The 282,462-nt window shown below is 42.4% G+C and overlaps 8 protein-coding genes across 21 annotated transcripts; all 8 read left to right on the top strand.

The window, feature by feature from the left end:
- The first annotated feature begins 1,272 nt into the window (after positions 1 to 1,272).
- ralgapb (Ral GTPase activating protein, beta subunit (non-catalytic)) lies at positions 1,273 to 40,190 on the top strand. Of its 7 annotated transcripts, none has more exons than XM_012952776.3 (32): positions 1,273 to 1,439; positions 4,580 to 4,791; positions 4,951 to 5,153; positions 9,704 to 9,867; positions 10,061 to 10,247; positions 10,570 to 10,701; positions 11,715 to 11,893; positions 12,850 to 12,897; positions 16,425 to 16,573; positions 16,760 to 16,976; positions 20,806 to 21,007; positions 21,789 to 21,956; positions 22,514 to 22,628; positions 23,526 to 23,673; positions 24,722 to 24,786; positions 24,861 to 24,987; positions 27,377 to 27,385; positions 29,194 to 29,327; positions 31,104 to 31,286; positions 31,803 to 31,957; positions 32,067 to 32,254; positions 32,738 to 32,844; positions 33,219 to 33,371; positions 34,884 to 35,093; positions 35,694 to 35,852; positions 36,822 to 36,987; positions 37,095 to 37,217; positions 37,319 to 37,452; positions 37,669 to 37,777; positions 37,869 to 37,947; positions 38,022 to 38,170; positions 38,923 to 40,190. In XM_012952776.3, the coding sequence occupies exons 2-32, from the start codon at positions 4,606 to 4,608 to the stop codon at positions 39,114 to 39,116; spliced, it is 4,542 nt and encodes a 1,513-aa protein (XP_012808230.2). In that variant the 5' UTR covers positions 1,273 to 1,439; positions 4,580 to 4,605; the 3' UTR covers positions 39,117 to 40,190. The 7 variants fall into 7 exon arrangements, with proteins under 7 accessions (XP_012808230.2, XP_012808233.2, XP_012808232.2 ...); XM_012952779.3 differs by having other exon boundaries at positions 29,206 to 29,327; XM_012952778.3 differs by lacking the exon at positions 27,377 to 27,385.
- Positions 40,191 to 45,974: 5,784 nt separating this feature from the next.
- On the top strand, positions 45,975 to 125,252 carry chd6 (chromodomain helicase DNA binding protein 6). 3 transcript variants are annotated; one of them, XM_031894875.1, is made up of 38 exons: positions 45,975 to 46,095; positions 85,523 to 85,696; positions 93,192 to 93,241; positions 93,638 to 94,137; positions 94,844 to 94,991; positions 95,512 to 95,661; positions 95,994 to 96,059; positions 97,385 to 97,443; positions 97,841 to 97,958; positions 98,649 to 98,741; positions 99,421 to 99,555; positions 104,192 to 104,313; positions 105,062 to 105,305; positions 106,078 to 106,254; positions 106,348 to 106,491; positions 107,261 to 107,516; positions 107,889 to 108,099; positions 108,873 to 109,068; positions 109,315 to 109,479; positions 109,866 to 110,045; positions 110,336 to 110,446; positions 110,899 to 111,101; positions 111,524 to 111,723; positions 112,258 to 112,417; positions 112,728 to 112,817; positions 112,912 to 113,015; positions 113,275 to 113,401; positions 113,876 to 113,927; positions 114,085 to 114,154; positions 114,319 to 114,532; positions 114,661 to 114,869; positions 115,617 to 117,098; positions 119,575 to 119,726; positions 120,149 to 120,349; positions 120,660 to 121,103; positions 121,364 to 121,546; positions 122,542 to 122,661; positions 123,465 to 125,252. In XM_031894875.1, exons 3-38 carry the CDS (start codon positions 93,209 to 93,211, stop codon positions 124,347 to 124,349), a joined length of 8,004 nt encoding a protein of 2,667 aa, XP_031750735.1. In that variant the 5' UTR covers positions 45,975 to 46,095; positions 85,523 to 85,696; positions 93,192 to 93,208; the 3' UTR covers positions 124,350 to 125,252. The 3 variants fall into 3 exon arrangements, with proteins under 3 accessions (XP_031750735.1, XP_004918574.2, XP_002932929.3); XM_004918517.4 differs by lacking the exon at positions 45,975 to 46,095 and adding an exon at positions 68,111 to 68,275; XM_002932883.5 differs by lacking the exon at positions 45,975 to 46,095 and adding an exon at positions 68,112 to 68,275 and having other exon boundaries at positions 98,649 to 98,735.
- An 11,539-nt stretch (positions 125,253 to 136,791) lies between these two features.
- On the top strand, positions 136,792 to 152,759 carry rbl1 (retinoblastoma-like 1). 2 transcript variants are annotated; one of them, NM_001142115.1, is given in 21 exon segments: positions 136,792 to 136,996; positions 139,154 to 139,287; positions 139,433 to 139,633; positions 139,910 to 139,974; positions 140,493 to 140,621; positions 141,762 to 141,910; positions 142,008 to 142,057; positions 142,794 to 142,980; positions 143,827 to 144,106; positions 144,277 to 144,380; positions 144,778 to 144,915; positions 145,085 to 145,246; positions 145,719 to 145,851; positions 146,258 to 146,473; positions 147,650 to 147,855; positions 148,142 to 148,318; positions 148,990 to 149,061; positions 149,726 to 149,813; positions 150,153 to 150,304; positions 151,108 to 151,272; positions 151,403 to 152,756. In NM_001142115.1, coding segments are annotated over 21 exon segments (3,147 nt in total). In that variant the 5' UTR covers positions 136,792 to 136,825; the 3' UTR covers positions 151,571 to 152,756.
- An 8,957-nt stretch (positions 152,760 to 161,716) lies between these two features.
- Positions 161,717 to 185,882, top strand: LOC116407927 (deoxynucleoside triphosphate triphosphohydrolase SAMHD1-like). The gene is made up of 11 exons (XM_031894203.1): positions 161,717 to 161,743; positions 162,156 to 162,287; positions 162,792 to 162,895; positions 163,376 to 163,484; positions 165,950 to 166,041; positions 167,467 to 167,582; positions 178,025 to 178,164; positions 179,418 to 179,507; positions 183,438 to 183,542; positions 184,713 to 184,853; positions 185,160 to 185,882. Exons 1-11 carry the CDS (start codon positions 161,717 to 161,719, stop codon positions 185,202 to 185,204), a joined length of 1,101 nt encoding a protein of 366 aa, XP_031750063.1. The 3' UTR covers positions 185,205 to 185,882.
- A 4,936-nt stretch (positions 185,883 to 190,818) lies between these two features.
- On the top strand, positions 190,819 to 196,381 carry LOC101735271 (P2X purinoceptor 7-like). The gene is made up of 5 exons (XM_031894791.1): positions 190,819 to 191,130; positions 191,221 to 191,306; positions 192,231 to 192,304; positions 194,060 to 194,283; positions 195,358 to 196,381. Exons 3-5 carry the CDS (start codon positions 192,233 to 192,235, stop codon positions 195,542 to 195,544), a joined length of 483 nt encoding a protein of 160 aa, XP_031750651.1. The 5' UTR covers positions 190,819 to 191,130; positions 191,221 to 191,306; positions 192,231 to 192,232; the 3' UTR covers positions 195,545 to 196,381.
- A 15,444-nt stretch (positions 196,382 to 211,825) lies between these two features.
- Positions 211,826 to 228,878, top strand: LOC101730829 (deoxynucleoside triphosphate triphosphohydrolase SAMHD1-like). The gene is made up of 14 exons (XM_031894204.1): positions 211,826 to 211,864; positions 212,484 to 212,644; positions 213,462 to 213,577; positions 214,758 to 214,849; positions 216,523 to 216,675; positions 217,426 to 217,529; positions 221,499 to 221,607; positions 221,772 to 221,863; positions 223,238 to 223,377; positions 224,303 to 224,442; positions 225,861 to 225,950; positions 226,858 to 226,962; positions 227,764 to 227,904; positions 228,549 to 228,878. The coding sequence occupies exons 1-14, from the start codon at positions 211,826 to 211,828 to the stop codon at positions 228,591 to 228,593; spliced, it is 1,527 nt and encodes a 508-aa protein (XP_031750064.1). The 3' UTR covers positions 228,594 to 228,878.
- A 3,708-nt stretch (positions 228,879 to 232,586) lies between these two features.
- On the top strand, positions 232,587 to 258,540 carry samhd1 (SAM domain and HD domain 1). The gene is made up of 16 exons (XM_031894334.1): positions 232,587 to 232,857; positions 235,032 to 235,098; positions 237,446 to 237,518; positions 239,759 to 239,919; positions 241,499 to 241,614; positions 247,976 to 248,046; positions 248,366 to 248,545; positions 249,910 to 250,010; positions 250,759 to 250,867; positions 251,353 to 251,444; positions 251,766 to 251,881; positions 253,132 to 253,271; positions 254,163 to 254,258; positions 255,284 to 255,388; positions 256,094 to 256,231; positions 257,398 to 258,540. The coding sequence occupies exons 1-16, from the start codon at positions 232,659 to 232,661 to the stop codon at positions 257,524 to 257,526; spliced, it is 1,893 nt and encodes a 630-aa protein (XP_031750194.1). The 5' UTR covers positions 232,587 to 232,658; the 3' UTR covers positions 257,527 to 258,540.
- A 10,593-nt stretch (positions 258,541 to 269,133) lies between these two features.
- On the top strand, positions 269,134 to 276,942 carry LOC100485064. Of its 5 annotated transcripts, none has more exons than XM_004918509.4 (7): positions 269,134 to 269,348; positions 270,146 to 270,226; positions 270,322 to 270,516; positions 272,196 to 272,300; positions 273,382 to 273,441; positions 274,281 to 274,431; positions 275,134 to 276,942. In XM_004918509.4, exons 4-7 carry the CDS (start codon positions 272,208 to 272,210, stop codon positions 276,348 to 276,350), a joined length of 1,521 nt encoding a protein of 506 aa, XP_004918566.1. In that variant the 5' UTR covers positions 269,134 to 269,348; positions 270,146 to 270,226; positions 270,322 to 270,516; positions 272,196 to 272,207; the 3' UTR covers positions 276,351 to 276,942. The 5 variants fall into 5 exon arrangements, with proteins under 5 accessions (XP_004918566.1, XP_004918568.1, XP_012808311.1 ...); XM_004918511.4 differs by having other exon boundaries at positions 270,325 to 270,516; XM_012952857.3 differs by having other exon boundaries at positions 270,325 to 270,516; positions 274,281 to 274,428.
- Positions 276,943 to 282,462: the final 5,520 nt, after the last annotated feature.

Below are 282,462 nucleotides of genomic sequence, written 5' to 3' on the forward strand. Positions count from 1 at the left end.
ATGGTCCTTTTGCCCATTAATTAAAACAGCCCTTATAGGGCAAAGTGGACATTTTATGGGAAATATTATGGGAAAATTGACATTTGGGAGCAAATTAATGAAAAATTTCTCTCTCCCTGTTTCAAAAATATCACTTGTTTAAGCAGTTTACTATTAAGGCTGATGCCACACGTGGCGTTTTTACGCTGCGTATTTTCTAATTCTCTCGGCGGCTGAAAAACGCCTGATATCATCATCCATAGAAATAACTTGAAAAGACGCAAAGCAAACCACACAATGCGGAAATACGCTAGAAAACGCCTTACCGCGGATTTTTCAAGCGTTTTCCGAAATACGCCAGTATTTGCACAGCAAGCTATTCCTATGTATACACAAAGGCAGCTGCCAGACCTAGCGGAAATACGCGGCGTTTTTTACTATTTCGCACTATTAGCACCATGGAAACGGGATTTGCTACGTCACCAGTACTAGGCTGAAAAACGCCATAGTCAGGGGCTGTGTGGCTTGTGCGGCGTTTTTAGGCTGAGAAAATACGCAGTGTAAAAACGCCACGTGTGGCATCAGCCTAATGGCAGCAGTTTTTTCTCAGTTGCTCCAAGTGTTGCATTCCATTTGGCAGGACATTGAAGGAAAACCAATTTTGTCACTGGGTTATACTGGTTTATCCCAACCTTCAGGCAGGCGAACACTCTAAAAACCCTGAGAAAATGATAAAAAATGCTTTTAGTAAATCACAGGAATGCTCAAACTTGAGGAGAAAAATAGTCAATGGCCAAAGAACGCAAGATATTAACAAATAGATACAAATGGCAAGATTAGACGTGAGCAAATATGCACCACAATGTGCGTTGGAGGGGCAAAAATGATACTTATTATACTAATATTTGTCTTCATGAAAATGTAAAAATACAAATTAACAAAGATGATTAAACATATGAAATTCCTGCACTTTAGCACGTATAATATTCCATACTATTTTATCTTAACCGTGCAGACATTTTTTTTTGTGTATAGTGGAACTTTATACTATTATTATTAAAGAGGAGTTTAATTGTATTTCCCTCAGAAATATTACCCAGTCAGTCAGACACCCGCAGCCAAACTACGCATGCGCAGCTTCCTCACTCCTGTCAACAAGCTGCGTTCCAAGCCTCCGTCTGGCCGCGCGTATTTTGTTAGTTTTTTTTCTGTAGACGTCACGGCTTAGGAGTAAAGATGATTGGTTGTCCGTCTGCGGATGTCAGGCTCTGACCAATAGGGTAGCGGATGCAATGTTGTCACTAGACTGGATGTATAGGCCGGCCATCTTGCTTATGCTGTGCATGATCCGCCCTGCTTGTTGCGGAAGCGGTATTTTCAGCGGGGCCTAAGGAAGAATTGGCGCTGATGTGAAGGGGGAACTTGGGAAGCGAGTGCTGCATGGGCAGCCCCAACAACTGGTGAGGTGACAGCTGCTGCCTAGGAGGGAATGAGGGTGGGGGCTGTGCCAAAGCCTTGGGTCTAGTTAGTGGGGCACTAGTGACACTGCAATGCTATGAGCATTCTTAGTAATCTAGGGGTGCGCTGTGTGGGACCCCTCCATTCTCTAACATTATCCTCCGACTGTTGAATGCTGAGAGATGAAGTTTAACCAACTTTAAGGGCATCTGCACCCTGACACTGGTTTGTGTGTAGTCAACGGAAATGTCAAAACATTTTAGTGGTTTTAAAGTTGTGTGTAAATGTCATGGCAGGCGGTGTTTGTTTATCCCTTTCCCGGGTCCCACCCTTGAAACAGTGTTCCAGAAGGTAGTTTACTTGCTACATTGTTTCAGAAGTCAGAACCAGCAGGGCAGAGAACATAAATAGTTCTGGTTTCCACAGGAATTTTATTTACAGAAAACTTTACTAGCCTTTGGGTTTTGTATTTATCCGGCTACTCGGGCCTTGAAAATCACTTGAAAATTCAGGGACACATCTAATGAATACCTGTTGCAGGGCAGCACTGATTGCATTTGAAATAAACTGCAATCAGGTGAGCCCTGCTAGCTGGATTTTTTAAACGTGTCCCTCAATTTTCAAGTGATCAGGTCACCCTAGCCCAGCGCTTCCCCCCACAGCCACTGGGGCTGGCATGTTAGTTGATCAGTGTGTCTCCAGTGTGAGCTGTGGCTGTTAGGCACTACAGCGTGTAGATATAGTTGCCACCGTAATGGGCACATTTGAATTAAAATGCCATTTATGCGGACTGGAAACACGACGGTAGTTGGGGATAATGAGTAACGAAGGCTAATCACTTCCTAAGATGAATTGGCCATCCCTGATATAGTCCCATTTGCTCTAGAAACAAGTGTCTGATTGCACAACGTAACTTCATTGGTGGAAGAAGGCCCCTGACTTTGGGCCCAAGCATTTTACTCAGGGAGATAAAAAATGTTGCATGTTACTAAAATGTATTCCTTAAGGGTGAAGACACACAGAGCTACTAGTAGCAGCTACTTTTTCACGGCTACTAAAAGCCAAAAAATCCGCTGCCATGGACAATACTGAGCATTGCCTCCGCTAAAACACATGTTGAGACAGTTATCAGTAAATGATCAGCATTGTCTATTTTAGTAGCCACTATAAGTAGCTGCTACTAGTAGCTCCGTGTGTTTTCACCATAAAGCAGCGGATTTGCCAATCATTTCCTGTAAGAACATAATATTATCATACTCGGTGCATGTAATACAGATGCTCACAGTTGATATTGAGTACACACCATTAGGTTGAAGACACACGGAGCTACTAGTAGCAGCTATTTGTTGCGGCTACAGAAATAGACAATGCTGATCATTTACTGTTAACTGTCTCTACGTGTGTTTTAGAAGAGGCTATTCTCAGTATTGTCTATGGCAGGGGATTTTCTGGCTTTTAGTAGCCGTGACAAGTAGCTGCTACTAAGTAGCTCTGTGTGTAATCATCCTTAAATTTAGTTCAATTGCAGTTGACCAGGGCTAGTTGGATAGGTTACAACTCTGGGGTGATATTTCTCTAGTTTTGTCAGTTGCCTCCCCCTGCTGCTTCTGTAGCAGGACTATACTGGGGAGGGGACATCCTAGGTACCCCCATAGAACCTGTTTTCAGGGGCCAATTCTCATCTCTTAGCAACAAACCATGCTAAATGATTACATTGCTGGTTGCCAGTTTATCCCTTTTCCTATTAGCCCTGAGCAGGGTGTCTGCTCCATTTAGATGGATTACAGGGGAAGTGTGAGTGAAGTAAGGGCCACGCTGCATCCTGTTGGCCAATGACCCCTCATACAAGGTCAGATAAGATGTATCTTATCACCTTTTCCCAATACTTTAGTCCAAGTAAAGGAGCATTTCAATAGGTTGCTAGGATCAGTGACCTTAGCAACCAGGCACACTAAATAGGTTAGTGTTTATTTTAACTGTTTATAGTTCATGCCATGTAGTATGAAAGCATTTAGAGTCCAATTAACTAACCAATCAAATATATATTTTTTAAAAAAGTGGGAGGTGCTCATATTTAGTACAGCTGAGGGATAATGGTGCTAATGATGCTGAAATTTCAGGTTTACCTCAATTAAGGGCAAGAAATTGCTCCCATATCAATAGAAAGCAGTGTATTTGGCATCTGATAAACTCTGTCCCCGGGTGCCACGCTGCCTTAGGCGCTGGCATTAATAGGAAGGTCTCTATGGGGATGGCACAGATTTGCAGAGCAATGGGATCCATGCATGGCTGTATTATTTTTGTACGGGATTAGGAACAGATTTTCAATCGACGCTTAGACGTAGCAAATTACTTATCTGTGTTACCAGGTATTGCAGGCTGGCATTGCTTGGGTCAAAGGTGCCATTAAAGGTTGGACTTCTGTGACCCGGATGGGCATGTGTGCATCAAGCTATCACTTTGTTGTTGTGGCTTTGTCTTGCCCCCCTGTATGAAAATTACGACTTAACCTGTATCAAAGCACTCCGCCTACAGCTTTGTGCCTTTATATGGGCACAGAACCCCTCAGTGACTGCTAATATCCTTATCATTTACAGTAGGGGGTACATTATCCCTTATAATACATGAGTGATACTCAGAGTTCCCTGTATAACTCAGCCTGCAGCCTTGTGCCTTTATATGGGCACAGAACCCCTCAGTGACTTCTAATATCCTTATCATTTACAGTAGGGGGTACATTATCCCTTATAATACATGAGTGATACTCAGAGTTCCCTGTATAACTCAGCCTGCAGCCTTGTGCCTTTATATGGGCACAGAACCCCTCAGTGACTGCTAATATCCTTATCATTTACAGTAGGGGGTCACATTATCCCTTATAATACATGAGTGATACTCAGAGTTCCCTGTATAACTCAGCCTGCAGCCTTGTGCCTTTATATGGGCACAGAACCCCTCAGTGACTTCTAATATCCTTATCATTTACAGTTGGAGTTCTAAAATTGATTCCGGTTGCCTGAAGGCTGTATCTCCCCATGGTGAATGCCCCTGGTTGTAGCATTTATGTAGCTGTACATAAAATCTGTCACAGGCCAAGCTTCCTTCCCTCTGTAAAGTCTTTACACAAATCTTGATTTTGCAGACGCTGGGTTTAGAGTCGCTGTGAAAATGTACTCTGAATGGCGGACGCTGCACTTGGTCCTTAAGAATGATCAGGGCCACACCAGCGTGTTGCACAGCTACCCAGAGAGCGTGGGCCGTGACGTGGCTAATGCAGTGGTGCGACCACTGGGGCAGGCTCTCAGCGCCCCCTCCACAGCAGCAAGTGAAAGCATATTAAAAACAGATAAAGAGGTAAGTTCCCCTTTACCAATCGTTCTTCATTAGTGTTGTACTGGAATCTCCCACTTTCTTTGCTCAGTTATAGTCTGCTCATTATACAATTGATGCTATTTCTATTTTCCAGCTGCATATGTAAAGCAGTAATAAATATTTTTTTTTTCCAAATTCCAGGTGAAATGGACCATGGAGGTGATTTGTTATGGGCTTACCCTGCCGCTGGAGGGGGACACCGTAAAATACTGTGTGGATGTTTACACAGATTGGATGATGGCTCTTGTCAGCCACAAGGACTCTATTCCTCAGCCGGTTTTGAGAGAACCAAACATGTATACCCAGATCATTCTCAAGCACCTCCAGAATGTCTTTGTGCCAAGGTAAGGGATTTATACATGTGTGGTGTGTGTTCTAGCAATGGGCATCTCTGTGGCACACCTGATAACCCAGTGAGGCTATTCATGTTCTCTGGGCCTAAGGGGAATCTATATGGTACTGTTTTATTATTACAGAGAAAAGGGAATCATTTAACCATTAAATAAACCCAATAGGGCTGTTCTGCCCCCAATAAGGGGTAATTATATCTTAGTTGGGATCAAGTACAGGTACTGTTTTATTATTACAGAGAAAAGGGAATCATTTAACCATTTAATAAACCCAATAGGGCTGTTCTGCCCCCAATAAGGGGTAATTATATCTTAGTTGGGATCAAGTACAGGTACTGTTTTATTATTACAGAGAAAAAGGAATCATTTTTTAGATTCTGAATGATTTGATTAAAATGGATTCTGTGGAATTCCCGTAACTCGGAGCTTTCTGGATAACGGGCTTCCAGATAACAGATTTCTGTTCTGTTCAGCTCTGTCCATAGATGCCAACAGGTGCATCAGCAGATGAGGAGAAGCAGCGAATTATCTTCATTTCCTGCGAATTCAAAAAAAATAAAAATGTAGCCACCCCTATGAGATGCCAGTCATTCTGTACCGGTCCATTAAACCTGTGGACTGGGTCAGTCAGATATATGTGTAATTTTATACTCGTGAGGGACCTGTTATCCAGAATGCTTGGGACCTGGGGTTTTCCAGATAAGGAATCTTTCTGTAATTTAGAGCTCCATAGCTTAAATCTACTAAGAAATCATGTCAATAGGATTATTTTGCCGCCGATATTTATATTTTAGTTGGGATCAATTACAACGTGCTGTTTTATTATCACAGAAAATGGAAATCATTTTTCAAATTAGAATTATTTGCTTATGATGGAGTCTATGGGAGATGGCCTTTGCGGCATTTTAAACTTTTTGGATAAGTGGTTTCTGGATAACGGATCCCATACCTGGGGACTGCTACATGCTAAGGTTAGAGATGGGTACACAGAACAGTCGGCACTTTAATAATACAAGTACGGTGTTTTGTTAGCAAGAGAGTGCAGAATAGTTTGGGTGGGGGAGAGCACAATGCTTTATTTTTAGAGATCCGTTCGTTGGGATGAGTTCTAGTAGAGACAGAGTTTAAAAGAGTGATTCACCTTCAAGTTATATGTTATAGAATGTACTATTCCTAGCACCTTTTCAGTTGGTTTTCATTTTGTGTTTTTTTTATATAGCGTTTGGCTTATTTGCCTTCCTTTTCTGACTCTTCCAGCTTTGAAATGGGGATCACTGACCCTGATAGCCTATAAACTATTGAGGCTACAATTTTACTATTAATGGTATTTTTTAACATAACTTTAACTTAAACGTAACTTTCTGTTCACGCTCTCTCCTTTTCAGATTGCAGTTACCCATTTAAACCACTGCCTGGTTGCTAGGGTAATTTAAACCTTAGCAGCCAGGTAGCTGCTGTAAGATGCCATAGACACTCACTATTTATTGGGCTGGGGGGGCTGTTTGGGCCTCTGGGTACTTGGAATGCCAGGACCCAGGCCCAGACTGGCAATCTGTGGGTTCAGACAAATGCCAGAGGGGCTGCTGTACGATGCCATAGACACTCACTACTTAATGGGCTGGGGGGGGGGGGGGGGGGGGGTGGCTGTTTGGGCCTCTTAATACTGGAAATGCCAGGGCCTATTTTGAATTCCAGTCCAGGCCTGGGACACTTAGTGAATACAGTTGGATTAGATATAGTGTGTGCAAAATAAACACAGGGAATGGAATCCAAAAATATTTTGAATGGCTAAGGGACAAAGATTTTGTTGGGGCAAGAGATTCGCAGATACAGTGCTCCATGGGTCGGTCTAGCAGCTCTACAGCAAGTCTGGATGTACAGGATATGGAACATTAACAAAGCAATCGCTCCAGAAGGCAGGAATTCCTTTCTAAGTGCTGGGCTGGAAGACGTAGAACAGGGCAAGTGCATTTACTATTAATAGGCACCAGAGGAAAACAAGTGTGTTCTGTAGAAAGATGCATATTGTAAGTCTAATTTCTCAGGAAAGGCATTCTGTGTCCCACATGAATCTAAACCATTAAGTAACAGAACAAAAAAGAACACAATGGCCTATCGCAAGATGTGAGAGCTGTGAAGTTGTGGAATTCCCTCCCCGAATCAGTGGTGCTGGCTGATACATTATATAGCTTTAAGAAGGGGCTGGATGGTTTCTTAGCAAGTGAGGGAATACAGGGTTATGGGAGATAGCTCTCAGTACAAGTGAGGGAATACAGGGGTAGGGGAGATAGCTCTCAGTACAAGTGAGGGAATACAGGGGTAGGGGAGATAGCTCTCAGTACAAGTGAGGGAATACAGGGGTAGGGGAGATAGCTCTCAGTACAAGTGAGGGAATACAGGGTTAGGGGAGATAGCTCTCAGTACAAGTGAGGGAATACAGGGGTAGGGAGGATAGCTCTCAGTACAAGTGAGGGAATACAGGGGTAGGGGGGATAGCTCTCAGTACAAGTGAGGGAATACAGGGGTAGGGGAGATAGCTCTCAGTACAAGTGAGGGAATACAGGGTTATGGGAGATAGCTCTCAGTACAAGTGAGGGAATACAGGGTTATGGGAGATAGCTCTCAGTACAAGTGAGGGAATACAGGGTTATGGGGGATAGCTCTTAGTACAAGTTGATCCAGGGACTGGGCCGATTGCCATCTTGGAGTCAGGAAGGAATTTTTTCCCCCTCTGCGACAAACTAGAGAGGCTTCAGATGGGGTTTTTGCCTTCCTCTGGATCAACTAGCAGTTAGGCAGGTTATATATAGGCATTATGGCTGAATGTGATGGACATGTGTCTTTTTTCAACCCAACTATGTACTATGTCTTGGAAAAACTTTATAATAAAATCAGTATTAAATCCATGCTGGCTCAGGATAAAACCACTGCTACCTGGGGTATATAGTACGGCCAACTCAGCAATGGGGACTCGTCCCCCCTCTAAATATAGAAACCATGCCTGTCTCTCAGGCTGTATTTATACAAAGAAAAGGAGGCATGGTAGGTTCCCTTTAACAGGAGGAGTAGGAATGGGATTCTTAAGAGCCTGGTACAGAATAATTTATGAAATAATTCCACTGCTGCATGGAGCAGATCTAATTGAGAGACGGATGCTCTGAGCAGCAGTTACATTAACTTGCCACATTAAATGGGAATGTGTTTCTAAGTGGTTTTTGGCTTGTATTTATGGCTAACTGGAATCTCTAGCGCTTGTATATATTCACATAGGAGGACTGCACTTGAACACCATGTGGTTTTTACTCTGCTATCCCCGGTGGGAAAATATATAGCTGTGTATTGTGTGGTTACTGGTCTGGGTGGGGTTGTTTACTAAGGAAGCCACAGGGGGATATGTGATAAAGGTAAAAATATCTTCTAAACTTTAGGACAATGAGATACGGAGAAAAGGAAATAGACATTCTGCCAGGACCCCTCTTTTAATCTGCCCCTTCTCCTGGCTGCCTGGGTAAGGTGGCTGCCTGGGTAAGGTAGCCTAACAGTCAACTAACAGGGTAGGCCAGTGGTCTCTAGACTTGGCCCATTTAAGATAAAACACATGTTCACTGGCCCAATGTTCCAGCCATTCAGGTATAGTTCCAAGAGTATTTAGAGAAACTCAGCTGTTGGATTGAATGCTATATTGGCTAAACCTCATTGACCCGAGGCCTTCCCCACACCACGGCTAATGAAAGGCAGGGAGCATGGCAAATGCTTCACTGCAATAAAAATAATCAGAACAGGTTTGGTGAGTGACATACGTGCAAGGTATATAGAAGGAAATCTAGAATTAGTCTGCAACTGTGCTCACGTGAGAGCATAGCAATGTAGTGACTGCCTGAAGGGATAAAAACAGAAATTAATTCATATCTATTTAAACTGTATAGTAATCTTTTTTTTTTTTTTTTTTTTTTTTAAGTGTAAAATAGATATCTAGTGTGTAACTGTAGGGTAAAACTTCCATCTCAAAACATGTGTAAGTGTGCAAGGTGGGTCGACACCTCTCTTTTGAAGAAGACCACAGGGGTTAATGCTATATACACACACAGGCAGTTACATTTTGGCCAATTTACAACCAACATTTCCCTTATATGTTTGGGTCCGACAGCTCAGTTTCCATTCAGAATCTGCTCTCCAGCCCAAGCCATTCGTTTCGGACATTCTAAATGAGAGGTTCAGATTCTAGAACCCTCTTGTTGCAACTGTAATCTACAAAGTGATGGAATTTCCTCAGTTTGTTTATTGAAAAAAAAAAATCTATTTCAGACTACATATTTGCTCATTTCTTATAGTTTCTGAATTATTTGACAACTTCTGCCTATTTTCAGCTCTCAAAAGGGGGTCATGGTAAACAAATAATAGCCCTGTGAGGCTACAATTTTGTTTATTGTTAATTATTCATTCATGCCACTGACTGGTTGCTAGGTTATCAATTTCTACATCATACTTAACGTTAAGTTAAAGATGAACTGTAACCTTTAAAGCTCTCACGTTGTCGTTCGCAGGCCGGACCAGATGATGAGCCAGATCCGCCTGTGTCTGCAGGTTCTGCGGGCTGTACAGAAGCTTGCCCGCGATTCTCTCCTCATAGCCCGAGAGACATGGGAGGTCCTGCTTTTGTTCCTCCTCCAGATAAACGACACCCTCCTCGCTGCTCCCACTGTGGCTGGTTGGTTTGACACTGCATGTCTTGTATGTCATTTGATAAAGGGTGTGGCCTAGAATTGTGATATCTAGACCTTATAATGGCTGCCAGGAATTTCTGGGTCTTTGTACCCATTATCTCTGTGCTTAATATGTATTTTGTGTGTATCCATTTTTTTTTCCCTTTTGGGTAACTACTACTTTCTGTCTCCTGGCAGCGGGCATAGCCGACAACCTGGCTGAAAAGCTGATAGGGGTCCTTTTTGAGGTTTGGCTGTTGGCTTGCACTCGATGCTTTCCTACACCTCCTTATTGGAAAACTGCCAAAGAAATGGTGGCTAACTGGCGTCACCACCCGGCCGTGGTGGAACAGTGGAGTAAAGCTATCTGTGCACTGACGTCCAGGTGAGAGATTTTCTTTAAGGGAAACAGAAGAGTAGAAAAGGAGAGGAAATCATTAAATAGGAATGCTCTGGGTAACCAGAGCATTCCTTCTGTGCCTGGATTGCATGGATGGGAGGTGACATGTTACTTGCCCTGGCTGAGGCATTACAAAATGACCACTGCAAAAGCATTACATACAGTGCAAAAGCAGGATCATTAAAACAATGGCTAAATAAAAACAAGAATGTTTTTTGTTTTTTTAGCTAAAGAGAGCAATATGACCAAGCTGTTAGGATTTGCTGCTGGAGAAATTAATATGAGATTTTTTACTTGGTTTTGTCAGGTTGCTAAGGTTTTCCTACGGCCCTTCGTTTCCTCCATTTAAAGTTCCAGAGGAAGATGCCAGTCTGATCCCAGGAGAGATGGATAATGAATGTGTCACCCAAACTTGGTTCCGGTTCCTTCACATGCTGAGGTACAGAGCTTTGTTTTATCTGCCTTTTGAGTGCTTTTTCCAGAGTCACGTGTTAGATACACTACAAGTTGTCTTTAGTCATGGCGAGGTGTAGGGAAAAGCAGACCTTTCAGGGCTCCATTTTATATTTAAACATGCTTTAACTAGAACTTTCATACTTCTTATAGAGGCTGTTATCCCCCCACTGCTACTATAGGCACCATCTCTCCCTACTATACCTGCTATCCCACAGCCCCAGTCCCTTCCCAGAGGCTATTATCCCCCCACTGCTACTATAGGTACCATCTCTCCCTACTATACCTGCTATCCCACAGCCCCAGTCCCTTCCCAGAGGCTATTATCCCCCCACTGCTACTATAGGCACCATCTCTCCCTACTATACCTGCTATCCCACAGCCCCAGTCCCTTCCCAGAGGCTATTATCCCCCCACTGCTACTATAGGCACCATCTCTCCCTACTATACCTGCTATCCCACAGCCACAGTCCCTTCCCAGAGGCTATTATCCCCCCACTGCTACTATAGGCACCATCTCTCCCTACTATACCTGCTATCCCACAGCCCCAGTCCCTTCCCAGAGGCTATTATCCCCCCCCACTGCTACTATAGGCACCATCTCTCCCTACTATACCTGCTATCCCACAGCCCCAGTCCCTTCCCAGAGGCTATTATCCCCCCCACTGCTACTATAGGCACCATCTCTCCCTACTATACCTGCTATCCCACAGCCCCAGTCCCTTCCCAGAGGCTATTATCCCCCCCCACTGCTATTATAGGCACCATCTCTCCCTACTATACCTGCTATCCCACAGCCCCAGTCCCTTCCCAGAGGCTATTATCCCCCCACTGCTACTATAGGCACCATCTCTCCCTACTATACCTGCTATCCCACAGCCCCAGTCCCTTCCCAGAGGCTATTATCCCCCCACTGCTTCTATAGGCACCATCTCTCCCTATTTCTACTTATATTTTATATTTGTACTCATTATTAACGAAAGACTCTTTACGTTACAGCAATCCAGTGGATTTAAGCAACCCCAGTATCATTGGCACAACACCTAAATTTCAGGAGCAGTTCCTGAATGGCAATGGGGCTTCCCAGGAGATAAATCAGTACGCTTGCCTGAAGCAGCTGCCTCATATCTTCTTCAAAGCGATGCGCGGGGTTAGTTGCCTTGTGGATGCTTTCCTAGGTAATGTTGTGATCAAACACAGTAAAACAGATGAGGCACAAAGAGGGAAATATATTGCATATGAGTATTAGAACAGTAAACTGCCAAAACCAGAGCAATTGGAAAGCAATAAGTTGATATTTTAGATAGACGTTTTGTAGTAGCAGCAGATTTTGCTGTGTATGGGAAGCATTAAGCCCACTCACTCCACACTACATTCAGAAGCAAGGATATGTAATGCCATAAGTTACTATGAAGGTAAACTTGTCCTTTATAAAATAATAAAGTGTTTAGGACAATTTAGGAGTGATTGGACGTATGGTTCCCTGGCTCTGATTTCAGCACTTTTTAGCTTGCCAGGTTATTTCTTTTGTAGTTCATTGCTTTTAAACTTTAGTTTAAACATCCCTAGCATTTATTAATTGCATGGAAGTCATCACTAAATATGTAGCATTGCTGCTCATAAGAAGGTATGAAAAAATGATAATTACTTGTCATTAAATGAGACGCGGCCTAGTGATTGGTTGAGGCTGAGCATTGAGTATTACTACTGCTCGTGTAGCCATCTGTCTCTAAACACCATACGTCACAATGGAGATGGCAGTAAAAAAAAAATAATAAAAGCCTATTTTTTTTTTTTAAATAAAGCATAATTTTTAGTTCCTTCCTAAGAGATCCATTTTCATGCTACAGTAATAGTAGTAGATAGCTGCAGATACCTTTTATCTGATTGGTTTATTACCTCTCTGCTACTGTGTGGGAGTGTGAGAATATGGGTTTTCCATCTTGATATTTGTGTTTTGAATATTTTCATGTTTTCCAAGAAGCCTTTGGCCCTTTCCAAAAGCAAAATGGAAACTGTCCAGCCCCTCCAGTTGAGGGTTTGCTTATCGTACTGCTTCTTGCTTTTGTGATGGGCTTTAAAGGCACGAAGCACTTATATAGTATAGTAGCAAACTCATATCTCTCTTCTTCAGGCGTTGCAGTCAATAAGAAAATTGGGTTGGAAAGAATGCCCAAATATGGTATCCAAGCCTCTTACCTGCACTTAGTGTGGTGCAAAGAATCAGGGCAAATGTTTTCTAACAATCACTGATTTTCTGTGTGCCCCTTGTGGCGTAGATTGGTACAGCAGCCAAGCTGCAGCATCCTGGATCCATAGATTGCCCAGTATAAGGCCTAGAGACCTGCTCACTGGTGAATAGCTGCCAGGCAAAGGCTGGACCGGCGCCTTGAATAGTTCTAACGCATATTGTTTGGACATATGTGTGCTTTTGCACACGCTCCCTTAACGTGACTACGTGTCGTGATTTAATAACACTCAGTCGCTGGGTGCAATCGTATGATTTAGGTTTTATTAAAACAAACCTGTAAAGGATGCTGCCCCTTGGTGTGCTGATGATTCTTGAGAATAACCATATTCTTTATAGATGAGCCCAATCTGAATCCCACCATAGAGTCCTGTCCTACTGTGTAGGTGTTGGTGATGGGGACAGTGTATGTTTAACCCAGTCCTGATTTCTTTCAGTTTCAGATTGGCCACGTGCCACTGCTGGGAGGAGATTTTACATGCTGAGTTCTTAACCAAAGCTAAATTCTCTAATAAGCAAGCAGTTTGGCAGCTCCCGTTCTTGTGTATTAATTCAGATATGTAGAGGAGCACAGGTTCTGTGCAGGCTCTCATCTTTGTATAAAGGGTCACAAATCCATAATTTTTTTTTATGCATCATTGTTCTGCATTCATCTGTGATCTTGCTGTTCCTGCTTAATTGTGCTTACTACAATGAAATAGTTGTATTGTATCTCTTGTTACAGTCTATTTGCATCCTAGGTATGCTTTGAATACCAGACCTGGAGTGGCAGTCAGAATAATACCCAGAGGCCCAAACAGCCCCCCCCCCAGCCCAATAAATAGCGACTGTCTATGGCATCTTACAGCAGCTCCTCTGGCATTTGCCTGAACGCACAGATTGCCAGTCTGGGCCTGGGCCCTGGCATTCCAAGTACCCAGAGGCCCAAACAGCCCCCCCAGCCCAATAAATAGTGACTGTCTATGGCATCTTACAGCAGCCCCTCTGGCATTTGCCTGAACCCACAGATTGCCAGTCTGGGCCTGGGTCCTGGCATTCCAAGTACCCAGAGGCCCAAACAGGCCCCCCCCAGCCCAATAAATAGTGACTGTCTATGGCACCTTACAGCAGCCCCTCTGGCATTTGCCTGAACCCACAGATTGCCAGTCTGGGCCTGGGTCCTGGCATTCCAAGTACACAGAGGCCCAAACAGCCCCCCCAGCCCAATAAATAGTGACTGTCTATGGCATCTTACAGCAGCCCCTCTGGCATTTGCCTGAACCCACAGATTTCCAGTCTGGGCCTGGGCCCTGGCATTCCAAGTACCCAGAGGCCCAAACAGCCCCCCCAGCCCAATAAATAGTGACTGTCTATGGCATCTTACAGCAGCCCCTCTGGCATTTGCCTGAACCCACAGATTGCCAGTCTGGGCCTGGGTCCTGGCATTCCAAGTACCCAGAGGCCCAAACAGGCCCCCCCCAGCCCAATAAATAGTGACTGTCTATGGCACCTTACAGCAGCCCCTCTGGCATTTGCCTGAACCCACAGATTGCCAGTCTGGGCCTGGGTCCTGGCATTCCAAGTACACAGAGGCCCAAACAGCCCCCCCAGCCCAATAAATAGTGACTGTCTATGGCATCTTACAGCAGCCCCTCTGGCATTTGCCTGAACCCACAGATTGCCAGTCTGGGCCTGGGTCCTGGCATTCCAAGAACACAGAGGCCCAAACAGCCCCCCCCCCCCAGCCCAATAAATAGTGACTGTCAGCAGCTCCTCTGGCTTTTGCCAGATTCCAGTCTCTGCCTGCAGATACTATTATTATAAAAGATATACCCCACTAACAGACTGCTAGACCACCACTCATGCTTCTTGTATTGCAGTATGTGGCTATGAGAGGTGAAAAAATGATTAAGGCCAGCCAACCTGGAGACAATGGTAGCTTAGGCAAGGCTGAAACTGCTAGCTAAGCTATTATTACCTTATAGCTTCTTAAGGCATTAAAGCAAGGGAATAACTATATATTTTACTCTTAATACCTTTATTCCCGTTTGGCAAATTGAAGGAGCAGAGTGCAGAGAGAGTACAGCTTTCCCCCTTGGCACAAGTGCTTGTTAAGTAAGCACTAAGGGTCATGCTCTTGCACCCATTACTGCTCGAGCACTTGCGCCCCAGGAAGCTGTAAATGACCCCCCTTTAGTATTGACAAGATACTTTCTGATATTTCTGCACAGAAGCTTTACTTATCTGCATATTTATGTCTTTAAGACTAGTAGGTAGATTACCTGAAGGACTAGTTTGTGGAGTATATGAAATCTCTTGTGTCCCTTGAGTATTTGGGGGGTGCAATAAAGAGTACCCGGAGGGCAGTTTCTGGTCTGAAGCCCTCCTAGCTGATCAGCCATAGCCTAATGCATATATATATATATATACACATACACTCCCTTTAAGATGTGGTATATTGTGTTGTGACTGCAGGTGGCCATTGCATAATATGTGGTAACTGTGTTAGATACCAGTTTCCATATTATGGCCTATCCCAGTCAGCATGTTATAAAGAGGCCCTGTGTTTGCAGCTGTTAGTACCGGGGCTTTTTCAAGGTGTTCTGGGACCCCCATTACAGAATATACTTGGGGAACATAGTCCAAAGTACTGTATGGAATTTATAGAGGTGGGCTAATACAGACAAAGAGCAGTTAAGGTGGCCTTACTATTCCTGGATTTCATTGGACGTTTTGTTTAGTTTTGACCTTATTGCCTAAGCCCATGTCACCTTGAAAGGGCCAGGGGACAGTTTTGATGTATAGCATCGCCAAAATGTACTCGTTGGGACCATTAGTACCAAAACACAGTTCAACGTCCTCCGCATCCAGTTTCCAGCTGTTTGGCCTGTGGGCAGGTGTTGGCCAGTATATGCCCGCCTTTACAAATTATGGGGCACAGATAAACTAAGACATGTGGTCAGGGGTCCCTGTCCATAAGGGGCTTACATACTGTTCGGGGAGCCAAGGGTGGCTGCCATTATTTTATGGTATCTCTCTGTTAGGGCAGTTGATATTTCCATAAGGCTATTGGAAAATTGAGAGGCACGTCAGCCCTTTAAATGAGGCAAATGATAGGTTAGTTGACCAGCAGCGTCTTTCTTTCCTTTCCTTATTCCTCTGTGTATGTGTAACATATCTGAGGTGGTGATCTTGCAAATGAAAGTTCTCTAATTTAACACTGAGTCAGTGGGTGTGGGCCTAAATCTCTAATCAAAGCAGCGGGGGTCATTTATAAACACTGGGCAAATTTGCACCTAGGCAGTAACCCATAGCAACCAATCAGTGGTTAGATTTTTCCTTAAACACTGAAAGCCATCATCTGATTGGTTGCCCTAAGTTACAGCCCAGGTGCAGATTTGCCCAGTGTTTATAAATGACCCCCAGTATCTTTTTGCTAGGCAGCAGCAGAAGTCTGGTTAATTTTGGCTATCTTTCCTCAGGCATCTCGCGTCCCAGGGCCGACAGTGCTCCGCCGACCCCAGTGAACAGGCTAAGCATGCCTCAGAACGCCTCCACCAACACTACGCCGCCGCACAGCCGAAGGCACCGCGCAGTCACTGTGAATAAGACCACCGTAAAAACCAGCACGGTCAGTCCTCAGATAGCGCTGCATGTTGCCATAGGCTCAGTATGTGTTGGGCCTACCTTTAGAACTTCATGTTTGTCTCCTACTAGTGCTGAGATACAACTCCCAGCATCTTCCAATGGCTGGGAGTTGTACCCTCTAGCTGAGATCCTTCCGATCACTAACTTGTTGTTCCTATTTGTTTTGCAGTCCGTCACAGCACATGGAGCAAAGGTGCAGCACCAACCGTCTTCCACCTCTCCCCTCTCCAGCCCCAACCAAACGAGCTCCGAGCCCCGACCTCTCCCAGCCCCTATGAGGCCCAAAGTCAATAGCATCCTAAATCTGTTCGGTTCATGGCTGTTTGATGCAGCTTTGGTTCACTGCAGACTGCAGAACGGAGTCAATCGAGACAGCAGCATGACGGGTAAGCGCTTCTAGACATCCCCTCAGTCCCTCCTCCACTAGATCCACCTCTCATTTCCAAACTCCCATATTTCCTACCTGCAAGATATGCTTAAATGGTATTTGGGGTGGGGACCCAGCTGATGAGATTTATTTAAATTAATTCATTAAATTCTGCCCACAGTAATGAAATGGATCATGTTTAATCCCTCTGAACTACATTCATCCATTCATCACCTACACTTAATAATACACTTAATACACCAAAATGGCTGTCTGTGGCACAATGCTGTATACATAGAGACAGCTGAGTAGTGGGGGATACAAAAGAGTAAGCTGATATGGTACAAGGTATGGGATCCATTATTCGGAAAGCCCATTATCTAGAAAGTTCAGAAGTACAGGCCATCTCCCACAGACTCCATTTCAATCAAAAAATTCAAATTTAAAAAAAATGACAGTACCTTGTTGTTAGTTCTATAATTAAAAGGGGTTGAGGGTAGAGAGTGCAGTTCTCAGGCTGTTTGCAATTGGTCGTTATTTTTTATCATTTGCAGTCTTTGAATTATTTATTTCGCTTTTTGTTCAGCAACTCTTCAGTTTGGGATTTCAGCCCCTGTCTAGTTGCTAGGGACTAATTTAACCTAGCAACCAGGCAGTGGTATGAGAGAGAGACTGGAATATGTATAGAGGAGGGCCTAAATAAAAAGAAAAGTAATAAGTAAAACTGTAGCCTCACAGAGGAATAGTTTTTTAGCTGCCAGGGTCAGTGACCCCCCCCCCCCCCCCATTTGAAAGCTGAAAAAAGGCAGAAGTGGAAGGCAAATAATTTAAAACTATGAAATAATACAAAGGAATAAGTAAGCCCCTCTTTCATTAAAGGGAGGGGGGGGGTCACCTATAAGTTAACCTTTAGTATTTACAGAATGGCTATATATAAGCAACTTTTTGATAGTTTTTTTTTTTAATAGTTTTTGTATTATTTACCTCCACCTTGTGCCTCTTGCCAGCTTTTAAATGGGGGGTCACTGACCCTGGCAGCCCAAACAATACTGCTCTGTGAGGTTCCTATTATATTTTTACTGTTACTTTTTACTACTCGCCTTTCTATTCAGACCCTCTCCTATTTAGATTCCAGACTCTTATTGAAATCAATGCCTGGTTGTTAGGGTAATTTGGACCCTAGCAACCAGACAGCTGCTGAAATTCCAAACTGGAGAGCTGCTACATAAAAAGCTAAATAATTCAAAAGCCACAAATAATAAAGAATGAAGACCAAATGCAAACTGTCTCAGAATAGTGCTCTCAACATCATACTAAACGCTAACAACTGCTTTAAGTGCTGGCCACTCACATACTAGTAACATTCATACAGTTTTCAGTACATGTATGGGGGGGCCTGACAATCCCAACATATATGTATATACTATGGACAAAGGAGGGCATAGCATGTCTGGCCTCTTATACTGTAGCCATCCAATAGGCCTTCAGATACTGCGTGGGATTGGCCCGTGTATAATCAACTTTGGACGCTGAGAGAGTTCCCCATGGTTATATAGAGAACAGCAATGGGGGCCATGGCCGGACCCTGCAGGGTAGTGCTTAGCTGTTGGGGCATATAGACAGAGACGGGAAGGCTTCAAATACATTTCATTACTCATTAATGAATATGACACGGTGCTTTGGTCCCCACTTGTTTCCCATGTTACACAATTCTGCTGAGAGCGCCTCTCGCTGCACGTAATGGGAATTGCACCTCAGCAGCGGTACTGCTATTTAGATTCTCCAGAGAGCACCTCTCGCTGCACATAATGGGAATAGCACCTCAGCAATGATACTGCTATTTAGTTTCTCCTGAGAGCGCCTCACACTGCACATAATGGGAATAGCACCTCAGCAGCACTACTGCTATTTAGTTTCTCCTGAGAGCGCCTCTCGCTGCACGTAATGGGAATTGCACCTCAGCAGCGGTACTGCTATTTAGTTTCTCCTGAGAGCGCCTCTCGCTGCACATAATGGGAATAGCACCTCTGCAATGATACTGCTATTTAGTTTCAGTACAGCGGTGGGGATCAGAGGCCCAAAGTGGAGAAAACATGGCGGTCATCACATCACTTGTCATAAGGCAATCCAGAACCATCCATTCTTTAATTATTTATCCATTGTTGTGCACAATATTCTCCAGATTCACACGTTACCCCCCCCACCCAACCCTTTCCCTGCCGAACGCTTTTAACCAACCCCAACCCCCCTTCAGTGACGTTCTCACCGCGTTTAAAAGTAATTTCTTATAACTACTTCTGTCCTTTGATTTCTTTCCATTTTATTTCTGTTGTCTTGCAGCATCTTTTGTCCAAATTCTTCTTTCTTATAAATCTTGTAAGTAGGAACCAATGGCTTCTCCTCAATTGCAGTCATCATCAACGTTCTACGTTTTTTTCTTTTCCCACCTCATCACTGCTCGCACCTATTCCCTTACTCCCCAACAATCCCCTTGTCTTGTTGCTTTTTCTTTTCTTTTGCTTTTTTCCCCTTTATTTTAATTTTGGTTTTCCCACTTACTACACGTAAATGGGAACGGTTGTTGATACTAATGTGTTTGCAACCCTCCCCATTACTCTCATGCCATGATATCCAGGACTGTGCACTAACCATGGTTACCTCCATCTTTATTTGGTTATCATTTTTTCTCTCCATGCTTTTGGTTATAAATGGATGTACTGTATGATATTTGTGCATGTTTTTTTTTACTTTATGAATTGATTTCATGCAGCTCAGGCTCATGGGAAAAAAACAAACGCTTGTTCTTTTCATACCAATCCTCACCCACTACCCCTCTCTATTTTAAACTTTTGCTAAATCTACATGTGGTCTCCAGTATTTGCAATTAAATAGTTAACACATTGCATCTATATATGAAATATATATATATATATTGACAGTGATCCAGTGGTAGTTTTGGAAGCTGCCAGTTATGTATTTTTGTAGATTTCTGCCCATAATATGAAATATAATATGCATTTGGTCACACAGGTCATAAGAGATGTTTCCCTGCTTTATTAACTGGTCTCTATGCTGTACTATGACTTCACATTTAAAGTAACATTGTGTAGAAGCTGAGGGATCTTAAGGGACATTTCCTGCTGAACAGCCCCCTAAGTTTGCTCATAGCCTGTACAGGGGATACCATAAAACTATGGCAGCATAGGGATTCCCCTGTACTAAGCACAATTCAGCAGGAACAGCCCCCTAAGTTTGCTCATAGCCTGTACAGAGAGATACCATAAAACTATGGCACATAGGGATTCCCCTGTACTAAGTATAATCCATCTGGGTTATATTAAGGGGTGCTTAATAGGTTCCTAAAAAGAACTGGGGTTAAACTGGAGTTTCAGAGATGTGTGTAGCTTAAGAGAACTATTATTATTAACATTTATTTATAAAGCGCCAACATATTCCGCAGCGCTGTACAATAAGTGGGTTTCATACATTGGACATACAGAGTAACATATAAAGCAATCAATAACCGATACAAGATTATTGAAGGCGTTTATAGAAAGAGGTGCATTATGGGTTCTCACTGTTTGTTACTGTGATGGCCCAAGTCTGCCATATGGTGGTTCTAGCTGCTGCACAGCATAGAGTTCCCTTAAAGCTACATAAACACAACTTTATATACAGATAATAGAACATAAATGTAATAGAATCGTTACCTAGAAATGGCGGCCGCATTGTTATGCCTACCTAAACCGCCATACCCTCTACCATTAATTACACATTTGTTTCCCATGATCCTAAGTGCATTTCTCAGTTGTGCGGGGACGGGTGTTTACGCTCCTCTATTTCCGCAGCAATGACCACCCAGGCCGCCGTGGAGTTTCGGCGCAAAGGCTCCCAAATGTCTACGGACACCATGGTTTCCAGCACCGTGTTCGAAGCGGCAGACTTCCCGGAGAATTACGAGGCAGGAAGGGCCGAGGCCTGCGGGACCCTGTGTAGGATATTCTGTAGCAAGAAAACGGGAGAGGAAATCCTGCCTGCCTATCTGTCCAGGTATAGCTACGCTCTGCATTCATCACACCCCTATTCCACCAAATCCACCAATGGCGAAATATGGAATTTTGCTGTGTATCCATGTCTGGCAAAAAATTTCCCTCATTACTACTACTCAAATATAATGGGTTCATGAAGTGCCCCAGCAATTGATTAACAATATGTTTGGGCCCTGCCAGCTGCCATACAAGCCCCTTTTATAAACCTCCACTAACTACATCCATTTTGATATCCATTTCAAGGGGTGGTCCAACTTTCTATAACTTATAGTTACCTGTTCCTGGCAACTTTGCAGTTGGTCTTCATTGTCTTTTTTTTTTTTTATAGTTTTTGCATTATTTGCCTTCCTGTGCTATTTATTTCCAGCTTTCAAATGGGGGTCACTGATCCCTTCAGCCAATAAAACTACTGCTCTGTGAGCTTACAACTTTATTATTGTTACTTTTATTACTTCACTTTCAGTCCCCCTCATTTTCACATTCCAGTCTGGCATTCAACCCACTGGGGTTGAAGCAAGACCCTAGCAACCAGATATCTGCTGAAACTGCAGAGCTGCTGAACAAAACGCTAAATAACTAAAAAACATAAAATAATGAAAACCAGTTGCAGACTGCCTCAGAATATCAATGTCTATGTCATACTAAAGGTTAATTTAAAGGTGAAGATCCACTTCTTATATAAAGAAGTAGATAAGAGTATGAGAGCTTTTTTTGCCTGAATAAAGATCATCTCTGCCTGATACAATTTAATCTAACATTGTGCCAACATACATTCTCTGTAGGTTTTATATGGTCTTAGTCCAAGGTCTTCAGATTGGAGACTTTATCTGCCACCCCGTGCTAGCAAGCATCATCCTGAACTCTCCGCCCCTTTTCTGCTGTGACCTCAAGGGGATCAACGTTGTGGTTCCTTACTTCATCTCTGCACTTGAAACCATTTTGCCAGACAGGTAAGTGATTATATAGGAGAGCTGCCCCTTCCTTTCAGTTCAGAACTGGACTAAGTGACTGATGGCATCTCTGAGGACAAAGCTCTCTCCCTACATTGAGTCTGATGCCCTTTCTAAGATAGAATCTGACACATTCTGTGGAAATCGGTAACTTCCTTATCAAGCATTAAGCTCCGCCCTCTTTAGTATACAGAGCCATCCTTCCCCTCAGTCATAGAGCTGTCTACCGCACATGCCTGATTGATTTCCGCTGGATCGGGTAGCAGCGGACATGCGCAGTACAGATCTGTGACCGGCATCTTAGTCAAAAGAAACTGAAGGCTCAATATACTAAAGGGGGCGGAGCTTTATGCTCAGTAAGGAAGTTTGAGGACTGATTTCTGTAGTATTTCAGCTTCTATCCTAGAAAGGGCATCAGATTCAATGTAGGGAGAAAGGTAGGCCATTTTTGGGGCTGTTGAAAGGCGTACTTATCCTTTGTCTGGCCAGTCCTGTAGGATAAAGGCATTATAGTGTTTCTCTTTATACTAACACCATCCTTTTTCTTTATTTTCCAGGGAACTTTCAAAGTTTAAAAACTATGTGAATCCCATAGAACTCAGAAGATCCTCCATTCACATTTTACTTTCCTTGCTGCCTCTGCCCCACCACTTTGGCACCCTCAGGTCGGAGGTACTGGCACTTACCTTTATATTCACTTTCCTTTGTGCAACCCCCATTTCCTAATGTTTTTTCTTACTTAAAGGGCCACTGGACCTTGTATCCCCTTTGGATCCTTATCATGGCATTACAGTAGAATAGGAGGGCTGTGGGAGGTGATAGGAAAGCTTGTGGCCAGCACAGACAGAAGAGGGAAAACTGGAAACTGAGCTAGTAACACCTTGGTAGAAGCGCAGCAATCATACATTCAATTCAATACTGTCATGGGAAAACATGTTGTTTTCAGCAGAATCCTGCATTGTAATCTGTTTTATAAAACGCAAACGCAAATTTTTTCTTTTTATTTATATATTATTTTGAAATGTCACATGGGGCTAGCCATATTCTTCATTTCCCAGGATGCCACAGCCATGTGACCTGTGCTCTGATCATTTTCAGTCACACTTTACTGCTGCGCTGCAAGTTGGAGTGATATCCCCCCCCCCCTCACCCCCAGCAGCCGATCAGCAGAACAATGGGAAGGGAGCAAGATAGCAACTCCCAGTAGGTATCAGAATAGCACTCAATAGTAAGAAATCCAAGTCCGGCTTGGGACTCCTCCACTGAGATGGCGCCTACACACCAATATTACAGCTAAATATACATTTGTTGGTTCACGAATAAAATGTTAAATGGCAGAGGGAAATATTTGCTATGTAAACAGTGTCATTTAGAAATAAAACGTACCCCATAAATATCATGGCAGAATCCCTTTAAGTTAGTCAATAACAACAATAAAAAGCAATATCTGCACTTTAGTGGCCTAAGTTAGAAAGCATTACCCACATTGAATATGAAGCACTGGCACTGCAGGCTTGTTGGTGGTGTTTTTGCCCTGGGCATTGACTACAACAATCTGTTCCTCCCGAGGTCCTACTGGAAGGAAAGTTTAGCAACGATGACAGCTTGGGCAGCGACAAACCGGTCACCTTTCTTTCCTTAAAGCTGCGACTCGTCAATATACTGATAGGAGCGCTGCAAACTGAAACGGATCCCAACAACACACAAATGATTCTAGGTCTGCACTGCTTCATGTTCCTATATGTTTCTTTAAATTAAGATGCTATTTTAAAACCATTTGCATTTGGTCTTCATTTTTTGTGGTTTTTGAATTATTTATCTTTATATTTGGCAGCTCTCTAGTTTGAAATTTTAGCAGCTATCTGGTTGCTAGGGTCCAATTCAACCTAGCAGCTAGGCAGTGGTGTAAAAGAGAAACAGGGATATTAATTGGAAAGGGCCTAAATAGAACTGTAACAGTAACAATAAATTTGTAGCTTCACAGAGGAAAGTGTCAGAAGAAAAGAAATAATTCAAAAACTATAAAAAAAAAAAAAAATGGAAGGTCAATTGAAAAATTGCAAAGAATAGGCTATTCTATAATATACTAAAAGCTAACCAGAAGACTCATCACTCCTTTAAGGTATATGAGAGGTGTAAAGCTGGGGTGGTGTTACTATGTAAGGGTACTGGTGCTGTGCTTTATATGGTTATTCAGCTATGTAACCTGCTCATCGCTGGGTTTTTACTCTCACTTTCCCCTTTTACCCATATGCACTAGATTTCTTTTGCAAAAGATTTTAGTGTTTGGGGTGAAATAGCTACTCCCATCAGGGTGTCATAAGTAACCAGTGCCCCATAGTGCTTCCATCATCTAAATATACTGCAGTGATCCCCAACCAGTGGCTCAGGGCAACATGTTGCTCCCCAACCCCTTGGATGTTGCTCTCAGTGCCCCCAAACCAGAGAGTTATTTTTGAATTCATGACTTGGGGGCAAGTTTTGGTTGAATAAAAACAAGATTTCCTACCAAATAAAGCCCCTGTAAGCTGATAGTGTGCATAGAGGCTCCCTAATAGCCAATCACAGCCCTTATTTGGCTCCTCCATGAACTTTTTGTGTTGCACCCCAAGTCTTTTTACACTTGACTGTGGCTCACGAGTGAAAAAGGTTGGGGACCTCTGCTATATACTGTACCTCTGTAATGGCTTCAAGCGAATCAGAAATGGATCTGAGACGGGTGAGAATAGGAGCAAACTCTATACTTGTCCGATGTTGTTTTCCAGGTGCCATGTTAAACATTGTCCAAGATTCAGCATTTCTGGAGGCAACTGGCAACCAGGTAGAAATGGTAAGGATGAAAAATAGTTTTCCACCGACATTTGGTAGGTTCTGTCTATTTTCTGAATGGATCTCCCTCCATAGATTGAAAATAACCTAATGAAAAGCCACAGTCGGACGAACAGCGGTATCAGCACAGCGAGTGGCAACAGCACAGAGCCGACCACTCCGGACAGCGAGAGACCGGCGCAGGCCTTGCTGAGAGACTACGGTAAGAAAAACAATCGCCTGCCCTGGAAAGTTAACTAGAAGAAATGCTGGCAAATACACTGGCACTGTGGGGGGGTGGCGGGGAGTTGTCTCCAAACAGCTGCCAGTGGGTTTAAAAAGTGGCGGCTACACTTCTGGTGTAGCAGCTACTCTGCTAATTTGGGATGTTAGGTCTCATTTCCCCATATGTAATAAAAAAGCACTAAGTTTGCCCAGGAGCAGTAACCCATGGCAATCAATAAGCCGTTTACTTCTAAACAGGTAACCAGAAGTTTCTACATGCTGGTTGTTTGGTATGGGTTAGTGATCCTGGGCAAACTTAGTGCCTTTTATTACACTGAGTCCTGTTGGTGCAGTTTGGGGTATACCATGATGCTAGCTGCAGGTGGTAGACTACAGCCCTTTTATTTTGTACAGGGATTGGAACATCCCTGAAACCCTGCCTCTCACAGCACAGATGTATGATACTGCTACATGCAGCCCCCCCCCCCAAGGGTTCTGACTCTAAAGACACTAAGTAAAGAATCAAGCCAAACTGCTGGTGGAGCATAATTCCATACCTGACTGGCTGTTGTAGACTTAAATGATAAGTAAACCTTTAAAATAAATGAATGTAGAACTGATGAGAGTGCTATTCTGAGCACTAAGATTCCAAGATATAAAGGGAAATATGTATTGTGCATATGAATTAATTCTGTTACAATGGCACCACCTGCTGGTCAGTTTCTGACTGTGATCCAATCAAGGAACTTGTCAGGAGAAAGAAAGAAGACTGTTCTGATGTTGCGCTGGTTAGGAAAACTTCCAGAACCATAAGAACATCAGACCAGCCCTCTTTCTTCTGACAAGGTCCCTGATTGGATCACAATCAGAAACTGACCAGCAGGTGGAGCTGTTGTAACAGAATTAATTCATATTAACAGTGCATATTAGAGCTGGGCGGTATGACCAAAAATTTATATCACGGTATTTTTCAAAATTATATCGGTATCACGGTATTTGACGGTATATAAATAACCCCAGCCCCCCCAACACCAGCCACAACCCCCCCCAACCCCAGCCACAACCCCCCCCAACCCCAGCCACAACCCCCACAACCCCCCAGCAGAACTTACCCAACTTGTGGTTCCTCCAGCTCCAGCGATGCGTCCTAGCGACGTCGCGTGCGCGCTGACGTCACATGCGCGCCGACGTCACGTACGCACGGGCGCAACCCGGAAGTAATAGGAGAAAAACAGCAGGAGGCGCGCATACCGGTATAGCGGTATGTTTAAAACTCATACCGTTTTTTTTTTTTAAAAACCGGTATACCGGTTAAACCGGTATACCGCCCAGCACTAGTGCATATATCCATGAATATCTTGAAACCTTAAAACAAATAATGAATGTAAATTGCAAAAGGGCTTAGAATAGCACTCTCATCAATTTTACTTTCATTTATCTTTAAGGTTTACTTATCCTTTAAGTCCTCATTTTGATCATTTAGCTCCCCATGATTATTCCAGTCTGGGTATAGCAAAGTCACCCAACACAGGACAGATTATACAGCAGTAGGTATTAGAGGTCAGTTGATTTCTTTTAGCTGTAATTACCCATGAATCATTGCTGCTCCCCGTCCTACTGCTGTTCCCTTGTGTTGCGTTATCTCAGCATGTTGTGTTGTCATGTGGAATAATACCAGGGCTGTGTGTGCTTTTGTTCCCTGTCTTCCTTGTCATTAAATAAGTAAAGTAAAATAGCCACAAAAACTACAGGAATAAAGACATGTTGTATTGGTGTTACTGTTCCTTTAAGCCCCCCCCCCCCGAGATCTCCAGTCTCAACACTAAAGCCCTGCTTTTAACCTTGTTCCCCCAGATATTTCTAGACTATATGCCTTAATCTGGGGGGGCCAAGGTTAAGAACAGAACCAGCCAGTGTTAATACACAGACCTCAAGCTGTAGCCTCACTATTAATCTGCTATGTAGTTTCTAGGGCTACTGACCCTAGCAACCAGGTCATAATTTAACTTAAGGTGGCCATACCCGTGTATGGGCACCCCGCGATGGGCCTACTCGACCGATATCTGGCCTAAAATTGGCCATATCTCAATTGAGCAGGTTTGATCGGGGAGCGCCAAGTGATGTAATTAGCCGATATTACCCACCTTTAGGTGGGCATATCTGAAGGTTTGGTGACTTTGCCAAACAAGCGAATCTTACCGCATATGGCCACCTTTACATGTAATAGAGACAATGGAAAAAATTCCACAACTAAAGGTAAGATATTAGGGTTATTAAGCAGTGTTATTGTATAGCTGAGAATGGAACTATTGGGTGGGATGGGGGTGCATTGGATAATGATTACTCAAGCAATAACCTCCTTTTCTCTGGTGTTGTCTCTCCCATAGGATACCCAGGTATCAGTCCAACCACCTCCCACTGTAATCAGTTTCATTTTCTCTCCATTACACCCAATCCACTCCAAATTTCTCCCGGGAAAATCAAACTACTAACAATCACGAGGATCTTCTGTTTTAATGTGTTTTTTTTACTACGCAATTTAACCTTTCTGTCCCATATTCCAAGTGATACTGCATGGGTCTCCATTCAAATTGCTTATTGTAAAATGGTGTTGTTAATTCACAGCAGATATTCCATTGAAGTGACTGTACATTAGATCTTTGCCTTTCCTTCCCCTCAATCCCATTATATCAGTGTGTATTTTGCAGAGGTCAAATGATCTGATTGTTCTACCTCTGCAGCGCAATACGCCAGATTGTGCTCTGGCTGTGCCACAGTGATGTTGCCAGACCCTCCATTCACTGGCCCCATCTGATTGCTACTATTAATGGTTCCTACTGAAATGAACACTATTTTTGTTAGTCTTTTTAGGAGATTTGGTCCTGATAAAGGAGAACCTAAAACCCTGGGGGGTAGGGTGGCAGTTTGTTATGCAACACTCATTTACAAAAATCTCTACCATTTTTTTTGTCCTGGGCTGGATCATCAGCCCCATGCAGAGCCAGGCTGAGATGTACTGGCACCCAAGGCAAGTACCTCGTGACCCCACTCCCGCTAGTTACCCCCCTAGTTGCCCCCAGCCACTCGCTTCAACAGCCCCCCTTCCACTTATTATATCAACCCCTCTTGCCACCCTATTGCCCTGCGCACTACTCCTGCTCTTCCTTTTAAAAGTATTAGTGATGCACTCATTGGGCCAAAACCCAAAAGTCAGGCAGGTAAGGGCCAAACTATTGCTCCCCTAGGCAGGTCGTGGCTGGGTGTTGGGCTGTATTTTCCCACCCCGACAGCCCCTCCTGGCATTTGCCTGAACCCACCACAGATTGCCAGTCCAGGTCTGACCCACATTATCACTAAAAGCCATGACTGGAAGAGTCGACCATATTATGCAGTATTTTTTTGGGAGGCGGGAGTTGTGTCCCCCCCCACCAGGTTGACCTCTAGACAAACTGCCTCCTCTACTCACCCCTAGCTCTGTCCGTGGCTGCATGTACTTTACCCCAGAACGCCTGAGGGAAAAAAGTAGCATATTCGGTCACTGGGTGCTGCATAACAAATTGGTTTCCCTCATTGTTTTAGGCTCAAATCACGGCACTACGGATGCTTGAAATCTGTCCATAGAACAGAAAGCAGTGGATTGGGCAGGATTTCAGACAGGCCCAGCTTTTGGATTCCAAGCATCCCTACCAGTGCTAAATCTACCTGAGCAACTAAAAATTATTTGTGAATTTAAAAAATATATTCCTACAACCGTGCCAGCAGACGGCTGTAGCTGAATAGCAGCGCTGCATGTGGATGTGGTCTCTATCCCCCCCCCCCCCAGCCTTTATATAGCGGAACCCTCATTGCTTTCTGGTGCTACCAACCCCCCCACGTTATTATCCGTTGGCCGCACACCAGCAAATGCATGCACTCCATTATTCTATGGAAGCATTGCCCGCACCCTGTAAATCTGCTGTGAATTTACCTGTCTGGTTAACCCTTTCCGTAAGCCGATCAGATTAACCCCACCCACAATCCTGTATCACGTAATGGCTGTTTTGGGGAGAGGGAAAGAATAATGAGCATGGTGTGTATGTGTCTCTCTGTGCTCACTATGGCTGTTTCTGGATCGTCTGCTTCCCGTTACTAATTCCTCCTTGTTTCTCCCTTCTACTTCCGCCCCACTCCCTTGCTTTGCTCTGGTTTTGCGGTTACATCCTAGCTCTTAATACAGATACAGCGGCCGGCCTGCTCATGCGCAGCATCCACTTGGTCACCCAGAGACTCAACTCGCAGTGGAGGCCGGACATGAGCATCTCGCTGGCTGCCTTGGAACTGCTGTCCGGACTGGCCAAGGTCAGTAACTGCTGTAAATGGCATTACGTGACTTGAGAAATGCAATGTAGTGGTCTCAAGGAATAGGCAGGGACAAGTAGGTTTGCTCATAGCCTGTACAGAGAGATACCATAAAACTATGGCAGCATAGGGATTCCCCTGTACTAAGCACAATTCAGCAGGAACAGCCCCTAAGTTTGCCCATAGCCTGTACAGAGAGATACCATAAAACTATGGCAGCATAGGGATTCCCCTGTACTAAGCACAATTCAGCAGGAACAGCCCCTAAGTTTGCCCATAGCCTGTACAGAGAGATACCATAAAACTATGGCAGCATAAGGATTCCCCTGTACTAAGCACAATTCAGCAGGAACAGCCCCCTAAGTTTGCTCATAGCCTGTACAGAGAGATACCATAAAACTATGGCAGCATAAGGATTCCCCTGTACTAAGCACAATTCAGTAGGAACAGCCCCCTAAGTTTGCTCATAGTCGGTACAGAGAGATACCATAAAACTATGGCACATAGGGATTCCCCTGTACTAAGCACAATTCAGCAGGAACAGCCCCCTAAGTTTGCGCATCGCCTTTTAAGTGATGTACTATAAACTATGCCAGCAACTAATGGCAAGCTGGGGAAAACATTGAAATCAGACCTATTTCTGACATCCATGTTATGCTCTGTAGAGCAGCAGTGAGTAATTTGTTAAGGGATCAGAGACACCAGGAATGAAAGTCCCTTAAGTGCTTCTAAAAAAAATTCTGCTCCATTTCTAGAAAGCCTGATATTGTTACTCAGTGTTTCCTGTAGTTCCTTTGTGCCTGGTTTTATGGGGGAGTCAGGCATATGTATTATTTAAGGCTCCTTTAAACACCACAGGCTCAGTCACACCTTTTTTCAGACAGTAAGTAAAACATGGTCTAACACAGAGAGAGAGCTGAAAGCAAAATACACTTCTTCATGTGACTTCATTTGGTCGCACCAGGGACGTGACGTAGAAAACAGTTATAGCATGGCATTTGCCATTTGGGTGGGGGACATGTGCCCAACTTATATACATGGGAGGAAAATATAGGGTTTACAAGTTGGGCACATCTCCCCCACCCAAATGGCATCATGTGTACTGCCTATATCCCATCTGTTTGCCAGCGCCATCACATTTTCCTAAAACAAATAGCAGCTTTTACCCAGCAGCCATTTTCCCTCTCATCATCAGTTAAATCTGCAGACAGCATAGGTGCACAAAGACCCTTATTCAGTGTATATGTAATCAAGAATGCAGGCTTACACTGGCAGAACTTCCTTTGATAAAAAGTTCTGCTTTGACTGAGCACTGTAATGGTTAAGCTGAGCTCAGGAGAGGAGGTTAGGAGAAAAAAAATAGGAGCAGACAGCTATAGCAGAGTTTCTATGGGAACCAGAAATGCCATTTCTTGATTGGCTGCTAGACTGGGGTGTGTGTTTAATAATCTGAGCTGAGAAGAACTGAGCATGCCCAGAAGTCAGCAGCCAACAAGTCAATTCCTGAGGGAGGGAATTGAGTGGGTTAGAGGCAGAGACAGAAATCTAAGTGATTAAGGGGATGCTGCAGCCTTACTATTAACCTTTTAACAACCGTCATGGCAGGTATTTAAAGATTTCAAAGATGTTCACTGCTTACATTTTTATGTGGGGGGTTTATATGTCCTATAATAAGCAGATTTCTTGCCCTGCTCAAGGCACCTACAGCTGCCTTTCTATAGGCCAGCCTGCGCGTGACATTCCCAGTAAATATGCCAGGATTTATTCCTCCCATAGGTAAAGGTGGGTATAGACTCTTCAGACAGGAAGAGGGCAGTGAGTTCTGTGTGCACCTACATCGTATACCAGTGCTCCCGCCCGGCTCCGCATCACTCCCGGGATCTGCACTCCATGATTGTAGCTGCCTTCCAGTGCCTGTGTGTGTGGCTTACAGAGCATCCAGACATGTTAAATGAAAAGGTGACTAACAATGGCTTGTACTTATCTTTGTGTGGGATTTAGTGCATGTTTGCTGTTATCATGTATATTCGTTATTTGCTGCAAAAACCGTAGAAAACAGTTCCTGATACCTAAATAATATGCCTGTTCATGTAATCCTATTTGTGCTTTTGTATAGGTTACAGGCAGTGTGTATTCATATAGCCTCACTGTTGCTTCATATAACACTGCCTATCATTCCTTCTGTTACTCTATATAATGCTTTAAATAACCCTCCTCCCTATAACTCCTCCTATTGCTCCATATACCCCTCCCTATAACTCCTCCTCTTGCTCCATATACCCCTCCCTATAACTCCTCCTCTTGCTCCATATACCCCTCCCTATATTGCTTCTTACAAAAGCCATATCATACAGCTCTTGCTGTTGCTCCAAGTCTCCCCCCCCCCCATTGCTCCACCTACAGTTGCTCCCTTCCCCATAGTAACTCATATAACTGTATATCTGACGTGTGACATTTGGTTATTCTGTTTGACAGGATTGTCTAAAAGAGGTTCTAGAGATTGTAGAACTGGGCATATCCGGTAGCAAGTCAAAAAATCCTGAAATGCAAGAGGTGCGTTACAAGGGGGATAAGGAGCCCAACCCAGCCTCTATGCGGGTGAAGGACGCTGCAGAAGCAACACTTACATGGTGAGAATGGAGGCATTTAGCGCTGCTGGTTGCACACTGATACAACAGATTGCTAAGGAACTCAATGTGCTCATTTATTCCTCTGTCTTTTTCTCTCCTTGTGTCTCAGTATCATGCAGCTGCTTGGGGCTTTCCCTCCGCCCAGCGGCCCGGCCTCGCCCTGCAGCTTGGTAAATGAGATGACGCTCATCACATACTCTAGGCTGCCCACGGTCAGCAAATACAGCTTCCGATACTTTGTGCTGGACAACAGTGTTATACTGGCCATGCTGGAGCAGCCCCTGGGCAACGAGCAAAGTAAGGACATAATGCGCCTTATTATTTACTACTATTATGTGCCTGGATTAACAACCAGTGTTACCTGGCTGCATAGTATTCTGTTTCCTTCCTGGGTTGGGCATGATATATGGTATTTGTAAGTCACTATGGTCTTGGCTTACCTCTCTTACAGCTCATCATATAGTGCAACACACTGGGGCATTTTTATTATAGTGTGTAAGCCACCATCACCGGTGATGTTGCCCATAGCAACCAATCCGCAATTAGATTTGAATGGTCACCTAGAAGTTAGAAAATAAAAGCAAAGATTCAAATGGTTGCTACAGGCAACATCATCGTTGATAAAAAATATGTCCCTAAAGGTAGTGTCAGATGTATGGCATAGACAGGTTGCATTCTGGTCATTTCCCATAAATCAGTGGGTAATGCTGCAGGTATGGCACACACCTTTTCATTTGACTTCTAGACAGCCAATGTTATATGGGTTTTTCCTCTCGGCAGGTAACCCCAGTCCATCAATCACAGTTCTGATCCGAGGGATGTCTGGCCGCCATGCATGGTCTATGCAGCTGTGTCACCTTCCAAGAGCTGCAAGAGCCAATCAGAGGGTACGTGCTGGAACTTTTTGCTGTCTAGACCCATAGCACATTCCATTGAATATCGCACACATGGGACAACGACCCAATCCAGGAATCTGTTTTTGGTTGTGTTTATATGGCATAACAATGATTACCAGGGCCCCCACACAGACAAAAATCTGGCCTGCCCACCGGTGTCCCCCTTTCCCCAGGCGATCATGCTGAGTAGATAAGAGAGCAGCTGGGGAGAGGGAACTTCTTTGACCTAAAGATGAAGCAGACACCAAGGTCTAGGCCCCCTTGCGACTAAGGGGTTTGCTTCCTCTGTAGTTACACCACTGGTTGGTAGCTCCTAGTATTTAAAGGATACGTCTGTAATTGAGTTTATATTCTTTATCCACCAGATGTTTATCCCCGAGCCGAGGCCGGAGCCTAATAACTACGTAGGCATCAAATACAACGTAAAGCATCGTCCTTTCCCAGAGGAGGTGGATAAGATTCCCTTTGTTAAGGCCGATCTGAGCATCCCTGATTTACACGAGATTGTCAATGAAGAGGTAAGGGAAGCATTTTTTTTTATTATCAGACTAATATTAATGCTGACTTACATAGATCAGTGGGGAACAGAAGGAGAAACGAGATATCCAGGTGGAAAGGTTCCATTATCAGAAAATAGGAACATGTCTGTGACTTCTTGGCCACCTGGGTACTGTGGCTCTTATTCTCCCCCTCTCATGGAGCAATATATAAGCCACATAGCAGGAGAAGGTAGCCCAGTAGTTAAGCTGCCTCACTCAACTTTCCATGATTGGTCAGTGCTACTCTGGTGATGAAAGTTTAGCCCACCAGCTCTTATTGTAGTCTAGCTTTCCCCTTAGGTCATGTCTGGTACTTGAAATACACAGAGGCCCAAACAACCCCCACCAGCCCACTAAATAGTGACTGTCTTTGGCATCTTACAGCAGCCCCTCTGGCATTTGCCTGAACCCACAGATTGCCAGTCTGGGCCTGGGTCCTGGCATTCCAAGTACCCAGAGGCCCAAACAGCCCCCCAGCCCAATAAATAGTGACTGCCTATGGCATCTTACAGCAACCCCTCTGGCATTTGCCTGAACCCACAGATTGCCAGTCCGGGCTTGTTTCCAAAAGAATATAAACCTGTGGTCCAACCTTTGGTCATGACCACCTAAAGCCTCACCCTAACTGACCCTCAAACTGGGCTTTCCAGTGTATCTAGCAAATAGTCAGTTTTCTCAAAACGTAACGTAACCTAACTTGCTGTCAAACTCCCCCCCCCTTCAGACCCTTCAGTTTGGAACCACAGATATAAGCTATTTCCTTAAAGCGGACCTGTCACCCTAAGAAATAAGTCCAAATTATTTTCTATATTGTTAGTTGAGCAAAATAAACTTTACTTACTCTATATAAATAATATAAATCTTGTTTCCTTCCATCTCGGAATTACTCAGTCAAAGCAAGCAGGCAGCTACCATTTTGTGGGCACTGTTATTAAGACAAGCTTTGTATCATGCCAAAATCTTATTTATGTGCCACAATGGGGGACCAGATGCCCATGCCCATGCACTGGCTACACAATTAGATGAGGAGGAGGGAGGGGAAAAGTGAGATGTGCAGTGACATCTAGGAAGTGCTGAATGGAAAGCTAAAGTTATTGTCTGCCCCGCCTCTATGCCTAAGGCATAGAGGCGGGGCAAGCAATATATGAGTGACAGCTGTGATTTTTAAATGCTTTTATAATGGGTTTGGATGTGTTAATATAAAAATGAATTTGGGTTTCATGTTTAATTTGAACAGGACTTTTATTATACAGATTTTCATGTCTGGGTGACAGGTCCACTTTAAAGCCAAAGTACTTTGGAATTGTTTCCACTCTGTGCTGGATTGCGTGAGCATTTTCTTTCCTCGTGTACAGGATTTGAATTGAAGTTAGAACATGTGCTTCCATACTTGGCGTAACCGTTGCATTGCACTGTAACCCCCCCCCCCCCCACCCTAAATAAGAGACAGAAAGCTTTGATGACACTGAGGAATTTTTCTTGTTTCCTAAGTTGGAAGAAAGGCACGAAAAGTTGAAGCACGGGATGGCCAAACAGATAGCTTATGAGGCCGAGCTGGACCACCTGAAAGAGGAGGAGCTTAAAAAGAGAAGTTATCCTGACCCTGTAACGGAGTGCAAGCCTCCCCATCCAGCCCAGGAGTTCCAGACTGCCCGCCTGCTCCTCTCCCACTTTGGCTTCCTCTCTCTTGAAGCACTTAAAGTAAGGAACACTTTCGGCTGTTAAGGTTTTATTTTCAGACAGAGCCAAGCAGGTGAAAGTTCAGGCCTAGGACAGATAGAAGCTCCTAAATTTAGTGTAGGGATCTGTAAACTGTTAGCTAAAGGGCCCCCCTATTGTGTGCTGATTGTGTTACTATAGAGAAAAGCCAAGTTGCATTATACGGTCTTTTTTTTTTTTTTTTTTTTTTTAATCACTGCGCGGGGTTCCAAATGTAAGGCACCCCCACCTTCTGCTCCTTGGTGGCGGCACATATGCAGTAGAGTGAGAATTTTTTTTTTACTCTACTCCCCATGCGTTGGCCCGGGATTTTGAAGACAGAAGCTGAAGAAGGCGATTGCTCTGAAGTATCTTGCTTAAACCCCAAGTGATTGAAGCTTTCCTTCTTTAAATAGAATAGCTTATTTTTTTAAAGGAGAAAGGAAAATCTATAATTACATAATACACCCCCCCCCCCCACCCCAGTGACTATGATCACTTACTGAGATCCTGGGCCAGTGCTCCTTATCCACCAAAGCCCTTTAGGAAGTTCACCCATGGCCTGTGTATCTGGCTGCTAACATTTGACTCTCTCCATGACAGGAACCTGCAAACAGCCGCCTACCTCCTCACCTCATTGCACTTGACTCACACATGCCAGGATTCTTTGAAGATATTGGGTACTTGGACCTATTGCCCTGCCGCCCCTTCGATACTGTTTTTATCTTCTACATGAAGGCTGGACAAAAAACAGGTCAAGAGGTGAGTCTGGGAAAACCACCATTCCCTTCATTGTGAGTGGGTTGACAGATGGCAATTTGTAGATTCTGGCAAATACCTGAGGGGCTGCTGTAAGATGCCATAGACAGTCACTATTTATTGGGCTGGGGGGGGGACTGTTTGGGTCTCTGGGTACTTGGAATGCCAGGACCCAGGCCCAGACTGGCAATCTGTGGGTTCAGGCAAATGCCAGAGGGGCTGCTGTAAGGTGCCATAGACAGTCACTATTTATTGGGCTGGGGGGGCTGTTTGGGCCTCTGGGTACTTGGAATGCCAGGACCCAGGCCCAGACTGGCAATCTGTGGGTTCAGGCAAATGCCAGAGGGGCTGCTGTAAGATGACATAGACAGTTACTATTTACTGGTGGGGGCTGTTTGGGCCCTCTGTACTGTACATGAATTGCCAGGGCCTATTTTGAACCTCAGTCCGGCCCTGCTTTAAAGGTGCGATGTAATTATGCATTGGTCAGTCTTTCAACTAATGGTTAGCAATTGGTAGACCTCCAAATGTAGAGCTAGAACTGCTTTTGGCCATTGCCCATATTTGCCTTATAGTAAGACTTATTAACTGATATAAGAGGGTGTTTGCCCCCTACTGTACCCTACAGCACTGTCTAGTGCTTGTGCTAAAGATGGCAGGGTAAGGCTCTGACAAGCTGAGGATGGCAGGGTATGTCTTTGATAGACTTTGAGGCTTACTTTGCCTTCCACCTAGTAACATATAGGAGACAGCTCTTCAGTACAGAACAAGTCCACTTGATATCAGTGTCCACTTTGTCATGTACATGTCCTAAACACATTTCAGCTTTGTTGTCATGCAGAGAGAATTTCATTCTCCAATAGTGGAGCACACCTGAGAGTTAGCACGTGGCTCATATATTTGGAGCTGTCAGGTTTTGAATCCTGAAACTGCTGAGCCTAAAATCTTTTTTTTTTTCTCCTTCCCCCCAAGATCTTGAAGAATGTAGAGTCTTCCAAAAACGTTCAGCCACATTTCCTGGAGTTCCTGCTGTCCTTGGGCTGGCCCGTGGATGTCGGGAAGCACCCAGGCTGGACAGGCCATGTTTCTACCAGTTGGTCCATCAACTGCAGTGGTGAGAATGAGCAACACGAGCAAGGTAATAGTACAAGTCACGCACTCGGGCAACAAAGCTCTTGGTCCCCAGTATATCAATGGCTGTCATTGGCCGCAGTGTTAACTAATTGATTCCTATGTTACGTGCAGAGGAAGCACCTTCGGTAGATGACACAGGAGGGAGCATATTTAACGGGGAAAAGAAAGTTCTCTACTATGCGGATGCCCTGACTGAGATCGCCTTTGTTGTTCCGTCAGCTGTGGATGCTCAAAGTAAGAGCACTTACTACAGTGTTACTAACAGCTAAAGCAAGGATTATGGGAGCTTGGAACACATTAAGGGGGTAGGCACTCACTCTCTCTCTGTTCAAAAGGCGACTCTGTGGAAAATAACACCTCGGAGCTTGACGGGGACTCAAACATGGATCTTCTCCCAGGGATACTGAAGCAGCCGCTCACCCTTGAGCTTTTCCCTACACACGTTGAAAATGTCAGCTCAGCACAAAGGGTACACATATATATTTACTCATTAAAGCATCATGTGTCGGCCCTTTGCTATTTACTGCATTGCTGCTGGTCCCGGCTACGACCCCCGGTGCTGCAAGCCAGGAGGGCCACCCACTAAGCCACCAACTGCAGTGGTCAGTTCCCAGGCCAAGATTCCATTTTTGTTTTTTTTTTTTTAAACCTCTTTAATTGCCTGTTGCTTTGTGTTCTCTTTCAGCATAGTCCCACGTCGCGCACTAAGAAGCTGCCCCAGGGGCGTGTAGTCCCACCTATGGGTCCCGAGACCAAGGTAGCAGTTGTATGGCTGGAGCAGTACGATGATTTAGGTATTTATTCACACCTCTCATGTCATCGGATTTTTGTACACAGTCTTTTGAAAGGGGTGACACATTCACTTTTTGCCTCCTTTTTCTCTAGAAAACTTCCCTCTACCAGACCTCGCAGCAGAGACCAGCACTGGTATAGAGACCACTACAAACAGCAGCACTTCTATCCGGTAAGTAGAGTTCTGGGGCAATGCCTGCCATGCTGGTCGTTCTAGAAGGCTATAAAGTGCTGTTTGTGTTTCAGCAACAGTCTGCCTGAGAAAGAGTTCCCTGTGATTTTCATCCACCCTTTGTACACCGGCCTCTTCCGAGTTAAAGTGCACGGAGCCTCTGGGAAATTCAACATGGTGATCCCTCTGGTAGATGGAATGGTGGTGAGCAGAAGAGCACTTGGTGAGTGTTGGTGTCCTGCAGTTAGATAGGGGTAGGAGGAAGATCTAGTGGAGGATAGCTATAGCTTGATAATGGCACAAACTCCATTATGGAAAGGGGAACTCCACCCAAACACAGCTTAAGCTTTTTGGAAAGTAAACATAATTTCAAGCAACTTTGCAATATACATCAGTTAAAAATATGCAGCTTTTTCATGATTCTTAATGTAATAATATGGTTTGGAACAGTTCCCTAAGCCCCGCCCCCTGTTCGCCTGCTGATCTGGCTGACTACTTTGAGACTCAAATAAAATGTAACAGTTGTCGACTGTCCTCAGCCTCACTTCAGCCTGCATCCTCCCAATCCCACAATTTCCTGCCTAATAACATCAATGTTTTAGTCCCTCCTCCCCTGCCAGGATTTCAAATGATGCAGAAAGAAAAGAACTGTTTTCCAGCTGGGTTTCAGCATTTAAAAATGGTATTTATTCATAATTTTTGAAGGAACAGATTACAGGGATATGCATATTCGGTGTTTCTGTGTTGTGTGGGGCTCTTTAACAAATTTTGGTTTGAAACCCTTTTAAATTGCATGGAGTTAAATGGTTTTAGAAGCAATTTGAAGATTGGTTGCAATTAGAAAGGTTCTAATCTAAGTTATATGTAACGTAATGTAATAAGTGTAGGTTAATCAGATTTAGATGGACTGACTTATTTATGGGCAGCCTATGATCAGACAATACTAACTGCTCCACCCCTTTGTGTTGGGTTAAGGTTTCTTGGTCAGACAGACCGTCATCAACATCTGCCGGCGGAAGCGACTGGAGAGCGACTCGTACAACACCCCGCACGTGCGTCGGAAGCAGAAAATCACCGACATCGTCAATAAGTACCGGAACCGGCAGCTGGAGCCGGAGTTTTACACCTCTCTCTTTCATGACGTCGGGCTGAAGAGCTGCACCCCATGAATCCAGGCGCATTCAGGCGCTGAACAATAAGGGGCTTTGGTGGAGATCCGTATCCAGGGGAGCCTATAAACCAAATAAATAAGAGCGGTTGCACTGTCTGTGTAGTGGAGAAGCCTCCCTAACGCATAGGATGCAAAATCCAGCGTGTGAAAGGGCCCAAAGCACCACTCGCCTGTCTGTCGCATGTGGATCCTCAGCACAGAACATTGTCCACTCGCATAGCTGTCTCTCTGCAGACTCCTTACTGGGACATTCATTCTGTATCACCTTCACTGCCAAGATGTCAGCTGTGGCCCCCAGGAGAGGACGGTGCTCCGATAAATGGTTTGTGTGTCCCGCAAACCCGAGGTGACGCGCTGGACCAACGTACAGGGGACTCTCCTTCTATCAGACTGGTTTTTCGGAGTCTAAACCTTCCGCTTCCATGCGCTCTGAAACAAAAGCAGCCAAGGAGGGTTCTTGCCCCCATTTTGTTGGACAAATGTCACAGCCTTTATGCAATTTTAATTTTTCAACACCCAGAGCTGTGCAGAAAGACACTTTTAATTTTCCATTGGTCGATTTTTTTTTAGCTGGCCACAGTCGCCCAACGAGAAATCCCACGTGGCGCTCACAGCTTACGGTCTCACGTTATTATTTGCATTAAGCCATAAAGAAACTCACCTATCAGCATGGCTATTTATTCCTGGGTCTGAATGGGAAGGGGCTAAACTGTTCTATCTGCTTGTTCTGATGACTTCTACTCTGGGAGACCCTGGTCCTGTTTATTCTTAACTAGGCCACACCTTCTGTGGAGGGAGGGGCTTATCAAATGGTCAGCTGTTATTTTTATATATTCATCATCAGGTTTATTTCTTCTCAGTTTCGTATTTATTGTTTAAGTTAGCACAGGTATTTAATGTCTTTTTGTTATTGTGTAGCCTAGCTAATCACTATGGCATCTCCCGACAAGCGCACTATTAATTACACTTTCTGCCTGACTAAGGGTAACGGAACATGCTCCCTTCTGTTGCAAGCGACAAAACGTCGGAAAATGCTCTTCCGTTGGAATCGCCACCAGTAAAACACTCAAAACATAACCAGTGGAAATTGCCTTTTCCTGCATTTTCTGGGCAGTTCTGCGATTTCAATGTTTTTATCAAAAGCCGTTACAACTGACACCAATGGAAAATTATTTTTGGGCATCTTGTCGCCCACAATGGACAAGATTAAGGGGCTGATTTATTTAAGTGTGAAATCAGAGCTCACTGCGGTAAAATTCACCCACTTTCTATTCATTCCTATGGGATTTTTAGAAGCTTATTTATCAGATGGTGAACTCTAACGTTCACCCACTGATAAACAGGCATCTGAAAATCCTATAGGAATAAATAAAGTGGGGGAATTTTGCAGTGGTGAGCTGAAGTCTCACATTTGGTGAATCTGCCCCTAAGTGTGGGCAACAAGCCGTATTCCCATAAAGCTACACTGCTATAAGGAAGTTGTTCTGTACAAGTGATACCAACTCAAATCACGTTACTAATTAGTAAAGGCGCAGTTCCCTTCCCCTCTTCTAATAAAAATAAGAACGGCCTAGTTTCCTGTAGCCAATCAAATTCTTCGGTATTCAACTTGTCATTGGAGCCCCACTCTAGGAACACTTTCCGGTATTTGAAGGCCAAATTGGCCCATTGTCCCAGGCATTAGTAGCCTGACCTAAGGGCTCTGGCACACGGGGAGATTGGTTGCCCGCGACAAATCTCCCTGTAAACGGGCGAATAATCTCCCCGTATTGCCATCCTACCGGCAACAATGTAAGTCGCTGGTGGGATGGCACATGCTGCGCAGGCGATTTCGGCAAATCACCGAAGTTGCCTCGCGAGGCATTTTCGGCGATTTGCCGAAATTGCGCCGCTGCGTGTGCCATCCCACCGGCGACTTACATTGTTGCCGGTGGGATGGCAACTTGGGGAGATTAGTCGCCCGCGAACAGGGAGACTAATCTTCCCGTGTGCCAGAGCCCTAAAACACTCCTTATCAACTTTTTAATTGGTCTTCATTGTTTATTTTTTTTTATAGTTTTTTTTCTTATTTGCCTTCCTCTTCTTCTTTTTTTTTTTTTTTTTATACATTATGAAGCTTTCTGTTCAGGCCTTTCTTATTCATATTCCAGTGTCTCACTCAAACCACTGCCTGGTTGCTAGGGTAATTTAGATCCTAGCAGCCAGATGGCTGCTAAAATTCCAAACTGGATATATGCTGAACAAACAGCTAAATAATTACAAAACCAAAAATAATAAAAACAAAGACCAATTGCAGATTCTATTAGGATAGCACCCTCTACAACATAATAAAAGTTAATATAAGGGAGAACAACCCCCATAGGCCTCAATAGCACTTTAAATGGCCAGTAACAAACTAGTGTTATTCTAATAAAGGATTATGGCGATTTCCAGAGGAAAGAAATATGGCAGCTGCTTTCACACTAATGAAAGGGAAATCCCTCGCTACATATTGGGTAAATGTCGCACTGATTTTTTTTTTTTTATTCAATCTGTTTTCTGCCTATATCCACTTAATATTCAGTTTCTGTTACCCCTTCCCCGTAGAGGTCCAATTAGAAATTCCTGTGTTCGCATTAAGCTTTAGCATCAAGGGGCTGGACCCCCCAAGGCAAAGTGACATTTTAATCAATTAGCCCTATGTACATATATATATATATATATATATATATATATATATATATATATATATATATATATATATATATATATATAATATTTTTTTTTTTTTTTTTTTTTTGTTACGGATCTCATCTTCAATAAACTTCACTTGAAATATGATTTTGTAGGAAGGACGTTCAGGCAGTTTCTACAGCGACGCTGAATTTAAAATCCATAACGGAATAGAAGGCACCTTTCTGATTGGTCAGGGCAATCTCCACTTTAGTATTAAGTTTTGGGAGTGCTATTATCCCCTGTTCTTTTATGTTTAGCCCCCACTTTGTACCCACAATCCGCTTGGCCCCCCGCGTCACATAGCTGATTTTGTTTTTTTGTTTTTTTTTACATTTCTGACTACTGTATTTTCCTGTAAATAGGATGATGTGGGTGTAGAGTTGTAAAGAGAATGTAAATAATGGGACGCCGTGGTTCTGTATTTACTAGTATCTTATCTCCCGTTGGGCCACAACACCGAGGAGGGTTTCTATTCATGCCAATGTCCTTTCTTCGAAAAGGAACCCATCAGATATTGAATGTAACACATTTAGTCAAATAAATTTTAAAGGAAATTCTTATTTATATTCCGAGTGTGGTGGTTTGTGTCCCTCTTCTAGCTGTAATGTTTGTATTAAATTGCTTTATTCTGTACTGGGACAATGAGACAGAACTTGCATAGCCACCAGTGAATCCCCCACTCCACCCAATGCTGCCCCTGGAAATGTGGGTCACGTCTGGGGTTCAAAATAGGCCCTGACATTCCAAGTACACAGAAGCCCAAACAGCCCCCCCAGCCCAATAAATAGTGACTGTCTATGGCATCTTACAGCAGCCCCTCTGGCATTTGCCTGAACCCACAGATTGCCAGTCTGGGCCTGGGTCCTGGTATTCCAAGTACCCAGAAGCCCAAACAGCCCCCCCAGCCCAATAAATAGTGACTGTCTATGGCATCTTACAGCAGCCTCTCTGGCATTTGCCAGAACCCACAGATTGCCAGTCTGGGCTTGGGTCCTGGCATTCCAAGTACCCAGAGGCCCAAACAGCCCCCCCCCCCAGCCTAATAAATAGTGAGTGTCTATGGCATCTTACAGCAGCCCCCTGGCATTTGCCTGAACCCACAGATTGCCAGTCTGGGCCTGGGCCCTGGCATTCCAAGTACCCAGAGGCCCAAACAGCCCCCCCAGCCCAATAAATAGTGAGTGTCTATGGCATCTTACAGCAGCCCCTCTGGCATTTGCCTGAACCCACAGATTGCCAGTCTGGGCCTGGGTCCTGGTATTCCAAGTACCCAGAAGCCCAAACAGCCCCCCCAGCCCAATAAATAGTGAGTGTCTATGGCATCTTACAGCAGCCCCTCTGGCATTTGCCTGAACCCACAGATTGCCAGTCTGGGCCTGGGTCCTGGCATTCCAAGTACCCAGAGGCCCAAACAGCCCCCCCCAGCCTAATAAATAGTGAGTGTCTATGGCATCTTACAGCAGCCTCTCTGGCATTTGCCTGAACCCACAGATTGCCGGCCTGGGCCCTGGCATTCCAAGTACACAGAAGCCCAAACAGCCCCCCCAGCCCAATAAATAGTGACTGTCTATGGCATCTTACAGCAGCCTCTCTGGCATTTGCCTGAACCCACAGATTGCCAGTCTGGGCCTGGGCCCTGGCATTCCAAGTACACAGAAGCCCAAACAGCCCCCCCAGCCCAATAAATAGTGACTGTCTATGGCATCTTACAGCAGCCTCTCTGGCATTTGCCAGAATCCACAGATTGCCAGTCTGGCCCTGGCATTCCAAGTACACAGAAGCCCAAACAGCCCCCCCAGCCCAATAAATAGTGACTGTCTATGGCATCTTACAGCAGCCTCTCTGGCATTTGCCAGAATCCACAGATTGCCAGTCTGGGCCTGGTGTGGGTGTTGTGTTCAGTCCCAGACTGGCAATCTGGACACTTCCCACAGGGGCTGATGATAGATGCCAAACACTGGTGATATTGGGCCTTTAATGCCATGGTAGCGATGCCAACCCGGATACAAAGTGATCTGGGGCATTGTGGCCATACATACCACACCCCTGTTCTGCCCATGCCCCGTCCCTGCTCCTTCAGACAATATTGGAGGATTTGGGGTGATGTTTCTATGCATTTCAATGGAATAGAGGTAAATTACAGCAGGGGATGGACCTATTGCTATGAGAGAAGAGGGTAAGGGGTTTATTCACCTTTACATTAACTTTTAGACATTAATATTCTAAGATATTTTCAATTTCTTTTCTTCTTTTATTTTTTGTGGTGTTTGTTTTTTAGCTTTTTGTTCAGCAGTTCTTCAGGTTGGAATTTTAGCAGCTATCTGGTTGCTAGGGTCTTGTTCACGTTAGCAACCAGGCAGTGGTTTGAATAAGAGATAGGGTCTGGATAGAACGATAGGGAATTAAAAGTAACAACAATAATAAAATTGTAGCCTCACAGAGCAACTGGTTTTTAGGCTGCCGGGGTCAGTGACCCCCAATTGAAAGCCGGATAGAGTCAAAAGAGTAAGGCAAATAATTGAACTTTAAATAATGAAGACCAATTGCAAAATTGCTAGGAATAGGACATTCTCTAACATACTAAAAGTTAACTTAAAGGTTAAGCACCCCTTAAATCTGGAAGACTCCTGGCAAATAAGGGGTTGTTGACATGCCTGTTTTGGCCTGGTCTGTATCTCCGTGCAGGCATGGGTTGCATGGTCGTAGGGCCAGAAATACACATTGTGGGGGCCAATAGATGCCCTAGGGTGAAGCACCTATTCCAGACATTACTTGTCGCCTAGGAATTCTAGTGCCCCCCAAGCAAGCAGTTTAGCCGATTTCATGGTGATTCCCTATTTCTGTATGGGAACCAGGAAGCTTGATGGATGGAAGAATAGAGTATAGTATGTAGAGTAAAGAGACTAGGATAATAAAGAGTTTGAGGGAGAAGAGGAGGAATTAAAGTTTTGAGAGTGGGCTTATTGTCCAGTGTTTCCCCGTTGGGCCCCTACCATCTCAGTCCGATACTGGCAGCGCTGGTGGGTGCAAGGAAGCCCTGTTTCTGTCCTTACTACCTGCCATATTGGGGTGCAAAGATCTGCCCACCCATTGGGCAGGGTGCAAAGAACAAAAAAACATGGCGGCTTGTGCCTTTTTCCATAATACTATACCAGCCAGTGTATGGTGGCATTGAACTAAACCCCCCCTCAGGTACAAAAGCCCCCTTAACTGCCCTGCATCGACACCCCTCACCTCCCCCATAGCCTATAACTTTGGGTTTTTCTATAGGGCCACTGTTCAAAGTTAAAGGCTATGGGAGAGGTGAGGGGTGTCGATGCAGGGCAGTTAAGGGGGCTTTTGTACCTGGGGGGGGGGGGGTAGGTCTCCTTTAAAGGACCAGTAAGGCAAAAGAAAGTGTTGTGTAAAATACACAAGAGCCATGAATTTCCTGTAAATTATACCCATATAAATCGTGCTTAGTGATGTCATCAGTTATAATCGGTGCTCAGTGATGTGATTTCTGTCACATGATTCACTGGAACTTGTGTATTAAAATAAAGTACTCCCTGTGGTAAACTATGAGGATATTAGAAGTCACCTCAGCTTTAAATGCCAGGTATAAAAGCACATGGCCAAACAGTCATGGAACTCATCAGTGACTTATAATATCCTTATGTTACACAATAGGGGGTACCAGATAAAAAAGGTAAGGGAATAAAAAAGCTGAATATGGCTCGGGTTTGGTCGTACTGTACATTTACAGAACCAATGACTGGGAACTATTACAAGTCAGAGAGAGGGAAGGGGATTAAATAATATAGCTAATACAATGGCATAAGTAGCAACAGCCCTGCAAGCTGGATTTTTTAGACGTCCCTGAATTTTGAAGTGATCTGGTCACCCTACCTGCAGGTTGTGGGTATAATATCCAGATGTGGGTCTTGTCTAAATATTTCTTATTTTATATTATATTATCTTTATTTTAAACCTTTATCCTTTAAAATTTGTTTTTAAAGTTTTTTTTTCTTCTAACCCCGCCCACTTCTGTTGATGTCACTTCCGGTTGCAGCAGCAGCAGCAGCACTTCCTGTTTAATGGTGGTCAGTAGATCAGGTTGCAGATAAGGCAGTTGTGGGTTCAAGTAGTTAGAAATGCAAGTTGTGGGCTGTGGATCAAGGTCGGAAATAAAAAACTGGTTCCGTGCAGGACTGTACCCGCCAGTGGCCAAATGATCAGGATTGATGGCAGAATAACATTCACATAAGGCATCCCTCCAGCACGTGAGTGCCCTTCTTTTACTTGGGGAGAAAAGACGCACAGAGCCTGGTGCCCTAAATCTGTATAATGGTTCTTTAAGCAGCAGGTTGGTGGGCTGAGACCTGTTTGATAAAATTGGATTCTGCCATGATATTTATGATATAGTTTTTCTTTCTAAATGACACTGTTTACATAGCAAATAATTCTCTCTACCATTTAACAATTTTTTCTTGAACCAACAAATGTATATTTAGCTGTAATATTGGTGTGTAGGCGCCATCTCTGTGCATTGTGCCTGAGTCTGAGCTTTCAGCCAGCGCTACACATTAGAACTGCTTTCAGCTAACCTATTGTTTCTCCTACTCCCATGTAACTGGAGGAGTCCCAAGCCGGACTTGGATTTCTTACTATTGAGTGCTATTCTGATACCTACTGGGAGCTGCTATCTTGCTCCCTTCCCATTGTTCTGGTGATTAGCTGCTCGGGGGGGGGGGGGGGGATAGGGGGACTGCGCAGCAGTAAAGTGTGACTGAAGTTTATCAGAGCACAGGTCACATGGCTGTGGCACCCTGGGAAATGAAGAATATGGCTAGCCCCATGTGACATTTCAAAATTAAATATAAAAAAATCTGTGTTTTTGAAAAACAGATTCCAATGCAGGATTCTGCTGAAGAAGCTCTAGTAACTGATGGGTTTTAAAACAAAAACATTTCTGTGTAAATTTCTTTAAAGCCCAGGGGGCAAAGGAACACAAAAGACCTTGCTGGACCCTTAATTGGTTATTATAACACAGGACAGCATTTTCATTCAGTCGGTTAGTCTACCAGTTGCCCTCAGACACAGCAAAATTATTCTTTCATTATTTCCAGTGGAAACCCCTACATGTGTTTTTATGGTTTGATCCCACACCCAAAAACTGTGATTCTAAGGAACTTTCCAATATGCCTTAATTACAGTGTGTCAGTTGTCTTGAAGTGAAATATCATTGCAGCAGAAAGCATTGTCTGTTTGTAATCTCTGCACTGCTGGTTCTGACAACTGAAACAATCTACCAGCTGATCTCAGACCTAGACCTGAAGAAACACTGCTTTCAGCTACAATTATATTTGTAAATAACATTACAACCACTGAAAATGAGGAATGAATATACACTGGAATGTTGCTTGCAATTATATTTTCTTTCATTTAAAAAAAAATAGTTTTTGGTAGATTTGCCCTTTAAATGTGTGTGTGCACGATATTGCATATAAAGGCATTATTCTTAGGAAGGAACCAAGACATGTATTATAAAATCACTCTGTATGGATACAAGCAGATTCACTTTTCCCATATATCCCCTGTAGGCTGAAACCTTGGGAACAAAGATGGATCTGATGCTGCTTAGAATTCTATCAGTGTCAGGAGGTGCAGTACCTGCAGATTCTCATGGCTGCAAATGTGCAGAGCTCCTGGGGGTTCCTGGCTATACAGATAGCTAGAATCTCAGCCATAAAGCTGCTTACAATGGGGGGGATCAGATAGGATCTGTGCCACTGTGACAGAATGCTCTGTTATACAGATAGCTAGAATCTCAGCCATAAAGCAGGGCAGGACTGCTGCTTACAATGGGGGGATCAGATAGGATCTGTGCCACTGTGACAGAATGCTCTGTTATACAGATAGCTAGAATCTCAGCCATAAAGCAGGGCAGGACTGCTGCTTACAATGGGGGGATCAGATAGGATCTGTGCCACTGTGACAGAATGCTCTGTTATACAGATAGCTAGAATCTCAGCCATAAAGCAGGGCAGGACTGCTGCTTACAATGGGGGGATCAGATAGGATCTGTGCCACTGTGACAGAATGCTCTGTTATACAGATAGCTAGAATCTCAGCCATAAAGCAGGGCAGGACTGCTGCTTACAATGGGGGGATCAGATAGGATCTGTGCCACTGTGACAGAATGCTCTGTCATACAGATAGCTAGAATCTCAGCCATAAAGCAGGGTGGGACTGCTGCTTACAATGGGTATCATCATGTTATGAAGATAGTTCTCTTGCATATATATATGAAGATTGGCAAGCAGCACATTAGGAGCCACATGTCACCTTGCAGTGTTGCCAGACTCCCTGCTAGTAAAGGCCTGTACACCCCTTCCCTGTATGTATGGTATGGATAGAGCCTTTCCTGGTGTAGGGGTTAAACACAGCTACGCAGCAGCCAGTCATGGTCCCCTGCAAGCAGCGAGGAGCAGATGGTGGGAGAACATCCCCTGCATGCAGATTTGGTTCAGCTCTGCGCTGCTGCACCGGGGAACTCAGCCAGTCCTGCCTCTCAGGCTCAGCACCAAGATTTCATACTCCATTTCATTATTATTAGTATAATATTGGGCAAAGAGAAAATATAATTAGCTTTAATTATGGGGGCTGTGTATAAGAAGTATGAATGTATATTAAGGGATATTGTGAGGGGATGGCAAGCAACTTATGATTACGGTTATAAGGCCAGATATTTAAAGTAATAGGCACAGTTATATGGAGCAATAGAAAGAGTTATAGGGAGGGGTATATGGAGCAATAGGAGGAGTTATAGGGAGGGGTATATGGAGCAATAGGAGGAGTTATAGGGAGGGGTATATGGAGCAATAGGAAGAGTTATAGGGAGGGGAATATGGAGCAATAGGAGGAGTTATAGGGAGGGGTATATGGAGCAATAGGAAGAGTTATAGGGAGGGGTATATGAAGCAATAAGAGTTATAGGGAGGGGTATATGGAGCAATAGGAGGAGCTATAGGGAGGGGTATATGGAGCAATAAGAGGAGTTATAGGGAGGGGTATATGGAGCAATAAGAGGAGTTATAGGGAGGGGTTATATGGATATGGAGCAATAGAAGGAGTTATAGTCAGGTTTATATGGAGGAACAGAGGCTACATTTGTGTATATAGAGCAATATATTCTGTTAGGTTTCTTGCATTAAATGCTTTGTTGGTTTGTGAAAGAATAAAAATTACAGTTTTTGAGCAGGACAGGGGTTATTATGATGGTAGAAAATTAAGATTGTCTTGAACTGTGAACATTTTAATATAATAGCAGTATAAGCTATCATGCTGTTAATTACTGAATTGCAGTGTAAATGGGACCCTAACCAATTAGTAACATAACCTTCTGTCTTGTACAATGAAAGAGAGAGACATTGGGTTTGGAGCAATAGGGAGCAGTGTATGGGAGACAAAAGGCCTTGGTTTATCTGCATTGTGCAGTGAGGATCGGCTTCCCCATCTCTCCCATAGTCTGTACATTGCTGCCCTACTCGCCTCCCCTCCTTTGCGGGCACTTTATCCACAAGCCAGAGGCAAAGCGCCATAGACATGCTGAGCACCGGGATACCAAGGGAGGCGTTTCCACAGCAACGGGTACCACGTGCAAGGAACACACAGACCCAGTGTCCTAGCAACCAGACCACGTACATCCATACTGAGATTCTTCTCTCCAATACAGAGATAAAATAACGGGCGGGGATGAAAAGGCTTTGAGGAAATCTCTCAGAAACCCATTATTAGCTTGCCATTCACAAATGATCCGACTCAGTAAGAGACAAGTATAAATAGGCAGGCACAGGATTTGCTGCAGGATTTCCACTACGTCTCACCATTTCTTCTTGGGAGTCAAGCAAATCCAGTGTGTGTGTGTGTGTGTATGTTCATGCCCTTCCATTGTGTTATACATTTACTTTAGTCATTGTTAACATCCTGGCAAAATAAGCCACAGCAGTTATGGCTTTACTTTATGGTCAGGATTCTAAGGTATTAGTTTAACAAGGTGAGATGAACTTTTGTTTATGCTGGACTTAGTTACCTGGCAACACTTTTAAAAAGGTAGTTCACCTTTCAAATTATTTTTATGAATGGCAGCTTTGCGATTGGTCAACATTTGTTTAATATTTTTATAGTTTTTGAACGATTTGCCTTCCTCTCTGGCCTCTTTCCATCTTTCAAGCTGGGATCATCAGTGTCTATAATTTTTGTTATTGGGTTTATTTTTGTTATCTTTTTATTCAAGCTGCCTAGTATTCATCATATGGTCTCTGATTTAAACCAATGTCTGGTTGCTAGGGTAAATTGGACACTAGCAACCAGCTGTGAAAATTCCAAACTAGAAAGCAGAGCTGAGCCAAGTAGCCAACTGCCACCCACTGTGCTGCACAGCTGCTGAGCAAAAGGCTAAATAACTTCATTAACCTATACAAAATAAGAAATTAGGGTTGAATGTAAATTAGCTCACATTATCACTGTTTGCATCATATGAAAAGTTAATTTAAAGGTGAACAACCTCCTTTAAATACAGCTATTTAATGAAGTGTGGCAAGTATTGTGGCACGGGAAGAACAGGTTGGATAAAAAGCCTGAAAGATGAAGCAGAAAACATAATTCCACAGGAGATATAACCACAGTTTGCCTTATCTCTATGGGGATCCTATGGGAAACCCCCAGTAGGCTGCTGATCTGCCTGTCACTTAGGACAATGACACATGGGGGACATTTGTAGTCAGCGTTAAAGAATTGCCACCGCTGGCTACAAACCTCCCTGAAAATGCCTTGCCATTGACTAACATTGTGATCGCTGTGAATCAAACATATTACTCGTAGCCAGGGCTGCCATCAGGGGGAGAGGGGGTGATGGTGTGCCCGGTGAATTCTGCTTCTGAATCGGGCCCAGCCGCATTGGGTAAATTACACAAATTACCTACATTACAAATAAAGTTACGGCAAAACTCATGGAATTTACGTAACTTCTGCAAAAGCTTAAAGGAGACATATTGGATAAATGGGAATCACAAAACATAAACTGTAGTAACGTGTTAGCCAGTGTCAAAAATAATAATAAAAAAACAACAAAACACAAATACAAGAGTATTGTAGAAATGATACCTATATTGGGCTAACAATAAAAATACATACAGTAAATGGGAAAAACCCTAATTTTGTAGGCAATTATGAATAATATATGGAGCTGGTTTCAATTTGTGCTAAAAATTAATCCTATCTGTAAAAATGGCCCCTTTATTGGAGCTCTCTATAGATCCTAATGGCCCCAGCCAGAAGCACAGTAAAAGAGGGAGAGCCAATCACAGCCTCGCACTCACACAATCAAAGACCGGCTTCAGATCCCTATCAGGTCAGCCTAGCTGCTGATTGGTTCCTATCCTACAGTGCAGGTTACTGAGAGCCGCCGGCTCCCCTGCACATCCAGAGCATTCAGCCAGCAGGAAGTGGAACAGATGGGTGGGACTACATGCTTTTCCACCAGCAACAATAGGAGGCGCCAGTGGAAAGGCCTACGCAACGCCTGGGCTTTCTGAAGTCGCCTGCAGGCAACTATTTCACTCAGTGGGGAATCAGCATTTAAAGGACAAGTCTAAAGGAAAACAGGCAAGGTTTGGGTGTGTCTGGTTTAGCTGGGCCTGGCCTGTGGGTGTGACTTCATATTTCCCACATTTTGTAACTGGAATGCTGTGAGGTATGCAGGGACTGAAACAATGAAATTCCTAGAATTTCTAATGAGGGATGAAACAGCGGGGCATTCAGTTCATGCACATTCTCACATTACAGAGCTAAGCAATGATACAAATTAAAAAAAAGGATAATGTGATTTAGGGATAATTTTGCTAAGATTATTGGATAATGGAGCTGGGCTGAGATGCTCTCGCTCTCTTATTGCATTAGGGTAATGTGGAAATAAAGCAATTCTGTTAGTCTGATTAGTTTTATTAACCTTTCCGTTTTAGAAGCTGTCACGCACAATTGTTATATTTAATGCCTGCTTTGCTTTATTTACATTTACATTGATTTAATAATTGTCTAAAAGCTGAAAGTAAAACGGAGTTTAATTTAAAATTCTAGCGGTTAAAATCAGTTTATTAATTCCTTATAATATAAGAATCTAACAAAATAACCCCTCCCTATAGCTCCTCCTATTGCTCCATATACCCCTCCCTATAACTCCTCCTATTGCTCCATATACCCCTCCCTACAACTCCTCCTACTGCTCCATATACCCCTCCCTATAACTCCTCCTATTGCTCCATATATCCCTCCCTATAACTCCTCCTATTGCTCCAGATAACCCTCCCTATAACTCCTCCTATTGCTCCATATACCCCTTCCTATAACTCCTCCTATTGCTCCATATACTGTAACCCTTCCTATAACTCCTCCTATTGCTCCATATAACCCTTCCTATAACTCCTCCTATTTCTCCATATAAGCCTTGCTATAACTCCTCCTATTGCTCCATATAACCCTCCCTATAACTCCTCCTATTGCTCCATATAACCCTCCCTATAACTCCTCCTATTGCTCCATATACCCCTCCCTACAACTCCTCCTATTGCTCCATATACCCCTCCCTACAACTCCTCCTATTGCTCCATATACCCCTCCCTATAACTCCCCCTATTGCTCCAGATATCCCTCCCTATAACTCCTCCTATTGCTCCAGATAACCCTCCCTATAACTCCTCCTATTGCTCCATATATCCCTCCCTATAACTCCTCCTATTGCTCCAGATAACCCTCCCTATAACTCCTCCTATTGCTCCATATACCCCTTCCTATAACTCCTCCTATTGCTCCATATAACCCTTCCTATAACTCCTCCTATTGCTCCATATAAGCCTCGCTATAACTCCTCCTATTGCTCCATATAACCCTCCCTATAACTCCTCCTATTGCTCCATATAACCCTCCCTATAACTCCTCCTATTGCTCCATATAACCCTCCCTATTACTCCTCCTATTGCTCCATTTAACCCACCCTATAACTCCTCCTATTGCTTCATATAACCCTCCCTATAACTCCTCCTATTGCTCCATATAACCCTCCCTATAACGCCTCCTATTGCCCCATATACCCCTCCCTATAACTCCTCCTATTGCCCCATATAACATCTGAATCCTTTGCAGCAAGGCCATTTTCCAGCAGAATGTTTTTTTCGGCAGATGGCTTTCAGTGCATGTTCCACCTAGTGGCAGAATGCCGGAATCAGGACATATTATAACTATATTTTCTTTTCAAAATGAAAAAATATTCTGTGAGCAGTCCTTATGAAACTTCCCCATTTAAAATAAAAATACCTGATGGTTCAGAGAAGGGGGGCAGTAACCGAAAGAACAGCCACGTTTGACGTGGAAGAAGGTGAGACAGGAAGAAACAGAACTGTCTTGTCCTTTATATCTTGAAAAAGATTCCCAAGGAGTAATTTTAGAACATGGAATGTAAGGTGCAAATTGCAAAAAAAACAGTTGCAGCCTACCATGTTTTTGCACTTTGCACCCTACTCTTTGCTTTTTGGAGCACAGAGACTTGTGACCATGAATACACTGTCCCCCATGAATACAGCACTACCTGTGTTCCTCTGCACTGTATTTATGAAGACCGGTGTGAGGCACATAGGTGTCCTCTCTCCCACCCCCTAGCCGTCCCACAACTTGGGAGCAACAGTGGACACAGGCCACAATAGGGCCCCTACCTACAACCTGCCCTATGGCACGCATTAAGTCTGTGCCCCCCAACATTCTTGAGTCCCTCAGTGCCCTTGAACTTCTGCCTTAGGTCTTCATAAATGACCCCTCCTGGCCCCTGCTTGCTGACTCCCACCCAACAGGGTGGCTATCATATTTTTAACTGTTTTTCTTTCTGAACGTGAGCCGTTAGAGGGAATTGATCTCTCTGCAGTATGGAAAAAACAGATCATCATCTCTGCATAAAATCCCAGCATGGAAGGAACAGACAGATGCAAAGCTGGCGTGCTGAGTGTGTGCTGCCAATCTGAAAGCAGAATCGGGCACAATGCAGAGTGAGGACATGGGAAAACAACTCTATATACTAGGGAGGTCACTAGAAATAAACAGGTGTTTGGTGCCGGCGTGCCCCACGGGGCAATAGTTATACCGACTATGTATGCCGGGCACCCTTCTCTTGGCCAAACATTATTCACTGGTAGCAAGGTATTCCCCATAGGGTTGTGCTGCGGCATCTGCAGTAATTAACAATGGAGATTCTGCCATTTGCATGTTCTCTTCATTATGCTAAAGAGACACACGTTATCGTTTTTTCTTTAAAGGGAGACAAGCTGCTTGTACCCAGAACAAAAATGTAGCCTACTCTGTGTGCCAAATTAAAGATATTTTCAATTAGGGTTCTTTTGCCTTTTATACATTCCCCTTTTATTATGTTCTGCTCCTAAATTGATTTTGGCCTTTGCCCCCAACTCTTTTTTTCTCATCTTTCTGTCTTGCCTTTCACTTCTGATTTTAATGTGTATGGGGTGAGAGGGGTGAATTTTTTTTTAATTTCAAATTTGGAGGAGAAAGAGCAAGTCCATATGCAAATTAATTCCAGGACCTTAACTTGCCCAACAGTGATGTGCGAGCCAGCCCGATACCCCCAGGACCAACGGGTTGGATTGGTTCGGCCGACCTCGGTACACCATTTGTGGGTCGCGGGCAGGTTCGGGTTGGGCTCTTCTTGGGCACCCCCGACCTTACACTGCCTCACAGAGCAATAGTTTTTTGGCTGATGGGATCAGTGATCACCATTTGAAAGCTGGAAAGAGTAAATAAATAATTAAAAAAGTATAAGAAATAAATAATGAAGACCAATTGAAAAGTTGGTAAGAATCTGCCATTCTATAGCATACTAAAAGTTAATTTGAAGGTGAACTACCCCTTAAAATGAATGCACTCATTTTTATTAGAGGTCTTTGCAGGCGACCCAGTGCTAGCTGGAACCTGCACTCGCCAAACCTAGCAAGAAAACTTGGGGTGAGAAGAAGAAAGTTTCAGATGGATAGAGGGCGAGAAGACTTTGGGGTAAGAAGTACCAGATGGATTGAGGGTGAGAAGAAAATGGGGTGAGGAGAAGAAAGTGCCAGATGGATAGAGGGAGTGAAGATCTTGGGGTGAGGAGAAGAAAGTGCCAGATGGATAGAGGGAAATAAGAACTTGGGGTGAGGAGAAAAAAGTGCCAGATGGATAGAGGGTGAGAAGAACTTGGGGTCAGGAGAAGAAAGTGCCAGATGGATAGAGGGCAATAAGAACTTGGGGTGGGGAGAAGTAAGTGTCAGATGGATATAGGGTGATAAGAAATTGCCTGATGGATAGAGGTCAGTAAGAATTCGGGGTAAGGAGAAGAAAGTGTCAGATGGATAGAGGGTGAGAAGGATTTGGGTTAAGAAGTGCCAGATGGATAGAGAGTGAAAAGAACTTGGGGTGAGGAGAAGAAACTACCAGATGGATAGAGGGTGAGGAGAAGAAAGTGCCAAGAAAGTAGTAATTAAGTGGAATAAGTAGAAGAGGGTAAGCAAAAAATAGAAGGAAGATAGAAGACAAAAAGAGAAATAGAGAGAGACGAATTTTGCCCAGAAAGCAAAAACCCATTTTGTTCACCAGAAGTTCATCTGCTGCCAAAAGCATAAAATCCGTTCTCCCCTCTTCTGTCTCCTTCCTATGCCCCTTTCTCTTTTTATTTGTTATTGTTTCCTCTCCTTATTCTCCCTGTTCTTTTCTGTGACTTTTTTTATCCTAGGAAGGAGAGGGCGAAAGACCAGGGAGAATAAGGAGATGAAACAATAATGGGTGAAGAGAGAAAGGGGCATAGGAAGGAGACAGAAGAGGGGAGAGCAGATTTCATGCTGCCGGCAGCTGATGAACTTCTGATGGAACAAAATTTGGTTTTTGCCACTTTTGTCTCCCCCCTATATTATTATTTGTATACATCATGCTGGCTAACACTGGGCATCCAAGGGGGGCTTCTGTTCTAGCCCTAGTTTTATTAATACCAGGGACATGGATCATTCCTTGGAAACTGGGCTCCCCGAGTGATTATGGGAGGCTGCTGTACGTCAATAAGATTTTTCAAGCCTCAAGGGGAAGTTAAGTCTGCTTGGCACATCTAGGACACATATGTTTGTCAGATCCAGTGTTGCTTCTGCCATGAAGTGAGGATTAAACCTTACCACAGGCAGCATCTTATCATCCAGCTAAATATCCATTTTTTTCCCTTCAAATCCAAAAATTTGTCAGAAATGTATTTGCTAAAGATTGTACTTCAACCATCACTGAAGGGCTGGAGGTTTGTCAGTACAAGTAATGGTCACCATGTTGTCCTACTGTCACCTTCTTGCTGCCATCTTGCCCTACTTTAGCCATCTTGTTATGACTGCTATTCTGCAGCGCCAGGCAGATAGATTCCCTACCCCCAGTAGACATCTCTAAATAGGGATCCCTTCCCCTTTAATCTCCAAGCACCAAAACCTGCAATGCTGTACAGAATTAGCAGCACTATATATAGAGGTAATTCCTACACATCAGCCCACACAAGGGTATTACTCGCTCACATTTACATAGAAACACATGCCGGCCTGGCAGGGCGAGAAACAGAGTGGGTGATCAGATGCTAAATCTGTTATGAGCTTCTGATATGATTTTGTAACATTGTTTTTCATTAGGCAGGGTATACTTTTACTGTTGTTTCTTTAATGTGTTGTCTTTCTATCCTTGGTGTCCCCTGTTCATGTTTCCACTGCCTGGTTGCTAAGGTCATCTATGATAACAACCATATAGTGAAAAGGTTTGATGTGCAGGTGAGTTGTATTGAGACTGCAGGAAAAGAGATATTACCATCAGCATAGGAAGGGTTCCTTTATACCAAATAGGACCAAGGACAGAGCTTCAAGGTACTCCACCAACGATGCTGGTCATTGGTTCAACCTGCTCTCTAACAAAGCACAACCGTATGTAGGCCAATAATCCTTCATTTAACAGTACTGTATCAAATGCATTACCAGACAGTTGGGGTGCTGAGAGGGGACCCAGTAAGCACCGACAGAGGGGTAATTCACAAGGTATCTGAACATGATGGGTAGGTGGGCAATAATAAATATTAATGGTGATATTTAAACCTCTGTCCTCCTTGTACACTGGAAAACACATGTTGCTAGGAAGCCTACATATGCCAATTACAAAATTCCTAGTTTCTGCGCCCCTGGCAGTGTTGGGCTAAGTAGTATTTCCATTCAAGGCATTACTACTTGGCCTGGCAAACAAGTCTGGATTGGGATTCGAAATACTCTCTTGCATGTTAAGTACACAAGGGCCCAAACAGTCCCCCCACCAGGCCAATAAATTGTGACTGTCTGTGGCATCTTACATAGATTTTCAGTCCGGGCCTGTTGGCAACCCCGTAGCGGCCCCCTGCCCCCATCATTTTCTTTCTACCTGAGTCTACACCATTCACATCAAGTATTGAAATATAATTATTTTAATCTAGTAAAGTAAAGAAATAAACTACTTCTTTCAAAAACTACTGCCTTTCTGAGCCTGCAAAACAACCTCAGATCAATGGCACAAGGCTGGGAGGAGTGACAGACGAGGTCCCCAATGCTGTTAGGCTGCACCGCGCCTGACCATCCGAACGCTGCTTTGGCACAGATTTTCACTTGTGGTTGTGTGACACAAGTGAAAGAGAAAGGCAGTGATCCTCCGAGGAGTATCAGGCTGGCGCCTGTGTTGCATTATTCATGCAGTAATTTGCCAATGCGTCTTTAAAGACTGCTCCCTGGCACCTATCTGCAGATCTGCCTGCCTCTACTCCTTCCTTTTCCCATCTTTTACCATTGCCTCATTTTAGCTTATTTAAGTAATTATAAGGATGGGCTCCCAACATGGAGTTTCCTGCTTATTCAAAATGCTATCTGGTTGTCAGCAGGGGTGTTTCATCCCCTAGTGCTGGGAGGTGCAATTGCGCGCTCTGCACTAGAAAAGCTTGAAGTTATTTTTGGACCCTGGTAAATTCAGGGTCACTGCCACCTCATTGCAGCAGTTCCCCTGGTTGTCAGACTCCGGCAACCAAAAAACGAGGGTTCAGTGTAATTGCTATTCTTATTTTTAATTGCTAACCTTTGCTGTTGTATTTATTTTAGGCTATGACCACACCGGGCTAATTCTCAGCTTGGGTTTATCCGCCCCAATACTCCAAATGGCCACAGTGTTGGTCTGGGTGCAGGCACATTCCAATGCCAGGGGCCCACCAGAAAACCTTAGAACTTGGACCCACCCTTCAAACTATTTTTCATCCACTTCTCACTCAACCTCTATATTTTCCTAGTTTTTAATCTTTACGTTATATGATCTATTCTTTTTATTTAGTTGATTTGTTCCTATAGAGAAATAGTAAATGACCATGAATTAGACCAAATGGTTAAAAGCAGAAGGGCCCACTAACATCTGGGCCCACCGGGAGTTTTGCTGGTATCCCTGTGGGCCAGTCCAACACTGATAGCAACCGATTCTTGGCCTATGTTAAGAGAATCAGCCCCCTGTCATGTAAATCTTGTTGTGTGACTTCCAGACTGATAAGGCAATGGGGAATCAGGAGCACGCCCTACATGTAAATAGATGGAACTCCCAGACTTATTGCCATGGCATTGTATGCAGTATATACGGAAGAAGGGGGCCCATCATGCACCTATGATTGCTATGTCTTTATTGTGCCATGTAAAAAAAATACATATCGGAGAGTACTTACCTACCTTTGTGAGGTCAAATTTCAAACTGCTGCCTGGTTGATAGGGTATTTAGAGCCCAAGCTGTTTAAAAAAAAAAAACAGAAATATTTAAAAAAAAAAATGAAGACTAATTGCAATTTCTCTTCTGTCTACAACATACTACAAATGAATTTTAAACTAGCCCTTTACAGGGGCAAAATAAAGCTTTCTTGTCTCAAAACAGGATGGTTTGGTTGTGATATTCCTTTAAGAAAGGACCAGGGGGAAACCCAGAAATCTGCTGACAGGGACCGTGAAAAGCGATCAGCTCATTCTTGCCACATACCATCGAATCAATCGACTGAAGAGACGGCAATGCAGAGGGAACTATCCCAAAGAGCAGCATGTTTCCATGGCAAGGGCTAGGTACACATGCTTAGCACACGGAATGTATGTCGGCACATGGAATACAGAATCAGGCATTTTGCCGTAGACATATGCTTGTATGTATGTTCCTATTTATATAGTGATATATAACTCCAAGAAAGGTGTGGAACAATGTTGTAACCAGGTTCAGTCTAAAATATAAAATTTCAAGTACACAGAGGCCCAAACAGCCCCACCAGCCCAATAAATTGTGACTGTCTATGGCATCTTACAGCAGCCCCTCATCCACAGATTGCCAGTCCATGTCTGCTTTATAATTAAATCAGGAATGGGTTCTACTTTTAGTGAAGTTCTACTACAATCAACCCCATGCCAAATATTTAGACACCCCTTTCTAATTGCTTACCTACTACAAAAAATGGCATGGAGCTCAGCAAACTGTACTCATGGCCAGTGGGTTTTTTGAAGATGAGGAGAGTACTGAGCTCTGTGCTGCCATTTTTTTTTGGGCTTCCCTGATGTCTCCCTGCATGAATTCTGTTAAAGTGGACCTGTCACCCAGACATAAAAAGCTGTATAATAAAAGTCCTTTTCAAATTAAACAAGAAACCCCAAATCATTTATTTATTACCACATCCAAACCCATTATAAAAGCATTTAAAAATCCCAGCTGTCAATCATATATTGCCTGCCCCACCTCTATGCCTTAGGCATAGAGGTGGGGCAGAGAGTTACTTTCACTTTTAGTTCACAAATTCTTAGATAATGCTGCCTTCCTCACATCCCCCCTCCCTCCTAACCATGTAATTATGTAACCAGTGCATGGACAGGTATCAGCCCCCCCCATACTGGCACAGAAAGAAGATTTTGGCAGGATGCAGTGCCTGCTTTGATAACAGTGTCCACAAAATGGTGCCTGCCTGCTTGCTTGTGACTTCCAAGGCTGAAGAAAATAAGATTTAAATAATTTATATAGTGTAAGTAAAGTTTATTTTGCTTGACAAACACAATAGAGAACAATTTGGAATTATTTCTTAAGGTGACAGGTCCCCTTTAAGGTGCATGGGCAGTACAGACCTTGTACTGTACTACACATGTGCTTGCCTCTAGCCTAGTGGGGATGCTGCTGGCTAGAGGCAAGCACAAAAATATTGCCTCAGGAGTATCCCAGGCTCATGTCAACCCAGGGCTGGAGATAAGTGACAGGAATAACTTGGGTTTAACAATCTAGGGTGGATAGCAGCACCCCTTAAGTAACCAAGAGCAGCAAAAAGATACTTTTGGTAATTTTATAAGCCAGTTTTCTGGTTATCAAACTGGAAATTGCAGAGAGTACAAATTCACTAGCGATGCAGCCCCCCCATGCCACAGAAAAGGTAACCTATGGGGTTAAGAGGGGGCTAAAATTGCCACTGATAACAGTTTGCCATCCCCTGGTGTTTTTAGCTTTCCTTCTCCTTTAAAGCATTCTGCATTCCAGTACAATGAAAATATAAAATGTCCGTGAAAAACCAATTTCATCTGGCACACCAGAACCCAGCACGAAATGATTTGTGGATTAAAAAAGGTATTGATTTATTGAGAATGTTACTCTTACCAAAAGCCTTGCGTGCCCTTATCTGGCACTTAATACTCAAAATATGATTAACTGCCCAGTGAGGCATGAAACACAACTGCATATTAGCCAAATTGTATTTTGTTAAAACTTATTTGTTGTTTGAAATATTTACAACCTCAGGATTGGTGTCTGGCCAAGATAGTCAGATTTTATGTGACCCTTTGGCCATGTAGGTTTGCTAATCAGTTTAATCTATTGTAATACTGTAGGAGGAGTGTTACTTACTCATTTAAAAGAGACATGTAGTATAACTGACCGCTCCCCCCCCCCCCAAATTTGTAGGCAGTAATGGTTTCACTGTGGGCTAAAAATTATCATTATCTTTAAAAATGGCTCCTTTATTGGAACTCCCCATAGATCTGATACTTCCCTGTTCCTGAAGAACTGTAGGAGGGGCATAGCCAATCACAGGCCTGTCCCACGAGCAAACATAGGCCTCAGTTCCCTATCAGGTTAGCCTGGCTACTGATTGGTTCCTATCCTACAGCGACTATTCTTACATGGTAAGTGCTCCCTAGCACAGCCTGGGAAAGGAGGCAGCAGGAAGTGAAACAGATGGATTAGTAGGAGTTTTGGAGAATTTTTAAATAAATTATCTAGAAACATAAGCACACTTCTCCTATATTTATATTTTCCGGATAAGGGATCTTTCCATAATTTGAACCTCCATAACTTAAGTCTGCTAAAAATAATTTAAATATTCAAGTACAAGGTACTGTTTTATAATTTTATATATATATATATATATATATATATATATATATATATATCTATAATAAAATACAGGGAAAAAGGAAATAATTTCGAAAATTAGAATTATTTGCTTATAATGGAGTCTAATAGGTTTCAGGATAAGCGATCCCATACCTGTACAATAATTACAACTCATATGGAAGAAACTTGTAGGCAGCATGTGTCACTGGATCTAACCATAGCCTTTAGACTCAATGGAGGTAATGAAAATCTGGCGGATTGCTTTATATTGGACCATTCTGTTATCAGGTATGGGACCTGTTATCCAGAATGCTCGGGACGTGGGGTTTTCCGAATAAGGGGTCCTTCCGTAATTTGGATCTCCATACCTTAAGTCTACTAAAAAATTATTTAAACAGTAATTAAACCCGATAATATTGTTTTGGCTGCAATAAGGATTATATCTCAGTTGGGATCAAGTACAGGTACTGTTTTATTATTACAGAGAAAAGGGAATCATTTAACCATTAAATAAACCCAATAGGGCTGTTCTGCCCCCAATAAGGGGTAATTATATCTTAGTTGGGATCAAGTACAGGTACTGTTTTATTATTACAGAGAAAAGGGAATCATTTAACCATTAAATAAACCCAATAGGACTGTTCTGCCCCCAATAAGGGGTAATTATATCTTAGTTGGGATCAAGTACAAGGTACTGTCTTATTATTACATAGAAAAAGAAATACTCTTATAAAAAGTGAATTATTTGATTAAAATGGACTCTATAAGAGATGGCCTTTCCGTAATTTGGAACTTTCTGGATAACGGGTTTCCGGATAATGGGTCCCATACCTGTACATGTAAAATTATAGCCTTTCCACATCACATCATCTGAGAGAACCTAAACCTAAATTAGCTTTTCACATGGCCATGTTCCGCTTTTTAAACCTGAAAGTCAAGAACTGTTGAGCTTACCGTCTATACTGGAGCCTTTATTTGCGATGCTGATATTAAAAAATACCAAGTTATGGTCATTTGTGTCTGACAGCTGTTTACACAGTCCCAAAATTGAATTATTCTTTGCCTGAAACAACAACAACAAATTATTATTGCAAGGAAGCAGCAGGAGTAGTGTTACTACTAGAGCATCTATTAAACAATGTAATAAGCTTACAGCTGAAATGTTACATTTTATTATTTTGTCATTGTTCTTATTATAAATAATAATATCCCTGCACATGTGTATCTAACCTCTAGGTACAAAGTTTTTATGTGAAGAATCTTATGGTATATCAGAAAGTGATTAAAGGTTATAAAATTCCAGCTCTAATATATACAGTGGAGGAAATAATTATTTGACCCCTCACTGATTTTGTAAGTTTGTCCAATGACAAAGAAATGAAAAGTCTCAGAACAGTATCATTTCAATGGTAGGTTTATTTTAACAGTGGCAGATAGCACATCAAAAGGAAAATCGAAAAAATAACTTTAAATAAAAGATAGCAACTGATTTGCATTTCATTGAGTGAAATAAGTTTTTGAACCCTCTAACAAAAAAAGACTTAATACTTAGTGAAAAAACCCTTGTTTGCAAGCACAGAGGTCAAACGTTTCTTGTAATTGATGACCAAGTTTGCGCACATTTTAGGAGGAATGTTGGTCCACTCCTCTTTGCAGATCATCTCTAAATCCCTAAGGTTTCGAGGCTGTCTCTGTGCAACTCTGAGCTTGAGCTCCCTCCATAGGTTTTCTATTGGATTAAGGTCCGGAGACTGACTAGGCCACTCCATGACCTTAATGTGCTTCTTCTTGAGCCACTCCTTTGTTGCCTTTGCTGTATGTTTTGGGTCATTGTCGTGCTGGAACACCCATCCACGACCCATTTTCAGTTTCCTGGCAGAGGGAAGGAGGTTGTCGTTCAGGATTTCACGATACATGGCTCCGTCCATTTTCCCGTTAATGCGAATAAGTTGTCCTGTGCCCTTAGCAGAAAAACACCCCCAAAGCAAAATGTTTCCACCCCCATGCTTGACGGTGGGGACGTTGTTTTGGGGGTCATAGGCAGCATTTTTCTTCCTCCAAACACAGCGAGTTGAGTTAATGCCAAAGAGCTCTATTTTGGTCTCATCAGACCACAGCACCTTCTCCCAGTCACTCACAGAATCATTCAGGTGTTCATTGGCAAACTTCAGACGGGCCTGCACATGTGCCTTCTTGAGCAGGGGGACCTTGCGAGCCCTGCAGGATTTTAATCCATTGCGGTGTAATGTGTTTCCAATGGTTTTCTTGGTGACTGTGGTCCCTGCTAATTTGAGGTCATTAACTAACTCCTCCCGTGTAGTTCTAGGATGCTTTTTCACCTTTCTCAGAATCATTGACACCCCACGAGGTGAGATCTTGCGTGGAGCCCCAGAGCGAGGTCGATTGATGGTCATTTTGTGCTCCTTCCATTTTCGAACAATCGCACCAACAGTTGTCACCTTCTCTCCCAGCTTCTTGCTAATGGTTTTGTAGCCCATTCCAGCCTTGTGCAGGTCTACAATTTTGTCTCTGACATCCTTGGACAGCTCTTTGGTTTTTCCCATGTTGGAGAGTTTGGAGTCTGCTTGATTGATTGATTCTGTGGACAGGTGTCTTTTATACAGGTGACTAGTTAAGACAGGTGTCCTTAATGAGGTTGACTAATTGAGTAGAAGTGTCTAACCACTCTGTGGGAGCCAGAACTCTTAATGGTTGGTAGGGGTTCAAAAACTTATTTCACTCAATGAAATGCAAATCAGTTGCTATCTTTTATTTAAAGTTATTTTTTCGATTTTCCTTTTGATGTACTATCTGCCACTGTTAAAATAAACCTACCATTGAAATGATACTGTTCTGAGACTTTTCATTTCTTTGTCATTGGACAAACTTACAAAATCAGTGAGGGGTCAAATAATTATTTCCTCCACTGTATATATAATATATTATATAGGTATGGGATCTATTATCCAGAATGCTCAGGACCTGGGGTTCTTTGGATAAGGGGTCTTTCTCTAATTTGGATCTCCATACTGTAAGTCTACTATAAAATCATTTAAACATTCAATAACCCCAATAGGATTGTTTTGCATCCAATAAGGATTAATTATATCTTAGTTGGGGTCAAGTACAGGTACTGTTTTATTATTACAGAGAAAAGGGAATCATTTAACCATTCAATAAACCCAATAGGGCTGTTCTGCCCCCAATAAGGGATAATTATATTTTAGTTGGGATCAAGTACAGGTACTGTTTTATTATTACAGAGAAAAGGGAATCATTTAACCATGAAATAAACCCAATAGGATTGATCTGCCCCCAATAAGGGGTAATTATATCTTAGTTGGGAACAAGTACTAGGTACTGTGTTATTGTCACACAGAAAAAGGAAATGTAATTTTTTTTTAATTAAAATGGAGTCTATGGGAGATGGCCATCCTGTAATTCAGAGAATCTGGATAATGTTTTCCATACCTGTCAATGCAAAAGACAAAAGGTATAGTATGAGAGATAAGATTAGTTCTCCAGGTCTTATAACATCAGAGTTAAGGGACAAATAAACTAACTTGGGGGTGTTGATATGTTAGGGCTCTGGCACACGGGGACACGGGGTCGCCCGCGACAAAACTCCATGTTCGCGGGCGACTAATCTTTTTGCAAGTCTTTTTCGGCGATTTCGGGAAATCGCGCCGCCGTGTGTGCCATCCCTCCGGCGACTTACATGTTCGCCGGTGGGATGGCGGGTCATGGCAACTCGGGGAGATTAGTCGCCCGTGACAAGGGAGATTTGTCGCGGGCGACTAATCTCCCCGTGTGCCAGAGCCCTTAGGCACCACCTTCCCCCAATTGCTAAGATCTTTCCTTGGGCCGGTGCTACTTTTAGGAAAAAAAGATTAGTCGCCCGCGAACATGGAGTTTTGTCGCGGGCGACTAATCTTTTTGCAAGTCTTTTTCGGCGATTTCGGGAAATCGCGCCGCCGTGTGTGCCATCCCGCCGGCGACTTACATGTTCGCCGGTGGGATGGCGGGTCATGGCAACTCGGGGAGATTAGTCGCCCGTGACAAGGGAGATTTGTCGCGGGCGACTAATCTCCCCATGTGCCAGAGCCCTTAGGCACCACCTTCCCCCAATTGCTAAGATCTTTCCTTGGGCCGGTGCTACTTTTAGGAAAAAAATGTGCTGGGCCGCAGGGCCGTATTTCTATATAGGCACCCGAGGACCTGCAAATGAAGTGGCAGCTTTAGGGGGGAGCCTTTAGGTGCCTATATAATCGATAAAATGAAAAAAAAAATTAAAACCCTCCCCAGTTTATACCTGTGCAAGTTCCCTGGCGGAGCTGTGAGGGTGCAGAGGGCAAGTGGCAGGCAGAAGCGACATTATGTGTAGTTGTGCACACAACGACACTTCCGCAGCCTGGTGGCCCTACTGGTCCAATGAAAAAACGAACCCAGCACCACCATTTTACTTTCCCTTCCCAGGGGACCTTAGCACAGACACATGTCATTTATGAAAGCAAGCACAGTAAGCAAAGTATAAGTTAGGGCATAATCACCGAATACACTTTGTCACGCCATTGGATGCAATTACTAATGCACTAATTTCTGGATGGTGTCATTTCCAGTGTTCGTAGTGAGAGTGACGTCTGTGCCCAGTCCTTTAGACACAAATGTGCTGTGTCTCTTGATGCAGGGCACTGTGGGAACCCTGGAGCTTCTACGTGGTCTGGAGTTGGCGGTAGCACCAGGGTTTCCCTGTGCCAAAAGACACAGGCCCAGCAGCAAGGAGTGCATTTTGATGGAAGTACCTTTACTAAATGGGGTTTTGCGTGCAACTGACTGCAGGAAAATCTGCACCAATGCAACTGCACTTTTGGTCCTTAATTACCCCTTTATTCTTCCACATGTACCTTATAGTAGAATACAAAAATGTCATTCTACTTGAGCCTGGGAAGGGTAAATAAAATGGCATGCGCTGGTGCATTTTTTTGCTAAAAGGAACACTGGCCTGAGGAAAACCCTTAATGATTGGATTCAGGATTCACTGAGGTGGGTACCCAATATACCTGAAAACCCCCATCCTTTGATGCTTATGTATACCCTAAATCAGGGTCGGACTGGGTAAGTGGGACAACAGGTAAAAACCCAGTGGGCAAAGTAAAAGTGGTAATACATATTAAGATCCACTCATTTGGTGAGATCACCAAACGAGCAGATCTTTTCCTGATATGCCCAACTAAGGTGGGTGATATTGGGCTAATCCAATAGTTTGGCCCAAGGGCCAAATGATCAAACTAAAATGATGGGAATATAGGCCGTCGCACCGAGGACAGCATAAAAAAAACCTGAAGGGAATTGCAGGGTGGAAAAGGTAATGGGTGGGATGGAGGGGGAGTGTGGACAGGATGAAGACGGAGTGGGGGCAGAATTGGGCGGGCCTCATACATCAGTCTGATATTGCCCTAAATAAAACTAAATCTAGTTTTTTGGGTGTCTTGCTTGTTTCTTTTCAGCTGCCTTCTGCTGTTGTTGTTTTAGCAGTCAGATCTAGCAGTGCAAAACACATACATATACAGTATGTGTATATATATCTATATATATAATACACCATTGAAACCGGCACTCTCGTGTAAAATCAATTTATATGCCTGGGTGCAGTCCAAAAAAGGTATACGAATTCCTAAAAAAAGTTACCGCTCACTCAGGACTTAAGAATCCATTTTAGAAATTTTATTATAAAGGCACGACAACTGAGTTGTCGTGCCTTTATAATAAAATTTCTAAAATGGATTCTTAAGTCCTGAGTGAGCGGTACCTTTTTTTAGGAATATATATATATATATATATATATAGGCAACCCGGTTAACCACCTCGCCCCTGCACCATCGCATCGCAGGGTGGGTGCAATACGAAGCGATAGTTCATTGCCCCCACCGCATAATAAAAAGTGGCGGGGGCAATGAAAACGGAGCACAGACTAGGGGTACGCAAGAGAGGCTGGCACCCCCCAATCTTTTGCCTACCCCTAGTTCTGGCCCTAATATATATATATATATATATATATATAATATATACAGCCACTGCTTTCTGGCGCTTATTTTTTTACAGTAACTTTAAAACTACTGAACAAGGTTCTTTCCAAAGGCACATAAGGAACTGTGGTGGAATTATTAGCCCTCTCTCCCTGTCATCCTTCCTTATACTTAGAAATGTAAAGTGCCCCTCCGGACAAACTGGGCCCCAAAGCAAATTTGTATTAAGCCCCCTCCTCCCAAAAAGAAAACTTCCAGAAGCTGAGCAGTTTTTTTACCTGTGGTACTGAGGCTAGCTGGTGGTATCCCTGGCTGAATGGGAGCAGTGTGTATGGCTACATACAGGCATCTGACTCTATATATACCAATGTTTAACTACACACAGATAAACACAAGCATACATATACACAAGTATTTGTGTGTACTTGTGTGTATGTATTAGTGTAACATTTCATGTCAAGGATGCAGGCCCCAACATCCCACCAGTCAGTATGGCAGCACACCTGAAGTAACATGCTTCCAAAAGCATGACAGAGATTAGAGTGCAGCCAGCAGGAAAATGCAGCTCACATATCTAGCAGGACCCCCTCCGTGCTCCCTCTCCCTCCCTATTCCCTCACACCCCCTTTTTTCTCTCAGGGCCCCCTTTCCCCTGCCAGCCAATCAGCGTGCTCATCTCATCCATGCAAATAGCAGCACAATGGAGCGGAGCAATAATGGTGGTGCAACCACGCTTGAAAACGACCACCACTTGTTTGACAAGCCCTAAACCAATCGGCGGGCAGCCTTTCCTGTGCCTGTCGCCAGGCGGCCCAATGGCGACGAGGCGGAGGCGTTCCCCCAGCCAAGTTAGGGTGTTCTTGCAGGGTGTCTTGTGCTAAACTTCACCAAATAATAGCTGTTTGTATTTTGGCTGCAGCAGTGGCCATTTTAGGTAAGTTCTAGCCCTTAACTTTTCATTTGCAGCGTCCGTGGCAGTTCGCGACCCCTCGTAGGGTGTGTGGGGGCCGTGCCTCCCTTTCCCGGGCACCTCTTATGAATGAAACTGGGATTTTTCCTTGGCTGTACCTTCTGCCTTTCCCTCAGTGTGCTGCACAAGGGGGTGGGGGGGGGGAGAAGCCTGCAAACGTGTCCACCTCTTGAGAGCCTGGAAATATTTCATGCAGAGCAAATCACTGTACCCCTCCTCCTCCTGTTTCTTCTTCCCGTTACCTCACCAGGTTCTTTATTTCTGAATTTGGGTCTCCCCTCTATATCCCCTTACTGGCCAATTGGTTCTGCCCACTGCAATAAAGCGTGTGCGGTGGGCAGTACCAAGTGGGGGAGGAGTAGGGGGAGCAGGAGTTATTATAGGGAACCTTTAACCTCCACCCCCCCCCCCCTTTTTAAGCCCCCACCCTTAGTTATTGTAATGTTAACTTATGTAGGTACATTGGGCACAATGTGTCTACACTGGACAATGGAATTTTTGGAGGGTAGGATAATATAGATGGGAATATGGTACAAAATGGATATGCTGTATTATTGAATGGTGCCAAGTATAGGGAGAGAGAGACAGTTCTGGAATTGGAATTCACTTACAGTTATTTTCAGGCCTACAGTGCAATTCCTACTTATCACCTGGCTTCTTAAACCTCCCTTACCTGCTGGTGTAATGGATGCCCCCATTGCAAAGAGTGCCACCTTCTCAGCATCATGCTAGAAACTTACAATGGCTCTTCCTGCTCCACCACTGAGTAGCAACTCAGTTGGGCCTACCAGCCCTACCAAGCAGCTGTAGCCCAAGTTGGGGGTAACTGGGTATCAGGTAGCCCAGTCTGGGAGCAAGTGGCACTTTACCAATATAGGACAAGGGCCGAATTGTACTGCCTCATTTGTTCCTGAGTGATAGCTGCCACCTTTGCCTGTGTGGGATGTTAGAAGTTGTAGTTCAGACTGGATAGCGTATGGTTGGGTGTTCCTTTTCTGGATTTTAGGAGTCTAAGTCATGAGGGACAGTGCACTCCTGGGCATTAAGGTGTAAGGCCTCTGGTAGATGGAACAACATCTCTTTGTTGTGAACAACATTCTTTAATGATGATTGACATTGGTATTTGGAACCTATGTGCTTTGTATAAATACAGTTGGCAAAGGAACCTGTAGAGCACAAGTTGAGGCTGCAAGAAGTATTGGAGATGTATGCCAACAGAGCTAACTGATGTCAGCCCATTGAACTGTCAGATAGTTTTGAGTTGTTTTCCTCCCAGTATAGCAGGGTAAGTGGAGTTAATTCTGGCCCATCAAGCTACTGTCCCTAAGCCTCCAAACAGTTCACTGGGGAAATTCACAGGACAGTCATACATTTTAGTGTAGGGTATCCTTTAGCAACCAATCAGAATGGTGCTTCTGTTAGTCTTATTCCCCAAACCAGGATTAATCTAACTGCTCATTGGTTGCTATACATTTAAAAGTAAATTAAAGTACAATGACTTCCATTTGGTGAAAATCCCCCAGGTATAAGGTTCATTTTTCTGGGCTTGCCAGAATAGTTAAAAACATATTGTTGGTTATTAAATTTAAAATTAAAATTGCTTCCCTGTCCTGGGCCCCACTTGGTTTAAACGGAATCTGTTCATAGAAACATGTAAATCTAAATGTGAGCCTGTTACTTCAGTGTGACCGGTGGATGTGCCAGGGGAGTTCCAGCAAGCTGCTTTCATAGGCATATTGTGGGTCGCCTTGGTGGGGGGGGGGGTGACAGTTTGAAGTGACTGAGTTTCCGTAGAAAGCCTGGTCTTTGATATAAATAGCCAATGCATTTTTGTTTGGTAAATGGTTTTGCCTTTGCAGAACATAGCCTGTTATAAACAAATGTTTGTCCTTTTTTATTTAAAGGGGAACTAAACCCAAATATAACAATATGCCCAATAAAAGATTCAATATACATCCATAAACAATTTAAAGTTTGTTGTGAATGCAATTGCAATTAAAAACAAGGTCTATCTGTCCCTTTATCCATTGTTAGGCCTCTCTTTTCAAACAATGTAGCATAGGTGAGCCTTGGGTGCTTCTTCACATGATCCGCAACGTTAATGGAACCAAAGAGAACAGACAGCTGCTGCTTCCAGTAGCAAGTATAGTCGCTAATACTGTAAATTAACAGCCATTGCAAATGTGCATTGGAAAGTTGCTTAGAATGAGTTTTTTTTTTTTTTTCATTTGGTTTTTGAGTTTTACATCCGAGTTACAGGATTGGCAAGAGTTTTTAGAATTGGTGAGTTTTTGATCTTGAGTGATATATTGTGTTTATATAAAAGCCTTTTCCTAGGTTTCCTTTAGTTTTCTTGTTTGCAGTTATTCTGTGTAAATGTTGCAAATACTTGTTTCTGTGTAACAGTTTTTTTTTAGCTTGCATTGTAACAGTTCTCTTCATATGTCTCTCTCTTTATCTTTACTTTTCTGTATGAATTCAGTCTAATCTGCTGTGCCCCGTGCCTTCTCACACACTTGATACCCATGTGGCTGTGTACGATCTCCATGACTTCATTCACTTCCTGGTGTCAGATTATCAGTCCTCCCTCCTACAGCTCTGCCTCTTACCTCCTTCTTCCTGTGCTCTCTCTCTTACTTTCCCTATAGACCTCTGCTTAAAGGGGATGTTACCCCCCAAAAAAATGTATAAACCCTAGCCTAGTGAAAGGAACACCAATTCAAAGCAACTTTCCAGTGTACATCTATATCACATTTTTCATTATTTGTAAATGTAACTGCTATTGATAGCAGCATGTGTCTCTTGCCCTGCTGCTTCTGATTTTTTTGGAAGAGTTTAGCAGAAAGCAGCTGATTCATAGACTTCTGAAGAAGCGTGGAGGGCGGACTTGTGCTACATTGTTTGTAGAGGCAGAAGCAGCAGTGCAGGAAGTTCTTTCATTTAAAGGAATAGTAACACCAAAAAGTGTATAAACGTAATTATAATATAATATATTGTTGCCCTGCATTGGTACAACTGGTGTGTGTGCCTCAGAAACCCTACTATAGTTTATATAAATACCCCGCTGTGTAGCCCCGGGGGCAGCCATTCCTGCACTGGTACAGCTGGGGTGTTTGCTACAGAAACCCTACTATAGTTTAAATAAATACCCTGCTGTGTAGCCCCGGGGGCAGCCATTCCTGCACTGGTACAGCTGGGGTGTTTGCTACAGAAACCCTACTATAGTTTATATAAATGCCCCGGGGGCAGCCATTCCTGCACTGGTACAGCTGGGGTGTTTGCTACAGAAACCCTACTATAGTTTATATAAATACCCCGCTGTGTAGCCCCGGGGGCAGCTATTCCTGCACTGGTACAGCTGGGGTGTTTGCTACAGAAACCCTACTATAGTTTATATAAATACCCCGCTGTGTAGCCCCGGGGGCAGCCATTCCTGCACTGGTACAGCTGGGGTGTTTGCTACAGAAACCCTACTATAGTTTAAATAAATACCCTGCTGTGTAGCCCCGGGGGCAGCCATTCCTGCACTGGTACAGCTGGGGTGTTTGCTACAGAAACCCTACTATAGTTTATATAAATGCCCCGGGGGCAGCCATTCCTGCACTGGTACAGCTGGGGTGTTTGCTACAGAAACCCTACTATAGTTTATATAAATACCCCGCTGTGTAGCCCCGGGGGCAGCTATTCCTGCACTGGTACAGCTGGGGTGTGTGCCTCAGAAACCCTACAATAGTTTATATAAACAAAGCTGCTGTATAGCCAGTTTTACCTGTGCAGGGTAACAGTACATTATATTGTAATTACTTGAAAATACTTTAATATTTTGGTGTTACTGTTATGACTGGAAAACTATTAAAAAATTAAGACCATTTGCAAATTGTCTCACGCAAACCACTGCCTAGATGCTAGGGTAAATAGGACCCTAACAACCAGATAGCAGCTGAAGTTCCTAAATGGAGAGCTGCTAAACAAAAAGTTTTATAACTGAAAAACTATTTTTAAAAAAGTACCAACTGCACATTGTCTCAAAATAGCATTGTCTACATTACAATAAAAGTTACTTTAAAGGAGAACTACCCCTTTAAAGATATTATGTTGACTGTTCACTGGGAAGATGCTTAGTATTACATTTTCTTTTATTAGGTGAATTTTTATTTCACTCTTTCTCTAACTGCTCAGAAAAGCCTGTGAGCCCAGGTTATCCTAAGGTTACCAGATCCCATGACAAATCAGAGACCATTCATCTAAAGGGGCAGCACTAATTGCATTTAATTAGAGATCATTTTGCAATCAATGCAAGTCCAGCATATTACATTTATTAGACGTGTACCTCGACTTTTATAATAATATGTTAAACCTAGGATATTTTATATTGCAATCCCTGTAGCTGCCTCCTGCTTTGCAGCTCCGGGGTCCTAGGTTCATTTCCAAACATGCTTTTCATTGTCCGTCCGTCTACTGCTGCTATTATGATGTAGACAGTGATATTCTGAGACAGTTTGCAATTGGTCTTTTTTTAAAATTTGTTGTGGTTTTTGAATTATTAAGCTTTTTGTTCAGCAGCTGTCCAGTTTGAAGTTTCAGCAGTAGTCTGGTCGCTAGGGTCTAATTTACCCTAGCAACCATAAAGTTATCTGGTTGCTAGGGTCCAATTTACCCCAATTTAATCATAAATGAGAGTTTTGAATATAAATAGGAGATGGCATGAATTAAAAGGTTATAAAAAGTAACAATAATAAAAAAAAAATGTAGCTTTATTGAGCAATAGTTTTTTCCCTGCTGGGGTCAGGAAAGCTGAAGGAGGAAGACAAATAATTCTACTAGATATGAAGACAAATTGAAAAGTTACTAAGAATAGGACAGTCTAAAACATATTGAAAGTTAAAGGTAAACTACCCCGTTAATGCAGGGCTCCTGTAATTTTGCTCAGCTAAATATACTTTTCATCATCTTTTGTTAAAGGGTAAGTCTTCCCATGTAACCTATGAGTCTGTGACACTGGTGCTGGATTGTTTCTAAACTGTTGAAGATTTCGGGCCTCCAGGCCGGTGCAAGATCCAAGTTGGGTGACTTCGGCATGGCCTTCACATTGTGCTGCTGGTGCTAGACACAGTGTTGCATTTAGTGTGAATGTTATTATTATTATAACTGTATGGAATTCCACTGCTTGTGGGAGTGACTTGCACAAATATTCATTTCAGCTGGGAAATTCACCACCTGCACTTTCCAATCCTTACCCACCGCTCCTACCAGCCCCTGGAGCGCTTGGTCATTTTTATGACCCAGACTGTACCCCTGTAATCAAACAGTTAGGGGCAAAGCGACACCTTGAAAGGGGTGGGATTTGTATTAGGCAGGGGATTTGGCTTGCACTCTTCTCTCCTACTTGCCCTGTCCCACACAAGTGGCATATTAATTCAAGCCTAACCCCCACGTCCTATGCATCACTATGCTGTATATAAATAAACTGCTGGTGATAGTGATGCTATTAAAAAGGAAGAAGAAAACTGATGTTGCCAATAGCAACCAATCAGCAAGTAGATTTGAAAGGTCACCTACAAGTTATCATTTAATTATAACTAATTTTAATTTAATTATAAAAATTAGTAACATAGTACGTTAGGGTGAAAAAAAGACATACGTCCATCAAGTTCAACCATAATACCCAAATATAACATGCCTAACTGCTAGTTGATCCAGAGGAAGGCCAATGAAGCCTCTCTAATTTGCCGCAGAGGGGGAAGAATTCCTTTCTGACTCCAAAATGGCAATCGGACCAGTCCCTGGATCAACTTGTACTAAGAGCTATATCCCATAACCCTGTATTCCCTCACTTGTACTAAGATCTATCTCCCATACCCCTGTATTCCCTCACTTGTACTGAGAGCTATCTCCCATAACCCTGTATTCCCTCACTTGCTAAGAATCCATCCAGCCCCTTCTTAAAGTTATATAATGTATCAGCCAGTACCACTGATTGGGTATATTCTTTTTACATATACTTCACTCTCCATAACATGAAGTAGAAAGGATCAAGGAGCCGCATGTTAGTATGGGAAGCACACACGTGCTCCATGTGCATTGTTAAAAAAAGACAAAGTTTGTTAAAACAAGTTACAAGTAATGGAAGTATTTATTGCCCCCCGGCTGAAATGCCAATCTATTTAGCTTTATGTTGCCTTCCCAGAGCAGAAACATGCCTTGCAGTGGGACAGTCAATAGGCTCATCTATCTTTTTAGTTATCCAGTTAAACCATTTACAGCTATGGAATCTGTTATCTGGAAACCTGTTATCCAGAAATTACAAATTACAGGAAGGCCATCTCCCATTGACTCCATTATAAGCAAATCATTCGAATTTTTAAAAATGATTTCCTTTTACTCCTTTTTAAAACAGTACCTGTTCTTGATCCAAACTAAGATATAATTACCCCTTATTGAGGGCAGAACAGCCCTATTGGGTTTATTTAATGGTTAAATGATTCCCTTTTCTCTGTAATAATAAAACAGTACCTGTACTTGATCCCAACTAAGATATAATTACCCCTTATTGGGGCAGAACAGCCCTATTGGGTTTATTTAATGGTTAAATGATTCCCTTTTCTCTGTAATAATAAAACAGTACCTTGTACTTGATCCCAACTAAGATATAATTACCCCTTATTGGGGGCAGAACAGCCCTATTGGGTTTATTTAATGGTTAAATGATTCCCTTTTCTCTGTAATAATAAAACAGTACCTGTACTTGATCCCAACTAAGCTATAATTGCCCCTTATTGGGGGCAGAACAGGCCTGTTGCGTTTATTTTATGTTTAATGCAAATGCCAGAGGGGCTGCTGTAAGATGCCATAGACAGTCACTATTTATTGGGCTGGGGGGCTGTTTGGGCCTCTGGGTACTTGGAATGCCAGGACCCAGGCCCAGACTGGCAATCTGTGGGTTCAGGCAAATACCAGAGGGGCTGCTGTAAGATGCCATAGACGTCACTATATGTTAGCCTGGTGGGGGGGGGGGGTTGTTTGGGCCTCTGTGCACTGGAAATGCCAGGGACTATTGTGGGTCTCAGTCCAGATCTGGGTGCAGGTTATGATTCCCTAACTTTTCTTTTGTGCGCTGCTGCAGTGTTCCAGAAAGCCAAGCTCATTGGTGGGATAGTATTCCGGGCATGAGTTCCTTCTCAGCATTGGGCCAGTTCGGACCTGGGGTTGCAGGTCAGAATATTGACCTTGGCTGCAGGTCAGAATATTTCCACCCATTGCCATTAGGTAACACCAAGTATATATCCGTCTAACCATCACCTAAACAAAAACTATATCTTGGCAATAAATTTTGTATGAGTGAGGGTTTCATTCTATTGTTCTGTAAAGTCAGAAAGGGCATTAGAACTTTCCTGTTTAAGTACTTAAACCATTATCTGCTGTGTAAACATGTGCCCTATTTCCCAGTTTTATACTGAATGGCTGGCCCGGTGGCTGCGCAGCCTCTGAAGCATTAATGCGGATTGGACCAGTCAGGGGTAACAATGCCTAGAAATCCCTTTCATTTTTATTTTTGGTATTCTCTTCAGTGTTTTGTTTTTTTTTTCTTCCTTCCATTTTTGGCCATAAACAATGTGTTGTTTTCCTTTGTACAAAGACGTTCACAACTGAATTATCTTAAACTGTATTCAGCATATCAGGTTCACAGGATTCCTTAGGCAAAATGCTCAGGCTCCATTTTCATTATTGGGCCCTTATACTGACCAGCTGTGCCAGACCCAACATTCCAGTATTTCTACTTTGTAATAACCACAGCGAGGAATTGTGAGCCATAGGGCACCCTTAAATGTTTATAAACACTCATCTGTATGTATATAGTTTCTGCTGCATATCCAATATTCATGGGACCTGGGGGTTTGGGGGGAAAAAATCAAGGTCGCCGGTGCGGCATTGAGTGGATATGCATTGAGCCCCTGTACATTACTATTGCTGCTATCTTCTGGCAAACCCTCCCTATTGGTGCTGTCAATGCCAGGCCCACCCCCTTTGTAACATCAGGGGCAGGTTCAAGTTGAGTTGAACATAAGGGTACGCAGTCTCACATGGGTTTGGGCTCTAAAGGGTCATGCTATGGTCATAGTGTGACCTGCACATCACTAATTCTCTATTGCAAAAATGCACTGCAAAGTAGTTTTCCGATAAACGTGGAGTAGTGCAATCTCATTGGTTAGATAGGCAGGGGTGTCATTTTGGAGTAAATATATGGCAGATTAAAGTTTAGCTCCATTGAATAAGCCACACTGTGCTGCCGAGTAGTCCTCTGAGACTATGGCATGGAAAAATGCGATTGGGCATATTGGCAGAAATGTGATATTTAGGTAATGAATGGCAGGATTAAGCTGTTCTTCAAAAACTCTTCAAAAACTCTTAAAGGACAGCTATACCCCCAGAATGAATACGTAACCAACAGATAGTTTATATTATGTTAAGTGGCCTATTGAAGAATCTCGCCAAACTGGAATATATATAAGTAAATATTGCCCTTTTACATCCTTTCCTTTGATTTAGTGATGGGCTGTGTGCTCCCTCAGAGATCAGCTGACAGGAAATAATGCAGCTCTAACTGTTACAGGAAGTAGTGTGGGAGCAAAAGGCAGAACTCTGCCCATTCATTGGCTGATGGGGCCTAGCATGTATGTGTGCCTTGGCTTGTTTGTGTGCACTGTGATCCCAGGAGGCGGCCATTATCCAGAAATCTCCAAATTACGGAAAGCCCGTCTCCCATAGACTCCATTTTAATCAAATGATTCAGAATTTTAAAACTGATTTCCTTTTTGACTGTAGTAATAAAACGGTGCCTTGTAATTGATCCAAACTAAGATATAATTACCCCTTATTGGGGGCAGAACAGCCCTATTGGGTTTATTTAATGGTTAAATGATTCCCTTTTCTCTGTAATAATAAAACAGTACCTGTACTTGATCCCAACTAAGATATAATTACCCCTTATTGGGGGCAGAACAGCCCTATTGGGTTTATTTAATGGTTAAATGATTCCCTTTTCTCTGTAATAATAAAACAGTACCTGTACTTGATCCCAACTAAGATATAATTACCCCTTATTGGGGGCAGAACAGCCCTATTGGGTTTATTTAATGGTTAAATGATTCCCTTTTCTCTGTAATAATAAAACAGTACCTGTACTTGATCCCAACTAAGATATAATTACCCCTTATTGGGGGCAGAACAGTCCTATTGGGTTTATTTAATGGTTAAATGATTCCCTTTTCTCTGTAATAATAAAACAGTACCTGTACTTGATCCCAACTAAGATATAATTACCCCTTATTGGGGCAGAACAGCCCTATTGGGTTTATTTCATGGTTAAATGATTCCCTTTTATCTGTAATAATAAAACAGTACCTTATCCGGAATACCCTAGGTCCTGAGCATTCTGGATAATGGGTCCTATACCTGTATTACTTCCCTTAAAGGGGTAGGTCACCTTTGGATTAAGGTTTAGCATGGGATATTGTAATACCCCTTATTGGGGGCAGAACAGCCCTATTGGGTTTAATTAATGTTTTATTGATTTTTTTTTAGTAGACTTAAGGTATGGAGATCCAAATTACGGAAGACCCTTTATTCTGAATACCCTTGGTCCAGAGCATTCTAGATAATAGGTCCTATACCTGTACTAAAAAAGTATGTATTTATGAAAATGGTTTATTTAGACAAATATGAGCTTGTTTATGCAATATATTTGTATGGAGACCTACATTGTTCGGGGGAATAGTTTTCCCTTAAGTGCATATGTTGTTTGATTTAATGGTGGTTCTTTTTTTGTATATTTTGTTAAAAAATTATTTTATAGGAAAAGAATTCAAATGTTTTCTTTATTTTCATTTGTGTGAATCCTTATCTTCATGTTTCCTATTTGCTAAAGGAAAGACGACTTCCAATTATTTTGGAAATGTGCTGTAAGAGTCGCACAATGTGATGTTTCCTGGTTACCCAGGAATGGGTGCGGGGGGGTGGGTTTGGAATGGGAACAGAGAGAAGGATCTCCAGGAACAGCCTGAAATACAGAACAGTCAGTTATTCATGTTGCTCTAACCGAGATTTGACTCCAGTAACACAATACATTCTTCAGGCGAGGATTATGGTTTGTGCATATAGGGTTTCAGCATCTGGCTTCCCTGTAGGGCTATGTAAATGAATGGATCTTTACTTAATTTGATCAATTAGATGGGCCAAATGAGGGTGATCGAATCATTTGACCCCCAGGATGAAGATTTGATCATAATATAGGCCTAGGGAGACCCGCTGGTAGGAGACTGCATTAATGCGCCAATGTGGTCCTTGTCCAATGTAGTTTTTTAAGCTGACGCATGGAGGGCCCCATACATGGGCCAGCTAGCTGCCAACTTCAGGGATTATGTTGCTTTTTTACTTTTTGGACTATGTATGATTGCTTCTAAGTCCACTGCTACTTTCTTGCATCTCACCAACACATGAGGTCCTCTTTTGGGTCTATTTTATTTTTTTATTGAAAATTGCCCCTTGTGTGAATGTTTTTTCCATCAGATTTTCAGATGAGAGTGCCTTTAGCACCGAAGTTAGATGTTTGGGTAAAATTCTCATTTTCCACCCAAACACTGAATAGGGACTTCATTAGGGATATAGATATATATATAACAAATATGGTCTGGTCTTATGTTTCCTCAAGCTGTAGCTGAAGGAATATTCAAATCGTCAACAAAAAAACAAAACCTCCCATAAATTTTGGTCAAGGCTAAGGTTTACATACAAGGGCTGCTTTAGGGGGCTCCTGACACTTTGGGAAACTGTGCTGCCGTAGCCTCTTTTTTTTTTTTTTTTTTCTTTTTTTTTTTTTTTTGTACTGCATCAACATCTTGGGCATCTTCATCTCTGTTTCTCATGACCACAGCAGTCCTTCCTCTCTCACCGCCTCTTTGGTTTCTTCCTCCAGCCTGGCAGGGTCATATATAAAAAGGCCTGGCCTGGCTAAGAACGACAGGATGTTTATTACTGTATCATGGCAAGAAACACACCCTTGTGCAAGCGAAGCTTTCAGTGTGCTATGTATCATGTGTTGCCTTCGTTCTGCCAGGTTCTCGCTTATAGCTTGGTGTTGCACAAGCTGAAATGCAAGGAATGTAAGGAAGCTGGATATGTATGGATATCTAGGACAAGGTGAACTTTAGAATGCAAATTAAATGATGAAAAACAGCTTTCTGAGAAGATAGCGGAGTAGGGACAGTAGCTGGCATGTTGGAGATGTTCAGTCTTAGGGAACTGCTGCACCAATTGTGGTGTGAAGGTTGTTAGGGTTCATTTGCTGCCTTATTTGCTGTTATATATATATATATATATATATATATATATATATATTATTCTCAGAACTATAGCACAATGATTGCTAGACTAGGGTTTGTATGTGCCAAGGGGCCCAGACCAATTGTTGGACCTTAGAAGAGGGCTTGCACCAAAAAGACTAGAAGAAGATCAGCCGTAACAAACAAATTAGGCCCCCCCAGTATCCCATTTGATGTTTTTTTTTCCAGAATGTTAAATAGTTTGGTTAATGCATGTAGTTTGGCCCAGCACACTGGGAAGATACTTCTTTCAGGCGTGCAGGGGAGGTGTGGAGGCCATAAAGTTTACCCAGAATGTTGAAGGGTAGATGCTGGTATTTTTACTCCCCACTACTTGGGTCCAAGCAAAGTATAAGGCTTCATTTGCTGTCCTTTATATATTATTGGAACAATGGTTGCTAGACTAGGGTTCTTATGTGCCAAGGGGGCCCAGACCATTTGTTGTACCTCAAAGGAGGCCATGCAAAAAAAGATCAGCCATAACAAACAAGATAGGCCCCCAGTAACCCATCTGATGTTTCTTTTCCAAAATGTTAAATAGTTGGGTGACTCAGAACATGTAGTTAGGGCACCCTGGGAAGATACTTCTTTCAGGGGTACAGGGGAGGTTGTGGAGGCCAGATAGCTTACCCAGAATCTCAGAGGGTAGACCCACCTCCTGGGTCCAAGCCAAGTATAAGGCTTCATTTGCTGTCCTATATATATATTCTTGGAACTATAGCACAATGATTGCTAGACTAGGGTTCTTATGTGCCAAGGGGGACCCAGACCAATTGTTGGACCTCAAAGGATGGCTTGCACCACAAAGCCTAGAAACCTCAACTGTAAACAGATTTAACCCCCAGGATCCTAGCTGATTTTTTTTTTCAAGATGTTAAATAGTTGGGTTATGTGTGCTTGTGAACTAGGAATATGCAGTTTGGGGGGGGGGGGGAGCTACGAGAAATAACTTTATCTTCCCTGAAGGGTAGATGTTGTGCCTTTACCTGCACCACCTGGGCCCAAGCTTTGCTGAGTAGAATAATATAAATAAGAGCAGGATCACTTGAGAGCACAGAGAAGGAACAAGCCACAGAAAAATATCCAAAAGGCAAATTTTAAATAATACATGGAAAATTCCAAGTGCTGTTTTTGCAACCCCAAAGGATAAGAATAAGAAACCAGATGCAGAGAATCATCTGCGTTTCTTTGGTTGCAGCACTTGTGGGGCTCCTGTCTGGAAAAGTTGTAATAATATCCCTCTTCTTTGTGCCCTATAAATCTCTATGAACATGACAAATGTCTGACAATGGGCTGGCAGTGAAATGAACACGAGGTAGAGGCGGCAAAACACAACCCCGTAACATCTTTTCATGGTTTCACCCCAAAAGGTTGTGTTGCAGAACATACATTTTGTTATTTGCAGCTCTGTCTTTATAGTGGGGTCTTGCTACTTACATTGTGTGAGACTGTCAGTGGGCCCTGACCGATTGCCAACTGGCTCCTCTACTACATCTGCCATCCCTGCCCTAACTGCTGTTCTGATAAGGAACTCGGGGCAGTCTTTATATATGATGAGAGCTCTGATCATATTGTTGCCAGTGGTGCTGAATAAGATGAGACCGAACAAGATTTCAGAACCTCAGAGTGGACATGGAGCAAATACTTTTATGTTGTATATTCCAGCAATTTAGTGCCCCTGGCAAATCTTTGGTACCCTGCTTCCTGTTGTGAGTAGTGCATCGTAGAACTGTTTCCCCCGCAGTGCTGGAAAAAAGGTGCCTGCCACTTTTATGTTATGTTTATTTGGAGATGGTGCAAATTTGTCTCATTTGCTTAAATCTAAGAATGACAATTAGCATTCTGATTTTGAAAGATTCTGACGTAAGTGCATCATTATTGTAGCATCATTGTGGTTTTATTAGCGTAGGAGGTTGTGCCAAATTAAAGGGGATGTTTGCCTTTAATGTGAACATTTTAACGTTCACCAAGGTGGTTTAATAAAAAAAAAAAAATACAGCATTATTAATATATCTACTTGGAAGGTGGTGCTCAGTTGATTTTTAGGTCACCTGCTCTCTCTCAACCAGGGGGGGCTTCTCCCAACCCTGATGTAGTGGTATCATTTGGGAGTGTAGGCAGAGGTTCCTACTGTTCATGCCCCTTCCTATCCTGTTCCTTTTTAAGGTGGCCATACACGTACCGATAACAATCTTTCCTGTGACCATTGGTTTGTTTGTTCGTTGGTTCATTGGTTCGACCATTGGATCGTTTGTTCCCTCCATTGCGTTCATAACTGACGCTCTTGCAATATCGATCATCTCGTTGATCCACCATACACGTACCGAATATCGTCCAAAACAAGGTTTCATAAGGTACTATAGGTGCGTGTATGGCCAACTTAACTCACCATATATCATTAGCCAATGGGATCAGGACCATGCAAGCGAAAGAGGCATATGTAGTAGAGCTCAATACCTGCTGTTCCCCAGTCCTGCTTGTGATGTAATTCCTCTCTAGACATGATCTTGCGCAGCAAGGGGGTCAGTATTACCTAGTCTATAAGGGTCAGTGACCCCCTGGCTTGGCCAAGGAGCAAGCATATAAAGATCTATATTTACTAGGGATGCACCGAACCCACTTTTTTGGGTTCTGCCGAATCCCTCACATATGTTAATTGGGATCGGAAGGGGTAAAGGCGAAATTTTCCCCCCCTCACCATTAACCCTTTCTGAATGCTAATTAGCGTATGCTAATTCGGATTTGGTTCGGCTGGGACTGCGGTTTCGGCCGAAACAGAATCCTTCCAAAAAAGCCTGGATTCAGCCCATCCCTGATATTTACCCCTGCTTTCTCAATTACAGTAGCCCAATTTTTACTTCCAGATTAAAAATGTATCTGGAATTGACTATGCTTTTTCACAGTCCCTCAATCTGTATTTAATTTTTTTCATTTCCATTAACTGCCACATATCCGAGTGACAGTCGCCTGGCAGTTACTTTTGGGTGACTTTGTAAACAACTAAAAACCATGGGCACCCAAGCACCCAGTGTGTGTAGTACCTAGTGCCCATGAATTGCCCAGTCTACTAGGGCACGGTGCCTTCTGGTATGTAGGGGCCACAGTTTGGTTTCTGCTTATGGTGCATCTCAGCCCCCCCCCCCCAGCAACTTTATTGGAAATTAATAGATGCACTTAAAATAGGTCTTTGTGTGATTTTGTGCAGTAGAAGGCAGATAATTTCATGTCTCCCTTTCCCCCGTCGCTTTTTTAATCAGCTGAATTTCCAGACAGCTGGCACAGCCTCATTTTGTATCTGCGCTGGCATCTCTGCGGGTCCCACCCCCTTCCTGTATTGTTCATGCACATCAGAATGTGGCCCGTGTGCGCAAGTCTAGACGTCGTGACTTTTGGAGGCCTGAGTGTAAATGAGGAGAATTTTTTCTTTTTTCCTCTCTCTCTGTGCGCCCCGTGGGAAGTTGCTGCCGAAATGCCACCTGCAAAGAGCTGCATTCGATTCATCCTTTATCGTGCCCACCCTTCTCGCTCTTACTGTCGCTCACTTAAAGGGACAGTGTACTATTATTGATCAAAAGGTACTTCAGGTCAAGATACTTAGGCAAGCAGGGCAGCCATGGGGGGCGCAATAAGCTCACACTTCAGGACGCTCATCCACAAAGATATCCTAGCCCACCATCTTTCTATGCAGTTCTTCTTCTGTTCATTATCACAACCAGAGAGCGCTATAAATTCCAGACTGGAAAAGCAACAGTGTCAATGTAAAACATCAGAAAAAAACACCAATTGAAGAAAGTCAGTATTGTTATAGTATATTAAAAGTTACAGGTATAGGAAACCCGTTATCTAGAAAGCTCCGAATTATGGAAAGCCCGTCTCCAATATAATAAAACAGTACCTTGTAATTGATCCCAACTAAGATATAATTACCCCTTATTGGGGCAGAACAGCCCTATTGTGTTTATTTAATGGTTAAATGATTCCCTTTTCTCTGTAATAATAAAACAGTACCTGTACTTGATCCCAACTAAGATATAATTACCCCTTATTGGGGGCAGAACAGCCCTATTGGGTTTATTTAATGGTTAAATGATTCCCTTTTCTCTGTAATAATAAAACAGTACCTGTACTTGATCCCAACTAAGATATAATTACCCCTTATTGGGGGCAGAACAGCCCTATTGGGTTTATTTAATGGTTAAATGATTCCCTTTTCTCTGTAATAATAAAACAGTACCTGTACTTGATCCCAACTAAGATATAATTACCCCTTATTGGGGGCAGAACAGCCCTATTGGGTTTATTTAATGGTTAAATGATTCCCTTTTCTCTGTAATAATAAAACAGTACCTGTACTTGATCCCAACTAAGATATAATTACCCCTTATTGGGGGCAGAACAGCCCTATTGGGTTTATTTAATGGTTAAATGATTCCCTTTTCTCTGTAATAATAAAACAGTACCTGTACTTGATCCCAACTAAGATATAATTACCCCTTATTGGGGGCAGAACAGCCCTATTGGGTTTATTTCATGGTTAAATGATTCCCTTTTCTCTGTAATAATAAAACAGTACCTTATCCGGAATACCCTAGGTCCTGAGCATTCTGGATAATGGGTCCTATACCTGTATTACACTTCCCTTAAAGGGGTAGGTCACCTTTGGATTAAGGTTTAGCATGGGATATTGTAATACAGTTTGCAATTGCTATTTTTGTGGTTAATGAATTATTTAGCTTTATGTTCAGCAGCCCTCAGTGCTATTTGGTTGCTAGGGTCCAATCAAATGTAGCAACCAGGCAGTGGCTGAGAGGATAAAAAGGAGAGGGCCTCAAATGTAAAGATAAGCAATGAAAGGTAACAATAACTATATTTTTGGGGGGCTGTCAGGGTTGGCATTAGCAAGCAAGGAAGAGGCAGCAGAAGAAGAAGGCAAATAATTCAAAAAGTAAATTGAAAACAATAGTAAAGTTTCCCAGCACTAAGTCACCTCGCCAACTCGAGTGCCACCCCCACTTTTATTTCTTGTATGATTTCATATTCCTGCTGCTTTGCAGCAAAGGGCCAACCTTGTAGCCTCCATGGCCTTTGGTGCTGCCTCCAGCTATGAACCCCCAAATAGGGTGGATGGAATTTTGTTGTTTGTTTTTACGTAGAAGGAAATGTCATATATTTCATATTCCAGCCCACAAAAACAAACATATAAGATCCGTGATGCTAGTTATGTTACTTTGCAGCTTTAGGAACAGCAAGCTAACAGGAGAGAAGTCTCTGCATGTGTAGATATATAGTGATTAAAGTACCCCCTGTTCTTAAATATAAGGATATTATAAGTCACTGAGGAGTTCTATGACTATATAAAAGCACAAGGCCAAAGACAACTCATCGTAAAACTCCATGGTGACTTCTAATATGTATCTTGTGTATATGTATGTGTGTATTTATGTTTATATGTATGTGTGTGTATATATATAATATAATTTATTTTTTTTAGTTGTCAGGTAAGCCACATACATGGGCCAATAATCTGATGCCTTGGTCTGGATGGGCTTAGGTATCCTTTATCAGCCTGTTTATGGCCTTCTGGCACACCCATAATGACATGAATGAGACAATCATGATTTACAATTGGGCTTAAGTTTTGCTCCTGTATTATTGCGCCTCTAGCAACTAACACTGTATTGTGGGAAGATGCCAGATTGTGCAACTTTTTGCACTTTGCTTCTTGCCTTATTTAGGATTTGTTTTTGCAAATGCATTGAGCCTTGGCAGGAAGGTTATTCGGCCTTTTTCCACATACTAATGTTTCAGTTGGTCTTCTTTAATTTATCTACAGTGGGAATGGGCCCCCCCATGCTGTAGGACCCGGCAGGTGTGTAAACGGTGGATCTGGTTATCTGACATCATAGAAGATGTGGTTGATGGAGACGTCATTGAAGAGTCATGAGGTGAAACCCCTGGGTAGATTCTGCTGTCTTCTCCACCACTAAGGAGCTTCCTGAAGTTAAAGGTTAGTGTTTCCCTTGCATTTGTAGCCATATTGGTCCAGTTAGGTTACTGGGAAAGTTACTGCTGAGCTTGAACTGAAAGTCATGAGAATAAACATGACGTCAAATAAAACAAATCCATAAATGAGCCTAAAACTCTAATTTAAACTGTTTTGCCCAGGGTTTTTCTTTGAATTTAATTTACCTAGAAGCCTTGTTCATGTCTGTACTTTCTGTTCATACATTGGTGTCAACAGTCACACCTTTTGTGCGCTGGGCCAATAGAAATGTTCATCATATTGATATCAACGTGTAATGGTCAAACACGTTAAGATCCCCTCGTTTGGCAAGGTCACCAAGCGAGCAAATCTTCTCCCGATATCCCCACCTACGGGTAGGCGATGTCGGGTGAATTCAGGCTAATTCGGTTGTTTGGCCCCCATCGAATTGGAACGCTGGTAATAGGTGCAGTCAGTTCGGGGACCGCATCAACGAGTCAATGCGGTCCCCGATCTGACTAAGTTTTTTTAATATGCCCGATCGATATCTAGCCGATTTCAGGCCAGATGTTGGTCGGGCAGGCCCGTCGCTTGTGCCCCTACACGGGTCGATAAGCTGCCGAATTGGTCTAAGGGACTGATATCGGCAGCCGTGTATGGCCACCTTAAGGGATGGACAGAGAAACACCTGGTCTTAAGCTGGTCATACATCTAAGGATCCACTCCTTTGGCAAAGCTGCCAAATGAATAGATCTTTGTCCGACATGGCCAGCTGAGTTTTGGTCCTTGTCAAGCTGATCTTATTGGTTTTCCCTGATCATAATGGAGGCCAGTGCAGAGCCTTGGGAGACTGCTGCATCAACAAGTGCCCAAACATGGCCACATAAGCTGTTGACTCGATCTGAAGGGGCTGAATTGGCAACTTAAATCTTCTTCTGTGTATGGCCAGCTTTACAATTTACTGTGTGCATTACAAACTGTTGTATGACCTAGATATGATCATCATGTGGTTGCAGTCTGTATAGCTGGTCATTTTGTACTGTTCTAGCACTGTAACTCCCAGCACTTTACCCTGTGTTCCTTTTATATAAGCGCGTTAGATCCTGTATTGGAAACAGTTAAAGGGAAACCAGTTTGAATATTGCTGTTTGTTTTTGACTGCTGGATCTCATGTGCGCTACTGAACAAAGCAGTGCACTTCTTTTGATTATGCTTTTCATCCTCTTTCCCTGCTTGGAAGTGGTGAATGTGGATGATGGGAATTGTGGTTAAGTGAGTAAAAGGGAGAGTCTTATATTTATGAGCTCATCTCCCCCACTTATAGCAGCATTTACCCTCCATGTACTTTCCTTCTACAGAGAGTACAGTGTGAGGATGCACAGAACATTTTTTTTCTGTATATGTGTATTTATACATATGGGTAGGAGGTGCCATATTGTTTCTCTTAGACAGTACAGTATGGGGGTACAGCTTATTGTGTGCCCAGAACATTCCCTCTCTGTATATTTGTATTTATACATATGGGTAGGAGGTGCCATATCGTTTCTCTTAGACAGTACAGTATGGGGGTACAGCTTATTGTGTGCCCAGAACATTCCTTCTCTGTATATTTGTATTTATACATATGGGTAGGAGGTGCCATAGTGTTTCCCTTAGACAGTACAGTATGGGGGTACAGCTTATTGTGTGCCCAGAACATTCCTCCTCTGTATACTTGTATTTATACATATGGGTAGGGGGTGCCATATTGTTTCCCTTAGACAGTACAGTATGGGGGTACAGCTTATTGTGTGCCCAGCACATTCCTTCTCTGTATATTTGTATTTATACATATGGGTAGGAGGTGCCATAGTGTTTCCCTTAGACAGTACAGTATGGGGGTACAGCTTATTGTGTGCCCAGAACATTCCTTCTCTGTATATTTGTATTTATACATATGGGTAGGAGGTGCCATAGTGTTTCCCTTAGACAGTACAGTATGGGGGTACAGCTTATTGTGTGCCCAGAACATTCCTTCTCTGTATATTTGTATTTATACATATGGGTAGGAGGTGCCATGAGTTTTGGCCTTATTTGACGTCTATCCTATTGTGGCTGCAGGTTGAACACAAGCTCTTACACACATTGTTGCTGGTTTCTGATGCAGAGACCCACATTCTACAGAGCAGAACAGCTATTTATATTGTCTTATTGTTGCAGCAACACTAGGCAAGCTTCATTTAGAGCCATAGAAGCCTGGGAGTGCAGATGAAGCTTGTATCATCTTTTTGCCTTTAGTATTTAGACTGTTCAGACTTTTGCACTGGGGAAATCCTCCTGCCACCCCCAGACAGTGCCCATTTACTATGGCCTTATTGTGGCAGGAATACTAGACGATGCCTGCTTATTTATTTAATACAATAATTTAGCCTGTAATATTCTGACTAGTCAGACTCCGTTTAGCCGAGCAAACCCTTCCCCCAGACAGTGCACTAACAAGCAGTTTGCTCAACACAGACACTATTTATAAAGATTTTTTCCTCAGTGAGTCACTTTAATGGACACATTTTGTAGGAGTGGAAAAAGGAACGTAAATGTAACGAGTTAAAGCTTTGATTGTTATGGAAGGCGACTGCAGTTCCCTTGCTGCTCTCCTGCCTCCGCTTCTCACTCTCGGGTCAGATAGGAATGCTCTGGCTCCCTGAATGGTTAATGGTTGGCACTAGAGGAGGCGGCAGGTGTATAGTGCTGGACTGAGTCAGCGCTCACGCTGTGCCGTCTGTCACCCCCTCCCTTCTTTTTGTCTTGCGGAGACAGGTAACATCGCCCTGCCAAAAATTCCACTTATGTTTTTTTTTTTTTCCACTGTCATTAGGCTGAGAGTTCCCGCGAGATCCACTTCTGTTATATGGTAGGAGCCTGCCCGACCATCCCCTGGGTTGGTTGGCACTCGAAACTGAGCATATTGCAGTAAAAGAGGCAGAGTCTAAGGGCAGGAAAGAGTTAATCCCTAGCTCAAACTTTCCTCCGCCCCCATCCTTATTCTTTCCGTAACCCCCAGGGCTAAACTATCCAACATGTGCCAAGTGTGCCAGCCTGGAATGTGCAGATATTTGAAAGGGATCTAACCGACTTAGAGTGCTTTTCTGTGCACTTTTGCAGTATATATTAATTTACTATTTTTAGTGGTTTCTGAGATGTCTGCAGTTTTAGACGGTTAATACCAGGCCTTCAGCTCAGCAGCTCTCTTTGAAAGGGAGATATCAGCCGAGACCTAGGCAAAAGTGGCGCTCCAAGACATAAGGGAGTTGTGGCCATGGTGCAAAGGGGCGAGGTGCCAGTTAAAGGGCGGAGCCATGACATGATTAATGGGTTGAGGGCAGATTATGGAGAGATCAGGAAAAAGCAAAGACTGGGTTGGGCTGGAGGTTTAAATGGGAGGGTCAGGGGCTCAGTTTACAGGTAACAACATTTCTGGTTAATTTGTAATACCACCCCCATCCTTGGCTGGTGTTTTACTGGCTAGGCCAACCCTACCTGGGCCAATATTACAAATGTAAGCAAATATACTTGCCAGTAAATTACTAATTACCTGTTGTTTTATATCTCCCCTCATTCCTCACCAAATTTTGGCCTGGTCGGTCCCAGTCTGCTCCATTTATGTCACCTTCCTACCCTTTTACCTCATCGCCCTGCCCCTCATGGTGCCACCCCTCCCCTATCTGTGAGGTATTTTTCAGAATGGTGCCTATCCTTGTTAACCATCAGGTTCCTTATACAGGAGGCTTGTATAAGCCTGGTATTGGCAGTCTAAAACTGCAGATATCTTGGAAACCACAAAATATAGAAAATTAATGTAAATTTCAATATGTTTTAGAAACCTCATAGGGTAGTACTGGGGAATGTAGCTTTGGAAGAACCTAGATACAAAGCGGTGTAAGTGAGTCCCTTTCTGGTCAAACTATGGAGCAGTACTAACTTCTTGATTGGCTGTCCTGGATGAATTTTCTTGAAATTCACATTTATGCCCAATTATCGATTGCTAGCTGTATATTTTTTAATTATTTTTTTTTTATTTTAAAATAACCTTTAATTTTGTAAACTAAGTTTATGGTCTAATCCCCTGCTGAATACAAATGACTGGGTGAGATGTGGTTTAATCAGCAGATAAAAGTTTACTTGAAAATGCCAGAGTTGAGAGGGCCAGTAAACCCTTAGATTTTTGGAATATGCAAGTATCAGACTACATTATGCAGCCATAATAAACAAAACAAGGTCACCTAAGGACAGACTCTGATAGTAACAGTGCTTTAACTTTATTTCTGTATAGTGGTATATCTTTAGAAGTTAGCATGATTTTCACCAAATTGGGGTTTATCTAACTTGGTAAAGTTTTATGGTATGCTGTTCCTGCTGAATTGTTCCTGCTGAATTGTGCTTAGTACAGGGGAATCCCTATGCTGCCATGGTTTTATGGTATCTCTCTGTACAGGCTATGAGCAAACTTAGGGGGCTGTTCCTGCTGAATTGTGCTTAGTACAGGGGAATCCCTATGCTGCCATAGTTTTATGGTATCTCTCTGTACAGACTATGAGCAAACTTAGGGGGCTGTTCCTGCTGAATTGTGCTTAGTACAGGGGAATCCCTATGCTGCCATAGTTTTATGGTATCTCTCTGTACAGGCTATGAGCAAACTTATGGGGCTGTTCCTGCTGAATTGTGTTTAGTACAGGGGAATCCCTATGCTGCCATGGTTTTATGGTATCTCTCTGTACAGGCTATGAGCAAACTTAGGGGGCTGTTCCTGCTGAATTGTGCTTAGTACAGGGGAATCCCTATGCTGCCATAGTTTTATGGTATCTCTCTGTACAGGCTATGAGCAAACTTAGGGGCTGTTCCTGCTGAATTGTGCTTAGTACAGGGGAATCCCTATGCTGCCATAGTTTTATGGTATCTCTCTGTACAGGCTATGAGCAAACTTAGGGGCTGTTCCTGCTGAATTGTGCTTAGTACAGGGGAATCCCTATGCTGCCATAGTTTTATGGTATCTCTCTGTACAGGCTATGAGCAAACTTAGGGGGCTGTTCCTGCTGAATTGTGCTTAGTACAGGGGAATCCTTATGCTGCCATAGTTTTATGGTATCTCTCTGTACAGGCTATGAGCAAACTTAGGGGGCTGTTCCTGCTGAACTGTGCTTAGTACAGGGAAATCCCTATGCTGCCATAGTTTTATGGTATGGGGAACCCTAATACCCTACTTGATACCCTTCTCTGTGTCATTTCCCATGCAGTGACTTTTGCCCTTTTCATTTTCACACCAAAACCTGCCCATCGCAAACAGTAAGAGAAGCTTTCCGTTCAGGTGAATTACAGGCCGCACAAAGAGATGTTGCGCTTTAATCTGCCTGCTAAAAATACGCCAGCGAAGTAACGTCAGCGTGCCAGAGGCATTTCGTCTGAACTTTTGCTCATTACAGGAGAATCCTTAATGCAGGCATTGTATAGCTTTAATAACTTGCATGGTTTGAATCCTCAACAATGAAAACCTTTTAGAAAATATGAATCTTAAAGGGGAGTAACGCCATTAAACATGCCTTTGCCGCATTGCAGTGCACGGCGAGCGCTTGAGAGTTAACCTGGTATAGCCTTCGGCCCGTGCCTCCCCAATGGGGAAACCTTTATTTATCCTGCCTGCCTTCCCCGGCTGTGTTTAGAGATAATTAGCTGCTTGTTAGAGGCATCCTTTCTGAGCGTGGGTTGTGTTCTGGGCTCCAACACATTAAAGCAGGGAAAAAAAAGAGGGGAAAAATGGGATATACAGAGAGTCATAAAACTGTTAATGAATTCAGCTGCCCCTAATTACTTTGTCAGTGCCAATTACTCTGGTCTGACTTAAAGGGCCAGTAACACCAGAAAAGGAAACCTATTTGTATTGACATTATTTCTGTCATGTCTCCAGCTAAGCACCCATCGGAAATCTAGGCCACAAGTGCATTTTTAAAGGGTATAATGTGGCCTTTATTGCGGTGTTTTTGCTATATGTTTTTGTTTTGCCTTTAAAGGAGACATTTAAGGTAATGGTATAATCACTAGGGGATTTTTAGGCATCCCCAAGGAATTCAAGTGGCTTACCTGCTAGCAACCTGGGCTGTAGGGTCACAACTAGGGGTAAGGTAGAACCAATAGGATTTTTTTTGTTTTGCATCCAATAAGGATTAATTATATCTTAGTTGGGATCAAGTACAGGTACTGTTTTATTATTACAGAGAAAAGGGAATCATTTAACCATTAAATAAACCCAATAGGGCTGTTCTGCCCCCAATAAGGGGTAATTATATCTTGGTTGGGATCAAGTACAGGTACTGTTTTATTATTACAGAGAAAAGGGAATCATTTAACCATTAAATAAACCCAATAGGGCTGTTCTGCCCCCAATAAGGGGTAATTATATCTTAGTTGGGATCAAGTACAGGTACTGTTTTATTATTACAGAGAAAAGGGAATCATTTAACCATTAAATAAACCCAATAGGGCTGTTCTGCCCCAATAAGGGGTAATTATATCTTAATTGGGATCAAGTACAGGTACTGTTTTATTATTACAGAGAAAAGGGAATCATTTAACCATTAAATAAACCCAATAGGGCTGTTCTGCCCCAATAAGGGGTAATTATATCTTAGTTTGGATCAAGTACAGGTACTGTTTTATTATTAAAGAGAAAAAGGAAATCGTTTGTAAAAATTTGAATGATTTGGTTTTAATGGTGTCTGTGGGAGATGGTCCTTCCGTAATTCGGAACTTTCTAGATAATGGGTTTACGGATAAGGGATCCCATATCTGTACTCCCACAGCTGTGAGTCCGCAGAAGAAGGAACAGGTAAAAGGCAGAACTTTGTCCACTAATTGGCTGATGTGACCGTATAATCCCAGAGGGCAGCCCTTAGTATTAAAGGGGCTGCAATTTGCAATCGGTCTTTTTTTTTATTTTTTTTTTATGTTTTTTAATGATTTCACTTTTTGTTCAGGTTGTTGGGGTCTAAATTATCTTATCAAAAATGGAATATAAAATGCTTTTACATACTCCCTAGTGGTCCATTGTATCCTTTCTACAAACATTCTACAGCCATGGTGTTATTCTCTATTAGGAATAAAGCCGGCCATACACGCAACATATAATCTTTGTACGATTTCGGGAGCACGTGTTGGCTCAGAGTTATCATCCCCATAATTTTCTTACCATGGCGATCTGTCATTTAGTCGTTCGGACAGGTTAGAAAATTTCAGTCGGCTAAAGATTAAATCTGCACATTGGTGCCTGCCAACTATTTCATGTTTAAAACATCCTCCAATTTGTTATTTTTAGGCCTTTTATCCTGCAATTTCAGTTTGAATGTTAGTTCTAGATCGTTGCATTTAAACGTACAATCAATATCCAAACGTTTGTCGAAGGAAGACTAGAATCTGAACGTGTATGGCTACCTTAATCGGTCGGTAGTATAAGTTTCCCTTGGTTAAAATCAATCTTTCTTACGTTTTTTAGGTGCAGAACCATAATTCATGATAATGAAAATACAGAAGCCAGACCAACAGGTTAGTCATTTTGATTTATTGTTAAGTTTAGAGATAGGAAAGAATTTGCCTTTTAGGAAGGCCAAGTCTGCCTTCAGGCAATAAGGAAAGGAACATGACCGTGCAGTGCATTGTGGGTTATGTGGTTCCTGTGTGCTGCCAGTAAGCTGTGGAGAAGCTGTTACAATTTGTAACACCAATGTTTTAGTCCCTTCTCCCCTGCCAGGATTTCAAATGATTCAGAAAGAGAAGAACTGTTTTGCAGCTGGATTTCAGCATATAAAAATGGTATTTATTCCTACTTTTTGATGGAACACACTACAGTGATAGGTTAATTAGGGTTTTTTGTGTTGCGTGGGGCTCTTTAACAAATTTTGGTTCAAGTAAATGAGAATTTTTTTTGTTGTGTATTTGCAGCTGCCCAGTTTAAAAGCACTTAGCTACTCACCAATGTCCAGTGCCTCTATACCTTGCGAACACCCCATCCTGCCGTCATTTTCAGAATCCACCCCCCAAGATTTCCACTCAGTGACGCTACTAGACACCACCTCTCACCTCTTAGATGATAATGTTCTGTACCCGGACTCTGGGCAGGAAGAATGCTTGGCTGTTGAAGCGACCAGCATCAATGGGATGGAGAATAGTGGAGGAGGGGGGACTGGGGTGAAGAAAAAACGTAAAAAAAAGGAGCCAGGGGAGGAGAAGGTGGCAAAACCAAAGAAAAAGAAAGAGCCCAAGAAAGTCAAAGAGCCCAAAAAGGTCAAGGAGCCCTCAGAGGCCAAGGACCCGAAAGAACAAAAGCAGCCGAAGAGTCCCAAGGAGCCGAAGAAGCCTAGGAAACCTCGGGAACCTAAACCACCTAAACAGAAAAAAGCCAATCAGGACTCCGCTGCCAAGACCAAACCCAAGAAGTTAAGGTATTTCATAGTTTGTAGGTCGTTTTGGATGGCTGTAAGTGCTTCTATATGCATCAAAGGATCTGATAGGACTGTGTGTGTGCATCTTCCTGATCTTAGTCCAGCAGACTGGGTGGCGCTTTACATGAGCAGTTCTCACCAGCATATACAATAATTAATGAGCCTTCACTGGGAGCTCAGTGGTGCATTTGCTTCTTGGATTATATTCTGTTGAGGGCCTTGGACAATGCTACATTGGTGCTGACTAAGATATCATTGCATCATAACTATTTTACAGAATGTGTATTTACAGCATGTGTATTTAATTTGTATTTATAACAATTTAATCTTCATTACATGTTACTAATTGTAGTGGTGAAGGCTTAATTAGTTGCACTTTAATGCACAGAGCAGTAGAATAAACAAAGGTATTAAAGTACTTGAGAATCTGCCCATTGATGGTAGTGATATATTGGCTAGACTACAGAATTATTGTGAATATGCCAAATGTTTGCAATGCTGTTCTTTTCATAGTGTGTTTTAGAGGTTTAGGTGACTTAGGCTAAGGCCTCTAAAGAAACTGCCCATGGACATGTTGTTTTTACCCAATAAGGAAAGGGTTACCCCAGGAGCTATTTAAATTTTACCATTGCACAAAGGCTAGATTGTGTGTAGGGCCATGATTATCTGACTCTCTAGGTCTCAGCGTTGGTATTGTTTCTTGCAGCAAAGAGCAGGGACCAACACCACTGGAGAAGAAGAAAAAGGGTAAGAGGAAAGCAGAGTTCTCTGAGGAGAGCCTGGATGGAGAACCGTCTTTGCTGAACCCAGCATCTCAGAGCACAGAGGAGTCGACAGAATCTCTGGACAGCCAGGTACTGCGCTGTGTACAATTCTAGAAATTCTCATAGTAATATGGTACCAGCCTTGATAAGGGAGCATTACCTGGAATGTTTGGTCACCTCTAGTAAAAGAGACATAACTAAAAAAAAATGCATCCAACCAAAACATGTCCAAAATGTGTATTCTCACAAAACAGATGTTTAGACATATGCCCTTTTATAGACCGTTTTCCAAGAGGCCACAGTAAAAGTTTAGGTTTGTTCCCTCTTGCCTTGCACTGGATATAATTATTCCTTTTTGGTGGTAAAACCATCCTATTGTGTTTATTTAATGTTTAAATTATTTTTTTAGTTGAGAGATCCAAATTACTGAAAGACTCCTCATCCGAAAAACCCCAGGCCCCTGGATAACAGATCCCATATCTGTATTGTTGTTTTCCCACTGTCCAAAAGCAAAAAAGAAATTACACCAGAATACTATATTACAAATATAAATATAATAATAATATATGTATTACTGTTTTTGTCATTCCAACATTCTCTTCTATCACAGAAGCGCAGATCAGGGCGCCAGGTGAAGAGGCGAAAATATAATGAAGATCTGGATTTCAAGGTGGTGGATGACGATGGAGAAACCATTGCAGTTTTGGGAGCTGGAAGAGCTTCAGCATTGTCGGCTTCCACTTTAGCCTGGCAAGCAGAGGTAGGAGACCTGGATTCATTGCTCATGTTTAGCCATTTTGTTTTTTTCCCCAGTACCTTTTAGGGAGCAGGCCCCTCTCTTGCATTGTGTTACACTGATATCTTGTACTGTCCCTTGTGGTAAATGGTGTCAAAATATATACATCTTATTTAATGTGTATGTGATTTTATATTCAAACCCCAAACACAATCTGTAAATAAGCTCTCACATTAGGTTGCATCACGGATTATCAGAATTTATCCAGGGTGATCCAATCCAGTTGGAAGCCCTGGCTTGAATCAAATACACCAACATCACCGCTGTGAACTTAATGTTTCTCTTATATGTCATAGGAACCCCCTGAGGATGATGCCAATATAATAGAAAGGATCTTGTCTTCTAGAATCTCTCAGAAAGAGGTATAAACGTTTCTGTAACTTTTGTTTATTTTCACAATGTTTATAGTTATGCCATTTAGAGTAAGTTTTATTTGTTTATATAGTTTCACCTCAACCCGTTAATATTTATTAATAGATTGTGATAGGCAGACCATGCAGTGAAAACTAACAGCAGGGCATTTTTTATTTTAAAATCCTTGTAAAATAGCATTGCTGCAACATTTGTGGCACCCCCTACTACATACAGTACAGTACCCTGAAGCAGATTGCCTCCATAGTCTTCTGAAGGTCTGAATCTGACCAGACGGAGTCAGTGGTAGGAGAATGCAGATAAGAGAGCTGCTGGGCTTAAAAATAGACTACTACCTAGTCAAGGTCACCACCTTCAAGCAAGATGCAATACTGCTTTTTATTCATAATAAAACAAGATTGGAATACCATATCTAGTTAAAAATAATAATAAAATTCCACACACAGTATAATTTGCAAAGCAAATAATGGGAACATATTTTGGTAAAGACCATATCATTTTTTTTAATGAAAATGTAGCCACTGGAGGGCGGTATGAGATTCCAGTTATACTCCGACTAGAGATATTGGTATGCATCCCACAATGGGTGTATAAGTTAGGTAGGCCATACACAGGAAGATTCAATCATTTGGCGAGGCCGCCAAACGAGCAGATTTTTTTCCCCAATATTCTAACCTAAGGTGCCGTTGGATCAGGGACCACATCAACAAGCCGATGCGGTCCCCATTCCGATGGAAAATCGAGATCTGCCCAGGTCTAAAGTACTTGAATCGGCAGCTAAAATCTGCCTGTGTATGGCCACCTTAACTATTTAGTCTGCCCAGAAACTTTTTTTACTTAACCTTAAGGTGGTTGTACAAGGTAAGATTTGCTCATTTGGGAAGCAACTCTTTCCTGTGAAATGCCTACCTGGGGGGGGGGCCATATGATCACATTACCATGAAGGGGATATGAAAAGTCGGAGCTAGGACCGCATTAATGAGCCAATGCAGTCATTGATCCAACAGTAGAATCAAGCCTGCTCGATCGTCATCTGGACGATTTTTTGGCCAGATATTGGTCGGGTTGGCCTGTTGGGGGTCCCTATACACGGGCAGATAAGCTGTTGAATCGGCATCTTGGCCACCTTAAGTTAAGGCAACAGTTTACTGATGACTATCACCACCTTTGGCTGTGCTAATTTTGCAGGAATGCTATTTAAAATTCTGCCCTAAAATAGCGCTTTCCGTCTGCTTGCCCTTTCTTATTCAGAGATTATTATCTCTTTATTTGTGAAAATTCTTGGTTTGACTCCAGTTTCTCTGCTCTCTTTCAGTTTATGCACGCTGGAATCCCTCTGGAAGTGGAGGAATTTTACGTTAAGTACAGAAATTTGTAAGTTGCTTGTTTAAAATTTGAACACTTTTTTTGTACACTTTAGCAAGGGGAGGAGATAAGTGCAGTAATAAGTCCAATTTTTACAAATTTCTGTACACAGAACAAAAAATATACAACCATAATGCACCATTCAGTGCTAGTATTTTAGGCATCTGTGGCATCCCCTAGTTCAGTGAAGAGATGCTAAACACAGTTTCTATTGACTTAAATGGTTAGGGCCAACCAATAGGTTAAGAATATCTGAATTAATATGGATTGGAAAGTTGCCATTTTGCCATTTTTTTCATTCTGAAAAATAAAATAACTTTTAACGGACACCCCCTTTAATATCGTCTTTTCATTAATGGCTTGTAAATGTGTGTTGTTTTTATTGACTGGTTGTTTCATTACCTAGTTCTTACCTGCACTGTAAGTGGGCAACCCTGGAAGAGCTGGAGAAGGATCCTAGGATCCAGCAGAAGATCAAGCGCTTTCGGAACAAACAGGCGCAAATGAAGCACATCTTTACTGAGGTTAGCCTCCCATGCAAGTGTGTACATGTCCTGGGGTGGAGGAATAATTGTTTTATTATAAAGAAATTACACGATTAATAACTAGTTTGCACATAGGTCTGTTTGCTTTTATTCTAGAAAATAAATCTGGACTTGTTGTAGTTGAACCAGTTGAGCAGTTTGACTAACCCAGGGTTCTGCCTTTGGCCACTGGGTATGGCTTTTGAGTTGCCATTTAAATGAGCATTCCTGTGTCATCTGTAGACTTAGAACTATACATGGTATTTGGAAAAATGGGGTGATCCATTGTTGAGCGGTGGTCACAACTGAGGGTTGTTTCACCTAAATTCAAAATGTTTTAGGCTGTTATTGTGTTGTAGTAGTCCCTTCGTTATACATTTATTTATACTATGTTAAGCTGTTTGGCTGGATTGGACATATCTGATGATATTTGATTTGCTGAAATCATTAGGGATAAAAAAAAAAAATTAAATGTGTCTTGGGAAGAACTGGTGTGCCTTCAGTGGTCCCAGAAATACATTTTTTAAAGAATGTTGGTCTTTTGATAGCAGTAATAATAGGTTTGTATATAAGGGTCACACCAACTTTTTGCTCATAATGCTAGATGTCGTTAACACTTTCACTTTCTGTTGTCAATGGTTGCATGCAGGTTTATCACACCACAGTAATATCTCCATTTCTGTTCTGTAGCCAGATGAAGACATGTTTAACCCAGACTACGTGGAAGTGGACCGAGTGCTGGAGGTGGCCCATACGAAAGACTCTGACACGGGAGAGGTAAGGGTGGGTGTCAGAATAGCATATATATATATATTTTTTTTTAATAAAAAGAAGAACCCCATAAACAAGCTGACAAACTGTCGACTCAGACTGTAGCCAGCTTTTATCCACCCATGTATGGTGAGATTTAGAAGTAGAAATCGAGCATGATATAGGTGAATATTTTAATAGCCTGCCTTTTCACTTTGGGTAGACCAGCATAGAGAGTAAATGAGTTTGATGATCGACCACCACTAAATATATCTAAGAAAAATTTTTTAGTGTCCTACCCATTGGACTAAATTTTCCAGATTTGAGTTGGTTGGCGCTCTCGTAGTTTTAAAAGTAGATTAATAAGCCCAGCGACAGGAGTCTTTTTGCTGTGCACAGGAAAGCAAGGTAATATATCTACAAGACTTGCTTAAACCCAGACTTTTGTCTTTTATTCTGCTGAAGGCCGTTTATGTTGACATTTGGACATGAGTGTAGTTGTTGACACTGGACCTATAATAGGGTAAAAGTTGCAACCATATTTTTATATATCAGAATCTTATATGTGCCCAACGTAGATTCAACGCACTTTTAATGAAACTGTAGTTTTCCTATAGTATTGAAAACATCAACTGTGTGGGAACTCATGTCCAGCACAAGCAGCTCTGATTCTATTACCCCTCTCTAATTCAGCCTTTGGTCTTGCCCCCAGGAGGTAACACATTTCTTGGTTAAATGGTGTTCACTGCCGTATGAGGAGTCTACATGGGAGCTAGAGGAGGATGTCGATCCGGTTAAAGTAAAAGAGTTTGAAGCACTCCAAAAGGTTCCTGACCTCACCCCTATGGTAAGAAGGGGACTGGATCTGGCGGGAGGGAGTGTTTCCATACTATGGTTTCCATGTCTGTACCCATGGACCTCGGATTTGTTTTATGGGTTATAATATTTTATTGAGGCAGTTTCCTTCAAATGTATAGCTGTCGATTTATCAAAGTATGAAATTTAGAACTCACCACAGTATAATTCAGCTGCTCTCTGTTCATTACTATAGGATTTTATGAGGTTAAATGGGTAAAAGTTAGAGTTAACCATTTGATAAATACGCCTCTACAAATCCCATGGGAATGAATAAAGAGTGGGGGAATTTTACTGTGGTGAGCTCTTATTTATCACCTTGATAAATCCCATAGCGTCAGTGAATTAGAACTGGTAGCAATGTTGTGTTATTTCCAAAAAAAAGTTTAGTGACCCCCTGTTTAAAAGCTTTAATGAGACAGAAAAAAAGAAGGTAAATGATATAAAAACTCAAAAAAATGGAGACATATTAGAAAGTTGCTAATAAATAGGGATACACAGAATCCACTATTTTTGAATTCGATCCCTGAATCCTTCTTAAAAGTTTCTTCTGAATACTAAACCAAATCCAAATCTTTATTTGCATTTGCAAAATAACATACAGAAGGGCTTAAGAGAATTTTTCAGCTTCTGTGTTTATATATCAAAAAGTCATGTGATTTTAAGAATTCTGATCAGCCAGGCACTTCAATTCAGCCAATTCTGAATCCTGCTGAAAGAGGCAGAATCTTTGTTAAATCCCAAACCGAATCCTGCATTCGATGCATCAACATCTTTCAGCCCACCGGCTGGGACTGGCAAATGCCAGAGGGGCTGCTGTAAGATGCCATAGACACTCACTATTTATTGGGCTGGGGGCACTGTTTGGGCCTCTGAGTACTTGGAATGCCAGGACCCAGGCCCAGACTGGCAATCTATTGGGCTGGGGGGGCTGTTTGGGCCTCTGTGTATTTGGAATGCCAGGACCCAGGCCCAGACTGGCAATCTGTGGGTTCAGGCAAATGCCAGAGGGGCTGCTGTAAGGTGCCATAGACAGTCACTATTTATTAGGTCTGTGGGGGGCTGTTTGGGCCTCAGTGTACTAAAAACACCAGGGCCTTTTTTATCTACCAGTCCAAACTTGCTGCCCACGCTTAAGTTGTATAACATGGCTGCCCAGACAGAAAGACTTCCTGGAATTTTTATCCATGTGTCAGTGACTATAGGCTTTGCATTTTCACACTGAAGCTTTGTTCCCTAAAATCCTCATGACTGATTCCAATACAAATCTTCCATCACCAGGAAAATATTTGGGCTGGTAAAAACCACAGATGTTTAACTCTCACTGAATAAAATGATTCACACTCAAATACAATTCAGAGGTGGTCTGTGTAAGTAATATAGGGATAATATATATCATTACCAAGTAATGAGGCATATAGTCAGTGATCTCTTTAAGGCATGCACTTGTGCAGGGACTTGGAACAAGTTGTGGTCAGCACAGAAAACGTTATACAGGTATGGGATCCATTATCTGGAAACCCATTATCTAGACAGTTCCAAATCACGGAAAGTTTATCTACCATAGACTTCATTTTAATCAAATAGGCTGCCCTCTGGGATTATACGATTCACACAAACAAGCCAAGGGCACACACACGTTAGGTCACATCAGCCAATTAGTGGACAAAGTTCTGCCTTTTACCTGTTCCTTCTTCTGCGGACTCACAGCTGTGGGAGTACAGATATGGGATCCCTTATCCGTAAACCCATTATCTAGAAAGTTCCGAATTACGGAAGGACCATCTCCCACAGACTCCATTATAAGCAAATCATTCAAATTTTTACAAACGATTTCCTTTTTCTCTTTAATAATAAAACAGTACCTGTACTTGATCCCAACTAAGATATAATTACCCCTTATTGGGGGCAGAACAGCCCTATTGGGTTTATTTAATGGTTAAACGATTCCCTTTTCTCTGTAATAATAAAACAGTACCTGTACTTGATCCCAACTAAGATATAATCACCCCTTATTGGGGGCAGAACAGCCCTATTGGGTTTATTTAATGGTTAAATTATTCCCTTTTCTCTGTAATAATAAAACAGTACCTGTACTTGATCCCAACTAAGATATAATTACCCCTTATTGGGGGGCAAAACATTCCTATTGGGTATGTTTAAATTCATTTTTAGTAGATTTATGGAATGGAGATACAAAAGATGGAAAGTCCCCTTATCCAGAAATCTCCAGGCCCTGCGCATTCTGGATAACGGGTTGGATCATGTCATTTTGTTATAGGGGCATTTTGCCTTTGTTAAATGTTATTGTAGAGCGTCCTGTTCTTAGAGACTTTCCAGTAGGTTTTCATGTTCTATTTTTTATAGTCATTAAATATTTTCCACCTTCTGTCTCTTCCCAGCTGTCAAACCGGGGTCACTGAGCCCAGCATCAAAATCGATTGCTTTGTGAGGCTGCAGTTTTATTGTTCCTATCTTTCTATTCAGAAACTCTCCTATTAATCTTCCAGAATAAAATGGACCCTAGAAAGAGCTAAAACTGCAAAATATGGAGCTCTTAAAGTCCTATTGTGTAAAAAAAAAAAGTTGTGTTTCTGATTTATTGGAAATTTCAAATGGGTGACTGACCTACACAACCAAAAACTATTGCTCTGTGAGCTTACAATTTTAATGACTGTTCGTTTTTATTCTTTATCTTTCTGTCAAGTCACTTCCCTGTTCACATTCCAGTTTTTCATTCTATCCAGTTCCAGGTTGCTAAGGTAAACAAGACCATAGCAACCAGGTAGCTGAGAAATTCCAAACTGAGGAGCTGCTGAACAAAAAGCTTAATAACTGAAAAAACATGCAAAATGAAAACCAATTGTAAATTGTCCTAGAATAGCACACTCTACACTATATTAAAATTGAATCTAAGGGCTAATCCCTATGAGCTAGAAAACCTGTAGTATCCTAAGGACTGGCTTGAATATAGGTTACTTTTTAACTTGACCACTAGTCTTAAACCTACTCCCCATTCGCCAAACGCTGTTGAGAGTTGTAGTTCAGGGTGGCTGGCCTTCAATTTATTAACGTGTACTGTTAGAAGGAGCTACAAGCACCGGGCTGGGGAAAGGCTTGGTATCCAGCTGGACCCATAGTAGGACAGCTTTCTGTGTGCTCTCCTATTTACCTTCACACACTAACTGCCAAGTTCTCTGGTTCTCTGCCGCTCTAGTTACCTGCTTTGGCCTGAGCCACCTTATTTATACTGTTATGTGTTGCTTAAGGCCTTGTGTTATTGTCTTAGTTCTTAGGCAGTTATTTCTAAAAAAAATTTCCCCAAAGGTTTTTCATTGAAGTCCTATGGTGTTTGGCAGGATGAAAATGTTCAGGACCCACTGTGTCTACTGCCAATTGCTGCCAACTGTGAAACAGAGTTACTTCAGCAGTCTTGCCTTGCTTTATGGCAATGAGTTTAGGATCAGTCAGTATCAGAGCATGATCAGTTATGAAAGCCTATTTACCACACTGCTGCTTGGATGTTCTTTGTTTAATTTGCAATAAGAACTCTGACTCCAGCAGGACAAAAAACTTCTAAAAAAAAAATAGAATGTGCATGTAAAAATATAAAAACTAGCCTTGCAATTGGTCTGCTTTAGTAGATGACTGACACTAGCAACAAAACACCATTTTAGCTGGGTATAAACATAAAGATACACTTGTTTGGCAAGGGGTGTCCCAACCCATAGGCCTCCTGGCCCACAAACTGATTGGTGTAGTGGCCGGTAAAGATCCAGTGGAAGAGGGAAGTATCTGTAACCTGAGGCGTTCATGGTCCACTGGAATCTTCAAACTCACCCAATATCTGGTTGATCCCAGATATCTTATTGACCTCCATACTTGGATGGAGGTTCTTTTTCTTATTGAAATCATGTGTGCAGGGGATTGTGGAATTTGGAGGATGCAGGCTAAAGGCAGGCCAAGGACAGTTGACTATTGTTACATTTTATTTGAGTCTCAAAGTAGTCAGCCAGATCAGCAGGAGAACAGGGGGCGGGGCTTAGGGAACTGTTCCAAACCATATTATTACATTAAACATCATGAAAAGGCTGCATATTTTTTAAATGTTACAAAGTTTCGTGAAATTATGTTTACTTTTCAAAAAGCTTAAGTTGTATTTGGGTGGAGTTACCCTTTAACTTTTGGTTTGATATAAGCAACAACTTACAATTGATCATTTTAATTGTTTTATGGTTTTTCATTTATTTTTAGCTTTTTGTTCAGCAGCTCTCCATTTTGGTATTTCAGTAGCTATCTGTTTGCTATGGTCTTATTTATCCTAGCAACTAGGCAGTGGTTTCAATGATAGTTGTAGTTATGAATAGGAGAGGGACTGAATAGAAAGATAAATCATAAAAAAGTAACAACAACTATAACAATGTCTCCTTACAGAGCAATACGTTTTGGTTGTCGGGGGTCAGTGACCCCCATTTGCAAGCTAGAAAGAGGCATAGGAGGAAGGCAAATAATTCAAAAACGTTAAATAGTTATTTAAAAAAAAAGTTTTAGTAAATCTGCCCCTGAAAGTTAACATAAAGGTGAACCACCCCTTTAATTGAAACTTCTTGTCTGTTTTATCTCTGCAGGAAAGGCCGGCGTCAGAAACCTGGCAGAAACTTGTGAGCTCTCGCACTTACAAGAACAACAACCAACTGAGGGAGTACCAACTAGAGGGCATGAACTGGCTGCTCTTCAACTGGTACAACAGGTAAATACATATATCTAATAAAGTATTACATTACCCTATAGCAGTGATCCCCAACCAGTTGCTTAGGAGCACCATGTTGTTCCCCAACCCCTTGGATGTTGCTCCCAGTGGCCTCAAAGCAGGTGTTTATTTTTGAATTCTTGGCTTGGAGGCAAGTTTTGGTTGCATAAAAACCATGTTTACTGCCAAACAGAACCTCCTGTAGGCTGCCAAAGTACTTAGAGGCTGCCAAATAGCCAATCACAGCCTATAATTGGCACCTCCATGAAGTTTTTGCTTGTTTGTGTTGCTCTCCAAATTCTTTTCAGTTCAATTATGTCATAGGTAAAAAAGGTTGGAGACTAGTGATGTGCACCCAACCCTAACCCTACCCAACCTGGCTCCTCCCCTTTATTTATAGACCTGCGCAATCATGTCACAAAAGGGGTGGGGCGTGTTGGGTGCGCGTATATAAATTCCCAAGCCGGAACCGGAAAGCCGGCAGTGTTAGGTCTCGGAAGGGGAGGGTGAGCAGAAGCACTCAACCTGAACCCACCCGCGACCTGCAGGTGATGTGCCGAGGTCGGCCCCAATTGCCGACCCGCCGGTATCGGCCAGCCTCCACAACAGTATTGAAGACCCCTGTTCTATAGTATCTCTATAAGCCACCATTGTTAAGTGCGGCAGAGAATTCACAGAGAATGTCGCAATCACACCAACTACCTGTAGCACAGGCTCTCTCTTAACATATTGTGTCTGGATATTGCAGGAAAAATTGCATCTTGGCCGACGAGATGGGTCTGGGGAAAACCATCCAGTCCATCACGTTTTTGTCGGAAATCTTCTTCATGGGCATCAGGGGCCCCTTCCTCATAATCGCTCCTCTCTCCACCATCACCAACTGGGAGCGGGAGTTCCGAACATGGACAGAGATGAACACCATTGTCTACCACGGTAGCCAGATCAGCCGCCAGATGATCCATCAGTATGAGATGTACTATAGGGATGAACAGGTATGCATTTTGGCTTTTGTCCTGATGCCGCCATAATATTGGGCAGCCAAAGACTAATAAACTAGCAGTACTGTAAAATAAATAAATTATTGGTTTGTGCTTTGTGTTTCCTATGCCCTCTTTTTACCTCTCTCTGTAATTTGGATCCCCATACCTTAAGTCTGCTAAAAAAATCATTTAAACTTTAAATAAATCCAGTTGCAATGTTTTGCCTTCAATAAGGATTCATTATTTATTAATTGTGATCAAGAACAAGGTACTGTTTTATTATTAAAGTGAAAAATGAAATCTGAAATTATTTGATTAAAATGGAGACTGTGTAAGATGGCCTTCCTGTAATTTGGAGCTTTCTGGATAATGGATTTCCAGATAACAGATCCCATACTATAAGAAATGGTCCGTGAACAGTAAATGGTGAAAGTATGGGACCCTGTATCCAGAAACATATTATCCAAATGGCTCTTGAAACACTGGAATGCAGTTGCCCATAGGGTTCATTTTAAATTAATAGTTCTAATTTTTTTTTTTTGTTGTTGATTTCCTATATTCTATAATAATAAAATAGAACCTCGTACTTGGTGGCAAAGCAATTCTAAAGTTTTTTCTTTGATGGTCAAATGTTTTTTTTTTTTTTGGTATGGTGCTCAAAATAACAGAAATATCCAGAAAATCACAGGCCCCACATGTTCTGGATAGCAGATTCTATACCTTACCTTATTTGTTGTGGATTTGGTGTTTTTGTGGAATACTCAGTAGATCCTTTTCCATGTAGGGAACACCCATTCCAGGGATCTACAAGTTCCAGATTGTGATTACCACGTTTGAGATGATTCTAGCAGATTGTCCCGAGCTGAAGAAAATCCGGTGGAGCTGTGTGATCATAGACGAAGCACATCGTTTGAAGAATAGAAACTGCAAGCTTCTGGAAGGGTTAAAACTGATGGCTCTGGTAAGAATCCACTGAACTTGTTGTATTTTGAGAAAAAAGTATTTGTATGGTTCCACTGTAGGAGCAATTTCATTGGTCTGTATTCATCTCCAGGAGCACAAGGTCCTACTCACTGGGACTCCCCTTCAGAATTCTGTAGAGGAACTGTACAGTCTGCTAAATTTCTTGGAGCCGGTGCAGTTCCCATCAGAAAGCACATTTCTGGAAGAATTTGGAGATCTCAAGACAGAGGAGCAGGTAAGGAAATTTTATTGGTTGTTTGACTTTCTATGGATGTTAGAAATCAGGGATAATGTACCTTGCTGTTAAGTATAAGGATAGAAGTCACTGAGGGATTCTGTGACCATATAAAGGCACAAGGCTGCAGGCTGAGTTATACAGGGAACTCTGAGTATCACTCATGTATTATAAGAGATAATGTACCCCCTACTGTAAATGATAAGGATATTAGCAGTCACTGAGGGGTTCTGTGCCCATATAAAGGCACAAGGCTGCAGGCTGAGTTATACAGGGAACTCTGAGTATCACTCATGTATTATAAGGGATAATGTACCCCCTACTGTAAATGATAAGGATATTAGCAGTCACTGAGGGGTTCTGTGCCCATATAAAGGCACAAGGCTGCAGGCTGAGTTATACAGGGATCTCTGAGTATCACTCATGTATTATAAGGGATAATGTACCCCCTACTGTAAATGATAAGGATATTAGCAGTCATTGAGGGGTTCTGTGCCCATATAAAGGCACAAGGCTGCAGGCTGAGTTATACAGGGATCTCTGAGTATCACTCATGTATTATAAGGGGTAATGTACCCCCTACTGTAAATGATAAGGATATAAGCAGTCACTGAGGGGTTCTGTGCCCATATAAAGGCACAAGGCTGCAGGCTGAGTTATACAGGGATCTCTGAGTATCACTCATGTATTATAAGGGGTAATGTACCCCCTACTGTAAATGATAAGGATATTAGAAGCCACTGAAGGGTTCTGTGCTCTGACAATACAGGTAAAGAAGCTGCAGTCCATCCTGAAGCCAATGATGCTTCGAAGGCTGAAAGACGACGTGGAAAAAAACTTAGCTCCCAAACAAGAGACTATCATTGAGGTGGAACTGACCAACATCCAGAAGAAGTATTACCGGGCCATCCTTGAGAAGAACTTTACATTCCTGACCAAAGGGGCCAACCAGCACAACATGCCCAACCTTATCAACACTATGATGGAGCTGCGTAAATGTTGCAACCATCCATATCTAATAAATGGTGAGTTACACTTTTATGCTCACTTATTGCTTAAGTTAGTTTGAACTGTGGACGTTTATATCTAGCATCCTTGCCATAAAGCAAGACAATGCTGCTTTTTGCAAGAAAGGAAAGTATAAAATTCAGGAAATGTATATCCCCACCAGGCTTATAAAGTATCTATAAATTTTCCAGAAATAAACTTTAAGCCACTTTTCCTCACACATTATTTCCAGGTGCAAATCAACATATTTTGTGCTGATGACAAATGTGCTGGGAATTGTTATTTTCCTTAAGGCCAAATCCTGTCTGTCCTTTCCTTAAGTTTTCACTTTGGCACAGATATTTATTGCTACTTTTCTATGAGAGTAAAATTAATACGTGCCCTTGCAGGTGCAGAGGAGAAGATTCTGGAGGATTTCCGTAAGCGGCACAGCCCAGACGCACTTGATTTCCAACTCCAGGCCATGATCCAAGCTGCAGGAAAACTGGTGCTGATAGATAAACTTCTCCCCAAGCTCATAGCCGGCGGGCACAAAGTTCTGATCTTCTCCCAGATGGTGCGCTGCCTTGACATCCTCGAAGACTACCTTATTCAAAGGCGGTGAGTTTGGTTTATCGTGTATACCTTAGGGCAGGCCTGGACTGGCAATCTGTGGGTTCAGGCAAATGCCAGAGGGGCTGCTGTAAGATTCCATAGACACTCACTATTTATTGGGCTGGGGGGGCTGTTTGGGCCTCTGGGTACTTGGAATGCCAGGACCCAGGCCCAGACTGGCAATCTGTGGGTTCAGGCAAATGCCAGAGGGGCTGCTGTAAGATGCCATAGACACTCACTATTTATTGGGCTGGGGGGGCTGTTTGGGCCTCTGGGTACTTGGAATGCCAGGGCCCAGGCCCAGACTGACAATCTGTGGGTTCAGGCAAATGCCAGAGGGGCTGCTGTAAGATTCCATAGACACTCACTATTTATTGGGCTGGGGGGGCTGTTTGGGCCTCTGGGTACTTGGAATGCCAGGGCCCAGGCCCAGACTGACAATCTGTGGGTTCAGGCAAATGCCAGAGGGGCTGCTGTAAGGTGCCATAGTCAGTCACTATTTATTTGGCTGGAGGGGGGTTGTTTGGGCCTCTGGGTACTTGGAATGCCAGGGCCTATTTTGAACACCAGTCTGGGCCTGACTTAGGGAAACTTTACACTATGCAGCCCATATTGCTTATATTAGGGGTTCTACTGTTTATCAGCTAAAATTAATTGGCTGATATTTTGAACACCAGTCTGGGCCTGACTTAGGGAAACTTTACACTATGAAGCCCATATTGCTTATATTAGGGGTTCTACTGTTTATCAGCCAAAATTAATTGGTGGCCTCTTTGCAGATATATTTATGAGCGCATTGATGGCAGAGTCCGTGGTAACCTCCGCCAGGCGGCCATTGATCGATTCTGTAAGCCAGACTCGGACCGCTTTGTTTTCCTGCTGTGCACAAGAGCCGGAGGCTTGGGCATAAACTTGACCGCTGCTGACACCTGCATTATCTTTGACTCTGACTGGAACCCACAGAATGACCTGCAGGTAAGATGTGTGTTTTGTTAGTGTTGCATATCCATGTTACTTGTTAAATGAGCTTTATTGGCTACTGGCCATGCAGCACTTTGTACTGTTCAGTTCCTGTTTAGAAAATTATATTGTTAATTCATATAATACTAAGCAAGACATTTCAGGGAGCAGTATCATGTCATAGACACTGTTGGTAATCCACTAAACCCTCTGTATGAAAAAGAATTGATGAAATTATGGATATTTTTTGCATTATTTTAGGCACAAGCTCGCTGCCATCGCATTGGGCAAAGCAAAGCTGTCAAAGTGTATCGCCTCATAACCAGAAATTCATATGAGCGGGAGATGTTTGACAAAGCCAGCTTGAAGCTGGGCCTGGATAAAGCTGTACTGCAGGACATTAACAGAAAGGGAAACACTAATGGGGTAAGTTTAAATTAATGCTTTGATGTCTTAAGCAGGTGATTGAAACTTTTACTAGGTGAGAATCTACTCGGGCCTGGACTGGCAATCTGTGGGTTCTGGCAAATGCCAGAGGGGCTGCTGTAAGATGCCATAGACACTCACTATTTATTGGTCTGGGGGGGCTGTTTGGGCCTCTGGGTACTTGGAATGCCAGGACCCAGGCATAAGACAGTCACTATTTATTGGTCTCATGGGGGATGTTTGGGTCTCTGTGGTCTTATAATGCCAGGGACTATTTTGTATCCCAGTCCAGGCTTGAATCCACTGTCTAGTATTGTCTCAATTAACATTCTTGCAGAGCCTGCAAATGCTTTGATTTACCCTGTGTTTCTGTTCAACCTGCACAGGTGCAGCCCCTCTCAAAAATTGAGGTTGAAGACCTTTTGAGAAAAGGTGCCTATGGGGCTCTGATGGATGAAGAGGATGAAGGTTCCAAGTTCTGCGAGGAAGACATAGATCAGATCCTGCAGCGCCGGACACAAACCATCACCATTCAGTCCGAAGGGAAGGGATCCACATTTGCCAAGGTCTGTGAAAAGAGGGTCGCAGGAAAGATCTTAATTGTAACGTTTATGCCCACCATTAGTCCCTATATACTAGTTGTAGCTATAGAATACTGAGTAATATATTAGCATCTCTGTTTAGAAAATAAACAGAAGATTAGTTGTAGTTATAAACAGGTTCTAATAATTGCAGGCCTCCCATCAGCACACACTGCTTAGTATATGTGTCTGTAAGATGAGATGTTTGGCAGGGGCACTGGTTATTTGGTGTTTACAAAGCAGCAGCAGGTTAAATGTGCCCCTTTCTCACCCAGGCCAGCTTTGTGTCGTCAGGCAATAGAACAGACATCTCTCTGGATGACCCAAACTTCTGGCAAAAATGGGCAAAAATTGCAGAGCTTGATACAGATGCCAGGAATGAGAAGGTGAGTAGGCCTTGGGTATTTTTTGTTGTATTCTGTACTATGTATAGTATTCTATCATACAAAGAAATATCCATTTGTGTGACCATGTCCATTTTGGACTGGAACATCCGGGCCCATCTGGGCTACAATTTCAAGGGCCTTCACTTGCAGTTTAGGCCAAGAGTGGCATCCAAACTTTGCTGAGGATTTTTCCAAATCCCAGTACTTTTGTAAAGGATTTAACTTTGCCCAAACTGCTTAGCTGAATCGAATCCATGTGACGTTACAGCTCAACATGCCCTTTTTTTGTAATACTGATAAGGCCATTTTAATTTGTTTCAAATTTCAATATGCAAACCAGGGTTGGGATTCATTTTGGCCAAATCTTCTGTGGTTGATTCGGTATTTGGGTAAATCTAAAAATGATGGATTCAGTGGATTCATAGTCTCTTTTTTTCCTTTCCTAATTAAAGGAAAGCCTTGTGCTTGATCGACCTCGAGTCAGGAAGCAAACCAAACACTACAACTCATTCGAGGATGATGAGCTGATGGAATTCTCAGAACTGGAAAGCGACACAGAGGAGAGACCAACACGGTCCAGGCGGCTGAATGACAAAACAAGGCGCTACCTCCGGGCCGAGTGCTTCAGAGTGGAGAAAAATCTCCTCATTTTTGGGTCAGTGGCAGAGAAACTGAGAATTTATTTTCCAGTTCTGTTTGCCTTTGTTATATTCTACCCCATTAGTCTCTTGTTTGTTTGTCCCTCTCTTCTCTCTCCTCTTATTAATATCCTCGTATTTATATTCTGCATTTGGGTGCTTTTTCATTTTACGTTGCCTTAGTCTGCTTTTATCAACTGTGCTTGTGCTCCTCCTCTGGATTTTTCCTTTCCCTTTTATTTTTATATTATGTGTCCCATTTACTTTTTTAACTAAGAAGATACTAACATGTCTGAGCCTGGTATTTGTTTAGGATACACTAGGCATTTTCCTTGTTATGATTGGCTGTTCATAACTGGGGGCAGGAAATGTTTTATACCAGGGGATGCTGGGTGCTAAAAGGCATTGTTTGCATTGAAGTTCTGTTCTATTTCCATAGCTGGGGACGCTGGAAAGATATCCTGAACCTCGGCCGCTTTAAATGGCACTTAAATGAGAAAGATATGGAGATGATCTGCAGGGCACTCTTGGTTTACTGTGTGAAACATTACAAGGGAGATGAGAAAATTAAAAGCTTCATATGGGATCTGATCACCCCCACGAAGGACGGGCATAACCAAGCACTTCAGAATCATTCAGGTAGCCATGCAGGCATCTCCTCTGCATAACTCTGTACCAGTGATCACCAACCTTTTTTTACTTGAGAGCCACATTCAGACGTAAAAAGCCACAAAAGCTTGGGGATGCCAAATAAGGGCTGTGATTGGATATGTGGTAACCCCATGGGCACTGCTGGAGGATCTAATTGGAATATAAAAGTGTCTCTGTGCTTCCAAAACTTGCCTCCAAGCCAGAAATGTAAAAATGGCCACCTACTCTGAAGCTACTGGGAGCAACATCAAAGGGGGTGGTGGGCAACGTTGGGATCACTGCTCTATACAATTATCAGGGTTAGAAGAAGGTACACCATATGTAAGTATGGGAAAATCAAACTTCACTTTTAACATTGGATATCATGCCCATTCTGCCTCAAGATTTGCTCAGTGAGTGCCTGCTCTTCAAACAAACAGTTTTACAGAGAATTAGTTACTACTTCTAGCAGGGACGCCTAAAATCTTAAGGGACTTTAGTCTTGTTTTTGATGGTAACTGGTGTTTTTTTTTTTCATTTTAGGTTTATCTGCCCCTGTTCCCCGTGGAAGAAAAGGAAAGAAATTAAAGAACCAAATGCTGTTGCCTGAGATAAAGAATGCAGACTGGCTGGCCAGCTGTAACCCAGAGATTGTTCTGCATGATGACAGCTATAAAAAGCATCTCAAGCAGCACTGCAATAAGTAGGTTTTCTATTACCTTGTCCCGTTTACTGGCGACCAGCCTCTGGTGTTGGGTTGGGACAGGCAGGAGTAAAATGGCATGCCACTGAGACATGACATGAAAGAAAAAGGGATTAATAACTCAGCAGACAACTGGTAGAGCATATAAAAGTGAGGTGGAGGAGCTTCATCAGTAGGTCAAGATTGGCATGGAAGACTATGAAGGCTTTGGGGAATAGTGGGCAAAGGGCATCTGACAAAATGGGACACTGTTTATAAAGAATGCAGAGTTGGTGTAAGTCTTTCTAAACAAAAATTTCTTCTTTTCTAGAGTTCTCCTGAGAGTGCGGATGTTGTATTACCTCAAAGCTGAGGTTTTGGGAGAAGCTGCGAGCAGAGCTTTGGAGGGAGAAAACGCCAGGTAAGAAAACCGTAGGTCATCTGTGGAAATTGAGCTAAGGGGAACCTTTTCATAAGTGATCAATGGGATCCTGATCACCTACTTCTTGTCACAGAGACCTGGAGGTTTTGTTGCCAGATATAGATTATGTGGAGATACCCGTGGACTGGTGGGACACAGAAGCAGATAAATCTCTCCTGCTTGGTGTTTACAAACATGGTATGTATCTATTGGTGGCTCTAAATTAGACAGGGGGTAGATCTTTTAGAAGAATGCTTTTATTATAAACACAAGCACTTTTTTATTTCCTATGTGTGATTGTAGGATGTGAGGGTTTACTTGGCGGTTTCTATAAGGAGAGTTTTCTCTTTAAGCATCCACCAGTACATCATGCAGACTAGTATTAGGAATATGTAGAGACTATCCAGAATCACTGCTATAGAGCAAGGTTTTTCAGTGGTGTCTCCTTTTGTTCTAGGATATGAGAGGTACTTTGCCATGCGTGCAGATCCTGCACTTTGCTTCCTGGACAAGGTAGGAATGCCAGACGAGACCTCGCTCACTGCAGATGGAGTAAATGATGTGGCTCCAGAGTTGGGAGATGGGTGAGCAAGGTTCATTTAGTCTATGTATGCTTTGTATGTTACTGCTGATTGCTGTTTAGCATCACTAGTCGTGGGCCTGCAAAATGGAAGACAAATGTAATTCACACCATGTTGGCATCCTGGAAACCATCCTATTCCAGAACTCTTAAATATTGTAGATATCGTAGATTTTATATGGTGGTAAAGGTAATTTTTTTAAAGGCTGGTGGGCATGTTTTTATATTTATGTTATTAAGAATTGCTTCCAAGAATGTTTTTTGCAGGCGCTGTATGAACAGTTACAAACGTAAAATGAAAAATATATTTTTACTTTGGGACATAGCTGGTCCTTACGTTTTTTGGATTCATTTTCTAAAGTTGTACTTTATGGATTTGTGTCTGTTTAATACTGATATACTTGGTTACTATGTATTGTGAAGGTGTAAGGGTTAATTGTGAACCTTGTGAAGACATTTACAAGCCTTTGCTTTGTAGGAGTGCGATCAAGGAAGAAAATAATGAAGAGAAAGTAAATGAACAACAAGAGGTGAGTGAACAAATATATTTTACCCAATTTGTTGTTTTTTTTTCCTCTGCAAACGTTTTCTGTCTCTTTATTTCTCAACAATCCCAGGGCCACTTATTACTGAATGGGTCCAAGAGAATGCATTTTGCTTACGTGTCTTACCTGTTTTTGTTTGTAGGATGCAAGTGAGAGCACTGGGAAGGAGGAAAAAGCAGATGAGGAGAGCAGTATAGTTGAGAATATACAAGGTAAAAAGATGCAAGGACTTTTGCATCTAATAAGAGGTTGGTCGGGTTTTAGGGGAAAATATTCTGAATTTATACATTTGGCATTTAGCCAAATCAAGAATATGCTGTATTCTTTTAAAAAAAAACCATGTTCCAGATGCTAATATCTTTTTTGGTGTTTTAAGCCCAGGATAGCCCTGAAGCAGACAAACTGAGCTGGCCTGTAGCATCAGCTCTTACTGCAAGACTTCGACGGTTGATCACTGTATACCAGCGATGCAACCGCAGGGACCTAGCGAGGCCTGAGGTTTTAGTTCCTACCAATCACAGTTACTGGTTGCAGGAGGAGATGGCCAGACGAGCAGAAATGGACCCCATTATGAAGGAAATGCAGAAAAGGTAGACGTGTACCTCCATATAATTTGCAAGGTTCATTGATATGGTTAGCATAGGAAATGCCTATGATTGTCTATCTCTTTATGTTATCAATTGTTCATACCTCTTACATCTGGGTATTAATCTTGTAGATGGACCAGAAGAGAGCAGGCAGACTTCTACAGGACAGTGTCCTCATTTGGTGTCATATATGATCCTGAAAAGAAGTGCTTTGACTGGACCCAGTTCCGCGCTTTATCCCGTCTTGATAAGAAGACAGACGAAAGCCTAGAAAAGTATTTCCACAGCTTTGTCGCTATGTGCAGGAATGTCTGCCGCCTTCCACTCAGGAAAGATGATGGTAAGAAAAAGGATCTCCAGTAAAGTTAATAGTCATATAGGTTTCATTACCGATTATTCATGAAGCAAAAGTATAATATATGTTTTGATAATTGGTATGGTAGGACTATATGGTAGTTACTATAGATGAGCTGTCCCATCAAGATACAAGGTGCTGATGTGGGCCCATTCTTTGAAAAGCCCTCTAAGCTATTCAACCAGTGGACATGAATTACATGCCAGTGCCATGTTTTTCCTTCCTTATCGAAAGCCAATGATTTAGTTTCAGACTTTTCCAATCACACTGTAGCAGCATCTAAGCATGAGCCTAGCATGAAAACTGGAGAAAGAGAAGGGGACGTGATAAAGCAGAGTGATGGAGAGAGGTGGAGCAAGGGAAGTAGGATTAGGGGTCACCAAACAGATCGTGCAATTAAAAGAGGGAAAACTTAAAACAAAAAAAAGTTACAAATTGTAACTCTATGAAAGATAGATGGCACACAATAGCAGAGGAGAGAAGTTACTAGTCCCTGTATCTTTTGATGTAGCTCAAAGTGTCATCCAGTGGAGGCACTTTGTATCCATTGGAGGCACAGTTGTGTAGTAATTACAAACATACAGTAATGAAAGAAATTAACGTAATACATGGCCTTTACTCTTTGAAGAGTACAAAGTTACGGAAATTTTCATGCTAGTAGGCCTTAATTTTTCAGCCCTGATCTGAATTTGTGTTGTGATAAACCTGAAGTACGTATATTTGTCACTGCAGGTTCAGCGGATCCCTCTCTTTTCTTGGACCCCATAACAGAAGAACGAGCAGCGAGAACTCTGTATCGTATTGAGCTACTGAGGAAGGTCAGGGAACAGGTGCTAAGGCACCCGCAACTCCATGATCGCCTGAAACTTTGCCGACCAAGCCTTTATCTTCCAGTTTGGTGGGAGTGTGGTAAACACGATAGAGATCTACTGATTGGCACTGCCAAGCATGGGCTTAGCCGTACAGATTACTACATAATGAATGACCCGCAACTGTCTTTCCTAGATGCATATCGGAATTATGCCCAAAATAAAAGGAATAGTGGTGAGAATATGTGTTACCATTTCCAGATGAATTCCAAGGTGCAGGAGACACCTTCTTGTCATTTGGAAAGGACATGCGAATCCACAAAGCTCAAACCTGAGAAAGACATCAAAACAGAAGTTGAAGAGGCTACTACTTCAAACCAAATGTGCAGCCCTCCGGACCTTACTTGTGAAAATTTTATTTCTCAAGTCGGAGATATGATCTCAAACAACCACGACGAGTGCTCTATGTCTGATTCTCTTATGTGCATGATTTGTGATGAGAAGACTTGCAACAGTGCTCTGTTAGATGCTAGCAATAGCGAGCAAAGCTCTCTCACCCAGGAGAGCTTCTTGGGGTTGGAAGCTAAGAATGGGCCAACCGATTATTCACTGAACAAGGCCAAAGAGGATAACATATTACCCGTTGAGGAGTCTGTATCTAGAGACTGTTTCTTGGGAAGCAGTGAAAAAGACGAGCCAATGGAAGGCATAGATAGAATTAATGAACCGTTTGGTGACTCAGGGAGCCACCTTGGTTTGGCAGCAGAGGACTGTGAGAAAGCACAGGTGGACGCCATTGGTCAGAGGGACTTGGACGATGATAACTTTTGCACATCCCTTAGCCAGACTGCTGAACAATCCTTAGGTCTAGATCTTGAGTTTCTGGATAAAACATTTGGTGACCATTCAGCACTGAGCCCCGGTATCAATGAGGACAAAGATTGTGGCATAACTGGAGAACATTCTGAAGGCCCACATTTAAATCCAATGCCAGTGCAGGAGAAAGAGGAATGGGGGGCTGACCTTCAGGAACTAAAAGAGGATCCTATTGTGAAATGGCAAAATGAGCTAAATGACATGAAAGATCCTCCACTGGAGGACGTAATAAAAGACCACAAGTTAGAGGACCTCAGTATAGAAAAAGACAGCTCAACATCAAAGGGTAGCTACGGCATCCCTTCCTTGCAGGTGAATGAATGTTTGGATATGAAACACAAAACCAGCCTTATGCTTTCTGGACTCTTAAAGCAAAAGGTTGAAGACTTGAAAGAGAGAATTGCTGGTGAAAATGTTTTAGAAGAATCCAATGTTCCATTGGAGGAAAATGAAACCATCAAGCTGGAGGAATGTGAAGTGAAGAAAGAAGTAAAAAAAGAGAGTGTGGAAGAAGAGTGCAACTGTAAAGGTTGGTATAATGTCAGAACACAGTAGATACCACTCATCACTTGTTGCCCCCTGTAATTACTTTCTTTTCACAATTCCTAATTTTCTACAGAAGCTCTGCTAGCAGGCACATGAAGGCAAATCTGCTGCTTTCTCCTTTTGATCCTGATATCTATAAAGCAAGAGAGGGCTGCTGGAAGGGAGTGGTTTTGCATGCTGTGTCAATACACCCCTCCCTAATGATATATGATATAATCCTGTTGCACACTGCCATTTGTTTCTCACTGTTATTCTACTCTGCTGTTGTATGTGTGTTCTCTTACTCTCTTTGACCTCGGTCAGCTTCCTAATTGTCATATGAGATGCCATCATTTTGAATGGTCTGTAAAAGATCACCTTCTGCATCAGTCTAGACAGCATTTCAGCTTTATGCATGAAGCCTTGGCACTTTATAATAACCGCTCTGAAGCATTTGTTTGGTCCCCTCTTTATTTTTGCCTCCATTCCTCCTTCTTGCAAACAGCAGACCGTAAGAATTGCGGCAAGATGTGGATGTGTCAGAAACCACAGGCTAGATAGAGAATTTAGCTCACCGCAGAGGGCCTCAAATGAACTTGGGAGAAGGTTTTACTATGATATGTATAGTGGGAGGTGAAGTGATTATACTGAACTCCTTAATCTCTGCTAATTGTAAATGGAATTCATCTCTCCTTCTGCAGCAGTTCTCCAGCTCCACTATACATATACATTGTGTTTGATCATTTTAATCACATGACCCCCTCTTCTTATGATGCAGAAGTCGTTTATACCTGCCTTAATTGTTTTTTTTATTCCTCAGGCAATTTAGGCCACACTACACCTGCCCTGGCTTTATCCAATTAGTACCAGACACTCTGCTGAGCCACCCAAATCCATGCATATTTGGGGTCACCCACTATGCTTTGTGCCATCTTTTTTTTGCTTATTTTGATTTCTTTCTCTAATTTATATTTGACTTCTTAATGGAAAAAATCTGTGGCTTTCCTTTTAGTTTTTTTTGTTTTTTTGTAAATTTTGTCTGGTCTTTATTATGGCTTCCGCTTGTGCTTGCTCCCTTAGATACAAGACCACTATTTTATTGTTAGGGGATTATCAGTTTCTTAAAAAGTCACTGCAACTAATCGGCACGCCACAACCAAGCGCATGATTGGTCGTGGCTACTAGTGTATTAACCTATGGCAGCTAAATTGCTGCGATTAGTCGGTGCAACTGAGTTTTTAAAAGTCAAGGCAACTAATCGCCCTGTGTGTCTTTACCCTGAGAGGCTGTAATACTAATTACAGGGAAGAGTTAGTGTCACTTATTAAAGTGCAAAAATGATGAAAACAGCAGCACTCCGGTTGTTTTGAAAATGTGAATCTTTACTCAAGTGCCAAAGGCAACGTTTCGGGCTTCAATCCAGCCCTTTATGAAGCCTATTAGTACAAATACAAACAAGTGTTTAAATACCCACAGGAAGAGGAGGATCAGTCCATATTGACCTCCATTTAACCCATAATATTCTGTGAATATATTTAGTGCACACAAATGAAATGCAAACTAAGTGCCTATGTATACAATATAACAAGTGCCCTGTGGCATGTATCACATATAACATATATACCAAATTAAACAGATCTTGAAATGGACAGCATCCCACTGCAGTGTATTTCATCCCTCAAATATCTCTCTGGCTCCAATGCCAAATTCAGGGGACAATTATCCCAATATTCACCTCCATTTAACCCATAATATTCCGTGAATATATTTAGTAAACATAATAAATTACAAGATAAATGCCTGTGCATGCAATATACTAAGTGCCCTGTGATCATCATTTTTGTATTTATTTGCCCGGGCAGTGGGTACAGCGTGCACGTGGGTCTGCAAGAAGCTATTTTCACTGTGTAAGCACATGTTAACTGATTCTGTTTATTAAAGTACAAAGGCACTAAACATCTGCATTCTGTAAGGGCTCTGGCACACGGGGGAGATTAGTCGCCCGCGATTAACTCCCTGTTCGCGGGCGACTAATCTCCCCCGTGTGCCAGAGCCCTTACCACTGCACTATATGTTTTGCCCAGTTCAGTAACTTGCCTGTGTAATAGCGGAGGGAGTTATCTAGCTAAAATCCATTGCAATTAGGGCTTAATCCATAAGGCTGTGTTGTGCTTGCTGCATTGGGCCAATGCCCAGTGCCCTAACTTTATCCAAAACAAAGACCAAAAACTCTGCCCCTTTCATAAATGGCCCCCAATGAGAACAATCAGTAACACAGGCAAACTCTAAAAGAAAAGCTTTTGTTGCCCTTCAAAAGAATGTCCCTCTTGTCGGCCTTAAAAGTTCCTTGACGTCTTTATCTCCTTCTATAATAATCCGGTTTATGTGCTGAATCTGTACTTATGTATATTTTATATTTGTTTGTGTGGTAAATTTGTACCCAGGCTAAAATAGACTGCTGTTTGTCTTACTTTATGTAGATTATCTTGATAAATACACAGAAGATGATGTAAAAGCTTGTCCCCTGTCTGTTCCTGAAGAATCCCATCAGGATTTCCAAGATGGCCGTGCTCCCACCATTGCTCAGCTTTTGCAGGAGAAAACCCTCTATTCCTTCTCTGAATGGCCCAAGGTATTTGTTTGTTTCTGGTGTGCCAGGGATAGGGGTGATAGTCTTAGAACCCCACAGGGCAGCTGTTGTTAGTACTGAGAGTTTTGGATAGCTGGTGTAATAGGACAAGATGGTATGGATAGATGGATAAGTAGTCACCTCCTGGTTGATGGCACATGGTTTGCTGTTTACCAATGGTAACTTGGGTTTTTGGGCTGAAAAGTGTCTCCACTGGTGCTTTGAGGGGGGGGTCGCAGTTTACCTTCCAGGACCTCTTCAGCAGTTTCACTTCTTGTTATGTATTAAAATGTCTTCCAAATGTGACTCTTACATGCTGATTATATGGGAATTTATATAAGACGATTAGAATTTGTTGACCGTATCTCATTTTGTGGCAGTAATAGGAGAGTCATTGGTTTCTTCCTATGCTTTTCTTATTGCAGGATCGAGTGATCATAAACCGGATAGATAACATCTGCCACGCAGTGTTGAAGGGTAAATGGCCGTCCTCCAGCCAACAGTTTGAAGCCCAGTGCATGGTGCCATCCTCAGTGCTGAGTACATGTACACGGAGCAGCAGCTACCCCGCAGAAGCACAAAGCATAGCCTACAGCAATGGTTCCCCTGTGCCTCAGGCGCAGAAGGTGAGTGTGTCAGACAGCTATTTATGGGCTTAGAAGCCACATTTAAAGGGTCATTGAACTGTTCTTCCATTTTCTTATTTATTTATGTATATATTTAGTTTGGAAGTGGATTGTAAATGGCATAGAATAGCAAGAATAACCCACGTTTGTAGTAGAGGCTAGCTTGGGAACAGAATCCTTCCAAGTCAGGGTGGCCTGTGGGTAAATCTGCACACACACAAAATGTATTCCTTATCACTACTGTGCAACCATGCTACCGATAACATAGTAAATACATAGTATTTCACAAAGTTTGCCTTTTCTTTTACAGGAGCCATTATCGGCAGCAACGTTTCCAAATGAAGAAAGGAAGCACAGAAGACCATTTGAGTTTGACAGTGAGAGGCAAGATGGCAAACTCAGAGGCTTGGAGCACCTCAGCCCTTCCCATGGTCGGACTAATTCCGCACTGAACGGCTGGAGAGATGCTGCCATAGAGCTGTGCAGGGAGCAGGCTGCCGGCGGAGGCTCTTCCTACCCCATGAACACCAGCACGCCAAAGATAGCTGGCATCGGTGGGCTACAGAGCTCCTTGGGGATGGACTTGTCTGGCATTCTGCAAGCTGGACTGATCCATCCCGTGACCGGGCAAATTGTAAACGGGAGCTTGCGGAGGGACGAGTCCTCTTTGCGGAGGAGGAGAGGAAGGAGAAAAAATGTGGAGGGCATGGATCTGGGCTTCCTAAAGGACAGGGGCATGCATGCTGGAATTCTGGTGAGAGCTGGTCATTATTCTGAATGGTCATTTTAATGGATCAATTGTTCCTACGTCTGAGGAGGGTTTATATTTAGTATATATTTGCTCAGATATTCAGTTTGGCATTAGTTAATTTTCCTTATGAGCATTATTTATCTGGGCCTCTGCAGCCTTTATTGCTTTGACAAAATGACCCCCAACTGTGGGGGTCTTTTTATATATTGCCCCTAGTGGCAGAAAGATCAGGAAAGGTGAACTGTTGTTGTCTCTTCCTACAGGGACTCAGAGAAGTGCCAAACCAGCTAGGTTCTGGGCACACAGAAAGCTCCCTCTCTGCCTCTGCACGTTCGGGTGTCCCTGGAGCTAAATTTCAGCCGGAGAAAGTTATCTCCAACAAAAGCCTCTTAGAGTGGCTTCGGCAGCAGTCGGATTGTACCATTGATATCCCAACGTATGGGGGTGTAAGTATCTGTAGTTTGTACTGCGCTTGCCACACAGTCTTCATTATGAGGGAAGACATTTTTCCAAAGAAAACATATGGACAGAACCAAACCCCTCAATCATCAGCTGCCTGGATTCTGTGGTTTGCACCCATAGCCACAATGGATTTGGCCAAGTGAATATGACACCCAACTTGTACACTGTTTGCCAAAACAGACACTAATGTGTTTCTGTATTGCTTCATCATCGCACCAGGTTTTTGTGGCAGGTATCCACTACTATATCTGTCAACTGATTGCTGCCTGCCTTCAGCGGAACAGTTCAGTTAACTAAGCAAAGGCCTAAGGGGATAATTATTAAAGGAACAGTAACACCAAAAAATGAAGTGTTTTAAAGCAATTAAAATATAATGTAATGTTGCCCTGCAAAGGTAAAACTGATGCATTTGCCCCGGGGGGCACCATTCAGGCTGGAAAAATTGAGAAAAGGTACAGGTTAAAAAGCTGATAACAGATACGCTCTTTAGAATATAATGGGGGTTCATCTGTTATCTGCTAAGTAACCTGTGCCTTTTCTCTTTTGAATGGCTGCCCCCACGGCTACACAGCTTTGTTTATATAAACTATAGTAGTCTTTCAGGGGCAAGCACACCAGTTTTTACCAGTGTTAATGTTCCTTTAAGGGAATAATAGCTAAGGGGTTAATACATATAGGAGATAATACCTTAAGGTGTGCTTATTGTTGACATTGAGCATGGCAGTTAGTAAAGGAAGGTTGCTGTAAGTAAGAACTGGCAGCCAGGCATATAATGTAACCAGCCATTATGATTCTGACAAGATAATCTCCTCAGCAGACTTTGAAGTGCACCATTTTATTATTATGCATTTTCTAAATCATAATTATACGGAATGTAGTAATAGCAGCTCATTTTGGGCAGCCGTGTAGCCATGCAGACTTGACTCACAAAGAAGAAACTGAACATGCAGCTGTTTCCTCTTCAATTCTTGTCTTGCAGAGCTTTTCAGACAAGCCAAAGCCGAGGCGACAGCGCTGCAAGGAACCCAGCAAACCAGAGTTTAGCTTGTTGGCAGGGGATGACCGAGTGTCGCTAGTTAACAAGGACACAGGGCAGCAGGTAAGATTTGTTTCTAATGCTGTGTTAAAGCCAGTGTTATACATTGAGTGGGGTTCTGCTAATTCTGTGCAGCTCTTTGCTTCCGGTCACTGGCCAACAGGCCCGAACTGGCAATCTGTGGGTTCAGGCAAATGCCAGAGGGGCTGCTGTAAGATGCCATAGACACTCACTATTTATTGGGCTGGGGGGGGCTGTTTGGGTCTCTGTGTACTTGGAATGCCAGGACCCAGGCCCAGACTGGCAATCTTTGGGTTCAGGCAAATGCCAGAGGGGCTGCTGTAAGATGCCATAGACAGTCACTATTTATTGGGCTGGGGGGGGGGCTGTTTGGGTCTCTGTGTACTTGGAATGCCAGGGCCCAGGTGCCAAACATTCAGCTCTTTACAGCCACTTACATTGTAAATGGATACCTCCCTGTTTTAGGGACACTTAAGGTGGCCACACACGTAGCAATTTCGATCTTTGGTGTGACCATTGGTCGCATGAAAGATCGTTCCCACCCTCCACTGACATTCAGGGCTGAATCATTAGATATGGAGGTAGAAACAATAGAAATTCTGGACATAGATTTTGTTCGGGTGCCATCACATCTTTTAACCTGGCCAATTGACGAGTCGACTGATATCCGCAGCCTGTGCGTGTATGGCCAGCTTTAGTCTGTGGGGCACACCATCAACACATACATGTGCCAGTAATGCTGGTGGATATATAATTCTAATTTGCTGAATGACAACTTTATTATTATTATACATTTTTGCTCACAATCAAATAAGCATTTTTCTTTCCTCCTTTTCCTCCCTCAGGGATTCCTCCCAGAAAGCAAGTTTGGCAGAGCGCTGCCGGAGCCGCTTATGCATGAAACCATGCCCAGGAGGCGAGGCAGGCGGCCCCGAAGTGAGCTGCTCAAATCCACAGGAACCATGGGCTCCGATTCTTCTTCGGGCATGGGACCACTTTTTATGAACGGCCTGATCGCTGGGATGGATATAGTGGGATTACAGAACATGCGGAATATGCAAGGGATCCCGTTAACCGGGCTGGTTGGGTTTCCGGCGGGATTCACTGCAGTCTCCACAAACGAGGAAATGAAAAGCACCTTAAGCATGTTACCCATGATGCTCCCCGGCATGGCTGCTATGCCGCAGATGTTTGGCGTCGGAGGGATTATTAACTCTCCCATGGCAACATCTGTGCCAACGTCTTTAGGAAGCACAATTAAAAGTGGTAGCTCGCACCCTGATAAAGCCACTGAGGACAAAGACGCATGCCCAGAAACTAAACCAGACACTGCACCTTCGGACAAACCTTCTGGATCCTTTCAGGAAAAGTCTGAACCTGCAGTGACTACCAGCAGCCCTGTAGCTTTTAACCCATTCCTTATCCCCGGCATGTCCCCGAGTCTGCTTTACCCTTCCATGTTTTTGTCGCCTGGAATTGGCATGGCCATACCAGGGGTCCAACCCAACCGGCTGTCCGAGTCGGGCGGCATTGATCACCAACGGCGGAGGAGGAAGAAGACGAAAGGGGAAACCCAGACTTCTGAACAGGAGACTGTGCCCTTTACAGAAAGCACAGAAAGTGAGCGACTCTCCCCCGAAGCCCAGAACTGTGACACAGATAATACGCCGGCACCCGAGAATGACAAGGAGGATTCTGGTTTAAAAGATACTCTAGAGCCCACCGATTAGAGATATCTGCAATTTGTGACTGGTCAGTTTTCTCTTCCTTGGATATTTCTAGTTCTCGCGGATCTCTGGGTCGCCCATTAGTAAATTCTACCTAAACCGAACCCCCCCCCCCCTACTCTTCCTCCTCACAATGCCGTGCTTGTAGCAACCAGTCGCTATAGCAACAAGACTATACCGCGGTCTGACTTTGCCAGGGACGCAGAGAATACAGTTTTGGTTCTAGTGTTTTTTTTTCCTTGCCATTCCAGCATAAGGATAATAAGAAATCATGAGTTTTTTTTTTATTTTTGATTATAGTCCAATTGTACTTGCTCTCTCCGCCTCATCAGATCAGGCTGCATACGATTGGTTCTAAGGGGAGCGGTCTTAAAAACAGCAATCCCTGAATCCAAAGACGGGCCGTAAGCAAAAGCAATAGAACTGGTGCTGTCCGTAAATGAAATGTGACGGAACCTAAATTATTGATTGTTGGGTATTTTTGTTGTTTTTTTTTTTTTTTTCCAGCAATTTTATTTTTTTTGCTTACAATTCAGTGGTTCAGCAGTGTTAGAAGTGGGTTATAATAGTGTTCGCCTTTTGACCATCAACCACTCATTTAAAAAAAAAAAAAAGGAAAATGCATTTCATTCAGAAACAGAACATTTTCAAAAAAAAAAATGTGAGTTTATTTCCCCCTATTGTAAAAAGAAAAAAAAAAATAGAGCCCATATTGCTATAATTTCATGTACCCTATGAGGGAGGAGAAAGTACACGTACTTGTACACGTTTAACATCGTCACCGTACGAGGGCTCGGAGACGCATCGCAGCACCCACAGCGGGGTCCTTTCGCTACATAATATAGATGTATATTTCTTTAATAAAAAAAAAAAATAGTATTTTTTTAATTAAAACAAAATACAATATATGTAAGCTAGTGGCCGGCAAGCTGATAACATTGACTAGAGAGATACATGGGTGCGGTCCGTATCAGCCATGGGTGCTGGGCTTGGCGGCAGGGGAAGGGTTACAGAAAAAGAGGTGTGAGTACCCCTTTAAGACAGAATTAACTGTTTATTAGTAACAGTGGAAAGGAAAAGTGCGGAGATGAGGGTGTAAACAAAGTGCAATACTGTCCCCCGTTAACCCCTTGCACACTGGACACAATGGGATTAGAAAAGAATTTGACAGCAATAAATGGGAATAGGTTTCGTGCCCTGTTACATTTCTGTTCACACACTATTAACTTTAATAAGTGTTTCTTATTATCAAAGGGCAAGTAACACCATATTTTAATGGAATATCTTAACTGTGGTGTATCCATATGCCTTTTTATATGTCACACACTAATGCCAGCCTCAGCTGCAGATTGGGCGAGGCCAATGGAATCTGGTTTTTCCGGGGAACCTTTGGTATTGGCAGTCTGATGTACTCCATGAAACCAGTACCCTCTGGGGAAGAACAGACTGCGAGCACAAGGGTGCACTTTGGTGTTCGGCTGAATCCTTGGGTACGGATATGGCTGAATACCAAACTGGAAGAAGCAGCAGCCATTGGTGCAGTACAATAAGGGGAAAATGGCGGCACATGTGCTGCAATATATTTTCCATTACAAACAGTTCGGATTTGGTTTGGCCAAATCCTTCTGAAAATGGCTCGGATTCTGCCGAATCCATGATTCGGTGCATCCCTAGCGATTGCCCTTCATTAAGTAGATATGCCCAATCTTCATTTATTGTTTAAATGCACCTCTGAGCACCCCTTTCCTAGGTGGCCCCTATAATACTGGGGGGGGGGGGGAAAGCCCTACACTATGAAACTAAAGATGGTTTAGAAGATACATTGCAGCCTGCTGAGCATCGTTGCATGTATTTATTTTCATTTTCTGGTGTTACTTGCCCCTAAAATCAATTAGTGTCTCCTTCTTCTTTATCTTTAAAGGGGTGGTTCACCTATAAGTTAACTTTAAGTATGTTATAGAATGGCCAATTCTAAGCAACTTTTCAGTTGGTCTTTATAGTTTTGCCTTTTTCTTCCAACTCTTTGCAGCTTTCAAATGTGGGTCGCTGACCCCGGCAGCCAAAAAAAATTGCTCTGTGAGGCTACAATATTATTGTTACTTTTTATTACTTATTTTTTTAGTCTCTCTTAGTCATAATACCACTCCATGGTTGCTAAGGTAATTTGAACCCTGGCGACCAGATAACTGCTGAAATTAAAAAACGGAGAGCTGCTGAACAAAAAGTGAAATATTTTTTTTAAAAAAAACTCACAAATAAAAGACCAATTGCAAATTGTCTTGGAATATTACTCGTTACATCATACTAAAAGTTAAATCAAAGGTGAACAACCCCTTAAAAACAATAGATATATATTATATTTCCATTCTAGTTTCCTTCTTGCTTTTATGGTGCAACCAAATGACTACTCTGCTCCATCCCATAAAACTGTAACTGTTTTAGGTCTACGAATGAAAGTGTTTTCATGGTTTCTGGGTATCCCTGTTTGAGTGGCACCCAGTTCAAATGAAAGTAATGTGGCCCTCCCTGTTCTTTAACCCTTTCCATGGTGGCGCAGATATGGGTATCACAAGTTGCCAGGCAGCTCACAATCCCACATTGAAACCAGTGGAGTTTGGAAATGTAGAATCTACATTGTGGCCGTTCAATCTGTGCCTATTTTTTACAATCTCCAGCATGGGAAAGGCTAAAGGCAACATTGAGCCTGTAGTTTGGTGTTTGGGAGTGTTGGGAGACCATGGTTCCAGTTAGACAGACAACTTTGTGGCTGCAATTTACAATCCATCTAAAATTAGTCTTATGGCTTTTTATTCTATACCATGGTGGGTTTGTACTGCTGACTTGTACCTATAAAGTGATTACTGTATGTGGTCCTATTGGAAAAGGTGGTTTTTGCAGACTTAGATTTTCCTCCCTTTATTCTGTCCCATGGCTTTGGGAGACATGCTTGTGTGCTTGTGTCAGACTGGTGAATATAACATCAGGTGTGTTTTATCTCCATCTGACTCAGGCATCAGTGCCGTATTTAGTATGCCGCAGTAAGACCATCGCTAACAGCTTTCTTGGGCTAGAAATCATGGAATCCCAATAAATGGATAGGCTAGCGCTTTTCCCTGTCAATGTGCCTGGAAGGCAGGGATATATAAATGTGATTCTGTTTCTTTCCTGCTGCAAACAAACTATTCCTGCTGCTAGATTCCAGTTTGGCTCATCACTGCCACCAGCTGGTCAGAGCAGGGAAATTTCACTCATGACAGCGTGAGTGAGTTTTTTGCAGCAGGAACTATGGGTTCAAGTTGCCCTTGTGTTAAAGCACCACAGTTGGATGGGAGGGGTTTCCTTTAGGAAGAAATACCCTAAACTAATCCTGCCACCAAAATGGTGACCTGGCCAGTGCCAATGCTGGCGCTTGAAAAATGAGCAGGCAGAGAAACTGCCGCCTTTCTGTCAACTCTACCACTTGCCACAATGGATTGTTAATGATTTCTGAGTGGGTCCCTTCCACTTTGAGGCAGTTGATAGCACCTTATAGAGGGAGACCAGATTTCCCTTAAATATGTCTGAATTCTGATTTCTGTGGGTAGGATCCCCTTAATGCCCTACGCAAACATACAGGCACTTCAAAGATTTCCTAAACTGTAGTAACAGGGTCTTCACAATCACTATTACCTTTCTAAGCACCCTTATTCAATTCAGGCACTTCCCCCCCCAACCTGTACATGAGAGAGAGTTTGTGATAATCCAAATTCAGCAAAATTCAGCTTTGTATATGGGAACTGTTGTGTTTGGTTGTGCTTCCTATACAGTATAATGATATGTAGCACTCTATGGTATAGGCAAAAACAATATTCTCATATATATATATATATATATATATAATATATATATATATATTTATATATATATAATATATATATATATATATATATATATATATATATACATACACACACACACACACACATTTTTTATACCCTTGATTTCTCCTGTTCCTTTTCTGTGATTTGGGTCTGTCCCACCTAAGGACAGTTGCAGGGTATTAAATACGGCAGAGGTTAGACTAAAGGTGTCCAATAAAAGCTGTCCGCTGTCCCTTTAGACTAAAGGTGGCCACTTTTCAGATTTCAGAGGCAAATTTTGGCCCTTCAGACCAGTTTGGCTATGTATGGGGCCCTCCAATGGCTTACCCAACCAATTTCTGGCTCAACATTGGCCAAATTGTTAATCCAGCAGGTTTGATTTTCCCTTTAAATTGAGAACTGCATCGGCTTTTTGATGTGGTCCTCACCCTACAGTCCGTATTCCCATTGTCATGATCCGATCGTTCGGCCCTCTGCACACCGGGGAAGGATCTGCTTGTTTGGCAACCCTCACTAAACGAGTGGATCAGGCAGATATCAGTCAGACAGGTTTAAAAAACGTGTTGGATAAGGTGCTTTGGTGCAGTCCTAATCCCATAGGCCCCAGTGCATGATCAGCCTGATTTGGCCCTGCATGTGGGTGGCCAGATTGGCCCAGATCCATTTGTTGGTTGAAATCTGGCAGTGTTTGGCCATCTTAAGGGGCAATACTAATCAATCTATGTAACTGGGGTTAGAGTATATTACAAATAAACCCTCAAAAGGGGAGGTTCACCTTCAAATTAACTTTTAATATGTTATAGAATGGCCTATTCTTAGCAACTTTTCCATTGGTGTCCATTTTATATAGTTTTTGAATTATTTGCCTTCCAATTCTGACTCTTTCCAGCATTGAAATGGGGGTCAATGACTCCAGAAGCCAAAAAATGAATTGCTCTGTGAGGCTCCAGTTTATTATTTGTATTACTTTCTATTCAGCCCCTCTACTATTCATATCCCTGTCTCTTTCAAACCACTGCCTGGTTGCTAGGTTAAAGTGGACCCTAGCAACCAGAGAACAGCTGACATTCCAAGCTGGAGAGCTGCTGGAAAAAAAAGCAGAATAGCATTCTCTGTGTCCTACTAAAAGTTAATTTAACGCAAGTAGATCTTTTGCACAAGCGGTGTAGTATCAAAAGGATATAAGCTGGCCGGACAAGGGCCAATATAAGCTGCTGATATAGCCCATCCAGACTGTCGGCAGATTACTGTATGGGGCCTTCCCGATGGCTGCCTAGCTGCTTGACCGAGATCTGGTGAAAACCTTGCCCATGTGTGGGCTACGATCTGCTCATTGCCTTCCCTAACTAGTGTTTTATTATGGCTGCCTTAGGGCCTGGTGTTGTGACTGAATATCTAACGTTTTAGGGTTTATATAAATATGAGATTAGAATTTACCACAGAAAACCCCACCCCCTTACTAGCATAGACACAGAGTGAATATTTCTGTGGTAAACTCTAATCTCACATTTATATAAACCCACCCCTTAGTCTTTATGCTTGTTTGTCTTTTGTTAGACAGGAAACAGAGATAGTCACATGACAGGAAATAAGCTTTTCAAATAGGAAGCAAATGGGATGTAGGAACTTTGCTTCACAGGGAAGCCTCTATTATTTAGCATTTCCCAGGGTGCATTGTGCTCTCTCTCATTCCTCCTCTGTTTATTTATAGTTATAAATGCAGGTTGGAGCTGCCATGTTTAATTCAGACAGTACAGTATGAGGGTATAGCTAATTGTGTTAACAAGAGAGTCCTTTGTGTATTTACATTTACAGATGGGTTGGAGCTGCCATGTTGTTTATCTAATGCATAGGTTCCTGTGTGTACCAAACATTCCTTCTTTGCACTTATATCTATAATGATGTATTTAGGGCCATAATTAGCACTTTCTGGGCCCCACACCAAAATCTAAAAATAAACCAGAATGTCTGTTTAAAGGATAAGTAAATGCTCTTTTTATTCACAGACCTCTTATATCCTTTTTAAATCAAAATACCCCATTGGGAATGTTATCTTTGGAAATTAGAAACAGCTGGTCTGTTTGCCTTTAATGCAATCATGTTTTTTGTTTTTTAATGACAGAAATAAATTTGACATGAACTAAGTTCAACCCCCCCCCCCCCCGTTCCTGTGCAACTGTAGCCATTCTGGGCTTCCCGCTCTCCCTTCTATAGACTTGCCAACAGGGCGCCTCGTGTGGCCAGAAATAATCTCCCCCTTCAGTCACAGCTTTAACTTCACATCTCTGCCCACATCTAGCCATGTTACTAGCAGGGAATCTTCAGACTCATATGTAGCATTATAGTCTATGGGGCTGTACACACTAGAGACAGAGATTTTTCGGATTTATTTGCACCTTTATGCATGTGTTTTATGCGAGAGCTGCAGTTATGCTATTGCAAAGGGATTTTTCTGGATCCAACATCAGAACTGATTTCTGGAAGTGTATTTTTTTTAAATTATATACATCAAACTATTGGCTCTCCATGTGTTGTGTAGCAGTTGGACAGCCCAATCCCTCTGGTTCCTTCTGGTCCCTGCCTTCCTTTGTTCCTTCCCTTGTAAATGTCCAGAATTATCCAACTTTATCTAAATGCCATTGCAGTTACACACAGTTTAAGTTTAGGCACTGGTTTCCTTGGTGCTCGGAAGCCACAGATCACTATGATTTGGCCCCAAAGCTGGCACTTAACTGACTCTTAGGCGGCAGATATGTGTTCTAACCATGTGTCCAGTGGTCCTCAGTACTGGATGTTTGTGTATTCCCTCTGTACTGTACATTACCTACAGATGGAGCAATCTGTATCCCAGGCCCTGCACTATCACTCCATTTATATATATATATATATCTGTCACTACCAGCCCTTCTCCTGTATGCCGTGCCGCTCCATAGGAGCCATTTGCAGTCATGACTAAGTTTGCTCCATCTGTGGCCACTGAGCTTTGCCTTTAAATAAGCATTTCTATTATTTCTCTTTTAAAGGGGGTGCCCCACTATGACCGACACTACTGCTTGTACTTTATAGCACGGGAGTACCAGGGTGGGCAATTTCTATTGGACTACACCTCCCAGCACCCCCTGGTGGCTGTCCATTACCCAATAGGAAGGCAGCAGGCACTCTTTATGATCTTCCATATAATGATCCACCTGGTAGCATATTTCATCCGCTGGTAACCCTGTTGGTTAGTGATAGCAACGACCATTAGTAAGGATAATAATAATGATTTTTTTTTTTAGGCGAGAAGTCGGTAGCACTTGTTACGACAAACTATATATATCAGATTATGTTGATGTGTGCTTCTTTTTATTTTATATATATATACTGTTTCCGTGCATCAGGAATGCCCCCCCCCCCCCGGGCTCCTAGGGGCCCGTTTCTGACCTGGGAAACGTGTTCTCATTAACATTTGAAATGAAACCATCGGACTCCTAGATGTTTATATTTTCATAACCGAGTTTTAGAGAGTTATTTTTCATTTCCGCCCCCCCAATTTTTATTCTCCTTTTTATACCACCCCCCCCCCCCCCCCCCCCCCCCCCCCCGTTCTATGGCTTTTGTGTTTGTCTGTGCGGTGTGTAAGATATATACCTACCCATGATTATATATTGGACACACAGAGCTCTATGTAGACACGTCAGTATTTTATGGACTCGCGTTAAGGTTTCCGATGCCTGTGCCCTGCGACAAGTGGATTCTGGGTAAATACGCGTTCTGTCAGTTCCGCCAGTTTGTTCTGTTCCCCGTACTGTTCTGTTACCATTTTCTTTATTGTAGTGTTACTAATTTATCAAATGGTCCAGAGGCTTCAACAAAAATACCCCAACATTTCAACCGCTGCGTTATTTATTTCATTTCTCTTTTTGCTTTTGATTTATTTTTTTTTTGTCCCCCCCCCCCCCCCCCCCACTGTCACTTGTCTTTTATACACCTGGGATTATAAATGATGTATATGTTGAAATTAAGGCCTGGAAAAAAAAAAAGACTCTGTTAACAAGCAAATGATTTTGTTTTTTGTTTTTTTTGTTTCTTCATCCTAATGCTGATTTGTGGGTTTTTAAACTGCATAAAAATGCCCATGAAAATCGGTGGAACCTGATGCTTTTATTGTGTGGTGTTAAGCGCAAATGTTGTAGGTCTCTGTATGCCTGGTTATGTGGGTTATGTACGGCCTTGTGATTGTGTGATGTGTATAGAATAACCTGTATAACCCAGCATGCAGCCTTTATATGGGCACAGAACCCCTCAGTGACTTCTAATATCCTTATCATTTACAGTAGGGGGTACATTATCCCTTATAATACATGAGTGATACTCAGAGTTCCCTGTATAACTCATCCTGCAGCCTTGTGCCTTTATATGGGCACAGAACCCCTCAGTGACTGCTAATATCCTTATCATTTACAGTAGGGGGTACATTATCCCTTATAATACATGAGTGATACTCAGAGTTCCCTGTATAACTCAGCCTGCAGCCTTGTGCCTTTATATGGGCACAGAACCCCTCAGTGACTGCTAATATCCTTATCATTTACAGTAGGGGGTACATTATCCATTATAATACATGAGTGATACTCAGAGCTCCCTGTATAACTCAGCCTGCAGCCTTGTGTATTTATATGGGGGGCACAGAACCCCTCAGTGACTGCTAATATCCTTATCATTTACAGTAGGGGGTACATTATCCCTTATAATACATGAGTGATACTCAGAATCTGAGTGGATGGATGCTCCTGGGTGCAGAGAGCTGATTGAGACTCACTGATACCTGCAGTCCCTCTGTAGCTGGGGGGGGGGGGGGGGGGGTGTGAGTTGTTCTTGTTGGCACTTCATTAATAAAGTTTTTGTCATTCTGCCCAGGGAACAGCAGGGGGCACTCTGGTCACACAGTCTTTATTTGCAGTGTAAAAGCTGCTAATAACACATCACCACCTGCCCTATTTCTTTGCCTTGGTTGCCAAACTACATCTCCCAGAATTTTATGTATAATCAAGGGTTTGATTTGTAGACCTCCAAAATCTGGGGGCCCAAGGTTAAGAAGCAGAGCTCTACTGAGCATGTGCAGTGCCACTGACCCCCCCCCCCCCCCCAAAGGATTATTACATTACTGCTAAACCCCTGTTCTGGCACGGTAAGTTCACATATCAAAATACTACATTTCAAGCTTTTTTTTAGGCAACCAAAAATCAACTGTTGCGCTGAGAAGCTACGATTTTATTGTCATTGTTCTTTTATTCCTTGCCCTCTCCTATATATCCTCCAGTCTCTTGTTTTGCACCACTGCCTGGTTGCTAGGTTAATGGTCTCTAGCAACCAGATAGCTGCTGAGAACAACAAATGGAATAACTTAAAAGCCACAGAAAGTACAAAATGAAGACCAACTGCAAATTGTCTCAGAATATCACTGTCCACATAATGCTACAAATTTCATCAAAGTTGAACTACTGCTTTGCTGTGTGGAGGCCCCCTGGCTTGCACTGCTGCTTTGTAGTCTGGGGGTCCCCCCCAAAAAAAATTGTTCTCCCAAGGGCTGAAACACTATCCCAGTGATAAACTGCGTCTCTACCGAAAGTCTCTAATGGGGCAATACAGTGCTGCAGCGCTGAGATTATACATCATTCCCATCAGTCCCTGCCCCAGTGAGCTTACAATCTAAGGTCCCTATCCCATTCCCATCAGTCCCTGCCCCAGTGAGCTTACAATCTAAGGTCCCTATCCCATTCCCATCAGTCCCTGCCCCAGTGAGCTTACAATCTAAGGTCCCTATCCCATTCCCATCAGTCCCTGCCCCAGTGGAGCTTACAATCTAAGGTCCCTATCACATTCCCATCAGCCCCTGCCCCAGTGGAGCTTACAATCTAAGGTCCCTATCACATTCCCATCAGTCCCTGCCCCAGTGGAGCTTACAATCTAAGGCCCCTATCACATTCCCATCAGTCCCTGCTCCAGTGGAGCTTACAATCTAAGGTCCCTATCACATTCCCATCAGTCCCTGTCCCAGTGAGCTTACAATCTAAGGTCCCTATCACATTCCCATCAGTCCCTGCCCCAGTGAGCTTACAATCTAAGGTCCCTATCACATTCCCATCAGTCCCTCTCCCAGTGAGCTTACAATCTAATGTCCCTATCACATTCCCATCAGTCCCTGCCCCAGTGGAGCTTACAATCTAAGGTCCCTATCACATTCCCATCAGTCCCTGCCCCAGTGAGCTTACAATCTAAGGTCCCTATCACATTCCCATCAGTCCCTCTCCCAGTGAGCTTACAATCTAATGTCCCTATCACATTCCCATCAGTCCCTGCCCCAGTGGAGCTTACAATCTAAGGTCCCTATCACATTCCCATCAGTCCCTGCCCCAGTGAGCTTACAATCTAAAGTCCCTATCCCATTCCCATCAGCCCCTGCCCCAGTGAGCTTACAATCTAAAGTCCCTATCCCATTCCCATCAGTCCCTGCCCCAGTGGAGCTTACAATCTAAGGTCCCTATCACATTCTCATCAGTCCCTGCCCCAGTGAGCTTACAATCTAAGGTCCCTATCACATTCCCATCAGTCCCTGCCCCAGTGAGCTTACAATCTAAAGTCCCTATCCCATTCCCATCAGTCCCTGCCCCAGTGAGCTTACAATCTAAGGTCCCTATCACATTCCCATCAGTCCCTGCCCCAGTGGAGCTTACAATCTAAGGTCCCTATCCCATTCCCATCAGCCCCTGCCCCAGTGAGCTTACAATCTAAGGCCCCTATCACATTCCCATCAGTCCCTGCCCCAGTGAGCTTACAATCTAAGGTCCCTATCCCATTCCCATCAGTCCCTGCCCCAGTGAGCTTACAATCTAAGGTCCCTATCACAGTCACACACCCTATGGGCAAGAACACACATTTCCTCCTGATAATGCACTTGCTGGAATGTAGGCAGTCTACCTCTAAATCAGCTTAGTACAATATAGACGGTCAGTAAGAATTTGCAACTGGTCTTATTTATTTTTTGTTGTGGTGTTTGAATTATGTAGCTTTTTGCTGAGCAGCCCTGCTGGTTTAAGTATTTAGTTGTTAGGGTACAGTTTACCCTAGCAACCAGGCAGTGGTGTAAATGTGAGACTGGAAGATGAATAGGAAAGGGGCCAGAATAGAAAGATAAGGAATGAAAAAGAGCAATAAAATTATATCTGCATAAAGCAATCGTTTGCACCTTGCATGTTACCTTGTGTTTATACAGGATAATGAGGCCCAATGTCTAATATTCTGCAAATACAAAGTTCCCTGTAAAAGTAATTAGACACATGGCTACTATATAGCGCCACTGACCAGCAGGGGGCAATGTTACATTTAATCCAGTATCAATGTAGAAAGCGCCACTGACCAGCAGGGGGCAATGTTACATTTAATCCAGTATCAATGCAGGAAGCGCCACTGACCAGCAGGGGGCAATGTTACATTTAATCTAGTATCAATGTAGGAAGCGCCACTGACCAGCAGGGGGCAATGTTACATTTAATCCAGTATCAATGTAGGAAGCGCCACTGACCAGCAGGGGGCAATGTTACATTTAATCCAGTATCAATGTAGAAAGCGCCACTGACCAGCAGGGGGCAATGTTACATTTAATCCAGTATCAATGCAGGAAGCGCCACTGACCAGCAGGGGACAATGTTACATTTAATCCAGTATCAATGTAGGAAGCGCCACTGACCAGCAGGGGGCAATGTTACATTTAATCCAGTATCAATGTAGGAAGCGCCACTGACCAGCAGGGGGCAATGTTACATTTAATCCAGTATCAATGTAGAAAGCGCCACTGACCAGCAGGGGGCAATGTTACATTTAATCCAGTATCAATGTAGGAAGCGCCACTGACCAGCAGGGGGCAATGTTACATTTAATCCAGCATCAATGTAGGAAGCGCCACTGACCAGCAGGGGGCAATGTTACATTTAATCCAGTATCAATGTAGGAAGCGCCCCTTGATTGCCCGTTTAAGAATAAGAATTTATTTTCTTATTATTTGATGATAATTTTGATTGCGATATCCAAGGGGTGCTTTAATATGAATAAAGCTAGTAATAAGGCGTATTGTGTATAAGCTTTGCCGCCCCGGGCAGTGTAACAACATAGTTGCTAGTCAGGTTCTTCCTTGTAATTCTGGTTCTAAGCCCGAGTCATTTTGCCACAATTAGAGCAGTTTTTCCATCCTCAGCCCAAGCCCGGGAGTATCAGTTTAAATACCTCCCTGGACTTTAAATGTAATTATAAACTACAACCCCCACCATGCAATGCGGTGACTATTTACTTCCTAGAATAATGTGTTCTCCCGCCGAGCCCCTCGGCTGTACCCGGTGACTGAATCGCGTTATTAGACCTCGGGTAAAGTATTGGAGCTCTCCATATACCGGGGGTGCCAGTGTGGCCCGTCTCAGTGAGGGAAATGAGTGGGTTTAGGAGTGGAGGCGAAGATGGCGGAAGGATATAGCGGTGAGGAGGGCAGATTTTCGCGCCTTTTTGCTATCGCGGTGGGCGGGGCCTGGAGCGGCAGGGAAGCGAGTCTGTGGGGAGCGGAGGTTCCCAGTTGGTTGTACCGAGGAAATGCAGCGAGAGGAGACGGACACCGAGGCTTCCAACTCGTCGGACGGGGGCCCGGGGGAGGCGGTGCAAGAGCAGCTGGAGACTTTGTGCCGGGAGCTCAACTTGGACCAGGAGACCGGGGCCGAGACTATCAGAGACTTTACCCGGACATGGAGCACCTACAGCCTGGAGGTAACCGGCCTGACTCATACCGGGGCCGCCGTGCCTTCTGTCCCACTGTCTGGCACTTCCGTATCCTGCCTTGTACTCTGGGGGCCCCCTGCCCTCCTGCCTTGTACTCTGGGGGCCCCCCTGCCCTCCTGCCTTGTACTCTGGGGGCCCCCCTGCCCTCCTGCCTTGTACTCTGGGGGTCCCCCTGCCCTGCCCTCCTGCCTTGTACTCTGGGGGTCCCCCTGCCCTCCTGCCTTGTACTCTGGGGGTCCCCCTGCCCTCCTGCCTTGTACTCTGGGGGTCCCCCTGCCCTGCCCTCCTGCCTTGTACTCTGGGGGTCCCCCTGCCCTCCTGCCTTGTACTCTGGGGGTCCCCCTGCCCTCCTGCCTTGCACTCTGGGGGTCCCCCTGCCCTCCTGCCTTGCACTCTGGGGGTCCCCCTGCCCTCCTGCCTTGCACTCTGGGGGTCCCCCTGCCCTCCTGCCTTGTACTCTGGGGGTCCCCCTGCCCTGCTGTATGGGGGTCCCCCTGCCCTGCCCTCCTGCCTTGTACTCTGGGGGTCCCCCTGCCCTCCTGCTTTGCTGTGTGGGGGTCCCCCTGCCCTGCCCTCCTGCTTTGCTGTGTGGGGGTCCCCCTGCCCTCCTGCTTTGCTGTGTGGGGGTCCCCCTGCCCTCCTGCTTTGCTGTGTGGGGGTCCCCCTGCCCTCCTGCTTTGCTGTGTGGGGGTCCCCCTGCCCTCCTGCTTTGCTGTGTGGGGGTCCCCCTGCCCTCCTGCTTTGCTGTGTGGGGGTCCCCCTGCCCTCCTGCTTTGCTGTGTGGGGGTCCCCCTGCCCTCCTGCTTTGCTGTGTGGGGGTCCCCCTGCCCTCCTGCTTTGCTGTGTGGGGGTCCCCCTGCCCTCCTGCTTTGCTGTGTGGGGGTCCCCCTGCCCTCCTGCTTTGCTGTGTGGGGGTCCCCCTGCCCTCCTGCTTTGCTGTGTGGGGGTCCCCCTGCCCTCCTGCTTTGCTGTGTGGGGGTCCCCCTGCCCTCCTGCTTTGCTGTGTGGGGGTCCCCCTGCCCTCCTGCTTTGCTGTGTGGGGGTCCCCCTGCCCTCCTGCTTTGCTGTGTGGGGGTCCTGCATCCTTGCCCCCCCTCCCCTGACTTTGCCTTCTGAATGTGACAGGATGTTAGAATGTAAGCTCCAATGGCGCAGGGACAGCTGGGTATATTGTGTAATCTGTGTGTGTCAGTGTTGGGGAGTATATCCGCCCCACACTATCCTGGGATTCATTGGTCTGTGTGCCTACAAGTTGTGGATGGTGGCCCCGTCTCTTAGTAGCCGGGCGCCCCATTTTTAGGCCCAGTGCAGCATTGGGATAGGAGCCCCCAGCCCCCATATTTGTGTGTATTTGTCATGTTGTAGATACAAGAGCTGCGACAGTTGCATACAGTACAAACCCAATATGTTTATGCTGAATTCACCGTGTAGCTTTAGATGGCAGTGTATGTGGGATAGTCCTGCCCCTAGTGCCGGGGCTCTGGGCATGTACTGACATGACAGCTGATTGCCGGCACGTGGGGGAGGCACAGGAACTGCACAGATTTGCCATTTTAAATGTCAGCCACGTTGTCCGGGGCTAATACTCAGCAGCAGCTGTTACCTCCTCGCCCAGTGCTCCCTCTGAGCCTCCCATAGCCACCCGGGGGCAGATCAGCGTGTAGGGCCTGTGCCTAGAAATGTAGGAGAAATTCAGCTTTAAATTTCGTTCTTACTATTTATTTTCCAACACATAAAGAGCCAGCATATTCATTAGCATTGAATGAATGGACCAATCTAATGTTTCATTTTGTCTTCATTATTTGTTAATGTTTGTAGTCAGCCTGCATCTGATAATACCATCAGCTTGTTGGGGGCCTTCAACTGATCATTGTCTGTTCTGATTTCCAACAGCTGCCTAGTTGTTAGGGTAAATAATACTTAGCAACCAGACAGCATAATTTCAATTGGCCATAACATAAAAAATTGGAATTTGTCTCTGAGTAATGGAGTCTTCGTTAGATGGAAACAAAGTGTTGTGCTGCATACAGAGCCTCAAAAAAGCATGTGGATCGTTTACCTTTGCTCTCAGCTTTTAGTTTAATATTATTCTAGCTCTGTCTCTCAAGTGGAGAATTTACAGGATTGTTTTCCTGCGTCTTTTAGGGAGAAGTGAAGCATTGGCTCGCGTGTGCCCTGTACGCAGCATGTCGCAAAGGTGTCATACCGACAGTGGGGAAGGGCATCATGGAGGGAAATGGCGTGTCGCTCACACGGATACTGCGCTCTGCAAAACTGAGGTATGTGCAGAAATTCCTTTACATAGCAGTCATTTTTCATCCAATGTATGTAAATGGTAACTGGGGCTATTTCTAGCCTGGGCGATACTGCTCAGGGTATGTACCCCCCAATCGCTTCACGCTCTGTTCCTTCATTGTTCCGCAGCTTGATTCAGTTCTTCAATAAAATGAAGAAGTGGATAGACATGTCCAACCTTCCGCAGGAGTTCCGCGAGCGAGTGGAGCGCTTGGAAAGGAACTTCGAGGTGGCCACCGTTATATTTAAGAAATTTGAGCCCATCTTTCGGGAGATATTTCAAAACCCTCACGAGGAGCCGCCGAGATTACCAAGGAGCAGGAAGCAAAGGTGGGGTGTAATGGGGCATACCCCAGTACCTTGGTTTTAATATTCTCTTATGGGCAACTAGAGAAGCCCACTGCAAGGACTTATTGGCCAGTGGCTAGCACTGGAAACAGGTGCTTTTTTTACTGGAATCAGTATGAGCCCATTCTATAGGATTGTTCTGCAGAAGGAACAACTAATAAGCCAAAGGTTCCCCCCCCCCAGCTTGTTTTTTCTGATCTTTAAAACAGCATTATTTGTAGAATTGATATCGTTAACTGGCAGTGTTTTGTTCTCCAGGAGGCTGCAGTGCAGTGCCAAAGATCTCTTCAGTTTCTGCTGGACATTATTCGTATACTCCAAGGGTAAGTCTTGTCTAATGTACTGCCGTGTTTGGATAGTGATATCGCAGGTTCTAGGTTCCTCTAGGAATGCTCTAGGACAAAGGAAGGAGGGTCTGGCATTTACCAACAAACATTATTGTAAAGGAATGTGGCGTATTTATATACTATAATGGTAGCAAAGTGAAAAGTCTCCAGTTAATTTTAAACTCCCCAGCTACACCGTGAGTGGCCTAACCCATGGCTTCTCTTGAAGAATATCTTTGGGGTAATCACAAAATGGTTGTCGGGGTCAGTGACCCTAGCGGTAAAGGCAGTTTATTGTCGTTCAGTACTTCTGTTTTGGCACATAGCAGTCGAGATACCATCTGAAGAACTAAAAGTAAACTTTTAAAGACACTTAGAAAATGTCTGTCTACGCCATGCTGCAAGTTAATTTAAAGAGAAACTACTACTTATATGATATAGGCAGTTTTATAGCTATTACATATATTCACCTTCAGAGAGGAGACACACTTACTTAAAAACATTCTGGTTTCTAGGTAATTTCTGCTTGATTGGAGATGACTTGGTTAATTCTTATCACTTGCTTTTGTGCTGCTTGGACCTTATTTATGCACACGTGCTGCAGTGCCCTAATAAGGAAGATCTGCTAAATCCTTCTTTTACTGGTATGTATTATCACTCTTTTTCTATGCAAAATATAACATGAGTCTTAGCTCTGTCATTACAAAAAAACCAAATGGATGGGATGTTTCAGCTGCCCGTGCCCCTCAGCTGCTGAGCCGGGGCTTTTTTCAGATGCAAAGTAAAAGCTCTGTCACTTCAGAGAGCTCTCAGAATAGTGCCCACCAATAAGTGAGTGCTATTTGCCCCATGTGTGCCACTATGTGACTGGCTTATGTGCTGGCTAATCTTGTTGGCCTGTATATGGTACTTGTACTCCATATACTGGAATTGTCTATATTTTCTCTAATATACAACAAATAGTTTTTATCAGTAAACCAAGAGATGGCCCTCCAGATCTTGTTGGGCTTCAACATCCAGCTGTAGGCAGTACTGTGCGCAGTTAAAATGTGTGGAGGGGCCTCTTATTTATCGATCATGGTTATATATTGTGATATGCTGTACTGTATTGTCTGACTGCTAGATGTCACTTGGTGTTTAGGCTTTGGCATCTCTACTCTGTTTAATACTATAGATCAGTGCAGTCCAACTTATTACATGTAATGGGCCAGCTATATCTTATGCAGCAAGTTGGAAAGCCAAATAATGTCATATAGTGAAGCCTATGGAGTGTCTGAGCAGACTGGGGGCCTTAAAAATCCAAACTGGGGGACCACGGGCTGAATGGGGCCCTCCACAGGACAGCCCTGCTATAGATACTAAATACATTATACTGTTGCTAGGTTTTAAAATGGACTGAACACAGTGGTTACCTGAGTGGCATCCTTTCACTATTGCCTTAGTTTTCAGTGGGTGTAAAATTGAAAAGGATTTAAGGCTAAACTCCATGACTCCAACAAGACTCACGATCCGACTTAAATTACAAATTATGGAGATCAGATTTGGTACAGAATCTTGTGCTGTTGTGTGGTGTTGAACGACCAGATCGCAAAATCTGATCCAAATCTCCTGTGTAGCTTAGCCCTTAGAAAACCATTATTCTGAGGGATTTACTCATTGCCACCCATGTCGGTGGCTTACACGGGAACATTTGCTGCTTGTTTAACATGGAGGTGAGGGGTAGAATTGAGGTTCATGAACTGCTGCCACTTTGTATGATGCTGAATTCCTCTGTGCCTCTCCAGCAAAGCTCCCTGCCCTTGACCCCAGCTCAGAGGATGCCCCGTGTATCATTAGAGCACTGTGTGAGCTGTACGATGGAATATTTGTGGAAGCCAAGGGGATAAAAGAGCATTACTTCAAGCCATACATATCAAAGCTTTATGATAAAAAGGTAACTAAACAGACGCCCATCCTACTGCACTGTAAATAAAGCTCATTACTAAATGACTTATTTTATCTTGATTAATTGTCTTTTTTTTTTTTTACAGATTTTAAAAGGAGCCTGCTTATTGGATGTATCTAGTTTCACAGATAACAAGTGAGTAATTTATCTTTTAAGTTGTAGTGTAAAGGTCCCCATACACGGGCCAATTCTAGCTGTCGATATGGGTCCCTTAGACAGATTCGGCAGCTAATCGGCCCGTGTATGGGGACTACCGACGGGCCTGCCCGACCAATATCTGGCCTGAAATCGGCCAGATATCGATCGGGCAGGTTAAAAATCTAGTCTGATCGGGGACCACATCGGCTTGTTGATGCGGTTCCCGGACTGACTTTGCCTATACCCGTCGTTATAGTTCGATAGAATTAGCCTGGATTCTACTGATATCACCCACCCGTAGGTGGGGGATATCAGGAGAAGATCCGCTCGCTTGACAACATCGCCAAGCGAGTGGATCTTAAGGTGTATGGGGGACCATAACCTCCAGGGGGCATGGTGCACAATCAGTTTGGAGAGGCACTATTGTATTTAACCAGATTGGTTAGCCATACCGCTACTCTTCTGATCTAGTGCTGCCATATTGGACTGTAGTCATTCAGATTGGTTAACTGCTATGTTTGCGGGTGGGACCTGTCTCTCTGGGTGATTTTGCATTATTCGCCACCCTAAACTGACTAAACAAAATTGCCCTATTTGTGGGCAGCCAGATCTCTGGAGTACTGATGTAAGAATTTGTATGTTATTTCCTTGCAGTAATTTGTAATAAAACCTTTTGGACTGAGATGATCAAATAAACTTTCTATAAACGAATTGTATCCCTTCTTTCCCACAGTAAATCCTTAAATAAGGAGTATGAAGAGTACGTCCTTACTAAGGGAGACTTTGATGAGAGGGTGTTTCTGGGTGTAGATGCAGAAGAGGAGATTGGAAGTCCCAGAAAATTTGTTGTGGAATTTCCCATGGGAATCTGCACTCCACGGAAACAAATGGAAAGCAACCTGCAGCAACATTTTGAGAGGGTAACATTGGCTAAATGGTTCCACAATGAAAAATCATTACTTCTAAAAATATCCACTGTTCTTTTGAGTTAAGGGGGTCAATCCTAAAGGGTTAATTAAGGTTAGGTTTGGCTTGAGTGATTATTTGTGCCCTGGGTACCCCTGGAACTACAGCAGGGTGACTGTTACCCCAATGTTTCTATATATCTGTAACCTTGTTATGGGCTAAGGGGGCCCAGCCTGAAGGCCAGTTAGGGGGGGATTTGGGGTGAGTGCTTATTTGTGCCCTGGGTACCCCTGGAACTATAGCGGGGTGACTGTTACCCCAATGTTTCTATATATCTGTAACCTTGTTATGGGCTAAGGGGGCCCAGCCTGAAGGCCAGATAGGGGGGGATTTGGGGTGAGTGCTTATTTGTGCCCTGGGTACCCCTGGAACTATAGCAGGGTGACTGTTACCCCAATGTTTCTATATATCTGTAACCTTGTTATGGGCTAAGGGGGCCCAGCCTGAAGGCCAGTTAGGGTGGGATTTGGGGTGAGTGATTATTTGTGCCCTGGGTACCCCTGGAACTATAGCAGGGTGACTGTTACCCCAATGTTTCTATATATCTGTAGCCTTGTTATGGGCTAAGGGGGCTCAGCCTGAAGGCCAGTTAGGGGGGGATTTGGGGTGAGTGCTTATTTGTGCCCTGGGTACCCCTGGAACTATAGCGGGGTGACTGTTACCCCAATGTTTCTATATATCTGTAACCTTGTTATGAGCTAAGGGGGCCCAGCCTGAAGGCCAGTTAGGGGGAGATTTCTGTTACACCTGTCTATGGTCGCAGCAATATAACACTTGGAATCTTTCACTTCATTTTGCAGAAAAGGTCTTTTGCACCATCCACTCCTCTGACTGGTAGAGGTTACCTGAAGGAGGAGCCAACTGTAATCACGCCTGTTTCATCGGCAACACAGTGTGTGAGCAGGTTACAGAGCATGGTGGCAGGGCTCAGAAATGCTCCAAGTGAGCAGCTGATCGAAGTTTTCAAGTCCTGTGTTAGAAACCCATTAGAGAATGTATTGAATATTGTCCGAGATATCGGACGTCGATTCTGCCATCACTATACACAATCCACAGAAGACCAGCCTGGGTCTCATATTGGTAAGAATCCATACAGATCATTTGTTTCATTATAGCTTTTAGTCAAATTTATGGGCAATAATTTTTCATATACCTACATTATTTGTTGTGTTTGTGTAAGCTAATTAATTTTTGCTCAAATGTGAAATTTGTCACGCTTTTTTTTTTTTTTTTTTTTTTTTTTTTTTAAGATTTTGCAGTCAATCGGTGGAAACTGGCTGAAATTTTGTACTTTAAAGTACTAGAGACCATAGTTGTCCAGGAAAGCAAGAGACTTCATGGGAAAGATTTGACGGTAAGAAATAAAAGATCTCATTGGGATTGTCTTAACGAGATCCACAGGCACCGGCCCATGAGAAAAATACTCCCAGCACATTGCCCTGGCATCTTTTATCATAAGAGCTTCATTCTTTTGCCATTACCCCTGCACAATATACTACATTTTGGCCCTGGCCAAGGGAAAAATACTTGGCAATCTATCCTAACATTTTGCCCCTGCCCCACAGTGAAATATAATTTACATGTCATTTTAAAAGTGTTTTAAAAACATAAGGATACCTGTGGCTTCAAATTAAGTACATATTGTGACGCTCAGATAATACGGGGTAGCTGGATTCTTATTGGATTTTATAATCTAGCCAATGGCTGCTTATTTCCAGTGTCTCATTGTATTCTCCCTTTATTTTTTTCAGGCTCTACTAGAGCAGGACATCTTTCATCAGTCACTGATTGCCTGCTGTCTGGAAATTGTGCTATTTGCTTACAGTTCTCCCAGAACCTTCCCCTGGACCATTGAAGTACTTAATCTGAGTGCTTTCTACTTCTACAAAGTAAGTTCTGGAAAACACCACAGCTGAATAAAACTAAATATTAAAAGTGCATGTTTTCTACTTGCGTCAAATGGAAAATTAAGTTGAACTCTTGGATGGTTATTGGGGTGGGAAGTCCCCCACAATTCCTTCCCGTGACACTTTTATTTCCAACCTTAATCCCTTTTAGGTAATAGAAGTGTTTATTCGTTCCGAAGATGGGCTGTCACGGGATATGGTGAAACACCTCAATACCATTGAAGAACAGATTTTGGAGAGCCGTGCTTGGACCAGCGACTCGGTTCTCTGGGTGCATCTTGACGCTGTTGATAATGTGCCAACCTGTGAAGAAGTACGTTCAATATGGCCACACCTGTCCTTTCATTACTTCTTGCTCAATAAATACAGCACAATGATCGCAAAAAACTAAACTTGTGTTGGTTTCTTAACATAATTGAATAATTGTGACACAAGTTTAGTTTGGTACCTTTGTGTTACAGATCGCTAAATGCTATACGATATCAAATGACTGGATAGACACAGCACAGAATAGTCCCAATCTGTGTATTTTTATTTCTGGACAGCAGTGTTACTGTTCCCTTATACAGAACAGTACAGGCTTATAGCTTAGTGTTTGCACAAAACATACCTTCCTTGTATATTTGAATCATACGTATGGTTAATAAGCTGCCGTCTTTCCTGCCAGTGCTCAGGTCGGTCTTTTCCTTATTTGGTGTTGAAACAGCACCACTGATCATTTAGATCATTAGAACTGGTTTTTATTTTTTGATTTAAAACTGAAGAGGTTTTCTTTCATTTCATAGGTAATCATACCCAGCAACTTTGAAACTGGGAATGAGGCTGGGGTGGGCCACTTGCCCATGATGCCTGCATCTCCCATTGTTCATCCTCGGTTGAAAGAAGTTCGAACTGACCTAGGAGGATCGTTCAGGCGAGGTGAGAAACTGGGTCGGAGGGTTATCCACAAATTAAGAGACCATAAAATTATAATAAAACTGCACTTGGGAGCAAATGTTTAATGTTGTGGGGTTTTTTTCTGGGGAATAATTTGATATAATATCTTATAAGTTTATGTACTTTGTTGATGCCCACTATTTGACATTCTCAGTTTGATAATGATTTTTCACAAGATAATTTGGGGAAGGATGGGCTGAAGTTGCAACCCTGTACTATTTGCTGCTTCTACTTCACTCAACAGCAGAGAGTGAACAGAGAAGTAATTTTGCCATAAGAAATGGTTGTATGTGTTTTATTCAGCAGTGTGAATGGTTGTTTTCCAAGCTTTCCTTTGTAGCATGGATAGAGATGTATTTCAGTGTTTTTTGTTTTTTTTTTCTTTTAGACTGCCAGCCACTCTCTCCAATTTCTGTTCATGACCGCTACAGTTCACCAGCTGCTGGCAGTGCCAAGAGGAGGCTCTTTGGGGATGACTGCCCAAGGGAGCAAACTGTGGACAAAATAACCACACCTGATATCACCCGCATAAGGATTGCATTAAGCCCCTCTCCTGATAAAACTGCCCAGTCTATTGGGCAGACTATTGCTATACCTGTGCAAGGTAAATACTGGTGCTTAAAAGTGAAAGCTTTATTCTTAACCTTTCTAGGATTGGACACGTTAGTATGTCAGTGACCGTTTTGGCTTCTGTTTCTGATTAATTTTTCAAAGTATTTGTAAAAGGCCACTTGGTATAACATTTGGGCCAGTCTTATAACAGGGTTACAGATAGGAGCACCCTGCTATAGTTCCAGGGGTACCCAGGGCACAAATAAGCACTCACCCCAAATCCCCCCCTAACTGGCCTTCAGGCTGGGCCCCCTTAGCCCATAACAAGGTTACAGATATATAGAAACATTGGGGTAACAGTCACCCTGCTATAGTTCCAGGAGTACCCAGGGCACAAATAAGCACTCACCCCAAATCCCCCCCCTAACTGGCCTTCCGGCTGGGCCCCCTTAGCCCATAACAAGGTTACAGATATATAGAAACATTGGGGTAACAGTCACCCTGCTATAGTTCCAGGGGTACCCAGGGCACAAATAAGCACTCACCCCAAATCCCCCCTAACTGGCCTTCAGGCTGGGCCCCCTTAGCCCATAACAAGGTTACAGATATATAGAAACATTGGGGTAACAGTCACCCTGCTATAGTTCCAGGGGTACCCAGGGCACAAATAAGCACTCACCCCAAATCCCCCCCCTAACTGGCCTTCAGGCTGGGCCCCCTTAGCCCATAACAAGGTTACAGATATATAGAAACATTGGGGTAACAGTCACCCTGCTATAGTTCCAGGGGTACCCAGGGCACAAATAAGCACTCACCCCAAATCCCCCCCTAACTGGCCTTCAGGCTGGGCCCCCTTAGCCCATAACAAGGTTACAGATATATAGAAACATTGGGGGTAACAGTCACCCTGCTATAGTTCCAGGGGTACCCAGGGCACAAATAAGCACTCACCCCAAATCCCCCCCTAACTGGCCTTCAGGCTGGGCCCCCTTAGCCCATAACAAGGTTACAGATATAGAAACATTGGGGTAACAGTCACCCTGCTATAGTTCCAGGGGTACCCAGGGCACAAATAAGCACTCACCCCAAATCCCCCCCCTAACTGGCCTTCAGGCTGGGCCCCCTTAGCTCAACACATATGGGTGGGAGTATTGGCTTTTTATCTGCTGGGGGGAAAATGCCAAGTTTGATATTAGCCTTTTAATCCATTACTGCTACTACTTCTTAGGTTTAGCGAATGAAAGTGTCAAAAGCCTTTTTCTACCAATGAAAACGTCTCCTCCACAAAGTGAAAATTATGTTCCGGTCCCTTTGACTGCGCAAGCACTGATTAGCCCACTTACAAAGCGTCAGTTGGGCAGAATGCCGGAATCCTGCCCCACATCAGCGCGCAAGCCCAAGAAAACTGGCTCTCTGGCTTTGTTCTTTAGAAAGGTGAGCTCAAATATATTCAAAATTATTTGCTTGTGACTTCACGTGACCCTTTACCTGCCGGCGATGTAGGTTCTCTGTTTCTACCTTTAAACGACACTGTCCATCTAATAAAAAAAAAAATTAGAAACCTGTGAACTACAATTCCCAGAAATCCTAGTTTAGGCCGAGAGTTGAAGCTAAGCCAGTAAGATGGATGTTTACCCACTACTGTAATAATGCTTAGTGCTTAGTATCATGTTCTTTTGGGCAACTATGGAACTTTGCAGCCATGTACTTTGTACTGTAGGTCTATCACTTGGCGAGTGTCCGTCTCCGTGACTTGTGCCTGAAGCTGGATGTGTCCAATGATTTGCGCCGAAAGATCTGGACTCTGTTTGTGTACTCGCTGGTCCATTGCACTGACCTAATGAAAGACAGGCACCTGGATCAGCTGCTCCTCTGTGCTGTGTACATTATGGCCAAGGTACGTTTTATCTAAGCTTTAGTACTGCACGGAAGTGGATTATCTCTTGTGAAATGACATCATTCTGTTTACATTGTAAGGGGGGAAAAAGTTATTTTATTTATATTTAGTGCAGAATGTGCCATCAGGAATTGGCCAGCTAACTTAAATCCATACCTTTTAAATGAGAAAGAAAGGTATTTTGGCATTTTACTGCCAATAGATTAGTCATTAGTGCCACCTAGAAAGCTATATATTCTGCAGAAAGCTTTACCATACCTGAGTAAAGAGCCCTAGAAGCTTTCTCTGTTTGTTTAAGATTGCAGCTGCCATTTTAGCTTGGTCTCGGTAGCTTCCCTTAGCTCATATCACACATTCTAATGGGAGGGGGAACAGGAGGAGGGAGAGAGGTGAGAGCTGCGCAGACTGGGGCTCTGGGAATTAAGGATTATTCTGAGAGAGTAATTCAAGAACATGTTGACATAAAATAAAGAAATCCTGTGTTTCTTTTGCTAGAGGACTCAGTGCAGTGTTTCTGTGAGTGCTTATGGCTGTATTTACATAGACCTTTCTGATAAAGCTTACTTTTCCATTTTTACTGCTCTAGACATCTAAATATGCCTATTTTATCATGCTGTAATATATAGTCACAGTTCATTTATAAAGTTTCTATTCCATACTTTTTTTCTTAGATCAGTAAAGAAGAGAGGCTGTTTCATGATATCATGAAATGTTACCGGAATCAGCCCCAGGCAAACAGCCATGTAAGTGAATAACCTGTCTCTAGTGCCGTCTGTAGCCATGCCCGGACTGGCAATCTGTGGGTTCAGGCAAATGCCAGAGGGGCTGCTGTAAGGTGCCATAGACAGTCACTATTTATTGGGCTGGGGGGGCTGTTTGGGCCTCTGGGTACTTGGAATGCCAGGACCCAGGCCCAGACTGGCAATCTGTGGGTTCAGGCAAATGCCAGAGGGGCTGCTGTAAGGTGCCATAGACACTCACTATTTATTGGGCTGGGGGGGCTGTTTGGGCCTCTGGGTACTTGGAATGCCAGGACCCAGGCCCAGACTGGCAATCTGTGGGTTCAGGCAAATGCCAGAGGGGCTGCTGTAAGATGCCATAGACAGTCACTATTTATTGGGCTGGGGGGGGCTGTTTGGGCCTCTGGGTACTTGGAACGCCAGGACCCAGGCCCAGACTGGCAATCTGTGGGTTCAGGCAAATGCCAGAGGGGCTGCTGTAAGGTGCCATAGACACTCACTATTTATTGGGCTGGGGGGGGCTGTTTGGGCCTCTGTGTAATTGGAATGCCAGGGCCTATTTTGACTCCCAGGCCAGTCTGTAGCTTACTAGGCTCTCGTGGACTCTGGCTTGGGTTTCTGTCTTTTGCACAAACTGACTCCAGCACTTGTGTTTACGTTTCTGTAGGTTTATAGAAGTGTATTACTGAAGCGGATCCCTCAAGCAAGTGGAGATGAAACAAGCACAAGCCAGGATGTAGAGATGACTGCTCGCAGTAAGAACACTGATTTGCATCCATTTTAAAGCTAAATATGGAGTTCTTGACTCCGTGCATAGTCTTTTAAAGATTTAAAAGTTCATATACTAAAAAGTTGTCCGCTTATTGATGACAAAACACCCATCTGGACAATGGCCTGCTGCTAGATCTCCTGGCATAAAAGTGGGGGCTAATTGTTTGTTCGACTTATCTAGATCAGTATGAATCTTTGCCTCTTTTGAACTGTGGGGCATATACCAACATGGGCTAATTAGAATGACCGTATCATTTGCCAATTGGCTAAGAATGGGGGGGGACAACCAGACCATATAGGTTTTAATCTTCCTTTCTTTGTAGACTCCAGTGACTCGCATCCCACCCCCAGCGGTTTTACCGGAAGCCCCTGTGGCAATGCAGAGCGAGGGGATCTCATCACATTTTACAACAATGTCTATGTAGAACGTGTGAGATCATTTGCACTAAAGTTTGCCAGCACTCAGGATCATCTGGTAAGTTGGATTCATGTGTGAGGGCCACAGGTAGAGTTTGAACAGTTAAGTGTAAGAGAATGTTGTGGGTTTTCAGTCTCCTTTGGTCAATAAGATCAGGAACCAATAAAGTCTGTATTAGAATTAAGCCACAGCGCTGAAAACTGGCATTAAATAATAATCCAATCACTCCCTGTTGTTAATGTTTAAGGTGTGATCCTGCTGGTATTTCTGATTCTAATGCGGCTTTGTTTGCCTTTGTGTTGTGACTATTGTCCTGCTAAGTTTAGCATTGTGTAGAAAGCAGAATTGTTTGCTGTTTTTTGTGTGATTTTGGAATTATTCTCATTGCTTGTTAATGAAACTAACAATTGAATCTATTATATGATTTCTATGGGTTAGTTACTCTAGAGAGGAGGGAGCAGTCTTGAAATAAAAATGGGAGATGTATAAGGGCGAAAAAACATGGGGCGATTAGTTGCCGCAACTTTTTAAAAAGTCTGTTGCGGTGACTAATCGCAGTGACTTTTCTGCCATAGGTTATAATAGAAGTCGCTGCGACTAAACACCCGTGAGTTTTCACTACGCAGATTACTAATCGCCCCCTGTGTCTTCACCCAGATAGAGGACCTAGAAAAAAAGCAATAATAAAATTGTCTTGAGCTGTTTGGTTGCCAGGGTCAGTGACCTTGGCAACCAGCCATCCATCATCATAATGAAGTTACCTAAACTGATCTATCTTTAACATATTAAGTTATTGTGAAGGTGTCCTTTTCCTTTTTATAGCATGGGCCATACATTTGATGTGATTTTTTTCTTTTTAGATGGATGCTCCGCCTCTTTCGCCATTTCCCAGCATCAAGCAACAAGCTATTTCTCCCCGCCGAGTATCCCAGCAGCATTCTATCTATGTGTCTCCCCATAAGAACAGCGGCAGCCTGACTCCCCACACAGCCCTCCTGTACAAGTTTAATGGAAGTCCTTCAAAAGTAAGTTGTGCCCTTGCTGGGGACGTTTATATCCCGATTATAGTTATACAGTAGAATAAAGGGGAGCTTGATTGGTGGCATTGGTTGACATTAAAGGGACTCTGTACTTATTATATTCTGTTTATTGAAGAGCTTGCAGGACATAAACAGCATGCTGAAACAGGAGCAGAGGAGCCGGAAGCGGATCATTGCTATTGACAGCGACACGGAGTCCCCGGCAAAGCGGCTCTGCCAGGAAAATGATGATGCTCTGCTGAAACGCCTGCAGGATGTCGTGAGTGAGAGGGCCAACCATTAGCTGCAGTCTGGCCATTGGCATTCTGTGGTTCCGGCCCATTAAAAAGCTACATTTTAGGCAAGTCTCGGGTCAGTACCCTTCCAACTGGGCCCCCGAGTTCCATTAGGTGTTGGAGACTCTTCTTGCACGTATGATATTGTACACTGTTTGCTAGCTACTGTCTGCAATCTCAATCACTGCAGTTGGCCAAAAGCCTTAGCCACGTGGTCAGTCGTGATGGGACAACTGCCCTGCCGTTTCCATGGTTTTATCTATTTTTTTCTTAACATGATATTTTTAACCTATTGTGATAAAGGAAAGTCTATCGTTCCTCAGTTTTGCCTTTATATGAAACATATATGGCTTACTGAGTTCATCAGGGTTGAATGTTGTGAGCTGTAATAATACTGCCGGTGGAGGCGCCCCCTAGTGGACTGAATTCTATTTCATTACCTGCAGTAGCATTTTACTGATACAAAGCAAAGCTTCATGAGTACATTTTTTAACTATAGACTTTTAATTTTATGAACACTAGCTTTCAGCAGCGCAGCATACAGTTTTTATTGTTCCTTTTTAAGTGTTCTTTTTGCTCCAAAAGCATTAATGGAGATTCTTTTTATTGTAATGTATGAACTTACAGATTGAGTTCAATCAAGATCTGGCAACAAAATCTTGGATTTTCCAGCGTTGCGCTGTGTTTATACAGTCATTTTACGGACTCCAGGGAAAAGGAGTAGAAATATTTGGCAGTGCATTTTCTGTGCTGGGTTTTTCCTGCTCTATCTGCGTGCAGCCATTTTATCTTTTTATTCCTAGCGTAAAATGAAACCCTTTGATGTGAATCTTTGCTGTGCTTTTTTGAGCTGAATGAAATTGTGTAGCATCTACACCTTTTTATGGTTTGCTGGCACCTTTTTAAATCTCTGTACATAACGTTTTATTGTACATTACAATGTCACTTCCATTCAGATGAATCTTCTTGAAGCATCCTATTCACAATTCTGACTTTTACATTATATATGGTACACCAAATAAGAGAGGAGGAATGAAATCTATGCAGCCCCAGATCCTTGCAACAGACCAATGAAGCATCTGCCTGAAATGGAGCTGCAGGTGTACCACAATAGTGTAGGCTGAAGGTTATAGTATATAAATGTATATGTAATATGCCTATGTGTAAATATGTAAAATAAAAAGGTCCCTACTATTACTGGGTACTTGTACTGACTTCTTTTGGTGGGGCTGAAAGCCTAAACAGTTGGAATAACAAAGTGTGGAGGAGCTGTAACTACAATTCCTCATCTGCCTATTTGCCATACTCTGTTGCCCAGCTGATGAACCAATCAGTATCCATAATGGGGTGCAGGGGTCATGGACAGCCAATGTTAAACAGCCTGGGGACCCATTTTATGATCCCAACCTAAAGTTTAAGAATCCCTGGCCTGAGGGTGCACTCTCTATGGTGATTAGCAGCATCCAGCAAAATGAGAATTTCTACCGCAGTTTACAATGACTGCACACAAGGCTGCAGATGCGGACCCACCTTCCATCATTTTCTGAACAGCCCGCACCCGCAAACACAACTCCCGATCCTTCTAATGCTGGCCTGCTAGCTGCAATTAACGGGATCCACACTTTGGTCACCACGCAACTCAAAATGATCAAGGCAGACCTCTCCCTGCTGTGCCAGAACTTCCAAAACCTGCAGAGACCACACAACCTGTGCTTAGCTTTGGTGATCCGACTTGGAGGACGTGGTCCACCGAGTACCGGACAAACTGGCGCAACTTTGGCAACAGGTGCGGGCACTTAATAATAGAGCAGAGGGCTTAAGCAAAGTAATCATCTCAATTGCTCATGTAGATCAAACAGGGCTTGATACCTAGCTAAAGTATTGCTGTTAACTTGGGATGACTATACACTCACTTTCAAATTGAACATGTATGCAGTTCTAGAATCCTGGCCTCTTTAGATGCCCCCTAAGGCAATTAACGTTGAATGACTTAAAGGAACAGTAACACCAAAAAATGAAAGTGTATAAAAGTAATAACAATATAATGTACTGTTGCCCTGCATTGCTACAACTGGTGTTTGCCTCAGAAAGACTACTATAGTTTATATAAGTAAGCTGCTGTGTAGCCATGGGGGCAGCCATTCAAAGGAGAAAAGGCACCGGTTACTTAGCAGATAACAGATAAACCCCCATTATATGGGGCTTATCTACTAGTTATCTGCTATTTAACCTGTGCCTTTTCTCCTAGAAAAAAATTGACAGGCCCTAACTTTATATCTTGGATTAGACTCCTCTATCGTTCCGCAGTTGCCCGAATTAGGGTCAACAACTTTTTCCCCAAGCTTTCCCTCTAACCCACAGCACTAGACAGGGTTGTCCCCTTTCTCCTCTTCTGTTCGCGATTGCAGTAGAGCCCTATGGTATACTAGTCCTCTGGTGTTCTTGGTCTCTGATATGGGAGGCTGGAAGGGAAAATAGTACTGTACACAGACCATTCCTGGCCAACCCTGGGAACTCCCTGAAACATGCTCTAGGTATAGCAGAGATTTAGGGTATTTAGTGGGCTTACTATAAATAAAGGGAAGCTCACCTTCTCCCTGGAGTTACACCGAGGAGAGAGGGCATGTCCAGAGCCTACAATGGGTCACCAAATTCAGTTATTTGGGCATAGTCTTGCTTGCTGCCAACAGATACATCATAGATAATATTGAGCCCGTAATACAAAACCTCAAAAATGTTGAAGGACTGGGTACACCTTCCACTTACATTATACTTAATATATAAATATAATAATCTCACATGAGATTGCCAAGTATATGCAGGGATCTCCAGGTCCATGGGCTAAGGCTCAGGGCAACCCAGGAAAAGTGCATGTCGAAATCAAAAGGGAAAAGTGCACTCATGCCCTAGTAAGAGGGGTGATTAATATATTATAATAAATATATACAGTTAAGTCCATAATTATTTAGACAGAGACAACTTTTTAGTTCTGTACATTACCACAATGAATTTGAAATGAAACAACTCAGATGTAGTTGAAGTGCAGACTGTAATTCAGTGGGGTGAACAAAACGATTGCATAAAAACGTGAGGCCACTAAAGCATTTTTTTTAACACAATCCTTTCATTTCAAGGGCTCAAAAGTATTTAGACAAATTTAACAACTGGTTGTTAAACCCTTTGCTGGCAATGACAGCCTTCTTAAACACATGGACATTTTTTTTTTTTTTTTAAAAACAATAAATGCATTTTTAGCTGTAGTATTGGTAATATTGGGTCTCCAGTCATTCTGCCTGATCCTGGGCATTTAGAAAGAGCCAGCACTGCACAATAGAACTGCTTTCAGACAACAATTGTTTTCTACTGAGACCTGGTGGGATGAAAAATGCGACTGGGCAGTGAATTTAAATGGGTATACGCTTTTTAGGAGGGACAGAGGGATTAAAAAGGGTGGAGGGGTTTGTCTTTATGTAAAGTCAGATTTAAAGCCATGTAATAAAGACATTACCAATGAAAACGTTGAATCTCTTTGGGTAGAAATTTCAGTAGGGCTGAAGGTCACAAAGAAAATGATCATTGGTGTATGCTATAAACCACCCCGTATAGATGAGGGGGATGAGGCCCAGCTACTTTTGCAAATGGAGGAGGCTTCAAAATTGGGTCAAGTTGTTGTTATGGGGGACTTTAATTATCCGGACATTGACTGGAGTAATGGGGTGGCTAAGTCAGAAAAAGCTAGTAGGTTTGTAAATATGCTAAATGGCAACTTTTTATTTCAGGTGGTTCAAGAACCTACTCGGAATGAGTCTATTTTGGACCTGGTAATATCTAATAATACTGAACTTATCTCTAACATTTGTGTGGGTGAGCATTTGGGGAACAGTGATCACAACATGGTCTCCTTTGAGATAATGCTACAGAGACAGCTCTATAAGGGAGTAACTAAAACGCTCAATTTTAGACGTGCAGACTTTGCCAGTTTAAGGGCATCTCTGCAATGTGTCAACTGGGAAAGGCTTTTCATGGGGTTAGACACAGAAGGAAAATGGAACATCTTTAAAACATTGCTTTGTAGGTATACACAACAGTATATCCCCCTTGTAAGCAAGGAGAGGCATCGCAAAGCAAAACCCTTATGGCTGAATAAAAGAGTTAAGGTCGAGGTTGGTAATAAAAAACGTGCTTTTAAAGCGTTCAAGTTAGCTGGGACAGCGGAAACTTTCATCAGGTACAAGGAAGCAAATAAAGCATGCAAAAAAGCTATCAGGCAAGCTAAAATAGAGATGGAAAGGGATATTGCAGATAGGAGTAAAAAGAATCCAAAATTATTTTTTAATTATGTGAATAGTAAAAAAATGAAGCAAGAAGGGGTGGGAACTTTATTATCACGGGGAGGTACGTTGGTTGATGAGAACGGGGAAAAAGCTGAAATTTTGAACTCTTATTTTTCATCTGTCTATACATCTGAGGAGCCAGATAATGAAGGCTTCCCTTTTAATATACCCAGTGCTAGTAATTTAGCTACTGGCGCGTGGGTCACTCAGGAGGAAATTCAAAAGAGACTTGAACATGTAAAGGTAAACAAAGGTCCAGGACCGGATGGGATTCATCCCAGGGTATTAAATGAGCTGAGCGCTGTGATTGCCAAGCCTCTTCACATAATTTTTCAGGATTCGTTGAGGTTTGGCATGGTGCCGAGAGACTGGCGGATTGCTAATGTGGTGCCGTTATTTAAAAAGGGATCTCGTTCTCAGCCTGAAAACTATAGGCCTGTTAGTCTGACATCAGTAGTAGGAAAGCTTCTGGAAGGGGTAATAAGGGATAGGATAGTTGAATACATTGCAGTTCACAATACTATTAGTTTGTGCCACATGGTTTTATGCGTAACAGATCTTGCCAGACTAATTTAGTCGCCTTTTATGAGGAGGTGAGCAGGAACCTTGATGCTGGAATGGCAGTTGATGTCATCTACTTAGATTTTGCTAAAGCGTTTGATACAGTACCTCACAGAAGGTTAATGATCAAATTAAGGAATATTGGCCTAGAACATAATATTTGTAATTGGATAGAAAACTGGCTGAAGGATAGAGTACAAAGAGTGGTGGTAAATGGAACATTTTCTAATTGGGCCAGTGTGGTTAGTGGGTACCGCAGGGGTCAGTCCTTGGTCCTTTGCTTTTTAACTTGTTTATTAATGACCTGGAGGTGGGCATAGACAGTACTGTTTCTATTTTTGCTGATGACACTAAATTGTGCAAAACTATAAGTTCCATGCAGGATGTGCCGCTTTGCAGAGCGATTTGACAAAATTGGAAAACTGGGCAGCAAACTGGGAAATGAGGTTCAATGTTGACAAGTGCAAAGTTATGCACTTTGGTAGGAATAATATAAACGCAAACTATCTACTGAATGGGAGTGTGTTGGGGGCATCCTTAATGGAGAAGGATCTAGGGGTTTTTGTAGATCACAAGTTGTCTAATTCCAGGCAGTGTCATTCTGTGGCTACTAAAGCAAATAAAGTGCTGTCTTGTATAAAAAAGGGCATTGACTCAAGGGATGAGAACATATTTTTGCCGCTTTATAGGTCCCTGGTAAGGCCTCACCTTGAGTATGCAGTGCAGTTTTGGGCTCCAGTCCTTAAGAAGGATATTAATGAGCTGGAGAGAGTGCAGAGACTGCAACTAAACTGGTAAAGGGGATGGAAGGGTTAAACTATGAGGTTAGACTGTCGAGGTTGGGGTTGTTTTCTCTGGAAAAGAGGCGCTTGTGAGGGGACATGATTACTCTGTACAAGTACATTAGAGGGGATTATAGGCAGTTGGGGGGTTCTTTTTTCCCATAAAAACAATCAGCGCACCAGAGGCCCCCCCTTTAGATTAGAGGAACGGAGTTTCCATTTGAAGCAGCGTAGGGGGTTTTTCACGGTGAGGGCAGTGAGGTTGGGGAATGCCCTTCCTAGTGATGGGGTAATGGCAGACTCTGTTAATGCCTTTAAGAGGGGCCTGGATGAGTTTTTGAACAAGCAGAATATCCAAGGCTATTGTGATACTAATATCTACAGTTAGTATTACTGGTTGTATATATATAGTTTATGTATGTGAGTGTATAGATTGGTTAGTATAGGTTGTGTGCTGGGTTTACTCGGATGGGTTGAACTTGATGGACAATGGTCTTTTTTCAACCCTATGTAACTATGTAACTATGTACTGTGCAAGGCAATATTCCAAGTCACAAAACCCAACTTGGCTTTCTCCTGCTTGGGAGCTATTCTCATATCTACCACTATCATGGGAGCATTTTTAGCAATGCAAGCTATCTGTGACTTTGTTTTCATACATTGGGGAAATTCTGACATATGGGTAATCAAATGACACACATGCTTTCCACTAGCGACAAAGGTTTTTGGTGGAAATTTCCCCGCGGGCAACAAAAGTAATGGGAGACAGTATGGGCAGTTTTGTCCCTTTACCCAGTCACTAAAATAGGAGGGTTTCTGCAATAGCAATGCTATTTGTTTAAAGCAGAGCAGTGGCAGCAGTAGAGAACCATGAAGGCACTATCAGTTCAGGCAGCTGAATCCCTTAGGCCAGGGTCGGACTGGGCCGGACAAATCCCGGTGGGCCCCAGACCCGACGCATTAAATTTACAGCTCGGGGGAGGACGGTGGGTGGGGGGTTTAGGGAGGGAGCCCCTTCACCCCCCAGTCTAACCCTGCCTTAGGCTGATATAACTCCAACTTGAAGCACTGCAGTAAAGAGAGACTGAAGTTTATAATGCACAAGTCACATGGCTGAGGGCACCTGGAAAATTAAGGCCATGTCTAGCTCTACTTCGGATTTCAAAAATTTTTTAAAGCAGGACTTCCCTGGAGGAGCGCTATTAACTGATGCATACATGACAGTATTCCTTTAATATAAATGTGGTATTTACCAAACAGAAATGTTTGCAAGGATGAGTCTGCACTCACCCTTTGCCTATGGTATTTATTCTTTTATTATTATAAAAATATTTTTGCCACTTCTAAACAAATACAACCCAGGCATCTGATGCACGAATGCCACTTCCTTGTAGCTGTTGTTGTGTTTGTGGGACAAGCTTACCTGTTACTGCTAATGAGCTGTATTTAGTTCTGACCAGGAACCATACCAACTTTTATCCCAATATAAAGGAAAGCTCAGCTCACAGATGCCTCATTTACAGTGTGCTGCCTAGAGGTAGGTGCTCTATTAGTTACGTGCATGGGGTTGGTTCATATGGGATAGTTGGGCATTTACCAATAAGGTCCTACCAGACAAAACCTTTCTATTGCCTTTACACCCCGGAGGTTCAGCCAAAGGGAAATATGTCTCACTAGGTTGGTTTCACTTTTGGTGCAACTGCCCTGCTAAGTTACTGTGTGGAGCTGTTTTCTACTGCCTGTAGGTTCTGGATCCCAGAGGTTCTGCAGGAGGAAACTCATCTGATCAATCTGACTGGCATCCGTGCTCTGTGCTTTCAGACTTACTCTTTTGGTATGTTGATGTCTCTTTTGGTGCAACTAAATGCCCTTGTTGTTCTGCCTCATATTCTTAAATCAGAGTGTCAATTTGTAATTGGTATGATCCAGTGACTGCAGCCTGTAATGTTGCCCCTATTTGTTTCCAGTTGTGCAGGATGAACCCTTCTAAACCAACTAAGGTACGGCATGTTTACTCTTCAATTCCTCAATTCTGTAATTCTGTAAATCTAGCTATGGGGTGATATGATTATGAATGACCTGTCTCCAAGATGCTTCTGGGTCCTACTCCTACCTGTCCCCTAGCAGTTTTCCTTTAGCAAGCTGGCATAATAACTCCCCATTTAATCATAGAGATTATATCACTTCTTAGTATAGTGGGTATTCTCAGAAATTAGCCCATAATAGGGAAATCACCAAGCAAAACTAGGAAAAGGGGGACTTCCTTACTGCCTACACCTGGATGGTTTCGTCCCTAGCTGGCACACAATCGCCCATGGTCTCCCACAGTAACGACTTTCTGGGCCACAGGTTGCCATTGCTGACTACCCTAGCCACCTCTCACCTCTAGCACCACACCTCCTCCCTGCTAACTAGTCCTAACAAGGTGCAGTCTCCCACCTGGGCTGCCTTCCAAAGTATGTCCTGCCTTCTGGATCTTACTAGGTCAACGAGGAAGCTCCAGGCTCCTACACTCCCTATATAGTCTCTTGGTAGCTAGGATATTCCCACGTTTTGCCATACTTGGTTTCAGGTGGCAATGGATGGGACAATGAAAGCCACTGACTTGTTTTGAGCTGTATGGGGGGCCTTGCTATGCCCTACGGATAACTATTTTTAATCCCATAGGATGAATCGACCAGCTCTACTTAGTTTTTACACTTTGTCCTACTTTCCTCCATTTTCTATGGGGCATTTTTTTGCTAATTTTTAGTCATTCTGGCAGAATGAGACTCTTATAATATCTTACTGTCCACTTATTTTCCCTTTATGCTCTTCAGGTGTTCAATGACCCAATCCATGGCCACATCGAATTACACCCACTGCTAGTCCGTATCATTGACACCCCTGAGTTCCAGCGCCTGAGATACATCAAACAGCTCGGTGGGATCTATTACGTTTACCCTGGGGCTTCTCACAACAGATTTGAGCACTCCATTGGGTGAGGTCTTTTATTATTCACAGCTTTGTACCTTAAAGGGGACCTGAACCCTAAGAAATAATTCCAAAATTTTTCTATTGTGTTTGGCAAGCAAAATAACCGTCACTTACACTGTATAAATTGTTTTAATTTTGTTTCCTTCTGGAATTCACAATCACAGCAAGCAGACAGCTGCCATTTTGTGGCCACTGTTATTAAGGCAAGCTTTGTATCACCCCAAAATCTTGTTTATGTGCCAGAATGGGGGGGACCTGATGCCCATGCACTGGCTACACAATTAGTTGGTTAGGAGGGAGGGGGAATATGAGTAGTGCAGTGGCATCTAGGGAGTGCTGAATGGAAAGTAAAAGTAATAGTCTGCCACGCTTAAGGCATAGAGACAGGACAGGCAATATATGATTGACAGCTGGGATTTTTAAATGCCTTTATAATGGGTATGGATGTGTTAATAAAAAAAGGAATTTGGGTTTCATGTTTAACACTCTGACTAGTTAACCCATAATGGGTAAGGTGCTAGAAGCTACATAAAGGATTGGTGAGCCTTCCCAATTAACAAAGCAGAGAGTTGTATATGGGCATTATTCCATACGGTAACTGGATTACAGGAGAGGATTATTATTGTTATTTGGCTTCTGTTCCCAAGTGTCCCTGTTTCATGTTTTGGTGTTTGTTTGTACAGGGTGGGGCACTTGGCAGGATGTCTTGCCCGAGAGTTACGTGACCGGCAGCCCAAGCTTAATATTACTGACACGGATATATTGTGTGTACAGATAGCGGGACTTTGCCATGACTTGGGTAAGTATCAGTTCCTAGTATGGGTGTAGCTTGTACACTAAGGTAGTTTCGAGTAAAACAGGCCCAGTCTGGCAATCTGTGGGTTCAGGCAAATGCCAGAGGGGCTGCTGTAAGGTGCCATAGACAGTCACTATTTATTAGGCTGGGGGGGCTGTTTGGGCCTCTGGGTACTGGGAATGCCAGGACCCAGGCCCAGACTGGCAATCTGTGGGTTCAGGCAAATGCCAGAGGGGCTGCTGTAAGGTGCCATAGACAGTCACTATTTATTGGGCTGGGGGGGCTGTTTGGGCCTCTGGGTACTTGGAATGCCAGGACCCAGGCCCAGACTGGCAATCTGTGGGTTCAGGCAAATGCCAGAGGGGCTGCTGTAAGATGCCATAGTCACTCACTATTTATTGGGCTGGGGGGCTGTTTGGGCCTCTGGGTACTTGGAATGCCAGGACCCAGGCCCAGACTGGCAATCTGTGGGTTCAGGCAAATGCCAGAGGGGCTGCTGTAAGGTGCCATAGACACTCACTATTTATTGGGCTGGGGGGGCTGTTTGGGCCTCTGTGTATGTGAAATGCCAGGGCCTATTCTGAATCCCAGTGCTTTTTTTATCAGCCTTAACATCAGAGTATGTATTATCATATCATTTTTCTTTAACTTATAATTTTAATTGCAGGTCACGGGCCATTTTCACATTTGTTTGAAAGCAAATTCATGTCCTACATAAAGCCAGGATTTAAGGTAAGTTACAGAACAATTTTTAATGGTGTCAGAACTCAGAGAAAAACAGATTGTGTGATGGTTGCGGCCCAATGTTTTAATTATCTTTTAAATTAGCTGATTTGAGAAACTTTTTTTTCCATGTGTTTTAGGCTTTCCATAGTCAGCAGCCTCCTCCTCTAGTGACCCTCCTTCCCCAGTGCTGGTTATGGGCCCCGGGTTGCCCTGAGGCAGCCTTCTAAATGCCACCCCCCTCACCCCCCTACACTCATAAATTCATTGTCAGAGTGGGCCAAGGGGGGCTGCATCACTAGCACAGAGAGCGATTTACTGTTGGTTTGGGTGCCAGGGTCAGTGATCCCAGCCAGGACCTATTATGATCAGTAACTAATTTTTCAACAGTTTAATACTTGCTTTGTTCTATTTTTTTAAGCATGAAGATCTATCCGAAAAAATGTTTGATCATCTGATTGAATCCAACCATCTAAAAAAAGAATTCTCTGAGCCTGACCTTGCATTTATAAAAGAGCTTATAAAGGGTGTCTCATTGTCAGACGTGCAGGATGTAAGTATTATTGCCTAGGCACTTTATTATCAGAGATGGATTGAGACAAAATGGGGCCCTAGGTATGATGGTGATTTTTGGGGCCATGTTATTTTGTCATTGTATAATGCAGTGCCCCTCCTGGACACACATACAAAGCTGTCTTTAAGGGGTTCACAGACATTACCCTGGGTCCTGTGCATAGTTTTCCCACACAGGTGAGCATTTGTAGTCAGTTAGAACTGTGTAGGTATAGTGGGGCCACAATAATCATTCATGGCATAACTACAGAGGACAGGGGGCCCGGACCGCGGGGCCTGCTTCCTCTATAGCTTAAGCAATCCCCCTGCTCTCCTACCTGGGAGCTAGCGGGTAGTGGTGTTCCAAGTCCACACCGGGCACAAGCCTTTATCAAGGGGAAATTATTTAAATGCCAGAAAACAGTGGCCTGAAATTCCATATCATAACTTCCTAATCTATCATCTTTGTGAACTTTTTTTTTGCTCTATCCTTTTTATTTCCTAGCCATGGCCATATAAAGGAAGACCAGTAGAGAAAATGTTCCTTTATCAGATTGTGGCCAACAAAGAAAATGGCATTGATGTGGATAAATTTGACTACTTAGCCAGGTATCGTAATGCTGCTAATGAGAAACAATATTTCTAATTGAGAGAAAATCAAAGGAAACCCTACATGTCTAAAGCTCAAGTATCATCTGGTGCTAATACTCACTGGCACAGAGATCCCAATAGAACAGACGTTAAGTGGATTCTTATGCAGCCAACATGCCTATACAGGTTCCCCCCTACATGCCAGCCAATGTTACACCCTTAGATGCCAAGTGACCATATACATATACACATGATGTGGATGAGATAATGGGAATGCCTGTCCCTGACTTTCATCTGGACTTAAGCTTATGATGCCAATGTGGCTGCTTTATAACTATGCTGGCCTTAGGGGAGTTTATAGGTGTCACTGCAGAAAGTCCTGAGCCCCATTGGTTATATGGCAACTGCAAATGTCATACCTACATAACAACCAATAGGATGCAAGCAGTTTCCTTGTGTTTTCTTTTATATTCCATCCAATGCTTTTGCATTCAACAGGGACTGTTACCATCTGGGAATTCAGAATAGTTTTGACTACAAGCGATTTCTCAAATTTGCCCGCGTTTGTGATGTTGGTAACAAGAAACACATCTGTGTCCGAGACAAGGTACCGTATTTTTCGCCCTATAAGACGCTCCGGAATATAAGACGCAAATATAAGAGGAAAATCTAGAAAAAAAAAAGATTCTGAAGCAAATACTGTAGTAAAATATTTTATATCAACTGTATAAAGTTAATTGTCTCTGGGCTCGCACATAATGAGTCTTCCCCCAGGGCCCCCCCCAAGCATCCTTCAGCTTCCCCCAGGGCCCCCCCAAGTATCCTTCAGCTTCCCCCAGGCCCCCCCCAAGTATCCTTTAGCTTCCCCCAGGGCCCCCCCAAGTATCCTTCACCGTCCCCCAGGGCCCCCCAAGTATCCTTCACCGTCCCCCAGGGCCCCCCCAAGTATCCTTCAGCTTCCCCCAGGCCCCCCCCAAGTATCCTTTAGCTTCCCCCAGGGCCCCCCCAAGTATCCTTCAGCGTCCCCCAGGGCCCCCCCAAGTATCCTTCAGCTTCCCCCAGGCCCCCCCAAGTATCCTTCAGCTTCCCCCAGGCCCCCCCAAGTATCCTTCAGCGTCCCCCAGGGCCCCCCCAAGTATCCTTCAGCTCCCCCACGGCACCCACAGCATACTTCAGCTTCCCCCCCGGGCCCCCAAGCACCTTCCATTTCCCCCCAGTGGCCTCCGGCTCCTGTGATGTCTTCCTCTCTGTGCCGCGGCTCCCAGCGGCTTCTGTGCTTTTATAAGGTTGTGCCCTGTGCGTGTGACGTCAGTACGCACGGGCGCAACCTTAAAAAAGCGAGTATGCGGCAGAGAGCCGCGGCACATAGAGGAAGGAGCATTCGCCGTATAAGATGCACAAACTTTTCCCCCCAAGTTTTGGGGAAGAAAAAGTGCGTCTTATACGGCGAAAATTACGGTAAATCTTGCTGATTTTCACACCACATTAAATGATACTCCCTGTAACAATGATAAGATGTTCTCAGCCTGAAAACTATAGGCCTGTTAGTCTGACATCAGTGTTAGGAAAGCTTTTGGAAGGGGTAATAAGGGATAGGGTACTTGAATACATTGCAGTTCACAATACTATAAGTTTGTTCCACATGGTTTTATGCGTAACAGATCTTGCCAGACTAATTTAGTCGCCTTTTATGAGAAGGTGAGTAGGAACCTTGATGCTGGAATGGCAGTTGATGGGATCTACTTGGACTTTGCTAAAGCGTTTGATACAGTACCTCACAGAAGGTTAATGATCAAATTAAGGAATATTGGCCTAGAACATAATATTTGTAATTGGATAGAGAACTGGCTGAAGGATAGAGTACACAGAGTGGGGGTAAATGGAACATTTTCTAATTGGGCCAGTGTGGTTAGTGGGTACCACAGGGGTCAGTCCTTGGGCCTTTGCTTTTTTACTTGTTTATTAATGACCTGGAGGTGGGCATAGACAGTACTGTTTCTATTTTTGCTGATGACACTAAATTGTGCAAAACTATAAGTTCCATGCAGGATGTGCCGCTTTGCAGAGCGATTTGACAAAATTAGATAACTGGGCAGCAAACTGGGAAATGAGGTTCAATGTGGAGAAGTGCAAAGTTATGCATTTTGATAGAAATAATATAAACACGAGCTATCTACTGAATGGTAGTGTGTTGGGGGGATCCTTAATGGAGAAGGATCTAGGGGTTTTTGTAGATAACAAGTTGTCTAATTCCAGGCAGTGTCATTCTGTGGCTACTAAAGCAAATAAAGTGCTGTCTTGTATAAAAAGGGCATTGACTCAAGGGATGAGAACATAATTTTGCCCCTTTAAAGGTCCCTAGTAAGGCCTCACCGTGAGTATGGGGGGCAATTTTGGGCTCCAGTCCTTAAGAAGGATATTAATGAGCTGGAGAGAGTGCAGAGACTGCAACTAAACTGGTAAAGGGGATGGAAGGGTTAAACTATGAGGTTAGACTGTCGAGGTTGGGGTTGTTTTCTCTGGAAAAGAGGCGCTTGCGAGGGGACATGATTACTCTGTACAAGTACATTAGAGGGGATTATAGGCAGATAAGGGGGGGGGGGTTCTCATAAAAACAATCAACGCACCCGAGGCCCCCCCTTTTAGATTAGAGGAACGGAGCTTCCATTTGAAGCAGCGTCGGGGGTTCCTCACGGTGAGGGCAGTGAGGTTGGGGAATGCCCCCCCTAGTGATGGGGTAATGGCAGATTCTGTTAATGCCTATAAGAGGGGCCTGGGTGAGTTCTTGAACAAGCAGAATATCCAAGGCTATTGTGATACTAATATCTACAGTTAGTATTAATGTTTGTATATATAGTTTATGTATGTGAGTGTATAGATTGGTAGGTGTGGGTTGTGGGTGCTGGGTTTACTTGGATGGGTTGAACTTGATGGACTCTGGTCTTTTTTCAACCCTATGTAACTATGTTTCAGTACGCTGCATATAATTATGGCAGGTGAATTTACTGCTGTTGTGAGTATGGCGCTAACATTTCTCATCTGCCCAAAAAAAAAACGTGTCTCCCTTTGCAGGAAGTTTGGAATCTGTACAATATGTTCTACACGCGGTATGGCCTGTACCGGAGAACGTGCCACCACAGAGTTGTGAATGTCATTGAAATAATGTAAGAAAAGCAAGTTATAGAAATGTTATATAAAACCTTCTGCTGACATGGAAGACTTGTTTGCATGATGCCCAAGTATGATATATTATCATTATGTTTTTCATTCTTAGACTTTGTCTTCTGTCAAGCTCTCATTTTCATGGGACTGACATGTCTCTAGCTCCATGATCCAAGAATATTCTAATAGGTCTGTGCAGTTTTTGTTTGATAGTTTGGGTTCACACTGACACGACCGTACCTCAAAGTCTTCCAAGTATTTTGCATTTCACAAAGATATTTTTTTACTTTGCTGTATACAATGTTCCTGTTTTGTCTAGGTTTTTGTATTTAAATTCACACCTATACCATAAGTCTTTAGAGATGGCTATAAAACCAGTGGGTCTGGAAATGGCAAATAGCCATACACTGAAGGGTGGTTAGTCCAAACTGCATTCTGGCATAGAGATCTGGTTTCCCTGCTGCAAACAACCTACTTATATCGTTAGCTTGCAACCAGCTGATTAGGTGTGCTTGGGCTAGACCTTGGGCTTATTTAAATGCTCACAAGAAGATAACAATGGATTAAGTTTCAATTTATATGAAATAATGTATCCTTAATTGTAAATTATATGGATATTGGCAAAGACTATATAAAGGTTGAAGGCCAAGTGCTTTTATACAGGCCATGGAACAGGGAGGTTAAATAACTCTGACCATGTGTATTATGCAGAAGAGTAAAGAAGCCAATGGAGACAGGCCTTCCTGACCAATATCTGTCCAAAAATCTAGATCAGGCAGATGTAGATCGGACAGGTTTAAAAATCCTGCTGGCGAAAAGAGCCCCTTGATGCAGTTCTTGTCCCAAAGGCCTGTGTCCCGTCATATACAGGGGCGGATTTAACTTCTCGGCGCCCCGAGGCTGCCCCCACGAGTGCACATGCACAATCGCGCGGCGCCCTCTCCCCCCGAGTGCGCATGCTCAATCGCGCGGCGCCCTCTCCCCCCGAGTGCGCATGCTCAATCGCGCGGCGCCCTCTCCCCCCGAGTGCGCATGCGCAATCGCACATTTAAACTCCCATACGGAGCAGTGGGGAGAGGTCCCGACTGCTCCGTATGGGAGCCAAATTTAAAAACTCTGTTGCGGCGGGGCGGCATGCCGCCCCTAAACTTGTGCCGCCCTAGGCGTATTGGGGAAAGATCCGCTCATTTTTTGACCTCACCAAACATGCGGATATCTCAATGTATGGTCGTCGAACCTTCAAATTAACTTCTAGTATGTTATAGAATGACCAACTTTTTAATTGGTCTTCATTTTTTTTTTTTTTTTATAGTTCTTGAATTATTTGCTTTCCTCCTTTGACTCTGGCAGCCAAAAAACTATTCCTCTATGGGGGAATTCTCCTTTATGCCAAGCTCTCATGCTAACGTGTTTGTATTTACGTACAGGATTGGGGAAGCTTTTGGAGAAGCGGACGAATACATTGCAATGAAAGGTTCGGAGGTAGAGCCTTTCACCATCTCTGGTGCTGTGAATGATATGGTGGCTTATACTAAACTGACAGGTGAGTTTGTAAAACGTAACTTGTTGCCCTTTTTTTGTCCACCTGTCACTAATCCCATAAATCCCATACTTCCTGCTTATTGGGCTAATGTTACATTTGGGATTGTCTGTCACCTTTAATTACAGATATAAGTGTAGGGTGTGTAGAAGAGATGCACTTAAAGCCTCACTGTATAGAAATTTAGAGGCACATTTACTAACTTTAGTTTTTTTCTGGAATTGAGTGTCGTATAAACTCGACATGGTTATAAACTAGAATTAATCTCGATCATTGCTGTATTTATAAAATGTCACAATAATGCTTGAATTGTTTGTATGAAAATTTTCATTGGAAAATGCAGAATTTTTAGAGATGAAAGTATTGTGAAGACTCGAAGAAAGTGTAAATGGACGTTGGTTTCCGTGAATCCTCTTTATTTTTCCCAGGAATTGCCCCAGCAGCCATATTAGGAGCATTGGTGCTCATTCTTGGAAAACAATAAAGTGTTTAAGTTTTGAAATAGGGTGAAACAGAAAACAATGATGGAATTAGCTTCCCCCTTGAAAATTAATTGAAAACAATGAATGGATTAACTTCTTTGAAACCAAGTGAAATTGAAAGCAATGAGGGGATTAACTTCTCCTTGAAACCAAGTGAAACTGAAAGCAATGAGGGGATTAACTTCTCCTTGAAACCAAGTGAAACTGAAAGCAATGAAGGGATTAACTTCTCCTTGAAACCAAGTGAAACTGAAAGCAATGAAGGGATTAACTTCTCCTTGAAACCAAGTGAAACTAAAAGCAATGAAGAGACTAACATCTCCTTGAAACTAGGTGAAACTGAAAGCAATGAGGGGATTAACTTCTCCTTGAAACCAAGTGAAACTAAAAGCAATGAAGAGACTAACTTCTCCTTGAAACTAGGTGAAACTGAAAGCAATGAGGGGATTAACTTCTCCTTGAAACTAGGTGAAACTGAAAGCAATGAGGGGATTAACTTCTCCTTGAAACCAAGTGAAACTGAAAGCAATGAGGGGATTAACTTCTCCTTGAAACCAAGTGAAACTAAAAGCAATGAAGAGACTAACATCTCCTTGAAACTAGGTGAAACTGAAAGCAATGAGGGGATTAACTTCTCCTTGAAACTAGGTGAAACTAAAAGCAATGAGGGGATTAACTTCTCCTTGAAACTAGGTGAAACTGAAAGCAATGAAGGGATTAACTTCTCCTTGAAACCAAGTGAAACTAAAAGCAATGAAGAGACTAACTTCTCCTTGAAACTAGGTGAAACTGAAAGCAATGAGGGGATTAACTTCTCCTTGAAACCAAGTGAAACTGAAAGCAATGAGGGGATTAACTTCTCCTTGAAACCAAGTGAAACTGAAAGCAATGAGGGGATTAACTTCTCCTTGAAACCAAGTGAAACTGAAAGCAATGAGGGGATTAACTTCTCCTTGAAACCAAGTGAAACTGAAAGCAATGAGGGGATTAACTTCTCCTTGAAACTAGGTGAAACTGAAAGCAATGAAGGGATTAACTTCTCCTTGAAACCAAGTGAAACTAAAAGCAATGAAGGGATTAACTTCTCCTTGAAACCAAGTGAAACTAAAAGCAATGAAGGGATTAACTTCTCCTTGAAACTAAGTGAAACTGAAAGCAATGAGGGGATTAACTTCTCCTTGAAACCAAGTGAAACTGAAAGCAATGAAGGGATTAACTTCTCCTTGAAACCAAGTGAAACTAAAAGCAATGAAGAGACTAACATCTCCTTGAAACTAGGTGAAACTGAAAGCAATGAGGGGATTAACTTCTCCTTGAAACCAAGTGAAACTAAAAGCAATGAAGAGACTAACTTCTCCTTGAAACTAGGTGAAACTGAAAGCAATGAGGGGATTAACTTCTCCTTGAAACTAGGTGAAACTGAAAGCAATGAGGGGATTAACTTCTCCTTGAAACTAGGTGAAACTGAAAGCAATGAGGGGATTAACTTCTCCTTGAAACCAAGTGAAACTGAAAGCAATGAGGGGATTAACTTCTCCTTGAAACCAAGTGAAACTAAAAGCAATGAAGAGACTAACATCTCCTTGAAACTAGGTGAAACTAAAAGCAATGAGGGGATTAACTTCTCCTTAAAACTAGGTGAAACTGAAAGCAATGAAGGGATTAACTTCTCCTTGAAACCAAGTGAAACTAAAAGCAATGAAGGGATTAACTTCTCCTTGAAACTAAGTGAAACTGAAAGCAATGAGGGGATTAACTTCTCCTTGAAACCAAGTGAAACTAAAAGCAATGAGGGGATTAACTTCTCCTTGAAACCAAGTGAAACTGAAAGCAATGAAGAGACTAACTTCTCCTTGAAACTAGGTGAAACTGAAAGCAATGAGGGGATTAACTTCTCCTTGAAACCAAGTGAAACTGAAAGCAATGAGGGGATTAACTTCTCCTTGAAACCAAGTGAAACTGAAAGCAATGAAGGGATTAACTTCTCCTTGAAACTAGGTGAAACTGAAAGCAATGAGGGGATTAACTTCTCCTTGAAACCAAGTGAAACTAAAAGCAATGAAGAGACTAACTTCTCCTTGAAACTAGGTGAAACTGAAAGCAATGAGGGGATTAACTTCTCCTTGAAACCAAGTGAAACTGAAAGCAATGAGGGGATTAACTTCTCCTTGAAACCAAGTGAAACTGAAAGCAATGAGGGGATTAACTTCTCCTTGAAACCAAGTGAAACTGAAAGCAATGAGGGGATTAACTTCTCCTTGAAACTAGGTGAAACTGAAAGCAATGAAGGGATTAACTTCTCCTTGAAACCAAGTGAAACTAAAAGCAATGAAGGGATTAACTTCTCCTTGAAACCAAGTGAAACTAAAAGCAATGAAGGGATTAACTTCTCCTTGAAACTAAGTGAAACTGAAAGCAATGAGGGGATTAACTTCTCCTTGAAACCAAGTGAAACTGAAAGCAATGAGGGGATTAACTTCTCCTTGAAACCAAGTGAAACTGAAAGCAATGAGGGGATTAACTTCTCCTTGAAACCAAGTGAAACTGAAAGCAATGAGGGGATTAACTTCTCCTTGAAACCAAGTGAAACTGAAAGCAATGAGGGGATTAACTTCTCCTTGAAACCAAGTGAAACTGAAAGCAATGAGGGGATTAACTTCTCCTTGAAACCAAGTGAAACTAAAAGCAATGAAGAGACTAACATCTCCTTGAAACTAGGTGAAACTAAAAGCAATGAGGGGATTAACTTCTCCTTGAAACTAGGTGAAACTGAAAGCAATGAAGGGATTAACTTCTCCTTGAAACTAGGTGAAACTAAAAGCAATGAGGGGATTAACTTCTCCTTGAAACTAGGTGAAACTGAAAGCAATGAAGGGATTAACTTCTCCTTGAAACCAAGTGAAACTAAAAGCAATGAAGAGACTAACTTCTCCTTGAAACTAGGTGAAACTGAAAGCAATGAGGGGATTAACTTCTCCTTGAAACCAAGTGAAACTAAAAGCAATGAAGAGACTAACTTCTCCTTGAAACTAGGTGAAACTGAAAGCAATGAGGGGATTAACTTCTCCTTGAAACTAGGTGAAACTGAAAGCAATGAGGGGATTAACTTCTCCTTGAAACTAGGTGAAACTGAAAGCAATGAGGGGATTAACTTCTCCTTGAAACCAAGTGAAACTAAAAGCAATGAAGAGACTAACTTCTCCTTGAAACTAGGTGAAACTGAAAGCAATGAGGGGATTAACTTCTCCTTGAAACTAGGTGAAACTGAAAGCAATGAGGGGATTAACTTCTCCTTGAAACTAGGTGAAACTGAAAGCAATGAGGGGATTAACTTCTCCTTGAAACCAAGTGAAACTGAAAGCAATGAGGGGATTAACTTCTCCTTGAAACCAAGTGAAACTGAAAGCAATGAGGGGATTAATTTCTCCTTGAAACTAGGTGAAACTGAAAGCAATGAGGGGATTAACTTCTCCTTGAAACCAAGTGAAACTGAAAGCAATGAGGGGATTAACTTCTCCTTGAAACTAGGTGAAACTGAAAGCAATGAAGGGATTAACTTCTCCTTGAAACCAAGTGAAACTAAAAGCAATGAAGGGATTAACTTCTCCTTGAAACCAAGTGAAACTGAAAGCAATGAGGGGATTAACTTCTCCTTGAAACCAAGTGAAACTAAAAGCAATGAAGAGACTAACTTCTCCTTGAAACTAGGTGAAACTGAAAGCAATGAGGGGATTAACTTCTCCTTGAAACTAGGTGAAACTGAAAGCAATGAAGAGACTAACTTCTCCTTGAAACTAGGTGAAACTGAAAGCAATGAGGGGATTAACTTCTCCTTGAAACTAGGTGAAACTGAAAGCAATGAGGGGATTAACTTCTCCTTGAAACCAAGTGAAACTGAAAGCAATGAGGGGATTAACTTCTCCTTGAAACCAAGTGAAACTAAAAGCAATGAAGAGACTAACATCTCCTTGAAACTAGGTGAAACTGAAAGCAATGAGGGGATTAACTTCTCCTTGAAACTAGGTGAAACTAAAAGCAATTAGGGGATTAACTTCTCCTTGAAACTAGGTGAAACTGAAAGCAATGAAGGGATTAACTTCTCCTTGAAACCAAGTGAAACTAAAAGCAATGAAGAGACTAACTTCTCCTTGAAACTAGGTGAAACTGAAAGCAATGAGGGGATTAACTTCTCCTTGAAACCAAGTGAAACTGAAAGCAATGAGGGGATTAACTTCTCCTTGAAACCAAGTGAAACTGAAAGCAATGAGGGGATTAACTTCTCCTTGAAACCAAGTGAAACTGAAAGCAATGAGGGGATTAACTTCTCCTTGAAACCAAGTGAAACTAAAAGCAATGAAGAGACTAACTTCTCCTTGAAACTAGGTGAAACTGAAAGCAATGAGGGGATTAACTTCTCCTTGAAACTAGGTGAAACTGAAAGCAATGAGGGGATTAACTTCTCCTTGAAACTAGGTGAAACTGAAAGCAATGAGGGGATTAACTTCTCCTTGAAACCAAGTGAAACTAAAAGCAATGAAGAGACTAACTTCTCCTTGAAACTAGGTGAAACTGAAAGCAATGAGGGGATTAACTTCTCCTTGAAACTAGGTGAAACTGAAAGCAATGAGGGGATTAACTTCTCCTTGAAACTAGGTGAAACTGAAAGCAATGAGGGGATTAACTTCTCCTTGAAACCAAGTGAAACTGAAAGCAATGAGGGGATTAACTTCTCCTTGAAACCAAGTGAAACTGAAAGCAATGAGGGGATTAACTTCTCCTTGAAACCAAGTGAAACTGAAAGCAATGAGGGGATTAACTTCTCCTTGAAACTAGGTGAAACTGAAAGCAATGAAGGGATTAACTTCTCCTTGAAACCAAGTGAAACTAAAAGCAATGAAGGGATTAACTTCTCCTTGAAACCAAGTGAAACTGAAAGCAATGAGGGGATTAACTTCTCCTTGAAACCAAGTGAAACTAAAAGCAATGAAGAGACTAACATCTCCTTGAAACTAGGTGAAACTAAAAGCAATGAGGGGATTAACTTCTCCTTGAAACTAGGTGAAACTGAAAGCAATGAAGGGATTAACTTCTCCTTGAAACTAGGTGAAACTAAAAGCAATGAGGGGATTAACTTCTCCTTGAAACTAGGTGAAACTGAAAGCAATGAAGGGATTAACTTCTCCTTGAAACCAAGTGAAACTAAAAGCAATGAAGAGACTAACTTCTCCTTGAAACTAGGTGAAACTGAAAGCAATGAAGGGATTAACTTCTCCTTGAAACCAAGTGAAACTGAAAGCAATGAAGAGACTAACTTCTCCTTGAAACTAGGTGAAACTAAAAGCAATGAGGGGATTAACTTCTCCTTGAAACTAGGTGAAACTGAAAGCAATGAAGGGATTAACTTCTCCTTGAAACCAAGTGAAACTAAAAGCAATGAAGAGACTAACTTCTCCTTGAAACTAGGTGAAACTGAAAGCAATGAGGGGATTAACTTCTCCTTGAAACCAAGTGAAACTGAAAGCAATGAGGGGATTAACTTCTCCTTGAAACCAAGTGAAACTGAAAGCAATGAGGGGATTAACTTCTCCTTGAAACCAAGTGAAACTGAAAGCAATGAGGGGATTAATTTCTCCTTGAAACTAGGTGAAACTGAAAGCAATGAGGGGATTAACTTCTCCTTGAAACCAAGTGAAACTGAAAGCAATGAGGGGATTAATTTCTCCTTGAAACTAGGTGAAACTGAAAGCAATGAGGGGATTAACTTCTCCTTGAAACCAAGTGAAACTGAAAGCAATGAAGGGATTAACTTCTCCTTGAAACCAAGTGAAACTGAAAGCAATGAAGGGATTAACTTCTCCTTGAAACCAAGTGAAACTAAAAGCAATGAAGGGATTAACTTCTCCTTGAAACTAAGTGAAACTGAAAGCAATGAGGGGATTAACTTCTCCTTGAAACCAAGTGAAACTGAAAGCAATGAGGGGATTAACTTCTCCTTGAAACCAAGTGAAACTGAAAGCAATGAGGGGATTAACTTCTCCTTGAAACCAAGTGAAACTAAAAGCAATGAGGGGATTAACTTCTCCTTGAAACCAAGTGAAACTGAAAGCAATGAGGGGATTAACTTCTCCTTGAAACCAAGTGAAACTGAAAGCAATGAGGGGATTAACTTCTCCTTGAAACTAGGTGAAACTGAAAGCAATGAGGGGATTAACTTCTCCTTGAAACTAAGTGAAACTGAAAGCAATGAGGGGATTAACTTCTCCTTGAAACCAAGTGAAACTAAAAGCAATGATGGGATTAACTTCTCCTTGAAACCAAGTGAAACTAAAAGCAATGAGGGGATTAACTTCTCCTTGAAACCAAGTGAAACTGAAAGCAATGAGGGGATTAACTTCTCCTTGAAACCAAGTGAAACTGAAAGCAATGAGGGGATTAACTTCTCCTTGAAACCAAGTGAAACTAAAAGCAATGAGGGGATTAACTTCTCCTTGAAACCAAGTGAAACTGAAAGCAATGAGGGGATTAACTTCTCCTTGAAACCAAGTGAAACTGAAAGCAATGAGGGGATTAACTTCTCCTTGAAACCAAGTGAAACTGAAAGCAATGAGGGGATTAACTTCTCCTTGAAACTAGGTGAAACTGAAAGCAATGAGGGGATTAACTTCTCCTTGAAACTAAGTGAAACTGAAAGCAATGAGGGGATTAACTTCTCCTTGAAACCAAGTGAAACTAAAAGCAATGAGGGGATTAACTTCTCCTTGAAACCAAGTGAAACTAAAAGCAATGAGGGGATTAACTTCTCCTTGAAACCAAGTGAAACTGAAAGCAATGAGGGGATTAATTTCTCCTTGAAACCAAGTGAAACTGAAAGCAATGAGGGGATTAACTTCTCCTTGAAACTAAGTGAAACTGAAAGCAATGAGGGGATTAACTTCTCCTTGAAACTAAGTGAAACTAAAAGCAATGAAGGGATTAACTTCTCCTTGAAACTAAGTGAAACTGAAAGCAATGAAGGGATTAACTTCTCCTTGAAACCAAGTGAAACTGAAAGCAATGAGGGGATTAACTTCTCCTTGAAACTAAGTGAAACTGAAAGCAATGAGGGGATTAACTTCTCCTTGAAACTAAGTGAAACTGAAAGCAATGAGGGGATTAACTTCTTCTTGAAACCAAGTGAAACTGAAAGCAATGAAGGGATTAACTTCTCCTTGAAACCAAGTGAAACTGAAAGCAATGAGGGGATTAACTTCTTCTTGAAACCAAGTGAAACTGAAAGCAATGAGGGGATTAACTTCTCCTTGAAACCAAGTGAAACTGAAAGCAATGAGGGGATTAACTTCTCCTTGAAACCAAGTGAAACTGAAAGCAATGAGGGGATTAACTTCTCCTTGAAACCAAGTGAAACTGAAAGCAATGAGGGGATTAACTTCTTCTTGAAACCAAGTGAAACTGAAAGCAATGAGGGGATTAACTTCTCCTTGAAACCAAGTGAAACTGAAAGCAATGAGGGGATTAACTTCTCCTTGAAACCAAGTGAAACTGAAAGCAATGAAGAGACTAACTTCTCCTTGAAACTAGGTGAAACTGAAAGCAATGAGGGGATTAACTTCTCCTTGAAACCAAGTGAAACTGAAAGCAATGAGGGGATTAACTTCTCCTTGAAACCAAGTGAAACTGAAAGCAATGAAGGGATTAACTTCTCCTTGAAACTAGGTGAAACTGAAAGCAATGAGGGGATTAACTTCTCCTTGAAACCAAGTGAAACTAAAAGCAATGAAGAGACTAACTTCTCCTTGAAACTAGGTGAAACTGAAAGCAATGAGGGGATTAACTTCTCCTTGAAACCAAGTGAAACTGAAAGCAATGAGGGGATTAACTTCTCCTTGAAACCAAGTGAAACTGAAAGCAATGAGGGGATTAACTTCTCCTTGAAACCAAGTGAAACTGAAAGCAATGAGGGGATTAACTTCTCCTTGAAACTAGGTGAAACTGAAAGCAATGAAGGGATTAACTTCTCCTTGAAACCAAGTGAAACTAAAAGCAATGAAGGGATTAACTTCTCCTTGAAACCAAGTGAAACTAAAAGCAATGAGGGGATTAACTTCTCCTTGAAACCAAGTGAAACTGAAAGCAATGAGGGGATTAACTTCTCCTTGAAACCAAGTGAAACTGAAAGCAATGAGGGGATTAACTTCTCCTTGAAACCAAGTGAAACTGAAAGCAATGAGGGGATTAACTTCTCCTTGAAACCAAGTGAAACTGAAAGCAATGAGGGGATTAACTTCTCCTTGAAACTAAGTGAAACTAAAAGCAATGAGGGGATTAACTTCTCCTTGAAACCAAGTGAAACTGAAAGCAATGAGGGGATTAACTTCTCCTTGAAACCAAGTGAAACTGAAAGCAATGAGGGGATTAACTTCTCCTTGAAACCAAGTGAAACTGAAAGCAATGAGGGGATTAACTTCTCCTTGAAACCAAGTGAAACTGAAAGCAATGAGGGGATTAACTTCTCCTTGAAACCAAGTGAAACTGAAAGCAATGAGGGGATTAACTTCTCCTTGAAACCAAGTGAAACTGAAAGCAATGAGGGGATTAACTTCTCCTTGAAACCAAGTGAAACTAAAAGCAATGAAGAGACTAACTTCTCCTTGAAACCAAGTGAAACTGAAAGCAATGAGGGGATTAACTTCTCCTTGAAACCAAGTGAAACTGAAAGCAATGAGGGGATTAACTTCTCCTTGAAACCAAGTGAAACTGAAAGCAATGAGGGGATTAACTTCTCCTTGAAACCAAGTGAAACTAAAAGCAATGAAGAGACTAACTTCTCCTTGAAACCAAGTGAAACTGAAAGCAATGAGGGGATTAACTTCTCCTTGAAACCAAGTGAAACTGAAAGCAATGAGGGGATTAACGTCTCCTTGAAACCAAGTGAAACTGAAAGCAATGAGGGGATTAACTTCTCCTTGAAACCAAGTGAAACTGAAAGCAATGAGGGGATTAACTTCTCCTTGAAACCAAGTGAAACTGAAAGCAATGAGGGGATTAACTTCTCCTTGAAACTAAGTGAAACTGAAAGCAATGAGGGGATTAACTTCTCCTTGAAACCAAGTGAAACTAAAAGCAATGAGGGGATTAACTTCTCCTTGAAACCAAGTGAAACTAAAAGCAATGATGGGATTAACTTCTCCTTGAAACCAAGTGAAACTAAAAGCAATGAGGGGATTAACTTCTCCTTGAAACCAAGTGAAACTGAAAGCAATGAGGGGATTAACTTCTCCTTGAAACCAAGTGAAACTGAAAGCAATGAGGGGATTAACTTCTCCTTGAAACTAAGTGAAACTGAAAGCAATGAGGGGATTAACTTCTCCTTGAAACCAAGTGAAACTGAAAGCAATGAGGGGATTAACTTCTCCTTGAAACCAAGTGAAACTGAAAGCAATGAGGGGATTAACTTCTCCTTGAAACCAAGTGAAACTGAAAGCAATGAGGGGATTAACTTCTCCTTGAAACCAAGTGAAACTGAAAGCAATGAGGGGATTAACTTCTCCTTGAAACTAAGTGAAACTGAAAGCAATGAGGGGATTAACTTCTCCTTGAAACCAAGTGAAACTAAAAGCAATGAGGGGATTAACTTCTCCTTGAAACCAAGTGAAACTAAAAGCAATGAGGGGATTAACTTCTCCTTGAAAATGTGGCTGTCACTGCCTCCATAATACATTTTTACCAAAAAAAAAGTTAACTAAACATTAATAAAACAGGAATTATGGGAGGTATTTTTTAAAAACTCGATTTTTTTTTGCGGGGTAAATTTTTCAAAAAACCAACTTTTTCGAGAAACAATATCAGAAAAATCAAGTACTGGCCAAAAAATATTTGTAAATATCTAAAATATCTATAAGTAAGAAAAAGTCCGACTTTATCTCAAAATTGCTTAGTTAATGTGCCCCTTTATTTCTCTTTCAGATGCAATCTTCCTGCAGATTCTGTATTCAAGTGATCCCAACCTGTCTGCTGCCAAGGAAATCTTAGAGAAGATAGTACACCGCAAGTTTTACAGCTACTTGGGAGAGGCAACTCCCGATCCAACCGGCACAGAAACCCTGGTATATTGCTTAAATGTTTAAATGATTCCCTTTTCTCTATAATAATAGAACAGTACCTGTACTTGATCCCAACTAAGATATAATTACCCCTTATTGGGGGCAGAACAGCCCTATTGGGTTTATTTAATGGTTAAATGATTCCCTTTTCTCTGTAATAATAAAACAGTACCTGTACTTGATCCCAACTAAGATATAATTACCCCTTTTGGGGCAGAACAGCCCTATTTATTTAATGGTTAAATGATTCCCTTTTCTCTGTAATAATAAAACAGTACCTGTACTTGATCCCAACTAAGATATAATTACCCCTTATTGGGGCAGAACAGCCCTATTGGGTTTATTTCATGGTTAAATAATTCCCTTTTCTCTGTAATAATAAAACAGTACCTGTACTTGATCCCAACTAAGATATAATTACCCCTTATTGGGGGCAGAACAGTCCTATTGGGTTTATTTAATGGTTAAATGATTCCCTTTTCTCTGTAATAATAAAACAGTACCTGTACTTGATCCCAACTAAGATATAATTACCCCTTATTGGGGGCAGAACAGCCCTATTGGGTTTATTTAATGGTTAAATGATTCCCTTTTCTCTGTAATAATAAAACAGTACCTGTACTTGATCCCAACTAAGATATAATTACCCCTTATTGGGGGCAGAACAGCCCTATTGGGTTTATTTAATGGTTAAATGATTCCCTTTTCTCTGTAATAATAAAACAGTACCTGTACTTGATCCCAACTAAGATATAATTACCCCTTATTGGGGGCAGAACACTCCTGTTGGGTTTATTTCATGTTTAAATGATTTTTTAGTAGACTTAAGGAATGGAGATCCAAATTACAGATAGATCCCTTATGTGGAAAACCCCAGGTCCCGAGCATTCTGGATAACAGGTCCCATACCTGTACTCATTATCTTTTGTGATTTTCAACTATAATAATACAAACTATAATAATAACTGAGTAAAAGGTACAATATGGCAAGCCTAATTTGAATGTTAAACCTTGGACCTTGGTGGAAAATGCTGCCAATCACAGACCAGATAGCCTGGATTGATGTGGCCCTCGCTTGGTGGGATTTCCCACCTAGTACGATCTATATCTGCATGATCCCTTATAAGATACTGATGTGGTTGTTTTGGTCCATATTGGTGACTGTTTTTGGCCCATATGTTTTACATGTATATATTTTTAATCTGATTCCATAAAAAGCCCTAAGGGCCCAATTATTTACAGTATTTCTTTTACAGGATAAAAGTCAGTTATCGGAAGAACTGGCTAAAGCCGTTACTTCAGGAGATCCCGATATGAGATGTACCAGGGAGGATTTTGTGGTAGATGTAAGTTACACATTCGTTATCAATGATGCTGAAACACCGCTTGTGCAGCCATGCAGTAGGAGGGTTCAGACCCTTATTTATGTACCTTTAGTTCTTATTAGACTGTTATTATGTTGTCACAAAAAAAAAGGCAAACTTGAATACAGATTTTGCTGTTTATATTTAATATGTTATTTCCATCCCATCTGACCTAGTAATTGACCCCTAAGGCATTTTAGTATAAAAAAACATAGACATTTTAGGTCATTGCTGGCCAACTGCCGGCCCGCGGGCCGCACCTTCTGTGTGGCCCCCCACCTGTCTGGCTGCTTTGATGGCTTACCTTTGTGTAAACTTTAAATGGTATCCGTAATGAGATTAACTGGCCCCCTGCATGGTTCTCACCTCAGATTCAGGCTGTAATCCCCCTGTATTGTTTAAACATGTAATCCCCTGTGTTGTTCACACCTTTTAGTTTCTGCATTGTTCACCCCCTGCAGTGTTCACACCTCAGGCTCAGACTGTAATCACCCACATTGTTCACACCTCAGATATTGTATGTAGATTCCCTTTTCTCTGTAATAAGAAAAAGTAGAAGTGTTAAGAATCACCCTATGTGGCTTGACTCTGAGGTAAAGAAGTTAATAGGGAAAAAAAGGAAAGCTTTTAAGAAATATAAGTCAGAGGGGACAGTAGCTGCGTTTAATGAATATAAACACTATAACAAGTGTTGTAAAACAGCAATCCGGAAGGCAAAGATAGAAAATGAGGAGCGCATCGCGGCCGAGGCCAAGACTAACCCCAAAAAGTTTTTTAAGTATATTAATAGTAAAAAGATGCAGGTTGAGGGTGTGGCCCCATTGAGTTATAATAACAATATGGTTACAGCGGATACAGAAAAGGCAGATGTGCTTAACCAGTTCTTTTCTTCTGTGTATACAGTAGAGGAGCCAGTGGGCCAAGTCCCACCCTATAGCTTCACTGTTGCCTCAGCTCCAACTATACAGTGGTTGGCACAGGATATGGTGCTTAAAGGGTTACACACGATAAATGTAAACAAGGCACCGGGGCCAGATGGAATACACCCTCGGGTACTGAGAGAGCTAGGGGCAGAATTGCAGTGGCCCTTGTTTCTGATATTCTCAGACTCGCTCTCATCAGGTATGGTACCTAGGGATTGGAAGAAGGCGAATGTCACTCCCATATTTAAAAAGGGAGTAAGATCTCAGCCTGGCAATTATAGGCCTGTAAGTTTGACATCCGTGGTGGGCAAGTTATTTGAAGGCTTGTTAAGGGATCACATACAAAATTATGTAGTGGAGAATGGCATAATGAGCAGTAATCAGCATGGCTTTATGAAGGACAGGTCATGTCAGACCAATTTAATTGCTTTTTATGATGAGGTAAGTAAGAAGCTGGACAGTGGGGATGCAGTAGATATCATCTATTTGGATTTTGCCAAAGCATTTGATACCGTTCCCCACAAACGACTGCTTTCTAAGCTAAGGTCTATTGGTCTTAGTGAAGTCGTTTGCACATGGATAGAAAACTGGCTACAGGATCGGGTACAGAGGGTGGTTGTTAATGGTACATTCTCTACTTGGAGTAAGGTTCTCAGTGGGGTCCCTCAGGGTTCTGTACTGGGTCCACTTTTGTTTAATTTGTTCATAAATGACTTAGGGGAGGGTATTATGAGTAATGTATCAGTGTTTGCAGATGACACAAAACTCTGCAGACCAGTCAATTCTATCCAGGATGTGACATCCCTGCAGCAGGATCTTGACCAACTGGCAATCTGGGCAGCTAAGTGGCAGATGAGATTTAATGTGGATAAATGTAAGGTCATGCACCTGGGATGTAAAAACATGCAAGCCCCGTATACCCTTAATGGGACTGCACTAGGCAAATCCATAATGGAGAAGGACCTTGGAGTCCTTGTAGATAATAAACTTGGCTGTAGCAAGCAATGCCAGGCAGCAGCTGCAAGGGCAAACAAGGTTTTGAGCTGTATTAAAAGGGGTATAGATTCACGGGAGGAGGGGGTTATTCTTCCCCTTTACAGAGCGCTGGTAAGGCCCCATCTAGAATATGCTGTTCAGTTTTGGTCTCCAGTGCTCAAGCGGGACATTATTGAGTTAGAGAGGGTCCAGAGAAGGGCAACTAAGCTGGTATAGGGTATGGAAAGTCTCAGTTATGAAGAAAGACTGGCCAAGTTGGGTCTGTTTACACTGGAGAAGAGGCGCTTAAGAGGTGACATGATAACTATGTATAAATATATAAGGGGATCATATAATAACCTTTCTAATGTTTTATTTACCAGTAGGTCCTTCCAACGGACACGAGGGCACCCACTCCGTTTAGAAGAAGGGAGGTTCCATTTAAATATTCGGAAAGGATTTTTTACAGTGAGAGCTGTGAAGTTGTGGAATTCCCTCCCCGAATCAGTCGTACTGGCTGATACATTATATAGCTTTAAGAAGGGGCTGGATGGATTCTTAGCAAGTGAGGGAATACACGGTTATGGGTGATAGCTCTCAGTACAAGTGAGGGAATACAGGGTTATGGGGGATAGCTCTTAGTACAAGTTGATCCAGGGACTGGTCCGATTGCCATCTTGGAGTCAGGAAGGAATTTTTTCCCCTCTGAGGCAAATTAGAGAGGCTTCAGATGGGGTTTTTTGCCTTCCTCTGGATCAACTTGTAGTTAGGCAGGTTAGGTATAGGCATTATGGTTGAACTTGATGGACGTATGTCTTTTTTCAACCCAACTTACTATGTTACTATGTAAAACAGTACCTGTACTTGATCCCAGCTAAGATATAATTACCCCTTATTGGGGGCAGGACAGCCCTATTGGGTTTATTTAATGGTTAAATGATTCCCTTTTCTCTGTAATAATAAAACAGTACCTGTACTTGATCCCAACTAAGATATAATTACCCCTTATTGGGGCAGAACAGCCCTATTGGGTTTATTTCATGGTTAAATGATTCCCTTTTCTCTGTAATAATAAACCATTACCTGTACTTGATCCCAACTAAGATAAAATTACCCCTTATTGGGGCAGAACAGCCCTATTGGGTTTATTTAATGGTTAAATGATTCCCTTTTTCTCTGTAATAATAAAACAGTACCTGTACTTGATCCCAACTAAGATATAATTACCCCTTATTGGGGGCAGAACAGCCCTATTGGGTTTATTTAATGGTTAAATGATTCCCTTTTTCTCTGTAATAATAAAACAGTACCTGTACTTGATCCCAACTAAGATATAATTACCCCTTATTGGGGGCAGAACAGCCCTATTGGGTTTATTTAATGGTTAAATGATTCCCTTTTCTCTGTAATAATAAAACAGTACCTGTACTTGATCCCAACTAAGATATAATTACCCCTTATTGGGTGCAGAACAGCCCTATTGGGTTTATTTAATGGTTAAATGATTCCCTTTTCTCTGTAATAATAAAACAGTACCTGTACTTGATCCCAACTAAGATATAATTACCCCTTATTGGGGGCAGAACAGCCCTATTGGGTTTATTTAATGGTTAAATGATTCCCTTTTCTCTGTAATAATAAAACAGTACCTGTACTTGATCCCAACTAAGATATAATTACCCCTTATTGGGGCAGAACAGCCCTATTGGGTTTATTTAATGGTTAAATAATTTCTCAGTAGACTTAAGGTGTGGCTGTTGAAGTCACAGAAAGACCCCTTATCTGGAAAACCCCAGGTCTTGAGCATTCTGGATAACTGAACCCATACCTGTACTTTATAAACCAAACTGGCATAACCATATCCTTAATGAATGCTTTTTTTATTTTATACCTTGAGCATTTTACATATGAGCTGTTTAATGGGATATCTTCTTTTATAGACATCTGCAGTGTAGATGGGATTTAGTTTCTTTAACAGATTTCTTTTTTTCCTGTTGACCTCTGGTTAATGTAGGTGTTTGTTATGGATTATGGAATGAAGGAAAAAAATCCCATAGACAAAGTTTACTTCTATAGCAAGAACAACCCAAAGGAAGCATTTAACATCCGCAGAGAAGAGGTAAGGCACAAGAGTACTGATTCCCTTCCCAGGCCTCACACAGTATAAATGCAGTCAGTGGGCAATCAGTGCATCTCCCCTATGTGCAGTTTTATATGTCCTCAGTTTGATCAGGGAAAGTCTGTGTATTCCAAGGGTCATTTCTCTTGGCCTGTTGTTCTTGTCTCTCAGTAGGAAATCTGGGCAACAAGCCCTTTTTTGGTTCATTTTTCCGTTTCCTTGGAATACTCTCACTAAGCTGATACTCACCCAGTGGGTTTTAAAGTACAAGGAGAAGGTTAATTTGTTAAGCACCCCAGTAGTATTATAATTGCTTCCCCCAGACCCAGGGCAGCACCCCTCTTTGCTCCAAAATGCACTGGCCTTGAGTATAGGGTTGCCAATTTTTGCGGTGGCTAACTCCAGGCAGGGGGTGGGCGGGACGTGATGTCATGTGGGACCATGACATTCACAGGGGTGGGGCTATGGCAAGGCGATCGGCCAATCACCATGTCAGTATAAAAGAATCCTGCTCAGCTTTCCAAATTGGGGAAACCGGGCAGTTGGTTTTGATTCCGACAGCTCTTCTAAAAACCAGGCTGTCCGGGTCAAACATGGGTGGAAAACCTACTGGGGTATTATTGGAGGTTCTGTGGTGGGCTCCAGGTAATCCAGTCCGACACTGTTTACATTATATAGCAAGAATTTTTTTTAAAATATCATTGCATGGATTGTAAGCACAGAGCTGCTATCATAAAAACAAAATAGTTACACAGTTACATAGGGTTGCAAAAAGACCAGAGTCCATCAAGTTCAACCCTTCCAAGTAAACCCACACCCTATACTTACCAATCTATACACTCACATACATAAACTATAAATACAACCACTAATACTAACTGTAGATATTAGTATCACAATAGCCTTGGATACTATGCATGTTCAAGAACTCACCCAGGCCCCTCTTATAGGCACTAACAGAATCTGCCATTACCCCATCACTAGGAAGGGCATTCCCCAACCTCACTGCCCTCCCCGTAAGGAACCCCCTACGCTGCTTCAAATGGAAGCTCCGTTCCTCTAATCTAAAGGGGGGGCCTCTGGTGCGCTGAACCCCCCCCCATCTGCCTATAATCCCCTCTAATAAAGATCTTGTTTAACCAGATACACGCCTATTTGCTTCTTTCTCAGGTCTCCTATCTGCTTCTAGAGAATTTCTCAGAACGGATTATCCGTGCCTACTGCAAAAAAACTGATGATGAGAATTTACTGAAAGCTGCAAAGAATGGCTTCATGCAGTTGTGCCAGGACAAAGGCTTCTCAGTTCGCCAGGTTTGTGTTCCCAGTGTGACTGAGACTAGTGATGTGCATGCTGGGAATTATGTGCCCAAGCTGGCCTGACTTTTCCTTTACATACCTACACCCAACCTGTGATATTAGGGATAGGCATAGATGGCACAGAGGGGTGCAGGATATGCCTTGGGAAGTCACCAAAGGGGGTTGGAATATGTTTGGGGATGTGTGTGCTGAATGTTCTTCAGTTAGTTGGTAAGCCATAGAGTTAGTCACTAAGCACCTTTCAAATATTTGGCTTCAGGTAAAGAAACATTTAATTGACTCCAACTTTTTTTCTTTTAGGGTGGTGAAGCTGGGGCTGGAGAAACTGGGGATGGAGATGGTTAAATTGAGGTTCAGCTGTCTCAGCAGTCTTGTCTTACAAATATTCTACACACATGTTGGCGCTTTATAAATACATGTTAACAATAATAATAATGTCCCCCCTATCTATTAACGTGACTACACATTCGTACCGGTGCACTATCCCATAACAACCAACCTAAAAGTAAGCTTTGACATAACACTCTTCCATGTCTGAACCAGAATCACCAACACTTGAACAACTTGTCTGGGAATCTTTGTAGCTGTTCCTTCATACCATAAGAGAATGAAGCGATTACAGGACACTCAACCTGGGTCAATGGGGCCTTCACTCCCTCAAACAGGCCATTCATATTTTTTTCGTTTAAAAAATACTGTTCTCTACAATCTCGTTGCAGCCTCCTGACATAGATATAGACCAATTAAACTCTCACAACGCAGTGGAAACAAACCAGTATGTTCCAGCATCTGATGAGAAAACATTGCCAGAAGAGAAGGGATGACCAATTTTTTTATATTAATGCCCTTTGTTTCATGATATAAGACAAGGCAGCTTATCTGATATAGTATAATGTAATACACAGATTTTCTGATAAGTTTATATATTCTGTTTATCACTGCAATAGGAAATCTTCTGGTGGTTTCTGGGTAGTGCATGTAAATATCAAATAATAAAAGCTCAGTGTGCTTGCACAAACTGTTGACATATGTATTGTGCAACCAATTTCTTTGTTTTATGAACCACGTTTTGTTTGCCTTTAGTTTAAGCAGCACAAAAATTAATTTGCGCATCACTGATTCTTAAAAGGCCTATTATACCTTTATTATCAATTTTCCCTAAGGCCCCGGTCACACAGAGCATTTCCTCCGCTTCTCTCCACCAGCGGCTTTCGGTCGGCGAGCTTGCAGCTACATGGAGCAGAGCGGAAGCGGAGATCGGCCTGAAAATGTCTGCTTTTGCGGTTTGGGCTGATCTCCACTTCTACTCTGTTCTGTGCAGCTGCAAGAACGGCAAAGCTGTGACTGTCAATGCAGCTAGAGGGCCACACGTGTTGGGGCTGATCCGCTTTTCTCCATGTGACTGAAAACTGAAGGCGGAGAGAAGCGGAGGAAATGCTCCATGTGACCGGGGCCTAAAGGTGGGCATACTCGCACCAATATTATCATATCAAATGAACTGTATGGTGGGAGACAAGGCAACCTATATAGGCAAAAGCCTTGGATATCAGTCATCTTGACGATTGGGCAAACGGTATGTGCTAAATTGACAGATAGGGGTAGAATTCTTTTGTTTCTACCTGACTATTCAGCTCTTAACGTTAGTGGAGCGGATGAATGATCTTTCCTGCGACCGAAAGATCGTAATTGTATCGTGTAATTGTACTGCTATGTCACATAGGCGGATAAAACACAGATACCGCCTGCTACTGCCCCATGTAGGCTGTTACTGACATGCACGCTTGAGATGTACTTTTAGCACAGTTGTTTTGAGTTTTCCATGCCATGTATGCAAACCATTGCACAGACTAGCAAATAAATCAGATAATTATTGGCTTTACTGATGAATGCATGGATACACAAACCGCAGAGGACCCCTGGGAGCTTCACTGGGAAAATGGGCCCAACATGCTCATAATCTGAGTGGACATTCCAGCAATAGCCCAGCTATGGTCTTGTAAGCTCCAGTACTATTATACTAAATGAAAGACATCTGTATTATGAGGCAGGATGAACATACTTTTGCTGGGATTTTAATGGCAATTACAGGAAATGAGATTATATCTTAGCCAAGATATATGATGGTGATTGTGGGAACTGAAATTGTGGGTCACAAGCCCAACTAACCTTTTTTACATCAGGGATATAGCGCAGAAGGGACATGCATAGGTGTCCTGCAGAAGCAAGTCTTTCATGGATATTTCAGGCTCTCCAATCTACACATGTAGCGCCGCAACCCTAGTATATAATGACCCCCCGTGATGTCCCTCCATGGGATTGTTTCCTAAACTTCCATAAGAAAACATTTACATTTGTTCCATCAACTGTTTCTCTGTTTTTGCCTCTGCAAAAATAAGGCAACACAGTGTCATCTTGGTAACCAATTACTGTTCCTCTGAGCAAATAAAATACTTGTAAATTGCCGTCCAGGTGGCAACCCTGTTATAAAGTTTTAATATCAACATTTGGTGTATGTTTTTGGTGAATTTTGTGAAGAGCTGGCATCTCACCCTGTGTTTTTAGGCCCTAAATAAGTCTGGTAGTTGTAACCAATTCAATACAAGGTCATTTTTGGAGTCTCTGTTGGGAATGCTCCCATGCTCTAATTGCCAGCATTTGTTTGTTACTCTGGTTACTAAGCTCAGAAGCAGCATTATAATATCGACTTACTCCCTTTTGATTAGATGTAGTTGAACCTCAATGTTAATTATATAGCAACAAGCCAAAGAAAAGCACAGCGATTCAAGCTTGCCTTTGTATGTGTGTGTTTATAAGGGTGAAATGCTTTCCGCTGACTGGCAGCAGGGCCTCCCTTCAGAGGACTGGAGTTGTTTATTATTTGATGTAGCATTTGCTGGTTTTCCGTTTTTGATTTACTGGCAGGTTCTAGTTCTTGTTGCTCTGCAATATATAATGGTAATACCATCCTTTTAATTAAGCAGTACACCAGTATTGGGTGTTGAGAAACTCAACACTACGAAGTGTTTCCATCCACAAGTATTTCTGACTCTTGCAATAAAGTAGGTTGCCCCTTGGGTGGACAGAAGCACAGATTTACTGACAATATAAGGGGATTCTCTAGTACTACCCCTGGCTTTTCAACCTTCTATACATACTTCCTACACCCTCCATCCCCATTGCACGTGTTCCTAGGGCTATCAAAAAGACAGAATGGAAGGAAACTCATCGCAGCAGACAATTCTGTACACCTCCCCTAAGAGAAGATGCTACAGAGGGTCTAGCTGACCACCCTAATTTACGGCACCTGGATTTAACAGCATGGCTCCTGAAGCCCTAATCTTAGATAAAAAAGGGTCCCCTACCAACCATATTGAGATTTTTAAAAAAACAAAAAACGTTAGATATCCCACCAAGGGGTGAGTCCTGCGAGAAGGATCCACAGTCATTTGATGAAGAATATTCTCTAGATAGATAGCATTGTGACAATTCAGATAGCATTGTGTCCAAATGTCAAAACATTCTTGCAAGCTTCCTCTGAGATCTAAATGTGATGCTCTCAGTCCTGCAGGAAGACTTGTGTGAATTTAGTAGCCCATCCCTTTATTCAAGCTGGCATTTTTTTATGTAGGCCTCTGTTTGTAGTTTCTCATAGAGAAAAAGCAATTCTGCCTCCAATCCCAGGGTTTTAACCTAAGGTCATTTCAAAGTTCCATCTGAATCAGGATTTTGTTTTTCCGTCTCCACCTGAACAAAATATGGGCCCTTTAAACCCAATATAACACATCCATCGAGAACACTCAGGTAAGACACCCAGTCTCAACTTCCCACCTCAAAGAATTGGTAAATGGCAAGGCTTCAGATCATATGGCTTGGCACTCTGCTAGCGACAATGTCAAACTGCAGCAAGAACACCCCTAGCATCCCAAAATATACAGACTATAGGACTATGCAGTATCGGGCCCGGCAGGCCCAAGGAGATCCTGACAAACTTGTGTGTTTGTGTATACAATAAAAGGGTTGCCACTGGCCAGTGAACATTGTATTTGATGCCATTGTTACTAGGAAAATAAAGGTTATTGGAATGAAAGGTGAAATACATAGTATTGTTTTTCCCAAAATATTGGCCATTCAAAGCACAAACTATGCACAGACCAACAACACACACATTATCGCTAACTGGCACCAGTGCATATACTGGCACATTACAGGCAGGCACCACCAACTCCATGACACCTGTGTCTCCCTAACGTACAGTGCACTCTATTGGTGCTCTTCCCTATTTGACCTTAAATACTCTTTAGCCTCCAGCCTAAGCTGTAATGACAGCAAAAATGTGCTTCTAAATCTGGTTATGCCTGGGGCCAAAATCCTTGGGGCTGGGCTTGTGTTTCTGATCCACTGCCTAAAGCAGGGATCCCCAACCTTTTATACACATGAGCCACATTCAAGTGGAAAAAGTGTTGGGGAGCAACACAAGCATGATAAAGGTTCCTCGGGGTGCCAATAAGAGCTGTGATTGGCTATTTGGTAGCCCCTATGTGGACTGGCAGCCTACAGGAGGCTCTGTTTGGCATTACCTGGGTTTTTATACAATCACTTGCCTTCTTACCAGAGATTCAAAAATAAGCACCAAATTTGAGGCCACTGGGAGCAACATCCAAGGGGTTTGGGAGCAACATGGTGCCCCTGAGCCACTGGTTGGGGATCACTGCCCTAAAAGCACTTTCATGCCACCCTAATCTGGGTTATTCTTTTCTTTCTTGATCCTAAAACTGAGGATGAAAGCTCTGAGCAGAAGAAGTTGTTCTATTTAATGTCAGTGTCCATTCCTCATCCCCATGATGCCTGTGTCCCCAAAGTAGGTTTATTTTTTTTACACGTTACAAAATAACCGACAGAATTCAGTAAGATGTTTTCCCCCATGAAATGTTGTATTTTTTTATTTTTATCTAAATGTCTGACAGAATGCATCATTTTGTATCATTCATCACTGCAGCGAGTGGTGAAAACTGCCCAGCGTATTATAGGGACTCCACTTCCAGCCATTGAGGACATTCAAAAGAAACACTGTGTGCGTCGAGCACGCAGTATTCTTAAGGATTACTCTCATCCCGCCCATAAACTGTTCTCTCTCCTGCCTTCTGGACGGCGCTTCAGGTGTCTCAGGTCAAGAACCAACAGACTGAGGAACAGCTTCTTTCATAGAGCTGTCTCCTTATTGAACTCTGCCCCCCACTGACACCTGTTTACATCTCCAACCCTATACTCTTACCATTATACTAATTACACTTTACACTATTTAATATTGCAACACAATGTACATATCTGTTTGAAAATACAAAAATACAAATACCCACTTACAATATATTTGTAAAACCTCTGACTGAGTATATATTCGCACATGTCTACTTGTAAATTCCTGTAAATTCCTGTACACTATGTCCATATTCATCTGTAAATGTTCACTTGTAAACTCCTGTCTGTAGAATTTAGCAACCTGTATATTATGTTCATATCTATCTGCAAATTTCTGACTAACAGTTAATAATACCTTTATATATGATTCATCCATTGTAAATTCATAAGTATGGTTACTAGTAATCTGTAGTCTGTATATATGCTCACCAGTGAATCTTCTGTAATAAGTACCTATAGCTCTACCTGCACATATCCCTTTAAATGCACTTAGAACTTATACCCTTATCCTGTACTTTCTGCTAATTGCACTTCTGGTTAGACCTAAACTGTATTTCGTTGCCTTGTACGTGTACTTGTGTAATGACAATAAAGTTGAATCTATCTATCTATTCAATTGTTCAAGTAAATGTTTGGGATGCAATTACTACATAACAAAAATAGAAACCAGCGCTTCCTCTTACCTGCAATGTGTTTGTGTCACAACGCTACCTACTGCTGTAAAAGACTAGAGGTGTGTTTAGCCATGACAAATTGCGTCGTCCCTCCCTATATATAGGGGAGATCAGTTTCCAGTTGCCTCTTTTTGTTTGTCTTGCGTACAATGCAATGGCCTGTTAGTTACATATATAGAGTTGTTCAGTAGAGGTGTTCAGCTAGACCTTGCCTCTACTGCTCCCATTGAGGAGCTTCATGACTGCAATATCACACCTTGTTCCTAAGCTCTTTGGCATAAAAACTCTATACTGAGCCCCCAGGCTGTTTTCTTCTGCCTCTATATTTTGGATACCAGAGGTCCAGCTGGAGAAAACAATCATCTGCCACTGTGTTCAGTGATTCAGGCAAACCTTATTCGGTAAGTTGATGTTTCTCCTGGTGCACCTAAATGCTATGTATTATGTTATTGTAATATGCTCTACTTACTCTCCTATTCTACTGCCTCTAGGTTTTGGATCCAAGAGTTTGTGCAGGAGGGAACCCATCTGATACCATCTAACTGCCCCTGTGCTCTGTACTGTCAGACTTCATTCGGTAGGCTGATTTCTCTCTCAATGCAAATTAATTCCCTGTATTTTGTTGTTCTGCTGCTTTTTAGAAGATCAGAGTGGAGATTTGCTTAAATTATCAGATTTCTTGGCGTGTGTAAATCATTATGAGTATAAATGAGCTATACATCAGCTTCCCTGCTTGGTAGAGGCAGTTTCTAGATTCATCCTAATTCATGCTTAATCGAACTGACTTACATTGAAGAATGCAACAGCATTAACATTGGTGTCAGTATTCATTTCCAAGAAGGATGGAAAGTATTTTTACATTAGCCAGGCAGTAAGGGTGATTCAGGGCAGAAGTACAAGGGCACTAAGGGATATAAAACCCCCCTAGCCGCCTCCTTGCCGCCAAACAGGGCAGTGCTATATATATTTGAGGGAACATAGGTGACTGTACCTGTGCTATAAATCCGGAGATGAATTTGTTGCCGGCTTTGGAAGGGGGCAAATCTCTCCTGCCCTAGAGTCTACTCACCTGAGCTTAGGGGTAAATGAGTCGGTGCAGCTGCAATGTGCAAGCAATACGTTCTTTAACCTCCTAGTTAGAAGTAATAGAAAACAAGAGAGTAATTAGCTTTATTAAAGGTTAACTTCTTCTCTAAGGCAATGCCACATGGAAAAAATAGAATGTTTGGCTTCCAGGTGTCCGTCCCAAAAAAAAGAAATGCAAATAGATCCCAATGATTCTGCCTGCCCAGCTATGCCATGGTCACTCGATGGCTGTAGTGGCAGGGTTCCCCGGTTTCTATTGGTGCTCTTGCTCACTGTTTATTGGCCCAGGTTGGTCAGGTGCATTGGCACCACCCATTAATTAATAAACAGTTTTTCATATTGTTTTAAAACAATTAATAAATGCAAAAGTCAGTTCATATTTATAGAATGAAACTGTTCCACTCTCATTTTCCAGAAATGGCACACTCCCATTCAGGCACAGATGGCGGCTCTGCCCAGTTATCCATGCCCGCTGAGACTGATCATTCGGTGATTTATCATTTTCTTATTTGAATAATATATTTTAGAAATGATTTTCTATTTGAATAGTTTAATAATTCCTGTGGTTACCAGTCTGTTTGGCCGGCACCTATGGTTGGCCTCTGGCTCTGGGGGTGCCTAGCCTTATGGCATATGTGGGTAACACTGAGAGGGAAAGCCTATTTACTGTCCAAGATACATCTGAAGCAACGTTTTGATAAACCTTAATTTGCTGTCCTGCATATTGTGTCTTGCAAAGCAGGAAATATAGAATAAGCTCACAGAAAATTCCTTTTGGTTTGAAAAAACGTTTCTGTGGGTGGGGTCTCCTGCTTTGCATGCATTCTGGGATGTTGCCATTTGTCTTGGAGACCAGACACCATGGTACTATAATTATTAAAGGGGTTGTGCAACTGAAATTTGATCTGCTTAATCTTTCAGCCATGTCCAAATGGTTTTTACCCAGTGATCCCCAACATTGGCTCGGGGGCACCATGTTGCTCACCAACCCTCTTGAATGTTGCTCCCAGTGGCCTCAAAGCAGGTGCTTATTTCTGAATTTCTGGGTAGGAGGCAAGTTTTGGTTTCATAAAAACCCAGTGTTATTGCCAAACAGAACCTTCTGTAGGCTGCCAGTCCATATAGGGGCTACCAAATAGCTAATCATTGGTACCCCAGGACCATTTTCCATGCTTGTGTTGCTCCCCAACCCTTTTTCCATTTGAATGTGGCTCACGGGTATAAAATGTTGCGGACCCCTGCTCTAAACTAAGGGGGTCCCTGGCCATGGTTTAGGCTGCCATGGGGGGAGCTGGACCAAAAAAGACCCCCTGCATTAGACAATTCTCTTGTTTTGTACACTCCAGTGCTAGAAATGCATTATTAACAACACAAGGCTCATTTACTTATGTCTGGTCACAAAGCCCAGAACATTATATAGTTTATGTATGTGAGTGTATAGATTGGTAAGTATAGGTTGGGTTTACTTGGAAGGTTTGAACTTGATGGACTCTGGTCTTTTTTCAACCTTATGTAACTATGTAAGTATTAAGTGGCACTAAATTACCCCACTTAGGGCACATACCATTTGCACCTAGATTACTATTCAAGGCCCCAAAGAGCATTGCTGCACCTCTATTTGAAAAGATGACAGGCATAGCTTGCAAACTCGTTATCCAAAAAGTTCCAAATTATGGAAAGGCCATCTGCCATAGACTCCATTATTAGCAAATAATTTTGATTTTTAAAAATGATACCTTTTTCTCTGTAATAATAAAACAGTACCTGTACTTGATCCCAACTAAGATATTATTACCCCTTATTGGGGGCAGAACAGCCCTATTGGGTTTATTTAATGGTTAAATGATTCCTGTTTCTCTGTAATAATAAAACAGTACCTGTACTTGATCCCAACTAAGATATAATTATCCCTTATTGGGGGCAGAACAGCCCTATTGGGTTTATTTAATGGTTAAATGATTCCCTTTTCTCTGTAATAATAAAACAGTACCTGTACTTGATCCCAACTAAGATATAATTACCCCTTATTGGGGGCAAAATCCTATTGGGTTTAATAATGTTTAAATGATTTTTCAGCTGACTTAAGGTATGGAGATCCAAATTATGGACCCCTTATCCGGAAAGGTCCAGAGCATTCTGGATAAAAGGTCCCATATCTGTATTCTCAATACATCTGTCACCCTTCTTCTTTAATCGCAGGAATAACAACTACATTTATATCTTCTTTTACCTTGATGACTTTAGGGGGCGGCTCCAAGGGTAGGAAACACCAGCTGGTGCTCCTGTGAAAACTGTGTGCCGATGCCGAGTCTGCTTGAATCTTTCTGCTGCCGAGAGGAGGATAAACTGAAGAAGTACTTTATTGGAAGGTATTCATGTATCACACAGGTGAACGAGCTGCTTCAGTTATGCAGTGAAGAGAAAATCCTTGAAAACACCGGCAGAAATGTAGAACAAGTTACCAACATGTAAGCAAATAATTTGAGGATTTTTTTGCTCTTGGAATCTAGATTTCTTTATTCCATGTCAGTGCCTTCTTTGTCAGATCACTAAGTTTGTTACATATATTGGCATATTATGGGTCATCATAAATATATTACTTATATTAAAGGAGAAGGAAAGGCATTTTGGCATTTTACTGCCAATAGTTTTGCCACATTAGTGCCACCTAGAATGCTATATTTATTTAGCAGAAAGCTTTGCCATAAATGAGTAAACAGCCCTAGAAGTTCCCTCTGTTTGTTTAAGATTGCAGCTGCCATTTTAGCTTGGACTCTTGTAGCTTCCTGCTGCAGCTCTAACCGTTGGTAACTCAGATCACACATTCTGATGGGAGGGGGAGTGAATTTTTATGGAAGGGGAAGTGCAGGAGAAGGGAGAGAGGAGAAAGCTGTGCAGACTCCACCCCAGGAGGAAGCCTGATACTGAAGAACATGTTTACCAAAAAGAAGACAAGAAATCCTGTGTTTCTTTTGATAGAGGACTATCGTCCTCAGCGTTTCTGTGAGTGTTTATGGCTGTATTTATATAGACCATTCTGATAAAGCTTACTTAGTTTTCACCTTTCCTTCTACTTTATATGATTGATTCTACACATCTATATTATAGTATTTATGTCACAGTATTATTAAAAATAATTATATATGTATATATATGTGAATCCGTTATCCAAAAAATCCAATATCCAAAAAGTTCATAATTTCCGGAAAGGCCAACTTAAAAAATAATATATATATATATATATATATATATATATATATATATATATATATATATATATATATATATATATATATATATATATATATATATATATATATATATATATATATATATTAGCCCTGCACCTCTCATGGGGGAAACAGTTTTAGTGTGACAAGTGCCTTTTAAAGGATTCTGATCCAAATTAATTACGGGAAGATTCCTTTTTACCAAACCCCATGTCCCGAGCTTTCTGGGTAATAGATCACATACCTATTGTTGATGTGCATTCATCTGTAAAATGGCAGTTTCTGTAATGTGATGCGATGTATTGTGCATAGGTTCATGCGTCGGGCCGCTTACAGAAACATCTCAGACTGGATCCATGGTTCTTTAGGCTCCGGTAATCGTATTCCATTACCATCTTGTGTTGTGCAGCTGGTCCGTCGCAGGTATCCTGAGCCTGATGCGAACTATATGGGATTTCAAAACCGGACTGAAATGGCAGAAGGAGTGGCTGATGATTAATCATGAATTACTAACTTTATAGCAGGGGTCCTTAAACTTTTTAAACAGGGGGCCAGATCACGGTCTCTCGGACTGTTGGGGGGCCAGACTATAGTTAATTCTCAAACTATGCGCCCCCCCGCCCCCTGCTGCGCCCTCAACCCTGGCTACTACCTGCCTGTCTCAGTGTGGTCCTCAGCCCCAGTGCATCATGTCACCACGGCTCACCGGCAGATACTAATGATGCTGGACGTGTCGGCCGGTGGGACCTGGGGACAACATTGGGGCCAAGGACCATGCTGAGGCAGACAGTTAGTAGCCAGTGGTGAGGACGCATCGGAGGTGTGGGCCGGGTAAATGACCTTGGGGGGGCGTATCCGGCCCGTGGGCCGTAGTTTGAGGAACCCTGCTTTACAAATTTAAAGTTGTATTTTATTTTATTTTAAGAATTGTCAAGGTAAGATAGAGATGCAATATATCATTTTGCAAAAACAACACCAGTAGTCTTTAGAAGCTGAATATGGTAAAGCAATCTGAGGCTTATTACATTGGTGGTTACCCCAGAAGTTTGTACCCTGGGTAGGGCAGCTTTACCTTTCATTATAATCTTCTTTTATTATATGGAATTTTGACATTGGAAATGACATAGACATTACTAAACCCAGATTTATTGTACAAGGCATTATTCCCAAGTACAGTAACATTCTGATGTTTGTGTATCATTGGATTGGTGCAGATAAAGACTTCTAAACAAAATACTGCTTATGTACTAGGAATGTTATTACAATCATTTCTTGTTGTTTGGTTGTAACTTACAACTTATTACACATTTAAATATATATATATATACATATACATATATATATGTTGTTCTTTTTTATATTTTGTTATTGCTGCTGTTTTATTATTACAGAGAAAAGGGAATCATTTAACCATTAAATAAACCCAATAGGGCTGTTCTGCCCCAATAAGGGGTAATTATATCTTAGTTGGGATCAAGTACAGGTACTGTTTTATTATTACAGAGAAAAGGGAATCATTTAACCATTAAATAAACCCAATAGGGCTGTTCTGCCCCCAATAAGGGGTAATTATATCTTAGTTGGGATCAAGTACAGGTACTGTTTTATTATTACAGAGAAAAGGGAATCATAAAAAAAGAGATTTATTTGCTGAAAGCAGAAGGAAAGGCATTTTGGCATTTTACTGCCAATAGATTAGCCACATTAGTGCCACCTAGAACAATATATTTATTCTGCAGAAAGCTTTACCCTACCTGAGTAAAGAGCCCTAGAAGCTCCCTCCGTTAGTTTAAGATAGCAGCTGCCATTTTAGCTTGGTCTGTAGCTCTAGCCGTTGGTAGCTGAGATCATACATTCTGATGGGAGGGGGAGTGAATTTTTATAGTGGGGGGGGAGCAGGGGAAGGTAGAGAGGAGAGAGCTGTGCAGACTCTGCCCCAGGAGGAAGTATGCTACTGAAGAACATGTATGCACAAAAGAAGAAAAGAAATCCTGTGGTTTTTTTGCAGTCCACTTTTTGTTCTGTACCCCTTCCCTCCCCATCCATCTGTTATAAAAATAAAGACTTACAAAAAAAAAAAATGGGCCTTCCCATAATTCAGAGCTTTCTGGATCATGGGTTTCTATATAGTGTACCCCCTTCCTATAAAAAAATGTTATTGCTTAGTATGAACTATATGAGAATTTACTATCTATATATTATTTATTGGATAATCTATGTAATGATTTTTAGCTCATTTTTTTAATGTTTGTTTTTGTTCAATCCACTGTTACAGTATATTATCTGATACTTGTGTTGTTTAGGGGTATGTTTGGATTCCTAAACTAAATAGCCAAAAGTACTGTAACATTGACATCTTATTCCCAAACCAAGGGGATTCACGTGATGTTGCCCCTTCCTTTGCTGCTATAACAGCCCATACTCCTACGGGAAGGTTCCCACTAGATTTTGGACATGGTTTCTGGGATTTGCTTCCATTCAGCCCCAAGAGCATTAGGGAGGTTGGGCACTAATGTCGGGGATCAGTCCTGGCTGAGAAGAAAGAAAACAATATCAATATGGAATCCAGTGGACATAAGGGCATCTGTTCGGATTTGGTTAAATCAGGTTCTATCCTGAAGGAGAAGGAAATAACCACTGTGGGGTGCCATTTTCTTCTGGTCTCAGTGATCCTTTCTGCTGCTGGGTGGTGCATCTGCAGATTCTTCATCAGTTTTGCTTTATTACAAATGCATACTGCCCAGGGTAGCAGGGAGGATCACAGGGAGTGCAAGCAAGATGGCGGTGCAGCGCTCCCTACAGTATTACCCTGGGCCAGTGCAGTTTTCAGCAAAGAGGTTAGCGATTATACCAGTGATCCCCAACCATAGCACCATGTTGCTCACCAACCCCTTGGATGTTGCCAATCCAATGTAAGAGACCAGGTGTTGCATACAGACCATACAGACCAGGTCTGAACTGGGCTACAAAATAGGCCCTGGCATTTCAATAAATAGTGACTATGGCACAGTGATCCCCAGCCAGTGGCCCAGGGACAACATGTTGCTCCCCAACCCCTTGGATGTTGCTCCCAATGGCCTCAAAGCAGGTGCTTATTTTTGAATTCCTGGCGTGGAGGCAAATTTTGGTTGCAAAAAAATGGGTGTACTGACAAACAGATCCTCCTGTATCCACATAGGGGCTACCAAATAGCCAATCACAGCCGTTATTGATCACCCCCTAGGAACTTTATTCATGCTTGTGTTGCTCCCCAACTTTTTTTTATATTCAAATGTTGGTCACAGCTAAAAAATGTTGGGGATCTTTGGATTAAATTATCACCCAGGCCAGAACAGCCATTAGCTTTGTGACTGATTTACAGCACATACTCTGTGTTGCTATCAGAATACAGGATACAGACAATGTGTAAACCACAATAAAAGGCTGATTAGTAATGAATCTGGCATGGCAGAATAGAAACCAGTGCATCTGCACCAGAGCTTTATAGGTGTGATCTCATTTTCTGATCATGTTTTTCGTTCACTAAAGCTCAGCTTCTCAACTTAGCTTGTACAGTAAGTCCAATATATACAATGCGCAATACTAACCATAATATGTAATTCTTCTTTAAGGATTTATCAAGGTGCAGCTATTATTAGTAGATAGCACATTCTTCCTCCCACCTCCCAGAGGAATCTCTCCTTACTACAGAATAGAAAGGTTACGCCAGGTATAATGATATAGGCACATTGTACAAGCACTTAATGTATGCCTTCAGATGTTGCCTTTAGGCTCTCAGTGGGATTGTTTCCTACACTTACGTAAGTAATGTTATTCCACCAAGTGTTTCTACTTGATAAACATGTTTATCTCTCCATGCTAACAAAAGGGGGCAATCTAGTTAAAGAAAAAGTAAACCTTTTTTTTTTTTACAGCCAGTTCAACTGCAGCTCTTTTACTGACTTCCTTTCTAGAGTGAAACTCTGCCCCTTTTGCTTTCTGAGCCCTCCTTCTCAGGCCCAGATTTGTGGCACAGAGGCTCAGGCCTAGGGTGGCACAATTTTAGGGGTGGCATGCCGCCCAGCTGCATGTAAATATTACTCACATACAGAGCACTGGGGACAGGACATGCAGAAACTTCAGCGCATCCTGTCTCCAGTGCTCTGTATGTGAGCTAAATGAGTGCATATGCACACAATCCTGGGTGGGGGGGTGGTAAAAGGGGTCGGCCACTGGGTGCCGGAATTGTAAATCAGGCACCTCCTTCTCTCTCTGACTGTGATGACCTCAAAGAGGTGCCTACTGGTCATGTCTGATTGATTTTAAGGGTGAAGACATAATGAGCTACTAGTTGCAGCTACTAAACTCCTGAAAATACCTTTTCATAGACAATACTGAGAATTGCTGAGAACTGCTAAAACACACAGAGACAGTTATCAGTAAATAATCAGCACGACAAGTAGCTGCTTCTAGTAGCTCCGTGTGCCTTCACCCTAATTGGAGCAGAGCAATATAGATAAATTGTAGATGGAGCACAGGAACATCCATCCATAAAATATCACTAATTGGAGCAGAGGCATGCCCAGAACCATAAGGCACCTCTTTGCGGTCTTCATAGTTGGAGAGAAAAGGAGGGCTCAGAAAGCATAAGGGGCAGGGCTGCATGCTAGACAAGGATGTCGGTAAAAGAGCTGCAGTTCAGCTGCCTGTAATAGAGAAACAAAACTACAAACATAACGGCAACAATGCGCTAAGTGCATTTTCAGATCCAACTTGTCATGTTTTATACCGATAATGCAGTGTTATTTCCCACAGTTCCAGCTTAATTGTAAAGGTTTGCCGTCATTGCTCTTGTGTATGTTTTGACAAATCATGTGCCAAATTGTGAGAGTGAGTCCCTATATAATTGCTAATTTTTTTTTACAAAGGAAAAATAGAAAAACCTCCCCAGCCGCCACCAGACAATTCTATGTAAATCTGGGGGGGGATGGGGGGAGAGGGACCAGAAGCCGATGCATGGGATTCAAAATAGGCCCTGGCATTTCAAGTACCCACAGGCCCAAACAGCCCCCCCAGCCCAATAAATAGTGACTGTCTATGGCATCTTACAGCAGCCCCTCTGGCATTTGCCTGAACCCACAGATTGCCAGTCTGGGCCTGGGTCCTGGCATTCCAAGTACCCAGAGACCCAAACAGCCCCCCCAGCCCAATAAATAGTGAGTGTCTATGGCATCTTACAGCAGCCCCTCTGGCATTTGCCTGAACCCACAGATTGCCAGTCTGGGCCTGGGTCCTGGCATTCCAAGTACCCAGAGACCCAAACAGCCCCCCCAGCCCAATAAATAGTGAGTGTCTATGGCATTTTACAGCAGCCCCTCTGGCATTTGCCTGAACCCACAGATTGCCAGTCTGGGCCTGGGTCCTGGCATTCCAAGTACCCAGAGGCCCAAACAGCCCCCCCCCCCCCCCCCCCCCAGCCCAATAAATAGTGAGTGTCTATGGCATCTTACAGCGGCCCCTCTGGCATTTGCCTGAACCCACAGATTGCCAGTCTGGGCCTGGGCCCTGGCATTCCAAGTACCCAGAGGCCCAAACAGCCCCCCCAGCCCAATAAATAGTGACTGTCTATGGCATCTTACAGCAGCCCATCTGGCATTTGCCTGAACCCACAGATTGCCAGTCTGGGCCTGGGTCCTGGCATTCCAAATACACAGAGGCCCAAACAGCCCCCCCAGCCCAATAGATTGCCAGTCTGGGCCTGGGTCCTGGCATTCCAAGTACCCAGAGGCCCAAACAGCCCCCCCCCCCAGCCCAATAAATAGTGACTGTCTATGGCATCTTACAGCAGCCCCTCTGGCATTTGCCTGAACCCACAGATTGCCAGTCTGGGCCTGGGCCTGGCATTCCAAGTACCCAGAGGCCCAAACAGCCCCCCCCCCCAGCCCAATAAATAGTGACTGTCTATGGCACCTTACAGCAGCCCCTCTGGCATTTGCCTGAACCCACAGATTGCCAGTCTGGGCCTGGGTCCTGGCATTCCAAGTACCCAGAGGCCCAAACAGCCCCCCCCAGCCCAATAAATAGTGACTGTCTATGGCATCTTACAGCAGCCCCTCTGGCATTTGCCTGAACCCACAGATTGCCAGTCTGGGCCCTGGCATTCCAAGTACCCAGAGGCCCAAACAGCCCCCCCAGCCCAATAAATAGTGACTGTCTATGGCATCTTACAGCAGCCCCTCTGGCATTTGTGAACTAAAATGCTGAAATGCCCGACATTTTTGCACCCCTAGTGATGATACCTTTAGTTCTTCTTTAAACATTTTTACTTTATAATTGTGGTTATAATTATTAGTGGGATAAAGGAAGACTTAATAGGCTCACTGATTGGTTTCTGCTGTAGCTACTAAAATCCCTCACCCACCCAATGCTACCAGTGATGTCAGACCCAGTCCCATTGGCTTGGAAGGGGGGAAGAAAAGGTTAGACCTACACAAGACTAAATCTGCAAACATCTGTATTGTTACATGTCTTAATATTTCATTTTACCTAAACGTAAAGCAGCTCCATATGCGCCCATTTAACTCATGAATTGAATCATCACCGTAAGATTACTGGCTGACTAGTTCCCAAGTTATATGTGAATTGTTTTTAGTATTGACCCTTTGAGATTTTAGCCAATGGGAATAAAATCTATGTTTTATTTTATCTCGCTACTTTGTAGTAATATGCATTAACAGATGGGAAGGTGCAAAATATATGGGGTAGTTTGTTGGTTGCTATAAGTCACTAGTCAAGTTGCAGACCACTTATTACATTACCCATATAGTTAATCTTATATATTACTTATGATTACCACAAATGAATATTTGCAAATATACTCAAGACTCACACTGATGGACTAGCTTATAGATGTAATTTATTTGTATGACAAGCTTACCTACTGATATAAAAGGGGTGTGTTTACCTCTGACCAGGAACCATGACGTCCTCTATAGTCCTTTCCTACATAAAGAAGAGCTCAATCTCCTGTTGCCTCATTTTATTTGTTCTGCCTTGTTGGTTGGAGACAAATGGTGGTCTGTTACATGTATAGAATTAACTCCTATTAATTTGCTGGCTTCTTCCAGATTGGCTCCTACCAAAAAAACACTGGTGTTCATCAAGACCCAGAAGGCAAGAAGATCTCCATTCCTGGCCTCTCCTGCTCCCACTGAGGGGCTTAATGACCGCAATATCACACCTTGTTACTAAAATCCTATACTAAGCCCCCAGGCTATTTTCTACTACCTCTACATTTTGGATCCCAGTGGTTCAACAGGAGAAAAACTCATCTGCCACTGTGTTCTTCTGTTTTCTTCTACCTCAACATTTTTGGATCCAGAGTCCAAAAGGAGAAATTCATCTGGCACATCTCTCTGCAACTGTGCTCACTGCTTTCAGACTTACTCATTGGGTAGGTTCATAACTAAATCTTATGTATTATATTGTTCCTCAGAGGCTCAACTTTTTTGTAGATCAGAGTGTAGATTTGCTTCACTTCAGTCTTTTTAAAATATTTAAATTCATTAGAATATGTTGAGGCTATTAGGGATGCACTGAATGCACAATTCCAGGATTTGGGCAAATGCCAAGATTTCACTAAATTCCAAACCAAATCGGAAACCTAATTTGCCAATCCAAGTGATCAAAAATGTTACAAAAAAGTGAGTAGTCAAGTAGCCAGTAGTCAAAACTGATAAAAAATAGTAAGGATTCAGATTTGGTATGGCCAGACTCTCAGGATTAGTTCAAAAGGCTGGAACCTGAAATGTATGTGGGATTTGCTGCATCCCTATTAGTTAGGCATTAGCATCCATGGATATTGTAGTACAGGTATGGGACCTATTATCCATAATGCTTGGGACCTGGGTTTTTCCGGATAAAGGATCTTTGCATAATTTGGATCTCCATAACTTAAGTCTTCTAAAAATTATTTAAATATATAATAAACCCAATAGGCTTGTTTTGCCTCCAATAAGGGGTAATTATATCTTAGTTGGGATCAAGTACAGGTACTGTTTTATTATTACAGAGAAAAGGGAATCATTTAACCATTAAATAAACCCAATAGGGCTGTTCTGCCCCCAATAAGGGGTAATTATATCTTAGTTGGGATCAAGTACAGGTACTGTTTTATTATTACAGAGAAAAGGGAATCATTTAACCATTAAATAAACCCAATAGGGTTGTTCTGCCCCCAATAAGGGGTAATTATATCTTAGTTGGGATCAAGTACAGGTACTGTTTTATTATTACAGAGAAAAGGGAATCATTTAACCACTAAATAAACCCAATAGGATTGTTCTGCCCCCAATAAGGGGTAATTATATCTTAGTTGGGATCAAGTACAGATACTGTTTTATTATTACAGAGAAAAGGGAATCATTTAACCATTAAATAAACCCAATAGGACTGTTCTGCCCCCAATAAGGGGTAATTATATCTTAGTTGGGATCAAGTACAGATACTGTTTTATTATTACAGAGAAAAGGGAATCATTTAACCATTAAATAAACCCAATAGGACTGTTCTGCCCCCAATAAGGGGTAATTATATCTTAGTTGGGATCAAGTACAGGTACTGTTTTATTATTACAGAGAAAAGGGAATCATTTAACCACTAAATAAACCCAATAGGATTGTTCTGCCCCCAATAAGGGGTAATTATATCTTAGTTGGGATCAAGTACAGATACTGTTTTATTATTACAGAGAAAAGGGAATCATTTAACCATTAAATAAACCCAATAGGATTGTTCTGCCCCCAATAAGGGGTAATTATATCTTAGTTGGGATCAAGTACAGGTACTGTTTTATTATTACAGAGAAAAGGGAATCATTTAACCACTAAATAAACCCAATAGGATTGTTCTGCCCCCAATAAGGGGTAATTATATCTTAGTTGGGATCAAGTATAGGTACTGTTTTATTATTACAGAGAAAAGGGAATCATTTAACCATTAAATAAACCCAATAGGGCTGTTCTGCCCCAATAAAGCTTAATTATATCTTAGTTGGGATCAAGTACAGGTACTGTTTTATTAGTACAGAGAAAAGGGAATCATTTAACCATTAAATAAACCCAATAGGGCTGTTCTGCCCCCAATAAGGGGTAATTATATCTTAGTCGGGATCAAGTACAGGTACTGTTTTATTATTACAGAGAAAAGGGAATCATTTAACCATTAAATAAACCCAATAGGGCTGTTCTGCCCCCAATAAGGGGTAATTATATCTTAGTCGGGATCAAGTACAGGTACTGTTTTATTATTACAGAGAAAAGGGAATCATTTAACCATTAAATAAACCCAATAGGGTTTAACTTTCTCTCTAGGGCGATACCACATGGAAAGATTTGCTTGGTTTGGGTGCCATGTTTGTTTTTTTCTGGCCCCAAAGCTCCCTTTGCAGTGGAAACACCAATACATTAGATTTATACATGATTTTCAATACTGCAGTCCATACTTACACAAAAAGGGCAATTAATTCCATACCTGTCCTGTGTGTTTGACTTATTAAAGGAATACTGTCATGGGAAAACCCATCAGTTAATAGAGTTTCCCCAGCAGACAGATTTTTTTATATTTAATTTGGAAATTTCACGTGGGGCTAGCCATATTCTTCATTTCCCAGGGTGCCACAGCCATGTGACCTGTGCTCTGATAAACTTCAGTCACACTTTACTGCTGCGCTGCAAGTTGGAGTGATATCCCCCCCCCTCACCCCCAGCAGCCGATCAGCAGAACAATAAGAAGGGAGCAAGATAGCAGCTCCCAGTAGGTATCAGAATAGCACTCAATAGTAAGAAATCCAAGTCCGGCTTGGGACTCCTCCAGTTACATGGGAGTAGGAGAAACAATAGGTTAGCTGAAAGCAGTTCTAATATGTAGCGCTGGCTGAAAGCTCAGACTCAGGCACAGTGCACTGAGATGGCGCCTACACACCAATATTAAAACTTAAAAACTACATTTGTTGGTTCAAGAATAAAATTTGAAATGGTAATACAATAAAAATCACGACATTATCCCTTTAACTTACGTTAAAAACAGATGTCCACTGAATAACAAGAATTAATGGATTAGCCAGTCACTTCATACATGGGTTGGATTTTGGCCAGAAAATGCAAAGGTGTTTTGGACAAAAGTAGTCCCAGGTGTGCAGCGACTGGTGGATCGCATTCATTCACAGTGACAATGCCTACAACAAAGTGGAATCAATTTGCTTTAAGGTATTGTATCTGTTGAAAGTGATAGAAATGCTAAGAGGACTAGTTGAAATGATATCTCCAGAAATTTAACTTTGCAAAGATTTTAGCTGAAGCTTGTCTCTCAAATAGGCACTTCATGTTCTGACCAGTGGCCACATGCTAAATATCAAAAGTTGAGCTCTAAGGTTTAAATATATAGATGAATAAAAAGAAATCAATCAGTGTACTGTAAATACAAGTAATAAAAAGTTATAGTATCGCTTTAAAGTAGGGATGCACCGAATCCAGGATGCGGTTCAGGATTCGGGTCGAATCCAGCCCTTTTTTGACGGATTCGGCCGAACCATATCCTAATTAGTATAAAATAGCATATGCTAATTAGCATTTGGAAGGGTTAAATGGCAGGGGGAAAAAATTTCCGCCGCACACTGCAATTTTTAACCTTTCCAAATCCTAATTAGCATGTGCTATTTGCTTTAGTAGCCACAGAATGACACTGCCTGGAATTAGACAACTTGTTATCAACAAAAACCCCCAGATCCTTCTCCATTAAGGAAACCCCCAACACACTACCATTCAGTAGATAGTTTGCGTTTATATTATTTCTACCAAAGGGCATAACTTTGCACTTATCAACATTTCCATTTTGCTGCCCAGTTTTCCAATTTAATCAAATCGCTCTGCAAAGCGGCACATCCTGCATGGAACTTATAGTTTTGCACAATTTAGTGTCGTCAGCAAAAATAGAAACAGTACTGTCTATGCCCCCCTCCAGGTCATTAATAAACAAGTTAAAAAGCAAAGGCCCAAGGACTGACCCCTGCGGTACCCACTAACCACACTGGTCCAATTAGAAAATGTTCCATTTACCCCCACTCTTTGTACTCTATCCTTCAGCCAGTTCTCTATCCAATTACAAATATTATGTTCTAGGCCAATATTCCTCAATTTGATCATTAACCTTCTGTGAGGTACTGTATCAAACGCTTTAAGCAAAGTCCAAGTAGATGACATCAACTGCGATTCCAGCATCGAGGTTCCTACTCACCTCCTCATAAAAGGCGACTAAATTAGTCTGGCAAGATCTGTTACGTATAAAACCATGTGGCACAAACTTATAGTATTGTGGTTTATAATGTATTCTGGTTTACAATGTATTCCAGTATACTATCCCTTATTACCCCTTCCAAAAGCTTTCCTACCACTGATGTCAGACTAACAGGCCTATAGTTTTCAGGCTGAGAACAGGATCCCTTTCTAAATAACGGCACCACATTAGCAATTCGCCAGTCTCTCGGCACCATGCCAGACCTAAACGAATCCTGAAAAATTAAGTGAAGAGGTTTGGCAATCACAGCGCTCAGCTCATTTAATACCCTGGGATGAATCCCATCCGGTCCTGGACCTTTGTTTAATGTTTAAGTCTCTACTGCACTTCTTCCTGAGTGACCCATGCATCAGTAGTTATATTACTAGAATTGGGTCTATTAAAAGGGAAGCCTTCCTTAGCTGGCTCCTCCGTCCACAATTTCAATCTGAATGTTGGATTTAGATTGATGCAAGTTCAGGTACCATCAGCTAGGGATGCCACCTCTCCGGTTTTCACCTGGACAGCCCAGTTTTCGGAAGGGCTCTACTGTCCAGATTTGCAGACTAGTAAATCAGGACAGGACATTTAAGTTAATGGTGGGGCAATCAACCAATCGCTGATTGCCATGGCATAACACCACCTCCTGATGTCATAATCATACCCCTGAAAAACCACCCCCCATGATTTCACCTGCCCCACCCCCCACATCATCTACCCCCCAGTACTCCCAAGCTACCAAAGCCGGCAACCCTACTGTCAGCGCTGCCAAATAGTTTTGTTGACCCATCAAACATGATTCATGCCAGAAACAAATGGATAAATAAGCATATAAATTCATAATAATAAATGTGGCCGCATAGTGACTGTAATGCAATAATAATATTTTGTAGCTATAAATATATAAAGGTGAATGGTTGATAAAAAATGTTCTGGTGGGTCCAGATTCTACTACAGGTAACTGCTGAATTGTTAGTTTTAATGAACTAACAACAGAACCTCCTGCAGGCCACCAGCCCAAATGGGGCTACCAAATAGCCAATTGCAGATTTTATTTGGAAACCCCAGATTTTTTTTTTTCTGTTTATGCTTGTGTGACTCCTAGCATGTATTAATAAAAATAAACGTTGGGGACACATACAAGGTAACTAGGAGCTTGTCATATTAATATTAGACTGGGGTATTCAATAATTAGCAATGCTTGGCTGGCCTACTAACAATCATGATAAGCTACTCTACCAGGCTACTTGCCATACCCATGGTTATTTCTTGGCATTATAAGGCACATGAGAGAGCTTGAGCCTCACAGGATATTTTGTTAATCCTAATTTAGCTCTCTCAGTACATTATACCATTAGCGGACAGGTTGGCCGACAGGTTCCTCTGGGTCAAAAGAGTCTGGGGAACAATGATCATCAGTTTTATTTCTCTACCCCCAGTTGTTCTATAGAAATCTTTACCTTTTTGCTGGCTGTCCCAATCTCTAGGCAGCAACCACTTCTTTCTCCAGTTCCTTTGGCCATGTAATTCAAGCACTGGAAGGAGGGAATTCTGAGTCTGACCAAGCAGTGCTTGTTGTGCGCCTACTACTGTATTAGAGCTGACCAGTAAAACAGACATTACCGCACATCTTTGCGGTAGCCATGAGCGTCATGTCAGAAGAGAAAGAGGAGTAGCAAAGAAAGACAAAGTAAAAGGAAAGTAGATGTCCCAGATACATGAGTTACAGATTCTACTGTCACCTCTCCACTCTCAGTAAAAAAGCAGCACAGTATGAAGCAACTTTATCTCTGCTGCTTCCCAGCCAAATCCCCAGGTAGAGGATGATGGTGTTGTGATGGCAACAGAATCTGCTCACTCTATGAATCCTTCAGTGATTCTCCCACAGACTGACTTCATGCAGGGTTTTTAAAAGAGGCACTACAATTATAATTATTTATCCTTTATTCTGCAATAATTGACAAAGATGGCCGCAGACAGATATCTTACGAGCGGCCTGACCACCTGAATGATAGGAACAGCAGGATGTAAAGAGTAGCCAAGCCTACCAGATCTGAGCATGTATGGTTAGCTTTAGTCTACACCATATCTGAACTACACCCTTAGCTGAGAACTTACATTCTTAAATATATTAATATTGTATTATGTATGTATATTTATATAGTGCTATTTATGAACAACAAATTAACAGGGGGGGTCATTGCAATAATAGATAAATAAATACAGAGTGCAATAATGAATAAAAATAAATAGAAAGTACAGTTGCATTAAAGATTCCACAGAGCTAAGTGACATACAGACACAAACAGGAGGGTATTACAGTTTCAGTGGGTGACCCTGCAATATAAATGCCAGTTCCGAGTTCCAAGCACAGAGCCTTGTAGCACCCCTAAATTAAGTGGAACTGGAGATGAGGTTTTGTTTGTATCAGTGCTGCCCTGTAACATGTATTTATTAGATGTGGGCCTGAGTTTTCAAGTGATTTGGTCACTTTATTCTACAATTCCTTTAGTGAGGAGCAACCCCACCCCCCCAAATATTCACTTCCCAGAACTCTGTCTGCTATGGGCTAACAGGGTCCTTACAACTTCTGTATAACTCTTACTCTTACAATTCTGGTAGAAACTGGTTAATGACTCCCTACCAAGTCAGAGACTGACATATTTAGTGAGAGGTTGCCCAGTCTGATGCCATAGGGGCACCTTGCTAGACTTGTAAACTGTCTGATTGAACTCAACCTTTATGCTGGTTAATTGTAACTGGTACCTACATATACTTCTCTCTTTCTTCTTTCTGTTTTGGTATTTGCTTGTAATTAAAAAGTAGGCAAAAATAATTTAAAAATAATTTCTGGACATCCCAGGCAACCTGAAACTGTGATGTTTTCCCCACTGGGTGTATAGACTCATTTATAACTTCTTCTTTCCTGCAGTTAATTCCATTCATAATGGAATTGTTAAAGGAATACTGTCACAAGAAAACATTTTTTTCAAAACCCATCAGTTACTAGAGCTTCTCCAGCAGGATCCTGCATTGTAATATGTTTTTCAAAAACAGATCTTTTTATATTTAATTTTGAAATTTCCCAGGGGGCTAGTCATATTCTTCATTTCCCAGGGTGCTACAGCCGTGTGACCTGTGCTCTGATAAACTTCAGTCACACTTTACTGCTGCGCTGCAAGTTGGAGTGATATCCCCCCCCCCCCCCAGTAGCCGATCAGCAGAACAATGGGAAGGGAGCAAGATAGCAGCTCCCAGTAGGTTTTAGAATAGCACTCAATAGTAAGCAATCCAAGTCTGGCTTGGGACTCATCCAGTTACATGGGAGTAGGAGAAACAATAGGTTAGCTGAAAGCAGTTCTAATGTGTAGCGCTGGCTGAAAGCTCAGACTCAGGCACAATGCACTGAGATGGCACCTACACACCAATATTAAAGCTAAATATACATTTGTTGGTTCAAGAATAAAATGTTAAATGGCAGAGGGAATTATTTGCTATGTAAACAGTCATTTAGAAATAAAAAGTACCCCATACAAATCATGGAAGTATCCTTTTATGGATCTGTGCATGTTGTCTTGTGTGTGTTTTCTTTTATATGGAGTTAATGATTCTCAGAATATGCAGCCAAGGAGCATTATAAGCCAAGAGTAATAATGAGTCACCCTTCTATTAATTACCTTTCCTTATTCTGATAGCTTTTACCCTGTGGGAATCTTCCAGTCTTGCCTGTATTTTGATATCTTTGACACCTTTAGAGTTCATTATAAACAATGATAACCCTTGACCTTAATGTTGCACTTCGTAGTGCAAATTTTCCTACAGTTCTTATTACTTATAGCAACCAATCAGGAAGTAGCATTTACTGGTCACCTGTTTTTAACTCAAAGACTGATGTCACACAAGGTGTTTTGTCCACTAGTGAAGAAAACCCCAATCTGCTCTATCCCCAAGGTGTGTTTACACTGACAAGAATGGCATCAGCCTATGAGAGCTCTCCTGGGTTTAATGTCTGCCCAAAAATGCAAAAGTGTTTAGACTGAAGAAAATACCTTGAGTGACATAAGCCTAATATCTGGCAGTTTATTCTAAACACTAGGTAGCCAATGACAAGATAGGAATCACGTAGTGAAAGATAATTCAATTCCCTCACCAAAGTAATTCAGTTTCTAGGACTTTAAATTGTTGAACTAAATTAATATGCTTAAAAAGCTCACTAACTTGACCAATAAAGAAGAAAGAAAGGTAAAAACTCAGTAAGCTTTATCAGAAAGGTCTATGTAAATACAGCCATAAGCATTCACAGAAACACTGCACTGAGTTCTCTGTCAAAAGATGTGTTGTCTTTGTTTTCCTGTGCAGAGACATGCAGTTCTCTCCTCTCTCCCCTCTCCTGCTCCCCCCTCCCTCAAGAATGCTAAGAACTCACTCCCCCCCCTTAGGAATGTGGATCTGAGCCAATCAGCAGGAAGCTGACTCATAGTCTCACTAACTGAGCATGTACAACAGTTTTGCTCTTGGTGCAGGAGCGAGGCATTATGGGAACTTTCTTTACACAGCTTAGCATTTTTTCTTCCTGTTTGGCTTAAGGGCACTATTAAGACAACTGAAGGTATGCCTGCAGCTTGAGATTAACTCTATTAGCCTTTCCTTCTCCTTTAAAAAACTCTTGGGGTTGGGGAGGTCAAAAACCATTTAAACCACTGAAGCCCTAGTTGTGTAAGTGCAATAATGAATCCCAAGTTATGCCCCAAAAATTGAGTTTTTACCATAGCAGCCTCCATGTTAAGGCTCTAATTCATTGCTGATATCTGTCAAGTATCTGTGATTTGGTTTTTAGGCGGGCGGCCTGTGCACACAAATTAGTTTATTCTCCTTTGAAGGTTTGTTATTTAATACATTTCAGTTTGGCCAGTTAAGTCACCTCAGTCTAAATGTGTGACAATTGTATGAAACAATGAATAATACGTCTTTTTTCCATTTCTGTAGGTCTCATAGAAAGACGCCTTGTTTATTCATTACAAGATGAGCCTCTCCAAAGCAAGTCACCTTTACCATAAAGTTATTTATTTGAGAATTTCTTTTAGGGAAGCACTGAATCCAGGATTCGGTTTGGGATTCGGCCAAGATTCAGCCTTTTTCAGCAGGATTCAGCCGAACCCATGCCTCTGGCGGAACCGAATACTTAAAACCATGTGACTTTTTGTCAAATAAATACAGAAGTTGAAAATTTTGTGGTTCTCTTTAACCCTTGCTTGTCCCAATTTGCATATGCAAATTCGAATTTGGTTCGGTGTTTGGCCAAATCTTTCATAAGGGATTTGGGGTTTGGCCGGATCATAAAATTGTGGATTCGGTGCACCTTCAAAGACATAATGCTTTTTTGACAGAAAATGGTGGAACATAACAAAGCTATGGGATTCTCACGTGTTTCTTTTGGTTGAAATAACACAAAACAAAGTAGTTGGGAAAGATGATAAATTTTATCTCATTTAACTTGGATATCCTGAATGTAGTAGAAATGATTAGTGGGATATTTTAGGGTGAAGACACATGGAGCACTCTCTTGTTAACCCCACCCTTTTCTGTCTCGTTGTGCATAAATGTCTTAAATTAGGGAGAAGACACACAGAGCTACTAGTAGCAGCTACTTGATGTGGCTACTAAAACAGACAATGCTGATCATTTACTGATAACTGTCTCTACGTGTGTTTTAGCAGAGGCAATTCTCAGTATTGTCTATGGCAGGGGATTTTCTGGCATTTAGTAGCTATGAAAAAATGCTGCTACTAATAGCTCCGTGTGTCTTCGCCCTTAGAGTTTCATTTAATGTAACATCTTGAAGCACAAATAAGAGATGTAATACTCCAATCTCGAAAGCTTGCAATTTTTACTAACTCAGTTAGCCAATAATAGGTATTACCTAAACTTACATCTTCTGCAAACTAAAATCCCTATCCCATGCACCCAACACTAGGGTCAATTTTATCAGGCACCAGATAACCTTCCTGTATGTATTTGGAGTATGGGAGGGAACCAGAGTACCCAGAGGAAACCCACACAGAGACAGGGAGATCAAACATTGGACCCTAATGCTGTACTGTCTACATATTTGCTCTTATGCTTTTCAGGTGTTCAATGACCCAATCCATGGCCACATTGAGTTGCACCCACTGTTAGTCCGTATCATTGACACCCCTGAGTTCCAGCGCCTGAGATACATCAAACAGCTCGGTGGGATCTATTACGTTTACCCTGGGGCTTCTCACAACAGATTTGAGCACTCCATTGGGTGAGGTTTTTTATTATACACATGCTTTATACCGCACATTCACAGCTTTGTACCTTAAAGGGGACCTGAACCCTAAGAAATAATTCCTAATTGTTTTCTATTGTGTTTGGCAAGCAAAATAACCATCACTTACACTGTATAATTTATTTTAATTTTGTTTCCTTCTGGAATTCACAATCACAGCAAGCAGACAGCTGCCATTTTGTGGCCACTATTATTAAGGCAAACGTTGTATCACCCCAAAATCTTGTTTATGTGCCAGTATGGGGGGGACCTGATGCCCATGCACAGGCTACACAATTAGTTGGTTAGGAGGGAGGGGGAATGTGAGTGGTGCAGTGACATCTAGGGAGTGCTGAATGGAAAGTAAAAGTAATAGTCTGCCACGCCTAAGGCATAGAGACGGGACAGGCAATATATGATTGACAGCTGGGATTTTTAAATGCCTTTATAATGGTGCCTAAGTTAAAACAGAAAGTCCTATTTTAAATGACCTTTTATTATGTTGTTAATTGAAGTAATCCCTATAAGAAAAAAAAACCACTACATTGAAATTGCAAACACATCTAAACTGATTCTTTTTTCATTTTTTTTGCTGCCAAATTGAAATGTAACTTAAAGGCAACCTAAACACTCTGACTAGTTAACCCATTATGGGTAAGGTGCTAGAAGCTACATAAAGGATTGGTGAGCCTTCCAAACTAACAAAGCAGAGAGCTGTATATGGGCATTATTCCATACGGTAACTGGAAATGCCGACTGATTACACGAGAGGATTATTATTGTTATTTTCATGTTTTGGTGTTTGTTTGTACAGGGTGGGGCACTTGGCAGGATGTCTTGCCCGAGAGTTACGTGACCGACAGCCCGAGCTTAATATTACTGACACAGATATATTGTGTGTACAGATAGCGGGACTTTGCCATGATTTGGGTAAGTATCAGTTCCTAGTATGGGTGTGACTTGTACACTAAGGTAGTTTTGTGTTAAACAGGCCCGGAATGGCAATCTGTGGGTTTCAGCAAATGCCAGAGGGGCTGCTGTAAGGTGCCATAGACACTCACTATTTATTGGGCTGGGGGGCTGTTTGGGCCTCTGGGTACTTGGAATGCCAGGACCCAGGCCCAGACTGGCAATCTGTGGGTTCAGGCAAATGCCAGAGGGGCTGCTGTAAGGTGCCATAGTCACTATTTATTGGGCTGGGGGGGCTGTTTGGGCGTCTGTGTACTTGGAATGCCAGAACCCAGGCCCAGACTGGCAATCTGTGGGTTCAGGCAAATGCCAGAGAGGCTGCTATAAGTTGCCATAGACACTCACTATTTATTGGGCTGGGGGGGGGGGGGCTGTTTGTGCCTCTGGGTACTTGGAATGCCAGGACCCAGGCCCAGACTGGCAATCTGTGGGTTCAGGCAAATGCCAGAGGGGCTGCTGTAAGGGGCCATAGACAGTCACTATTTATTGGGCTGGGGGGGCTGTTTGGGCCTCTGTGTACTTGGAATGCCAGAACCCAGGCCCAGACTGGCAATCTGTGGGTTCAGGCAAATGCCAGAGGGGCTGCTGTAAGTTGCCATAGACACTCACTATTTATTGGGCTGGGGGGGGGGGCTGTTTGTGCCTCTGGGTACTTGGAATGCCAGGACCCAGGCCCAGACTGGCAATCTGTGGGTTCAGGCAAATGCCAGAGGGGCTGCTGTAAGATGCCATAGACAGTCACTATTTATTGGGCTGGGGGGGGGGCTGTTTGGGCCCCTGGGTACTTGGAATGCCAGGACCCAGGCCCAGACTGGCATTCTGTGGGTTCAGGCAAATGCCAGAGGGGCTGCTGTAAGATGCCATAGACAGTCACTATTTATTGGGCTGGGGGGGCTGTTTGTGCCTCTGGGTACTTGGAATGCCAGGACCCAGGCCCAGACTGGCAATCTGTGGGTTCAGGCAAATGCCAGAGGGGCTGCTGTAAGGTGCCATAGACACTCACTATTTATTGGGCCTATGGGGGCTGTTTGGGACTCTGTGTATGTGAAATGCCAGGGTCTATTCTGAATCCCAGTGCTTTTTTTATCAGCCATAACAAGAAAGTTTATAATTTTTCTCTAACTTATAATTTTAATTGCAGGTCACGGGCCATTTTCACATTTGTTTGAAAGCAAATTCATGTCCTACAAAAGGGACTTACAACAACAGAAATTACCTACAACAGCAATTAAGGTAAGTTACAGAACAATCTTTAATGGTGTCAATACCCAGAGAAAAACAGATTGTGTGATGGTTGCCACAGTATATTACCAGCCCAACTGGTATACTTTTATTTTAACCATTCCGTTTATTAAATTACACATATAGTATAATTAGTATAATTACAGTATAATTACAGTGGGACAGCAGCAATTTGTAAATGTGCAAACTGAAAACAGATTAGTATATACAGCAATAAACTAGACATTGCATAAATACCTGATGGGGTGGAGTCTTAATTGAGTGGGGTAGACAGACCAGAGGAAACACATAATGTTTGACTGGGATTATTCAGGTATCTTTAAAAATGTCTCTGATGGTGACAGGGGGGCGGGTTAAGAGATGGGGAAGTACTGAGGGGTATGTGTGGAGGAACAGTGCTTGTAGACGGAACCAGCACTTCAGGGTTAGAGGAGTCAGTTAGCAGCATCAAAATCTAGCCAATCCCCCCAGACTTTGTAGACCTTGACAAAGTAGTCGTGTCTCATATAAGTTAGTTTATATATTGGTATCACTTTGTGTATACGATCCAAGCAGGAAAGAATTGTTAGACTAGTGTTTGCTTGCCATTGGAATGTCCTGGCTTTTTTTGGCATACATGAAGGGAATGGAGAGAAGTGTGCACTGAGCTCTCCTGGTGGTTTTCTCCTCCACTTGATTTAGGAGGGTTATTCAGGGGCCCATCAGAACTAATGCTAAAATGAATGTATTGATGGGCAAGTCCACACCGTGTGAAAGTAATCTGCAAAAGCAAAGCATTTTGGGCATGACTGTTCTATAATAGGATTTATTGTATGTAACCATTGGGGGGATGAGATATATATATATATATATATATATATATATATATATATATATATATATTTTAGCTGGTTCGGCTTGTCTCTAGCGCTGATCATGCCCTAAAAGCAAGACTCCAGGGTTTCCTCCCATTTCTCTGTGTCTAGAGTGGGTATAACATTTTGCCATTTGGTGAATACTTTGGGAAGCAGAGAGATATTGGCCAGGACCAAGTGAGTATAAGATTGGGAAAGAGCTTTGTGTAGATTAGGTGAGTGTCCACTATCTTCAAGATATCTGGGGGAGGTATCTACCGTTTCTGCCCGAAACTGTGAGCCCACTGCATGTCTTGATTGAAGTTATCTGAATAGTTTATGGTTTGTGAGTGAGAATTTGATTTTGAGTTCCTGAAATTGAAGTTTCCAATGGGTATACAATTTTTATTAAAGGAGAAGAAAAGCCTTCCCAAAATAAACATGCTCCCCTGACCAAACTTATTATGTACAAAGTTTTAATTCTTTTTTAAATTAACTGATCTGAGAAAGGGAAAAACACATTTTCCTATGTGTTTTAGGCTTTCCATAGTCAGCAGCCTCCTCCTCTAGTGACCCTCCTTCCCCAGTGCTGGTTATGGGCCCCGGGTTGCCCTGAGGCAGCCTTCTAAATGCCGTCCCCCCTCAACCCTCTATACTCATAAATTCATTGTCAGAGTGGGTCAAGGGGGGCTTCATCACTAGTACAGAGAGCTTACCCACAGCAATTTACTGTTTGTTTGGGTGCCAGGGTCAGTGATCCCAGCCAGGACCTATTATCATCAGTAACTAATTTTTCAACAATTTATACTTGCTTTGTTATACTTTTTTAAGCATGAAGATCTATCCATAAAAATGTTTGATCATCTGATTGAATCCAACCATCTAAAAGCAGAACTCTCTGACCAAGAGATCACTGAGCCTGACCTAACATTTATAAAAGAGCTTATAATGGGCTGCCCATTGTCAGACAAGCTGAAGCTGGATGTAAGTATTATTGCCTAGGCACTTTATTATCAGAGATAGATTGAGACAAAATGGGGCCCTAGATATGATGGTGATTTTTGGGGCCATGTTGTTTTGTCATTGTATAATGCATTTATAAAACAGCTTATAAAGGGTGTCTCATTGTCAGACATGCTGGATGTAAGTATTATTGCCTAGACACTTTATTATCAGAGATGGATTGAGACAAAATGGTAGGTATTATGGTGATTTTTGGGGCCATGTTATTTTGTCATTGTATAATGCAGTGCCCCTCCTGGACACACATACAAAGCTGTCTTTAAGGGGTTCACAGACATTACCCTGGGTCCTGTGCATAGTTTTCCCACACAGGTGAGCATTTGTAGTCAGTTAGAACTGTGTAGGTATAGTGGGGCCACAATAATCATTCATGGCATAACTATAGAGGACAGGGGGCCCGGACCGCGGGGCCTGCTTCCTCTATAGCTTAAGCAATCCCCCTGCTCTCCTACCTGGGAGCTAGCGGGTAGTGGTGTTCCAAGTCCACACCGGGCACAAGCCTTTATCAAGGGGAAATTATTTAAATGCCAGAAAACAGTGGCCTGAAATTCCATATCATAACTTTCTCTTGTTCTTAATTAGACTGGACAGTTACAAAAAGAAAAGTGGCCTCACTTATGTGGGATTTAGAGTACTTTTAACATAAGTATTATATCTATCTATCATCTTTGTGAACTTTTTTTTTTTCCCCCTCTCCCTTTTATTTCCTAGCCATGGCCATATGAAGGAAGACCAGTAGAGAAAATGTTCCTTTATCAGATTGTGGCCAACAAAGAAAATGGCATTGATGTGGATAAATTTGACTACTTAGCCAGGTACCGTAATGCTGCTAATGAGAAACAATAATTCTAATTGAGACAAAATCGAAAGGAAACCCTACATGTCTAAAGCTCAAGTATCATCTGGTGCTAATACTCACTGGCACAGAGATCCCAATAGAACAGAATTAAGTGGATTCTTATGCAGCCAACATGTCAATACAGGTTCCCCCCTACATGCCAGCCAATGTTACACCCTTAGATGCCAAGTGACCATATACATATACACATGACGTGGATGAGATAATGGGAATAGGAATGCCTGTCCCTGACTTTTATCTGGACTTAAGCTTATGATGCCAATGTGGCTGCTTTATAACTATGCTGGCCTTAGGGGAGTTTATAGGTGTCACTGCAGAAAGTCCTGAGCCCCATTGGTTATATGGCAGCTGCAAATGTTTCCATCATTGCACATTGAACCAATTTACCAGAAGAACTAGTCTCCATTCAGGGTCCAAACCACCCTTGCATATTAAACACATGTAGGTTAGACTAGCCTATGTCTGTGAGTTTTCTAGCAGCGTGGGCTTTGGTGTCATAATCTGGTTGTAAGGCGCTCTGCCGGTCCGGCGCGTTCTCCTACCTTAGTTCGCGCCGGCCGGCAGACGCGCTCTAGTAAGAGTCCGCACTTCTGGGTTCGGCAGGGACGGCGCAGCGTTACTGCGCATGCGCGATGACGCCAATGTAAGATTCATTTTGAACTGTTTCCTCATCGCAACCCAAATGAAAAATTCAAGGTTGCCTTTATCTACTTTTTGGTAAGGCCCTTGCTTGGGCTTCTCCTCTTTGGGAACGGGATGACCCTCTCGTCAACAATGCTGCTGCTTTCCTTTCCACTTTTCAACAAATTTTTGATGCCCCTGGTCGAAAGGTAAATGCCTCAGCTCGCCTTATGAGAATCACCCAAGGTTCTCGTGCTGCCTCTGACTATGCCATAGACTTCCGTACACTAGCCGCTGAAACTTCCTGGAATAATGAGGCTTTGATAGCAGCTTTTTGGCACGGTCTCAATGACTCTCTTAAAGACGAACTAGCTGCTCGTGACTTACCACCCCTCTTCGAAGGCTTGGTTTCTCTCGTCATCAATATTGATACCCGCTTGAGGGAGAGACAGCTTCAAAGGAACCGCCCTCGGAGATTTGTTCCAGAATTCTCCGCTTCAGCGCCCTCTACAGCCTCCGTACCAGCCTCCGTACCAGCCTCCGTGGACGAACCAATGCAACTTGGAGCTACCAGGCTCTCCGTTGAGGAACGTAGTCGTAGAAGGTCTGCTGGTCTTTGTATATATTGTGGGAGCACCGGTCATTTTGTCAAGATGTGTCCCAACAAGCCTAAGCAATTTCCTCAACAGGGAAACTCCAGTGCCTAGGTCTGTTGGGGAAAACTTCCCTAGGCGAAGCTAATTTTTTTCCCCATAATTTTCGCACCCGAGTATTGGTACCTGTTTCCATTTCGTCCAATTCCAAGTATTGTTCCTGCCAGGCCTTCCTCGACTTGGGAGCTGCCGGAAACTTTATTGACCTGTCTTTTGCCAAGTCCTCTCGAATCCCTTTGATGCCTCTCAAGGTTCCTCTGTCTGCTCAGGCTGTCGATGGTAGACCTATAACTCCTGGCCTCGTGACCTGTTCCACTCCTCCTCTCCGCTTAAGAGTGGGATCACTACACTCTGAGCTAATCACCTTTTTGGCCATTCAGTGTCCCGCCACACCTATTATCCTAGGTCTCCTGTGGTTACAGAAGCACAATCCCATCATTGACTGGTCTAGTGGAGATATCACGGTCTGGATTTTTTTTTTGTCCAGAAGAAGGATGGAGGGTTAAGACCATGCATTGATTACCGGGGTTTGAATAAGATTACCATTAAAAACCGATATCCCTTTCCTTTGATATCTGAGCTTTTTGATCGCCTCAACGGGGCTAAGATTTTCACCAAATTAGACCTGCGGGGGGCCTACAACCTTATCCGCATTCGTCACGGGGACGAGTGGAAGACGGCTTTCAACACTCGTGACGGTCATTATGAATATCTAGTCATGCCTTTTGGCTTATGCAACGCACCTGCTGTCTTTCAAGACTTTATTAATGACATTTTTCGAGATATTCTTTTTTCCTATGTGGTGGAATATCTAGACGACATACTGGTTTTCTCTTCATCTTTACCTGAACACATTGCTCATGTCAAACAAGTACTGCATCGTTTGAGAGTGAACCACCTTTATGCTAAGATTGAAAAATGTAACTTTCACAAGTCTAAAGTTTCCTTCCTTGGTTATGTCATTTCCTCCTCAGGCTTTATGATGGATTCTGTCAAAGTTTCTGCTGTCCTTGAGTGGCCTCCTCCTGCTGGCTTAAAAGCCATCCAACGATTTTTGGGTTTTGCAAATTTTTATAGAAGATTCATCAAAGGTTTTTCTCAAATTGTCGCACCCATTACTGCTCTCACCAAGAAGGGGGTCAAAAATGTCTGGTCTTCTGAAGCCCAAACTGCCTTTGAAAAACTTAAAGCCGCATTTTGTTCTGCTCCAGTCCTCATTCACCCGGTTCCTACTCGTCCTTTCATTCTAGAAGTAGATGCTTCTGATGTCGGTGTTGGAGCAATTTTATCCCAGCGGCCTTCCTTCCAAGATTCCTTGCATCCCTGTGCCTATTTCTCCCGTAAATTCTCCGCTGCTGAAAGAAATTATGATGTTGGCAACCAAGAATTATTGGCGATCAAACTCGCTCTTGAAGAGTGGAGACATCTTCTGGAGGGATCTTCGGAGCCTGTTACAATTTTGACAGATCACAAGAATCTAGAGTACATTTCTGATGCAAAGAGACTCAATCCTCGTCAGGCACGATGGTCTCTTTTTTTTTCAAGGTTTAATTTTTTAATTTCTTTTTTTCCTTCCATGTCTCTCCATTTTTTAATTTCTTTTTTTCCTTCCATGTCTCTCTACTCAAGCCTGTGGTTTACAATGAATTTTGTGCTGCTCATTCTTCTCCTGCACCAGTACTTCTAGGTTTTCTAGTTCTTCTGGTTCCTTTTGTTTTGGCGCCAAATTCTGCTATTTAAACCCCTTCCTTCAGTGTTTCATTGCCCAAGCTGGCTTCTGGTTATTATCAGTACCTGCTCAAGCGTTTTTGATTGTTATTTCCGGTTTAGACCTTTGCCTGCACCCCGACTACAATTCTTGCTACCTGCCTCGACCTTTTGCCTGTACCTCGACTACGAATATTGATGCCAGCCTTGACCTTTGCCTGTACCCCGACTACGTTCTGCCTTTGCCTTGCCGGTACCTCGTATTTTGTCTGTACTCTGAAAGTTTGCAGGACCCCGGCTTGGACCGCAGCAGAAAGTTCTGGGGCCCCAAAAGGGCGTCGGTGAAGACCGGAAAGGGCTGGGAGTTCCTGCTATACTGTAAGAGTCAGATTTTGCATACAGCGGTCGCACACTGGTTCCCTCCTAACTTGAACGTTACACTGGTCTGGTCTCAGTCTGGTCAGCAGATTAATAAAAGCAAAAAGCTGATGCTGTGGGTCAGTAATCTAAACCAGAACTGACTCCTCTTTTGTTTATCCTCCTTCTGTCTTTGGTTGCCAGCTCTTTACCACTGCACACAGAGTCCTCCCCCCCAGATAGCTTATACCTAAATCTCCCACTGGCCAGGAGAAAGATGAGAATTAGAGATTGCTCACTTACCCTTTCCAACTTAGTAGTTGAGCGTAGAAGCCAACTGAGATGTTTGTGCATCAGTGACGTAACTACAACTACCAACTACCAACTACCTTGGTAGTGACCTGTGACTTTATGCGGCATATGGAATGTGGGTGACCCCTAATATTGCTCCTGCCCAGGCTCATCCACTGAAAATTAACAGAAACTGCCTGTTTCAGGGTAGTCATACCTACATAACAACCAATAGGATGCAAGCAGTTACCTTGTGTTTTCTTTTATATTCCATCCAATGCTTTTGCATTCAACAGGGACTGTTACCATCTGGGAATTCAGAATAGTTTTGACTACAAGCGATTTCTCAAATTTGCCCGCGTTTGTGATGTTGGTAACAGAAAACACATCTGTGTCCGAGACAAGGTAAATCTTGCTGATTTTCTCACCACATTAAATGATACTCCCTGTAACAATGATTAGATGATTCATCGTGCTGCGTATAATTACGGATGGTGAATTTACTGCTGTTGTGAGTATGGCGCTAACATTTCTCATCTGCCCAAAAGAAAACGTGTCTCCCTTTGCAGGAAGTTTGGAATCTGTACAATATGTTCTACACGCGGTATGGCCTGTACCGGAGAACGTGCCACCACAGAGTTGTGAATGTCATTGAGATAATGTAAGAAAAGCAAGTTATATAAATATTATATAAAACCTTCTGCTGATATGGAAGACTTGTTTGCATGACGCCCAAGTAGGATATATTATCATTATGTTTTTCATTCTTAGACTTTGTCTTCTGTCAAGCTCTCATTTTCATGGGACTGACATGTCTCTAGCTCCATGATCCAAGAATATTCTAATAGGTCTGTGCAGTCTTTGCTTGATAGTTTGGGTTCACACTGACACGACCGTACCTCAAAGTCTTCCAAGTATTTTGCATTTTACAAAGATATTTTTTTACATTGCTGTATACAATGTTCCTGTTTTGTCTATTTTATACACATATATATGTATTTAAATACACACCTACATCATAAGTCTTTAGAGATGATAGTGGCTATAAAACAATGGGTTTAGAGATGGCAAATAGCCATATACTGAAAGGTGGTTAGTCCACACTGCATTCTGGCATAGAGATCTGGTTTCCCTGCTGCAAACAACCTACTTATATCATTAGCTTGCAACCAGCTGATTAGGTGTGCTTGGGCTAGACCTTGGGTCTTATTTATATGCTCACAAGAAGATAACGATGGATTAAGTTTAAATTTATATGAAATAATGTATCTTTAATTGTAAAATATATGGATATTAGCAAAGACTATATAAAGGTTGAAGGCCAAGTGCTTTTATACAGGCCATGGAACAGAGAGGTTAAATAACTCTGACCATGTGTATTGTGCAGAAGAGTAAAGAAGCCACTGGAGACATATAATCACCTGAGCTGGATCTCTTTAGCAGTTAGAGAGTAAAGGTGGCCATACACGGGCCAATAAAAACTGCTGACAGCTTATCAGCCCATGTATGGGGCCCTCAGATGGGCCTTCCTGACCAATATCTGTACAAAAATCAGGCAGATGTAGATCGGGCAGGTTTAAAAATCCTGTTGGGGCAAAGAGCCCCTTGATGCAGGTCTTGTCCCAAAGGCCTGTGTCCCGTCATATAGACAAAGGGCAATATTATGCCCCAACTGTTGCCTTTATATGTGACCTAAATAAATCTCTGTTTTGCTTTTGCTGCAGTATTGCTTTTCCTACTTTATCCCACCGATGTGATCCAATTGTTTGCTATTGACCACCTTATGGTGGGCATATTGGGGAAAGATCAGCTTATTTTTGTGACCTCACCAAACATGCGGATATCTCAATGTATGGGTGTATTAACTTTTTAATTGGTCTTCATTTTTTTTTTTTTTTTTTTTTTTTTTTTTTTTTATAGTTCTTGAATTATTTGCTTTCCTCCTTTGACTCTGGCAGCCAAAAAACTATTCCTCTATGGGGGAATTCTCCTTTATGCCAAGCTCTCATGCTAACATGTTTATATTTATGTACAGGATTGGGGAAGCTTTTGGAAAAGCGGACAAATACTTTAAAATAAAAGGTTCGAAAGTAAAAGTAGATTCGGAAGTAAAAGTAGAGCTTTTAACCATCTCTGGTGCTGTGAATGATATGGTGGCTTATACTAAACTGACAGGTGAGTTTGTAAAATGTAACTAGTTGCCTTTTTTTTGTCCGCCTTCCTATTATGAGTCACTAATCCTATAAATCCCATACTTTCTGCTTATTGGGCTAATGTTACATTTTGGATTGTCTGTCACGTTTAATTACAGTGTAGGGTGTGTAGAAGAGACGCACTAAAAGGCTCAGTGTACAGAAATTTAGGGGCACATTTACTAAATTTCATATTTTTCTGGCCTTGAAAGTCGTATAAACTCTACATGGTATAAATTACAATTAAACTCGATCATTGCTGTATTTATAAAATGTCACAATAATGCTTGAATAGTTCGTATGAAAATTTCGAGTTTACATATTTTTCCCAAACAGCAATTGCCCCAGCAGCAATTTTAGGAGCATTGGCACTTATTCTTGGAAAACAATAATGTGTTTAAATTTCATTTGAAACTGGGTGAAACAGAAAACAATGATGGGATTAACTTCCCCTTGAAAACGTGTGAAATTGAAAACAATGGGGGGATTAATTTCTGAGAAACTAGGTGAAACTGAAAACAATGAGGGGATTAACTTCTCATTGAAACTAGGTGAAACTGAAAGCAATGAGGGGATTAATTTCTCCTTGAAAATGTGTCTGTCACTACCTCCATAAGACAACAGTACTCGACAGATCAAACCTGACAAAAAAATTTTTTACAAAAAAAAGTTAACTAAACATTAATAAATCACAAATTATGGGAGTTATTTTTGAAAAAAATATTTTTTGGGGGAAATTTAAAAAAAAACCCTCAAATTTTTCAAGACACAATATCAGAAAAATCGAGTACTGGCCAAAACCCATTCGTAAATCTCGAAAATATCTATAAGTAAGAAAAAAATCAGATTTTATCTCAAAATTGCTTAGTAAATGTGCCCCTAAGTGTATCAATATATTTCTCTTTTAGATGCAATCTTCCTGCAGATTCTGTATTCAAGTGATCCCAACCTGTCTGCTGCCAAGGAAATCTTAGAGAAGATAGTACACCGCAAGTTTTACAGCTACTTGGGAGAGGCAACTTCCAATCCAACCAGCAAACAAACCCCGGTATATATATTGCTTAAAAGTTTAAATGATTCTGTTTTCTCTGTAATAATAAAACAGTACCTGTACTTGATCCCAACTAAGAAATAATTACCCCTTATTGGGGGCAGAACAGTCCTATTGGGTTTATTTAATGGTTAAATGATTCCCTTTTCTCTGTAATAATAAAACAGTACCTGTACTTGATCCCAACTAAGATATAATTACCCCTTATTGGGGCAGAACAATCCTATTGGGTTTATTTCATGGTTAAATGATTCCCTTTTCTCTGTAATAATAAAACAGTACCTGTACTTGATCCCAACTAAGATATAATTACCCCTTATTGGGGGCAGAACAGCCCTATTGGGTTTATTTAATGGTTAAATGGTTCCCTTTTCTCTGTAATAATAAAACAGTACCTGTACTTGATCCCAACTAAGATATAATTACCCCTTATTGGGGGCAGAACAGCCCTATTGGGTTTATTTCATGGTTAAATGATTCCCTTTTCTCTGTAATAATAAAACAGTACCTGTACTTGATCCCAACTAAGATATAATTACCCCTTATTGGGGCAGAACAATCCTAGTTGGTTTATTTCATGGTTAAATGATTCCCTTTTCTCTGTAATAATAAAACAGTACCTGTACTTGATCCCTACTAAGATATAATTACCCCTTCTTGGGGGCAGAACAGTCCTATTGGGTTTATTTCATGGTTAAATGATTCCCTTTTCTCTGTAATATTAAAACAGTACCTGTACTTGATCCCTACTAAGATATAATTACCCCTTATTGGGGGCAGAACAGCCCTATTTGGGTTTATTTAATGGTTAAATGATTCCCTTTTCTCTGTAATAATAAAACAGTACCTGTACTTGATCCCAACTAAGATATAATTACCCCTTATTGGGGGCAGAACAGCCCTATTGGGTTTATTTAATGGTTAAATGATTCCCTTTTCTCTGTAATAATAAAACAGTACCTGTACTTGATCCCAACTAAGATATAATTACCCTTTATTGGGGGCAAAACAATCCTATTGGGTTTATTTAATGTTTAAATGATTTTTCAGTAGACTAGTATGGAGATCCAAATTATAGATAGATCTCTTATTTGGAAAACCCCAGGTCCTGAGCATTCTGGATAACAGGTCCCATACCTGTACTCATTATCTTTTGTGCTTTTCAACTATAATAATACAAATTATAATAATAACTAAGTAAAAGGTACAATATGGCAAGCCTAATTTGAATGTTAAACCTTGGACCTTTGGTGGAAAATGCTGCCAATCACAGACTAGATAGCCTGGATTGATGTGGCCCTCGCTTGATGGGATTTCCCTCCTGTTTTTGGCCCGTATGTTTTACATGCATATTTTTTAATCTGATTCCATAAAAAGCCCCAAGGGCCCAATTATTTACAGTATTTCTTTTACAGGATAAAATTAAGTTATCGGGAGAACTGGCTACAGCTGTTAAAAGAGGAGATCCCAATTTGAGATGTACCGAGGAGGATTTTGTGGTAGATGTAAGTTACGCATTAATTATCAATGATGCTGAAGGGGCATGGTCTGCATGCTGACCGAGTAGGATGTGCGCGCTGTGAGCTACGCCAAAGGGCCTTCTATTATACTGAACAATCCTGTGGATATCGGTACTGGGACTAAAATCTGTCACTAGGGCACTCTGCATTACCTCCCCAGAGTCAATGGGCAGAAATAAGCAGCTGAACCGACCCTCAGCAGCGACTTCCGCCACGGACTAAGATCCCCAAGATGGTGACGCGGCACCTTTAAACCGCGCACCAACAGCCTACACTGGATCCAGGAATAGGGGCAGCAAAGAAGTTAGTAAAATTTGCCCAGCTTCCGCACCGGAGGGGTAAACACGAGGTACTTCCCCTACCCAAGCAAATTATCAAGGGTAATCATCACTTCTGCGGCTAAACCAGACTATTCCCTAGCTTCTCCAGAACCAACATTAGCTGAAGTCTTACAAACAATCACTCCACCTTGATCACAAAAGTGAATGAGATTCACACTGATTTTGCAATTCTCAAACACGATCTACAGAAAATCTGGGAGAGAACAGGGGAGGCAGAAAGAAGGACTTAATGTTTAATTAAGTTATTTAATTAAATTATTTCATGTTTAAATAATTTCTCAGTAGACTTAAGGTATGGCTGTCCAAGTCACAGAAAGTCCCCTTATCTGGAAAACCCCAGGTCTTGAGTATTCTGGATAACTGAACCCATACCTGTACTTTATAAACCAAACTGGCATAACCATATTCGTAATTAATGCCTTCTTATATTTTTTACCTTGAGCATTTTACATATGAGCTGTTTATGGGATATCTTTTTTATAAAGATCTGCAGTATACATGGGATTTAGTTTCTTTAACAGATTTATTTTGTTGACTTCTGGTTAATGTAGGTGTTTGTTTTGGATTATGGAATGAAGGAAAAAAATCCCATAGACAAAGTTTACTTCTATAGCAAGAACAACCCAAGGGAAGCATTTAACATCCGGAGAGAAGAGGTAAGGCACAAGAGTACTGATTCCCTCCCCAGGCCCCACACAGTATACATGCAGTCAGTGTGCAATCAGTGCATCTCCCCTATGTGCAGTTTTATATGTCCCCAGTTTGATCAGGGAAAGTCTGTGTGTTCCAAGGGTCATTTCTCTTGACATATTGTTCTTGTCTCTCAGTAGGAAATCTGGGCAACAAGCCCTTTTTTGGTTCATTTTTCCATTTCCTTGGAATACTCTCACTAAGCTGATACTCACCCAGTGGGTTTTAAAGGCCAAGAAGAAGGTTAATTTGTTAAGCACCCCAGTAGTATTATAATTGCTTCCCCCAGACCCAGGCCAGCGCTTCTCTTTGCTCCAAAATGCACTGGCCTGGAGTATAGGGTTGCCACCTTTTGTGGTGGCTAACTCCGGGCAGGGGGGCGGGAAATGATGTGATGTGGGCAGGACTGTGACATCACAGGGTCGGGGCTATGGCAACGCGATAGGCCAATCACCATGTCAATCTCAAATAGTCCTGCTCAGCTTTCCAAATTGGGGGAAACCGGGCAGGCAGTTTTGATCCCGACAGCTCTTTTGAAAAACAGGCCGCCCGGGTCAAAAACAGGTGGCAACCCTACTGGGGTATTATTGGAGGTTCTCTGGTGGGCTCCAGGTAATCCAGTCCGACTGTTTACATTATATAGTCAGAAATTTTGTATTAAATATCCTGGATTGTAAGCACAGAGCTGCTCGCTATTTGTTGTATTATAACAACAAAAGATCTTTGGCTTGTTTAACCAGATACACACCTATTTGCTTCTTTCTCAGGTCTCCTATCTGCTTCTAGTGAATTTCTCAGAACAGATTATCCGTGCCTACTGCAAAAAAACTGATGATGATAATATGCTGAAAGCTGCAAAGAATGGCTTCATGCAGTTGTGCCAGGACAAAGGCTTCTCAATTCGCCAGGTTTGTGCTTCCAGTGTGACTAAGACTAGTGATGTGCATGCTGGGAATTATGTGCCCAAGCTGGCCTGACTTTTCCTTTACATACCTACACTCAACCTGTGATGTCAGGGATAGGCATAAATGTCACAGGATATGTCTTGTGATGTCACCAAAGGGTGTTAGAATATGTTTGGTGACGTGTGTGCTGAATGTGCTTCAGAGTTAGTTGGTAAGCCATAGCTGTTATCTCAGTGTTCCACAACCAGTGGCTCACAAGCAACATGTTGCTCACCAACCCTTTATATGTTGCCCTCCCCCCTGTGGCCTCAAAGCAGGTGCTTATTTTGTAATTTCTGGTAAGGAGGCAAGTTTTGGTTGCATAAAAACCAAGTATAATGCCAAACAGCCTTCTGTAGGCTGCCAGTCCACATAGGAATGATTAAGTAGCCAATTATAGCTCTTATTGGCACTGCCAGGAACCTTATTCATGCTTGTGTTGCTCCAATCTAAATGTGACTCACGGGTTTAAAAGATTGGGGATCCCTGTGTTAGCTGGTTCTGGTTCTGGGCTCTCGTTAAAAACATGCAGTTCACGCTAAGCACCTTTCAAATATTTGGCTTCAGGTAAAGAAACATTTAATTGACTCCCACTTTTTTTCTTATAGGGTGGTGAAGCTGAGGCTGGAGAAGCTGGGGCTGAAGATGGTTAAATTGAGGTTCAGCTGTCTCAGCAGTCTTGTGTTATACAAATATTCTACACACTGTGACTGTGTTAAAAAGATTTCTATATAGAATGTATACTTTCATGGATATTTTATCCGATCTACACATGTAGCGCATGTGTAGATGTAGCAATAATGAGGTAGCGACCTCCCCCCCCCCCTTCCCCCGTGATGTCCCTCCGTGGGATTGTTTCCTAACTTCCATTGAACTTATTCAGTTAGGTGTTGGCTGAAACTGACAGGTGTAAGAAGGTATGATCCAGTCACAATGGTACCATGATTCTCAATGATGCAGGTGTTAATCCTTCAAAGTATGTGACTCCTAACGACACCTAACTGAATAAGTTCAATGAAACCATTGTGATTGGATGCCTGTGACTGTACTACCATCAAGGATTTAAATGCTGGGGAATTCCCTACCAGTCATTTGAACCGAAGAAGCCACTCGGATGAGTGGTGAAACGTTTTTAAGGAAAAAACTCAAAAAAGTCCAGTTGTTTTAGACTTAATTCTGCTAGATACTGTATATCATGACCTGGATGAAGGAGAATCTTCATAGACATTTTAATTGGTTGTTTTAGCTTTAAATACTGTTGTTTCAGAAAATTATTTAGCCTATGATTAAGCGCCCGCTATTGGCACGAAACACGCCAGGCTGTCCATGTTTGAGATGTTTTTTCTTTCAATAAAAAACAAACATGTTTTAACCGCATCATTCTTTGTTAATTGGCCCAGTCTTTTCTAGTGCCAGTCTTTTTCTCATTTTTTGAGAAATTTTTGTTTGAAGTTTTTCCTGTGAGCTGAAGGTTTTTTTTGAGGTTTGTGCACCTGGGCCCTATATACTAATGGGTGAATATACCCCATAACTAGTCCAGTCAGAACGTTTCTTTATTAATTCAATGCCTAGCAACCAAATAGCGGATAACATTCCAAACTGGATAGTTGTTGAATATGAAGCCAAATAATTAAAAAAACATGAACAATTAAAAAAATGAAGACCAGCTGCAAATTGTTTCAGAATAACACTCTCCACAACATACTAAAAGTTGTTTTAAAGGTGAACAACCCCTTTAACAGGAGCAGACACAAAGTCTGGCCTGCAAGGACACAAGAGGTCTCTCAGATGGCCCATTCCACTGTAAAAAGGAATATGGTCATTACTGGTTCATAAAAAGCCACTATGCCTATAGTTTTTTGTAAAACACAGGTGGAGAAAAGGCAGATAAGGCCTGCTAAAACTCAGTGTATGAAGTCACTGATGGGCACGTCAGCATTTTGTGGTCAAAATACACCCAGCCATGTATAAAGTTACAATTACACTCTGCATGTGGGGCAGAAATACTGTTGGAGACACAGGTGTGGGACTGATGTACACTCAGTATAGTTAGCTTTACTCATGGATACTTGGATAGAGCAAGCAGCAGAGCTCTGGACCCCAGGCAATGTCATCAGGAAACTGAGCCAAACAGTCTTGGGTAAAACAATGCAACTTACCAGAATCATAATCTGAACCATGTACATGAAAACCCATTATTTATGATCAGCACTCTGTCCTGCTTTCTGCACCACCGGAAGCAGGATGTTTATCTGTCCTTTTTTATGGGGCCTGTCTATAAAGAATGAGAGAAATTACTTCACTTACACTTTCACGACTAGCTCACTCTGTAAAATGATCACAAATTTATTGCAAACCCATTGTGATTTTTTATACAATGAACTTATCACAATAAACTTGTGATAATTTTACAGGTTGTGCCAGTCGTGAAATATTTACTGTTGATAATTAAACTTGGCTGTGCACCCCACAAGATATGAAGTGATAAGATAGAAGTGCACACACTCTCTCTCTATATATAAATATAAATGGTATAATAGAGGTATAATACAGGTATAGGATTGGAACCCCGTTATCAAGAAAGCTCTGAATTATGGGAAGGCCGTCTCCCATAGATTCCATTATAATCAAATAATTCACATTTAAAAAAATGATTTTCCTTTTCTCTGTAACAATAAAAAAGTACCTAGTACTTGTATCTAAGATATAATTAATCCTTATTAGTAAAAAAATCCTATTGGGTTTATTTAATGTATAAATAACTTTTTAGTAGACTTATGGTATGGAGATCCAAATGGCAGAAAGATCCCTTATCTGAAAAAATCCTAGGTCCCGAGCATTCTGCATAACAGGTCCCATACGTATATAAAATAGGTATAATACATACAACAAAGGTGTTCAGCACTCCAAAATCAGTATTCCTTTAAGTGTTTCAGTCCATGCATTTCACCAAAATTTTGGGTTAAAAAAGGCACCAAGCAGGAGCAGAAACATATAAATATACATAGTGGTAGTGTCTTCCTTTTTGTACATTTTAAAATGGCCACCCTATTTATGTTACATCCTGCAGCTGCCCAGCTGATAATAAAGTACATCCCCTAGCAGCCACACCGGGGTCATCTTGAGAGAATCTATATATATATAGCTTGTCACCAATACGTAGCTCGTGCCTTCATCTAATGACTGTTACAGCCTTACAGAATTCTGGGAGTTATGTTTCAACAACAGTTAGGCTATAAGCAGGACTACTTTTCTGATGTGTTACAGGGGACAAATAAAATTTGCTCTTTTGAGCCCCCTAGCCCTCAAAACTAGTTAGGAAAGGCTCCATTTTAATCAAATGATTCACGTTTTTAAAAATGATTTTTCTTTGTAATAAAACAGAACCTTCTACTTGATCCTAAGATATAATTAATCATTGTTTATTGCAAAACAATCCTATTGGGTTTAATTAATGTTTATATTATTTTTTTTATAAGATTAAGGGTGAAGACACATGGAGCTACTAGTAGCAGCTACTTGTCGTGGCTACTAAAAAAGACAATGCTGATCATTTACTGATAACTGTCTCTACGTGAGTTTTAGCAGAAGCAATTCTCAGTATTGTCTATGGCAGGGTATTCTCTGGTGTTTAGTAGCCCTGAAAAAGTAGCTGCTACTAAAAGCCCAGTGTGTCTTCACCCTTAGGGCTCTGGCACATGGGGAGATTAGTCGCCCGCGACAAATCTCCCTGTTCGGGGGCGACTAATCCCCCCCGAAATGCCATCCCACCGGCGAAACTGTAAATCATCGGTGGGATGGCATACGCGGCGGCGCGATTTCAGTGAAATTGCGTTAGTTTCCTCTCAAGGTAACTTCTGCGATTTCACTGATAGAGAGTCTGCACTTCTATTTATTTTCGCTGGGGATCCAAATTACAGGAAAATCCCTTATCTGGATAACCCCAGGTCCGAGCATTCTAGATAACAGGTCCCCTATGTGTATAGGTAGGCCATTTTAACATGAAAAGTGGGAACCTTATAAGTCATGTCTGATTTAAGTGCATTTTGGGCAAGGTCGGACTGGGTCGACAGGGCACCGGAAAAAAACTTTCTGCCACCCCTGAGGTGCTGAAAGTAAATTTAAATTGGGGGGGAGGGTGGCAGGGGCCCTGGCCTGTGGGGGTGCAGGGGCTGCCCCCCCCAGTCTGACCCTGATTTTGGGGCTAAAAATGTCTGTCACAAGCAGCAACAAACACTTTCCATTCAAGTGAATGGCAGGAAGTTATGGTTGCCACCTATTCTACGAAAAAGTATCAGTGGAAACCCCACAGGCAGCAGATCTGCTGGTGGAAACATGGGTTCTCATTACATTTAGTCGCATTACAAGGGTGTCATTTCGAAGCCACTTTGGCTTTTCATGGGAATGGGATTCTGAGAGCTGTAGTGCAATAATTGCTGCAGGGCCACAAGTTATATACACACTGAACAAAACTTTACACACTTCACAATTTTACACTGCAGAAAGGACCCCCAGCAGGACAATCTTCTTCTGACAGAGAACACACAATGGGCGGGAAGGCACTGCTGACCTCACCCACTCAGCCCGCTTTGATTCGCTGAGGCCGGCAGTGGGTGGGGCCGTAGTGCGGACGTCACTCCCCCCAGCCTGCAGAGCGGGATCAGTCTCATTGCGCGGTCACTCTTGCCTGGGACGTCTGTGCGGTATTGGCTTCTGCAATGAACGGGATCGACAGGGCCAAACGAGTGCGCCGCGACGCTTCCCCCAATGCCCAGGATGGCTACCTGACCCCGGAAAAGCGAGTGAAACGTTGGAGCGGCGGCCAAAGCGCTGCCAATTACCGGGAGTGGGATGTGGAGGAGGTGTGCTTGTTTCTGGGCAGCCAGGGACTCGGGGAGCTGGAGGGGGTCTTCAGAGGTAGGTACCGACTGACTGCTGGTTATGCACCCCTTCATAAGGGACTTGATAACAATCATATGTGCCATTCATTCTTATGTGCTGCCAGCAGCCTGCTTCTCCCTCTGGGCACAGATTCCCTTTGCAAGAGTGCACCAGTCCTGTAACCCATAGCAACCAACCACAAGTTTCTTTTCTTTGTTGCATGGCCCCTGCACTGTCTGTGATTGCAGGCTAAAGCCCCTGGATTTAAGATGGACCCCTCATAGTTGTCTCTGTAGCAGCAGCTCCAGTGTAAGGGTATCAGAAGTCCAAGGGTGAAGACACACAGAGCTGCTGTCACGGCTATAAAAGTAGTTCTGATCATTTTCTGATATTTGTCTCTGTGTGTGTTTTAGCAGAGGTCATTCTCAGTATTGTCTATGGCAGCGTACTTTCTGACTAGTAGCTGCTACTAAGTAGCTCTGTGTGTCTTCACCCTAAAACTACACCATCTGCACGTAACATTGTGTATATTTGGGATGTGGTAGGCTCTCCCTCTGACCATCCCAGTTCTCGTTACATTAGGTCCTAGGCTAAAATGTGGGTTGTACTGGTAGCTGACAATGCAATCAATGCTATTTGGATACTAGGCACCAGGCTGAGTCTCGGATATGGGGCACTGAACCCTTATTTGATCTAAAATAGGGGGTGCAGTATTTCTAAGGATGTACTAAATCCAACATATTTAGATCAATGCATTACTGAGTTATAATCGCCTGACCCATGAGTGCCACTACGGTGCAGGAATAATTGGGGGTTATTCCAAGCGTTTTATTGCCTGAGCCCTGAAATTGCTTGGATGGAACCACTCTTTACATTTTGGGTTTAGATACACGGAGCTACTTAGTAGCAACTACTTGTCACTGCTACTAAACAGAAAATTCCCTGCCATAGACAATACTGAGAATTGCCTCTGCTAAACACAAGTAGAGACAATTATCAGTAAATGATCAGCAATGTCTGTTTTTGTAGCCATGATAAGTAGCTGCTACTAGTAGCAAAGTGTCTCTTTACCCTTACTGTAAGTGTTGGGGGGTTTTAGATTATTTATCTTGTATTAGGGTCCAGTATACTTTTCATGAGTATTGCCATGATCCAGCCATGCTGGGCAGTTTCCATTACAGCTAATGACAGGCCAGGTTTGTGCACATTTTGGGATGAGTTTCATCGGGTCATTACTCTGTTCATCCATCTGTTGTTTCTGTTACCATATCTATATAGTGTTTGCTTTGACTATCTGCTTCTTTGTGTTACTCGTCGTTAGCAAATGAATATCTGTGTCCCCTGCTCTTATAGGGTGAAGACACACGGAGCTACTAGTAGCAGCTACTTGTCACAGCTACAGAAATAGACAATGCTGATAATTTACTGATAATTGTCTCTACATGTGTTTGAACAGAGGCAATTCTCAGTATTATGGTAGTTTCTGGAATTTAGTACCCGTGACAAATAGCTGCTACTAAGTAGCTCCATGTGTCTAAGGGCAGTGGCAGAAGGGGAGATTAGTCACCCTGTGTCAAATTTTTTTTGCTGCGGACGACTAATCTCCCCGCAATGCCATCCCACTGGCAAGAATGTATGTCGCCGGTGGGATTGCATACGCGTCGCTACAATTTCCCGAGGTTGCCTTGAGAGGAAACTTTGGGCGACTTCGGGAAATCGTAGTGACGCGTATGCTATCCCACCGGCGACTTACATTCTTGTTGGTGGGTTGGCATTTCTGGGAGATTAGTCGGCTGCGGCAACTAAGATTTGTTGCGGGACGGCTATTCTTCCTTTCTGCCACTGCCCTAAGGGCAAGCACCTACGGATCGACTTACTCGCCCGCGATAGATCGCTTCTTTCACCCCGCAAGTAACTGCTCTTGAAAAGGGTTTCCTCTGGCACAATAGCAGTTGCCGGTGGAAAGCCCTTCACATCGCTTTGGTTTCTGAAGTCGTGCAAAGTTTCCTTGCAAAGGGCTTTCCACCGGCAACTTCTATTGCTGCCAATGGAAACCCTTTTTGGAGCAGCTACTAGTAAGTTGCTCCTTAGGTTGAAGGGCTAATTGCTCCCCATGTGTATTTTGCCTTAGCCCTTTTACAGGGGGAATGTTATTCTGGTTTCTTGTAAGAAAAAAAATATTTAAATGTCTTTTTTTTCCCTTTCTAAAGAAAACAAGATAAAGGGACGAATACTGGAATATCTTACAGAGTCCCATTTAATAGATCTCCAGATAAGGTAAGAATACTTAGTTTTGTTGTTTGTTTTTGATTTAAGACTTGGTGGAAATCCCTTAACTTAAAAGCAGACTCAAACCCCCATATGTAATAAAAAGCACAAAATTTGCCCAGGAGCAGTAATCAAAAGCAAACCAATAAGATGTTTGGTTTTTAAACAGGTGACCAGTAAATGCTTTCTGCTGATTGGTTGCTATGGGTTACTGCTTCTGGGCAAACTTAGTGTCTTTTATTACATAAACCCCAAAAAACCTTATCTTTTTAATATCTAGTATAAATAAATCTAAAGCAACTGGACTTGTTTGGTAATCATTGAAGACGTTTCACTACTCATCCGAGCAGCTTCTTCAGTTCAACTGACTGATACGGGGAGTTTCAGATGTCGCCTTTCTGAAGAGTTACAAAGTGCCATTGTGATTGGATTAGTGGAAGAGTATATATGCTGAGGACTTCCCATACCAGTATATATGGCTAGTCCATAGGATTATTGCTGCTGGTGGAGAATTTCCGTAGGTTGGGTACAAAGGATAGAAGAAGAGGCATATTTCAGTCCGGTACTTAGGGAGGGAAATCCAATAGACTTATCTTTAAGGTACAATAGGAATGCCCTGAATCCAAGATTCGTCCTTTTTCAGCTGGATTTGGATTCGGCCAAATCTATGCTTCTGGCGGAGCCGAATCAGAATCCATAAAATCACGTGACTTTTTCCCCACACACGAAGGTGGTTCTCTTTAAACTTTCTTTGTTCTGAAAAACTCTGATTTGGTTCGGGATTCAGCTGAATCTTTCACAAAGGATTAGGGGTTCGGCCGAATTTGGTGCATGCCTAGCAGACAATACATATTAATTATAGGGTTATGAAAATGTTATGAAATACTGAAAGGTGATGGAATATTAGCTATCGGCAGCCTTACATGGTTCGATCCCATAGCTTTTAGCTGTGACTTTCGCACGGTGAGAAAGTCAGTGGAAATGGCAGCTTCTTAACTGGCATGTAAATGATAATGATGACTGTACTTTTTTTTTTTTTTTTTGCTCAGGTAAAATTTTATTGAGAGAATACATAGCATTACATAGGTACATTGGACATTTGTTTTGATTTAACAACTTCTATCACATAGGCGTAGGACAGCTATTAAGTTACAAGGTATCGCATTAAGATACATAAGCAGTAGGCTATTTCACATTGGTTTTTAAGGCATTGAGGTGTGCGCATTGTTCCATTTATTCCATATAGCACAAAATTTATTGTAGGTTCCATTTTTAATACTTGCCGCTTTCTCAACCTTGCACAGGTCGTCCACTGCGCTATACCATTGGCAGTATTTTTGAGGGTCAGAGCATTTCCAGACCCTTGTGATTCCCTTCCTAGCTATAAATAGCACTTTTTGCAAGAATTGTAGATCAGGTGTATGCAGTTTTAGTGAGGCAGTCACACCTAGTAGGCATATTTCAGGTGACCTTGGAACGGGGTATTGTAATAAGTGTGTGAGGGTATCTAGGACTTCGGCCCAGTATGCACTCAGCTTAGTACATGGGGGAAATGCTAGCATCCATTCTGTGCAGTCTGCTTTTGGTCAGATAGGCCCTGTGGATAATATAGAGCTGCAGTAGTCTATACTTGTAGTTTAGGGACACTTGCACTGGGGTTTTGAGTGCCTGTTGCCATTGGGAGTCATTCAGCGTGGGGATATCCTTCTCCCATTTAGCTAGTGCTTTAATAGAGTTGGCCTGGACCTTTAGCTTTAATAGTTTCTTATAGAGATTGGATATAAGCCCCTTGCATTTGCTGTCAGTTATGGCCATGGCTATATCCGAGATACCAATTTTTATTCTCTGGGTACTGTTACGCTTCCTCAACGCTGTGGCAATACCATTATACATTAGCCACTGGGACCTGGGGATTCCATATTCTATTTGGAGAGTTCTGAATTGGATCATGCCCTTCCTGCCCCACACATTCCCCACTGTACATACATCTTGTTCGAGCCACACTGGGTGGGGTTGGGAGGTTCTTAGGGAGGGGAACTCCGGGTTACTAAAGATTGGGGTTTGGGGGTGCGTTACCCTATTATTCATCATCTGGTGTGCAGTCCGCCAGACTTTCTGGTGTAAGACCAGGAGGGAGTTATTCTTAGTGCCTTTAATCGTGGGGCCTTTCGCAAGTAGCCCCCTAAGGGGGTTGGGTTGTGTTGGGGTCACCGCCCTCCACAATGATGACTGTACTTTAGTTCTAATTCTGCTTGGCTCTCTGCGGTCTGTGGGTGGTAAAGGTCAATATGTGTCCGAGTACTTTATGGCTTTGTTATGCAGCTGATTCCTAATCCCAAATCCTTTTGTTTTCCAGTTCTGTTGCTTTAAGGTTGGACCTTCTACACTGTCTGCGAATGCTGTGCCAAAACTCCTCCAGAATCATGAAGGTACGTTCTGTCTCTTCTCATGACATCAGCAGTCTCTGTTGATACAAAGGGATGTTCCTGATCATTTAAAACATAACAGAAAGTGTTAGACCTGCTCCTCCCGCACATGAACAAAAACAGCTCAAGGTCTTCCAAGTGACAGGGACAGGGATTCTAGGAATGCTCTTTTACAGATCAGCATTTTTATCTAGCTGTGAAGTACTTTGGAGATTAAAGGTGCAGCTTTTGTGTGTGCAGGGTCATCAAGGTCTGACTCCGGTCCTGTCTGCCAGTCTGTTATCACAAGGTCTCACTGCTTCTTTGACCCCCATAACCCTTTGCTTAATTGGAAGCCATTCCCCTGGAGCTGTGGGAAAGACACCAGAGGAACTTTGTTTGTCGTTGTGTGGGAGGAACAGATTCCTGCTGCCAAAAACATATTTATTTCCTTTGAAACCACAAGTAATTCTGCAACTTCTGAATAAACAGAGATCTGCTCTGCTTTCATGGCTCATCTTCCCCATCAGAGAACCATGATGTGACCAAATGTGTTGGCATATTAATATATTTGGAGCAGAGCCCAGTTCCATTGTAATTCTTCAATAATACTTTTCATATTTGTTTCCTGATGGAATTGTTTGCCTTGGCTGCTTGCAGTAAGCATGAAGATATCCAGTGGAAAAACTTCTTGTATTCTCTTTGGCGATGAAGGCTGTTCTGACTGCCAAGGTTCACCATGAGAGCGCTGCAACAGTCGGGGCAGAACAAGTTACATAGCTCATAGATTAATGTATAAGAGAGAGGGCAATGGCTGGCTTAACAGCTTTTCAAATACTAATTTGAAATAGTAATTACGTAACTGACAGAAGTTACTTAAAGATAGATAAAAGCCATTGTTATGGTTTTATAATGTGGGTAACTATATGCTCCAATTGAAAAGCAACTAATTAATCATTGCAATCCTTTTTATGGTAAAGACACACAGAACTACTAGTAGCTGCTACTTGTTGTGGCTACTAAAATAGACAATGCTGATCATTTACTGATAATTGTCTGTGTGTTTTAGCAGAGGCAATTCTCATTATTGTCCATGGCAGGGTATTTTTGGGGTTTAGTAGCCGTGAAAAAGTAGCTGTTAAAAAGTTGCTGCTACTAGTAGCTCTGTGTGTCTTCACCCTTAAGTGGCTTGACCAAGCCACACCAGTGGTTTGAAAGAGAACTCCACCCAAACACAACTTAAGCATTTTAAAAAGTAAACATAATTTCAAGCAACTTTGCAATATACATCACTGGAAAAAAAATTCTGCCTTTTCATGATGTTTAATGTAAATAATCTGGTTTGAAACAGTTCCCTGTTCCCCTGCTGATCTGGCTGACTACTTTGAGACTGAAATAAAATGTAACAGTAGTCGCCTGCCTTCAGCCTGTATCCTCACAATCCCACAATCCCCTGCACACATAGTGTCAATGAGGAAAGGAACATCCCAGTGCAATGCATTGTGGGTTATGTAGTTCCTGCATGCTGTCTGTAAGCTGTGGAGAAGCTGTTACAATTTGTAACATCAATGTTTTAGTCCCCCCTCCCCTGCCAGGATTTCAAATGACGCGGAAAGCGAAAAACTGTTTTGCAGCTGGATTTCAGCATATACAAATAGTATTTATTCAGACTTTTTGAAGGAACAGATTACAGTGATAGGGATATTAGGGGTTTCTGTGTTGTGTCCTTTAACAAATCTTAGTTCCGAAGCCAGAGTTACCCTTTAAAAGAGATAGATACATCTATATGCCACTTCTGCATGGGATTGAAGTGGTATAAAGGGTATCTCCTTTACCCACTGTGCTCTACAGAATCCTTCCCAGACTTGGATTTTAAAGGGCTTGCTGGTTGGATATTGCCAGATTTGGCACGCGCACAGCTAATGGCATGATCAGCCAGTTCCTTTATGCTTTGGAAAGTCGCATGAATGCCTTCATTCATAGGGGCAGAGTAAAAATATCCAAAAAGGCTTACTTGATGGCAACATAGGAGCATATGAACAGCGATTGGTTACTGATATGAAATTGCCAGAATACAGTTTGCAGACCCGCTGTAGTTATTGTTCCTTTCTGTCCGTACTTGAAACGGAGACCTTTTCAAATGAATAAACAAATATCTTTTAGCTGGTTCTTTTTTCAGGACAAGTTATTTCCTGCCATTTTAGCTCTTTGCATAAAACTGTCAGTGCCCAATTATCTTGATTCCTGTTTATTTTCCTCTTCAGGTGTTCAATGACCCAATCCATGGCCACATTGAGTTGCACCCACTGCTAGTCCGTATCATTGACACCCCTGAGTTCCAGCGCCTGAGATACATCAAACAGCTCGGTGGATCCTATTATGTCTTCCCTGGGGCTTCTCACAACAGATTCGAGCACTCCATTGGGTATAGTAATGATTAACTCTCTTATCCTTTTATACAATATTTTACACCTTTGGGGAAAATAAGGGCATATTTCTGCCTTCCCTTTACCAACATTAGGCATATTTACTATTTTCCACGCTAATGTTTGTGTGAGAACCAAGAGTGGAACTATATGCACTGAAGTTAGAGCAGTGGAGCCTTTGGTTGAGAAACAATGTAGGTCACTTAAGCTTTTCATTAATAACCCAGAAATGAACTGGAAAGGTGCTTCACGGTTACAGGTAGTACTTATTTGGACAACATCATTAAAATTCTTTGCAGGGTTTTCTGCCAGCGTGTCTCTGGACAAATGCTTCTATTCGCATCTATCACTTGTTTCCTAACAGCAGGGGTTTCCAATATGGCTGCCCCTTACCCAGGGGGTCTCCATTGTGTTCCTGTCTGTAGGAGGTTGTGCAAGTCCCTACGCAAAGACTTTGTGTGCCTTTAAAAGTATTTGAGGTTCCTCATTATGGTTTACTGTTATTTTTGTTTCCTAACTGCAACATGATGCTATAATAGTGTTTCACTTCCTGAGTGCTTAGCAGCTGGCCAAAGAGAGATAAGGAATAGGGAAACCGTAACCAGAATGAAACAGTAGTTATCTGTCTTAATAGATTGGGAGCCTGGATAACTCCTTTGCTGTTCCCAAGATACAGTATGTGTAGTCTTTGGTAGATTATTATTAACATTTATTTATAAAGCGTATTCTGCAGCGCTGTACAATAAGTGGGTTTCATACATTGGAAATACAGAGTAACATATAAAGCAATCAATAACCAATACAAGAGGTGAAGAGAGCCCTGCCCAAAAGAGCTTACACTCTATAATGCTGAGAGAATGATTGCCACACTGTTCTGCCCCTTATCCGGAAAGCCATTATCCAGAAAGTTCCGAAATACGGTAAGGCTATCTCCCATAGACTCCATTATAAGCAAATAAGTTTAATTTTTAAAAATGATTCCCTTTTCTGTGTAATAATAAAACAGTACCTGTACTTGATCCCAACTAAGATATAATTACCCCTTATTGGGGGCAGAACAGCCCTATTGGGTTTATTTAATGGTTAAATGATTCCCTTTTCTCTGTAATAATAAAACAGTACCTGTACTTGATCCCAACTAAGATATAATTACCCCTTATTGGGGGCAGAACAGCCCTATTGGGTTTATTTCATGGTTAAATGATTCCCTTTTCTCTGTAATAATAAAACAGTACCTGTACTTGATCCCAACTAAGATATAATTAATCCTTATTTGAGGCAAAACAAGCCTATTGGGTTTATTCAATATTAAAATGATTTTTAGCAGACTTAAGTTATGGAGATCCAATTTACAGAATGATCCCTTATCCAGAAAACCCCAGGTCCCGAGCATTCTGGATAACAGGTCCCATACCTGTATGTGCTTTTTGCTGCCATGAACAATCTCTTTATGACCACGTTGGGTGCTTTTTCCATAAGAACTTTTGGAGAAGGCTACTGGCAAATTAAACCAAATGCTCTTGTGTTGTTAATCAATTCCGTGGAACCATCTTTATTATTTCTTGATTTACTTTACAGAGTGGGATACCTGGCTGGATGTCTTGTTCAGGCATTGCACGAGAGACAACCAGAGCTTCAGATTAACCACAGGGACATGCTTTGTGTTCAGATAGCCGGACTTTGTCACGACCTGGGTAAATATCAGTGCAAACAGTTGACACAATGGTATTTATGACCATTGCTTTTTTGTTGTCGGCAAATTCATACCCTTTTTTATTTTTAAACAAATCATGACAATTCTCAAGTGTATTGCAATTGTATTTTTCTCTAACAGTCGTCTGTGGGACACAGGGACCATGGGGTATAGTAGGTACCAGCAGGAGGCAGGACACTAGAGTAGGAAGAAGAGAGCTAACCCCTCCTCCCTGCTGCTATACCCCCCAGTACTTCCTGCCTTCGCCAGTTTTTTTCTAGTGTCCCACAAGGAGACAGGATCATCATCTCTCTCTTCAAGTATTTCTTCGGCCAGATTCAATCTGGCAACAGGTCTCCAACAGGAGCCACTCTATTCAGGCTTCCCCCTACGTGGGAATAATTTAAGGACGCTGGGGCACGTAAGTTTTTACTGAACAGCCCCGCAGATACCCTGCCTCTGAACACAGAGTGCAGAAGCTGCCCAGCGTTTCCTAAGTGCCATGGCCCCTATCCAGCTTTAAAATTGCCTTTAACTTAGTAGCCAGGCTCCCTGCAGGCTACCAGCCCGACCAACCCCCCCCCCCTATTTTCTTCCACTATGCCTTCTCCATTTTTAGCCATGCTCCCAGCGCTGCCCCTTAGCCTGGTTCCCATATCCCCCCTGCTCAGCTTTGCCTGTCTGTGCCCTGCCTCTGCCTCCAACCATGCTTCTCTGCCTATTACCTTACAAGCTACGGCATCCATGCGACTCTACCGTTCCTTCGATTCACTTGCGTTCCACCATGCGTTCCACCTATGCGTTCCACCTATGCGTTCCACTTCCTGCTCGCCGCGTGACGTCAGCTACTTCGCGCCATTCTTCGCGCGCTTCTCTTCACTGCGCTCACTCTCTCCTTCCGGATCGCATGGCCATTCTCCGCTCTCCATCCTGAATAGAGCAAGCAAAAAGGCAGTTCTCCGGCACAGACTCTGGCTGAAGGGGATCACAGGGACCACGGTCTATTTTTCCTCCTCAGGGGTCAGGCGCTGGTCAGAGGGAGAACAGGCATAAGGGGGTTGGGCAGACATTGGGGGCTGGGTGTGTATTCACTACACTTTTGTCTTGCTGCCTATACATCCCTAAGCACTGAGCACTACATTACGCTTGTGCTTCATATTCTCCTGATCTGTGTACTAACTCTCACTATCAAGGGGTCTTGTTACTGGCAGGTACTGACACTGTGTACTAGCTCCATTCCGGCACTGTATACTAGCTCTGTACTAGCTCTCTGTACTAGCTCTGTATTGGCAATACTCTGGCTGTTATTACTGACTTGTACTGACACTGTTCCCGTTACAGCACTCAGTCTGCAATTGTACCATTTTACCACATTGGTATCACGCTACTGTACTGTTCTGCATTAACTTTTCCCTTCGCACTAACTACTATGGCAGAGGGCAATTCAGGGGGTCCCTTTTCCAGAGGGGCTTCCAGCTCCTCCAAGGTAAAATTTCTCGCTTGCGCCAGGTGCTGCAAACGCCTACCTTCCGGCAGGAAGGAACCACTCTGCTCCTCCTGCTCCAAAGCCAATGCTGAAACTGCTTCCCAGGCCCAGGACCCTACTCCTACGGTCCAGGCCACAGAACCTGAGGGCGAGCCTACTTCCGCAGAAACACACACAGCACAAACACCGACCGTGGCTCCTAGCCAGGATCCGCCGTCCTGGGCAGTGTCTCTCTCCACGGGTATCCCCAAACTGGCTGCATGTCTGGACAAGCTTCTGGACAAGCTGGATCGGGAAGACTCAGACCTTCGTCCCAAGTCCCTTAAACGCCATGTCCCCATGCATGCCGAGGACTACAGCGACTCCGAATCACCTCAACCATCAGCCGACTGGGACGCACAGTCACTAAGTGAGGGCGAAATATCCGACGAAGATGACCCTGCCGACACCGAAGAACCTTCCAGACCTCCATCAGAAGCCGTGGACTCTCTCATTGCGGCAGTCATCTCCTGCCTCGATCTCAAGACTCCAGAGTCTCAGAGCTCAGCGCTTTTCAAACGCCAAAAGAAGCTACTATCCATGTTTCCTACCCACGAACAGCTAGACAACATCAGTCAATCAGAATGGGAACACCCAGAGAAGCGCTTTCAAGCCAACAGGAGGTTCCAGCGCTCCTACCCATTCCCTCAGGAAACCCTCCACAAGTGGTCCACGCCACCCTCAGTCGATGCACCTGTCTCGCGTCTTTCCAAGAACACTGCCCTTCCGGTCCCCGACGCGTCCTCATTCAAGGATTCCATGGACAAAAAGACGGAAGGTTTCCTCAGAGCCGCGTTCACAGCGGCGGGAGAAAGTCTGAGACCTGTTTTGGCATCGGCATGGGTTTCTCGGGCCATCCAGTCCTGGTCCGACTCCCTTATGGAGGGAATCAACTCGGGCGCCCCTAGACAGGAATTGGCGACCTTGGCATCTCAGATCAAAGACGCTAACGAATACCTGTGCGAAGCATCCCTTGACGCGGCTCAAGCCATTAGCCGAACCTCGGCTCTCTCGGTAGCGGCGCGTCGTTCTCTATGGCTCAAATTGTGGTCAGCCGACCTCTCATCCAAAAAATCACTAACCTCCATCCCCTTCAAGGGCAAACTCCTGTTCGGTCCTGAACTAGACAAAATCATTAGCCAAGCTACAGGAGGAAAGAGCACTCTACTCCCGCAACCAAAGAACCGTACCTCCTTTCGCAGAGGACGTTTCTTTCGTGGAAGACCATCCAGGACATCATCATCATCATCATCCAGGGACTACCATTCCCAGTCCTCCAACAAGCCTAGATTCCAGGGCCGTCCCAAATTCTCCTGGCAAAATAAGAAGCCCCAAGGCAAGACTTCCGACAAGTCCGCCACGGCATGACTACCTACCACAAGAGAACTCCACCCCGGTAGGAGGCAGACTCCACCTATTCCGAGACGAGTGGCTTCGCCTCACCGCCGACCCGTGGGTACACGACATAATCTCCTCAGGGTATCGGCTCGAGTTCGTGTCCAGACCACCAAACCGTTTCTTCATGTCAAGACTCCCTCCAGATTCAAACAAACAGAATGCCTTCCTCTCCACCATCCAGGACCTGCTGGACGAAAGAGTGATTGTCCCGGTCCCTTCGGGAGAAAAATATCGAGGTTTCTATTCCAACCTCTTTATCGTCCCAAAGAAGGACGGTTCCTTTCGACCCGTCCTAGACTTGAAGCACCTCAACGCCTTCATTCGTTTCTCTCGCTTCAAGATGGAGCCCCTTCGGTCAGTCATCTCAGCCATGAATCCAAACGAGTTCCTGGTGGCCCTGGACATCAAAGATGCCTACCTACACGTGCCTATTTTCCCTCCCCATTGGAAGTTCTTGCGGTTTGCTCTCAAAAACCAACACTTCCAGTTCACCGCACTTCCCTTCGGCCTCACCTCGGCCCCCCGGATTTTCACCAAAATCATGTCGGCGGCTGCAGCCTCACTGAGATCACGGGGGGTCTCCATTACACCCTACCTGGACGACCTTCTACTAAAGGCTCCCTCCCTCCCAGCAGCCACATCCCAACTCTCCCTGGTCATGGATTTTCTGACTGCCCTGGGATGGAAGATCAACACGGCAAAGTCCAGACTAACACCATCCCAACGCATGCCCTTCCTTGGCATGGTATTCGACACGACGGAGCAGAGGGTTCTCCTCCCTCCGGAGAAGATTACCAGAATCCAGAGCCTGGTCCGTCAACTTCTACACAACCCCCAGCCCTCAGTCCGCCTGGCCATGCAGGTACTGGGGTCACTGGTATCCTCCATAGAAGCAGTCCCCTTTGCCCAATTCCACCTAAGGGCCCTGCAGTGGAACATACTAGATCAATGGAACCGCAGCTCTCTCTCCCAGCCGATCAAGCTCCTGCCCAAGACCAGAGTGGCCATGACTTGGTGGCTCAACTCGACCCACCTGGAGAAGGGACGCTCCCTACAGGAACCAAAGTGGCTCATCCTTACCACCGACGCCAGCCTCCAGGGCTGGGGAGCAGTCATGGGTCACCTCACAGCTCAAGGAACCTGGACGGCGGCAGAAACCCGCCTTCCGATCAATATCCTGGAAATCCGAGCGGTACGCCTAGCGCTCTGCCACTGGCAGAACCGACTCACAGGGTGCGACATCAAGGTCCAATCGGACAATGCCACCACGGTCGCATACCTCAATCACCAAGGGGGCACAAGAAGTCGACAAGCCCTCAAGGAAGTCAGCCGCATCCTAACGTGGGCAGAAGCGAGGGAAGTCCGTCTCTTGGCCATCTACATTCCCGGCCTCGAAAACTGGCAGGCCGACTACCTCAGCCGACAGCGGCTCGATCCGGGGGAATGGGCCCTGAACCCAGGGATATTCCAGGACATCGTAGCTCTCTGGGGACTTCCAGAAGTAGACCTCATGGCCTCCCGCCAAAACCGCAAGGTGACTCAATTCATGTCCAGATGTCGAGATCCTCTAGCGCTGGCAGCGGACGCCCTAACGACCACATGGGACTTCGATCTCGCATACGCCTTCCCGCCTCTTCCTCTGCTACCAAGAGTCATCAGGAAGATCAGATCAGAACGATGCACAGTCATTCTGATAGCTCCTCATTGGCCCAAAAGAGCATGGTTCACCGAACTGGTGGCGCTCAGCAGATCAGAACCGTGGCCGCTTCCTCAGATCCCCGATCTTCTCGCTCAGGGACCAATCCTTCACCCCAATCCAGCCTTCCTGAATTTGACGGCATGGAGATTGAGTCGATAGTCCTCAGAAAAAAGGGATTCTCACACGACGTCATACGTACTATGATGTCAGCCAGAAAGCCCGTCTCCTCCAAGACATACCATCGAGTATGGAAAACTTACAGAGACTGGTGCGACCGGGCTGGTCACTCCTTTCAGGATCTGTCGGTTCCCCACCTCCTGTCCTTCCTACAATCAGGTCTGGACAAGGGTCTGTCCCTAGGCTCTCTCAAGTCCCAGATCTCCGTACTCTTCCAACAACGGCTAGCCATCCTACCCGACGTGACCACATTTGTTCAAGGGGTAGCACACATTTGCCCTCCCTTCCGGGAACCTCTGCCCCCGTGGGATCTCAACCTGGTCCTATCGGCCCTACAAACCCCTCCATTTGAGCCACTAGCCACCATCCCCCTAGCCTGGCTATCCTGGAAGGCGGTATTCCTGCTGGCCATCGCCTCAGCTCGCAGGGTGTCAGAAATCAGCGCACTGTCCAGTCAACCTCCATATCTGATATTCCACGAGGATCGAGCAGTCCTACGGACCCTACCATCCTTCGTCCCTAAGGTGGTCTCGGCCTTCCACATTAACCAAGATATCACGATTCCATCATTCTGTCCTAATCCGACATCCCCCAAGGAGGTGGCGCTACACTCCCTCGACCCAGTCAGGGCCCTCAAATTCTACTTACACCGCACTCGAGACATTCGAGCCACAACCTCTCTATTCGTCCTCCATTCCGGCCAAAGGAAAGGACACCAGGCATCCAAGACCACCATATCTCGCTGGATCCGGGAGACCATACGCAGAGCCTACATCGCCCGCGGCAAATCTCCTCCCATTCACATCACAGCTCATTCTACCAGGGGCATTGGTTCATCCTGGGCCTTTAGAAACAGAGCTTCAGCCGATCAGGTCTGCAGGGCCGCCACTTGGTCCTCCATTCACACCTTTACCAAATTCTACCAATTCGAGGTATTCGCAGCATCTGACGTGCACTTTGGTAGAAAAGTGCTACAGGCGGCAATTAATTAGTCCTCATATTGACCTACCAATCCGCTTCTCCCACCCAGAAATAAAGGGACAGCTTTGGTATGTCCCCATGGTCCCTGTGTCCCACAGACGACTGTTAGAGAAAAGGAGATTTTGTGATACTCACCGTTAAATCCTTTTCTCTCAGGGCGTCTGTGGGACACAGGGCTTCCCCCCCTGGAAGCGGATAAACCTTCTGAACTTCTCTCTGCCTACATGTATATAGTTATTAAGTTGATCGTTACCTTATGGTTCTTTGCGACAAAACTGGCGAAGGCAGGAAGTACTGGGGGGTATAGCAGCAGGGAGGAGGGGTTAGCTCTCTTCTTCCTACTCTAGTGTCCTGCCTCCTGCTGGTACCTACTATACCCCATGGTCCCTGTGTCCCACAGACGCCCTGAGAGAAAAGGATTTAACGGTGAGTATCACAAAATCTCCTTTTTTTTTGCTGTTTTTTTTTTTTTCTCGTATCATTAATATTTTCTTGTATTTTAAATATGGATAAATCTGTCCCTTTGCACTGTGACCTCACAAATGTATTGGAAAACATCATCAAAAATGTTGTGTATTTCAGGACATGGACCCTTCTCCCATATGTTCGACGGGAGGTTTATGCCCCTTGCCTGCCCAAAAAGAAAGTTTAAGGTGTGTATTTTAATTTAAGCTGATCTAGAGTTATGTTTTTATACTATCATCGTTACAGACCCCTGCAAAAGCTATGTATAATTTACTTCTGAAAGATTGTCTGATCCCATTTATTTCTTGTCCAGAGTAGTATAAACATTAAAATATGTTCATTTTAGACCAATACGGACACCATATTTAATGATGTAAGTCATTTGACCTATACAGCATCTGTGTTATAACATATAGCAATAAGCTCACTGAATTCACCGTGATGTCTCATTGAAACCATATAACTAATACACGTAAACTGCAATTTACATGTTTTTTATTTCTTTAGCATGAATCTGCCTCGGTAGCAATGTTTGACCACCTTATAAAATCCAATGGTTTAGAGGAGGTGATGAAAGAGTACGGACTCTGCTTACCTGATGACTTAACCTTTATCAAAGAGCAAATAGCAGGGCCCCTGTCATCAGAAGATGAGCAGCAGTTTAACTCCAGCCAGAATAGCTCTTCGGTAAGGAATTTGGAATATTAAGATATATATTAAATAAATTGGTACAGTGATTGTAGTGTTCCGAGGATCAGCCCAAATAGACTGGTGCCCTGTGGCTGTCAAGGCAGTTTCAAGCCCCACCACTAATGGCGTGGAGCTTATTTATATATTTGCCATAGATACCATAGATTGGGTGGGCTTGGGTATATAAATTGGCATAGCGGCATGCTATTTAAAGCAATCCCACTGACCCACACACTGAGCAGTGAGAGAGAGACCTCTACACCAAAACACTGGCTCATCTGTCTGTCTTGGCCTAAGGCACATTGAGTATGAAAACTTTCCCATCCATCTGTAACAGCTTCTTGTAATAATATATAAGGAGAAATGCGGTGCCTAAGCCAGATGTGGCAGTGACTAGCAGACTGCTGCCCAGAAATAGTGAATAATTAATCTATACGATTATATATATATATATATATATATATATATATATATATATATATATATATATATATATATATACCATGTAGAAAAAGATGCCGCACTCACAGGTCTTAGTGAAAAATAAAGAATCAATTTATTGATGGAAATACGTCAATCTAACGTTTCGGCCGTATCCACAGCCTTTCTCTGGATACTGCCGAAACGTTAGATTGACGTCTTTCCATCAATAAATTGATTCTTTATTTTTCACTAAGACCTGTGAGTGCGGCATCTTTTTCTACATGGTACATTTTTTGCTATTATACTGCACCCAGGCACACTATGTCCTTGTTATACGTGAGTGCCTACTCTGTTACATTCTCTCTCTCTCTCTCTCTCTCTCTCTCTCTCTCTCACACTTTACTTGTGGGCAAGTCCAGTTTGGTTCCTGGTTCATTGATGGGAATACATAAAGGCCTTGTGCAGTTCTGTTGGCAGAGGATTACATTTAAATGGGGAAATACATTAAAATAACAATACATCACAAAATTAAAATATATTTACCCTATAATTTTGTATTAAAGGATTTAAACTGCAGTATACAGTACAGGTATGAGACCTCTTATCCAGAATGTTTGGTTTCCAGATAAGGGATCTTTCCGTACTTTGGATCTACATACCATAACTGTACTAAAAATTAATTGTAACATTAAATAAACCCAATAGGGATGTTTTGCCTCCTTGGATCAAGTACAAGGTTTTGTTTCATTATTACAGAGAAAAAGGAAATCACTTTTCAAAATTTGAATTATTTGATTCTATAGGAGATGGCCTTCCCATAATTCAGAGCTTTCTGGATAATGGGTTTCTGGAAAGTGGATCCTATATACAAGAATGCATTGTACATAATATCAGCTGAATTCTAATTGTTTGTTGTTATTATATTTGGCACCTTGCAGTGGCCATATCGAGGTCGGACTGAAGAGAAAAGCTTCCTCTACGAGATTGTGGCAAACAAAAGAAATGGAATTGATGTGGATAAGTGGGACTATTTTGCCAGGTACATGTCTGGAACAGTTTGCTCTCATCTCCTGCCGCAATGCTGTACATTGCTTTGTATGTTCTTAATGTGATTATTGTAGTGTGCGAGTAGTCATATTGCTTTTTCTGCCAAGCTAAAACTAGTTATCATTGGGGACTATGAGAAGGTACCACCCCTGCCCATTTAACTGTGAAAATGGTAGAATCCTCTCTTGATTTCACTGTATATGGTCCTGATCTCCTGTGGTTACTCCTCTGTTAGTGGTTTGCCTGGACAGATTGGTGTTTCAGCAAAAACATTTCATGGTCACAGAGAATAACCAGCCCACAGATGTCTTAAGGTGGCCATACACCTTACAATTACGATCCTTCAGAGAGATTGTTCGTTCCCTCCACTGACATTCAGAGATGAATTGTCACACAAGGAGGTAGGAACAGTAGGGATTCTAACCCACCTGACGATTCAACCCTAAAAGCAAAATCTTTTGTTCCGCTCGATCGACGAGACAACTGATATCCAAAGCTTTTGTAATATCAGTAGTCTCATTGATCCGCCATACATGCACCGAATATCGTACAAAACTAGGTTTCGTATGATATCGGCCTGTGTATGGCCAACTTTACACTGGCATCTGGGAACAATATTGTCTGCCATAAACAGGAATACTGGCCATATGCTGGAATATAGGGCAGTTCGGTTAGGTCTACATTTTGTGTCCATTACAGTTTTTTTGTTCTATAGAATAACCATCTCTTTTTTCCCCCAGGGACTGTCACCATTTGGGTATTCAGAATAACTTTGATTACAAGCGGTTTTTAAAATTTGCCCGGGTTTGTGAAGTCGGCAGCAAAAAGCACATCTGCACCCGAGACAAGGTAAAGCTGCTTGCTGATACTGCCATCTTTTTGACGCTTGTGTTTCTTGTAAACATAGGAGCCTGTTTGGTTGTGCTATACTGTAGTTGTGCCCTGTAGATTGTGCATTTGGGAAAAAAATGTGTTTTGACAGCTGCTCTACCCTTTGGGAAAGTTGCCCTTTTCTCTTTCATTTCATTTGAAAAGGAAAAATAAATTTACAAATAAGACAAAAATCACTTTATTCACCTGTTGCTGCTTTTCCATTTAAAAACATGTAATGTGATCTGCTGATAGTGACAGCTGTGCACAACTAGGGAAGAATGTAGTGTTGCCCAGTGGTGTCTCTGTTTTACCACCAGTGTCTCCATAATTAGTGGGAAACCACAACAAGGGATTCATTCTGGCACAACCACTGCCTTCTCCCTTATAGCACTGGACATGTGCCTTTAGCCTTTATCATTAAACTAGCCACTAATAATTTTTCTTCCGCCTTCTCTATGTAGGAAGTCGGGAATTTATACGACATGTTCCATACACGCAATTGTCTCCACCGAAGAGCATACCAGCACAAAGTGGGAAACATCATTGAGACAATGTAAGAGAGGGTTGTTATGCATTGAATTATATTAACCCCCCCCAGGTTAGGGGCTGTTCCTGCTGAATGGTGCTTAGTATTGGGAAATCCCTATGCTGCCATAGTTTTATGGTATCTCTCTGTACAGGCTATGAGCGAACTTAGGGGGCTGTTCCTGCTGAATTGTGCTTAGTACAGGGGAATCCCTATGCTGCCATAGTTTTATGGTATATCTCTGTACAGGCTATGAGCAGACTTAGAGGGCTGTTCCTGCTGAATTGTGCTTAGTACAGATAAATATCTGTGCTGTTATAATTTTGTTGTATGTCTCTGTACTTTCAGGATCACAGATGCTTTTATAAAGGCAGACCCACACATCAGAATAAAAGGGTCCGATGGAAATTATTATACAATCTCTGGTTCTGTGGATGATATGGTGGCATATACCAAACTCACAGGTAAGCTAATTACTACCACTGGGCTCTCTGCTTTCCAACTGCCCTGTTCTGTCTTGCTAGAAGAGCATTTATGTCATTCCTTGATCTGCTCACTGACCTAGGCTTAATTTGATGCTAAGAAGACAAGGTGGGGCTCAATGAAGGAAATCTGCAGTTAACATGCAGTGGGGTGAGAGTTATCACTTCCCAAAAACAGAGTGTGGGTCAAGTTTGTTCAGCTACCCATATAAAGACAATACAAGATGATTATACAGTACAGGTATGGGACCTGTTATCCAGAACGCTCGGGATTTGGGGTTTTCAGATAATTCAGATACCCTAAGTCTACTAAAAAAAATATTTAAACCGTAATTAAACCCAATAGTATTGTTTTTGCTCTAATAAGAATTAATTATATCTTAGTTGGGATCAAGTACAGGTAATGTTTTTTTTATTAGAGAGAAAAGGGAATCATTTAACCATTAAATAAACCCAATAGGACTGTTCTGCCCCAATAAGGGGTAATTATATCTTAGTTGGGATCAAGTACAGGTACTGTTTTATTATTACAGAGAAAAGGGAATCATTTAACCATTAAATAAACCCAATAGGGCTGTTCTGCCCCCAATAAGGGGTAATTATATCTTAGTTGGGATCAAGTACAGGTACTGTTTTTTTTTTTTTATTAATCATTGTTTTTTTTATTTTTGATGATCAAAGTTTTTGTTACAGCAGTTTTCGTGATGCAGTTTTTTTCGTTTACATCGCGTTTGTAACAAAGTTTTAAAGATTTATACATAGTTTAACAATTATAATTACTTTAAACTTTCTGCTCATACCTGTTTGTCCTTTGAGTCCTGTGGGAATTTTGCTTTTACCGTTGGTATGTGGCCAACAGTCTGTTTATACAGGTACTGTTTTATTATTACATAGAAAAAGGAAATCGCTTTTAAAAATGTTAATTATTTGGTTAAAATGGAGTCTATGGGAGATGGCCTTTCCATAATTCGGAACTTTCTGGATAATGGGTTTCCGGATAAGGGGTCCGATACCTGTGTATAATACTTATTATTCAGGCCAACACAAAAATTGTTTTGTATCCCTCAAGGTGAATCCCTGATCCTGCCTGGGTGGATTGATGCCCTTTTTAAAATGCATTTTAGTGAGATCATTGTGCTGAATAATGTTAAAATCTCTGGAGAGCGCTGTGACTCTCATTTCCCTATAACTGAGTGAGAAATGAATGATATATTCCTGCACTTTTCTTCCAGATAACATATACCATCACATCCTTTATTCTGATAATCCTGATCTAAAGGAAGCCAGAGAAATTTTGCGCAAAGTAGAACGGCGACAGCTGTACAAATTTGTAGGACAAACGCACCCTAGCATCAACTCCAGAATTGAACCGGTAAGGATTAACAGCTGGGAAATGCACGCTCTCTAGTACTGGGTTTCTTTGTATGGTTAAGGCAGTGTAAACTGTGCTGCTTGCTCAGTCATTACAGTCATGGGGTTGAACCGGTATTGCCACAACCTATAGCTAGAAGGGACAGCACTGTGTAAACGTCACTGTTTCTTGTGAAAGGAGGGGCCTTTTTACATTGCACACTTGGGGCCCTCTAGCTATTCTCAGGTGCCTGAAATTGGAAACATACAGTCAAATCAAGCAGAATGCTGTGGGGTAATAAAAGCATTTGGTTAAACCACTTGATTATGGTGATAACGACCAACCCAACAAGTCCCTAAAGGTCCCCACACAGCATAAGATCCGCTCGTTTGGCGATGTCACCAAGCGAGCGGATCTTCTCCCAATATCCCCCACCTACGGGTGGGCAATATCGGGAGAATCCAGGGTAATTCGATCATTTGGCCCTGGGTCCAAACGATCGAATTATAACGGTGGGTATAGGAAAAGTCGGTCCGGGGACCGCATCAACAAGCCGATGCGGTCCCCGATCCGACTAGATTTTCTAACCTGCCCGATCGAGATCTGCCCGATTTCAGGCCAGATATCGGTCGGGCAGGCTGTTGGGAGTGCACATACATGGGCCGATTAGCTGCCGAATCGGTCTAAGGGACCCATATCGGCAGCTACTATCAGCCTGTGTATGGGAACCTTTACGCCAATGCAGAACTGAGAGCAGCTGTAGTTGAGGACTATGTTGTATGTCACTGTTTCCTTGAGTCCATTATATGCAGCACTGACTATAACATTTACAATTACCCCTTCTACAAGTGAGTGCTTCTTTCCTTTCTTTTCATTAACTATACAAATACAGTATGTGCATTTCTCCTGCAGGATGAATATGATACATTACCAGCGGATCTGGCAAAATCAGTTCCACAAACATCAACAACAGATGTAGAACTTAACACAGAGGACTTTATAGTAGATGTAAGTAGCCCTTCCCATTAGACTGTATGCGGAATAAATTGATTGGGTGATGGAAAGGCTTGCCTTAGATATTGCTTGAAGCTGCTGTTGTAATGGGGATTAACATTAAAAGGGTTATCCTTATCGGGTGCAGCATGCCAAAATGACGCTAAGTGCAGTCTCTTACCCAATAAGAGTGCCTATTCTAGGTGCAAATCTCCATTACTGCTTTCTGCAAGTTCTTTTGTTCTGTGCGATTGGACATACTTACTGACATCAGTCTCCTGTACATTAACTGTAAGTTCTCTCTGCATCATATGTCAGTGCTATGTGAATAAACAGTAATTGTATTCCATAATATGCACCATTAAAAGGAGAAGGAAAGGCATTTTAGCATCTTACTGCAAATAGATTTGCCACATTAGTGCCACATAGAATGCTATATTTATTCTGCAGAAAGCTTTACCATACCTGAGTAAACAACCCTAGAAGCCCCCTCTGTTTGTTTAAGATAGCAGCTGCCGTTTTAGCTTGGTCTCCTCTGGCTTCCTGCTGCAGCTCTAGCTGTTGGTAGCTCAGATTACACATTCTTATGGGAGGGGGAGTGAGTTTTATGAATTCTTATTGCAGGAAAAGGTGATGTACTGTGTTAGCCAGTCAAAAAATGTTTACAGGGTAACCCTTTTGAAATAAAAAATAACAAAAGTGGTATAAAGGTGATACCTTTATTGGCTAACTAAGATAACCATAGCAAGCTTTCAGAACATTCTAGTTCCTTTTTCAAGCTGATGGGAGGGGGGAGCAGGAGAGGGGAGAGCTGAGCAGACTCTGCCCTGGGAATTAAGGATTTTTTCTGAGAGAGGAAGTCTGATACCGAAGAACACGTTTACAAAAAAGGAGACAAGAAATCTTTTGTTTCTTTTGATAGAGGACTCTGATAAAACTTACTTAGTTTTTACCTTTCCTTCTCCTTGAAATATGTACCTTGCGGGATGCCCCTTGTATTTCAGAGCATGTGGCAGTTTTAATTGTGATGTTTTCTGTAGGTAATTCATATGGATTATGGAATGAAAGAACAGAATCCAATAAACAACGTGCGCTTCTACTGCAAGTCGGATCCTCGCAAAGCAATAAAGATTAGAAGAGATCAGGTAAGTGAAATTCCAGTGGGTGAATCTTCTCTGCACTGAGCCATGTGGATACTTGGGAGCTTGTTCCCTCTGTGTGAACCCCACGAGGCAGGACTGAGATGGATTCATTTCAATATCAACATTGGAATCTTTTCAAAAACGCAAACGTTTTTTTTTTTTTTTTTATATTTAATTTGGAATTTCACATGGGACTAGCCATATTCTTCATTTCCCAGGGTGCCACAGCCATGTGACCTGTGCTCTGATAAACGTCAGTCATACTTTACTGCTGTGCTGCAAGTTGGAGTGATATCCCCCCCCCCTCCCCCAGCAGCCGATCAGCAGAACAGTGGGAAGGGAGCAAGATAGCAGCTCCCAGTAGGTATCAGAATAGCACTCAATAGTAAGAAATCCAAGTCTGGCTTGGGACTCCTCCAGTTACATGGGAGTAGGAGAAACAATAGGTTAGCTGAAAGCAGTTCTAATGTGTAGCGCTGGGTCCTTCTGAAAGCTCAGACTCAGGCACAATGCACTGAGATGGCGCCTACACACCAATATTACAGCTAAAAACACATTTATTGGTTCAAGAATAAAATGTTAAATGGCAGAGGGAATTATTTGCTATGTAAACAGTGTCATTTAAAAATAAAAAGTACCCCATAAAAATCATGACAGTATCCCTTTAAGTACAAACTTACCAATCTTATCTTTTTATTTCTATATCAGGTTTCCCAGCTCCTGCCGGAGAAATTTGCTGAGCAGATTATCCGTGTTTATTGCAAGAAAACGGACGAAAGAAGCTTGGAGGCGGCAAAAAGATATTTTGTTCAGTGGTGCATGAACAAGGATTTCTCTAAACCACAGGTTTGAATGTGCCTCACTATTTCCACCGTACTCTCTCCCAGCATTCACTGTGCAAGCAGAGCCTATAAACATAGATTCCATCAGTAGCTTCAGCTTTGCTGTTATACTTGTCAGTTGGCGCAAATAAATAATAGCCACAGGGTTGTACTCTCATGTGCAAAGAAGAGATGCAGGAAGGTATCACTATTTTTTCTACATGGAACTATGTGGGACCCTTAATAAGTAGAATGAGCCATAGTTGTAAAAAGTTAAAGTTGTATTAGGGCATAATAAATAGTCTAACGTGTTTTGTACCTGGGACAGAAAATAGGCCCCGGCAGTACACAGAGGCCCAATAAATAGTGACTGTCTATGGCATCTTACAGCAGCCCCTCTGGCATTTGCCTGAACCCACAGATTGCCAGTCTGGGCCTGGGTCCTGGCATTCCAAGTACCCAGAGGCCCAAACAGCCCCCTCCAGCCCAATAAATAGTGACTGTCTATGGCATCTTACAGCAGCCCCTCTGGCATTTGCCTGAACCCACAGATTGCCAGTCTGGGCCTGGGTCCTGGCATTCCAAGTACACAGAGGCCCAAACAGCCCCCTCCAGCCCAATAAATAGTGACTGTCTATGGCATCTTACAGCAGCCCCTCTGGCATTTGCCTGAACCCACAGATTGCCAGTCTGGGCCTGGGTCCTGGCATTCCAAGTACACAGAGGCCCAAACAGCCCCCTCCAGCCCAATAAATAGTGACTGTCTATGGCATCTTACAGCAGCCCCTCTGGCATTTGCCTGAACCCACAGATTGCCAGTCTGGGCCTGGGTCCTGGCATTCCAAGTACCCAGAGGCCCAAACAGCCCCCTCCAGCCCAATAAATAGTGACTGTCTATGGCAACTTACAGCAGCCCCTCTGGCATTTGCCTGAACCCACAGATTGCCAGTCTGGGCCTGTACTCATATGCACTGCTCAGCCTATGAGGCAGTGCCCCCATCAGGCACAAAACACATTAAGCTATGGAACACGTGCAATCTCCCTTACACCCCCCTTCCCACCAGTTCATTATTGACACATTATAAAAAGTGGTTTGGGACAAGGCCCACACCATCATTCCAGATGGGTAAATGTTGGCCTGTGTGCTTTTAGCCAAAGAGTGTAACTCATGTAACTTGCTTTTCTTTGCAGGATGGGGATGTTGTAGCGCCAGATATGACCCCATTGAAAGCCAGTTGGGTTGATATGGATGAAGATGAGGAAAGCCCACAACAGAGCAAGCTTCTTCACAAATCCAAAATGAAGCTATTTACTAACTAATAGCCCAGCTATGGGGAGAGCTGTTTAAAAATGTCAGTTTCATGCACCTAACAGCTCATGCCTGGATTCTGTTGTCCTGCATAGACTGCCACTGGGTCCTGCTACTGCTGCACTTCCCCAGGGTCCCAGTGTTAGCCCCTTCCCATTTCCAGAAACCCAAATTTGCCCTTTTTTTACAGCCTTTGATACGACAGAGTGAATGTCATGGAATTAGTGTTTTCTATTCCAGTAAGAATGGGGGGATATCAGAAGCCCCCAGAATCTGGTTTTACTCCACATCTGATTGCACTCATTGATTTTACTTGCTGTCCTGGAAAAGCTCAGTATTTATTATGGAAACCCGAAAAAAGACAGTACTCATAGCTCAAAAGGGAAGGCAATATGAGGTATAGGAACCTGCTTCCTATCAGGTAGTGTTGAACTCCAACCCTCCAACCCCAGGATTACAGTTCAAGAGCATCTGGAAATGAATAAGTTGCTATCCCTGCTTTTGTTGAAAATAATGTTTGTTCTCTTGTCTTTAATTTCGTATAAGATTTCAGGGGCACCAGGCTTGTTCCTAAACAGTGTTATATAATGTGGGAATGTCTTGTCAGCCCTGTAATTGTTTGTTTAGTTGTTTATTTTAATGTTCCTCTTTGGGCTTAGTTTTCCTTTTTATTATTTTAAGCAAATATCAGTTTATTGACCGTGGTCTTATACACAGCGGCCGTGCATCATGACTCTCCTTGTCAGAAGATCATCAGTGACCATATCCAGAACTAGTTTTTTTTTTTTTTTTTTTTTCTGTTTTTAAACAAAAATAATTTATAATTTTAGATTATAGATGGAAAAAGGGAAATTTATATTTCATTTGTAATTTTTGCCCCGTGCAAATGCCTTAGCATAATTTTGGTTTTGATGAAACACTTATTTCTAACTGCAACAGAGAAATTCTTGCAGGGTGGAATATTGAGGGAGAATTCATCACATTATAATTATATAAAAGGTGCTTTTTGATGTCATCAGTTATAATCTGTGCTTAGTGATCTATCATTTCTGTTACATGATTCACTAAAGCTTGCGTATTATCATATGGTACCCCCTGTTGTAATATATAAGGATATTAGATGTCTCCTTGGATTCTATGACAGTATAAAGGTCTTCAGCCTTTATATGGAACCCCCTCAGTGACTTTCTAACATCCTTGTAATGTACAGTATGAGGTGGTGCTTATAATATATAATTACATACAGTATGTGTGTGTGTGTGTATAAATATATATACACACACACAGTATACAAAGTATACAATACATATATGTATATACACACACACACACACAGCATTATTGTTGGCTGGATGTGCACAGGCTGACAATTCTCTGTTTCTGTGTGTCGGTTGGAAATGATCTGACTAGATTCTGAGCAGCTTCTGATGGACACATGGTTTAATTGTGTTAAATGGTGTGTGTATGCAAGCAAACATTGGCCAGACTGGATAAGCACCCCTATAGGATCCAGTATTTCAGGCACTGCTAGGAGACAAGTTTTGTTTGTCAAATCATGTGACATTACAGTTATTGCCATAAGACTCAAGTGCTATACATAGTAATATGGAAAGAACATTATATTTCTAACATTGCTTAAGCCGTATAGGAACTGCTCAGCAGGGGGCGCTGCAGAGTAATTGCTTCCCTTCTCAGTGTGATACACACATGCTTACAGGATTCTGTAGCTCACATTGAAGGATCTAGCCTACACAAATAAGGCCCGCTCCCCTTACCTCAGTTGTTGGTATTACATGTTGTGAGTGGTAGTGTGTTGGCTTTTCCAAGTTAAAATTTAAGACTTTTGTTTGTCACTCTCCCCTTTGGTCTTAACCATAGGCAATCCAGCTAACCATAGAGTCTAGTTCAGCTTTCTGAATCTTCTGGACTCACCCCCATGAGTCCATCTTCTTAGCCATAGCATACAGCATGGTGGCCTAGGAAGGGTTGCTTTCTCAACACCAAGGGCCAGATATTGTATTTTGTGGCCAAAAGTTCCTAGTTTAGTCCCAACGTAGTGGCTGGGTGGCTCAGCCTGTAGGTCAGTTGGGTGTGATCTTATGGGAATGCCTATGTGTTTTTTTGGACTTATCAAGCCCCAACCATATATTGGACTCTAAAGGGTAGCTAGACTATAATGCTTGCCAAGCAAAGGCAGATATTGGCTTCTATTGACAAGTAACAGCCTATTAGCCCCTTGCATGTGAAAACGCCCAGTGGGCCCTCCTGCTCCTGACCATTTGGCCTTCATTGTCATTCCCTATTTCTGAATGGGAACAAACAGGAGAAATAGATGGAAGGATAGATGCTAGCATGTAAATAAAAGAGACTAGGAGAATAAAGAGGTTGGGCAAGGAAAGGAGAATGGGCCTAGGGTCTAAGGTTTTCTGGTGGGGTCCTAGTCCAACACTACATGTGATCTATCTTGGGGTAGAAAAATCCCACCAGGCAAGGGATATATTTGTCTGTGGAAGTAGCCCTCTGGCAGTGGGTCCTGTGCCACTCATGGGATCCCCTGTGGCAGCTGGTGCAACGGTTTGCTGTTTGGTCAAACCCATTAGATCTCATGGTAGGGACTTGTAGAATTGTTTTTAGCCTGCTCTGATTATTGTGCAAATGTCGTAATCAGATATTGAATGTTTGCTTTGCCAAGGATCCATGAAGGGCAGCTTTATGAATGTTAGGCTGATGGCCCAAGAAGTGAATTAGTCGCTTGCGATTGCCCGAATGCCTTTCCACTGGAAACAATAGGAGGGAGCTTTGCGCGATTTCAGAAGACCAGACCAAAGCAATGTGTAGGCCTTTCCACCGAAGAATCCTAGTGTTGCTGGTGGAAATGCATTTTGGTGCGGTTAGTCCCCCTTAGTAGCAGAGATCACAGGCGACTAACTCGCTCCGTGGGCCATCAGCCTTATTCAGATGGACAGAAATTACTTGTCTGGCTGAAGAGCTTAAGTTATGGGGCTTTTCTCCTCACTTTGGGTCATGCCACGTACGCCGATGGGGGAATTTCCTGGCAAGTGAGCCTTTAACTGATTTGTTTCGACCCAGGTGTGAAAATCTGGCCCATTGGCTAACATATCAGTCAGACTGACTCTACACTGTATTAATGTTCACATGCAAAAGCCTTGTGAACTGATCAGAGCGTATTACTGGGACTGGATTTAAGGTCCCCCCGCTTAGTATTTGCTTTTGGTTGAACTCCGGTTAGGGGCTAGGCTTCTGGTGAAAGGGTTTGGGTATAGGTACCCCCTCCCCTCCTGTTTTGGAGCTAGAGCCCAATGGCTTTCGTGCCAGCAGAATAATGAGAGTTGTGGGACTGCTCTTGACACTCCATCTTTATATCCGTTACAGTTATGTATATATCATGCTTCATTCATGGTGCAATCAGGTGTGTATCATTATGTATGCTCCAAAGACTATAGGGGGTCACTTAATACCTGCAGAGATCTGCGCTCTCCCCATGAATACAGCGCTGCCTGCATTTAGCATTGTATTCAGGAGAAGTGGCATGGGGGGCTCATAGACATCTCTCTTCTGCCCCATAATTTGTACATGATGCAGGCCACAATGCATTCTTGTACTTTTTGGGCGACAAGAACAGGGCTGCTTGCACTAACCAATGCTGAGCTCTGCACCTCAGATGGGTAGTGTGTGAGTAGTCCTGTGTTTCCATCCAGGGTCTCGGTAACTGACTCCTTATGTCTCGTTGTTACCTCTGTTTACATACAACCAAGTGTGTATCCCACCCGGGCCTTGGAAACTGAATTAGCACCCCCAGTTTCTACAGTATGGCATTTGTGAATGTATTCCTCTCATATGCACAGGAAGTGGATTAACCCCCTTCTTTGTATTTATTCTTTATATCAATATTTACTGTTTTACTGCACTCTGTTACCCACCCGGCTCTCTCCTCACATTTATTTACAATAACTGTCATTTGAAATACTTTGCTCTTCTGTATTTGACATAGATTGTACACTTTATTTCCCCTTACCTATCAACAATTTAATCCTATGCAAATGTCTAATATATATTGATATATATTGTTAGAGTGGATTGGTTTATTCATTGTATGTTTGATGTGTCCATGTTGGGTTGGTCCATGGTATGAGAGCTTTCTGAGGGGTCTGCTTAGGTTTCATATCATGTTTAGTTAAGGGTGAGATGGAAAATAAAGAATCCATAAGCCATTTATCCAGCTCATTGTATTTATTTGCTCATTTAATTTGCCATTTTTATTTGGTTTATTCTTTCTTTTGGGGGCACTGCTAGTGACGCTGATTAAAGTATGTACATGTCTGATTTCTTTTTATCCTTTAGTGACCTTAAGGAAACTATGCCCTGGTAATTAAAGGGGCATTATTGTGTACATGTTATAGCGAATGTTGCAAAAATAAGAAATTAACATCCATTTTAAAGAAGTGCTTTATAGTGGTGGATATATTTCCCAGTGCTTTACAGAGATTATACCACTTTTGAGGGGAGAGGGTTAATTTTCCCCTTTATAAAGCACAGATAAGACACCAGAACAGTGATCGCCAACCAGTGGCTATGGGGCAACATGTTGCTCCCCAACCCCTTGGATGTTGCTCTCAGTGCCCCCAAACCAGGGAGTTATTTTTGAATTCCTGACTTGGGGGCAAGTTTTGGTTGAATAAAAACAAGATTTCCTACCAAATAAAGCCCCTGTAAGCTGATAGTGTGCATAGAGGCTGCCTAATAGCCAATCACAGCCCTTATTTGGCTCCTCCATGAATTTTTATGGTGCTTGTGTTGCTCTCCAAGTCTTTTTACATTTGACTGTGGCTCACAAGTAAAGGTGGCCATACACGCACCGATATTATCGTACGAAACCTCGTTTCGTACGATAATCGGTGCGTGTATGGCATGTCGGCGAGTCGACCGATATCGCAGGAAGCTGCCGATATCGGACGACTCGCCGATCGGACAAGTTTGAAAATTTTGATCGGGCGCCATAGAAGGCGCCTGACCAAAATTCTCCCTTCAGAGCTGAATCGGCAGAAGGAGGTAGAAATCCTATTGTTTCTACCTCCTTACCTGCCGATTCAGTCCTGAATGGTGTGTGGCGGATCTTACGATGTTTCGTGCGACCGATGGTCGTACGAAACATCGTCGGATCGCCACGTGTATGGCCACCTTAAGACAAGTTGGGGATCCCTGATATAGAATATGCAGTGCAGTTTCTCTGCACTGCATAAGAAGAGCTACTAACATAAGGGGAATAAAAGGGCTCAGTTATGAGGAAAGGCTGCCCAGGTTGGGATTAATTACACTAGAGAGGAGGCAGTTAAGCTTGGGGGTATATGATTTTGTGGGGCAAATATTAGGCAGCCCCCAGTGATACTCTGCACCACAGAGGAATCCTCCTATTCTGCTTCTTTCTTCAAAATCTCAGGGCTGATGCATGGGCAGTTTTTTTGGTTAAAGTTTGGAGCACCAGCCCGGGGTATCAGGTAAGTGAGTACATGGAGGGGGGTGGGGGGGGGTTGCTTTACATTTGGAATAATGTTTCATTTTCCAGGATCTTATTCAAGTATCCTATTTGTTCCTAAGGTAAACAACACCCTAGCAACCAGATAGCTCCTGAAATTCCAAAACAAAGAGCTGCTGAACAAAAAAAAAATCTGAAAATAACAAAAGATTAAAAAAACAATTGCAAGTTGTCTGAATATCAAGATCCATCATACTAAAAGTTAATTCAAAGGTGACCAGTCCCTCTAACTTGTTAGCGTTAAAACTGTATATGGAATGAAACGCAAATGGGGGTGGGCCGCCAGCGTTTGACTCTGAACATCACTAATTTAGCAGTTTATGCAGCACATCATTAAGGCGTGATCATTATTTAATATTATATTACTATTTGGCCCATTTCTATCTATTGGTAGATGTAATAGCTGTCTGTCTTTCCTTTCCCTTTATTGCTTCAAGAGGGGTTTCTATTCGATTTTTTTTTCTTTGCTAATGAAACTGCTATTTGGAGGAGTTTTAGTGCCACCGAACTACAACTCTCAGAAGCCTCAAGATATCCTGAGAATTATACCTTAAGGATGAAAGGCAGAAAGAAACAGAAAGTAATGGTATAATCTCATACCATACAGAGCAGGTTGTAGGGCAGACAAGTTGAGCCTGAATAGAATAGAAAGGAGAGCCTCTGTGTATACTGTCCAATTGCATGCTGGGTATTGTAGTTTTATATTAATCCTTGCTGTAGGCTGTTAGATAAAAACTACGTTACCCAGCATGCAATGGGACAGGCACACTAAGGGAAAAACTTTGGCTATAAACCTGCCAAGGCTCCAAAAAAATAGCCCAAATCTGTACCTTGCCGGGTTTGCACTTTGGAAACCCGACAGGGCATTAAATTAGTAGCTCAATTTGGCATCCCTGCTGTCTGTGGAGCTCTTGCCATTAACACATAGAGACTGAGGTACTGTTACAGTCTATCATAAGTGCAGCTCTGATTGGTTGTTCGTCCTGTCATTTACAGAAGCGCAGGGATTGGATAGGACAAAGGAAAGCGCAATTGTTATCCTCCAATTAATCCGTGAAAGGGGTTACCGGAGCTGCAAATTAGAAAGAAATTGCCGGGGCACTATGAAGCGGCATTCCATATAAGGGGACATTCATTGGGGTTTAAATGTTCCTGCGTTCCCGCTTTCTTAGAGCGTAGTCTCGTTCTCGCGAGATGAGGCTGTGACGTCACGCGAAAGCTCATATAAGCGCGGTGACTGGGGCACTGCTCATTCGGTGGAAGTCATTGGGTGTGGGAGAAGGGTGTTTGGGTAGAGTAGAGAAGCTGGTAGCCCTATACTTTATAGTCGTCGCAAATTATGTGTTTGTTATGGTTATAAAACCTACTTCCCGTCACTAGACGTGTCTCGCAATATTTGTGCAGAATGGAATAAAATTTGTAATCTATACAAGAACGGCTACTTGTGGCATAGAGCAAAAAAAGGCTTTTTTCATGGGGGTCTATAGGAGTGTCTGCGTTGTGCTAATAAATAGCAATATAATTGTATCTGCTTGGAGCACTGAAGTTTAGGGTCTGCCTAAGGGGAAAGTGGAAGAGATAGTAAGGAGACTATAATGGGGGAAAAATGCCAACAATATTTTATAGGGTTTTTTGTGGTGAAATTGGAGGTTATTTTTTTGCCAGACGTGGCTGTCAATGTAGGGACAGCAATAGGTTGAATTTAGTAGAAGTCTTGGTAAACTAGACCAAAAAATAATCTTTTACTTAGTCCCAATTCCAAAGTGTGCGGGTTCCCTGTCAGTTCCACAGCAGAAAGTTACGGGGCCCCGCAAGGTTATTGGTGAGTTTTTGAGGCTCTTTTTTTTATTTAATTTCAGTATGTTGTGTGCAAAATAGGGCCAGAGTTTTCCAAACTTTGAGACAAAACAATTTAGGAGAAAACAGGATAATGTAGACCAAACATAATCTTAAATATTTTAAACTGTTTTTTACTCTGACATCAGTGGTCCCCAAACTGGTTGGCAACCATTAAAAAGTGTCTTTAGTTTGTTCCCTGGAATCAGGTGGTGCCAGTGTTTTTGTGACAGATTTGTCACAGTTTAGGAACCACTATGGGGACGTTTAGAAAAATGACCAAAATTAATACAGGTATGGGATCCGTTATCCAGAAAACTCCAAATTATGGAAAGCCCATCTCCCATAGACTCCATTTTAATCAAATAATTTAGAATTTTAAAACTGATTTCCTTATTCTCTGTAATAATAAAACAGTACCTTGTACTTGATCCCAACTAAGATATAATTACCCCTTATTGGGGGCAGAACAGCCCTATTGGGTTTATTTAATGGTTAAATGATTCCCTTTTCTCTGTAATAATAAAACAGTACCTGTACTTGATCCCAACTAAGATATAATTACCCCTTATTGGGGCAGAACAGCCCTATTGGGTTTATTTAATGGTTAAATGATTCCCTTTTCTCTGTAATAATAAAACAGTACCTGTACTTGATCCCAACTAAGATATAATTACCCCTTATTGGGGGCAGAACAGCCCTATTGGGTTTATTTAACGGTTAAATGATTCTCTTTTCTCTGTAATAATAAAACAGTACCTGTACTTGATCCCAACTAAGATATAATTACCCCTTATTGGGGGCAGAAGAGTCCTATTGGGTTTATTTAATGGTTAAATGATTCCCTTTTCTCTGTAATAATAAAACAGTACCTGTACTTGATCCCTTTTCTCTGTAATAATAAAACAGTACCTGTACTTGATCCCAACTAAGATATAATTACCCCTTATTGGGGACAGAACTGTCCTATTGGGTTTATTTAATGGTTAAATGATTCCCTTTTCTCTGTAATAATAAAACAGTACCTGTACTTGATCCCTTTTCTCTGTAATAATAAAACAGTACCTGTACTTGATCCCAACTAAGATATAATTACCCCTTATTGGGGGCAGAACAGTCCTATTGGGTTTATTTAATGGTTAAATGATTCCCTTTTCTCTGTAATAATAAAACAGTACCTGTACTTGATCCCAACTAAGATATAATTACCCCTTATTGGGGGCAGAACAGCCCTATTGGGTTTATTTAATGGTTAAATGATTCCCTTTTCTCTGTAATAATAAAACAGTAGCTCGTACTTGATCCCAGCTAAGATATAATTGATCCTTACTGGGGGCAAAACAATCCTACTGAATTGATTTCATTTTTAAATGATTTTTTAGTAAGGTATGGAGATCAAAAATACAGAAAAACCCAAGGTCCCGAACATTCTGGATAACAGGTCCTATAACTATTTAAAAAGTTTCTTATTTCCATGTGAGCAAGCTCATATTGAATCATTGTATTTTCGCTAGTTCCCCTTGCTGCTTAAACAGTATATAGGGAAGCCCAGCCTTAAGGTGGCCATACACGGGCCGATTCTAGACCTTAGACCGATTCGGCAGCTAATCGACCTGTGTATGAGGACTACCGACGGGCCTGCTCGACTGATATCTGGCCTGAAATCAGGCAGGTTAGAAAATCTAGTCGGATCGGGGAACGCATCTGCTTGTTGATGCGGTCCCAGACTGACTTTGCCTATACCCGACATTAAACATTAATTAATGTTTTATTGATTTTTTTAGTAGACTTAACGTATGAAGATCCAAATTATGAAAAGACCCCTTATCCGGAATACCCTTGGTCCCGAGCATTCTGAATAACAGGTCCTATACCTGTAATGCATTTTAGGCTCTTTTTTTGTGCAGGCAGGACCAGATTTTTTACATTATATGGCGAGACCAAAAGTAATCACATTTTTAGAATCATTGTGCTGGCAAATTAGGGCTGCTTTGGTTACAATTTAGGGAAAAAAAATTCTTTAGGAGAAAACTGAATGAACTTGTCGAAAATAATCTTGCATATTAAAGACATACTGTCATGATACTGCCCCAGCGGAGCGTACAATCTAAGGTCAATTTAATTAGGAGAAACTGACTCTGCTTGGGTGTTTTTTTTTTTTTAATGGTGAGTCTACCCCACTAATTGCTGGAGTCTTGTTTTGACTGATACTGTGCCACTGGACTAAGATATTTTTTTGACCAGAAGAAATGCTAAAAACAAGTTGTTTTGTCCTCAAATTGTGAAAAATCTGGGACTAGTTTGGAAAAGAAACCTCTGATGCTAGGGAACTAAAATAAAGACTTTTTATGGTTGCCAACCCCAGTTTGCACAAAACAAACTGGGACCCTCTAATTCTATGCGTCTGCAAAATTTTGTGACGGAACTGCAACATTTTTTGAGGTGTGGCGGAATTTTTCGGCCATTTCATGAAAAAAATTGCAGATGCCGAAATGCGGAATTTCGCTGCAAATCCATGCCTGCCTAAAAAGTTTGCTCATCACTACCCATGAATAAATAAAATGATATCAAGAAAATTAATAGTGTCATAGTGATGAGAGAAATAATTCTCCGAGCATTGATTCAGGGCAAATTTCTGCGTTTCAACATTGGCTGATTTTTTACCCAAACGGGTGACAATTCACCGCGCATCAAAAAAATTGTTGCATGTCGTTTTTTCGTCTTGAATTTTTTTTTTTTAAATATTCACAAATTTTTCTTCAACAAGCCGATGCGGTCCCCAATCTGACTAAATTTTTTAACCTTCCCAATTGCGCCTACTACCAGCGTTCTAATTCAATCGTTTGGCCCCAGGACCAATTTTTGGTCATGTGCCAAATTTTTGCGCCCATTTCGTGAATAAATCTACCAATGGCGTAACGCAAAAATCCGCCCTGAATCCATGCCTGGCGAAACATTTTGCTCATCACTAGTTGTCATACTTGTTTAGCTGAAGCCCCACTTGAAGGTCTAACTATTGGTTATGGCCCCCATAGTTTATGATATCAGTGCTTATACAAAGAAATATTGGTGTATTAGTCCTACAGGCGCAGTATTAAAGAATGTTCAGGACAGCAAACAATATTGTGAGATTGACCAAAAATAATTGAGTTTTTAACTTCAGAGGGGTCAGGTGTTTTTTGGGCAAACTAGCATTGGCAACCAGGGAAAAGTTTCATATATATATATGTAATACATTTTTAAAATCATGGGTTTAACAGAGAGACATTGATAACAAGAGTTTGTTTCCTAAAGAAAATACATATCTTTAGTTAATTTTTCATGGGTTTAACAAAGAGACTATGGTGCCGATTCATTAAAACACAAGTTCGAATCCTGAATGGGAAAATTCATATTGGAAACGATAATTTCTGAAGAAATCGCAAATATCACGAAAATGCTTACGAAAAAAACGTATTAGTCACGATAATATCGTATCGTAAAAAGTCGCGCAAGCGCGAAAAAACCGGCGGCAATACGCTTGGAGCGTTGAAATGAACGCTCCGAGCATTCGTGTCTTGATAAATCTCCCCCATTGATAACAAGAGTTTATTTCCTAAGGAAAATACATATCTTTACTTTATTTTTGCTTTCAGATTTATTGTGGTTTTGTCACATAATAAATTGCGACAAAAATGTGTTTTTTTCCCGCAACAAAATCGTTCGGAAAAAAATTGGAAAAAGTTTAATGTATATACTGTATATATATATATATATATATATATATATATATATATAATACATTTTTTTAAAATCATGGGTTTAACAGAGAGACATTGAGAATAAGAGTTTGTTTCCTAAGGAAAATACATATCTTTAGTTTATTTTTGCTTTAAGAATTTTTTATAATAATTTGCAACAAAATCGTGTCTTGGCATCAAAAAAACCGAACCGAAAAATTCAAGCATTAATAAATGCCCCCCCTAGATGTGCGTTTGATAGCTGTAGTTTAACACAATCAATGCGTCAATGGTTGTAGTATCCAATCCCATGCTCTTATGTCAGTGAACTGACAGAAGAGGATCTGCAGTACATGGGAAGATGGTGCCTTTGAGCTCCGCTGTGAAACTGTGTGCAGCACGGCACAGAGAAACTTTTGAACTGAGCAGATGCTGCGGGGAGGGAGCTTGGAGGAGGAGGATGGTAATGGAGGAGGGTCAGTGGAGGGAGTGGAGGAGGGGCAGGGGAGTGGAGTGGAAGGAGGGCTGAGGATGGGCTAGGGTTTATGTCTCCGTTAAGTCAGAATGTCTGCTTATATGACAAAATTATAATGTTATTAACATTATAGAGATCCATTGGTTGAACATGATATTCCTGCACAAAAGTCTAAAAGAGACTAAAGGAAGAACAGCTGGAAACGTCAGAATCGGGCTATAAAACAGTATCATTGATAGGTTATACTGGGTAAGTAGATCCGTATAACACAATAATTAGAAAGATTTGGGGGTAATACGTTATTTGCTGCTCTATTTCCCTAATACAGTTAGAGTGAAGAAGACAGCAAAAAGTTTCGAAACTCAAATTATGGATGTTGTGATTGTGTGTGACTACAACTCTCAACACTAACTCTGCACCCTGCATTATGTGTAGACTTCATCTACGTCTGTTGTGTTTCTGTAGAATTAAAATCGCTCCAACCATGGTTGCTTGTGTTGTGTTGAACTACAACTCTCAAATGCACTGTAAGTGCACTGTAGTTTAAATGTAGTTTTTATCAGGGGCATTACAGTATGATGATATTCATTTTGTTACAATTTAAGAATAACATGAAGAAAGTAAATTAAAAGAAAGGTAACCCTACCTTAAGTAGCGTTGAACTATAAGACTGCTTACACCCATTTAATTGCTATCTTAAGTAGGGTTAGACTACAAGACCCTGTCTTCACCTATTTATTTGTTACCTTAATTAGCGTTGGACTATAAGACTTTGCCTACACCCATTTATTTTAAATGTAGGGTTAAACTATAAGACTTAGATTCCACTCATTTATTTAATTGTTACCTGCACTAGGGTTGAACTGCAAGACTCTGCCTCCACGTGTTCATGTACTTATGTTAGTTTAAGTTTATATTTATTAATGGAGTAGAGAGTTTGTGTTGTTGCGCTTTTTCTTATTTGATAATTTATATAGGATTTATGCTATGCCATTTATGTATTATGATCAATGAATTGCATCATGGACTGATTGTTTATAAATTAGTGATATAAAGGACCCCAAGGGGAGCCTCTGAGGAGGTGCCAAGGCATGAAACCCGTGAGGCGGAGTAGTAAAGACCTAAATGTAAGTGTTTACATTTATCTTAATGATTGGTGTAAAAGAAACTCAAAAACGTTCCCATATTTGTACTGCCTGGTTGTATTCTCTGGTGTATGGAGTAGGAGCAAGCCTGCAGTGATTGCTTTTTGGTGTGTCCTGTGTGGGGACCCGTAGAGGCAGCGTGAGAGAGGAAGTAGCAAGCAACAGGAATCCTACACGACCACAGAACAGGAGGCAGAGCTGGTCTGAACTGGGGAGTGTGGACGGAGGAGGGGAGTTTGGACAGAGCAGACAGGAACAACTTTGAAGCGCTTGTAAGTATAATCTAAATGTGCAGGTTGGTTAGTGTAGTTGGTAACACACTATTGGTGCTATCATTTGCCTTAAGGGCCATTGGTGGGAGTGTGCTGCTGCAAACCAAAAATAACTGCTACGGAGGAGACGTTGTGAGACAGAGCAACTCCACTAACAAAACTGTGTGATCACCGACTGTGTTGGCTAACAAAGGAGTGTGCCAATTAACCCTGAACAGACCAGAAATGGGAGGACGTCTGGGAGGGTCGTAGGAGCCAAGTTTTTGTCTTTTAGATTTTAAACAACAACACTGCACAACATAGCATCTTTACATATATCTTATTACATAAACTTAGAACAACAGTCGTTCTAAGTATAGTGTTGTTTTATATATATATATATATATATTAGTGATATAAAATCATATAACAAGCACTTATCATTATCTGCAAACCTCACGCACTTCTAACCCTTCAAACCTTATTCACAATCTATCTGCAATAAACTCACTGCAGTTCATGATCTCTTCATGTGCAAATCCCTTAGCCTTCTGGCTATTACTGAAACTTGGCTCGCTCCTACTGACACTGCATATAATGCTGCTCTTTGCTATGGAGGCTTCTCATTTAGTCATAGCCCTACACCTTGTGATCGTCAGGGAGGTGGAGTTGGAATTCTTCTGTCACCCAAATACAAGTTTCAGACTGTAACAATACCAGCCTCTCTCTCCTTCACTTGCATTGAAGTGTGCAGCATACGATTATTTTCCCCAATATCTCTATGTGTTGCAATCATATATCGTACCCCAAGTCGCTATTCTACTTTCCTGCATCACTTTGCACTCGACTTCTATACTTTCTCTCGTGTGACACACCAGCTCTCATTATAGGGGACTTCAATATTCCCATTGACAACTCTGCTTCTCCAGCTACATCTAAACTCCTCTCACTGACAACTTCATTCAGTCTCAGTGAACCAACTCACCTACTCACAATGTGGGCAATGTATTTGATCTTATATTCTGCCACCCTTCCAACCTTTCTAACTCTCCCTTCCCCCTTTCTTGCTGTCTTTTCAGATAACACTTTCAACTGTTCTTTCACAACCATCTCTCTCCACCCCACACAAACAAAAATCGTACTGTATTTGACCCACAACAACTATCAACAGTAGCAGCACTTCAGATCTCTCATATTAACAACCTTTCCTATCCAAATATGGCAGCTTCTCTTTTTTGTCAGCTGTTGACATTGCCGCCCATCACTTTTGACCACCTTAACCCCAACCCTGGAACACTATCTGAACTCACTGCCTCAGAAGATGTAGTAGATCAGCTGAACGCAGTGAAGGAAGTCACAAACTGATTCTGACTTTATTTACTTGAAGTTCATGCTCTCCTGCTACAATTGAGCTCTGTCAATGGGCAAACAACTGTATTTCTGTTTTAATCTACCCTGATCCTCTAAACCACAGCGACTGTATGCCACATACACAACTCCCTACTGTCCCCCCCTCTGCATCCTCCAACCATTACCTATAGGTAACCTACTTTTTGGTGAGTAGCCCACAGGGACCACCTGACCCACTGCAGGACTCTAGAACATGTATAAAGCCAAACACACCAATCACCAAGCCTGAAATTTGTACCTGGTTGCACTTAATCATATATGCTAATATTTTTTTTATATCCTATTCTCAGGTCATCTGGGTAATGCTAAACATGGACAAGATGAAACCAGACAAACAGAAGAACGAGATGATTGTAAATCATGCTTTAGACATTATCTATATGCTGACTGGAGAGGTGAGGATCTCATGTATGCATACCCTATTTATGTGTGTGTGAGAGAGCTACTAGTAGCAGCTATTTTTTCATGACTACTAAATGCCAGAAAATACCCTGCCATAGACAATGCTGAGAATTGCCTCTGCTAAAACACACATAGAGACAGTTATCAGTAAATGATCAGCATTGTCTGTTTTAGTAGCCACGACAAGTAGCTGCTACTAGTAGCTCTGTGTGTCTTCACCCTTATAGTTGGTACTGTAAGTACTCCCCAGCGACTCGCTGCCAAAGTGATTGTAACTGAAGGAGTTGGGTGGCTTTACTGCTGGGAAAAAGTGTATTTGAAAAAATAAACATGGGCACTAAACTGCTGTACAAAAACTTTTAACTACAGGGAGAAAGTCTGCCTTGTCAGTTATAAGAACAGGTATGGGATCAGTTAGCCGGAAACCCGTTATGCAGAAACTTTCAAATTACGTGAAGGCCATCTCCCATATACTCCCTTATAGGGAAATAGTTCTTATCTTTAAAACTCATTTTCTTTTTCTTTGTAGTAATAAAACAGTGTCTTGTTAAGCTATAAATAATCATCATTATTATTGAGTTTAATGTTTAAATTATTTTTTAGCAGACTTAAAGTATAAAGATCCAAATTATGGAAAGATCCCTTATCCGGAAAACCTGAGGTCCCGAGCATTCTGGATAAAACGTCCCATACCTGTATATTCAAAAGTGCAAGAGTAGAGCAGCCAAAATATTTGCTCTGCAAGCCTATAATAAACATGTTAAACATTATGTTAGCACATACAGGGCTGATTTGCTAAATTGCACTGGTTCAGTTAACCATAGCAACCAATTAGATGCTTGCTTTCATTTTCTAACTAGTTTGAATCTGAACAAAACTGATTGCTGGTTGGTTGATACTGATAACTGCACTAGTACAATTTAGCACCTATGTTATTAGTAAATTAGCCCTGCTGATTTTAACATAGGTTCTCATAAGTTGTAACATCAACTGAGAGTATAATGATGGCAACTATAGCAGCTGCAGAGTCTGCTCCATGCTGTATAGCCTAACTTATATTCTTCCATTTTGTAGGAATATATAATTGAGAAAAAGAATTCCCATCCTAACTATAATAATTCAAGGGCAGGAGAGGTGAGTACTTACAGTGATTATTTCATCATTTAGGTCCTCCAACACTTAACTTTTTTCATTCATTTCTTTATTTGGCCAGAGGCGCAAACTCTCTTTGAGATGACTTATGTCCAAATGTTTCTCTAATTATCAACAAATTATGTTTTAAGGTATTGTTTTTCATATGAGTGTGTTTGATTTTCAGGGGGCTTGTATACACTGTATGGTATACATCAACCCTATGTAAAAAGTAACAAGTTTTGCAAATTGACTGTCTCACAAAGGAGTTTCCCTACAGTGCTCCTTTACTGAACGGCAAGGAACATGCTTTATTGGCCAGCAGGTCTGGACTGGGAGTCATAATAGGCCCTGGCATTTCAAGTACACAGAGACCCAAACAGCCCCCCCAGCCCAATAAATAGTGACTGTCTATGGCACCTTACAGCAGCCCCTCTGGCATTTGCCTGAACCCACAGATTGCCAGTCTGGGCCTGGGCCCTGGCATTCCAAGTACACAGAGGTCCAAACAGCCCCCCCAGCCCAATAAATAGTGACTCTCTATGGCATCTTACAGCAGCCCCTCTGGCATTTGCCTGAACCCACATTTTGCCAGTCTGGGCCTGCTGTGCTTGGATGTTTATTATGCCATCCTCCTGAATGCCTCTCACCATCTATTTATATTTGATATAAGTTTTATATCCTCCTGACATTTGCTAACCACCAAGTCTGCTTTCTATGACCATTATGTGTTTATAAGATGAAATACAAAATCGGTAATTACTGGATATTGTATTTAAAATCATATTTCTTTATAGGCTTTATAGGTCCAGTTTCATTCCCTGTTTGCTTTTATTTCCCAGGTGCCTGTTAAATATGATGATATTGCAGTCTATTTCTCCAAGGATGAGTGGGAGTACTTAGAAAAACATAAGGAGATTTATCAGGAACAAATGATTTCAGATGAAATGAAATGTGATGATTTTGACATCTTTTCAGCTGGGAACTCAGGTAGCAGTTTAATTACCTAAACTAAAGATTTGCAGTATTTGGTGAATACAGTATATAAATAAAAGTGGTAGTGTAAACATTGTTTTTTATTTAAATCTATACCTGTGTGTAAATCTACAGGACATCCATGGTATCTATGCTGCAACATCTTAGAGAAGTGTTTGAAGGGCAGATATAAGAAAATTAACTAATACAAAGAAAAATATATATATTTAAAACTGCCCTCTTTAGTTTGGTTATAGCCTTAAAAGGAAAATATACCTTCTCATTTTATTGTCTGTGTGTGTTCCACACACTACTACCGCGTTAAAAAAAAAAGGCCCCCAAGAACCTCTAAAACCATTCATGACTCAAAAAAAGATCTTCCAGTTGTAGAAAGGACACCTGCCATTGACTTCTACATGATGTCAAAAGCTTTTTCCTGGATTTTTCAGTTTTGTTTGTGACAAAATCGTTTTTGTGAAAAAAATGCAAATTGTAACACAATAAGAATGTAAACGTTATTTAATGGTCTCCCTTAAAGTTACAGTGCTTTTCAGAGAATCTTTGAACCACCCATTATGGGAACCAAAGGAACTTCAAGTTTCAGAATTTATTATTTTGCAATGGAACAAGATGAAGTAGGGGCATATACAAATGTCAAGAGCAAAAAACGAAAATTAATTCATTTTAATCCGGTACTAATTTCTTAATATGGTTTTGCAGATCACAGCCAAACAGATATGAGCAGTGGGCTACCCAGATTGACTCTTTTGACACCACAGAGCAGAGCCAACGGTAATAAGAAAACCCGTCTGCAATTCCAATCTTCCATACAGTTAACCCAGCTGATGCACAGCATTGCCAGGCTTGGCAGAAGGGTGGCAAAGATCGATAGGAACATATCCCATATTCTTAAGGAGTTTAATACGAACAAAACGGCCTCTGCAAAACAGTCCCACGGAAGCTCCCCTCTCAAAGAAGGTGAAGTAAATGCCCCAAGGCCTATTAAAACAGAGCAAATACAGTTCGATGTGCATCAGGATCAAGTTTATCAGGCCGAACAAAATCCTTCCCCACGATCCTCATGTGAACCCCATTCACAAAGCTTCAGTGGACTGATTGGCCAAATCAAACAAAGTTCATGCTCCCACACTGGTCCCCTGCCTGCTAATAGCCAGATGTTTGCAAATCATTTAGAAATATCGGAACATTTACAAATACATTATGACAGCACGAGCAACGTAGATTCTACCAGGGAAATATCACAGAGCCCCCCTCCTCCTCTGTCCACATCAACAGGTAGTTTGGTCAATGCCATTTCCAGTGATGTTCCGACCGAAAAGCCACCTGTCCTCACCAACCTTTTAAAAACCCCACAATGCCAAGAAATGGATCAGACCAAGATCCACACTTCAGATACGATTGAGAAGACGGAACCAGATATCCACATTTCTGAAACTAGAAAATCACGTAAAACAAGCTTGCCGAAAACATCTTCTATTAATATCCCCACTGTAACGTGTCCAGCCTTTATTATTGTATCAGAAGTTTCAGAGCAGAACCAAGCAAACTATGAAAGTCTCCGTACCCCAGATACTGTAGGAGATCCGCTACCAGATATTCCTTTGGCTTCAATGACGACGGGTATATTGAACAATTTTAAGATGCAAAGCCGCGGCCAACCCCACAGATTTGCCCAGCTACTATTTCAGCATCATGTACCCTACTCGCTGTATAAAACGTGGACGCACAATACCAATTTTGATGGTTCTCGAGGTAAACACGCTTTGCCTAAAAACCTAAAACGGGTCATCCTTAATGAGACTTCAGCAGCATATAAAATGACTCCCGTGGTTCTAAAGAAAATAAAAGACACGCTAAATGCTCTGCTGCGGATTCCTAGGACTGGCGGCTGGGATTCTAATTCCGACCACGGATGAAACCGATTTCGCTTTATGTTCTTTCATCTGGGAGTATAGTAGCACTTAAGTGAATATTGGGTTTTAAAGCAGAAAGGTTAATTGCTGTGTTTATATAGTATGTTACTATGAATTTATGAAGCAGCTGTGTGGTGACACTGCCAGCAGAAGTGGGTCTTATAAACATTTATATTGCAATAATGTGTTACTGTAAACAACAATGTAGGAGTTTTTGTAAATAACAATATATTTCAGCCATGTATTGGACTTTATGCTTAAAACAGGGCTGTCCACTAATGATGTGCGGGCTGGCCCGACACCCATGGGTCAGGCGGGTTTAACCTTTGCACAGTTCTTGAGTTCTCCCTTCTGCTCCCCAACTTCGACCGTATTCTGCCCGGCTTCCTCCTCCAGCAGCCTGTATTTATAGGCACACGCTTGCCTGCCCCACTGAGTTGGGATCAGACAGGTTAGTCCCGGGTGCGGGTCGACAAATGTCACCCAGCATATCAATACTGTCCACATTGCTGGCCTGCGTCTGTTGATGAACTACAGTACAACTGTCGGGGTTGGTAGTTGTATGTCTAAGACTCTATCAAGTTGTGTGAGTTTTCATAAGGCCTTTCTGAATTTTAATGACCACTTTACTTGACAAATTCTTTTTAAATCTTATGTATACAAAAAGTGTCCAGGTTATAGAGATATCGACGTTAATTGTTGCTGACCATGGCTTAGGTAAAATGATATCTAAGCAAACTGCCCTAGTCTTGTAGTCTGTGAACAGCGTCTTTGAAATCTTTAAATACCTACCACCCCAGCTGTTAAAGGGCTAAGTAACCGCTCCAAAAAGGCTTTCCATCTGCAACAATAGAAGTCGCCAGTGGAAACCCCTTCGCATCGCTTCGGTTTCTGAAGTTGCACAAAGTTTCCTCCTGCATGCAACGTCGAAGCAATGTGAAGGGCTTAAGAGTAAATCTCCCCCGCGATCTATATCTCCACTATGGTGGATGAGTAACCTCTCCGAAATGGCTTTCCACTGGCAACTATAGATGAATATATGCTGGTAGAAAGCCTTTTCAGAGCAGTTACTCACCCGCAATAGGAGAGATCTATCATGGGGACGATTAGCTCCTCCTTGGGTTCTTACCCTAATAGTTGGCTGCAGCATCCCCTTAATCACTTTGGATTCCTTCTCCTCCTCTAACCCACTCGTGCTCAGGGGCGGGCCAAGCCAACTGGTTACTAAACATGACCTCCAGTCTAGAAGCCGATGAAGAGATGGCATTGCTGGTATCCATAGAAACTATGCTCTAGCTGTGTACTATGCTGGAGAAGCATGTTCATTCTCCTAACCTCCTCTTCTGAGCTCAGCTTAACCACTCAATCCAAGCAGGACCAAAGTAAGTTCTGCCTGTGTAAGCCTGCATTCTTAATTGCATGAACTTTACAGCAGCCATGTCCTGTATGCAGATGTAAATGTCACTGATGATATGTCAGAGAGAAAATGATGTGGTTTGGGTAGGGGAGATGTGCCCCACTTATATACATGGTAGGAAAATGTAGGGTTTACATGTCCTTTCAATTATGCTTAGCAAACCACAAATTATTGTCTACTCCAAAGCAGCTGTCAGATTAGTCAGCCAATATATTTATGGCGCCAACCATGAAATAGACATTGACTCATTCAAACAAATTTGCAGTTTGTGCTGCTATTTTGTTCCAGTTCAAGTAAATCGGAAACAGACAGATTTTTTCCATACTTCACATTTACGCATGTTTAGTTTTGTTTGTAATTTAGCCACGTGCCCACTAGGCCTTTTATTCCTAGGCCCATCCTTATATAGCTGTGTCAGTTATTCTGTCACCAAAAATGACTTGGTATAAAATAAATGGTGTTTTTGTAACGCCCCAAAGATATTTTTACATTTGGATAACAGTGATTATGACCCCCGAAATACAATAAATGACCAAAGGTTTATGGTCACAACAAAATATCACAACACTCTTTCTTTTTGTCTTGTGCTGGAACACTCACTGCTGAGTCTCAAACTGTCTCCAGAAGCAACATAAGCACTATTTGTAGAGAACGCTAGGGCCCTTGCTTCCAGCTTCTAAACCAAAATTTGTTAAAGAGCCCCACATAACATAGAGACTCCTAATATACAGTGGTGTGAAAAACTATTTGCCCCCTTCCTGATTTCTTATTCTTTTGCATGTTTGTCACACAAAATGTTTCTGATCATCAAACACATTTAACTATTAGTCAAAGATAACACAAGTAAACACAAAATGCAGTTTTTAAATGAGGGTTTTTATTATTTAGGGAGAAAAAAAATCCAAACCTACATGGCCCTGTGTGAAAAAGTAATTGCCCCCTGAACCTAATAACTGGTTGGGCCACCCTTAGCAGCAATAACTGCAATCAAGCGTTTGCGATAACTTGCAACGAGTCTTTAACAGCGCTCTGGAGGAATTTTGGCCCACTCATCTTTGCAGCATTGTTGTAATTCAGCTTTATTTGAGGATTTTCTAGCATGAACCGCCTTTTTAAGGTCATGCCACAACATCTCAATAGGATTCAGGTCAGGACATTGACTAGGCCACTCCAAAGTCTTCATTTTGTTTTTCTTCAGCCATTCAGAGGTGGATTTGCTGGTGTGTTTTGGGTCATTGTCCTGCTGCAGCACCCAAGATCGCTTCAGCTTGAGTTGACGAACAGATGGCCGGACATTCTCCTTCAGGATTTTTTGGTAGACAGTAGAATTCATGGTTCCATCTATCACAGCTAGCCTTCCAGGTCCTGAAGCAGCAAAACAACCCCAGACCATCACACTACCACCACCATATTTTACTGTTGGTATGATGTTCTTTTTCTGAAATGCTGTGTTACTTTTACGCCAGATGTAACGGGACACGCACCTTCCAAAAAGTTCAACTTTTGTCTCGTCGATCCACAAGGTATTTTCCCAAAAGTCTTGGCAATCATTGAGATGTTTTTTAGAAAAATTGAGACGAGCCTTAATGTTCTTTTTGCTTAAAAGTGGTTTGCGCCCTTTTTGCCCAGTCTCTTTCTTATGGTGGAGTCGTGAACACTGCCCTTAATTGAGGCAAGTGAGGCCTGCAGTTCTTTAGATGTTGTCCTGGGGTCTTTTGTGGCCTCTCGGATGAGTTGTCTCTGCGCTCTTGGGGTAATTTTGGTCGGCCGGCCACTCCTGGGAAGGTTCACCACTGTTCCATGTTTTTGCCATTTGTGGATAATGGCTCTCACTGTGGTTCGCTGGAGTCCCAAAGCTTTAGAAATGGCTTTATAACCTTTACCAGACTGATAGATCTCAATTACTTTTGTTCTCATTTGTTCCTTTGGATCTTGGCATGATGTCTAGCTTTTGAGGTGCTTTTGTTCTACTTCTCTGTGTCAGGTAGCTCCTATTTAAGTGATTTCTTGATTGAAACAGGTGTGGCAGTAATCAGGCCTGGGGGTGACTACAGAAATTGATATTGAAATTGAAAATTGAAATTGATAAACCACAGTTAAGTTATTTTTTAACAAGGGGGCAATCACTTTTTCACACAGGGCCATGTAGATTTGGAGTTTTTTTTCTCCCTTAATAACGTAAACCTTCATTTAAAAACTGCATTTTGTGTTCAATTATGTTATCTTTGACTAATAGTTAACGGATTTTGATGAGCAGAAACATTTAAGTGTGACAAACATGCAAAAGAATAAGAAATCAGGAAGGGGGCAAATAGCTTTTCACACCACTGTACCTATCCCTGTAATCTGTTCCTTCAAAAAGTCTGAATAAATACCATTTTATATTCTAAAATCCAGCTGCAAAACAGTTCTTCTCTTTCTGCATCATTTGAAATCCTGGCAGGGGAGGAGGGACTAAAATATTGACATTACAAATTGTAACAACTACTCCACAGCTTACAGACAGCATGCAGGAACTACATAACCCACAATGCATTGCACTGGGATGTTCCTTTACATATTGACATCACGTGTGCAAGGAATTATGGGATTTGTAGGACTGCAAAGTTGCTGGAAACTGTTTACTTTTCAAAAAGCTTAAGTTGTGTTTGGGTGGAGTTTCGTTTGGAAAAACGAACAAAAGGGTTTCCTTTATAAGTGTTCAAGCCTGAAGGCTCAAGAAGTAAAAAATCAGGCCCATCTGCAACTTTAAGCTTTATTAGGTGTATTTAGAGAGGGAGGTGTCAAGTACAACACAGATTGGGGGAGCTATAAGAGAATTTCTACCCCCACCCACCAACAGATAGTGGAACTGCAACAATCAGCTGCATCCCTAGTAAATTTGTAGTGGCCACTCCAACTTTGGTCCAACTAGTAGAGTCCTGCAGTGGGTTGGGTACCCGCAAAAAAATCAGGTGGGTTGTGGGTATGATTTTTGTGTGCGGGTACAGATGCAGGTTGCGGGCAGGGCCGTTTTAATAAATGGGCAAAAGGAGCAATTGCTCAGTGCCAACCAGAGCTGGGGGCCCACCATCAAATCTTTCAACTGCTATAACGTTACACTAAAGCAGGGGTCTCCAAACTTTTTTTTACCCGTGAGCAACATTTAAATAAAAAAAAAGTTGGGGAGCAGTGCAAGCATGAAAAAAATTTCTAAGGGTTGACCAATAAGGGCTGTGATTGGCTATTTGATAGCCCCTATGTGGACTGGCAGCCTACAGGAGGTTCTGTTTGGCAGTACAGTTGGTCTTTATGCAACCAAAACTTGCCTCCAATTCAGAAATTCAAAAGTAAGCAGCTGCTTTGAGGCCACTGGGAACAACATCTGGGGGGGTTGGGGAGCAACATGTTCCTACTGAGCCACTGGTTGGGGATCACTGCCCTAAAATGTCCCCAAAAAATGGCAAACCTCCCCCATTCTAATCAGCAGGAAGAGCTAAAGTATATTTACTTTAATTTACTAAACTTTATCACAAATATCAGCATTTTATTTGAAAGATTAATGAAAACTTGCAATGCTATTGGTCCAGGGCAGCGCGCCTGGGTCTCATATCTATGTCACTAACCATAGGCTGTTTATTTCCTGTCTCAATAGATTCAAGTCCTTTTACTAATATCTTGGGGTAGCTGCGGGGGCCAACAAAAACATTTGTGCACTGAGCCCACTGGAACCTTTAAGGGCCCTGGTCGCAGGTCGAGCTGCAGGTTTTATCTATATTTCTTATATTATCTATAAGGTTTTATCTATATGAATGATCCTCTCTCGTGTGAATAAGCAGAACATTTAAACACTTTGACTAAACTAATTTTCTTTCTTAAAAAAAGCCAGAAAGGCTATACTTCTAAAAAGCATGAATGAGAAAAATCGTGGAACGAATACCTTGAAATTGTGTAATTTGTGCGATTACAATCAAAAAAACCCAACAAACTCTATAACCTCGAAGTAAATAAATATTTTACAATTTATGTTGGCTTCTATGTGACCTCGCCAGCTTTTAGATGTGTGTAGTTTTACATTAGCGTGGTTTTAATGCAGGTTTTGGACCCCTTATGCAGAAAGTTCCGAATTACCGAAAGGCAACCTCCCATAGACTACATTTTAATCAAATAATTCACATTTTTAAAAATGATTTCATCTTTCCTTGTAATAATAAGACAGTACCTGTACTTGATCCCAACTAAGATATAATTACCCCTTATTGGGGGCAGAACAGCCCTATTGGGTTTATTTAATGGTTAAATGATTCCCTTTTCTCTGTAATAATAAGACAGTACCTGTACTTGATCCCAACTAAGATATAATTACCCCTTATTGGGGGCAGAACAGTCCTATTGGGTTTATTTAATGGTTAAATGATTCCCTTTTCTCTGTAATAATAAAACAGTACCTGTACTTGATCCCAACTAAGATATAATTACCCCTTATTGGGGGCAGAACAATCCTATTGGGTTTATTTAACAGTTAAATAATTTTATTAGCACACTTAATGTAGGAGATCCGAATTATGGAAATACCCCTTATCCGGGAAAACCCCAGGTCCCGAGCATTCTGGATAATGGGTCCCATACCTGTACTCAATAACTAATGAATATTCTTGGTTTATTCAGGGCATTATTTAAATACACCATTTTTTTGCTCTAAAGAGTTTAATTTGTGGC

Source organism: Xenopus tropicalis, chromosome 10, assembly GCF_000004195.4.
Source record: "Xenopus tropicalis strain Nigerian chromosome 10, UCB_Xtro_10.0, whole genome shotgun sequence".
In the NCBI taxonomy this organism is placed as follows: Eukaryota; Metazoa; Chordata; class Amphibia; order Anura; family Pipidae; genus Xenopus; species Xenopus tropicalis.

Coding starts and splice junctions, on each gene's coding strand:
- LOC116407927 (XM_031894203.1), top strand. CDS start 161,717: ATGTCCTACATAAAGCCAGGATTTAAG. Junction 162,288..162,791: donor CATTGTCAGACGTGCAGGAT/GTAAGTATTATT, acceptor TTTATTTCCTAG/CCATGGCCATATAAAGGAAG. Junction 183,543..184,712: donor TTAACATCCGCAGAGAAGAG/GTAAGGCACAAG, acceptor CTTCTTTCTCAG/GTCTCCTATCTGCTTCTAGA.
- chd6 (XM_031894875.1), top strand. CDS start 93,209: ATGATAATGAAAATACAGAAGCCAGACCAACAG. Junction 98,742..99,420: donor CTGACACGGGAGAGGTAAGG/GTGGGTGTCAGA, acceptor TCTTGCCCCCAG/GAGGTAACACATTTCTTGGT. Junction 114,533..114,660: donor ATGAAGGAAATGCAGAAAAG/GTAGACGTGTAC, acceptor TTAATCTTGTAG/ATGGACCAGAAGAGAGCAGG.
- LOC101735271 (XM_031894791.1), top strand. CDS start 192,233: ATGGCACACTCCCATTCAGGCACAGATGGCGGCTCTGCCCAGTTATCC. Junction 192,305..194,059: donor CCGCTGAGACTGATCATTCG/GTGATTTATCAT, acceptor TGATGACTTTAG/GGGGCGGCTCCAAGGGTAGG. Junction 194,284..195,357: donor GTAGAACAAGTTACCAACAT/GTAAGCAAATAA, acceptor TATTGTGCATAG/GTTCATGCGTCGGGCCGCTT.
- samhd1 (XM_031894334.1), top strand. CDS start 232,659: ATGAACGGGATCGACAGGGCCAAACGAGTGCGCCGCGACGCTTCCCCC. Junction 251,445..251,765: donor GGAAACATCATTGAGACAAT/GTAAGAGAGGGT, acceptor CTGTACTTTCAG/GATCACAGATGCTTTTATAA. Junction 251,882..253,131: donor GGCATATACCAAACTCACAG/GTAAGCTAATTA, acceptor CTTTTCTTCCAG/ATAACATATACCATCACATC.
- LOC101730829 (XM_031894204.1), top strand. CDS start 211,826: ATGATAAATTTTATCTCATTTAACTTGGATATCCTGAAT. Junction 217,530..221,498: donor AAATTTGACTACTTAGCCAG/GTACCGTAATGC, acceptor TGCATTCAACAG/GGACTGTTACCATCTGGGAA. Junction 225,951..226,857: donor AGGAGGATTTTGTGGTAGAT/GTAAGTTACGCA, acceptor TGGTTAATGTAG/GTGTTTGTTTTGGATTATGG.
- rbl1 (XM_031893999.1), top strand. CDS start 139,235: ATGGAGGGAAATGGCGTGTCGCTCACACGGATACTGCGCTCTGCAAAA. Junction 141,911..142,007: donor CAAAGCTTTATGATAAAAAG/GTAACTAAACAG, acceptor TTTTTTTTACAG/ATTTTAAAAGGAGCCTGCTT. Junction 150,305..151,107: donor CCAGCACTCAGGATCATCTG/GTAAGTTGGATT, acceptor TTTTCTTTTTAG/ATGGATGCTCCGCCTCTTTC.
- ralgapb (XM_012952776.3), top strand. CDS start 4,606: ATGTACTCTGAATGGCGGACGCTGCACTTGGTCCTTAAGAATGATCAG. Junction 23,674..24,721: donor CAACACACAAATGATTCTAG/GTCTGCACTGCT, acceptor GTTGTTTTCCAG/GTGCCATGTTAAACATTGTC. Junction 31,958..32,066: donor GCAGAAGCAACACTTACATG/GTGAGAATGGAG, acceptor CTTGTGTCTCAG/TATCATGCAGCTGCTTGGGG.
- LOC100485064 (XM_004918509.4), top strand. CDS start 272,208: ATGCTAAACATGGACAAGATGAAACCAGACAAACAGAAGAACGAGATG. Junction 272,301..273,381: donor TCTATATGCTGACTGGAGAG/GTGAGGATCTCA, acceptor TCCATTTTGTAG/GAATATATAATTGAGAAAAA. Junction 274,432..275,133: donor TTCAGCTGGGAACTCAGGTA/GCAGTTTAATTA, acceptor ATGGTTTTGCAG/ATCACAGCCAAACAGATATG.